The following is a 288,358-nucleotide window of genomic DNA, read 5'->3' on the forward strand; positions in this document are numbered from 1 at the left end:
CAGGATTCTATTAAAAAAGCTCTGCTCTTATGGTTTTAAAGCCAATGTTCTACATTTGATTACATCTTACCTGGTTTAGAGAAAACAAATTGTACATTTAAAAAAAAAATCTGACTTGCTGAGCGTAAAAAGAGTTGTCCCAAGTGATTCCATGTTTGGTCCCTTGCTTTTCATAATTTATATATATATGATGCTGTAAAAGTTCGTACTATAAGTAGACGACACCACCTTTGTTACAGTTGATAGGGCCTTGGTCACAGTCAAGAAGAAAAGCGCAGAACAACTCAGAATATCCAGTGCATGGTTCAGAGCAAAAGGATTACAAATTAACCGTAATATTCTTTTCAGCCTACATAACAATGCAAACTGTAGTGCCTCAGTTAAGCTTCCCAGCATTCATTTTGATCCAAAATTAACTTTGGAAATGCACACCAACACTGTATGCAAGAGGTTGGCCCAAGTAACCTATCCATTAACAAAACGTAGTACAAGTTACTGCTGAGCTCCCATTATGCTTTTGTTCACAGCCACCTCACATATGCAGTACTGTCATGGGTTAATTCCTCTACAGCAAATATAACTTTTATTTGGCAGAAAAAGACCATTAGGTGCATTACTGGAGCAACAAATCAGAATCATGTAGAAAATACTTTAAAGAGCTCAAGATACTGACAGTTGTATCATTGTTTATTCTCAGCTGCTTGGTGCATGTCAAGGAAAACCAAGACACCATATACTGTGGAAGTCTACACATAACCATTACTTGCCTTAAAGGCAGATGATGGACTTTCCAGTTATAAACTTAAAAAGCCACAAATAGTTACACATATATAATGTTCGATTATTTATTTAATTTTTGGAACACAAACTACGACCAGCTTAGAGACAGAAGTGATGACAATTTCTGCAGGACTTGACCATCATTTTGCAGGACAATGCTCAAGCACGTACATTGCAAGCTATTACTGATTTGTTTGATTGATGGGGCTGTTAAGTGCTATACTGCACACCCCCTGAATTAAGCCATCATGAGTTCAACTCGTTTTATAAACTAAAGGAAACACTTCATGGCATTCACTTCAGAACTGCTACAAATTCGTTGGGCAATAGACCGCGCCCTTGAACTGTCAACAAAACTGGCACAATGCTGGTGACTACTCTGAAGGTCAGTAAAACTTTGAAACACTTATCTATTTTATACAAGATGTACCGGTAAATAAATAGTTGCCACTATTAAAGTTACAACCCTCATTATAATATCATAGTGCTGTGCTTTATTTTCATAATGCATTTATACTTAATGATTAATGTGTATCAAGCACATCTCATTTATATTTGTTAAAATGTGCTTCTTAGCATGTGTATCGTGATACACATACTATTTCTTTTTTTGTCAATCTGCATGACGCATTTATAGTTAATGATTATTAAAAGTGTCCAGTGTAAACTGTACATATTCCTTCAACATATTAAAAATGTATGACTTATTATGTAGCTATACAATGTATGTAAAACGAAGGCAGCAATTGTATAGAAAATGCTTAACGATAGATCAATGAATCAAATCAAATAAAATCAGCATTGCCATAATACTGTACTGTGTATCACACCAGTCTGCGAAAATTTGTGTTGTCCTTCTTTGTATACATTTAATATTCCTTGTTGTCCTATTTGGTATGGGTCCCACACATCTCAGCAGTGTAAGAAACGCCACACGAATATTGAATAACCAATCTGCTTTGTAGACAGAGTGCGTTTTTCTCTTGTAATAAACTAAAGGCTTCTGGCTATTTTACTTATAGCTGATCATATGTGTTTATAATCTTCTTAGCCGCACTAATTTTATACCCAAGTACTTTATTCCAATTGTTACTCACTGACATTTTAATTTTAATTATCGTGCGCTGCGCTTTTGTGTTTCGTTAATTGCATAAATGGGCACATCGCTGGTCACACCTTATGTTACTTGTACGTCTGACGATAATTCGGCGTCCAGTAAAGTGCTGTGTCCTCTGTACCAAGAAATGATCAATGTACTCACAAATCACCGATATTATCGTAGTTTCCGTATGAGTTATTGAGTCACACGAATTTGAGAAATCCAGAAACACTTTATACATCTGATTACCTTGATCCATAGCTTTCAATACGAAATGTTAGTTGGATTTCGCATTTTAAAATAGGAAAGTATTTTATCATTAACGCCTTATGATTCTGGTAAAAATTTTATTTTCATTATAACTATTTTTCTTATAAATAAAATTTATTTTCCACATGGGTGCGAGTAATACATTCCGTCCCTCTACAGATCCACTAATGTACCTGTAATGCTTAGTCTGAACCAGTGAGCTGTATTTCGGTCTGATAAAATACTATTTGTTTGGGAAAACTTGAGCATACTGATAGTCGATTTCTGGTCGATACCACCGCAAATTCGTAGAAGCAGTGAGGCAAATACATGCTTTGTTGTAGGTCGAAATTTTTCAGTTGCGGAATGTATTGACGTTTGAGAAGTCCATAAGGAATGTTGTATGAAGAACATCCTAACGCATTTAATAATAAACGCTTTACTATGTATTATCCTTGTAGATTGATGTCTTCCTTTCATGCCTGTGGTTTGAAATTTGAAAACATATAGCTGTGTATATATATGTATCCGGGGAGTAACGCAGAAAATCTTTTCATGTATTGATTTTGTGATAGAGCGAAATGCTCAGGAGCGTCAATACATGCACGCTTACAAGCGTCTTCATATACAAGAAATGCCAATAATAAACGGTTAACGGATTATTATTAGAGATGCTTTCTTGCAAATCGGCGTAGTTGACTAACAAGTTGGAGTGACGAGCTAACCGGACAGCACTTAAAGATTCTTTCCGGCGAAAGTTTCACGTCTGAAACAATGAAATTGTACCTTGTGGTTCCCAGTAGTTTTGTTTTATTTACTCCGTACAGATGCTCGTACTACTTGACAGTCTTGTGTAATATTAAGAATGTAGCAGTTGTAACATCTGGATGAGCAGCCGAAGGCGCAATGTAGGGTGAGTGCCAGGAGATAAAATTTACCAATATGGAATGATTGCTAGGAAAACCAGCTTCTTGCAGCCTGAATTGTAGCACGATATTGTAAGTGTTTATAGTGATATTGGCAAAGTGTGTTTAGAAGTACTGGAATAATATCTCATAAGGAAAACTAATTCCATAAGGATAGTTTAAAGTGAAGTATGTAGCGTTTATCCACCCTTTGCTTTGAAACCTCAGCCCATAACAATACTATCAGCTGAGAATGATACGTTGCAAATTCAGTGTTGCAGTACTCCCTGTATGAAGAATGTTGTATGCTTCTTCTTTGTTACTTAATGTTTTCCCAACACAACAGAGAAAAAAAAAAAACACATAATTCTGCCACTTGTATTGAAAAATTTTAATGTTTCGTACTTTGTTTTTACGTTTTGGAAGCGGTCGGTTAAATTGATGTTGCAGGATGGCAGAAACTATATACATGAAGTATAGCATCAGAAGATATAAGCTTTTGGAATTAACTAATCCAGGCTTTATAGCGATGGAAATGTTTCTTAAATAACTGGCAGATGAGAGTCAGTGTGTGACTACCCTCTGTTGGATATGTAGGGGAATGCATGACACTAGATTTGTGATGATCCCTATGCGTTTTTTTTTTTCGTTTTTGTAGTACAGAAATAACTGCATGCTGATAAATTATGTTTCTAAACTTTGCCCTTTTGCAAGTAGGGCTACTCCAGAATTCTTGGAAAAACTGCTGGGCTATATCTGATGATATTGACAAATGTTGCCACAGAAAGTTTAAAAATCTTATTGTTTTCTAAAGCTATGCTAAGCAACATGTGTTTATAAACTAAGGCAAGTTGTTGAGGCACTGTTTTATAATGTTTGATTATTGTGCCATTACTGTTTGGTTTTTGCTGTAGGCTTGTATTACATGACTGGCTACATTTGAGCGGTGCTTACATATATGAAGTGTTGAGCCATTGAAGTAGACTAGTTTGTCTGCTTGAATTGTACTTAAATGTACAAGTAGATGCCAATTTGGAGTGTTATATCATCATCATCATCAGTGCTTACTATGTCATTTTGTGGTAGAGTTGTATTATGACTGGACTCTGCTTTGCATTCCAACTACACTTCATCTTGAAAATCTTTTACATTGCCATCTTACTGTTTCATCCTTGTCATGACCTTGTCAACACTACACGGAACAGTTGTGGATTAAACTATCACAAGTGATTTACTTACTAATACTTTAAAACTCCATGTCAGTCACAAGCCCAGTCTTCGTATTATGCTTTCTTTGAATTTCGGGTAACTCTCAGAAATATACACTGTGGCAACTCTTCTGTCGTGAAAGTAGTGTTTATGTAGCAAAAAAGAGCAGTGGGAACAATTACAGCCACATTTTGAAGAAATGAAAATACTAACTGCATCTTCCTGCTGTATTAAAACCTGTCTCTTCTCAATAAAAACAGCCAGAGACTTTAACTTTCAGAACAATATAGATTGAGAAAATACTGGAATAAGAAAGTCCCAAAATAATTTTAAACATACTAGCATAAAACAGTATCGTAAATTACCCCTGACAATGAGAGACCTACCATACAATTCCTATGAGAGGTACCTCTAAAAACCTGTTTATTAACAACATGTGGTAGCAATGTAATATTTAATGTAAAATCCAAATGCAAAGTGTAATTTTTAACATAAGATTTAACGTAAAATCTTATTATTGTATACATTTATAGGTGCAATTATCAAAGTCCATATTGTGTAAATGATCAGGGGTTGACGAGTAAATGAAAGTTGACATGAAACTAATTCTTGAAAGTCTGTCTTGGCACATTTTTGCCTCCAAGTCTTAATTGTTAGGATTGTTCGCATATAAATTTTATGATCCAAACGTTTAAAAAAATAAATCTATCTAATTACTCGTGACTGCTACAAGAAATATTTCCCAAAAATTTAATAGTCTGATACACTCACTTAAAAAATTCTGCACATGTGGAAGCAGTTTGTTATAATTTGAAGTTCCAAGGCATCGTATATTTAATGAGTCATATCATGCCATCAGGCTTTGCTATGACACCATTTTTCCAGCCAGTAGTCACCATTCTTCAGATTTGGACATCCCATTCATTTTTCAGTAAACTATTCCAGATAATGTCTTAAACCTGTTGAGCCAACCTGTAGACATGGAAATTTTTTATATTTTTGTCTTATGATTACAGGAGTCTGCTTGAATTAACAGCCCACTCAAAGTAGTTGTGAATGGATGTGCACCCACTGAGTTAAAGCATTTTTGTTCATTGTTCCACCAAATTTCCAGTTTCTAATAGTTTTCTTCACATAGTCTTTAAATATAGCTACATAAAGTTAATGGAAAATGTAGTGCTTCATACATGTTATGAGTAAAATCATTTGCACAGTTGTGTAAGTTTAGATACAATTTTCTGTGATCATTGTACATTATGCGGTACCATCTCTGCTCTTCCGAAGTGAAAAAAATAGCTTGTTCCAAATTCTATAGCTATATTTCAGTTACCATTATTCTAAATGGCCTTTTTTATTATAACCTATAATTTCATAAATTTGAATGACATGAAAACTTGTTTTTGTTTCCTCAGCTTGGCTGAAATGGAAAATTTTCAGTTGCTTTCTTTGCCATACTTTGTGTGGCATGCAGAAGAAGTATTAATGTTTTAGGATTTATTGAAACCTCATTTAAGGTCTTTGTTTGGTTTTATAGATATTATTCCAAACAACAATTTGCTAAATTCCATTTGACTGACTAGATCCCTGATCGGAAGAAAGTTGAGGATCATTTTAACAGTAATTGGGACAGTAATAAGATGTAGTTGAGAATACTCAAATTTTGACTGGAGTGCCTGTAAAGGTACAATGTGAGGACCTCTACTTACAGTTAATGTATCATCAGCAAACAGTGTCAGTTCAGCTTCCTGTTTCAGGTAGGAAGGGAGGTCATTCACATATATCAAGAACAGAAGGGGACCCATGATTGAACCCTGTGGAACACCTAATGTAATTTCACCCCAGTTAGATGAAGTGGCAAACTTATTTAAATCACTTGACCCATATAAGGAAACTTTTTGCTTCCTGTTCTGTAGGTATGACTTAAACCACTCATATGATATTCCATTAATACCATAGAGTTGTAATTTCTGTAACATAATGTCATGGTTCACACAATCAGATGCTTTGGACAAGTCACAGAAATTTCCTATTGCTGACATAAAAGTGAAATTCTATATTGCTGTCTCAGTGGAACAGCATTTTTGAAATCCGAACTGTGATTTACTAAGTATCCCATTACTGTTAGGATGGCTAACCACTCTTGAGTACATTACTTTCTCAAAGATTTTTGAGAATGCTGTAAGCAAGGATACTGGCCAATAATTATTGACATCTGTGGTGTCCCCCCTTTTTATAGAGAGGCCTGACAATGTCATATTTTAACCTGTCTGGGAAAATACCTTGAGTTAGTGATGTATTCCATATGTGACTCAGAACATCAGCAGTAATTGCTCCACATTGTTTTAATCTCTTATTAGAGATGTTATCTACTCCAATAGAATATTTATTTTTCAGAGATTTAATAATTTTACTTATTTCACAAGAGGTTGTTAGGTGAAACTTAATCTAATTTTTTTCAAAACAGACTCTTTCATGTACTGCCTAGCTTTTTCTTTTGAACTGTTCTGACCAATTTTTTCTCCTACACTTAAGAAATGGTTAAATACTTGTGTACTGTTGGTTATGATGGTCTCGTTCTCTTTAACAGTAATACTACCCACCCCAGTGGTTACTTTTCCTGTCTCCCTTCTAACAACATTCCATTTTATTTTATTGCCAGAGTTGTTAATTTCTTCTCTAACATACATATTTCTTGATTTCCTTACAACTTTTCTTAGTATGTTACAATAATTTTTATAGTGTAAAACTACTTCTGGATCTTTACTAGTTCTTGCTGTCTCATACAGTTTTCTTTTTCTTTCTGAAGACACTTTAATACCTGTAGGTTTCTTTGAAAAGTGTTACACTTAGTAATTTTCTTTGGGAAACAATGTTCAAAGGGGGATATAAATTCATCAAGAAATATGTTGCACTTATCTTAGCATTTGGTTCATTATATACATCTCCCCAATTAACATTTCTTAAGCTTTCTGTGAAGTGCTGTATAGATACGGGGTTGAGCGACCTCACACTTTTACTTAATGATTTCTGAACTGTACACACTGTTAGGTTTTGTAAGTTAATCAGTTGTGCATCATGGTCTGACAATCCATTTACCACAGGGAAAGCACGTGTCTGTTTTACATCCTCTTTCTGTACAAATACATTATCTATTTGCGTGCTGCTGTCCTGAGCTATACATTTAGGGAAATTGATCACTGATTCTAAGATGTATGTTGTCAATAATACTTCTAGTTCACTTTTCCTATCAGAATTACTTAGAAAGTTTACATTGAAATCACCACAGATTAATAAATTCTTCTTTTTGTCTGACAGACAGCATAATAGGGAGTCAGACTTCATAAATTTCTGTCAAGTGTAAATGGTGAGTGATAAAAACGTAATGTTGAAGCAACTTGATAAAATTGGGTTGATATATTGCACTGCAAGGGGGGGGGGGGGGGGGGGGAGACACGTTTTGCCCACTTTCCGTGGCTACTGGAGTAAGTCAAAGTAAGGTTTCATGTTTTATTGTTGGTGAATGGAAATAACTTTTTATTATTATTTTGAAAAATCACCCATGTGATTGTGTTTTTGCAATAGTGAACTACTGAGTTTTCAATTCACTGGCAGTATAAACAGGTGTCTATTCACTTCTTTACCAATGTCGTTACTCTATCATCATTAGTCAGTTACTTACACTGTAAATGTTTCATCATTTTTTTCCTGCTCAGATGGTAGATATAGGTGCCAAGTTCAATCTGTAAGAGTGACTGAAAACATTGCTAGGGACATTAGCACAGGAAGTTCTTTATGGCGCAGCCAATGTAGGCTGCACATTATCATATTTAAATAAACCGTGTTATCCACCTCCTTCAGGTACCATAGCATCTGATGCTGGGAGCAGCGCTTACTCTTGCACCACAGACAATAAAATCTGGTCATGCAGAGGTCGCACTACTGCTCTATTTACAAAACATAAGCATGTTTCTGAGTTTCAAACATTTTTCTTCCCACTTTGCATTTTGTTTGCACTTGTTGTTATGCTGCATGACCAGTCTTATGTCATTAATGTAAACTACTTTGAGTTCACTGGATATCTTAAAGTGAAAAAAGGCGAAACACATCTGGGAAAATAAAATACAGTGCAGCAAGAGAAGACATTTTTTACTTACAAAACAAATAGTTCTCTGCTTGCTGCGAAGGATGGCCATGCAAACAAATTCGTTTTACAAACATAAATTTACTTTATTTTGAAACAGACAGTTGTAGTTAATTTGTTCCTTGAAAAATGGAATACATAGGAGAAATGTTGTAGACTGCAGTAATGTTTGAAAGAGAAGATATGGACTTGCTTCAGTAGTCTCCTGAAAATAATTGCAAACGAAATAGAAAAAAATATAACAGTTCCCTGTTTAATATTTCCTTATCCGTTCTTGTACTGACTACATTTATCTATATATTCACACATAGAACAGTTCATTAGTCTTCAGACTTGGTGTCATTTGCAGCAAACTGTTTCTGATGTTTGTTTGCAATGCAAGGAATATTTTTGAAGATATGGTGCTGAATGGGAGGAATGAAAGGCAGCAAATCCAACATATCCTCCTCCTTTGCATCCATAACTGCACGTCACTGCTTCTAGAGACTGTGTTGTTTTGGTAGCTGATGTGCTGGTCCTTCTTTACTTTTGCCAACTTAATTTCATGGAATGAATGTCAGGATCGAGGCTGTTTTTGTATTTTAGTGAATATGCACATCTCTTTTCATACCTCAACCAGCAACTTTGTGACCGTCAACAGTTTTTTTCGAGTTTACAATGGCTGCTTCCAGTTGTTTGTGACTAAACACTCAGTATGCATCATGTCAACTACTTTAAACTTTTTGTTCTGTTTTGTTTTAAATGGTTATCCAGTCACCTGTCAAATAAATATGGGTTTCTTTTCTACCCTTTGCTTCTATTAAGCCAAAGTTGGGATTATTTGGGAGGTACAAATGCCCTAACAAAAGAAATTTGTGGTGTATTATTTCTGTTTCCATACAAGGTTCTTGTAATAGCTTTGTAGAAACTATTAGAAGAACCTTGTATGGAAACAGAAATCATAGACCATAAATTTCTTTCTACAAAGAAAGTGCCATTTTTATGTTCCGATTTTGTCCTGTGTGACTGTCGGAATATAAACTCACATGTATGTAATGTTTTGCATGTTCCTTGAGATGCTTCATTAGGCACATTGAAAGGTCTCGTGTCCCTCTTCCCTCTTCTGTTTCATCCCATATTTACATAAAATCATTCTTTCCATTAAATGAATGTATTCCAAAGTTGTGCACATACAGGTTCATCTTGTAGTATGCTACTGATGTGGACAGTTTTGGAAACAGGAGCGTCTTCTGTAGATCAAAGGTAGATCAAAGGCCAGTACGTACGAGACATGTGAAATATTTCCTACAGCTGATTTCAAATTCTCAATAGACTGAGCAGGTTTTCTTAAGTGCACATCTCTTTAATGCATCACGGACAGCAAAGTAGCTTCATTCTGTTCGACTGACATCTTCATGTTAATTTCATCACAGAAACTGCACTTGTCTTTTGATGGTAGCTTGAAATGGAGATTACATTTTCTTGAAAAGACATGGTAATAGAATTTCCTCTTTACTGGTGTTTTATGTTCTTCTTAATATTTTCGGTCATACATGCTGTACAGTTTGGAAATAGATGAATCTGAATTTAAGTATTTTCTTTCAGGATTTTGTTTTCTATGTAATGACTCTGATAGGGTGGAAATGATTTTATATGTTCCATAACGTTCGTGTCATCAGTTTTATTGCATGGGGTCTTCATGTCATGAGAGTCAACTACAGCACAGCTGTCTGGCTTTGGTATGAAACAGTACAGTCATCCATTGGGTATCTGAAATGTGTCAAGAAAGAATGTTTTACAGACTGTGACACTTTGGTTTTCCACCTGTATGAAATACTTAAATGATGTTGATTTTTAATTTCCAGAACCATTTCACAGCCATCTCCTTTGCACACTGAATGATTGCACTGTTCCCAAAGATAAATATTTTGTTGTGAATAGTCACCTAGGCAAAAATCAAATAGGGGTAATGCAGGAGTAGGTTTAATAATGAATAAAAAACAGGAGTGTGGGTAAGCTACTACAAACAGCATAGTGAATGCATTATTGTGGCCAAGATAGACACGAAGCCCACACCTGCCACAGTAGTACAAGTTTATATGCCAACTAGCTCTGCAGATGACGGTGATTATTAGTCCCTAAAACAAGACGCTTTGTACAGATAAAATAGAAAGCTCCCATATCTCTGTTAAATGCTTCAGCAATATGATATGTACGATAGGCAATAATGTCTCTATCATTAAAAGCCTCAAGTCCTTGAACTTTAGACACTTTGTCTCCTGGGTACCGTACAATTGCTACGGTCACCTATCCATTGCCAGCTCTAGTCCCATCATTATTTTGTAGAGTAAAATTAAACACTCCTCCACAAAAAACAGAAGAGTAAAATTAAACACTCCTCCACAAAAAAACGGAAGGGCCATGCAAAAACACCTGCCCATTAACACTATTAACATTAATATCAATGTTGTCTACAGCTTTATAAACTGTATGGCGTGAGCGCCTCCTCCTCATGTAGTAGCGCGGCATCTCTGTGGCTCCGTGCTGCTGCTCGACAACTGACGCTGTCTTGTGACAAACGTTACTCATGCAGCTGCTGTTATCAAAACCACAACATCCTGCTGTCACACGATATCAGCACATGTTGCTCAACCGGAACTGAATTATAGCACACCGTTGGCCTAGTAAAACTAGGGCCCGCAGCAGCAGTTCTCAGTGGCTAAGTCCTGTTCAAGGTCACACAGAGATGCCTCACACAGAGTACATCCCAGAGTGGCGCTCATGCCACAGAGTTTATAAAGCTGTAGACAACATTGATATTAATGTTAATAGCATTAATGGGCAGGTGTTTTTCCACGGCCCTTCCGTTTTTTGTGGAGGAGTGTTTAATTTTACTCTTCTGTTTTTTGTGGAGTAGTGTTTAATTTTACTCTATAAAATAATGATCAGAGTAGAGCTGGCAATGCATGGGTGACCGTAGCAATTGTACGGTACCCAGGAGACAAAGTGTCTAAAGTTCAACGACTTGAGGCTTTTAATGATAGAGATATTATTGCCTATCGTACATATCATATTGCTGAAGTGCTTAACAGAGATATGGGAGCTTCCTATTTTATCTGTACAATGCCTCTTGTTTTAAGGACTAATAACCACCGTAAAGTAGGTGAATATGAGGATGTTTGTGTCTGGGCTAAAGGTGCGGGCAATTGTAACCGTCTTCATATTGTAGGTGATCTGACTCACTATTATAGAAATTAATAAAGTTCCTTACATGCCAACAAGCTCCACAGATGACGAAGTGATTGATGAAATGTATGGTGAGATAAAAGAAATTATTCAGATAGTGAAGGGAGACAAAAATGTAATAGTCGTGGGTGACTGGAATTCAATGGTAGGAAAAGGAAGAGAAGGAAACGTAGTAGGTGAATATGGAATGGGGTAAGAAATGAAAGAGGAAGCTGCCTGGTAGAATTTTGCACAGGGCGTAACTTAATCATAGCTAACACTTGGTTCAATAATCGTGAAGGAAGGTTGTATACATGGAAGAGGCCTGAGGATACTGGAAGGTTTCAGATACATTATATAATGGTAAGACAGAGATTTAGGAACCAGGTTTTAAATTGTAAGACATTTCCAGGGGCAGATGTGGACTGACCACAATCTATTGGTTATGAACTGTAGATTAAATCTGCAAAAAGGAGGGAATTTAAAGAGATGGGATCTGGATAAACTGACGGAACTGGAGGTTGTGGAGAGCATTAGGGAATGATTACCAAGAATCGGGGAAAGAAATACACTAGATGAAGAGTGGGTAGCTTCGAGAGATGAAATAGTGAAGGCAGCAGAGGATCAAGTAGGTAAAAAGACAGGGGCTACTAGAAATCCTTGGGTAATAGAAGATATATTGAATTTAATTGATGAAAGGAAAAAAAATGCAGTAAATGAAGCAGGCAAAAAGGAATACAAACGTCTCAAAAATGAGGTCAACAGGAAGTGCAAAATGACTAAGCAGGGATATTGCTGGAGGACAATTGTAAGGCTGTAGAGGCATATCTCACTAGGGGTAAGATAGATACTGCCTACAGGGAATTTAAAGAGACCTTTGGATAAAAGAGAACTACTTGGATGAATATCAAGAGCTCAGATGCAAACCCAGTTCTAAGCAAAGAAGGGAAAGCAGAAAGGTGGAAGGAGTAAATAGAGGGTCTATACAGGGGCGATGTACTTGAGGGCAATATTATGGAAATGGAAGAGAATGTAGATGAAGATGAAATGGGAGATACGATACTGTGTGAAGAGTTTGATAGAGCACTGAAAGACCTAAGTTTAAACACGGTCCCAGGAGCAGACAACATTCCATTAGAACTACTGACAGCCTTGGGAGAGCCAGCTCTGACAAAACTCTACCATCTGGTGAGCAAGATGTATGAGACAGGCGAAATACCCTCAGACTTCAACAAGAATATAATAATTCCCATCCCAAGGAAAGCAGGTGTTGACAGGTGTGAAAATTACCAAACTATCAGGTTAATAAGTCCCGGCTGCAAAATACTGACTTGAATTCTTTACAGACGAATGGAAAAACTGGTAGAAGCCGACATCGGGGAAGATCAGTTTGGATTGCATAGAAATGTTGGAACATGTGAAGCAATACTGACCCTATGACTTATCTTAGGAGATAGATTAAGGAAAGGCAAACCTACGTTTCTAGCATTTGAAGACTTAGAGAAAGCTTTTGACAATGTTGAATGAATACTCTCTTTCAAATTCTGAGGGTGGCAGGGGTAAAATACAGGGAGTGAAAAGCTATTTACAATTTTTACAGAAACCAGATGGCAGGTATAAGAGTCGAGGGGCATGAAAGGAAAGCAGTGGTTGGGAAGGGAGTGAGACAGGGTTTTAGCCTATCCCAAATGTTATTCAGTCTGTACATTGAGCAAGAAGTAAAGGAAACAAAAGAAAAATTTGGAGTAGGAATTAAAATCCATGGAGAAGGAATAAAAACTTTGTGGTTCGTCAGTGACATTGTAATTCTGTCAGAGGCAGCAAAGGACCTGGAAGAGCAGTTGAATGGAATGGACAGTGTCTTGAAAGGAGGATATAAGATGAACATAAACAAAAGCAAAACAAGGATAATAGAATGTAGTCGAATTAAGTCAGGTGATGCTGAGGGAATTGTCAATCTTCCAAGTCTCCACATTTCATTTACATTTTCTTCCTTCCTCTCTGTTTTAATGGTGACTGACAATTTTCTATGATTCCCTCTCTCAGCCCTGTAGCAAATAATACAATAAAAACGGCTATTACAAACACCAAAAGTAAAATTTGAGTCAAGTGTATTATATTGCATTAGCATATTCAAAACAGGCTATTTTGTTGTTAAACCATGTATACAAATGGAGCTAGTTGGTTAGGTGAATACAGGGCTATAAATGTGAAATCAAATAGTGGTAGTGCAGGAATAAGTTCAATAATATAAAAAGTGATAAAATGTGACCTATGTTTTGCAGTACATTCCTATTACATTAATTTACCTTATTTTTCTTCTGAATAGTGGTTCATAGTAATGATTATTTGGTATAATGGAACTACAGAACTTTGAAACTCGGCATGCTTTGTAGACTTGCTTCACTTGTAATCTGAAATAATAAACAGCTGTTTCATTTGCTAAGTGCCACCATTTGGCACCACATAGCTCAACTACTTAGGATAATGTTGTTATCAGGAGAGAAAACTGGCATTCCATGGATCGGAGCGTGGAATGTCAGGTCCTTTAATTGAGCAGGTAGGGTAGAAAATTTAAAAAGAGAAATGAATATGTTAAAAGTTAGATGTTGTTGGAATAAGTGAAGTTTGGTGGCAGGAGGAACAGGACTTCTGGTCAGATAAATACAGGGCTATAAATACAAAATCAAATATGGGTAATGCAGGAATTGGTTTAATATTGAGTAAAAAAAATAGGAATGTGGGTAAGCTACTGTTGTTGTTGTTGTTGTGGTCTTCAGTCCTGAGACTGGTTTGATGCAGCTCTCCATGCTACTCTATCCTGTGCAAGCTTTTTCATCTCCCAGTACCTACTGCAACCGACATCCTTCTGAATCTGCTTAGTGTATTCATCTCTTGGTCTCCCTCTACGATTTTTACCCTCCACGCTGCCCTCCAATACTAAATTGGTGATCCCTTGATGCCTCAGAACATGTCCTACCAACCGATCCCTTCTTCTCGTCAAGTTGTGCCACAAACTTCTCTTATCCCCAATCCTATTCAATACTTCCTCATTAGTTATGTGATCTACCCATCTAATCTTCATCATTCTTCTGTAGCACCACATTTCGAAAGCTTCTATTCTCTTCTTGTCCAAACTATTTATCGTCCATGTTTCACTTCCATACATGGCTACACTCCATACGAATACTTTCAGAAATGACTTCCTGACACTTAAATCAATACTGGATGTTAACAAATTTCTCTTCTTCAGAAACGCTTTCCTTGCCATTGCCAGCCTACATTTTATATCCTCTCTACTTCGACCATCATCAGTTATTTTGCTCCCCAAATAGCAAAACTCCTTTACTACTGTAAGTGCCTCATTTCCTAATCTAATTCCCTCAGCATCACCCGACTTAATTAGACTACATTCCATTATCCTTGTTTTGCTTTTGTTGATGTTCATCTTATATCCTCCTTTCAAGACACTGTCCATTCCATTCAACTGCTCTTCCAAGTCCTTTGCTGTCTCTGACAGAATTACAATGTCATCGGCAAACCTCAAAGTTTTTATTTCTTCTCCATGAATTTTAATACCTACTCCGAATTTTTCTTTTGTTTCCTTTACTGCTTGCTCAATATACAGATTGAACAACATCGGGGAGAGGCTACAACCCTGTCTTACTCCCTTCCCAACCACTGCTTCCCTTTCATGTCCCTCGACTCTTACAACTGCCATCTGGTTTCTGTACAAATTGTAAATAGCCTTTCGCTCCCTGTATTTTACCCCTGCCACCTTTAGAATTTGAAAGAGAGTATTCCAGTCAACATTGTCAAAAGCTTTCTCTAAGTCTACAAATGCTAGAAACGTAAGTTTGCCTTTCCTTAATCTTTCTTCTAAGATAAGTCGTAAGGTCAGTACTGCCTCACGTGTTCCAGTGTTTCTACGGAATCCAAACTGATCTTCCCCGAGGTTGGCTTCTACTAGTGTTTCCATTCGTCTGTAAAGAACTCGTGTTAGTATTTTGCAGCTGTGACTTATTAAGCTGATAGTTCGGTAATTTTCACATCTGTCAACACCTGCTTTCTTTGGGATTGGAATTATTATATTCTTCTTGAAGTCTGAGGGTATTTCGCCTGTTTCATACATCTTGCTCACCAGATGGTAGAGTTTTGTCAGGACTGGCTCTCCCACGGCCGTCAGTAGTTCCAATGGAATATTGTCTACTCCGGGGGCCTTGTTTCGACTCAGGTCTTTCAGTGCTCTGTCAAACTCTTCACGCAGTATCATATCTCCCATTTCATCTTCATCTACATCCTCTTCCATTTCCATAATATTGTCCTCAAGTACATCGCCCTTGTATGGACCCTCTATATACTCCTTCCACCTTTCTGCTTTCCCTTCTTTGCTTTGAACTGGGTTTCCATCTGAGCTCTTGATATTCATACAAGTCGTTCTCTTATCTCCAAAGGTCTCTTTAATTTTCCTGTAGGCAGTATCTATCTTACCCCTAGTGAGATAGGCCTCTACATCCTTACATTTGTCCTCTAGCCATCCCTGCTTAGCCATTTTGCACTTCCTGTCGATCTCATTTTTGAGACGTTTGTATTCCTTTTTGCCTGTTTCACTTACTGCATTTTTATATTTTCTCCTTTCATCAATTAAATTCAATATTTCTTCTGTTACCCAAGGATTTCTACTAGCCCTCGTCTTTTTACCTACTTGATCCTCTGCTGCCTTCACTACTTCATCCCTCAAAGCTACCCATTCTTCTTCTACTGTATTTATTTCCTCCATTCCTGTCAATTGCTCCCTTATGCTCTCCCTGAATCTCTGTACAACCTCTGGTTCTTTTAGTTTATCCAGGTCCCATCTCCTTAAATTCCCACCTTTTTGCAGTTTCTTCAGTTTTAATCTACAGGTCATAACCAATAGATTGTGGTCAGAGTCCACATCTGCCCCTGGAAATGTCTTACAATTTAAAACCTGGTTCCTAAATCTCTGTCTTACCATTATATAATCTATCTGATACCTTTTAGTATCTCCAGGGTTCTTCCATGTATACAACCTTCTTTCATGATTCTTAAACCAAGTGTTAGTTATGATTATGTTGTGCTCTGTGCAAAATTCGACCAGGCGGCTTCCTCTTTCATTTCTGTCCCCCAATCCATATTCACCTACTATGTTTCCTTCTCTCCCTTTTCCTACACTCGAATTCCAGTCACCCATGACTATTAAATTTTCGTCTCCCTTCACACTCTGAATAATTTCTTTTATTTCATCATACATTTCTTCAATTTCTTCGTCATCTGCTGAGCTAGTTGGCATATAAACTTGTACTACTGTAGTAGGCGTGGGCTTCGTACCTATCTTGGCCACAATAATGCGTTCACTATGCTGTTTGTAGTAGCTTACCCGCATTCCTATTTTCCTATTCATTATTAAACCTACTCCTGCATTACCCCTATTTGATTTTGTGTTTGTAACCCTGTAGTCACCTGACCAGAAGTCTTTTGCCTCCTGCCACCGAACTTCACTAATTCCCACTATATCTAACTTCAACCTATCCATTTCCCTTTTTAAATTTTCTAACCTACCTGCCCGATTAAGGGATCTGACATTCCACGCTCCGATCCGTAGAACGCCAGTTTTCTTTCTCCTGATAACGACATCCTCTTGAGTAGTCCCCGCCCGGAGATCCGAATGGGGGACTATTTTACCTCCGGAATATTTTACCCAAGAGGACGCCATCATCATTTAATCATACAATAAAGCTGCATGCCCTCGGGAAAAATTACGGCTGTAGTTTCCCCTTGCTTTCAGCCGTTCGCAGTACCAGCACAGCAAGGCCGTTTTGGTTATTGTTACAAGGCCAGATCAGTCAATCATCCAGACTGTTGCCCTTGCAACTACTGAAAAGGCTGCTGCCCCTCTTCAGGAACCACACGTTTGTCTGGCCTCTCAACAGATACCCCTCCGTTGTGGTTGCACCTACGGTACGGCTATCTGTATCGCTGAGGCACGCAAGCCTCCCCACCAACAGCAAGGTCCATGGTTCATGGGGGGAGGGGTAAGCTACTATGTACCCATTATTTTAGCCAAGATAAACATAAGCCCACACCCACCACAGCTGTACAAGTTTATATGCCAACTAGCTCCACAGATGAGGAGAAGATTGAGGAAATGTATGATGAGATAAAAGAAATTATTCAAATAGTTAAGGAGGCCAAAAATTTAATAGTCATGGGGGACTGGAATTTGATAGTAGGAAAAGGAAACAAAGGAATAGTAGTACGTGTATATGGACTGGGGTAAAGGAATGAAAGAGAAGCCACATGATAGAATTTTGCACAGAAAATAATTTAATGCTAACATTTGGTTTAAGAATTAGAGAAGGTTGTATATGTGGAAGAGACCTGGAGACACCGGAAGGTTTCAGATTGATTATGTAATGGTTAGAAAGAGATTTAGGAACCAGATTTTAAACTGTAAGACATTTCCAGTGGCAGACGTGGACTCTGACCACAGTTTATTGGTTATGTATGAACTGCAGATTAAAACTGAAGAAACTGCAAAAAGGCAGAAATTTAAGGAGATGGGACACACACAAACTAAAGAATCAGAAGCTGTAGAGGATTTCAGAGGGAGTGTTAAGGGAATGACTGACAGGAACAGGGGAAAGGAATACAGTAGAAGAAGAATAGGTAGCTTTGAGAGATGAAATTGTGAAGTCAAGCAGGTAAAAATAAGGGGCTAGTAGAAATCCTTGGGTAACACACTAGATATTGAATTTTATCGATGAAAGGAGAAAATATAAAAATGCAATAAATGAAGCAGGTTAAAGGGAATACAAACATCTAAAAAACAAGATCGACAGAAAGTGCAAAATGGCTAAGCACGAATGGCCAGAGGAAAAATGTAAGGATATAGAAGCATATATCACTAGGGGTAAGATAGATACTGTTATACAGGAAAATTAGAGACCTCTGTAGAAAAGAGAACTACCTGTGTGAATATCAAGAGCTCAGATGAAAAACCAGTCCTATTCAAAGAAGGGAAACCAGAAAGGTGGAAGGAGTATATAGAGAGTCTATACAAGGGAGATGTACTTGAGAGCAATATTATGGAAATGGAAGAGGACATACAGGAAGATGAGAAGGGAGATATGATACTGCATGAAGAATTTGACAAAGCACTAAAAGATGTAAGTCAAAACAAGGCCCTGAGAGTAGGCAATATTCTGTTACAGTTACTATTGGCCTTGGGGGAGCCAGCCATGACAAAACTCTTCCATCTGGTGAGCAAGATGTATGACACAAGCGAAATACCCCAGACTTCAAGAAGAATATAATAATCCAAATTTCAAAGAAAGCAGGTGCTAACAGGTGTGAAAATTACCAAACTATTAGTTTAATAAGTCATGGCTGCAAAATACTAACATGAACCATTTACAGAAAAATGGGAAATCTGGTAGAAGCTGACCTGGGAGAAGATCAGTTTGGATTCTGGAGAAATGTAGGAACATGCGAGGCAATACTGACCCTATAACTTCTCATACAAGATAGGTTAAGGAAAGGCAAACCTATGTTTGTAGCATTTGTAGACTTAGAGAAAGCTTTTGACACTGTTGACTGGAATTCTCTCTTTCAAATTCTAAAGGTGGCAGGGGTAAAATACAGGGAGCGTAAGACTATTTACATTTTGTGCAGAAACCAGATGGCAGTTATAAGAGTCGAGGGACACGAAAGGGAAGCAGTGGTTGGGAAGGGAGTGAGACAGGGTTGTAGCCTCTCCCGATGTTATTCAATCTGTATATTGAACAAGCAGTGAAGGAAAAAAAGAAAAATTTGGAGTAGATATTAAAATCCTTGGAGAAGAAATAAAAACTTTGAGGTTCGCCGATGACATTGTAATTCTGTCAGAGACAGCAAAGGACTTGGAAGACCAGTTGAATGGAATGGATAGTGTTTTGAGAGGAGGATATAAGATGAACATCAACAAAAGCAAAACAAGGATAATGGAATGTAGTCTAATTAAGTCGGGTGATGCTGAGGGAATTAGATTAGGAAATGAGACACTTAAAGTAGTAAAGGAGTTTTGCTATTTGGGGAGCAAAATAACTGATGATGGTCGAAGTAGAGAGGATATAAAATGTAGACTGGCAATGGCAAGGAAAATGTTTCTGAAGAAGAGAAATTTGTTAACATCGAGTATAGATTTAAGTGTCAGGAAGTCGTTATTGAAAGTATTTGTATGGAGTGTAGCCACGTATGGAAGTGAAACATAGACGATAAACAGTTTGGACAAGAAGAGAATAGAAGCTTTCGAAATGTGGTGCTACAGAAGAATGCTGAAGATTAGATGGGTAGATCACATAACTGATGAGGAAGTATTGAATAGGTTTGGGGAGAAGAGAAGTTTGTGGCATAACTTGACTAGAAGGAGGGATTGGTTGGTAGGACATGTTCTGAGGCATCAAGGGATCACCAATTTAGTATTGGAGGGCAGTGTGGAGGGTAAAAATCACAGAGGGAGACCAAGAGATGAATACACTAAGCAGATTCAGAAGGATGTAGGTTGCAGTAGGTTCTGGGAGATGAAGAAGCTTGCACAGGATAGAGTAGCATGGAGAGCTGCATCAAACCAGTCTCTGGACTGAAGACCATAACAACAACTACAACAACAGGGGAGGAAGAGTTCTTGTGATTCACAAGCATTCAGTTAAGCACTGTATGGTTAGAGTTGAGGTGGATGGTAACTTTTGTAGACAGCACTCAAGACTTATTACGATATAAAACCAGATAGAAACACATGAACTAAATGTGCGATCATAAAGTTGGAAACAGGTAATTTCATCATAGGCTAAGACAGGCAAGTCATGAAAAGAAACCTATTAGATACCAAGTCCAAGTAAGAGTCCTGGGGAAGGGGGTGTAGGCACAGTCCAAGTAGCAAACCAAACAGTCCAGAATCCCACAGAAATCACTGTAAAACAGCAACATAGGAAAACAGTGAAGTGGCTTAAAACACACAATGGTCAGATCACATGATATGCTACCACATTATTATTCCAGACAGCTCTCAGCATTTCTGCTGAATATTATTCGTTACACAGATCACTGATATGTTTTCCATACTGATGCCCAATGGGATTGCTAAATCCCTCCCTCCTTGAAGCAATCCAAAGGACTGAAAATGTCCTGGCCAATGCACAGGAGAAGTCCTGGTGTGTGATGTAGGTGTGGTACCGTTACCAGCTGGATGATTTCTTCTGCTTTGGGCTTTGCCTTGTAAAGAGAAGTCAGTAGAGATGCTGGCTTATACACTTCCATTGCTGTGAGCTGTGTCTCAGAGTGAGATACTGGAAGGATCTGTTGAGTCATCAAAGGGAGGTTGCTGGTTGTCATTGGGGCTCAGAGGAGACACCAACCATGCTGACACTTGATGGGTTGATGATAGCTCTTGGTGTGTGTCCCAGATGCCACAAACGTAGCTAGTTTCGGTGGCTTTGCAGTTGGTCCCGGGATATTGCAACTGTCACAAACTGGTAACTGATGAACTGTCGTGATCTCCAGATCCACCCAGGTGTGGCCCACACATGCATGCCCACACTGGAGTGCCAACTAGGAGTGATGTGGTGTTGCCGTCCTCTTATTCTGGCTGTAGGAACAGCAGATAAAGAAGTGCTTATAGGGTGACTCATGACGCAGCACTGCCAAATTGTGGCCTTTGATGGATGTTGCCATATAGCTAGGAAAACTGTTTAAAGCTCATTCAGAAATGGTTGTGGCTAAGTATTTGAATATTTGAGTTTTAAAAATACACACAAATTTCTCAGCTTGGCAGTTGTATCCAGGGTGGAACAGGGATGTGGTTAGATGTTTACTGTTGCTGTCACTGCACAAGTGCTTAGTCAACTGCAGTAATTGTGTTCCTTTATCAGTTATAATGGTTTGTAGGTGGAGAAGCTCATCAGTAAAGCTGCAGTGTTGGCTATTGTGATGGTATGCTATAGCTTGACTACATACAGGATAGCAGAGTATTTATTTATTTTGTCCACAGACCTTTTAGTACAATAGTACCAGACATGTCAGAAACATTACAGAAGTAACATATACATATAAAACAATTAAACAAAGTAGGATAGGATAAGGTGAGGATAGGACAGGAAGTCTGCCGTGGCCGAATCAAAGAAACTGTCCCAACATTCATCTTATCAATTTGGAGAAACCATGGAAAACACAAGTCAGGATGACCAGACGGAGAACTAACCCCGGTCCTCCCAAATGCAAATTCAGTACATTAAGGCTTAAGTAGCCACCTCACATAGTACATGATTGGAAGGGAAATCAGAAATATGTCATCTACATTGTGAGCACAACATGCACATAAGTGAACAAGAAATTTTGAAAATAAAAACACTACCGAAAAAGAGAGAACACATGAGCACATTACATAACACTGCTGAAATACTCAACATGCACAATAAGTAAATCACTGATGTAGGTAAACCATGGAACTTTGATATAAAATATCCCCCAGAAAATAAAACCCACAAGCACATTATACAGCGCTGCTGAAAAGTATGATGCATGAACACACAAAAACCTGCTGACACTATATCCATCACAATTGGGATAGATCAGATCCATTTTCAGTGGTGTTGTATTTAACTGCATCTGAAACAGAGGAAACAGAAACTCAACAACCAAAACATTCTTTGCAAAGATAAACACAGCATAGATGGTGCATCAGTTAACAAAATCAATCAAAAGAACTCAACAATAAATGACGGCCTAGTAATCCTGTAAGCCAACATACTTATTTACATTGTAGAAACACTTCTCAACAAAAAATTATTTTAACTCTGATGGAAAAACAGTTTCTATCTGCAACCTCTTTGTGTATGTTTCCAGTGCATCATAAAGAATGGCACCAAAGTGGCTCACATGTTTTTGAGTACATGTTGTCGTAGCTTGTTCTATTTGGAGAGTATTTGCAAGTATTATAATTGTGGTAATTGAAGTTGGCTTCTAGGTCACCAAGTCTAGCTCTTTTCGACAACACACATTTGTATACAGAGTGGTAGAAACAGTTTGGAAAGCATGTAAGGGTGTTGCAGGATAGGTTGTGCTTAGAAATAAATGTAAAGAAAAAAATTTGATACATTGTGCTCTTTCTGAGTTAATTAGCATTGATGTTAGCCAATCACGCTAATGTATGTGCTTATTCAAGTGGCCTGCCAGAGATGATGTCACCAAATGTGTTCATTGTTTAACTGAACATGGGACGATAGTAAGGATCAAGTATGAGCCAAAGGCTGGACAGTCTCATGCACTCCCACCTACACTGTGAGAGCAACTGACACTAATTGTATCTGGCAGTCCACTTGAATCTGTGTGTGCAGTGGTCTAGTTATCTAACTTCAATGCTAATTAACTCAGAAATGGTTCAATGTATTGAATTTTTTTTCTTGACAATTATTTCTCTACACCCTTACAAGCTCTTCATACTGTTTCTGATCACTCTGTATGTACAAGATGGTACAGTAAGCAAACACAGCGTTTTAAAAAGGGACTTGCAGTGAGCCCTAGCCAAGCTACATGACAAGACTGTACCAATATTATGGGCAGAAGTTCCAGTTAGTATGACCAGGAGCAGACCTAGCTGATGTGATGCTTGACAGGGTGTTAATTTCAGTGTGTTTTTGAGTTGCTGCAATACCCATTGAAAAGCCTGGAACAGCACACTTTTTTGCGTTTCTCTGCATAAGAGGTTCAAAAATGAGGGCTTTTGGTTACTTGAGGCAAGAATTGAGTCCAATAACTGTTTTTATTCAGGGAGACTTGCAAATCTTTAAGATTAATCGGAGACATAACTCTGATTGCGTTGAGAGCTTCCTCACTTAGGATGTACCCCTTGTGAAAAGTTGGGCGAAGGTGTTTTGAAAATATTGTAGTTAAGGGAATGTGGTGAAAGTGTCTCGGGCATGAGTTACTTATTACGCAGAAATTCAGTATTTGTTTCACTTATGATAATATTGTCTAGGTAATTTACACATTGTGGAATATCTTCTGCAAGTTGTTTAAAGTATTTTTGGAATATTCCAGAGGCTGTGGTGACCCAGAATGGAATTCTGTTGTATTGGTACAATCCAAAAGGAATGTTGTTGACAAGAATTTGGTCCAGCTTCAACATGACAGAAAGCTTTATACAAAGTTTTTCTCAATTTTCTCAGGTTACTAAATGATATAAGTAGATTATTGAGTGCAAAATACAGACACAGTGTGTGTGTTGAGAGCAAAAATGTTTTTGATTGTAAGATTGGTCATCACAGAGAAGGTGATGGGACAGGTCACTTGATTGTGTCAGCAGTACAGTTAATTGCCCAGCAGCAGTTTCATGCTAGTCATGGTCCAAATGTGGGATTTTTCAGGTTTTAATTGTTGTGTGCTGTAAATTAAGTATGTAGATTGATGTAACAGACACAGATGCCCAGTATCAAAAAGAAAAGTAACTGGCATTCCTCAAGCAGCAGCTGACAGTATTGATTTGTTGGGGAGGGGGGGAGCATTATTGTTGCTCAACAACTGAAAACTATGTATTGGAGCTGTCGTGATGCAGGTCTAGGCAGTGATTCAGCAGGGTTGGCTATGACAAACTTCCGCTGTATGTTCTGCTTTGAATCAAGTTTGGCAGATACCTTCATAATGGCGGCATTCTTTACATGGTTGATTGATAAAACTCTCAGGCAACTTAGCAAATGGTGATAGTTACAGGAAGTGCTGTTTTGAAATACTCTTGGTGAGGCAGATATAGATCTGTGTAGCCATTCTGTTGAGTGCCCTGATGAACAGCAATTTTGAGTCTTGAAAGGTATAAGAGAAATGCTGAGGACCTTACATTTTGTTTCTAAGGCATTCTGTGCCACGTGAGAAGTCTTAAATGCTTTGGTGATTCAGAATATTTGTACTCAAGAGCTCCACCTCCACAGTTGAGTTCTCAGCACATCTGACTGTCATGACAGAGGACCCAGGTTCAGTTGCCCAATTGTTGTTGTTGTGGTCTTCAGTCCTGAGACTGGTTTGATGCAGCTCTTCATGCTACTCTATCCTGTGCAAGCTTTTTCATCTCCCAGTACCTACTGCAACCTACATCCTTCTGAATCTGCTTAGTGTATTCATCTCTTGGTCTCCCTCTACGATTTTTACCCTCCACGCTGCCCTCCAATACTAAATTGGTGATCCCTTGATGCCTCAGAACATGTCCTACCAACCGATCCCTTCTTCTGGTCAAGTTGTGCCACAAACATCTCTTCTCCCCAATCCTATTCAATACTTCCTCATTAGTTATGTGATCTACCCATCTAATCTTCAGCATTCTTCTGTAGCACCACATTTCGAAAGCTTCTATTCTCTTCTTGTCCAAACTATTTATTGTCCATGTTTCACTTCCATACATGGCTACACTCCATACGAATACTTTCAGAAATGACTTCCTGACACTTAAATCTATACTCGATGTTAACAAATTTCTCTTCTTCAGAAACGCTTTCCTTGCCATTGCCAGCCTACATTTTATATCCTCTCTACTTCGACCATCATCAGTTATTTTGCTCCCCAAATAGCAAAACTCCTTTACTACTTTAAGTGCCTCATTTCCTAATCTAATTCCCTCAGCATCACCCGACTTAATTAGACTACATTCCGTTATCCTTGTTTTGCTTTTGTTGATGTTCATCTTATATCCTCCTTTCAAGACACTGTCCATTCCATTCAACTGCTCTTCCAAGTCCTTTGCTGTCTCTGACAGAATTACAATGTCATCGGCGAACCTCAAAGTTTTTATTTCTTCTCCATGAATTTTAATACCTACTCCGAATTTTTCTTTTGTTTCCTTTACTGCTTGGTCAATATACAGATTGAACAACATCGGCAAGAGGCTACAACCCTGTCTTACTCCCTTCCCAACCACTGCTTCCCTTTCATGTCCCTCGACTCTTATAACTGCCATCTGGTTTCTGTACAAATTGTAAATAGCTTTTCGCTCCCTGTATTTTACCCCTGCCACCTTTAGAATTTGAAAGAGAGTATTCCAGTCAAAATTGTCAAAAGCTTTCTCTAAGTCTACAAATGCTAGAAACGTAGGTTTGCCTTTCCTTAATCTTTCTTCTAAGATAAGTCGTAAGGTTAGTATTGCCTCACATGTTCCAGTGTTTCTACGGAATCCAAACTGATCTTCCCTGAGGTTGGCTTCTACTAGTTTTTCCATTCGTCTGTAAAGAATTCGTGTTAGTATTTTGCAGCTGTGACTTATTAAGCTGATAGTTCGGTAATTTTCACATCTGTCAACACCTGCTTTCTTTGGGATTGGAATTATTATATTCTTCTTGAAGTCTGAGGGTATTTCGCCTGTTTCATACATCTTGCTCACCAGATGGTAGAGTTTTGTCAGGACTGGCTCTCCCACGGCCGTCAGTAGTTCCAATGAAATATTGTCTACTCCGGGGGCCTTGTTTCGACTCAGGTCTTTCAGTGCTCTGTCAAACTCTTCACGCAGTATCATATCTCCCATTTCATCTTCATCTACATCCTCTTCCATTTCCATAATATTGTCCTCAAGTACATCGCCCTTGTATAGACCCTCTATATACTCCTTCCACCTTTCTGCTTTCCCTTCTTTGCTTTGAACTGGGTTTCCATCTGAGCTCTTGATATTCATACAAGTCGTTGTCTTATCTCCAAAGGTCTCTTTAATTTTCCTGTAGGCGGTATCTATCTTACCCCTAGTGAGATAGGCCTCTACATCCTTACATTTGTCCTCTAGCCATCCCTGCTTAGCCATTTTGCACTTCCTGTCGATCTCATTTTTGAGACGTTTGTATTCCTTTTTGCCTGTTTCACTTACTGCATTTTTATATTTTCTCCTTTCATCAATTAAATTCAATATTTCTTCTGTTACCCAAGGATTTCTACTAGCCCTCGTCTTTTTACCTACTTGATCCTCTGCTGCCTTCACTACTTCATCCCTCAAAGCTACCCATTCTTCTTCTACTGTATTTATTTCCCCCATTCCTGTCAATTGCTCCCTTATGCTCTCCCTGAATCTCTGTACAACCTCTGGTTCTTTTAGTTTATCCAGGTCCCATCTCCTTAAATTCCCACCTTTTTGCAGTTTCTTCAGTTTTAATCTACAGGTCATAACCAATAGATTGTGGTCAGAGTCCACATCTGCCCCTGGAAATGTCTTACAATTTAAAACCTGGTTCCTAAATCTCTGTCTTACCATTATATAATCTATCTGATACCTTTTAGTATCTCCAGGGTTCTTCCATGTATACAACCTTCTATCATGATTCTTAAACCAAGTGTTAGCTATGATTATGTTGTGCTCTGTGCAAAATTCGTCCAGGCGGCTTCCTCTTTCATTTCTGTCCCCCAATCCATATTCACCTACTATGTTTCCTTCTCTCCCTTTTCCTACACTCGAATTCCAGTCACCCATGACTATTAAATTTTCGTCTCCCTTCACAATCTGAATAATTTCTTTTATTTCATCATACATTTCTTCAATTTCTTCGTCATCTGCAGAGCTAGTTGGCATATAAACTTGTACTACTGTAGTAGGCGTGGGCTTCGTATCTATCTTGGCCACAATAATGCGTTCACTATGCTGTTTGTAGAAGCTTACCCGCATTCCTATTTTCCTATTCATTATTAAACCTACTCCTGCATTACCCCTATTTGATTTTGTGTTTATAACCCTGTAGTCACCTGACCAGAAGTCTTGTTCCTCCTGCCACCGAACTTCACTAATTCCCACTATATCTAACTTCAACCTATCCATTTCCCTTTTTAAATTTTCTAACCTACCTGCCCGATTAAGGGATCTGACATTCCACGCTCCGATCCGTACAACGCCAGTTTTCTTTCTCCTGATAACGACATCCTCTTGAGTAGTCCCCGCCCGGAGATCCGAATGGGGGACTATTTTACCTCCGGAATATTTTACCCAAGAGGACGCCATCATCATGTAATCATACAGTAAAGCTGCATGCCCTCGGGAAAAATTACGGCTGTAGTTTCCCCTTGCTTTCAGCCGTTCGCAGTACCAGCACAGCAAGGCCGTTTTGGTTATTGTTACAAGGCCAGATCAGTCAATCATCCAGACTGTTGCCCTTGCAACTACTGAATAGGCTGCTGCCCCTCTTCAGGAACCACACGTTTGTCTGGCCTCTCAACAGATACCCCTGCGTTGTGGTTGCACCTACGGTACGGCTATCTGTATCGCTGAGGCACGCAAGCCTCCCCACCAACAGCATGCCCAATATTGAATGAGAAATAGTGGCTTCAAGGTCTGGAAAGACAATTTGCCAGGAGAGGGTATGCAGACTCCATACTCCTCCATTCCACAAGCGAATGATGCCATATGGCAGAGGATGTCATGCAGCTAGTTGGTATTAAGTGGTCCTCTGTGCCTGATCAGGGAGTTTTCAGGCCTTGACTTACATAATACCTATGATTGGTGCTAAATGAATCACGTAATCTCTAATTATAGAATCAGTATAGTATTCATCCTGCTCCCATCCCTCCCTCCCCCTACACACACACACACACACACACACACACACACACACACACCATTTCATTTATGACTGAGTCCACATACCACATAGATGTGCAATCCCAGCTGCATAAAACTGGCTTCTGTCTTCCTATACTACAGGACCATGAGTCTAGCACATTGTACGTCCGTTTTTTCGTGTAAAATGATTCAGGTAACAGCACAATGAGAAGGTGGATGCCTCTGCTAATGGCACTTGTTTCCACACTAAATTGTACAAATGCAGATTTATTAACAGCAAAGATGTGCACTATCGTTGTGGGTCAGTAAATTGACCTGCTTAGATATGAAGTTTTAATCTCCTTTGGTAGATGATACATTCCTCCTCAGCTTTGTCAAACAATGGAAGTGACTGGGCTGACAGAGTTGATGCTGCTGATGAACTTACTGTGGTAGGTTTCAGGAAGTGCAGTACTGATGCTTTTTGCTGGTGTTTTTGTCCTAATAATTGATGAATGACTTCCAAGCTTCCAAAATTAAAGCTCACTTGGTGTGATTTCTGAAATATTTTGCATCACTCTCCCATTACAATGTGTATTTGTTATAATAATTGATGAATGACTTTGAAGCTTCCCAAATGAAAGCTCACTTGGTGTGATTTCAGAAATGTCAATGTTCTGTCCCCTAGCTCAAAATACCAGCACAAATGTTTAATTTCCAAAGTGTCTTGCCACTGATTTTGCAACAGCACTGAGTATTTATTTCCACATTAAACATTGTAAAAACACATGAAATAAATGTGACGTAATTAATCTGATAATTGATAAGTTCATTTTAGGCTAAGGCAAACAAGCTCTGAAAGGGAAACCTATCACACGCTGTGTCCAAGAAAGAGTCCAGCAATCGACAAAGTTTAAATGTAAATGAAGATAATACATAAAGTTTTTTATACAGCCTTTCACCTGAGAAAGTCGTCTGCCTCTACATCAAATGCCACTAACTTACTAAATTATTTTTAGTGTTTAGTAGGAGTCAGTGATTTTCTGCATTGTAAAAACTGTGTGGTTTTTCAAATATATTATTATAATCATGGCCTGAGTGTCCTACACAAATCATCTCTTTTGGATGTTTTGAATATTCCTTAAGTTACATTACAATACTGTTGCCAGTTTATGTCAGTTCAGTTAATTTATAATATTAAAAATTTGGTCTACCTTACTAAAAGTTTATTAAATTGTTAAATAGTGGTATCTTTCCTAGTTTTAGATTGTATTTCTCCTTCTTGTTTTGTATGAGATGTGTAAAAAATATATTGACCCAAAATGTTGGTTTGAACATTCCTCACGATGACATACTAAAAAATTTCTTCCAGGACCCGAAGTTTCCTCACAATGGAAAGAATAGAAGATATGTTGTTCTCAGCTATCTCTAAGGGGGATGTGCATAATGTTGGATACCTTCTTTCAAAAGGTATGTGTAAGTAAAGTGAGACATATACTATAGTTTTATCAAGTTGGTTAATTTATCAACACTGAATGTAGGACTGTTTCAGTTTATTTCAGGTTCATCATAACTTTCTATGTACACCACAAACATTTTCTTATTTAAAAACAAAGAGATATGAGAAACAAACTATTCTGCATTTGTTACATAATCCCCTGCTTGAACAGCCCAGACTTAAAACTGTGAATGTAATATTAATATTTAACTCATTTTAGTGTAATTGTTTCTATGTAAAATTTGATTCATAAATTGAAAGATAAGATTTACCGTAATGTAATACCAGTAATTTCATGTAACAAACTGTGTATAGTGAAAGATCATTTAATTTAACTTTCATTTAGAATGCTCTTGGGTTCAATTTAATGTATCTAAATTTCTTTCATGAAGCTCACATTTACCAATTACCAAAAGGAGATAACTTGGATAGAACTGACATCAACATAAAGTTGATAGATATGAGACCATTCAGACTTTTAGAGACCAAAGAATCTTTTTCCAGCAGATGTACCAAGAGGAAAGCATTTTCTTTATCATAGTGACTTGATTTTTCCCTCTTGTGATTTTATTAGAATAAGTTCTTCCTGGAGACAGAGCTACTGAGTACATAGATTACAGTTAAAACAAACACTAGCAAAGCAAAATACTGCAACTTGGACAAATTTGTTGATCTGAAAAAAATACTAATGTATATTTATTCTCCATCTAAACATAAGAAACTTATAAATAAAAATAATAAATAATAATAATAATAATATATGAAAGTGAGAGGGCATGCGTAATTTCAACAGATGAGTTGTTCTTATCTGAACATCAATGAAAAATGGCATATTGAACTGATACATCAAAATAGACAAAAGCTAATATCATATGATTCATTGCTGTCAACAGTTATTTATTTCTGAGTATACATGTTTTTCACCTTTATCTCATTTTGTGTTGTGTGCATGTTTTATGTTGCTACAAAGTCCAGTTTTGGTGTGAAACTTTTAGCACCAGCACCACTGTTGAGGAATTGTAGTAGAGTTCAGTGAAATTTCTGTGTTCATCACTTGTCATCTTAGCATGTGCAATATCTCTCTTTAAAGCTGCAATCCTAAGGACAGTTTGGTGCCAGCACTGAAACTTTTTTGCAGGTTCTCCCCATGTCATCACCTCTGTCAACCATTTGATTGTATTTCTAGATAAAGTCGTCTTTCAGACTTTTCCCTGCATTTTCAGCTATATTCACTTATTTTGTTTGTTCATGTTTCCTAATATCTACCCATTGAGTCTCATACATCTGGGTTGATATCAGTCATCTTCATTATATGTTAAAGTTGGTCCATTAACTTCTCATGGGAGATTGAGCCAGAAAACAGTTTGCTGTAAAGCAGCTGCTTATGAAGCATGGTATCACTCATATGGCAAACACTTGTCAACGATCTCAGCTGATTTCTGACAGTAGTGATTTCACCACTATGCGTCAATGTGCACTCTTTCTGAGTATTTGATATTGATAGTATAGTCTTCCCTTTTGGTTTTCAGAATGGTTATAAGTTTCTGCTTGTGGAAGCATTTAAGCCTTTGTATGTTTCAGCTGTAGGGAGTCCAAGTTTTAAGAGCAGAATAGCACCAGTGAAGTGACAAACACCTCACGCACTATCAGTTTTGTGTCCACAGTGAAGTCTTTCTTGCTGGACCTGAGACCTCAGCTGCACAAATCCTCTACTCCCTGTCTTGTTCACAGGTATCATGCACAGGTAGCATACTACACAGGTACAGGAAAGTATTCCATCAGCTCTTATGCTATATCTGAGACGCATGTGCTACAATCTTAGAGGACGGTCGCTGATGCAGGTTGTGCCACCACCTAAGTTTTACAATTAATAGAGTGTCAAAAATCGGTCATGTGTGTTGTTCTACTGATTTACTTGCTGTTGTAGCTCTTGTGATGTGACAGCAAGTGTTAGTCATGTGTGTATTGTATTTCAGTTATTTTTGTGATTCTGGTTAGTTTTTGTGCAGAAGTCTAGGCAAAGTGAGAAATTCTCTTTCTACATTATTCTTAAACTCAACATGTGAGTTGCCTGTTAGTATTTCAGACAATACGGAAGCTTTAGAAATATTGTGTGAAAAGGGCATGTGCCCAGTCATGCTTAAGTGCAGTTAGATTCATTTCCTCAGGTATATTCACAATAAATGTTATGATGTGGAACATATCAGTTGAACAAAAGATCGTAAGGACATTGTATGTTTGTGTGTGTTGCATAATTGTTATGCCCTCATGAAAATCCTGAGCTACATCATCATCACAACAAAGACATCCAAAGTGTCTCAGTACAGCCCACATAACAGGCCCTAGAAATGAATCAGATGCTTCTCTAACTCTTTGAAGGCTAAGAAGAGAGATTTTGCTGTTCTATACGTTGTTTGTGAAGTTACCGTGCACAGAAAATGATGCGAGTTGTGCTTTTACACAGTCAAAAATCACATTGCATATCAGGAGTCTTTGTAATAACTTGAAAATGATTAAACAAAATTCTAATGAGCATTTTATTAGTAATAGATTGCAGCAATATGTTCCCATAATTATTGCATATGCTGTGATCACAGTTTTTTTAATACAGTAAAAAGACTCCATCCAAACAGGCCTCTGAAAAGCCCAACAGTACCTACCAACTGCCGTGTCATCATCAGCTGATAGGCATCGCTGGATGCAGATCTGGAGGGGCATGTGGTGAGCACACTGCTCTCCCAGCCTTTGTCAGTCTTTATGAGGGGAGCCACTACTACTTGGTAATGTAGCCCCTCAAGTGGCTGTACAAGAGCTGAGTGCACCATGCTTGCCAACAGCACATGACAGACCCAGACTGTCACCCGTCAAGTGCTAGCCAAGAGTGACGGTGCTTAAATTTGGTCATCTGACAGGAACCGATGTTACCACTGCAGCAGTGCCTTTGGCTAATATAACAATAATAGTGATATAATAAAGTTGACTTCGCACTTCCTGTGATGTCCATGATTAAGACACAGTGTCAAGACTGGGCCTGAAGGGTTACTGCATCCTGGAATTACAAGGGGATGTTATCTGACTAGAAGCCTTTTTCAGGATTCAGATAAATGATTTAGACTAGTGGATCTCAAGGCAGTTGATAGCACCTCTCTACAGATTGTGAGAGAAGCCCAATCAGTTGCCACAGTATTTTGGACAGCTGAAGGAAAGGGGGGGGGGGGCAGTTTAACTGTCAGACAAAGACCCACAGAGCAAACCCAGATACCCTCCTTGTTTCAAGTTTTTGCCACTGTTCTTGCACTGACATCTGGCAAGAACTGTCAAACTCGCTTCAGACTGTCATCACTGCAGTGAATGAAATTAAAATTAAATCTCAATCTGTCAATGCCAGACTTTTTCAGATACTCTGTGATGGATACAATGAACATTTTGAATGTCCACTGCTTCTTACAGAAGTTCAATGACTTTCGAAAGGCAGCAGTGTTAGGTTTTATGACCTCTTTGATACTGTTGTGGAGGGTTACAAAAAAGTGAAGAACTGTAGTGCTGCCAATATTTTATGGCACTACTAAGTAAAATAGCAGCACAGCCATAGCTGTTGCAAATAGGCTGCAGACAACAGCAGTTGCACAGTGTGCGAAAACACAGTTGCATCAGATGCAGCAATACCATCAGCTAGTTTCCACATTGCAAGGCAGGTGCCAGCGCTTGCAGTACCAATGACGCAGGAGAACGGCAATGGCAGGCCAGTTGCCGTGCCTTTTGGTGGCCGCCTTGTTTTGGTGCACATGGTTTGAAGCGGTGCCCTCACACAAGTGGGCACTGAACCTGTATAAATACCCATCATTTTAGCCAAAGCCATCACAGTCTGGCAGTACTTATGAGGTGTTGTCTGTATCAGGATATGGGGCAACACAGCTTTGCAGGCTGCCATCATGTGACTTGGACTCCACCACCAACGAGCTTGCTGTGGGTCCTAAGTCCACTACCATGGGCTTGGTGCTATCCAAGATGGTGGTTCATCTTCAGGCTTCGGGCTCACTTAAGCCACAGCTGGAATTCTGCCTTGTAGGGCCATTCATGACTTGGGGCAGTGCAGCTGCCATCTGCCTGTACTGGTGCAGGCAAACTAACACAGCATACCTCCACTCGCAAGGGTGGACAACACTGCTGGGGACTGTCTTCCTCTGCACGGGGAAGACAGAATCATGGTGGGCTCACTAATCTGCACGCATGCCTGCACAGAGCTGTGGATATCACGCATCAGCATTCCAGTCCAACACCACCACTGTAAAGGGCACCCACCCTGCACACCCACATTCTGGTGTTAGATGTAAGATCGACATTGTATGTCATGGCAAGTCAGTGGGTCTTTTGCCAGAGGTGACCGGTATGTATAAATATAGGTGTTAAAATATATCTAAAAACACAGATGATGTGACTTACCGAACGAAAGTGCTGGCAGGATCGACCTGCCAGCACTTTCGTTCGGTAAGTCACATCATCTGTGTTTTTAGATATATTTTTCCCACGTGGAATGTTTCCCTCTATTGTATTAATATAGGTGTTAAGTTTGATTAATTAATATGGGCAGTATGCTGTATCATAAACAAGGCAACAGTTCATTGTCTAGAAATATGTAAGGTGTTAACTATTTTAGTGGTTCAAGAGGTGAGGCAGATTTTTATTAAGAAGTGTTATGATAGTGTTACTCGTAAGTATCCTCGTAATTTGATTTTGTTTTGCTGTTTTCTTGTATTTATTGACCAGTGTTTCCACAACATCTGGGTTTGAGAATTGTAGGGAATATGTGCCATTTGGAATGTGCAATATATCATGTGATGAGCAAAGAATTTGACTCAGTATGTAAATGTGTCAAAATAGTGAGAAGTATTAGATTAGTAGTATGTTTAAGTGTCTTTTTGTTGTTCTGTTTTCTTCATGTTTTTGTATATTTAGTAGAGGATTAATTGTGTCATCTGCAGTACCACAAAGGACTGCCCTGGACGATGCAGTATAGACTGTAGCAGCTGAGATAGCTTGACTGCAAGCAGGCAGTGCATATTTGTTTAAGGAACTAAAGGCTTAGAAACAGTACAGAGCTGTGCACAGTAGAATAGAGAAAAGGAAGAGAGAATCTTACAAGTGAATGGTTGAAAATGATCACAACTCACTGAGGGCAGGGAATGTGAGGGTTTTGGAAGCATTAAGAAAGAGGAAGGGAGCAGAAAGTAAGGAGAAAGAAGTTAGTAGTGTAAGTTTAGTTGATGCATGGAGTAGTGACATTGTAGAAGTTAAGAAGGGTAATACAAAAGATCATGTGAAAAAGTGGGGTCTGAAATAGCTGTAGTACTAGACAAAATATGTGCAGGCTACACTAAAGTAAATGAGTTTCTGGATAGCAACATGTGTGAGCTGTGTGTGGTAGTGACTACCTCATTGAACGATAATAGGTGTTTTTTAGAGGCTGTGGAACCTGGGCCAGATGTACAGGGAAATATATGTGCCTATGATTTTTGTGTCACACTAAGTGGAAATGGAGACAGTAATGTTGTAGTAGATACTGCAGAGGGAGCGTAAGAAGTTATAGATGAGGTCGATTGTATTGAAGATGTTATAAGTAATGAAGTGTCACTTTGATTTGTTGCTACCTGAGGTGGTATCATCTCCACAGAAGCAGAGAGGGGATAGGAAAAAAAGAGGAAACATGATTGTAAGGGAAACATTCTGGCCCCTATGATGGAATTCTTTGAGGACTGTGTGCCCAAGGACTGGAAGGATTGAGTAGTGTGAGCACTAGGTCACAGCCTTGCAGTGTGGTAGATGACACAGGCTGCTGGCACAGATGGTAGGCTGTTTACAACACAGCCGTAGTTTATTGTGCGCAACAGGTATAAAGTAGGTGAAGGATAATGCATGAGTCTGTGGCTAGCCTTTTGGTTGAAGCATTATGTCAAAATTCACCTGTGGCAATGCACAGTGGAACCTGAATTAACATTGTTCCACCTAGGGAAATTGTCACCAATGAAATATTGTCACAAGGTTCGTCTACCTGAAGAGCAAACCAGTTAAACTGTAGACCAAATCACTAAGGCTTAATTCACATGATATAGTGCCGCAAGACACTTCAAAGTTACTTTGGAAGAGCATGGAGACAAGAAAGTTAAGCTTGTGAGAGTAATTCAGTCTGTGATTGACACTATAGTGACAGGAAGTAGGTGAGACTACTTTTTCGTGTGCACTGGGGTTACAGAAGTCATGAGATACCTTCTAATATCGTGTCGGACCTCCTCCTGCTCAGCTTAGTGCAGCAACAATGTGAGATGGACTCAGCAAGTCGTTGGAAGTCCCCTGCAGAAAAAGGATGTTGGTAGATCTCCTAAACTCATATGATCTGATGCAGACTGTGTTTTTTCCAACTAGGGTGCAGGAGGACAGCAGCACAGCCATTAGACAACATTTTTATTTATTCTTCATTACTAGATGGGCATTCTGTTAGTAAAAGGGTTGTGATGTTTGCCTGCTTTATTTCCTCATTGATTGTCCTCGGTGTCAACGTACTGCGTTGCTATACTGAAAAAGGGGGGTGGTAGTTCAACAATGACTACTTTAAATGATGTACCTGACAGGTGCACATTTACTTTTTACAGTTCTTTACTTTCACTGTCCCCCTCCCCCCCCCCCCCCCTCCCAACCCCACCCCCACCCTCCACCGAGCGAGGTGGTGCAGTGATTAGCACACTGGACTCGCATTCGGGAGGACGACGGTTCAATCCCGTCTCCGGCCATCCTGATTTAGGTTTTCCGTGATTTCCCTAAATCGTTTCAGGCGAATGCCGAGATGGTTCCTTTGAAAGGGCACGGCCGATTTCCTTCCCAATCCTTCCCTAACCCGAGCTTGAGCTCCGTCTCTAATGACCTCGTTGTCGACGGGACGTTAAACACTAACCACCACCACCACCACCACCACCACCCCCACCCCCACCCCCACCCTCCCTCCCCAATATATACATTTAATATGGCCAGTTAACTATTGTTTAACTTTCGATAAGCCTCATTAATAGGTTGCAGGCAAATGTCCACATACTGCTACAGTAGTTTACTGTTGAACATCTACAATCAATAAAAACCTAATCACACATTTCACAGTCTTTCAAATAAATTGAATAGACACTGTCATTGCTTTAACAGATGGCCTATCGGTTTAACACTTATTTCACAGTTAAGCTGGTGCAATGTTGTTGTTCTAACCAATATGGGTTCCGTGTCTGAAACTTGGCCGTGGACTGACTGTCGTTGCCAATGTGACTTGTACCTCACTAAAATATTGCTCTTTATGTTAATCTATCATTCCCAGCTGCAGTGTCTTGAACCGCACAATATACACAGTACCCAAGGTTGCCTAGTTCACAAATAGATCCTCAATACAGTTACACCACATTTGTTTGTACTCTGTTATCTTCTTCATTCCTCAATCTTGTCTGTCAGCTCTATTATTTTACTTACCTTTTTACCTTGTTAGTTAGTGGAGTGCATTCTCAAAAAATATCCCCATTGCAAAGACAAGCTTCCTAATCATTAAGACCCTAACATTATTCATTGTTTTATTATTTCATTATTACTTCATTAACTAATAAATAAAGCTCTGCTTATCCAATGCAAAATTGATTCTACTGAAAAACACCCCACAGTAACAGATTCCTATGCTAAGGCAAACTTAACCCTCATTACCAATAAGACAAAATTATCAGTTATAAAAACTATTATTTTACTGCATTCTATCAAATTGCCTGAGATGCTAGTCTGAAGGGCAATACACATACAAATCTTGCTTACTCTTTCCACACACATAACTCCAGGCAACTATGTTTAAAGTTGTAATTCCTTAATGTTAGAAAAGGCTGTTCCATGACACAATTCTATTATACCACAATATCAAGACCTAGTATTTAAGATAGTTTTTACTGCATATTGCCTCTGCTGCTACACCAGTGAGCTGATTACTTCAGATGGTAATGTTTTCAGATAAGCTGCACCATCTCCTCCACATATGCTGACACCTTTTATTTTCTGTATACCTTACCTCTTTGAGAGAAGTTCTTTAACTGTGAACCAATTAACTTTCTTCCACCTTTTATGATTCCATTTCTTATAACTGAGACAACATTACACACACACACACACACACACACACACACACACACACACACACACACACACTGAAGAAAATTTTTCTAAAATATTCCTATACTAAAGTATACTACTGTACAAAATCACTTGAAAGTCAAAGTAGAATGTCTCTGATTCACTTATAAACTACAGATAGAATAGGAGAAGAGTTTGACTGCCTCAGGAAACACGAAAAATGAGTCAGACAGCTGGGGTAAGCATTATCGCCATGTAATGAATTCAACACTGCATATTGAACCTCCTAATTGCTAATTGCACAAGAAATTAGTCACAAATATTACATCAATGCTGAGATTTTGAATTACCAAGAAATTGCACTCCAACAGCTGTCCTGGCAATTCCACAGTCAATAGTACCTCTTGTTTGACACCTTTGATGGCTTACCAATAGCACCAATAATTTTTATTCCAGAAACATGCATCACTGCTATACCCTCTGTGTTCTTAATAGATTCAAAAAATGGCTGTGAAATGCCATTCAAATCACTACCACTGTCAGAATCAGATCCACTTTCACTTTCTCTATTCTTTAGATTTTGTACCTGTTCCACATTTATCTCCATTTCAGTGAATTTTGAATCGACATTTTCATTTTTTTTCTAAATCATTTTTAATCTGATTGATTTGCTTCTCAAATTTAACCCTATTTTCAACACACTGTTTCTCGGAAGCCTCCACCTTCCTACTATTGTCATCACAAAGCTTCTTTCTTCCTTCCACACATTTACTACTCATTAATGTTAATTTCTCATTAGTGTTATCACAATCGTTAACTACCACCTTAAACTTCTTATTTAATTCTGTAAGATTAGAGTTGACTACCTTAATCTCCTTTTTAATTCTTTTCTTCAGTCCACCCTTTAAGTTCACCATGTCAGTTCTAATGATATCAGTTTTCTGTTCCATCCTGCTAATGTCTTCTTTCGTACACATACTACTCAAACTACTCATAATTTGCCTTAACATCACTTCCACTTTTCCATCTGCCATAAACTTTTGCCCTTGCTGATTTTCGCTACTAGATTCCTCCTCCTTATCCTTAATGATCTCATCCATTTCAGTACTGTTTTCGTCCATTTCTCTCACATCACCACACAATGTAGATGATACTTTTATCATTTCATCTACAATAGGACTTTCATCCCCATCATTGAAAGTTACATTCATGTCTGATTTATAACCACTATTGTTTACAGAACCAGTCTCACTTAGGTCTTCCTGTTCATTTAAAAACTTAGCCTCTACAGCTTTGTTCTCAGTCACACCGTCTTGTTCGTTAAGGCCACTCATTATGTATCACTTAATATAAAATGGCTTTTGCAATGAAATTACCTTATTCTTATCCACTCATTTCCTGCTGCGCTGCTGTGGTTGTCATCTCAATTTTTCGTCTGCATGGCTGCTGCAAGTTGTAATTCTCTCAGCTAGACGTCTTGTTTATCCCGGTCAGCTGTGTCTACCTGCATGCTGATTGGCTGCTCCTGTACTCAGTGGCTGCTTCCATAGAACCCGCTCACTGATTTGCTGCTGTCCCACTGTGGCCAGGAAACCCAAGCGCTAATTGGCTGTTGCACTCCCTTTGTTTAAGTCACTGTAAACCGCTTGAATTCACTGTCAAAGTTCGCGAGTCCTAGTTTATTGTGCCCACATAAAATAGACCTCACCCGCAAGGGCACCATTGTTGTAATGCATAAATGGAGCAATTTATCTTACATCCAAAAGGGCATGATCATTGGTTTTCCAGCCAAGCTTGGAAGTATTTCTGAAATGGCTAATGTTGTAAACTGTGTACATGCTGTGGCAGTTAGAGTATACCATGCCTGATAAAATGACACTATCCAAAACTGGCACTGAGGCAGCTGTGGTGCACTACGGGTGATAGAAGACAGGGGTGAGTGACAGCTGTGGAGGTGTGTGCAGGCAAATAGATGTGCAACCAATCACCCAGATGAACTAAGGGTCTAGCAACAATGTCTTCCCAATGACCTTTCAGCAAACGTTGCTGCATACAGCCTCCATAGTAGACTCCTGGTTCGTGAACCCATGCTGATGGCTGTTCAGCAGTGACAAAAGTTCAAATTTGTGTGCCAAAACCACAGTGTGTGACATCCATTGAGTGGCATTAGACGGACTTTCCAGATCAATCTTGTTTTATGCTCCATTGGAAAGATGACCATTGGCATGTACAGCATGAAACATTTGAAAGCAAACAACATGCAACCAGAAGGGATCATTACGGTCAGGGGAATGCTTTTGTGGCATTCCCTGGGTCATCTCATCATTCTGGAATGCATAATGGATCAACCAATTATGCGTCTATCTTTGTGGACCATGTCCACCCCATGTGCAGTTTGTTTTTCTCGACATAATGGCATCTGACAGCAGACCAGTGCAACATTTCACACAGCTCACAGTGTACATGCAAGGTTCGAAGAGCACCAGGTTGAGTTCACCATACTCTCATTGCCACCAAACTCCCCAGATTTAAACCTGATTGAGAATCTGTAGGACCACCTCGATTGGGCTGTTCATGCCATGGATGCTCAAGAAAGAAACCTAGCACAGCTGGCCATGGCAGTGGAGTTGGTTGGTTAGTTGGTTGGTTTATGGGATTAAAGGGGCCAGACTGCTACGGTCATTGGTCCCTTTTTCCAAAACTAAAAAACACAAACACAGAGTAAGAACGAACAATGGAAAGGATGACCGACGACACAGGACAAGAAAGACTTAGACACAGACCAGACAAAAGGAATTAAAATCACACAGAGTGTGACAGTGGTTGGCCGACCATGGAGATAAAAAAGGAAAAGCCAACCACCGAGAAACACACTAACAACTCAGACTAAAATTGTAGGCCAAAGGCCAGAATCAATACAAAAAGGACAAACACTTAGATTAAGTGATAAAAGCCCTCTGCCCGAATAAAACGCAAAACTAAGCCTGCCATCATCAGTTAAAAGGGCAGGGAGTGTATCAGGCACCGCATACATCTGCCTGAGCACAGTTAAAAGTGGACAGGCCAACAAAATGTGGACCACCGTCAAAGCCGACCCGCAGCGACATAGAGACGGGTCTGCATGGTGCAGTAAATGGCTGTGTGTCAAGTGGGTGTGGTCAATGCGGAGCCAAGAAAGGACTACCGAGTCCCTACGAGTGGCTCGCATGGACGACCGCCACACATCCGTCATCCCCTTGATAGGACGGAGTTTGTTTGGTGTGGTCAGGTTGCGCCATTCAGTGTCCCAAAGTTCGAAAATTTTGCAGCATAAAATTGCTCGAAAATTAGTTGCCGGGAGGCCAATGTCCAGAGATGGTTTACTGGTAGCCTCTTTCGCCAGGCAGTCAACATTTTCATTGCTGGGTATCCCAACATGGCCTGGGTCCACACAAAGACCACAGAGCAGCCACAACGGGCAAGAGTATGGAGGGAATCCTGGATAGCTAGCACCAGACAAGAGCGAGGGAAACACTGGTCGATACCTCGTAAAGCGCTCAGGGAGTCGCTAAAGATAATGGGGGACTCACCTGAGCAGGAGCGGATATACTCTAGGGCACGAAAGATGGTGACCAGCTCAGCAGTGAAAACGCTGCAGCCAGCCGGCAATGAATGTTGTTCGTAGTGGTCCCCTAGAGTCAGAGCATAACAGACACGACCAGCAACCATGGAACCGTCAGTGTAAACAACATCAGAGCCCTGATACATGGCAAGAATGGAAAGGAAGCAGTGGCGGAAGGCCTCCGGAGGGACTGAGTCCTTCGGGCCCTGAGCCAATTTGAGCCAAATGCAAGGGCGAGGCACACACCACGGGGGTGTACGCAGAGGGTCCCGGAAAGGAGGAGGAAGAAGGAAAACCCAAAGCCTGGAGAGGACCTCTCTGACGCGGACCGCAATCATACAACCCGACCAGGGCCGACGTTCTGGGAGATGGACGACCGACTGTGGGAACAGAAGACGATAATTAGGATGCCCGGGCAAGCTACAAGCATGCGTAGCATAAGTGGCCAGTAAACGTTGGCGCCGTAACCGCAGTGGAGGGACACCTGCCTCCACAAGTATGCTGTCCACAGGGCTGCTCTGGAAAGCACCAGTGGCAAGTCGGATCCCACTGTGAAGGATTGGGTCCAGCACCCGAAACGCAGATGGGGATGCTGAACCATAAGCCAGGCTCCCATAATCCAGAGGGGGCTGGATTAATGCCTGGTAGAGCTGTAAGAGGGTAGAGCAGTCGGCGACCCAGCTGGTGTGGCTCAAGCAACGCAGAACATTAAGATGCTGCCAACACATCTGTTTAAGCTGCCAAATATGTGGGAGCCAAGTCAACCGGGCATCAAAAACCACACCTAAAAACCGATGTGTCTCCACCACGGCAAGAAGTTCGTCAGCAAGATAAAGCCGCGGCTCAGGGTGGACTGTTCGTCGCCGGCAGAAATGCATATCGCAGGTCTTGGCAGCCGAAAACTGGAAGCCATGCGCTATAGCCCAAGACTGCGCTTTGCAGATAGCGCCCTGCAGCTAACGTTCTGCAGCTGCAATGCCAATGGAGCTGTAGTAGAGGCAGAAGTCGTCAGCATACAAGGAAGCTGAGACAGACGTTCCCACCGCCGCAGCGAGCCTGTTAATTGCAATTAAAAACAGGCAGACACTTAGGACTGATCCCTGTGGTACCCTGTTCTCCTGAACTCGGGAAGAACTATGGGAGGCCGTGACTTGCACGCGGAAGGTACGATGCGACAGAAAATTTCATAGGAAAATCGGCAGTGGACCCCGAAGACCCCAGCCATGAAGCGTAGAGAGGATGTGATGGTGCCATGTCATATCATACGTCTTCCGCATGTCGAAAAAGACAGTGACGAGGTGCTGACAGCAGGCAAAGGCCGTATGGATGGCTGACTCCAGGCTCACCAGATTGTCAGCGGCAGAGCGGCCTTTATGGAACCCACCCTGAGATGGAGCCAGAAGGCCCCGAGACTCGAGTACCCAACTCAACCGCCGGCTCACCATGCGTTCAAGCAACTTTCAAAGAACGTTGGTGAGGCTAATGGGGTGGTAGCTGTCCACCTCCAATGGGTTCTTGATAGGTTTCAAAACGGGGATAACAATGCTTTCCCGCCATTGCGACGGAAACTCACCCTCGACCCAAGCAGCTAGGGCACTGTGAAATTCCCACTCACTGAATGGAACATTGTAGGATTCAAGATGGCGGGTGTGAAATGAAAGGCTCCGACATTCCACCTGTTCTTTAATGGAGCGAAGGCCTGCGGATAATTCACAGAAGTGGAACTGAGAGCAAAATGGTCTGCTAAGCGGTTTGCAATGATGTCGGGGTCAGTACAAACTGTTCCATTCAGTGGCAGCGCAGGGATGCTGGCAGGGGTCCGATAGCCATAGAGGTGTCTAATCTTGGCCCAGACCTGCGATGGAGAGATATGGAGGCCAATGGTGGAGACATACCGTTCCCAGCACTCCTGCTTGTGTTGGCGAATGATGCGGCGGGCCCGTGCACGGAGCCGTTTAAAGGCAATAAGGTTTTTTAAAGATGGGTGCTGCTTGTGACGCTGGAGCGCCCACCTGTGATCTTTAATCACCTCGGCGATCGCAGGCGACCACCAAGGCACAGTCCTCCGCCGAGGGGACCCAGAAGAACAGGGAATGGCAGATTCTGCGGCAGTAACGATGCCAGTGCTGTCCGAGTGAACCACCGCATCAATGGCTTCATTAGAAAGAGGTGTAATAGCGGCCACGGAGGAGAACAAGTCCCAGTCAGGCATATTCATAGCCCATCTGCAAGGGCACCCAGAAGAGTGATGCTGTGCCAGTGACAGAAAGATTGGAAAGTGGTCACTACCACACAGGTCATCATGCACACTCCATTGGACAGATGGTAAGAGGCTAGGGCTGCAGATCAAAAGGTCGATGGCTGAGTATGTGCCATGCGCCACACTGAAATGTGTGGAGGCACCACCATTTAAAATGGAAAGGTCAAGCTGTGTCAATACATGCTCAGTGGTGGCACCTCGACCTGTTACCACTGACCCACCCCACAGAGGGTTATGGGCGTTGACCGAGCGAGGTGGCGCAGTGGTTAGCACACTGGACTCGCATTCGGGAGGACGACGGTTCAATCCCGTCTCCGGCCATCCTGATTTAGGTTTTCCGTGATTTCCCTAAATCGTTTCAGGCAAATGCCGGGATGGTTCCTTTGAAAGGGCACGGCCGATTTCCTTCCCCATCCTTCCCTAACCCAAGCTTGCGCTCCGTCTCTAATGACCTCGTTGTCGACGGGACGTTAAACACCGCTAACCTAACCTAACCTATGGGCGTTGAAGTCGCCCAGTAACAGGAAAGGTGGCAGCAATTGGGCTATCAGCACAGCCAGGACATGCTGTGGGACATCACCATCTGGTGGAAGATAAAGACTGCAGATATTAACAGCCTGTGGCGTCCACACCCGAACAGCGACAGCCTCTAAAGGTGTTTGTAGAGGGACAGACTCTCTGTGAAGGGAGTGAAGGACATAGATGCAGACGCCACCAGATACCCTTTCATAAGCTGCCCGGTTCCTATAATAACCTCGATAGCCACGGAGGGCGGGGGTTCGCATTGCCGGAAACCAAGTTTTTTGAAGAGCAATACAGAGGAAAGGGTGAAGGCTGAGAAGTTGTTGGAGCTCAGCTAGATGGTGGAAGAAACTGCTGCTGTTCCACTGGAGGATGGTATTGTCCATGGCTGAGAAAGGCATGAAGGGACTGGGGAGGCAGATTACGCCACTGGGTCACCTGCTGCCTCCGATTGAGCACCTGTGCAAGTGCCATCCATTGCGTCTGAGGGACCGGCAAGATCGAGGTCCTCAGCGGACGTCAGAATCTTCACCTCGTCCTCAGACGCAGAGCTGGAAGGTTGCGGTGGGGTGGGTGCCACCGCGAGTTCCTTGGGCTTAGAGAGCTCTTCTTGGATTTCTCATGCTGTTCCTTGGGTTTCACTGGCTGGGAGGGCCTCACCGATTCAGTCCTGGGACAGAGGAGGATTGCGAAGCCCTACGACCAGCTGGTTGTGGGCATTTATGCCACTGTCGGGCATCAGCCTTCCTGCTTGTGGAAACCTGGGAAGGGAGGGACCCAAGGGACCCCTTGCGAGTGTGAGAAACCGAAGAAGTTGGATGCTTCTCTGGCTTAGAAGCGGGGACGGAAGTACCCGATGTGTGGGGGGGTGTTGCTCCCAAGGTAGGCGGCGTAGGAGCAACAGGGGGTATAGTGCTCCCTACGGGCAATGGGGCATGTGTTGTATGGTTTAGCGAGCTGACTGAAAGTTGCATAACTGATGGGGCTAACACAGTCGTTGCAGCGGCATAGGAGGAAGTCATTCGCACAGGATGGAGGTGTTCATATTTCCTCTTAGCCTCAGTATAGGTCAGTCGGTCTAGGGTCTTATATTCCATGGTTTTGCGTTCCTTCTGTAAGATCCTGCAGTCTGGCGAGCAAGGTGAATGAGGCGCTCCACAGTTGACACAGATGGGAGGCAGGGCACATGGAGTATCGGGATGTGATGAGCGTCCGCAATCTCAACATGTGAGCCTGGAAGTACAGCGGGAAGACATATGGCCAAACTTCCAGCACTTAAAGCACCGCATCAGGCGAGGGATATAGGGCTTGACGTCACAATGGTAGACCATCACCTTGACCTTCTCCAGTAATGTATCACCCTCGAAGGCCAAGATGAAGGCACCAGTAGCAAGCTAGTTGTCCCTCGGACCCCGATGAACACGCTGGACGAAATGAACACCTTGATGCTCTAAGTTGGCGCACAGCTCGTCATCAGACTGCAAAAGTAGGTCCCTATGGAAAATAATACCCTTGACCATATTTAAACTCTTATGTGGTGTGATGGTAACGTTAACATCCCCCAACTTGTCACAAGCAAGTAACCTGCGTGACTGGGCAGAGGATGCCGTTTATATGAAAACTGACCCAGAGCGCATTTTGGACAAGCCCTCCACCTCCCCAAACTTGTCCTCTAAATGCTCTACAAAGAACTGAGGCTTCATGGATACAAAGAATTCCCCATCAGCTCTGGTACAGCCGAGATACCGGAGTGAATACGTTTCACTGTCATTTATAGCCTTTCGTTCCTCCCATGGTGTGGCCAGGGAGGGGAACAATTTGGGGTCATACACGTTAGCTTTAAAATGAGCCCTCAAACGCTTAGAGACTGCTGGTGGCTTGCCACCAGCAAGAGAGGATGTGCCATGCTTCATTCCGTGTCATCCACCCTGATGCCACCTACTCTGACCAAGGGCCCTCCCCACAGGCGCCACCCAGCCTCAGCAAGGGCCACCTGGCAGGATGGCCATTGCTGGGAGTCCCAATGCCCCAGGAGGATAGGCATCTAATCCTTGGCATAAGTGGGGAGTTAACGGCGCAGGCATCTGTAGAGCGATCCCTGTGTTGTCAGGGGGCTACAACCAACAGGGTACATGGGTGGAATCAGCATGGCTCCACTTTCCTGTAGGTACCCTCCAGAACCTCACTGACACTCTTTCTTTATGTCTCGCATTGCAAAAGGTGGTTATTCAGGCCTCTGTCAGGTGGTCACTTTATAATGTGACTGGACAGTGTAGTTCAATACTATGACACATTTTTTAGAGTTCACTAACAATGTTTCCACTGCAAAGTGGTTCTTAAATTGGGGCACCAGATGTAGCCTAACTGTTTTTACCTACAGAGAAATCCTCATTAGTAGCACCTTCATCGAAACTGAAAAGTGAGTGGTGGGAATAACCTAATGTTTTTGTTCGAACATGAAGTTCAAATACAGTAATAATTTTTGAAGAATTATGCCAGATGGTTTGCCTAAATATTCTATTCTATTTCAGTAACCGTGTTCTGACTACAGATCTTAATTACTTGAAAACTAATTGAGCACAGATGTTGCTAGGCACTGATTGCCTGAATTCTCATCTCAAATCATACAGTTCATGTCAACTCGTGGTCATGAATTTCTCTGGAAAAAATATATATTAGCACTCTACATTATAAGTGTTAAGAAATAAAGTATTTTTGTTTTATCTTCATTTTTTAAAATGATACGGCTCTTTGAAAAATGTGTATTTTGTAAATGACTTGAAACAGTAGAGAAGAAAAATGAAAAACTAACAAACCGAAAGTAATGGAGATCTGGGAGATGTTTCGCATTAAAAATCCCTCTTAGTGTGTTGAAATTTAGTTGACACCTGCACACTTGTGTGCTTTCTTTAACTTACAAATGTAAGACGAAAATATAAAATTTAAGTTAATTTTTCCACTTAAAGTTTTTTTTTCTGGTTTGTAAAGTCACAGAATACTATCTTTTCTGTCATATTACCAACTACTTCTAATGTAATTATAAACGATGACTTCTCTGCTCCAGGTGTCTGTATTATGTAAATATTTATTACTTAAAAATGTAGAAAATGGCATTTTTACAAGTTTTTACAAATTATTTACTCGAAAACCCCATCCAAAATTTTTTTAGACTTGCACAAAATATTGTTTGATTAATGTGTTAGCAGTCTGTGCAAACACAGTGGGCAATATTTTTCTGTGTAAAGCGTTAAAAATTTTTCAACATTCTACATATTTCACATCTAGTGTAAAATACACATATTGACAACACTGTTTCCAGAACTTCACTGTTTATAACATATGAGTAAGAACTTGCACATAAACCATTATGCATCAAGTTGTGTGTTTGGCTTGAACTTTATGTTAGATACAATGTCAGTGAAGAAATACAGTAGTGAAAGAGTGAGGAGTGTGGGCTACGAAAAAAGACACAAGAAGATGGTGTTTAAGAAAAGCGAAAAACAAATTGCAGTTGTTGGAAATCTGTCAGAGGTGTTGCAGTCCTCAAGTAATAGTATTAGCATCACATCCATTTCCTCACATTATTTGATTTCAAAAGCTCATAAAATAAAGAATGGGAAAGGTATTTGGGCATGTGCAGATTCTTAATGTGGGCATCCATTGCAAGATGATACACTTACTGTTGCTCTGGAATATTACCTAAGTGGAACAAAGACTGCAGCAGACAAAGTCCTAACCAGGCTGATGTTATCTCTATTAGTGAAAATTGTGAAAAGCTGAAAGGTAAGAAGATATACGACAAGATAAATAAGAGAAACATAACTCCTAATGAGAAAGGAGAAACCAGTTTTAAAAACTGATATCTCAAGTTCTACTCCTTATGACCAGAATCCTCCCCATGAACCATGAACCTTGCCGTTGGTGGGGAGGCTTGCGTGCCTCAGCGATACAGATAGCTGTACTGTAGGTACAACCACAACGGAGGGGTATCTGTTGAGAGGCCAGACAAACATGTGGTTCCTGAAGAGGGGCAGCAGCCTTTTCAGTAGTTGCAAGGGCAACAGTCTGGATGATTGACTGATCTGGCCTTGTAACAATAACCAAAACGGCCTTGCTGTGCTGGTACTGCGAACGGCTGAAAGCAAGGGGAAACTACGGCCGTAATTTTTCCCGAGGGCATGCAGCTTTTACTGTATGATTAGATGATGATGGCGTCCTCTTGGGTAAAATATTCCAGAGGTAAAATAGTCCCCCATTCGGATCTCCGGGCGGGGACTACTCAAGAGGATGTCGTTATCAGGAGAAAGAAAACTGGCGTTCTACGGATCGGAGCGTGGAATGTCAGATTCCTTAATCGGGCAGGTAGGTTAGAAAATTTAAAAAGGGAAATGGATAGGTTGAAGTTAGATATAGTAGGAATTAGTGAAGTTCGGTGGCAGGAGGAACAAGACTTCTGGTCAGGTGACTACAGGGTTATAAACACGAAGTCAAATAGGGGTAATGCAGGAGTAGGTTTAATAATGAATAGGAAAATAGGAATGCGGGTAAGCTACTGCAAGCAGCATAGTGAACGCATTATTGTGGCCAAGATAGACACGAAGCCCATGCCTACTACAGTAGTACAAGTTTATATGCCAACTAGCTCTGCAGATGACGAAGAAATTGAAGAAATGTATGATGAAATAAAAGAAATTATTCAGATAGTGAAGGGAGACGAAAATTTAATAGTCATGGGTGACTGGAATTCGAGTGTAGGAAAAGGGAGAGAAGGAAACGTAGTAGGTGAATATGGATTGGGGCTAAGAAATGAAAGAGGAAGCCACCTGGTAGAATTTTGCACAGAGCACAACTTAATCATAGCTAACACTTGGTTTAAGAATCATGATAGAAGGTTGTATACATGGAAGAACCCTGGAGATACTAAAAGGTATCAGATAGATTATATAATGGTAAGACAGAGATTTAGGAACCAGGTTTTAAATTGTAAGACATTTCCAGGGGCAGATGTGGACTCTGACCACAATCTATTGGTTATGACCTGTAGATTAAAACTGAAGAAACTGCAAAAAGGTGGGAATTTAAGGAGATGGGACCTGGATAAACTGAAAGAACCAGAGGTTGTACAGAGTTTCGGGGAGAGCATAAGGGAACAATTGACAGGAATGGGGGAAAGAAATACAGTAGAAGAAGAATGGGTAGCTTTGAGGGATGAAGTAGTGAAGGCAGCAGAGGATCAAGTAGGTAAAAAGACGAGGGCTAGTAGAAATCCTTGGGTAACAGAAGAAATATTGAATTTAATTGATGAAAGGAGAAAATATAAAAATGCAGTAAATGAAGCAGGCAAAAAGGAGTACAAACGTCTCAAAAATGAGGTCGACAGGAAGTGCAAAATGGCTAAGCAGCGATGGCTAGAGGACAAATGTAAGGATGTAGAGGCTTATCTCACTAGGGGTAAGACAGATACTGCCTACAGGAAAATTAAAGAGACCTTTGTAGATATGAGAACCACTTGTATGAACATCAAGAGCTCAGATGGAAACCCAGTTCTAAGCAAAGAAGGGAAAGCAGAAAGGTGGAAGGAGTATATAGAGGGTCTATACAAGGGCGATGCACTTGAGGACGATATTATGGAAATGGAAGAGGATGTAGATGAAGATGAAATGGGAGATACGATACTGCGTGAAGAGTTTGACAGAGTACTGAAAGACCTGAGTCGATACAAGGCCCCCGGAGTAGACAACATTCCATTGGAACTACTGACGGCCTTGGGAGAGCCAGTCCTGACAAAACTCTACCATCTGGTGAGCAAGATGTATGAAACAGGCGAAATACCCTCAGACTTCAAGAAGAATATAATAATTCCAATCCCAAAGAAAGCAGGTGTTGACAGATGTGAAAATTACCGAACAATCAGTTTAATAAGCCACAGCTGCAAAATACTAACACGAATTCTTTACAGACGAATGGAAAAACTAGTAGAAGCCGACCTTGGGGAAGATCAGTTTGGATTCCGTAGAAATACTGGAACACGTGAGGCAATACTGACCTTACGACTTATCTTAGAAGAAAGATTAAGGAAAGGCAAACCTACGTTTCTAGCATTTGTAGACTTAGAGAAAGCTTTTGACAATGTTGACTGGAATACTCTCTTTCAAATTCTAAAGGTGGCAGGGGTAAAATACAGGGAGCGAAAGGCTATTTACAATTTGTACAGAAACCAGATGGCAGTTATAAGAGTCGAGGGGCATGAAAGGGAAGCAGTGGTTGGGAAGGGAGTAAGACAGGGTTGTAGCCTCTCCCCAATGTTATTCAATCTGTATATTGAGCAAGCAGTAAAGGAAACAAAAGAAAAATTCGGAATAGGTATTAAAATCCATGGAGAAGAAATAAAAACTTTGAGGTTCGCCGATGACATTGTAATTCTGTCAGAGACAGCAAAGGACTTGGAAGAGCAGTTGAACGGAATGGATGGTGTCTTGAAGGGAGGATATAAGATGAACATCAACAAAAGCAAAACGAGGATAATGGAATGTAGTCGAATTAAGTTGGGTGATGCTGAGGGTATTAGATTAGGAAATGAGACACTTAAAGTAGTAAAGGAGTTTTGCTATTTGGGGAGCAAAATAACTGATGATGGTCGAAGTAGAGAGGATATCAAATGTAGACTGGCAATGGCAAGGAAAGCGTTTCTGAAGAAGAGAAATTTGTTAACATCGAGTATAGATTTAAGTGTCAGGAAGTCATTTCTGAAAGTATTTGTATGGAGTGTAGCCATGTATGGAAGTGAAACATGGACGGTAAATAGTTTGGACAAGAAGAGAATAGAAGCTTTCGAAATGTGGTGCTACAGAAGAATGCTGAAGATTAGATGGGTAGATCACATAACTAATGAGGAAGTATTGAATAGGATTGGGGAGAGGAGAAGTTTGTGGTACAACTTGACCAGAAGAAGGGATCGGTTGGTAGGACATGTTCTGAGGCATCAAGGGATCACCAATTTAGTATTGGAGGGCAGCGTGGAGGGTAAAAATCGTAGGGGGAGACCAAGAGATGAATACACTAAGCAGATTCAGAAGGATGTAGGTTGCAGTAGGTACTGGGAGATGAAGAAGCTTGCACAGGATAGAGTAGCATGGAGAGCTGCATCAAACCAGTCTCAGGAATGAAGACCACAACAACAACAACAACAACAACGTGACCAGAATGGGTAAAATGCCAGCCAGTGAGGAAAGTATGCACATGCATTTACTGCACTAATTTGAAACTTGTTTGTTTCACCATAGACATTGCCACAGGAAAGAACAACACAGAAAGGGACCTAATGATTTCGTGTATATGTCAAGAGCCACAAGATAAATGGTTGCAGGAGTGTGCAATGAGTCCTGGTACTGAAGTGATGACTGTTGAAGCATTACTCCTTCAGGATATGACAGTGATGTAATCTATGCATTGTGAGGTGGAGGATAGTTAGTGAAGAAGACAGTAAAGCTAGAGAAGTTCGTTACACACACTAGGCATTGGGTCTTGAAAACAATAGTTCACCATCATATCCAGAGTTTTCAGAGACTGGCCATAGCAGAAGTAAAATCAGCCACATCCCAGGTTACTGACCCATTAATTCTTTATTTTGACTTTGCTGAGAACTGGTCTGTTGCTTAACTAAATTCAAAGTTATCACTGGCACACATCACCAGTATAAATATTCAGATTTGTTGCTCACTTCCTTGGAACATCATACTGTTTTGCTGTTGCAAGTGATGATGTCGCATGCTATGCTGTCAGCATGGTAATTGATGACATAGCATCTAGAGGCCATGCATTTCCTAAACATGTGTATGTGACTGATGGTGCAGCATGTCATGTTAAAAATTGCTTTCAGCTTCATGAGCTTGATCAGCAGTATAGTACAGGAATTAAGAGAAAAGAAATGAAATTTTCAACAAGAGGTCTTGGAAAAAGTGCATGTGGTGGGATAGGAGGTCTCTGTAAACATCTTGCAACAAGATTTAACCTCCAGCATGAAGGTGTTGATGCTGTAACAGATGCTACTGGATTTGTACACACCATATCAACATTAGTAACAAACATGAAGCTATTAATTCTAAATGAAAGTACAGTAAGGGAATTTCATGTAAGCATGAGAGAAGAGTGGTCTGCTATGAAGCCTGTGGTAGAAATTCATTCAAGTCACCACTGGCTTGCATCTCAGAGTGGCACAGACACTGCAAGAACGGTTCTCCACCAATTGCAGCCTGTTAGTGTGTGTGAAATGCAGAGACCACGGTATACATTAGAAGACTTGGTAGTGAGCCACTTCATTTCTTGAGTATATGACAATCAATGGTAGGTCTGACAGATAACTGTCTCTCATGAGCTGCGAGATATAGCCATCTCCTTTATGAGATCTCATGGTTCTGCTAATGCTTTCAAATGGCCATCATCAAAAGATCAGTGTGCAGTTCCCATCCCCCAAGTACTGCTCTTGTTGGATCATCCGTATCAGTGTGCAGCTAAACAAATTCAATGAGAAGCAGAAAAAAAAGGCAAATGAATTCTTTCCCAACAGTGCAGTGTTGATTGTTACATTGTAGGCAACTTTAATTCATGGAAAGTCATGAAGATGTAAAAACATGATGGAAGACGATAATAATTTGTGAATAATATCTTAAAAAGAAAAATAGGTATAAATATTTGATATCTCATTTTTGTCATAAAATGCTTTCAAACAAAATTATGAATTGTTTTCCCACTCATTTATAATGAAGCAAAGTAATTATTTTGATTCAGAAATACCAATTTTGCATGACATTTGCTTAAAAATCAGTGATCAAATTAAATATGTAAGTGTCCATGATTTTTTGACCATGTGAGTAGAGCTACGTCTACCTAAAAAAATCTCTCACATTTTGTACAGACAAGTATTGCCCACTCTCATTGTTCATTTCGTAAGTACAATGACCAACAAACGTACCATGAAATTTTTAGAACGTTTAGGACGGGGGTTCTGGAGAAAATAATTTCTAAATAATCAAAAAAATTCAGATTCTTTCATCTTTATATACAAATACTTTCACAGTTTAACAATTTCGTGACAGTTAACAGACCTTCCACTTAATCTTTTTTCAAGACAGTTAACATACTATGACTGTTCATATTTTCAAAATATAATTTTGAAATTTGCAAAAAGTTACAGATTTTCATAGTTTATTTTTCAAAAATAAAATAAAAAAGCTCATAAGTACATATGTATTAATCATGTCCCAAAGTATTGGGAACAAAGTATTTGTTGAAAATAAATTCAGATCTGTATCACTTTTGGTTTCTTTATCATAATTTTTCCTCCCCATGAACCATGGACCTTGCCGTTGGTGGGGAAGCTTGTGTGCCTCAGTGATACAGATAGCAGTACCATACGTGCAACCACAAAGGAGGGGTATCTGTTGAGAGGCCAGACAAACGTGTGGTTCCTGAAGAAGGGCAGCAGCCTTTTTCAATAGTTGCAGGGAAAACAGTGTGGATGACTGACGGATCTGGCCTTGTAACACTAACCAAAATGACCTTGCTGTGCTGGTACTGTGAACGGCTGAAAGCAAGGGGAAACTACAGCTGTAATTTTTCCCAAGGGCATGCAGCTTTACTGTATGGTTAAATGATGATGGCGTCTTCTTGGGTAAAATTTTCTGGAGGTAAGATAGTCCCCCATTCAGATCTCTGGGCGGGGACTACTCAGGAGGATGTCATTATCAGAAGAAAGTAAGTTGGCGTTCTACGGATCGGAGTTTGGGATGTCGGACCTCTTAATCGGGCAGGTAGGTTAGAAAATTTACAAAGGGAAATGGATAGGTTAAAGTTAGATATAGTGGGAATTAGTGAAGGTCAGTGGCAGGAGTAACAAGACTTCTGGTCAGGTGACTACAGGGTTATAAATACAAAATCAAACAGGGCTCATGCAGGAGTAGGTTCAATAAAGAATAAAAAGTAGGAGCGCACGTAAGCTACTACAAACATCATAGTGAATGCATTAAGATGGCCAAGGTAGACACGAAGCCCACGCCCACCATAGTAGTACAAGTTTATATGCGAACTAGCTCCACACATGACGAAGAGATTGCTGAAAAATATGATGAGATAAAAGAAATTATTCAGATAGTAAAGAGAGACGAAAATGTAATAGTTGTTGGTGACTGGAATTCAATAGTAGGAAAAGGAAGAGAAGGAAACGTAGTAGGTGAATATGGAATGGGGGTAAGAAATGAAAGAGGAAGCAGCTGCCTGGTAGCATTTTGCACAGAGCATAACTTAATCATAGCTAACACTTGGTTCAAGAATCGTGAAAGAAGGTTGTATACATGGAGGAGGCCTGAGGATACTGGAAGGTTTCAGATAGATATATAATGGTAAGACACAGATTTAGGAACCAGATTTTAAATTGTAAGACACTTCCAGAGGCAGATGTGGACTGTGACCACAATCTATTGGTTATGAACTGTAGATCAAAACTGAAGTAACTGCAAAAAGGTGGGAATTTAAAGATATGGGATCTGGCTAAAGTGATGGAAATGGAGGTTGTAGAGTGTTTCAGGAAGAGCATTAGGGAATGATTAACAAGAATGGGGGAAAGAAATACAGTAGATGAAGAATGGGTAGCTTTGAGAGATGAAATAGTGAAGGCAGCAGAGGATCAAGTAGGTAAAAAGACGGGGGCTAGTAGATATCCTTGGGTAACAGAAGATATATTGAATTTAATTGATGAAAGGAGAAAATACAAAAATGCAGTAAATGAAGCAGGCAAAAAGGAACACAAACGTCTCAAAAATGAGATCAACAGGAAGTGCAAAATGACTAAGAAGGGATGGCTAGAGGACAATTGTAAGGCTGTAGAGGCATATATCACTAGGGGTAAGATAGATACTGCACACAGGAAAATTAAAGAGAGCTTTGGATAAAAGAGAACCACTTGGATGAATATCAAGAGCTCAGATGGAAAACCAGTGCTAAGCAAAGAAGGGAAAGCAGAAAGATGGAAGGAGTATATAGTGTGTCTGTACAAGGGCTATGTGATCAAGGGCAGTATTATAGAAATGGAAGAGGATGTAGGTGAAGATGAAATGGGAGATATGATACTGCGTGAAGTATTTGACAGAGCACTGAAAGACCCAAGTCGAAACAAGGCCCCAGGAGTAGACAACATTCCATTAGAACTACTGATAGCCTTGGGAGAGTCAGCCCTGTAAAAACTCTACCTTCTGGTGAGCAAGATGTATGAGACAGGAAAAACACCCTCAGACTTCAAGAAAAATATAATAATTCCAATCCCAAGGAAAGCAGATGTTGACAGGTGTGAAAATAACCGAACTATCAGTTTAATAAGTCCCAGCTGCAAAATACTGACATGAATTCTATACAGATAAGTGCAAAAACTGATAGAAGCCGACCTTGAAGAATGTCAGTTTGGATTCCGTAGAAATGTTGGAACACGTGAGACAATACTGACCCTATGACTTATCTTAGGAGATAGATTAAGGAAAGGCAAACCTATGTTCCTAGCATTTGTAGACTCAGAGAAAGCATTTTAGAATGTTGACTGGAATACTCTCTTTCAAATTCTGAAGGTGGCAGTGGTAAAATATATGGAGTGAAAGGCTATTTACAATTTGTACGGAAACCAGATGGCAGTTATAAGAGTTGAGGGGCATGAAAGGGAAGCAGTGGTTGTGAAGGAAATGAGACAGGGTTGTAGCCTATCCCCCGATGTTATTCGATCTGTATATTGAGCAAGCAGTGAAGGAAACAAAAGAAAAATTCGGAGTAGGTATTAAAATCCATGGAGAAGAAATAAAAACTTTGAGGTTCGCCGATGACATTGTAATTCTGGCGGAGACAGCAAAGGACTTGGAAGACCAGTTGAACGGAATGGACAGTGTCTTGAAAGGAGGGTATAAGATGAACATCAACAAAAACAAAACGAGGATAGTGGAATGTAGTCAAATTAAGTCGGGTGATGCTGAGGGAATTAGATTAGGAAATGAGACACTTAAAGTAGTAAAGGAGTTTTGCTATTTGGGGAGCAAAATAACTGATGATGGTCGAAGTAGAGAGGATATAAAATGTAGACTGGCAATGGCAAGGAAAGCGTTTCTGAAGAAGAGAAATTTGTTAACATCGAGTATAGATTTAAGTGGCAGGAATTTGTTTGGAGTGTAGCCATGTATGGAAGTGAAACATGGACGATAACTAGTTTGGACAAGAAGAGAATAGAAGCTTTCAAAATGTGGTGCTACAGAAGAATGCTGAAGATTAGATGAGTAGACCACATAACTAATGAGGAGGTATTGAATAGAATTGGGGAGAAGAGGAATTTGTGGCACAACTTGACTAGAAGAAGAGATAGGTTGGTAGGACATGTTATGAGACATCAAGGGATTGGAGGGCAGCATGGAAGGTAAAAATCGTAGAGGGAGACCAAGAGATGAATACAGTAAGCAGATCAGAAGGATGTAGGTTGCAGTAGGTACTGTGAGATGAAGAAGCTAGCACAGGATAGAGTAGCATGGAGAACTGCAGCAAACCAGTTTCTGGACTGAAGACAAAAACAACAACATAATTTTTCAATTTTCCCTTTTGTTATGACATTTTCATGAATACTCTCATTTAGTGGGGATTTCAGCAAATCATCAGAAAATCAGGATATTGTTGTTTTAGAGAGGTATCTTGTGGAACTTCAACTTATATTATTTTCAGCAAACTTTGAAATAGTTCTGTGACATATTCACTCTTGACCTGTACGATCTGAGATGAAATCACTCGGCTTTTTAATCTAATTTATCAGGAAGTCAGTAATTGGGCACATGTTTACATATGACCAATAACAAAATCTTAAATTACTGATATTTTGTATTTACCGCAGTGATCGCAAACAAGTGCTCGGCATATTCTGTAACACGTATTACTGTTGTCCATTCAATGTGTCCAGTGCTTTGTGCAACATGTACCTCATTGAGGGGAGAAAAACATAACAGCTGGGAAGGACCCACCTGCTTTGTTACCTCACACTCACATTGGTTTATATAAATGGATACTGCCAAGTAGCTGGCTATATAATCCATGGTGTAGATAATTAGCTACAAAAAATGTCATAAAAAATGTCACACATGAATAATTATTTTGGTTATCAAAACTGTCCGTAAATCTACAACACAAAGAAATGCAAGCTGTTCAAAATATATTCAAAGACAAAATCATGTGATGAGTACAAGAAAAGAACATGCTTTGTCCTTTTTTTTTCTTTTTCCCCCAAAAATGAGTTATGTATGCCATGAGATGTAGGATTCCATGTTGTTTAATATTTTTAATATGAATAGGCCACAATGTATAACCCATTTTAGATAAAGCATGCAGGGAAAGAATGTGCTAATGTATCTCTTTACAGGGAATAAATATTCTTTGTCCAGTGTTGTGTATTAAGTTTTAGATTTCTTGTGGGTTGGCAAACAATGTTGAAGTAAGAAACAGAGAATTTGTCTGTTGTGCATTGTTGGTACTACCAAGAACCATTGCTTTAGTTTGAGACATTCTTTCTAGTAATGCAGGTGTTGTAAGTGGTTCATTTCAGTTTGAATAGTTAATTAGTTATACTGAATGATGAGTACTTCATCGGAGGATGAAAGACTGTGTCCTTCAGGTTCTCACAGTGTTCGGATGTACGAAGGTGATTAAGTACAGTCATGAAGAAATTAAGGATTCAGTTGCACAAAAAGACTGCAACTATAAGTTGAAAGTGTTTTGTGGTAGTAAATTCTGAAGAAGGATCAAATACTATATGAAAATTTAGTGGTGTGGTAGACTGGAATGAACAATCATTGTATCTGACAGGCTTCATTACAGTACTTCCGCTTCACAGAATGCTATCAAGAAAGAATGAGGATGAGGTACAGCTTTAAGAGCATAATTTCAACTATGGGGAAAGATTGAAAGGTGACAACATTGTACATGAAATTCCTGTGTGCAGAAAAGCCTTCATGGCAGTACATGGAGTAACAAGGCGACGATTAATGACTGTTGGGAAATTTTTGAAGCTGGACAAGTCTGCTCATGCTGGAAGGGGTAAGCATGGAAATAGGCCATAGAAAATTAAGGAAGCACTAGGAATGGCAGTTTATGATCACATTAATTCATTTAAGGTTAGATCAAGTAATGACAAGAATGACAAGACCAAGAGGTTGTATCTCCTAGAGGAACTTTTGATTAAAAAAAATTGCAAGAAATGTTACAGGAAAAATACCCCAATTTTGATGTTTAATATGAAATGCATAGAACAGTATTTAACACCACATTCAATATAGTTTTTGGGTATCCAAGGAATGATGCATGCTTAACGTGCAATAAGTACACTGCTGAGATGAGATGCAATGTTATCTGAGAAATTAAATGGTCACATGAAAAAAAAATAGTTTTGAAAGAAATTAGTAAGATTGCTATTGAACAGAAAGACATAAAGTCAAAGGTGAACTATTTTATTTCAGAAAAGGAAATGGTCCCTTAAGAAGACAAAAGTTTAATGAAACAGAAGCAATCTGCATGAACTACCAAAAAAATGTATGCTTAACAAACATGAGTACTAATGACGTCTATTACACACAGCAATTGTCTGTTTACTCTTTTGTTATTCTCAGCTTTCAAATGCAACTTAAGTGCTCTATACTTACACTGAAGATATTTGAAGAAAAGGGACCAGTGAAACTGTTTTCTATTTATATCGCTTTATGATACAGTTCTTGTACAAGAAAGTCAAACATCTTGAAGTTTTGGTTGGAACAAGAATTACAGTGTATCAAGGTATCTCAATTATCGTGTGAGTGAACTTAAACTTTTGGAGACAATGGAAGTAACTTCCCCTATTGAAAGACACTTTTTTATGGATTGTGATAAGAATATGGTACTGGTTAACATTATAAGCATTAACAGAAGTTCCAATGGATTGGGTGCAGATCATGACTGAAGCTTGATGTAAACCTAAGCCTCATGATGTTGTGGCCATCAGTCGAGATATTGTACAAAATTGGGGGTCATTTCCAAAGAAGAAATATTTGAGGAAATGTCCTTTCCTAACAAAACTCATCAGGGAGTTAGTCATTACAAAAAACATCCCTGCCTGATTGAACATAGAAACTTGTAATGGAGCTTGGATTTTATCGGTGGTGAGAGCTTCACAGCAACTTCAAGAGTAGCAGTTGTAAGAATACCCACCTCCTGCTTACAGAGATAAAATATCAAAATATTACTTTAGATTAATTTTATATAATAATAATAAAATGTCTTTACAGGTCCTCTGACAACACCGAATGAAACATATCAGACCTCCAGGTTTTGAAGGAGTATTGCAGAAAAGAAGCTAGTGTTTTACGCAAACTTCTTACACTAGGTAGAGAAGTGCATGTTGGAACAAAGTTATACTATATTTTACCCTTATTTCCACTTTTTCACAAAGTTAAAATAGCAAAGAGAAAATGCTTACCAAGAAATATCTTTATCTTACAATGAAAATTTCACTCTGCAACAGAGGGTGCACAGGTATGAAACTTCCTGGCAGATTAAAAATATGTGCTGGACTGAGACCTAAACTCGGGACCTTTGCCGTTCGTGGGCAAGTGCTCTACTCAGTTTTAATCAGAGAGGAAGTTTCATTTTTGTATCTTTATTGTTTCAAATGTTGTTTTTCATTGCAAAATAATGTGACACAATGTTTAACAAAAAATATAGCTTTACTTGCATTATATTCTATTCTGCTGTATACAAGTAGCACTTTTTTCCCTTGTAACGCATGATATTAGTTTAAATATTATGCAATAAAACTGCAATTTAAATATTTAAGGGATCAGTTTATATTAAATTTAATGTATATAATATGTCCTTCCAAATGACTTTTGTATTCATTAATTTTGTCCACTAGTATCCATGAAATTCAGTTTCAGACTTTAAAATTGCTTCCCTAAACAAAATACAGCACATTTTTTACTCTTCATGTTATGCAAACACAAAAAGAAGGAATTTCCAATCAGTTTGCTACTTATTGATCACAGCTACACTCTTCACTTTTACGCTTAGCTGCAAATGGATACACATCTTTCGTTAAGTCCATGTGGTTGTCCCCTGTCCTCTAAATTTGCCAGTGTTTCTGGATTGGGCAGCCCTCCGCCATTGTACTTGGTGAGCAAAACAAAACATCCTACTTTAATATATCAATAATAGTCGCAACTGAATATATAAGAAAACGTTTCATTTTTAAATTACATATTCATTACACAACATTATATATACATATATGTATATGAATCACTTTTCCATATTTATATTTTAAAGATTAATGTAGCAATTTAGGGGACCACTGGTTGGGTTAAGTTACCTTCCAGGCTTGTTCTGGTTTTTGCTAGTTTAACTTCTGTCCATAATTCCAAGGATGTGTTCTTTCTACTGCCCCAAGATGCCTTGCCAATTGACAGCATTTTCAGCTGTTTTCAGTGCCCCAGGTGAGCAGTGGCAGTGTGATGGACTAAATGGTACATGCATAGAAGTTCTTTATGCCTCCAGCATCTCAGAGAATCCATAAAGTTCTGTAGCCCTCTACTACCATCATTTGGTTTTTTATTGTTTTCCTTGTTTCTGTTGGGTATATTCATTTGAGTTTCACATAATGTAAAACAGCCATGGGCACATACACAGCTCTCTTATAAGGCAACCTATTTATGGAGCATCTAGAGAAAACCATCCTAGCTGGTCACGATCCCAGTGTCCTTGTCTGATTCAGGTTCATTGAGAACATCTTTTTGTCTAACTCATAACCACTCATTACCAAGATACCATGTTGTAAATTCTTTCACAGCCTCAGCTCTTCCTGTCCTGGTCCTTTTCAGCCCAGCAGAACACTTTCATTGATGTTGACCTCCACCTTTTTGATAGCCTCTTAAAAACATCTATCTGCACCACTCCCACCAATTGACAACAGTACCTTGACTTTTTTGGCTGTCATCCCATAAACACTGAAAAGCCTTTCCACTTGATGTGATCATTCATGGTGGAAGCATCTCCAGTGATGAGCAATTCTTTGTCTAATATGTGATGGTCTTACAAAGGCATTCACAGGCAAATGTTTTCCTCCAAATTTAGTCTGCAAGTAGATTACTGATGCCATACCTACAACTGCCCCCAAATATCTAACCATACCCTAACCAACTGTAGAGCAGCATCAGTGAACACCCCCCCCCCCCAAAAAAAAAAAAAAAATCCCATGCCAGCTCAGAATGGAGAATGGAATAACCCTAATTGTGCCCAGAAAAGACAAAACATCCTTCCCACAATGCTTTGTACCTCTCCCATAGTAGTATTATACAGATCACCTAATCTGTGAAACATCCTGGTTCAGGTTTACGGCTCACCTATTTTGAACCCCTTGCCCAACAGGTCATATCCCTGTGAAGAGTCCAAATGCAAGACCTAGCTTAAGCACCCACCCAACACATCCTATTCCAGTACCGTCACAGACATATCACACCATATCAGAGAGAGAGCCAAATATGACAAGCTTGATATCACATACCAACTTCTGCACAGTCCTTTATGTTTCCATGACCACCAACCAGCAGTCCACACAAGTGAATGGCAACTGGGAAACTGAAAACAGTTATAAAGTTGACAACTCTATGGCAGAATATGCTCCATGTCAGTGGTTGATTCACAGCCCATGCCATCTGAAGCCTTCCTCCTCCCCCCACCCCCTTCAATTACCATCTTCTTTGAATTGCAGACATGGGAATTATCCATACAACACTTGCTTTAAAACTTCCTAGCAGATTAAAACCATTGCCTTTTGTTTTCAAGTGCTCTACTGTCTGAGCTACCCAAGCATGACTCCAAGTGAAGTTGAGAGGATGGGTCATGAATTGTGCTTAGATAGTTCAGTCCATAGAGTACTTGCCCATGAAGTCACCCACTTTGCTGAGATTTTAATCATTTGTTTGTCTGTACATCACATCTGCCGATTTCTGTCTCTTTGTCTCTTTCGGAGACTATCTCCTTGCTCTATGCTGCATTTTTTTTCTTTTTAACTGGATTGTATAAGAATTGTATGGGGCGACTCAGTAGTATGTTTGCTTATGTCTTCTATATTGTTTATTTCAGTTCCTCTAAGCAAAGTCATACATTTCTCCATTATTTCTCAAAAATTCGTATTTATATATCAAAAGCTCTCTTATTTAAACACCTCTTATCCACTTTCTTCATCTTGGGTGGCAGATGAAGTAAAATAAAAAGGTATCCAGTTACAGGTTGTAAATAATAAGAGGAATAAGGCGGGAATGGGAAGGCAGTCCTGCCATACGCTTCCTTTGACATGGTGCCTATTGGCAGTGGAAGTATTGCCCATCCGAAAAATATGGTCTTACTCTTCTTCTTCACGCGATCAGGCCCAGAGGATCGCACGCCACCACAGTTAGAGCTCTCCATCCGTCTCTGTCTTCTGCTATCTGTCTCCAGTTTTCCGTGACTCCCAGCTGCAACAGGTCTTCTCTCACTCCATCGATCCACCTCTTTCTAGGTCTTCCCACTGGTCTGCTGCCTGACGGGATCCAGTCCATTGTGATTTTGGGCCATCTTGTTGCCTCCATTCTAACAACATGTCCAGCCCATTGCAGTCTTTTGCTTCTCATCATTCCCACGATGTTAGGCTCCTTGTACAGCTCTTCTAATTCAGTGTTATGGCGTCTTCTCCATTCTCCAGTAGTCTGATCTCTGACTGGTCCAAATATTTTCCTGAGGACTTTCCTTTCAAATGTTAGCAGTCGCTTAAGGTCTTGTTTTCGAGTGCTCCAGGTTTGAGAACCATAAAGTACTACTGGCATTATTAATGTCTTATACAACCGTAGCTTTAGTTGTTGTGAGACACTTCTACATTTTAGTATAGGGTCTAGAGAGTGATAGTATCTGTTTCCCGCCTGTAGTCGTGCTTTTATCTCTGCTTCAGTTGATGTTACTTCTGTAAAAAAATGATCCAAGGTATTTGAACTCTTTCACATGTTTATACCTGGTGTTGTTCACAATTAAATCTTGAGAGTTCTGGATCTTTCTTCCTATGGTCACATACTCTGTCTTTTCAGAGCTAATTTGTAGACCGATCCTAGCTGCCAATAACTCCAAGGTCTGGATACTTCTCTTCAGATCTTCTTGTGTGCATGCTAATAGTGCAATGTCCTCTGCATAAGCCAGATATGTAATGTGTTCATTACCAGTTTGAATGCCCTTGATGTTTTCTTTGTTGAAATCCCGCATTACCTTCTCAAGTGCCAGGTTGAAGAGGACAGGTGATAGCCCATCTCCTTGGCGTAATCCTGTTACAACTTGGAAGCTTTCTGTCATTTGATTGCCTACCTTAACCTTAAGTTTTGTGTCATTTAGGCATACCTCTACCAGTTTGACCAACTTCTTTGGTATACCAAACTCTGTCATAGTTCTAATCAGGCTAGGTCTATGTATACTGTCGTAAGCCTTCTTGAAGTCTACAAACAGGAGATGTATCTCTCGTCCGTATTCGTACATTTTTTCACAGACCTGTTTTAGGACGAAAATCTGGTCCGTGGTTGATCGCCCTGCCTGGAAACCTCCTTGGTATTCTCCAATTATGTCTGTTGCCATAGGTTTTATTCGTTCTAATAGGCAGTTGGAGAAGATCTTATAACAGGTATTGAGTAGCGCTATGCCCCTGTAGTTGTCACATACGGATTTGTCTTTCTTTTTATATATGGGGCATATCACAGCTACCTTCCATTCCTCTGGTATTTCATGTTTTACCCAAATTTGCTCAATTAGCTTGTGGATTTTGAAACAGAGGATTTCGTCTCCAGCCTTGAGAAGTTCAGCAGGAATACCGTCCTGACCTGGACTTTTACCATTCTTAAGGTTTTTAATCTGGTTCCTTATCTCTTCAATGGTGGGTGGAGGATATTCTGGGTCTACTGTTACTGGTTCATCAAACTCAAGTAGTTCGGTTGGTTCATCAGAGTTTAGTAATTCTCTGAAGTATTCCATCCATCTTCTTCCAATTTTTTGATCTTCTGTTAACATTCTTCCATTGGCATCTTTTATGAATCTGTGTTGATGGTATGTCCCTCCTTTAAAACTTTTCACTTTTCTATAAAGTTCTTTATACCTATTTCCATGAAAGTCTTGTTCAGCTTCCTCCATGATACTTTTAACATATTTTCTCTTTGCTTTTCTCAATGTGGCTTGGGTCTGCCGTCATGTTTCTTCAAACTTCGATTTTTCTTCTTCTTGCATATTGCTTTGTATCCACAGTAGTTTGGCCCGTTGTCTCTCCCTGATAGCTCCCTCACATTCCTCATTGAACTGCACTCTTTTTCCCCTAGTTCGCTTTGGGATTACTTCTTGGGCTGTTTCTTTAATGGTCTCTGCAATCGCCTTCCAGTTCTGATCTACCACAGTATCTTCTTCCTCTTCATTCAAAGCCTCAAAACGGTTTGTTAGTGCTATCTTGAAAGTTCTTCTTATATTATCTTCAGTCAGACTCTCATGGTCATATCGAGTGACTCTTTGCATTCTTTTGTGCTTCCTGGCTCTCCATATTGTCTTGCCGTTCTAACATTTTACTTCTTTATTCTCTTCTCTACAATTAGGTGGTCAATTTGGTTCACTGTTTTCCCATCTGGAGACACCCAGGTTCCTTTATATATTCTCTTCCTGTCGAAATCAGTACTACTTATAAACAAGCCGTTTGCAGTCGCAAAGCTAACCAGCCTAGTGCCGTTATCACTGCTCACATCATGTAAACTGTGCTTTCCGATGGTCCCCATGAAGGCTGCTTCTTTCCCTATTTTCGCATTAAAATCTCCAAGGATAATTTTGTAATGTTCACTTGGTACATTGTCTAAAACCGTTTCTAATTCCTTGTGGAAAATATCTTTTTTGATGTCATCGCTTTCTTCGGTTGGGGCATGACAATTTATATATGTGAGTTTGTGTTTTCCCGTGTCTATGGTTAGGAGTGAGATTCTGGGGTTGATTGATTTAAAATCTATGAGAGTGGTACAGAGTGATTTCTTCACTGCAAAACCAGTTCCTAGTGAGTGGTTTGTTTCTGAGGCTCCATGGAATATGACATAGTTTTCCATTTCTGTAGCTCTGGTTTCTGTCCGCCTTGTTTCTTGCAGGGCCAATAGATCAATTTGATACTTATCTGCCTCCCTTACTACACATTTTGCTGCCCCAGGTTGGTATAGGCTTCTGACATTCTAGGTCCCTAGTTGTATTTCCTTCCGTAGTCCTTGTTCTTGCTTAGGTCGTTTTACAGAGATCAGTCCTATCTGAGGCTCTTCTGTGATGCTAGTACCGGTGATTATTTTTTCCAGGACGGGTTGGTAGCCCGTCGCCAACCCCCAACCTGGAGGACCAGGATTTTTCATTCGGGGTTTTCTCCCATAGAAAGATTGGCTTCTCCACACCTATAGAGGTCTTTCTGCCCTTTTGTACATATACCATGGAATGACAGGAAAAGGAAATGGTGAGGACAGGTTTAGGATAGGAAAGGGGAGCGATAGATCGTTGTGGGACACACTTTGTCTGGCTCCTCCCCTTTGGCCTGTCCGGCATGGGTGACCCTGCTGGTAGCTACGCTACCGCCGGCATAGCCCTCCGGATCCGGAGCACGCAAACCTCCTCGCCCGCACGGACAGTGCTACGTTAAGGCGGTGTCCCCTGAGGAGGATATGGTCTTACAGTATACTGAATTTTATTGTCACTGAGCAGTGGTAAACGGTGAAGCATGCAAGTGCTCCACCTCTTTTCGTTAGTATGTAATAGTTTTCAGTTACATCTATCAGTGTAGTTTTTGTAAGAACAGTGCACAGTTCAATAACTAGTGAGCCTCTTGAGATTATCGCTTCTGCCTCCACAATGTTTTCAGATCGTAAGAAGAGACAGACGATAGATTCATCGTGAGGATAGTGAACAAGGAAGTAATGAATATTATAAATCATATGATCTAGAAGGAAGGCGGGAAAATAAACGAGGTTGCCTACTTGCTGCCTGTTATGATGGCGTATCTCTACGATCTGTTACAAAAAGTCGAAATGGGGTAATTTCTACAGGTACGACCCCTTCGCTCCCCTACCAAACAGCATCCAAGATCTGAAGTACATAAGTTTCATTGTCATTACTTGGATATGGATGTAATAAGAGACATTATACATACATGTGGACATCACATTTCCACTGCAAGTTAGAACAGTTGAGAAGCCCTTACGAATGTCTGAATTGGCTCGTCGTGATGAGAAAAAACATTTCAGCAATTGCATACACACTATCAGCATTAATAAATTAATTATACAACATGCTGCACCAATGAAGACGTGGCCTGTATTATTCCGGAAGTTTCAGTATCCTGAAAGAGTGTGATGATTTTTTTGAAATATATTGCTGACAAAGGCAGATCTACTTTTATGACAATGTTTTTCGAATGATGTAAACTCTTCCTCTCACAAGGCATACCTTGCTAGCTTCCACATTCCTGGCGAGCGCATTATTCTCACCTGCTGACAATATACTGACCATTGTGTTTGCGATGGATCAGTTTTTTAGGTACTTTTCTCAATAACAATGATTATATTCGTGAATCACACATTGTCCGTTTGGCAAGCCGCGAGTGAGTAACCAGCATCTGGCATATGTGTGTCATCCTGTGTGAAGGGAACGCTTGTCATTATTTTAATACTGGTCAAATGAAGAAAAGGAACAAAATAATTTGGTAAGTTTCTATTCCGGTTTTTCAGTGTTAAAAATACGATGGGTTATAGGGATTCGATGAAAATTCCTACAGAATTGCCTATTTATTTCTGTGTGAATTGTTAACATTTTCTCATTCGAAGAAACATCACAATTAATGAGTAATGGCCACATTTCTGTTGTTGACAGGTTCAAATGTACTCATTTTACTAAAACAGAAGTATTAATTTGCAGAAACTCATTTTGCAGCAGCTATTCTGACAGGATTCTGAAACAGAGTATCTCATTAAACCGAGAGAGTTCAATATCTTACGAAAAACCTCATTGTGTCCGTTTGCAGTAACATAAGAAGAAATTTCATGTTTACTTTCATAACAGAAAGCTCCTGATTCACTAGTGTTGATAATTCTTAAAATATTACATTCATTGGAGCGAAAAAAAAAGTAGAAACTATAACTTCTGATATATCATCATAGATAAGAAAGTTCCCTGTGTTTATGATTTGACAAAATACTCTCCTACTTATGTGTTATCGTGTACCAAAATCTCGTTTCGATGGCTCGAGCAGTTTAGGAGATATGAGAAATGTTGTGAATATTTCATTCTCGCGGGCATGAGATCGAGAGTGAACACGCTATATAGGATCCATTTTCTCGAGAATAGAGACAGAGACTGCCTCCCAAGTCTAAAGAAAAATACAGTATGATAGCTAAATTTCAGAAGCAGCGACATATGGTGTAATACACACCAAATGCAAAATCATAGCAACCCGTATTTTTCATTGCAGGAGATGACCCATAGGGAAGGGTATGTTGACAGCAGTGGACAACATGTCAAAAAATGCTACCCCCTTCCCACCACTCGGAAAACGTAATTTCAACACTTCACAGGATTTTATTTCTTTCCCTTTTCTCACAATTCCTTGGAATCAACACTAACAGGCTTGCAGGCTATCTGAAAGACTTGGCTGGTTCAGATGGTGTTATTTGTGTTTTCGGAGTGCCCATTCCTAGGCCAGGAATCGCACTTTGAAGTGTCATTTAATGAATTTTTTAATGCTGATATGCTTTAAATAGATCGATTTTATGTAATGTAGTGTTGAAAATATGGATTTATGCAGTTTCAATCGTAAAATATGGACTAAACTTCGAAATATGGAAAAATATGGAAAATGAAAGTTACATTTTCAGACTCCAAACAACTCCCAACTACCCACTACTATTTCTGAAAGATTGACCCTCAAGCCAAAACTAAACTGCAGATCTCTCAAGCTCAAACTGTACTGGCCATAAGCCCTAAGTTAATTTCATTTGGAACCATTTCCCAATCAAATGAACAACATTCCTCTCAGCCTTTAACAATCAAGTTATTAAGTGCGACCACCTGCTGATGCTGATATTGACATCTGCATGGTTATTTATTCCATGTGGTCTTGTGTTCTGCTTTGCCCCAATCACATTCCCACCAAGACTATATTATAGTGCTTCCACTACTTCAACATATAAAACAAATACATATGAGAATTACACAACATACTCATCTACACTTAACATTCTTATGAGGCTCTAAATCATGTACAATGGACCACCAATGTGGTTGAGTTCGAATGTAAGATTTGTTCTTGAAAATTTTGGACCTTTTTAAAGACTGGAGGAGTAGTGGTGGTGGTGGTGGTGGTGGTGGTGGTGGTGGTCGTAGTAGTAGTAGTAGTAGTAGTATGTGTGTGTGTGTGTGTGTGTGTGTGTGTGTGTGTCACTGTCTTGATATCAGTTCTGAGGAACCACTCAAGAAACTTATAAGAGAGAACTGTTGAATGTTGTGCTTTGGTTTAATATTTAAATGCATAGTAATGAAAAAGATGACTTTTATGGAGATGATTTTGTACAGCTTTATTATCAGGCTCAAAAACCATCTCAGCTATGTGTTTGCATAATTGGAATAACAGTGATAACAGTTATTAGATGTACATTGTTCCCTCATTGACATTAGGTGTATATATACTTTATGTCCAACTGAGGATGGAACAATGTACATACGATAACTGTTATTCAAACTACGCACATGCATTGCTGAGGTGGTGTTTGGACCCAATGGCGGTCTGATCCTACACCAGAATTGATATTTATAGCATAATACAGTTCTTAAAAAAGTTTAGTTATGACTTTAATACTACCTTCCTGGAACAGATCCTTTCCCTGTTAGTATATCATTTGTTGGCATTTGTCCTATGTAAAATTTTGTGTAAGAAATGTAGTAATAAGAAGTCCTTGTCAGAAATGTGTATATAAAGGTAAAATCCTGCTGCTGTGAGCTAATCAGATATTTACTGTTATTGTCTTTATCTTTCTCTAAAAAGCTAATGTGGTTCCAGGTGCAAACATGAATGTAATCTGTGGACAAGGACGTACATCTCTGGGACTGGCTGCAGAGCTCGGTAATACAGCAGTGCTCCAGAAATTACTAGATTTCAGTAATGCACCAGCTATTTACAGCCGAGAGCGTGATAATAGAAAACGTCGTGCAAAGAAGTGGAAACGTGATCCAGAAATGGGTGGGACACCAGTAAATCAGAATCATACAGCTGCTGCACAAACTAGCACCAGTAATCAAGGTTATTTTGTAATGGTTCATGGTGATGATCCATCATCAGCTTCTACTGCCTCATCCTCATCCTCATCTGCATTTCCTTCAGCAGAGGTTCGCACTCCTGAAGGCATGGATGCACTAGAATGGGATCCAGAGATGTCAGCAACTGCTCCAGGGCCTCCTGATAAAGATGAGGAACATTGGAGTAGACTTTACATGTGGTATGCTGGTATACTTGACAGAACTAGCACAATGTATGACATACCACATAGTTGTGATGTAAATCACCAGGATTACTACAGTCGCTGTGCTCTGCATTATGCTGCAGAGCAAGGTCATGAAGATGCTGTTTTACTACTTACTGCTGCTGGTATGAGGTCATTGTAATACTTTGTAATTGATTTATGTTACAGTTTAAATGAATTTATCCATCTAGTTAAACCAAGTAAAAAAAAATTTCAAGGCATGGCGGCACTTCTTTCATTAATTGATACTTGTTATTGTAAAAAAAACTGATAGAATTACATTCAGAAAAAAACACTTTCATCATGTTGTATTACATATAAAAAACTTTCTTTTTATTCTTATTACTCTCTATCTTTGTTTGTCACATCTCATATTTGGAAACTAGAGACTGCTATTCAGTTCTTAATGCTTTTAATGAGCTATGCCTGTTACTTAAATTCCAGAACCAGGGAAATTTTTTGGACTATAGAGTATCTTCTGTTTTACTTTCTTTAGACCAAAACAAGGACAGGGATGTTCTGCCAGCATTGATAAAAGTTATGCATTAAAACTTTCAAATGGAATTAGGGCAACATTTTTTTTCTTTTTTTATTCCAGGCAATCGTAGATACTCTTATCATTTCCATCTATATGTGTGAGAAATCTGTGTCATTTATTTATTTTAATAATGAAAGTATCATTTCCCTGATATCTTAATGCTATATGGAACATTCCAAGTAGTGTACAAAATGATACATTTTCTTAATGAATTTAGGCTGCCAGTTTGCAAGCTTGGTTTTAATTTATATTTGCATTATACTCTGTCTATGATTAAACTGATTTAAGTGAAAAACAATGTAATACATTAATTAGGATAGCTCAGTATTTATCAAATGGAAGAAAAAATCTGAGTACTTGAATCTAGAGACAGGGAGGAGGTATATAGTTAAGAAAATGTTCTATTGAATGAACTATGGTAGAGTAGAAAACCTGTGAGGAGTGAGAGGCTGCTGTCAAGGACAGGGGTGAAATGTGACCCGGAGAGGATAAGAGAGGAAGGGAGTGGCACGAAGAGGACTGGCATGAGTGGATATAGAGCCCGTGAGGCTATGGGTATGAAGGATATGTTGCTGAAAGATTTTCCATCTCCACTGTTCAGGAAAGTAGGAGCTATGGTGGAGATCCCAAATGGCATCAGCCATTGAAGTCAATTACATTATGTTGCACAGCATTCTTTGCAATTGCGTGCTCAAGTTGGCCTTTGACCACAGTTTTGTGCTTGTTTTAATCTAAGTGGATAGTTTATTTGTGCTAATATCCACGTATAATTCTGTAACGGGAATGGAAGAGGAGGTGATATATCATTTTTTGGGACAGGTCTTATGTTGTAACTGCGACCGTTCCTGTCATGGGGTGACCGTGAACAAAAGTGCGGCGGTACCGAATGGGAGCGACCCACGAACCAACAAGAGGGACGAACAGGAATGGATGGACACACACAACAACAGATGACCGAGCAAGACACCAAGAACAGCAACACACAAGAAGCAATGGGGTCACGAGCGAAAACCTCACAAAATCAACAACGTCCACTTGGACACAGAAACAAGCAAAGTAAACACGATGTCTGTAAGCGAGATACTGAGAGACTCACACGAATATCAGACTGCCTCACTGAGTGAGGTGCAGGCACTTAAATACATGATAGGTTACATCGCTATTGGCCGCTGGGACCACGTGCTCCACAGTGGCACCCTCACATTATACTTGGGCCAGGAGTGCACACAGCCATGGCTTACAGTGCGATGGCTGCAGAGATCTCTAGTGGTAATCAAGGTCCATGCCATCTGGCGCAGATTCGAAACCCGCTGCGCTCAGTACCAGATCCCTCCTCCATGAAACTTGTGCGTAGGGGTGGAAATGCCCCGGACTGTGCCGTGGTTGGCAGATGGGAGAAGACCTGGGCTCGTCAACTGCCATTGACAGGGAGGAAGGGACATTTGAGGTGTCCATGATGGCCAACCCAGAGACCAGGGCGGCGTAGGGAGCCACAGATCCACCTGGGGGCTGGGAGGGCCGGTGGCAGGCTCGCAGGGAGGCAGCAACTGGGGCAGTGGCGGCGACTCGAGGACCACGTCTGTACCCGAAGGAGGTAGTGGAGGAGGAGCTGGCAGCGGGAGTCCTTTGGGGTAAGTGGGCGGAGCTGGTTATGATGGCATTTCAACAGCCTTTGTCAATTGTCGTTTAAATGTGCGGACAAGCCTCTCTGCCAGGCCATTGGAGGAAGGGTGGAAAGGCGAGCTACGGTCATGTTTGATACGGTTGGCTTGACAGAAGTCGTGGAAGGAGGATGCCGTAAATTGGGGGCCATTATCGGAGACCAATGTGTGAGGCAGGCCCTCAATGGCGAGAACCTGGTCCAGGGCCATGAGTGTGGCCTCCGTGGTGGTGGACATCGGGGTGGACGTCATATGGGTATTTGGAGTAGGCATCAACGATAAGTAACCACATGGACCCCAAAAACACGCCTGCAAAATTGAGATGGATGCAATCCCAGGTCCTACGAGGCACAGGCCAGGTTACAAATGACTGAGGGGGGCTTGCCTGGTGACGTGCACACACAGTGCACCCGCAGACCAGGCGGTCAATATTGCCATCAATGCCAGGCCAATACACATGCAGGTGAGCCAAAACGTTGATGCAGGACATACCCTAGTGCCCACGGTTTAACAAACTGAGCACTTGATGCCGCAAATCCGGAGGAATGACTGCTCGATGGGCAACCAACTCCGTGGCCAACAGAAGGACATCATTGACCACAGAGAGCCTGTGGGACAGTTGGCGCCAGGGGCTGAAGTCAATCTGCATCCGACAAGTAATATAGGAGGGCCACCCATGGACCACGTAGCGTAGAACCTGCTGCAAGATAGGATCTTGGCATGTAGCCTTGGCAGTGTAAGCAGACATAAGAGGCAGACCATCCAGTGCATCACAGCGGGCGGAATCAGTCTGAAAGTGAGGACCTCCTGTTGGTCATACGCAGGATTGGGACCTGCTGGGAGACATGACAAAGCATCTGTGTTACATGGTGGGCGGTGGGTTATACCGGATGGTGTAAGCGTAATTCCGTAAAAATAATGCCCAGCACTGGAGACGTTGAACCATCCGCTCGGGAAGGTGGGTGTGGGCTCTGAAAGGCGTAACCAAGGGTTTATGGTCTGTCAGGAGGGTGAACTTTACCCCAAAGACATTGGTGTGAAATTCTGGGACGTCAAACACTATCGCCAGGGCCTCCTTTTCAATCTGGGAGTAGTTCTGTTGTGCCTGGGTCAACGTCTTAGATGCATGAACAACGGGCTGTTCTGAGCCATCGGCATTCCGATCCACAAGGATGGTCCCAATGCCGTATGCCAACGCATCAGCCGCCAAACCAAGGGGCGGTCCAGAGGGAAGGGAGTAAGGCAAGGGGCGGACTTCAGTATTGCCTTTAAACAGAGAAAAGCCTTGTCACAGACAGGAGTCCAATTAAAAGGTACCACTTTGCAATGCATGTGATTGAAGGGTTGAGCAATGGAGGCAGCCTGGGGTAAGAACTGTATGTAATAAGTAACCTTGCCCAAAAAACACCTGGAGTTCAGATAAGACCTTGGGATGAGGAAGGGCCTCAAAGGCCATGACATTACGACCCAAAGGGCGAATGTCATCTTTGCTAAGACAGTGGCCTAAGTATTCAACTTCTGATTGAAAAAAGCAGCACTTGTCTAGCCAACAGCGTAAGCCTGCAGATTGCAGAGCATGAAATAAGGTGCTGAGGTTTTGCAAATGTTCCTGGCGGTAATGCCCAGTGACCAAGATGTCATCCACATAATTCACACAGGCGGGGATAGGCTGCATAAGCTGCTCCAGGAACTGCTGGAAAATGGTCAGTGCTGCAGAGACACCAAACGGAAGGTGCTTTTACTTGTATAATCCGAAAGGCGTGTTGATGACCAAGATGTTCTGGGAATTGGTATACAAGGGTGACTGGTGATATGCCTCAGTCAGGTTGATCTTTGAAAAGTACTCTCCCCCAGCAAGCTTGGTGAGAGGGTCTTCCTGTCAGGAATGGGGTAAGTTCTCTACGAGGGACTGAGCATTGACAGTAGCACCGAAGTCCCCAAACAGCTGAAATGCCCCACTGGGTTTCCATATGACCACCAATGGTGTCACCCAGGCACTGTATGTCACAGGCTCCGAACGCCAGCAGCCTGGAGCCGATCAAGTTCCCACTTGACTGCTGGCCGTAAGGCCACGGGAAGGGATCTGGCTCGGAAAAAGCGAGGCTGCATATCCGGCCAAAGTGTGATGTGCGCCTGAAATTGCAAAGCACATCCAAGATCCGTTGCAAACAATGATGCAAAAGCTGAGCACAGATCGTCCAAGTACTGAAAAGAAACAGCCATGGAAACGACCTTAGCTTCATCGGAATTGAAAAGCCAAACAGTTGGAATGCATCCAGGCCAAAAATATTCGAAGCTGATGGGTAGTCGATGACAAATTGTTACGAGAGGTGTTGAGTGATGAAAGGGGCCTTTATTTGTGAATAGTCAGCTGATTTGAAAGGAGTCTTAGGTATTTGTGGGGAGGATGTTGTAACAAGGACACTCATTCTGCTGGTATCAGCTGAAGATGACAGCAAGGCACACTATTGAAATATTGTTTCATCAATGACTGCACACAGATAGGCTACCAAGAATGATACAGACAGTTGATTGACAGGGAAAACTTAAGACCACACATTTCACGTGGATGAAATTAAAAATCTCTCATTGTTTTAGCAAAGCCTGCATTGCTTCGCAATTGATGGGAAGTGAATATTCATCCTAATCTCCTTCTTCTCCCTCTCTCTGTTGCTCTTCTCCTCCACCCTCCTCCCATTATCCATCTTTCCTTGAATTTGCGTGAATTGAAACAAAACAATTGCAGTAAGATCATGAAGTTATTGACATGAGATAAATCGAAATTCATTGTTTTGATGATGATTTCTTGGTGTTCTTAATGCGTTCATTGCAACGCTTGCTGGTGAACAATAGTTTTCATCTTTCTGTCCAGAGAGAAAGTGATTAGTGCTAGTGGTTTAGTGACTCTCGAGCACACTACGTATAACTGCTCATGTGAAAAACACAGCAATTCAAGGTGTATTCCACACATTTTAATGATTGAGCATACAATTTATTAACCATCATTACAAATTCAAGGCAAACATGAAACTGAACAGCTTAAATTGAAGCAGCAAGTCATTTGGAATTAGTGATATTCTTGGAATCAGAATGCCCTCATCTTTGAACTCTGCCAGGATTATTATTTCTTCAGTTATGTTGTTCGTCAGCTTCTTAACAGTGAGTCTTGTTCCATTGCACAGCTTTGGTTGGTTCAGATTGTGTAAAATGATTATCACTGAGCTGACCTTGAGCAGAAAATTGTGCAGTGGCATTCCTTGCAAATTCAATAATTTAGGAATTCAGTTGGATAGTTGATGACTTCATCTGGATCAGTAATGGAATTGATCAAATTAAATGAATATAATTGGCCAGCAATTTGACTTTGAACTTCTATGTTCAAATGGTCTACATCCTTTTTTTCAATGCCAAAATTGCTCGTTCACTCAATCAAACATGGTTTTTCTAATTTGCAGCAATATTCAGGAACAATTTCATGATAAGTTCTTCTTTCAAAGTTGTGAATTGACAAAAAATAGGTGGAAATGAAGTGAGGCCAGTGGAAGCTTCAGCCAGAATTTTCCATTTCCATTGTCTAATAATTGCTGGAAAACACTTCCGTCCATTCATAATTTTGTAACGCAACTCTCATATTCATCATTAACACACAGTCATTGACTTCAAGCAAGTGTTTATTTCAAAGCTGTTGAAATTCAGAAAATTGGTGAAAAATTGCCAGCCAGCAAAATCATTGTACCTCCTGAGAGGTCCAGATTATTTCACAGATCTCACAGTGTTCGATTGAGTGCCCCCAGTGCTCATTTGTGTGTCGTAGTACAGTCACCCCAAATTACTATTTTGCCATTCTGTAGTAATTTTGCCATTGCTGAATTTTTGGCAATGTTGCCTGTTGGTCCATATGTTATTTGCTAATTCAGTGGTAGTTTGAACGCAGAATGAGCTGCTCGTCCACCTCCTAACAATGTGTCATTGATCCCAGATGATGCTACAGCCTGTGGTATTTGACTTTGTGCATGTATCAAAGCTAAAATCAGTGAAATTAGGAACGTTTTATCAGTTCCACCAGGCACATTGAGGAAGAAAATTCCTTTGTATGTGTCATTGACTACTGCATCAGTCTGTCATATGCATTTTTCTGCTGCTGATTCAAAAGTAGGACCTATGTTCGCACTGATTGGCTTAAAGCATCTCAATCATATTTTCATTCTCGTTCAGTTTCTAGATTGAATGCATTTTGCATGGGGCGGTTCGGCACTAGAATTGTTAATTCATGCAGCATCTTGCCAGACAGCATCAGGCACAAATCCTCTATAGAAATCAGCATGTCATTGGAGATCTCTTTGCAGAATTCAAGCTTGGGATTCACTATTCTTGTGTGCACTTGATGCAGAATGTCTTCGGGCATATTGTCTTTGTGCTTATTCCACAAATAGAGTGGATTCGATGGAAAACATGTTGAATTGTTGATGTCAAAAAGTGCTTGAATTTGATGCGCAGCAGACAAAGTAACAGCGTCAGTGAGTATATAATCCCAATGAATGTCGTCCTCGAGCAAATGAAAAAACTGACAGGCTTCCCAGTTACTGTGTGCAACTCACCATTGACAGTTCATAAAAATCCAAATGAAGTTGGTCCACAAAAATTAACCAATGACAAACATGGGTGAAAACATTTGTCGGTACTTGGATGAACTGTGTAAATGCGGGCTGGCCGATGTGGCCGAGTGGTTCTAGGCGCTTCAGTCTTGAACCGCGCGACTGCAACGGTCACAGGTCTGAATTCTGCCTCAGGCGTGGATGTGTGTGATGTCCTTAGGTTAGTTAGGTTTAAGTAGTTCTAAGTTCTAGGGGATAGATGACCTCAGATGTTAAGTCCCATAGTGCTCAGAGCCATTAGAATCATTTTGTGTAAATGCACCCCAGCACATCAGTTGAATATACATTCATGTGTCCAGTAACAAGCTTCCCATGTTTGCATCATTTGAATTTTTTTGGTGTTGCATCCCATGTGAAACATCTTGACATCTCCAAGTAAAACAGTGTTACTGCAAATGGATGCTTGTCAGCATTGTCACTGATCGTCATTCAGGTCTCTGACTGCATGTGCTGCCGTGAAGTAAACTCTTTGTTCCTCCTCCAGATGCACAGTTAAATGGACCACAGTGTGATAATGCCCATGTATGGAGAATGAAAAGATTCTCCAAACTTCCTCATTGCTGCTGACATAAATTTACATTTTCTTATTGCAAAACTTCATCATTGGAATCAGGAGCTGCAATACAAAACCCAGTCACATTGCATCCTTTTGTGACGTACTTGCAAACATATTTGGTGGACTTGACAGAATTTGATTTTCCTTCAAGCACAGTATATGCTCTTTGTCAGTCTCGTGGACTTAGTGATCATGTAGTTGGCCTGTGTTGCCCATATGCCACCCAATATTTCAGTGCCCCAATGGTGCCATTTTTTTCCAAAGAAATCAACACGAACTGAAATCAATTAAATGTTTACAACACACCAATTACCATGAACTGACGTCATTTCAGTCTTTGCTATCAGTGCACCAAAGATATGATCACCAATGATAACACACTGAAATATCACTTTCAGTTGTATTCTTTTTTGCAAAATATCAGCATGTGATGTTGAATTTTTTATGTTATGAAAACGTGTGACAGCAGAACTGTCAGACCGACCATAACATTTCTTTCATTTAGATTTTCAAACAAATATACCATCCAAATTTCTGACTTTTTCAGTGGATTTTCCAAAAATTTTGTTTCATAAAAACTTTGCCTTGAAAATTACGAACTCACCGAAAAGAAGTCAGTCAAGCCATTCACAATTGATTTTTATGTATAGATTGTAATTCTTTTATAAAAGGTTAACTCATTCCATATGTTAGCAACCCTGTTGTTATTGGGAGTCAACTGAACCTCTAATAAAATAAAAATTATAGTGTTGATATTAAGGATCTTACATTCCACGTAGTTTGGTACATGAACATGAGTCAGATTTGTGTTTGTTTTAAATAAATACTTAGTAAATTATGGCAACAATAAAACTTTTGAAAGATAATCGAACATTGCACTACAATTTCTGAACTGTGATTAACCTTGTCACTTAGAAGAAGGTGTAATTAGATGAATGATGAACACTAACTTCACTTAATGAAGGTTTATTCAGCACTTGCACATACAAGAGCGCAGAGCAAACTGCCTCCAGCCAGAACATATACACTATATATACAGTTACAGAACATTCCAGTACATTGATTCTTGACATTTGTGGATACTTCTAGAATGTACTCAAACTGAATACAGAAATTAAAATTTTACAGTTCAGGTGAGTTTTGAACTCGTGGCCCTCCTTGCAACAGACTAGTATCATAACCACTACACCACAGTGACTGTGCTACTCAGCTTCTTCTGTAACATTGCTCCCTCCTTAAGAGATCAGAGTCCAGGAACGAGTCTTCGGTCCTGCATACTCTGACTCTCAATGACTGAAGTTCGCACTGATGGTGATCTTATTAGAACTTCCTTTGCTGCTACGCTCCTCGTCACCTTTCCGTTTGTTGCCTGTCACTGGAGCTTCGAATTTACCCTGGGTTGCAGGATCCTTATAAGGCTTGATTCGAAGGACGTGGACCATATCTCTGATCTTTTGTCGTCTTGTGTCAGGGTCGAAATCTTCAACTTCGTAAGTGACGTCAGACAACTGTCTTACAACCTTATAAGGTCCAAAGTAGCACCTGACCTTCTCAGAGAAAGCAGAACAGAAGTGAAGATCCAGACAACGTCACCAGGCTGGTAGACAACAGGGCGGTGGCTCACGTCATACCTTCGGCGATCATTTTCTTGATCCTGCAGTGTGTGGAGTCGAGGTAACTGCTGAGCTTCCCCAGCTCTGGTTAACACCTGGCCGATGTAGTAGTCGTCCACGTCATCAGGATGTAACAGAAACACAGTGTCCGTTGTCATAGTCGCCTTCCGCCTATGCACCAGAAAAAATGGCGTAAATCATGTGGTGTCTTGTTTGGCGGTGTTGTAGGCAAATGTCATGAAAGGTAGCACCTCATCCCAGTTTCTCTGCTCAACATTGATGAACATTGATAGCATGTCGACCAAGGTCTTATTAAAGCATTCAGTAAGCCCGTTAGTTTGCAGATGGTAGGCAGTCATCATGTAATGAGTGATGTTGCACCGACAGTTTATCTCTGTCACAAGATTCGATTGAAAAACTTTCCCTCGATCCGTAATTAACGACCTTGGGCACCGTGTCTTAAGACAGTGTCTTCTATGATGAATTTGGCTACCTCGAATGCTTCGGCTGTTTCCTCGGCTTTTGTAATGGCATAGCGTGTCAGATAATCAGTGAAAACAATCATCCATCTATTGCCACTAGCATATGTTGGAAATCGTCCAAGGAGGTTAATCCCAACACACTGGAATGGCGTTTCGGATGGTGGAATTGTTATGATTCGGCCAGGTGGTTTCTGAGGAACTGTTTTTCTCCTCTGGCACTCTCGACAGTGCGACACATAGTAATGAAAACTCCTAAATAAACCTGACCAGAAAAATCTCTTGCGGATTCTATTGTATGTCTTAATAAATCCTAAATTTCCGGCCTTAGATGTGTCATGGAATTTCTGGAGAACATCTAAGCTCATGTATTTAGGAATCACTGGTAGCCACCTCTTTCCAAACGGATCAAAGTTTTTCTTGCAAAGTAATCCATTAACTATCTTTAATTGTCCTTTCACATCCTCTGACCAATTTAAGGCAAGCATAATTTGAGATATCTTGGCGGCCTTCTTCTGCTCAGCAGAGAGATCCTGGAGTGCTGCGAGACAGTCACTATCTTCATCAAAGTCTTGATGGACTTGCTCAGGGTTTCTTGAGAGACAGTCGGCATCTTTGTGGTTTCTTCCACTTTTCTACACTATGGTAATGTCATACTGTTGAAGACGTAGTGACCACCTGGGAAGTCATCCTGTTGGATCCTTAAGACCTGTCAGCCAATGAAGTGAATGATGGTTTGTAACAACTGTGTTTGGCCTTCCATAGAGATACTGGCAAAATCTGCACATGGTGCAGATCACAGCAAGACATTCTCTTTCTGTAGTTGAGTAGTTTCTCTCGGCTTTTGTAAGTGTCTTAGAAGCATAGGCTGTAATCTTCTCATATCCATCTGAAATTTGCACCAGAACAGCACCGATCCCATACCCACTGGCATCTGTGTGTAGTTTTGTAGGTGCTTTCTCATCATACAGACCAAGTACAGGGTCAGTCGTCAGAGCTTTTCGCAGCACATCGAAAGAATCTTGTTGAGTACCACCCCAAATAAATTTAGCATTGGCTTTTACAACTCTTGGAGTGGCCTGGCTTTGATACAAAAGTCTTTGATAAAACAATGGCAATAAGAACATAATCTGAGGAAGCTTCTCATATCTCTAATACTTTTAGGAATAGGAAATTCCATTATAGATCTCACCTTTTCTTGGTCTGGCCACACACACCTTCGTTTGACGTAAGGTGTCCAGGTATTTTGATTTCTTTTGCTCCAAAGAGACACTTTCTTGGATTAAGTTTCAGTCCGCCTTGTTGGAGACACTTAAGAATGGCCCTCAGTCATCAAATGTCTTTGAGAACACTATACTGTCATCTAAATAACAAAGATACATCATCCACTTCAGGTATTTTAGAATATTATCCATCATCCGTTCAAAAGTTGTTGGTGCATTACACAAACCAAACGGCATTACCTTAAACTCAAACAGGCCCTCAGGGGTGATGAATACAGTTTTCTCACCATCAGCCTCATCTACTTCGATCTGCCAGTATCCCAAGTACATGTCCATGGTTGAGAAAAACTTAGCCCCCTTCAGACAACCTAGTGTATTGTCAATTCGTGGAAGAGGCTAAACATCCTTTTTAGTTATCTTGTCCTGTAATAAACACAAAAGCGCCAACTGCCATCTTTTGTCCTGATGAGAACCACTGATGACGACCATGGGCTCTGCGAAGGCTGTATGATGTCATTCTTCATCATTTTCTCTACCTTGTCGTGAATTATTCGACATTCTGTTGCTGACACACGATATTCTCTCTAGATTATTAGTTGATGGTCTCCAGTGCTTCACCGTCGATTTGTCTTATTTGGCCTTCACCTGTGGATTGAAGCATTCAGATAATTCTTGAGGAATGGCAAGTAGCTTGTTCTGTTGTTCCTTAGTGAGATCTGGTGATAGTCGAGCTAGAAGATCTTGTCTCATAGTGGTAGTGCTAATTTCACCCACAGACTCGACATGGGAGGTTTCTATGACATTCAGCTGTTCTGCAATTAACAGCTCAGCATTTGCAATGCACATGCATCTTGGAAGGATCTGTGGTTCTCGGCGACAGTTAACTATCCACAATTCACCGATTATGTTCTTAAACGAGACAACAGAGGTTGGGATAACCAAGTTATTCTTCAGTGGTATGCTTCTCTCTTACATTCCTCTACAAGATCCATGGGTTGATGCATGGCATGACACATGACAGTTACCTTTCTTGCGCTGACTTCAGGAATGGTCACTTCATCCAGCACACATAGTCTCCACACACTCGGATGTGCATCTTCCTCTCCACAGTATCTCATCTTGTTTAGCATAATCTTCGAGTGACCACAGTCTATAATTGCCTGAGAAGCTTTCAAAAAGTCCCATCCGAGAATGACGTCATGACTACACTTGTGTAAGATGATGAATTCTAAGGGCTGTGGTTGAGAAAAACTTAGCCCCTTTCAGACAACCTAGTGTATTGTCAATTCGTGGAAGAGGGTAAACGTCCTTTTTAGTTATCTTGTCCTGTAATAAACACAAAAGCGCCAACTGCCATCTTTCGTCCTGATGAGAACCACTGATGACGACCATGGGCTCTGCGAAGGCTGTATGATGTCATTCTTCATCATTTTCTCTCATCATCCACTTCAGGTATTTTAGAATATTATCCATCATCCGTTCAAAAGTTGCTGGTGCATTACACAAACCAAACGATATTACGTTAAACTCATAGAGGCCCTCAGGGGTGATGAATACAGTTTTCTCACCATCAGCCTCATCTACTTTGATCTGCCAGTATCCCAAGTACATGTCCATGGTTGAGAAAAACTTAGCCCCCTTCAGACAACCTAGTACGGCATGGCTGTGTGCTTCGTGCAGCTGCCTCGAGTCAAATGAGCATGCTGCCGCCTGCATAGCAGATGTACGTCAGAGATAAGACTGTGCGCGGCAGGAAGTTGAGCGGACAAAAACAGCAATGGCGGACCGGAAGCTCTTTTTCGTTGCGGATCGCGCTTAGTTAAAACTATAGCGCGATCCTCCCATTGGCCACCTTCAGCAGAGATGTTTTATTGTCGACAAATACGGTTTTGTGCAACTGGTGATGGTACTTCGCCTAAATGACTGAATATGATGCTCCAGAGTCCACAAGAACTTGGGCTGGTCAGCCATCCATGAGGATATCGATGTAGTTTCCTATCATTTTTGTAGTGATCAATGGTGGAGGATGTTTCTCTTCAGCGGCCTCACCTCCAAGGAAGGTCGCACCCTTTATTTTTCCAGGTTGCAGCGGGTAGGTGATCAGCTGGAGCTTCTAAAGGGTGATGGAGACCTTGATCGGCGTGTTGGGGAGTGTCCTCTCCAGCGGCTAGCTTGCGGCAATGGTGACCTACGTCATGCTGCACCCACATCTTCTTGTTCATCTTTGTCGTCCCAGAGTTGGTGTCAGCTAATATCAGTCTGCTGTCTTCCAGCGTGGGTGTCATCAAATATCCACCACCTTATCGACAATAGTGCACCACATGACCCGGTCGTCTGCAGTGGTTATCCTGGGTCCTCCAGACGTCAGTCTTCCTTGATGCCCAAACAGGTTCCACATGTGCATTGTAGTAACATAACTTCACCTGGGTTTCAACTTTTTCACCGTTTTAAAGGGAAGTGAAGGATGAGAGATTGGGTTCAATGTCTGTTCCACTTCCTCCCATATGACCTCTTGAAGCATCTTGCTTTTTTGCTCACCGTGCAATCCAAGTGCCTGAACTTTCTCTCTCACTATCTGATGAAGAACACTTGTGAAATCTGTTGCTTCCTCCATCACAGACATCAATACAATGTTTGGAAGCTGCTCAAACTTCTTGCATGTAATTCTTTTTTGATGCATTGTCTCGATATACTGGCACTATTTTATGAAGTCGTCTGCTGTCGAAACCTCCTTCAGGAGAAGGACTTGATACATGTTCTCAGCAACACCCTTCATGAGATGTGCAACCTTATCTCCCTCCTCCTCTCAAGGGTCCACTATTTTACAGAGCTCCAAGATGTCTTGAATGTAGGATGCTGTAGTTTCTCCTGGATGCTGTGTCCTGCACTTAAATTTATCTTCAGCCTTGCAATTCTGTCATTGTGTATCGCCAAAATACTTGTGCAGTTCTGCCTGGAATACTTCCCAGCTTGTGAACTTCTTGTTGTTCTCATACCATTGCTTGGCAGTGCCCTCCAAGTAGAAAAATACGTTAGCCAAACAGAAGGTGTCATCCCATTTGGCTACACACTCATATACCTTCAGCCACTTGTTCGGATCTTGGCCATCGTCATCAGAGCATCCGTAAGGATGTCTCATGTGGTGGCACACAGTTGCTGTCATCATAATGTCCTCTTCTTCTTCTGTCTCCGATAGATTGCATTCTGTTGAATATGGCTCGAAGGTTTCTCGCCATGTAAATGGCGGCTCTGTCGTGGCCTGATGAGAGCTACTGTGTCGTCTATAATGTGCGCTATCACAAGTTCCAATACCCAGCGTCTCCACCAGAATGTCGTGTAGAAGAAGGTGTAATTAGATGAATGACGAACACTGACTTCACTTAATGAAAGTTTGTTCAGCACTTGCACATGCAAGAGCATGGAGCGAACTGCCTCCTGTCAGAACACATACGGTATATATACAGTTATAGAACATTCTAGTACAGTGATTCTTGACATTTGTGGATACTTCTGGAATGTACTCGAACTGAGTATAGAAATTAAAATTTTACAGTTCAGACGAGTTTTGAACTCACAACACTCCATGCAGCAGTCTAGTATCATAACCACTACACCACGGTGATGGTGCTACTCAGCTTCTTCTGCGACAATTTGATATTAGAATAGCAAAAGGCATACAAAACATTACAGGAATAGTAAGATTCACCACAACCATAAATGAACTGAGAGCAAGAAAGAAAGGTTGATCTGAAACTTAGATGATTCTGTAGAACACATGGAATCAGTATATGGAGGAAGGGAGGGGGGGTCAAGCCATAAACCCAAATCCTTATTTTGAAATTGACCAGCTTTCTAAATTGAAAAGTTCTCCAGTTTAAATACCTTGGATCACATTTCAACAGTAAAAATGTCATAACAATGGATATAAATTAAAGAATAGCCTCAGGGTCAAGATGTCTGTATTCACTAAGCAACCCACACAAAAGTAAAGCTTTGTCAATCACCACAAAGATGAAGATATACAACACTATCGTCTGCCCCATAGTACTGTATCGTTCAGAAAGCTGGATGCTTACAAAGAATGAAAGAGAAAAACTGAATGTTTTTGAAAGAAAAGTAGTGAGAAAAATCTGGGGTCCTGTGTTGGAGAATGGTGTATGGAAAATGCGAAAGCAGCCCACTATTATCCAGAAATTAAAAAGTAGGAGACTGCAATGGGCTGGACATGTGGCTCAAATGGAAAACAACAGAATCACCAAGAAAGCATTTGAAGGAACTCTCCAGACAACAAGACCATTGGGCCGACCCTGTGGAAGGTGGAAAGATGACATAGAGGAGGACATTAGGAATTTCTGCAGGGTGGCGAAAGGTTGTGAGAGATAGAAGGCGGTGGAAGCAGATCAGTGATGCAGCGCGTGGTCAACAGGGCCTGTGACCACTGAGAAGAGAGAGAGGGTGGGGGGTGGGAGAGAGAGAGAGAGAGAGAGAGAGAGAGAGAGAGAGAGAGAGAGAGATGTATGAATTACATTTAAAAAAAACAGGAATAGCATCCATTTGTGATAATTTCATTACTATGACAACATATTTTCAGGATGTCGTGTTGATATTGGAGACAAAGAGAACCGCACTCCTTTACATCTAGCAGCTTCCCGTGGGCACAGTGCTGTAGCAGTCCACCTGCTTGACTCAGGGGCAGAAGTTAATCGCAAAACTAGTGACAGGACATCAGCATTGCACATTGCAGCTTCAAGAGGCTTTACGAACTTTGTACGTGTTTTACTGGAGCATGGAGCAAATGTTGATGCACTTGATGCATCAGATCGCACACCACTGATGTTAGCAGTGTTACGTCGCCGTGATCAAGTTGTGCGTGTCCTAGTTGAACATGGTGCTAAAGTCAACATTGAAGAAATTCATGGTAAGTATGTCATTAAATTTGTATTCTTTTGAAAGAGTGTTAAATCTAGTGGATTGAATTGATATTGTTGGTTATCAGAAAATATTCATAATAATTGATTTCTATTAACTAGCCCACTGATCATGCAGTTTTTCTGGCCATAATTAATTTGCAGTTTTTTCATAATGTCAATCTAGTGAATTATTGAAACTTCCCTGTTATCAAGTGGTGCAGATTTTACTTGTCTGTGTCTGCAAGAGTTCCATTCCTTTCAATATTTTTTAGAGGAAGTGCATAAGATTACTTAACTCTCAAGACATGGTCACAGACTGTTCTAAAATGTAGTTTATATTCATCATTACCAGCAAATTTTTCCTGTTGACAGTGGCTATTCAGTGACTGAAAACTTTACTGTTTCTCGACATTTAAACTAACTTTTGCATTGAATAAGAAGAGTATTTTTGAAACAAATTCTGATAATTAATTTCAGTGTATATTTTGTAAGCAGGTTCAAGTATCCCTACATGTTCTTCTTCTAATGAATGACAGCAGAATGGCCATGGAAAATAGTCATGTAAATGTAACTAATCTTTTCCCCACAGCTTCACCCACATATGTGTTGGGCAGATACATTGCACACACCTCCTCCTCAACCTCTCTGTGTCCACCTCATCCTCCCACCTCTGTCCGTGTGTCTCCTCCTCCCCACTCTATCTCTCTCTTCATGTCCTCCTCCTCCTCCTCCTCCTCTCTCTCTCTCTCTCTCTCTCTCTCTCTCTCTCTCTCTCTCTCTCTCTCTATCTCCTTCTCCTCCACCCCACCATATCATCATTCCCCCTCCCTCTGACCCTATTGTTTTTCCCCTCTCTCTTTTCATCTCTGTCTACCCATCTTCCTTTTCCACCTGTCCACCACTACTTGACATTTTCCACCTGCTTTACCCATCTTCCTTTCCCCGTGTGTCTCTGTCCATTTACTCCTACCCATTGTTCTGTGCATTCCATTTTTAATCCATATCAACCTGTCGCTGGCCATACTCATCAGTGCATGTAGCCAATGCAATACATTTCATTAAAGGAGGTCAATACTATTCCCTCATCATGCCTGTCCTGCAGGGAAGGTACTTTTCCAGGTCAGAAAAACCTTTTCTTGCCCCAGACATCTAGGCTGCCCTGCACAGTGGGTTGATTTGGCAGGCTGATCGTGTTCATACACAACATGCCTTTCGTGAAGGGCAGCCTGTATGCCAGAGCCTGGGAAAAGCATGCTTTCACACATATCTTCACTTGTATTGGAGCTAGGAGGTTATAAACCCCACAGTGCTGATACTCGTACTCTGTGCCAGATTCGGTCCAGGGGTTTGGGAGGAAATTCTGGACACACAAACACACACAACACACACAACACACACACACACACACACACACACACACACACACACACACACACACACTTACTCTGCTTTATATTTGTAACACATTTCTCTCAATAGCGGACAAAGAGAGGGGTGATAAAGATTGTCAAATATGCAAATATGGATTCTTACACTCCAGAGATTCAGGGAGAGCATAAGGGAGCAATTGACAGGAATGGGGGAAATAAATACAGTAGAAGAAGAATGGGTAGCTTTGAGGGATGAAGTAGTGAAGGCAGCAGAGGATCAAGTAGGTAAAAAGACGAGGGCTAGTAGAAATCCTTGGGTAACAGAAGAAATATTGAATTTAATTGATGAAAGGAGAAAATATAAAAATGCAGTAAGTGAAACAGGCAAAAAGGAATACAAACGTCTCAAAAATGAGATCGACAGGAAGTGCAAAATGGCTAAGCAGGGATGGCTAGAGGACAAATGTAAGGATGTAGCGGCCTATCTCACTAGGGGTAAGATAGATACCGCCTACAGGAAAATTAAAGAGACCTTTGGAGATAAGAGAACGACTTTTATGAATATCAAGAGCTCAGATGGAAACCCAGTTCTAAGCAAAGAAGGGAAAGCAGAAAGGTGGAAGGAGTATATAGAGGGTTTATACAAGGGCGATGTACTTGAGGACAATATTATGGAAATGGAAGAGGATGTAGATGAAGATGAAATGGGAGATACGATACTGCGTGAAGAGTTTGACAGAGCACTGAAAGACCTGAGTCGAAACAAGGCCCCCGGAGTAGACAATATTCCATTGGAACTACTGACGGCCTTGGGAGAGCCAGTCCTGACAAAACTCTACCATCTGGTGAGCAAGATGTATGAAACAGGCGAAATACCCTCAGACTTCAAGAAGAATATAATAATTCCAATCCCAAAGAAAGCAGGTGTTGACAGATGTGAAAATTACCGAACTATCAGCTTAATAAGTCACAGCTGCAAAATACTAACACGAATTCTTTACAGACGAATGGAAAAACTAGTAGAAGCCAACCTCAGGGAAGATCAGTTTGGATTCCATAGAAACACTGGAACACGTGAGGCAATACTGACCTTACGACTTATCTTAGAAGAAAGATTAAGGAAAGGCAAACCTACGTTTCTAGCATTTGTAGACTTAGAGAAAGCTTTTGACAATGTTGACTGGAATACTCTCTTTCAAATTCTAAAGGTGGCAGGGGTAAAATACAGGGAGCGAAAGGCTATTTACAATTTGTACAGAAACCAGATGGCAGTTATAAGAGTCGAGGGGCATGAAAGGGAAGCAGTGGTTGGGAAGGGAGTAAGACAGGGTTGTAGCCTCTCCCCAATGTTATTCAATCTGTATATTGAGCAAGCAGTAAAGGAAACAAAAGAAAAATTCGGAGTAGGTATTAAAATTCATGGAGAAGAAATAAAAACTTTGAGGTTCGCTGATGACATTGTAATTCTGTCAGAGACTGCAAAGGACTTGGAAGAGCAGTTGAATGGAATGGACAGTGTCTTGAAAGGAGGATATAAGATGAACATCAACAAAAGCAAAACAAGGATAATGGAATGTAGTCAAATTAAATCGGGTGATGCTGAGGGAATTAGATTAGGAAATGAGGCACTTAAAGTAGTAAAGGAGTTTTGCTATTTAGGGAGCAAAATAACTGATGATGGTCGAAGTAGAGAGGATATAAAATGTAGGCTGGCAATGGCAAGGAAAGCGTTTCTGAAGAAGAGAAATTTGTTAACATCCAGTATTGATTTAAGTGTCAGGAAGTCACTTCTGAAAGTATTCGTATGGAGTGTAGCCATGTATGGAAGTGAAACATGGACGATAAATAGTTTGGACAAGAAGAGAATAGAAGCTTTCGAAATGTGGTGCTACAGAAGAATGCTGAAGATTAGATGGGTAGATCACATAACTAATGAGGAAGTATTGAATAGGATTGGGGAGAAGAGAAGTTTGTGGCACAACTTGACCAGAAGAAGGGATCGGTTGGTAGGACATGTTCTGAGGCATCAAGGGATCACCAATTTAGTCTTGGAGGGCAGCGTGGAGGGTAAAAATCGTAGAGGGAGACCAAGAGATGAATACACTAAGCAGATTCAGAAGGATGTAGGTTGCAGTAGGTACTGGGAGATGAAAAAGCTTGCACAGGATAGAGTAGCATGGAGAGCTGCATCAAACCAGTCTCAGGATTGAAGACCACAACAACAACAACACTCCAGAGAGCAAATATCACTATTATACCAAATTATGAAAATTTCCATAATGGGAGGAGGGGCGGGGGGCAGGGAGACTTTATTTACTATCAGTAAACCACCTATTCTTCAAAGACTCGAACCCCCCATGTATAAAACAGCTTCAAACATCTGATTGCTTCACAAATGTGTTGAAGTATTACGTTTTTGACATTAGGTATGTAAGTGAGGATAAATTCGGGAAAGGTTTGAAATTACACTTAAAAGTTTGTTGGAAGTCACTAAAGTGATCTTATTATGAAACACAGGATAAATAAAGTGTTGGTAATTTGCACACTCTGCATTAAGCAAAAGCTAGTTTTTTATGCATTTCGATGATTATGATGTCATATTTCCAGAACTATGTGTTGTACAACAATGTAATTTTTTAAGTCCATTCAGTGATATTTGTAGATACTGTTTGCGAAATGAGTTGTGAATAGAGTTAGTAGTAAAGAAGTAATAAAAAAAATTTCATGCCAGATTTTGAAGTTTCGCTGCACATTATTTTAAGCTGAAGCTAGTTTTTTATACATCAAAATGTCTGTGACGTCATATTTCCTAACTGTATTGTATAGTGGTATAATTTTGCAGGTATATTCAGTGGTACATGTGGATACTGTCTGCAAAAATGTGTTTCGGATAGAGATGCTAGTAAAGAAGTAATAAACAAAAAAATCGTGTCTGGTGCTAAATTTTTATTGCACAAACAGTAAAAATGTAGTAAGTGATAAACTTTTTTCCTTTCATCATTTTGTGGGAGTGTCAGCAAGGAAAAGTTTCATAAAGGTTTGAAATTATGTTTAAAATTCGTTCGGAGTCGCTAAGTGCTCTCATTCTCAAAAACTGGATGAATAAAAGTCGTGTATTTGTATGCTGTGAGCTATGCTAACTCAAGACACACACAGTTTCTAACTGTAATACTTGTCTTATTGTGTTAAACTTTTAACATATGATTAAGCCTCTTAATCAGCAGATTGTGACAGCATTTTAAATTCTTAAATTTGGCCAATAATCACACAAAATGTTGAAAATCAAATTTTTGTTGCTCCTGTAAGCTGTTAGATAGGAAATCTGCAACTGGTTTGGAGTTCCAAGATAGTCCCTCAGTAAATCATTCTGGTTTCACTCATTTCACTAAACAGTCATATATATATTCATTAATGCTAAATAATATTTTTTTATTTTCTTTAATATTTTCTTTAATTTGATTTTTTTCTTTTGTGAACATGAAATGATATGGCTAGGAATATCATCAAATACAGGATTATTGATGATTTTTTACATGTGCATTAAAAGCTGATATAATCACGATTACATGACAGAAAGCAAATAAGATGGGCTTACATAATAACTTCAGTATGTTAAATACATCAGTGAATTACACAGTGATTGTTTTAAATATGTATACAGAATTAATTACAACTGCTGTCTATTTGTCTACTTGTGAGATCAAATCTATCTTTCACAGTGGCCTGAAAGTTCCTTTATGCTGCTCCACCATTTAGTAAAGTGTTACGGAAATCAGGTAAAAGCATGAAAGGATCCTTCCAACTCAAAAAACATTCCACCATTTTACATACATTACCATTTATTATGTATTTTGTAATGAGTAAGTTCCAGTGTTCATATATGAAGTTTGTACAGGGTGATGATTTTTGTTTGGTTTGAGACAATTTTTTTTAATTATTCAGACTGTGGTGAAGGTTCACTCAGAATGTACACTACTGGCCATTAAAATTGCTACACCAAGAAGAAATGCAGATGATAAACAGGTATTCATTGGACAAATATATTATACTAGAACTGGCATGTGGTTACATTTTCTTGCAATTTGGGTGCATAGATCCTGAGAAATCAGTACCAAGAACAACCACCTCTGGCCGTAATAACGGCCTTGGTATGCCTGGACATTGAGTCAGACAGAGCTTGCAAGGCGTGTACAGGTACAGCTGCCCATTCAGCTTCAACACGATACCACAGTTCATCAAGAGTAGTGACTGGTGTATTGTGATGAGCCAGTTGCTCAGCCACCATTGACCAGACGTTTTCAATTGGTGAGAGATCTGGAGACTGTGCTGGCCAGGGCAGCAGTCGAACATTTTCTGTATCCAGAAAGGCCCGTACAGGACCTGCAACATGCGGTCGTGCATTATCCTGCTGAAATGTAGGGCTTTGCAGGGATCGAATGAAGGGTAGAGCCACGGGTCGCAACACAACTGAAATGTAACATCCACTGTTCAAAGTGCTGTCAATGCGAACAAGAGGTGACCGAGACGTGTAACCAATGGCACCCCATACCATCACGCCGGGTGATACGCCAGTATGGCGATGACGAATACACGCTTCCAATGTGCGTTCACTGCGATGTCGCCAAACACGGATGCGACCATCATGATACTGTAAACAGAACCTGGATTCATCTGAAAAAATGGCGTTTTGCCATTTGTGCACCCAGGTTCGTCATTGAGTACACCATCGCAGGTGCTCCTGTCTGTGATGCAGCGACAAGGGTAACCGCAGCCATGGTCTCCAAGCTGATAGTCCATGCTGCTGCAAACGTCGTCGAGCTGTTCGTTTAGATGGTTGTTGTCTTGCAAACATCCCCATCTGTTGACTCAGGGATCGAGACGTGGCCGCACGATCCGTTACAGCCATGCGGATAAGATGCCGGTCATCTCGACTGCTAGTGATACGAGGCCGTTGGGATCCAGCACGGCGTTCCGTATTACCCTCCTGAACCCACCGATTCAATTTTCTGCTAACAGTCATTGGATCTCGACCAGTGCAAGCAGCAATGTCGCGATACGATAAACTGCAATTGCGATAGGCTACAATCCGATCTTTATCAAAGTTGGAAACGTGGTGGTACGTACGCTTTTCTCCTCTTTACACGAGGCATCACAACAACGTTTCACCAGGCAACACCGGTCAACTGCTGTTTGTGTATGAGAAATTGGTTGGAAACTTTCCTCATGTCAGCACGTTGTAGGTGTCGCCACCGCCGCCAACCTTGTGTGAATGCTCTGGAAAGCTAATCATGTGCATATCACAGCATCTTCTTCCTGTCAGTTACATTTCACATCTGTAGCACGCCATCTTCGTGGTGTAGCAATTTTAATGGCCAGTAGTGTAGTTTATCATTTTGTTTGAGTGTGTTTCATAGTTAATTTCAATTTTTGTTGCTTGGAAAACAAGGAATTATCAAATCAATGGGAGGGTTTCTTTTCATAAAAGTTCTTTTATTCCAAACGTTTTAACATTGGTATAGATTACATAAGTTGTATAAGTTGTTAGTAGAGTGGAGTGATGATGTGTAGTGAGTTGTTTCATCTTGAACCCTCACATTAATAAGAGGTGCAGCTTAAAGAATCGACATCCAGCAACCCAGGTGGCAGGAACGTATGAAACAGTTGTGCAACACATGTAAAAATACATGCAACAGCAATAGTTTTCTGGTGGGAAAACAGGATAACAAACAAAATTAATCTGATAGGAGGCAGAGGTATGCATTTTTGTGAAACATATCCTAGCCTAACATAACTGGAATTGTGTGCTCCACCAACCCAGTCACCTCTCAGAGCTGGAAGACTGCACCTACCCCCTTGATGGTGGGTGGCACTTCCCTCCATGTTGCTCCTGCACCATCTACTTCAGGAGCAACATCCCCCCAACCACCAGGAATGTCTGTCCCCACTTCTAAGCCAGAGAAGTGTACAACTTCTTCAGCTCCTCTTGCTTGGATGGGGTCCCTTGGGTCACTCCCTTCCCAGGTTTCTGCTAGTGGGAAAGATGACACCCGCCAGTGGCTGAAGAGCTCAAAAGCAGCTGGTTGTAGGGCTTCACACTCATCCTCAGTCCTGGAGACTGCATCAGTGAAGTCCTTCCAGCCAGGGAAACCCAAGGAGCAGCAAGAGAAATCCAAAAAGAAGATCCCCAAGACCAAGGGAATTGCAGTGGCACCCACACCACTGGTACCTACAAGCTCTGCCTGCGTCTGCGGGTGGTGTGGAGATTCTGGCATCTGCTGAGGACCTAGATCTCGCCAGACCCTCAGACACAATGGATATAGCCTGCTCAGGTAACAAGTCAGTGGCAGCAGGTGACCATGAGGCGTAACCTGCCTCATTGAATGTTCCATTCCTTCCCAGTCTCATGATGATGTCATCCTCCAGTGGAACTGTGGCAGTTTTTTCCACCGCCTGGCTAAGCTATGGCAGCTGTTAAGCTTTACACTTGCTTTTTGCATTGCCCTCCAGGGAACCTGGTTCCTGACAATGCAGACCCCAGTGCTCCACAACTATAAGGGATATTACACGAACCGTGGCAACTATAATCGAGTGCCAGGTGGAGTTTGCATTTATGTCCTGAACTCAGTCTGTAGTGAAACTGTGCCCCTTCAAACCCCTCTTGAAGCTGTGGCTGTCACAATAAGGACAGTGCAGGAAATAACTGTCTGCAATGTATAGCTTCCTCCAGATGAATGTATTAGCTGCACTAATTGATCTGCTCTCCAAACCGTTCCTACTTGTGGGAGATTTTATCACCCATAACCCCTTGTGGGGTGGCACTGCGCTTACTGGCCAAGGCAGAGATGTCAAAACCTTATTATCTCAGTTCGACCTCTGCCTCTTAAACACTGGGACGTCACACATTTCAGTGTGGCTCATAGTAGTTACTCAGCCATTGATTTATCAATTTGCAGCCCAGGACTTCTCTCATCTATCCACTGGATAGCACATGACGACCTGTGTGGTAGTGACCACTTCCCCATCTTCCTGTCACTGCCCCGGCATCAGGCCCACGGACGCCTGCCCAGATGGGCTTTAAACAAGGTGGACTGGAAATCTTTCACCTGTACTGTCACTGTTGAATCTCCCTCACATGGTAACATCGATGTTATGGTTGAGCAGGTGACTACAACAATTGTTTCTGCGGCAGAAAACACGATACCTCGCCCTATAGGGTGCCCAAAGCGTAAGGCAGTCCCTTGGTGGTCGCCGGAAGTTGCTGAAGCATTCACTACCTTATCAAACGACAGAAGCAGGAGTGTTGGGAGAGATACGTCTCGACCATTGAGTGCTATATGTCACCTTCCCAAGTCTGGGCAAAGATCAAACGTGTTTTCGGGTACCAGACCCCAACAGGTGTTCCCGGTGTTAACATATATGGTGTGTTATCTACTGACACAAATGCGATTGCTGAGCACTATGCTCGAGCCTCTGCATCAGAGAATTACCCCCCCCCCCACCCACCCCTCCCCCCCCCCCCCCCACCACCACCACCACCACCACCACCACCACCACCTTCCCCAGCCTTTCACACTCTCAAGCAGCAGCTGGAAGGGGAAGTCCTTTAATTCACTACACACCTCAGTGAGTCCTATAACGCCCCTTTTACAGAGTGGGAGCTCCTCAGTGCCCTTGCACATTGCCCCAACACAGCTCCTGGGCCCGTTCGGATCCACAGTCAGATGATCAAACATCTCTCATCTGACTACAAGCAACATCTCCTCCTCATCTTCAACCGGATCTGGTGTGATGGTGTCTTTCTATCGCAATAGTGAGAGAGCACCATTATTCCAGTGCTCAAACCCAGTAAAAACCCGCTTGATGTGGATAGCTATCAGCCCATCAGCCTCACCAATATTCTTTGTAAGCTGCTGGAATGTATGGTGCATCAGCAGTTGGGTTGGGTCCTGGAGTCATGTGGCATACTGGCTCCATGTCAGGGCAGCTTCTGCCAGAGTCACTCTACCACTGACAATCTTGTGTCCCTCGAATCTGCCATCTGAACAGCCTTTTCCAGATGCCAACACCTGGTTGCCCTCTTTTTTTGATTTACGAAAAGTGTATGCCATGATCTGGCGCCATCATATCTTTGCCACATTATACGAGTGAGGTCTCCGAGGCCCGCTCCTGTTATTTATCCAAAATTCCTGACGCTTCATACTTTCCGTGTCCAAGTTTGGTGCCTCCCATAGTTCCCCCCATATCCTGGAGAATGGGGTCCCACAGGACTCTGTATTGAGTGCATCTCTATTTTTACTGGCCATTAATGGTCTAGCAGCAGCTGTAGGGCTGTCCGTCTCACCTTCTCTGTATGTAGACGACTTCTGCATTTTGTAGTGCTCCACCAGTACTGGTGTTACTGAGTGGCACCTACAGGGAGCCATCCACAAGTTGCAGTTATGGGCTCTAGCCACGGTTTCCAGTTTTCGGCTGCAAAGTCATGTGTTATGCACTTCTGTCGGCGTTGTACCGGAACCAGAACTTTACCGTAATTATGATCCACTCTCTGTATTGGAGGAATATTGATTCTTAGGACTGGTTTTTGATGCCTGATTAACTTGGCTTCCTCACCTTCGTCATCTTAAGCGGAAGTGCTGGCAGCATCTCAGTGCCCTCCACTGTCAGAGAAACACCAACTGGGGTGCAGATCAGTCTACACTGCTGCAGCTCTACAGAGCCCTTGTTCAATCCCGCATTGACGATGGGAGTCTGGTTTTTGGTTCAGCGGCACCCTCAGCATTGTGTTTACTCGACCCAGTGCACCACTGTGGCATTCGCCTAGCAACAGGAGCTTTTTGGATGAGTCTGGTGACCAGCGTCCTGGTGGAGGCCGGAGTCCCTCCATTGCAGGTAAGGCGTGCACAACTGCTGGCCAGTTACGTTGCTCATGTTTGTAGTTCTCCTATGCATCCAAATTACCGTCTCCTTTTCCCACCCATGGTGGTTCATCTCCCACATCAGCATCCCAGGTCAGGGTTCCAATTGCAGTTCGTGTCTGATCCTTTCTTTCCGAACTGGAGTACTTGCCTTTACCACCTATACTTGAGGTCCATTCACGCACACCTCCATGGTGTACACTTAGGCCATGGTTTGCCTGGATATTTCACTTGGCCTTCAGGACTCAGTTAACCCTGTGGCTCTCCGCTGCCACTTCCTCTCGATTCTTCACATGTACCAAGGCCATGAGGAGGCTTACACCAACAGCTCGTTGGCTGATGGTCACATCGGCTTTGTGTATGTCCATGGAAGACATATTGAACAGCATTCCTTGCCTGATGGCTGCAATGCTTTCACTGACGAGCTGATGGCTATATCCTTTGCTCTTGAGCACATGTGTTCATGCCCTGGGGAGTCGTTTCTTCTGTGTACTGACTTCTTGAGCAGCCTACAAGCTGTCGACCAGTGCTACCCTCATCGTCCTTTGGTAGCAACCATCCAAGAGTCCATTTATGCCCTTGAACGGTCCAGTCATTCAGTGGTGTTTGTCTGGACCCCAGGTCATGTTGGCTTCTCTACAACTGACCTGTGTTCAGTAGTACGCCGCAAGATTTTACGGCTTTGGGAGACAGAATGGCATAATCTCAGTACGCACAACAAGCTGTGTGCCATTAAGGTGACTACAGATGTGTGGGAGACCTCCATGTGGGTCTCTTGCAGGGACTCTGTGGTTCTCTGTCTGCTCCGCATTGGCCGTGCTTGGGTGACACACGGCTACATCCTGCACCATGATGACCCACCTCAGTGTCGGTGCAGTGCCAGGGTGACAGTGGCCCATATCTTGGTGAGCTGTCCTCCTTTGGCTGCCCTGAGAGGAATCTTCAGTTACTGGACTCATTGCTGTTAATTTTAGCTGACAATGCCTCATTGGCTAATTTAATTTTACATTTTATACGTGATGGTGGGTTTTATCATTCTATAAAAGTTTTAGTGCATGTCCTTTGTCCATTTGTGTTTTCCACTCTAATGCTTCTAGGCTGGATGTTTTTAATGTGTAGCAGAGTGGCTGGCTTTTCCTTTTATTCTCGTGGTCAGGCAGCCACGGTCATCTGCTCTCTTGTTTTTATCCCTTGTACCTGTTGCTTGCTTCTCTCTGTGGTTTTCTTTTCCTGTTTTGTCCATAGTGGTGTTGGTTATCCTTCTGTCGTTCTTCTGGTTCTTCCTTTCTTCTGTTATTGTGCTGTATGTCTCCTTTCTTTTCTTCTTTACCTTGTGTACTTATTTTACTGGGAACAAGGGACCAATGACCTCGCAGTTTGCCCCCCCCCCCCCCCCTTTTTTTTAAACCAACCAACCACTGCATTTGGGAGAAGCAGTCTGCAGCTTATTGTATTTAATAATTGGAAGCAAATAGTCTGCTGGCTATATCAGTTCACTGTTCATTATCACATGACTCATAAAACAATTTACAATTTATATTAGTCCAATATTGTCCATAACATCTATAAATACACTGACATAGCATCTTTGGAGTTAGTTAATCACAGTATTGACAAGATCTATTGTATATATGAAGGTGCTTAATGCACACAGTTCTCTGGCAAGTTTAGTTGTTGCCTCAATAGCAGTTGCCCAGTAGAAGTTCTAGTGTTCATGTGTGTAATGCTGAAGTGTATTGTTCACAACACATAGGGATTTGTGTCCACAAATGATTCTGCTTTCATCACACATGGCAGTATTTCCCATTCCCAGTATCGAGGTTGCTGCTTGAAGGTAGTATTGTTCACAGTTTTTTTCATGCATAGCTGCAGTTCCCCACCTGCTGCTCACACTCTAATTTTCAGTCTGCCCACAAGTGACTCATTCTACTAAATATTTTCTGTTTGTATGGTCAAGCTGCAGATACAAATTGAACAGACTTACATTGCCTCCTCAAACTATAACATTTAAGACTGCCATCCCAAATCACAAGTGACTTCAGACTACACATTGTGATTAAACATACTAACTTTAATACATTGTGGGCGTATAAATGCAGATGAGCAAAGTCACACCTCTGCTTCTCGACTGCCTTATGTACACTCTTGTCTCGAATATTATGCACAGGTTATTGTGTACTGAGCATTGACAGCATATAATGCAGTATATCTTACTACTCATTTCACTCCATATAATGCTTACTTGTATCAACTCTCAGTAAGCACTCAGGTGTAGGGAGACAGTGAAGTCTTATATATCAGACTAACCTGGAATGAAAACGTGTACGTAATGTATGTTAACCTGTTCAACTTAGAACTGTTAAAAATCCAGCAAAACTTAAACCATATCTTCAGTTCATCAGTTGGTGAACAATATCTGTTACAGGACATTCGTGTTCAATTACTTTATCAGTAAAGAGTCATAATAATAGCTTCATTCTCTACTCAGTTAAGTAACAAATAATTAATATGCTAACTGCACAAAAAACTGCTTTGTCATTTATAGTGCTTAAAATTCTACACCATATCAAATACAAAGTTAATTCTCTAGTTGCAGGAACATACTGAAATTTTTTCTTTAGTCATAGCTGAAATTATTATTCTACTTATTGACATACAACTATGTTCCGACTTCAGGCTGTCCTCCAGGATGAAAAATGTTCAGTACTTACTATAATTCATCAATATATACAGAAAACAATTCACTAAATGACTAAAAAGCATAACAAACTTTTGCAGTTACAAATAATTATTAATCATCTTGATTTCTTCTACTGTGGAAAAAGTAATAATTAACACATAGGCAGATATGCTTCTTCTACCACACACATTTTGGAGAGTGAACACATGTTAGTGTAAGTGAATTCAGTTGTAAGGCCCACACACCTATTTTCTCACACTGTATGTAAAATGTTCAGCCATACAGATTCAGTCTGCAGCAAACACTATCTACACTTACACACACAGCTACAGAACAATACTGGAAGGATCATTTCAGATCCTGCTGATTGTACAATTTTGAATGAACCTTTATATAACAGTTGCCATTTCTTATTTGAGAGTGAGGACTTAGGATGGTTGCTGATTAGTATCTCTCTCCCAAGTTACATTTCTTTACTTTTAATAATTTGTTGTTGTAATGTTACTTTCTTTGAATAGCTTTATCTGTTAGCATTATCATCACTTGCCTTACTTTTCCATACCAAGAAATGTAACTTCAAGGGAGTTTTGAAAGTAAATTCAACCACTCATTCTTTTCTAGTTTGTAGACCAGTAATTCATTTGGTATGCAATTGGTTGAAGTATGCTATAGGGTTGTTAACTATTTCTTCTAATGATGTAAGGTAATTTATACATTAGTCTGTTAGAACATTATGTTCTGATAAATCTGTTAAATTCTATTAGTGCACTTATTTTATTATTTTCTGTAAGTATTCCATAGAGCATAGCCAAATTTTCGAAGAATTTGATCTTCTTATGCCTGAATTTTGATTTGTATAAGTTGGCAGTTATGCCAGCCTCCAGAAATCTGTGTAATAGTCTCTCTGTAAGATCAGTATGATCTTGTCATGTTTTTGTCACTATTAATAAGTTGTCTACAAACAGGGTTATCCTGTCAAGAAACTCTGACCCCAATGTGGAGTTTAGTGCTGCAATAAATATACCTGTCCAAGATTTAAGCTGAAGGGCAACACTTTAAACTGATAGCTTTTACCTGCATAGATAAAAGCAATATATTTTCATGATTTCTCAGAGAGAGGAATTTGCTGGTAGGGGTAATGGAGATCCATAGTATAGTCATGTTGACATAAGAAGATCCCTGACAGTTGCATGGGTTAGGTGTGGGAGCATTGTGCACCTACCTCAACCAATCATGTAAAGTGATTTTGTAAACATCTCTGTGGCAGTGCCCTATGCTAAAACCTCAGTATTGTTGCAGCGACGGAAATTATTGTTCTTGCCTGGAGCTACATAGCTGTAAACTGGAAACAGTGCTGCTAACTGTCAGCGGTCTTCTTACATTGCCTCAGCTGTATTCAGAAATTTAAAGCCATTGAATCTTTGAATTCATACTCTGATGTTTTCTTGTCAGGTCCACAAGTGAATGAGAACTGGCCAGCGTTGACGATTTTGAAAAAAATCACTCGCCATTTTCATCTCCCAATTCGTGAGTTCTTGCATGTTTCTTCCAACTTCACTCACATTCACCATGACATGGTGGGACCACATCCTCCATCGGGCAGCCAACATTATATATTCACAATAATCGATAGATATATACAATGGCATGAGACAGTACGTACAGACAGCATCTCCACAGAAACACTAGCCGCCAGTTTCACATCGACCTTGCTGGTGAGGTGCTGCTGCCTGCTCCCTGTCTCTACTAACAGAGGCTGACAGGTCGAGTCAGGCTTGTTTCCACAGCTGGCACAATTCTGTGGCTTCATTCATCACAGGACGACCAGTTAACATACGGCCAGCAATGGCATGATGAAACGTTGCCTTTGGATGCTGAAGGCTGCACTACTGTGCTTGTGACATCTTGGACATTTGCACTGCCAATAGTCCTACTGGACCTATAAGCCACAACAAACCAGATAAGAGTCCTTGGCAAAGGATTTGGTTTGTGGCGAGACTTTGCACCTGCCAGGGCAGTTAGTTGATACCAGCCTACTGTCAGAAATGGACGACCACCACCTAGAATTCCTTTGCAGGTTACGGGAACATGTGATCTACATCAAACCTACAGAGGCGTCCAGGCATGGTTGTCCAACAACTTTTGTGTGCAACAATCTCGACAACTGTTTGTGTGCCATGTTATGTACTGACTGCGTCAAGCCACCACTGCAGCCACCCTCTATTGGACACCAATGTGTCCTGTATGCGTGCGTGTGCATGTGCGCGCACACACATGCACACACACACGCACACACACACAAAAACAAACACACACACACACACACACACACACACACACACACACACACACACACAAACAATGGTCATCATAGTGAATGGAAAACAGGCCACCATGTCTCTGAGCAGAGTGAAGCCCACTTACATTTTAAAGGAGGCACCATCCACCTTGTGCTCAAGAGATACATGTCAGGCAGATGGAACGCCCTGGCTTCCAACCTCACTGCCACAACAAGTTGATGCAGAACCTGCACGCACTCTGGGCTACATGTTCTGGCCTATTCCAAGGAAGATATTCCATGTTTCGCTTTTACCATGGGGGCTCCTGTAGCAACCACTACACACATCGGCTGCTGTGATTGCATGCATTACCTCCGTTCCCACCATCCAGAGATGCAGTTCTGGTGTGAATTCGAGTGAATGTGCAGTAACAACATTTCCACCAAGTAGCAGACTGCCATATGAGCTGCCAGATCATTCTGCTACATCCCATTCAAGCATTTTTCATATTTATTTGTTTATGGCAGTTCTTTTCAACCATGGAATGAAGTAGCAGAATATTTTTATGTGGGACAACATATATATCTGAAAAATTACGTAAAATTTTTAACAGTTCAGGGCGTTGGCTTTCCGTTGAAGAACTTGGCTCTGTAAGTTCAAATACTATGTGCTTCCTTGTGTAGTGAACGACCATAATTTTATATCACTGTCTATTTATTCTGTGGGTCTCACTTTAATCCATTGTACACTAATGACCTGGAAATAATTACATGGACATCATCAGTTTTCCATAAATTCACGGAAATGTGAATGCCGTCAACCACAAAATAGCATTTTCCAGAAGAAAAGTCAGTCTTTACGTCTTTTTCTCTAAGGAATTCTCTAAGAAATTCTATGCCTAAAACATAGTCCACCACAAAATAATTTATAACTAGTAATGTGCATCCTATCACTACATTATCTGGTGTAATATCAATGCAGATCTGTACTTCCACACAATTTTATATTCTAACAGCTCCCAGAATCCTATGGTTGCTGAACAGTAAAATTGGTACTCACACTCGTTCACAAATACATTTATATAAATCCGTGGACACCACATCCACATTTACAGCAGCGCCTTTGTATAATATTATTGTAACTGGCATGTTTGCTACTCACATATTGATTGAAGTTTGCGAAACATTAGTATGATCGGTACTGCAATTGTTGGTATTGGAGCATAATTCCGGCATAATACCCATACTGTTCTTGTAACACAGAAGGTTTACTTTGTGTTACAGCCTCTGCTCCATTCCACAACTGTCATTTCAGTGCTAGATTATTATTGCCAACTTGACTTATTACTGGTGGCTGATCCCTGGAACCTTGATATTTTGTCTCATGGTGACTGTTTTGCCAGTATGTTATATACCGTATTTACTCGAATCTAAGACGCACTCGAATCTAAGCCGCACGTGAAAAATGAGACTCGAAATCAAGGAAAAAAATTTTTCCGAATCTAAGCCGCACCTGAAGTTTGAGACTCGAAGCAGAGAGAAAGTTTTAGGTCACACCTCCAACTCGAAACAAAGTTGGTCAATTGTAATATGAGACACAATTTAGGTCGAATAAATGACGATACAGCTACAGTAGTTTGGTTTGAGTCGTAAGCTTAGCAGTTAAGCTTTACCAGGTAGGCATTGCTATGCGTCAGGCGCTCCGTCCGTGTTTATACGGGTACCCTTCCTTTTTCACGTGCTTCGTCTGGTTTGAATTGATTGCTTATTTTTCTTTGATCTGATAAGTGCCATTCTCTTTGTTATAGGTGTTTACGTCACTCTAAGCTGAAAATGCATTACTGTACTGTGTCACGCATTGTTCGTCGCGTTCTGATAATGAGTGTTTACGGCCTGTCGCCGCTCGCGGCATGGGTTGCTTTTGTGCGCGCTACCGCCGCTTACGATTTTAAAAAAAAGAAGAGAGAGGAATCGTCTCATCAGCGAAACAATGGCAAGAGACTGCTATTTGTTGTTACTTACACTGCTGCTTTCTTTGATAATGATCAACAAGAACCAAATAATAGGCTGCGTATGATGCAAGATGTTCTGAACGAGAGTTTAGCGAAAACTTTTCTCCGTTTGAAAATCTTTGCAGACGCCTCTTTAGTAATTATATTCTGCACAGAAATTAGAGTCATCTTAGATTTAAAAATCTAGTCAGTTCCCGTGCTTCAATTCTGACTGTATCACTATTAGGCATAAGAATAATACGAATATAAACATGACATGATATGTATATTCTTCCGCGTTTGCTGTTGTCGCACTCTAGTTTCGTAGTTTATTGGGCAGAAAGGATTTAAATGACATAGCAGCAAACACGAAAGAATACATGGCAAAATGTTTATATTCGTATTATTCTTATGGTGAAGAGAATACAGCGTGTGATTCACAATTCATAAAAGTTCCTATTAGCAACCATCCCTTCTCACAGGTAGGAAAAAATTCAGAACGTAGAGTTGGCCATGTTGACAAATATCCCAAACGGTCTTGCCAGTCGGATTTTCGTAGTACATTGAAATGCTGCTACATTCGAAGATGAACAATACGGAATTTGTATTTACTTCGTTGGATAATGTATGAAAATGAAGTGGTCGAAACTCGGGGCGGAGAAATAGCTCGTCTTCCACCTTTTTTTTTTAATTTTTTTTTACTGACTCAGAGGTTTTGCCGCCAGTATTTATCTGCTTGCCTGTGTAGAGCTACATATATTCGATGGCAGAAGTTAGTTGTGGCAGCACCTACCAACATTTTTCAGAACTTCCGCTTACTTTGCACTCGATTCTAAGCCGCAGGCGGTTTTTTTGGTTACAAAAACCGGAAAAAAGGTGCGGCTTAGATTCGAGTAAATACGGTAACCATGGTTATGCCTATGTTCCAGGCACCTTTGTTTGTTGAGATTAATGTTATGGTGCTTGTTGTTGTTGCTGTTTTCATTGTTTTATTGAATTTATTGAACTTTAACTAACGCCATACAGCCAGTTCATGCTTACATAAAACATATGGATATTGACAGAAAATGTGTGTTAAAGTACTTATTTTGTATGAATGTGCACATGTTCTAGACAGAAAATACAAGGTTACAGATAGACCTATTCCGTATAATCATTGTAAAATCAAATCTCATAAAACAATTTTATGCGATCCATTGTCAGTGATATGCCGATCTTAGATGTGGATACCTTCAGTAAAACTGAATCTGTACATTGCCTGATCTCGTGTTGCCAACAAACTTCTCATGCAGATTAGCAATGGATGACCAAGTTTCACAAGTTCTTGTGAAAGGACTGTAGTCAGGGGCACCAAGAGAAGAGGTGATCTACATCCTCTTCTTCTTCAAAAGACTAGAAGAATGTCTCTACGATGTTGAGCCTGTGAAGATGTCTGCAGAAACACCCGTGGTTAAATTTGAGTGTGGCTATTAGGGAGGCAGAGTGCCTAGGGATTGAATTTGTTTGATATTTTGTGGAATAGGGGACAAGCAGGTGAATTGTTGCGTACTTCTAGCCTTTGTCTTGGTCCTCCCATTTCCATTCCCAGTCTTCTACTATGTGTCTGTGTATGACATATCGGTAACCCATTATTGAGATGGCAGTCCAGGTGCTGTGTCCTGCCACAGCAAATTTTTTGGCCAAGTCTCCAGCTCATGGACTAGTGGTTAGCATTGCTACCTCTGGATCACGGGGTCCCCAGTTCGATTCCTGGCTGGGTTGGGGATTTTCTCTGCCTGGGGACTGGGTGTTTATGTTGTCCTCATTATTTCATCATCATCATCATCCTCATCATTTGTGACAATGGTTAGATTGGACTGTGAAAACAATTGGACCATGAAAAAATTGAGACTTTGTCCGGGCGCTGATGGCTGTGCAATTAAGCTTCCCACAAACCAATCATCACATCATTATCATCATCATAATCTTTTTGACTAAGTGGTTGACAGCTCCATTGCTAGTAATACCACAGAGGGATTTCACCTAAGCAAAATAACAGAATGGCTCTCTTGCTGCATTGGTTCCAATACTTCAGTAATCCTGTATACAATTGGTTTGTCAGTCAAACAGATACTATAATTTATAAGTACTGTTAGAGCAGGTAAAGAGTAAGCAAGCAGGAAATAAAGAGATACTGTCATCTGCGAACAGAAACGAAGTGCTTCGAACATCACAACAATCTCAGTAGTCACGATAAGTAGCTTTGCTGGTAATTTGAATAGGTCAGACTTGGGTAAACACAGTATGTAGTATGTGTTCCAAACAGCCACTGGTTTTGAAACTGTCAGTGTACGTAAATATTATCTCTTGATACTTTCTTAAAAACTGTATCAAAGTTTTATTGTTGGAGCCCCATGGTCAGAGGTAGTGCTGGTTATTATATTCGCCTTGGAAAATTTTAATAGGAATGGGATGCTGAAACTACTTAGTGTACATGCTCTAATTATCTTCCTTCAAATCTCCTGAGTATGCATGGACTATGGGAGGAAGAGTTCTAGTGATATAGAAGCCTACAGTTAAGCACTGTGTGGTGGGGTTTGAGGTGATTGATTTTCGGTTGTGGTATTCGTATTTATTCATTTTAAGAATAAATTTGGTACAGAGATACCACCAGCATAGATGGTGGTTCATGTCCTTCAACCAATAGTGCATTGGTAGGGGTGCAGAAAGTTGCTCCCAAGCAAGCTCTCAGCACTTTATATTGGCAGTTATTTATTCTGTCGAGGTACAGTCAGTTGCTGATCCATAACAACCATTCTCCCATAATCAATAATTGCATGATCCAGTGTACAGTTAAGTTAGTGCTGTGTTGTTGTTCAAGCCCAACACAAGTCCTGTCATAGTTCTGATTACCATACATCCATCTTTTTATGGACACTGGGCAGTAACACCATTTGCTGTATGTGTTAGCTTTATTTAATTGAAACTGGTTTCCATGATACAATCCACCATCATAAGGCCCTCCTACAACATAGGGTGATCAGCTCAACTGACCATGATGTGCTTCAATCAGACATACCGTAAGTGATAATGCATTGGTGCTGGTGTGTTTTTTGACTTGACTTAGCCTTTGTGTCCCTTTGTATTAAGGCAGCTGTGTCAAGGACCACCACAAATTCCATTGCTAGTACCAGCAACAGTTGGCTGATTTGTTGTTTGACTTGTCCTAGCGCTTTGTATTGAGGCAACTGTGTCAAGGACCACCACAAATTCCTCTAGGTTTGACTGTGGTATGAGTATTAATTTCTCCTGTATGTCAATGGGCAGTTTTGCCTTCAGTGTTCAGAAAATGTCACAGTGTGACACGGGCTCTCCCAGTACCACATCTTTTTGATGTTCTTTTCAAAATGTCGTCTGGAGTTTCCTTGGCAGAAGTTGAAGGGCTCAGGATTAAAACCTTTGTTCCAGCGTTGTTCTTCTATTCTGTTCAACCAATACTTCACCTAAAATGATTCATCGTGCATATGCCAGTACTCTGCTGCATCTATGGTCCAGACTGCAGTCTTTACTTGTATGTGTCCTCTTATGAATTCAGTTTTTTAAATATTGTACCACGAAACACAGCTTGAAATGAATGAATAAACATAACCAGATGAATACTTTATTTACCTGTCATAAACATCAAGAATTGCTGGTGCCTAATCAAATTTTCTTCCATGTGAGCAAATGTATTCATCAGTGCTGCAGCAGCACCCGCCACCCCCCCTCCACCCCCCCCCCCACCCCACCCCAACCCACCCCACCCTCCACCACCACTGTGTACTGTGTATTGCATTTCTTGCAGCAAATGAGGCCCCAGCTCACATCATTCTCATTGCATCCAATTTAACAGTGGTTCAGAATTTTGAACCCTTTCAGATTCATGTGCCACTTTGTCATGCACAACTTTTTTTCAGCCAATTCCCTGTTTACTAAATTGATGTGCCCACTATCAGTATCATGTCATCACAAAAAATATTGTCTTACCTATTACTTTATCTCATTCAACTCACCTGTTACTGCATTTTCCTTACTTCTGCATTCTTGAAAGTTACGGTCAGTAACGGCTGAACTTTACTATTTCTTTCACAATCTGTTCATCCTTTATGGAAGCCTAATTTGCAAATTCAGCAGTAAATTGCTTGCTTCCCAACTTGTATTTTTTGTTGGTGTTCAGTAGATGTGTTACTAACATGTTCTGCCAACTGTGAAATGGTTTCTGATAATGTTGCCTGAGCCTGCTTAATTTCTGCTACCTCATTAGTAAGCTTATTGACTATTTTGAGTTGTCCACCTGGGCTAGTTTTAATCCTGCTATTTTCTTTGATATTTGTCTTATTTCTCAGAAATTTCCTTCGGCGTTGCAGCTTGCATGTCAGAAATTTACTTGACCTTATTTGTTTGGGTATCAGAAATATTTGCGGCAGTGTCTGATTTGATTGTGGAAAATCTCAGTATAGCAAGTTGCTCGAGACAGCTACTGAGCTATCTAAAACAATTATATCAAAGAAGTCTCAACTACATTACTGGAGTAATTATACTTTCTTTTTACAGATCAGTTATTCATTAAAAAAAGCCATGAAAAGGTGAGATGGGTAGCATTTAAAATTGTGCACAATTAGCGACTTTGAAAAAATGCATCTGCTGAAGAAATACTCAGTCACAAATCTGTGATCTAATTTACGAGATATTACATTGAGTTTGTTGTCTGTGGAAGGGAAACAGACTTCAGGCCTGTGATTACTGCAACTTTTGCACTGGATGTGTTATCCTGTTGCAACAGCTATTCAAATTTCTGATTTTACTGTAGGCCATAAGCGAAAATTAAGTGGTATTTTGTATCATGTTGTGCTCCAGTTGATACCTTTTTCTTCCCAAAGGGTTATCTGAAAACTCTTCTCCACTGGTGGGTGAGTTTGAAGTTTATTACTTATGATGACATTCTCTGCTGACCTGTGGTTAGTAACTGTGGGTCCAATTTTTATCCCTTGTGACAGTTCTTATCTTGAAGGCTTTGCCTTGTATGTCATGTTGTTGCCAAAGTTCTTCACAAGCATCAGCATGGAAGGGTGGTGGGATGATTGTCTCAATGCTTGTGATGGTTTTGCCTGATTGGCATACTACTGGATCTGTGCTGTACGGACTTCAGACAGGAACTTTTGGATTACCCCATATATTATTATTCAAATTTGACTAATTCAGGACCACATGAAACAGCGGAGTCCCCCTCCTCTAATACTTCTTCATTCTTGCTCTCAATTGTTCTGTCTTCTATCCATGTCCCTCCACTCTTGTTTTGCTTTTTTCTTTTACAAACACTTGACTTTTTGTACCTTTTCCCTGAATTAATGTCTGTTTTCTATGTCGTCATTATTCCCAATTCCTGTAGATCTTCCCTAACTTCTATAGATCTTCCGTAATTTCTATAAAACATGAAATTTAGATTTTTGCCAAACAAGTTGAATATTTTTTGTCAGTCTCTTGTATCCATTATTTTTGAGTGCCCATAAAACGTAATCCTCCACTTTCTCATCATATCTATTATATTCTCATTTTTTTCATACTGCTTCTTGTTGCTCCTCAATTTCCAAATCCCATTTTCATACTTTGGATGCAAAATCATTTGAATTCTTCTTCTTTCTTTCTTCTCCAAATTGTTTAATTGTTTGGCTGTGTTTATGTCAAGGCATTCTGAAGTTAAAGACATATGGTTTTATTCACAACATTTTAATGCCTCACTTTTATATTAATATATAACGATTTTTATTGTGCTCCAGATGTAGTCGGCCATGCTTTGCTGTGGCTTAAAAAGAAAGGAAAAAAATACATTTCTTATATGTGTGGGAATTGGATACACATCCTGATCTCCTTCTCACCCCAGTCTCTGTCTATCTTCCCCTTTGTTTTTCTTTATCCATCATCTCCTCCATGAAATATTAAAATGTATATCACCTAGATCTGTGTCTACATTTATTACAGTAATGTGTAAAAATTTTAAGTAAATTGGAAAGTTATTTTTTGAAATTTTTGGTAAAAATGTCCCTTTATATATAATATATATATTAGGTGTATTAAATCTACACATATTAAAGAATTAGGAATCTAAAAACATGCCCGTATTAGAATTCAATGTTGTGTCAAAGCCTCAAAGCAATCCGTCAAGAACTTTCAGAGATTTGGGATTTTGAAGAAATGAAAATTTACAAGTTTACTTATATATAGGGCTTCTTCATCAAGTGGAATGCCAGTTCCATATTTCTGCCCCTATTTATGTTAGCTCCTGTGTCCAGAACATTTGGCTGGAATATTTCTCCTAAGTATTTATATTCAGAAACTTTATTTGTCCATATTTTGATTCCATAAATTTTTGCGCATTAGTCATATATCAGCTTTGTCCAACAAAATTTGTAATCCACTTTTTTTCTGCTACCTCTTGAAGAATATTATTCTCTTTCCTTGCAATATGTAGGTTCTCTGCTAAGATTGCTAAATCATTAGCAAAAGCTGACTAGTCAGCTTCAAGCTTCTCTTTCTTTCTTCTGAGATTCAGTTTATTTATTCCCTATTCATCTCTTCAATTTCTCTATTCTCATACTACTTTCTCCAAAATGCAGTTGAAAAATAATGGAGACAGTCGATCCTCCTGCCTCACTCTGTTTTAATTTTAAAAGTTTGTGACATTTCACCCAAAATCTTAGCTTTGTAAATTATGTCAGTTGTAGTTTGCTTAATGACTGCCACTGTGTCATTGTCAATTCCAAATTCTTCTAGTGCACTGAACAGTGTACCTCTATTAATGGAACCAGAGGCTAAAAAAAATCAGCGAAGAGTACGTAAATATTTTGAGCTTAAAGTTTCTTACACCTGATTAAGAGCTTTAGGTTTAATACCTGTTCGTAACAACATCTTTATCTCCTAAAACTTTCATGGAGTTCTCCTAATTGTTTCTCCATTTGATATTGTAATCTACTTCGCAAAGCTTGTTATGGAATTTTATTTGTCAGTGGGAAGAGAGATATCCCGCAGTAATTATTTGTTCCCCCTTTTTCGTAATGATGAATGAGCATTATTTTCCAAAATTCTGTTATTTGTTCATTCTGTCAGATGTTTTCGATTTCTTTTTGTAGTTGCCTGACAGTTTCTAGTGTCTGCATTTTTTCATATTTCTGCTATGGTGTTGTCCTCCCCCATAGGTTTGTTGGGATTAGTTCCTCAATAATTTTTTGAATTTGTTGAAAATTTGGCAGTTGCTATCTTTCAGGTTTATACTGTGGAATTGGCTTTGGGAATTTCTCTTTGCTTCTCCACAGTTTGGAAGTATCTGAAAGTATCTTGCCAGTATTCTACAATTTCCATGGTTATTTAGGGCCAACTTTTCTTTTCCATCTTACAAAAGCAGATTTGATGGTATTAAACTGCAAAAGTTGGTCTTTCTGTTTAACTAATCCTATAATTTTAGCTGTCAATCATCTTTCTCTTTAAAATGCAACATAATATTCAGTTTTTTTTTTTTTTTTTTTTTTTTTTTTTTGAAGAGTTCAATTTCAGCCAAGTTCATCTTCTTAGCTCTGTTGCTTCCTCACATTGTAAATTTCATCACCTACATTTCTTTGTTCTCTTTACTGTGGCCACTTAATAAGCTGGCTTGACCAGTTTAGATTCAGTTTCATACAAATCTTCTGACAGTATATGAAGGTTTTTCTGAAAACTGTTTTTTTTTTTTCATTCAGGGTTTCTGTAGCTATTCTTAAGCTTTTATGCTTTGGTACTCTATTCGTGTTCTGTGGCATAAATTTCACTTTTTATGGTGATAAGATAGTGAGCTGTTCCTGTATTCGTTCCTTTTTTAACTTCTACATTCATCACTGGCGGGAGGAACAGGATTTCTGATCAGGTGAATACAGGTTTATAAACATAAAGTCAAATAGCGGTAATGCCGGGGTAGGTTTAAAAATGAATAAGAAAATAGAAATACGGTTACCGTATTTACTCGAATTTAAGCCGCACTCGAATCTAAGCCGCACCTGAAAAATGAGACTCGAAATCGAGGAAAAAAAATTTTCCTGAATCTAAGCCGCACCTGAAATCTGAGACTCGAAATTCAATGGGAAAGAAAAGTTGTAGGCCGCACTACCAAATCGAAACAAAGTTGGTCCATTGTAGTTTGGTTTGAGTCGTAAGCTTAGCAGTTAAACTTTACCAGGTAGCCGTTGTTAAGCGTCAGGCGCTCAGTCCGTATTTATACAGGTGCCCTTCCTTTTTCACATGCTTTGTCGGGTTTGAATTGATTGCTTATTTTTCTTTGATCTGACAAGTGCAGTTCTCTTTGTTATAGGTGTTTCCGCCACTCAAAGCTGAAAATGCATTACTGTACTGTGTCATGCATTGTTTGTCGCATTCTGAAAATGAGGGTTTACGGCCTGTCGCCGCTTGCGGCATGGCTTGCTTTTGTGCACGCTACCGCCGCTTACAATTAAAAAAAAAACAGAGAGAGAAATCGTCTCATTAGCGAAACAATGGCAAGAGACTGCTATTCGTTGCTACTTACACTGCTGCTTTCTTTGATAATGATCAACAAGAACCAAATAATAGACTGCGTATGATAGAAGATGTTCTTGATGAGAATTTAGCGAAATTTTTTTCCGTTTGAAAATCTTTGCAGACGCCTCTTTAGTACATTACATTATGCACAGAAATCAGAGTCATCTTAGATTTAAAAATCTAGTCAATTGCCATGCTTCATTTCTGACTGTATCACTATTAGGCATAAGAATAATACGAATATAAACATGACATGGTATGTATATTCTTCCGCGTCTGCTGTTGTCTCACTCTAGTTTCGTAGTTTATTAGGCGGGCAGGATTTAAATGAGATAGCAGCAAACACGAAAGAATACATGGCAAAATGTTTATATTCGTATTATTCTTATGGTGAAGAGAATACTGCATGTGATTCACAATTCATAAAAGTTCCTATTAGCAACCATTTCTTCTCACAGTTACGAAAAAATTCAGAAAGCAGAGTTGGCCATATTGACAAATATCCCAAACAGTCTTGCCAGTCGGATTTTCGTAGTACATTGAAATGCTGCTACGTTCGAAGAGGAACAATACGGAATTTGTATTTACTTCGTCGGATAATGTATGAAAATGCAGTGGTCGAAACTCGGGGCGGAGAAAAAACAGCTCGTCTTCCACCTTTTTTTTTATTTATTTACTGACGCAGAGGTTTTGGTGCCAGTATTTGTCTTTGTGCCTGTAAAGCATGCCTGCGTAGCGCTACGTATATTCGACGACAGAAGTTAGTTGTGGCGGCACCTACCAACATTTTTCAGAACTTCCGCTTACTTTGCACTAGGCCGCAGGCGGTTTTTTGGATTACAAAAACCAGAAAAAAAAGTGCGGCTTAGATTCGAGTAAATACGGTAGGCTACCGAACAACGTAGTGGATGCATTATTGTATCCAAACAGACAAGCAGCACACACACACCACAGTAGTACAAGTTTATATGCTGACCAACTCCGTAGATAATGAAGAGATTGAAGAAATGTATGACAAGATAAAAGAAATTTTATTGATCGGCGACTCCATAGTGTCCGAAAATCGATTTTGCGATAATAAACAAAAATATACGACCAATGCTGTCTCTCTTTCCAAGTATAAAAGAAATTATTCAGGTAGTTGGGGAGATGAAAATTTAATCATAATGAGGGGCTCTTCATTTGATAATAGGGAAAAGAAGAGAAGGAAAAATTGTATGTGAATATGGATGAGGGAGAACGAATGAAAGAGGAAGCCACCTGGTAGAATTTTGCACAGAACATCATTTAATCTTGGCTAACACTTGGTTTAAGAACCATCAAAGAAAGTTGTACACATACAAGAGATCTGGAGACACCAAAGAGATTGATTATATAGTGGTAAGACAGCATTTCATAACCAGTTTTTAAATTGTAAGACATTTCCAGGGGCAGATGTAAACTCTAACCACAATTAATTGGTTATAATCTGTAGAATAAAACTGGAGTAATTGCAAAAAGGTAAGAAATGAACTTCTTGAGAGTTTCAGAGGGTGCATTAGGCATCAATTGACAAGAACAGGGGAAAGTATTACAGTAGGAGACAAGGGTAGCTTTGAGAGATGAAATGATGAAGGCAGCAGCGGATAAAATAGGAAAAAACACAACATGTAATAGAATTCCTTGAACAGTGTGAGATATTGAATTTAATTGATGAAAAAGAAAATATAAAAATCAGGCAAAAGGGAATACAAATGTCAGAAAAAAAAATGAGATTGACAGAAGTGCAATATGGCTAAACAGGAATGACCAGAGGACAAATACAAGATTGAGAAGCATATTTCACTAGGGGAAAGATATATACAGCCTACTGGAAAATTAAAGAGGCCTTTGGAGAAAAGAGAAGTAGCTGTATGAATATTAAGAGCTCGGATGGGAAACCAGTCCCAAGCAAAGAAGGGAAAGCTGAAGGGTTTCGTAGTAGGTCTATACAAGGGAGATGCACTTCCGGGCAATATTGTAGAAATGGAAGAGGACATAGATAACGTGAGATGGGAGATATGATGTTGTGAGAAGATAAGGTGAGATGGGAGATATGATGTTGCAAGAAGAATTTGACAGAGCACTGAAAGACCTAAATGAAAACAAGGTCCTGGGAATAGATGACATTCTGTCAGAGCTACTGATAGCCATGGGAGAGTCAGCCATGACATCTCTCTTCCATCTGGTGTGTAAGATGTATGAGACAGGCAAAATACCCTCGGACTTCAAGAAGAATATAATAATTCTAATTCGAAAGAAAGCAGGTACTGACAAGTATAATATTACTGAACTATCAGTTTCATAAGTCTTAGTTGCAAAATACTAACACCATTTCTTTACAGATGAACGGAAAAACTGCTAGAAACTGACCGTAGGGCAGATCAGTTTGGATTCCAGAGAAATGCAGGAACATGTGAGGTGATACTGACCCTATGACTACCCTTAGACTACCTTATGACTGCCCTTAGAAGGCAGGCTAAGAAAAGGCAAACTTATGTATGTAGCATTTGTAGACTTAGAGAAAGCTTTTGACAATGTTGACTGGAATACTCTCTCTCAAATTCTAAAGGTGGCAGGGGTAAATTACAGGGAGCAAAAGGATATTTACAATTTGTACAGAAACTGAATGGCAGTTATAGGAGTCGAGGGGCACGAAAGGGAAGCAGTGGCTGAGAAAGGAATGAGACAGGGTTGTAGCCAATCTTGATGTTACTCAATCTGTACATTGAGCAGCAAGCAATAAAGGAAACCAAAGAAAAATTTGGAGTATGAATTAAATCCAGGGGGGCAAAAAATAAAAACGGTGAGATTTGCAGATGACATTGTAACTCTGTCAGAGATAGCAGAGGACTTGGAAGACCAGTTGCATGGAATGGAGAGGGTCTTGAAAGGAGGATGTAAGATGAACTTCAACAAAAACAAAACAAGGATAATGGAATGTAGTGAATTAAATCAGCTGATACTGAGGGAATTAGATTGGGAAATAAGACACTTAAAGTAGTAGATAAGTTTTTACTGTTTGGGCAGAAAAATAACCTATGATAGACGAAATAGAGAAGATATAAAATGTGGACTCACAATGGCAATAAAAGTGTTTCTGAAGAAGAGAAATTTGTTAACATCAGGTATAGATTTAAGTACAAGGAAGTCTCTTGCAAAAGTAATCGTACAGAGTGTAGCCATGTATGAAAGTGAAACATAGACAATAAACAGTTTAGACAAGACGAGAATAGGAGCTTTTGAAATTTGGTGCTACAGAAGAATCTCAAACATTAGATGGGTATTTCACGTAAATAATGAGGAGGTACCAAGTAGAATGGGAGAAAAGAAATTTGTGATACAACTTGAATAGAAGAAGGGTATATTAACACGATTCATGTTGTCCGTTAAGCTTCACATAGTGTAGACCGGGAACTGTCTGCTAGGCATGCCTGATGTCAAACTGACTGGGCACGGCCCGTGCTGCTTGAGTTGTTGTTCCGCCGGCAGAGGGCGCGGCCGAATTCTCGCGTGCCCTCTGGTGGACGGGACTTTACTTGCGGCAACTACTGTCCGTGATGCGCCGTGCCGATGTGCGCCTCCCTTGATCTTTCTGGTGGCTACTGCACTCCTCCTCCTTCAGGGATGAAGCCACTGTGATCCACTGCGTCGGAAGGTGGAGCGTCATGCAGTAGCGACGACCTCCATGTCCATTGGAATGCTGGAGTTGGGAGGATCTGCCAGCCCTCGAGCCGGAACCTTCGAATACGGTGGGAAGTGACCCACACGAAGAGGCCCCTGTTGTCCCACCACTGGAGCCCGGGACAGAACAGGCGACAAGCTGTCAAACTCCAGATCCCGTTCCACTGTGGGAGGGGCAAGACCCAGTGGCGGGGACGATGGGGAAGGCACAACCACAGGTGGACCAGCCTCCAAAGAAACCGGGCCTGCAAGGGGGGCCGGCTCTCGCCGGGGCATCTCTAACGATGGTAATGCCGGTGCTGGAGCTACTGGAGGCTGCCAAGGCTGAGAACCATCGCAGTGTGGCGGAGTCACAGGGGGGGAGGGGCGGTAGCGTCCCCTGATGAAACAACATGGGTGCCGGCAATGGTGAAACCGGCACTTGAGGGGTTGGAGGGTGGGTGCCCAAATGTGGACGTAGCTGATTTTGGTGACGACGCACCTCCCGGTCCCCCACCTGCTAGGTATAGAGCCGGCAGCCATTGTGGCACAGGACCACCGCCGGTATCCAATGTGGATTGTGACCAAACCCACGTGCCCAGACCTACATACGAGGTGGAAAGCCGGGTACCCTGTTTTGCGAAGACAGGTGAGGACTAGGCCGGAGGAGGTGCAGCAGAGTCCTAGGTTGGCACCCATGGAGGAGCTGTGCGGGGCTGCGTTCTCCCATCGGTGTGGTCCAGTGTGCCGTCAGGAAAAATGTCAACGTTCGTGCACATACTTTTTCATCTGCATCTTAAATGTGCACACCATGCGCTCGGCTTCCCCATTCAATTGTGGATGGAAGGGGGGGAGAGCAAATGTGCCAAATACCGAACCGCCTACAAAAATCCTGGAAGGTCTGCGAAATAAATTGAGGTCCAATGTCTGATACCAGGGTGACTGGCAGACCTTCCACAGAAAAGATTTTTGCGAGTGTCTGGATTGCAACTTCTGAAGTGGTTGAGGAGCAGCGAACCACATAAGCATCAATGACAATGAGCCAAAAGCCATTGAGAAACGGGCCCGCAAAATCTATGTGAACACGTTCCCATGCCTGGGTTGCAGGCTGCCATGAAGAGAACGCTGACGTGGGAGACGCTTGTTGGCTCGCACACTGGGAACATGCGGCCACCAAGTGCTCAATTTCTCTGTCAATACCGGGCCAATACACATGTCTGTGAGCCAAGGTTTCAGTACGGGAAACACCCCAGTGCCCCTTCATGTAATCACGTGAGGACCTCCCTTCGCAAACTTGCTGGAACAACCACGGGAGGAGCTGTATCATCGGTAGCCAGAAGGAGAACTCCTTCCTTGACTGAGAGGCAGTCTCATAGAACAAAATAATTATAAAGAGGGTCCGAGGCTTGGCCTGGAGGTCGGGACAACCACCCCTGCTGAACAACGGGAACTACTTGCCGGAGAACCGGGTCAGCTGCCATTTCCCTGGCAACTGTAGAACTAGTGATCGGGAAGCCATCAACCGCTTGGTGGGACACCACATCCAAATCAAAACGCATAATCTCCTCCCGATTGAACTTAGGATCCAGGCCCACGGGAAGACGGGAAAGAGCGTCGGCATTGACATGCTGTCCGGTAGGGCAAAAATGAATGTCATAATGGTACTTAGAGAGGAACAAGGTCCAGTGCTGCAGTCTGTGGGCCGCCCTATCCAGAATCTGAGAGGCAGGGCCAAGTAACGATATTAATGGCTTATGGTCAGTGATTAACTGAAACTTCATGCCATACAAGAAAGGGTGAAACTTGGTAACAGCATAGACAATACAGCATAGACAATGGCCAAAGCCTCTTTTTCCACCTGGGAGTAATGGGCCTGCGTGGGACTAAGAGTTCTAGATGCAAACACCAATGGCTGCTCGTAGCCATCCGCATTTTGATGGGCCAGGACCGCCCTCACCCAATACTGCGAAGCATCTGTAGCCAGGACCAACGGCTTATTGAGGTCAAAAGTAGCCAAACAAGGTGCTGACATTAGGAGGCCCTTCAACGAGGTGAATGCTCGCTCACATGCAGGCAACCATTCAAAAGGAACACCCTTGCGCAGAAGGCAGTGTAGCGGGCGGGCTATGGTGGAAGCCCTGGGAATGAACCAGATGTAAAAGGCAATCTTGCCTAAGAAAGCTTGTAACTCCTTCAATGAAGCGGGCCGTGGAAGGTCGATGATACCTTGGACCAAACTTCCTAGCGGCTGGACGCCTGCCAAAAGATGGTGTAGCCCACATACTCAATGGACGGTTGGAAGAAGTTCGACTTACGCAGGTTACAATGCAGGCCCAGGGACCTGAATTTGAGAAAGAGGGTTCGAATGTTGTGCAAGTGTTCCTGTGAAAATTATGTCGTCCAGGTAATTAATACAATGAGGGATTGTTGACGTGATGTGCTCAAGATAACGCTGTAATATCGCCAGGGCACTGAATATTCCGAAGTCCAACCGCTGGTATTGGTAAAGGCCAAACGGGGTGTTGACAACCGCCAGCCGTTTGGAGTCCTCATCAAGTGGTACCTGATGATAAGCCTCCGAAAGATCGATTTTTGAATAATATTGGCCTCCCGCCACGTCGGAGAACAATTCGTCAGAACAAGGCAAGGGATAGGTGTCCACCACCAATTGGGAATTAATGGTGGCCTTGAAATCGCCACAAAGACGTAATTTTCCTGAGGGTTTCCTGACAATAACGAGGGGCGAAGCCCTTTCACTAGAAGAAGGGGGAAGAACGACCCCGAGGGCTGTCAGCCGGTCTAGCTCTACTTTTACCTGAGGGCGGAGAGCCAAGGGGATCTGCCTCGCGCATAGAAAACACAGGCGAGCCGATGCCTTCAACGTTAAGTGAGCTTCAAAGTCTGAAACACTCCCCAGGCCCTCCTCAAAGATATCCTTAAAGTCAGATGTCAAAGATTCCAATGATTGATAGGGAACGTCTTTGGAGACCATCTGTATGGTGTCTGCGATAGAAAAAACGAAAGCTTGAAAGGCATCCAATCCAAAAAGATTTGCGGAGCTCGCATCACTGACAACAATAAAACAGTGACTGATTTGTAAGTAATGTTGGTAGTGAATTGACCCAGTAGGGGAATGAACTGTTTACCATAACCGTGGAGACGCCGGTAAACTGGCGCCAACGGGGGCGACCCAAGGTCAGAGTTAGTTTGTGCATTCAACAAGGAAACTGCCGCACCCGTATCTACTTGCAGTTGTAGTCGGCGCGACCAAACTGACACCTCGATAAAGAGTTTGTGTGCCGATGCGTCAGGAGCCTGGCCCGATGAAACTTCCTGAATGTCAACGTCCATGTCCTCTGTACCTGCTTCCTTCGATTCTTTTGAGGCTGAGCGGCAAACTTTAGCAATGTGTCCTTTTTTATTACGTTTGCGACAAACGGCCCAACACTGGGGACACACTGACCGATCATGATGTATATAGCACGACGCACAGGACAGTAACAGGGGCCGGCAGCCGGAACTCTGTTTACATGCCAAGTGGGAGTGGCCGTAACGGCCGGATTGTAACGCTCACATGTCGTCCACCCCAGACGCAGTGGACGCGGCCGCGCCGCCCTGAACCACTGCGATGTTGCACCACACTTCCAGCTGTTGACCTGCGGCGTGAGAGACTTCATAAGATTGAGCAATGGACAGGACTTCCTCAAGGGAAGGGTCTTCCAACTGCAGGGCCCGTTGCCGGACCTCCCTATGAGGGGCCGAACGAACAATGACGTCTCGCACCATAACGTGGGCATATGACTCTCGCGACTGCTCCGTGACAAAATGACACTTGCGACTAAGACCGTGCAGGGTAGCAGCCCACGCCCTGTAAGACTGATGGGGCTGTTTCTTGCATTGATAGAACTGGACCCTAGCTGCCACAACATGCGTGCGGCGGCGATAATATGAAGACAACAATGAACACAATGTGTCAAAAGACAAGGACGAGAGTTCCTGCAACGGCACTAGCTGCCGCAAAAATTGATACAGCGTGGGAGATATCCAAGACAAGAAAAGAAAAGAGCACGACACACCTCCACATCAGCAACATGAAATGCCTGGAAATGCTGCGGAAGGCGATGTTCATATGCATCCCAATCCTCCGCCGTCTTGTCATACGGGGGAAAGGGAGGAGGGAACAGCGCTAAAATAGACTGTGTGGAGAGCAATGCCGGAAGCGCTTGTGTCATGGTTGCCATGAGCTCCTTCTGCTGTTCGACCAAAACCCGCACTAAATCCTCCATGCCGTGGAGAAGCTGCGAAACCGGAACGACGATGCAACACACGAAAGAATGACCCTACTCATCGCCAGTTGTGTATTAACACGATTCACGTTGTCTGTCGCACTTCACATAGTGTAGACCAGGAACTGTCTGCTAGGCATGCCCGATGTCAAACTGACTGGGCATGGCCTGTGCTGCCTGAGTTGTTGTTCTGTTGGCAGAGGGCGCGGCCGAATTCTCGCGTGCCCTCTGGTGAACGGGACTTTACTTGCGGCAACTACTGTCCATGACGTACCATGCCGATGTGCGCCTCCCGCGATCTTTCTGGTGGCTACTGCAAAGGGATTGTTTGGTAGGACATATTCTGAAGCACCAAGGGATCACCATTTTAGTCCTGGACGGAAGTTTGTGAGATAAAAGTCAACAACAGTTTCCATGTTTTCTGTTTTCTTGGGAGTTTTTAAAAAGTTGTGGACATTCACTTGAGATTAAATTCTATAATCCTTTCTCCATCCTTACTCATTATTTTCTGAGCTGGATATTCTCTAGCCTTTTTCTGATATTATTTCTTTCTCACTATAAGTGCATTCAGGTCAAGTTTTTGTGGACATATTTGAATGGTAAGTTATCTTCAGGACAGTGTGTGCAATATACTGGTGGGTGGTAAGTTATTAAAGTAATTTATGTGTTACAGTGTACTCATGGAATGTGTATCTGAAATATATGTTTTCATTTTTCCAGTGTGTAATGTCATATGCTATTATTTTATGGGGGGGGGCGGGGGGGGGGGGGGGGGGGGGGGAAAGATCTTCTTGTGTACCTGACATCTTAATACTGCAGAAGAAAGCTATTATGGTAACTACTGGTTCTTTGTGTAAGGTACACTGTAAACCTTTGTTTTGTGAGCAAAAAATCTGGACAGTAATAAATGTATATGTTTTAATTTATAAAAGAAGTACTTACTGAAAACAACATGCAAAGAAAATATAAATTGTTAAAACACAAGAAGCAATACATGCATTTGTACTGCATACCACAGACTGCCAAAATTACTTTACAGCTAGGGACTCATGGGCACAAATTGCGTAACAAGCTTCCACAAACTGTACAATATTTATCAGAACAAGTGTTCAAACAAACATTGAATGACTAGTTGCCTGCCCACCCATTCTATGATATAAAGGAATTTACCAACTGTAACATAAAATTTCAATGTTAATAGCTAACCTGTTGTTTCTTGTAAATTATCAACTGTATTATCTCATGCATGTGATGTAGTCTATTGCTGTAATGGCCTAATGACAATTAAATAATAATTATTATCATCATCATCATCATCATCAAGTTGCACAATAATATTTTGATACTGTTCCCAGTAATTTTAGACATTTCATGCTCTAGACCTCCGCAGAAGCACTCCACTTTTTCGTGATTTCTTTTATAATGGCCATTAATTGGGGAGTGGCAATTTATTAAAAGTATATATTTTGTTTACACACAAAAGAGTTAAAACTGAAAAGTGGTCACCTGGTGAATAAAAGAACTGCTAGTCACTATTTGGCTGTGAACAATGATTCCCCCCCCCCCCCCCCCCCCCCCCCCCGCTAGATGCGGGATCCCTTTCCTCATTGGATTCAACCTATTTTCACCCTTAAAAACTGTATCCCCTTCAGTTTCCGCAGTGGTCTTGTCTATAAATCCAGTTTCATGCAAAGCTGAGAGTTTGAATTGGTATTCATCCGGAGCTTTAAGAATTGTTTTAATTTTCCTGGTTTTAAAAGTGTGATGATTCTTGACATTTCAGAAAAACCCTTCCTTTATGCTTTTAACTTGTTATTAGGGTCAGGATCTCCAGTAACTCTGAGTTGCATATTGGTTTTGGGTCTTCAAAATCAGTTGACCCAATTGCATCACATTTTATGATGGAGGATTTGCTTTGCAGGCTACTCCCTGGAGTATTCTATTTAGAGAAGTTTCCATCATGTATCAGCTATTTGAAAGTATATTGGGTGAATTGTTATAAAACAGTTCCAAACTTAAAATTGTGATTTCGAGCTACAAAGTGCTAATTTTATCCCACTATGGATATTTCATTTCCACAGTACCACCAATATCTGGGAAGTGTTCCCCTATCCACCACCTTGGGAGATGCCCGATGGAGGATCTATTGTGATGTTGTTGTTGTCGTTATCATAGTCACTTAAAAAGATTTAATGAATATTTTGCCATTATTGTCTGTGATGGAGAAAGAACATACCAAGAAACTGAACAAGGTGGCTTCTTGATTTGTTTCTTCTCTATCATAAACAATCGTGCTGAAAGATTCATTAAATCATTTTAAATGACTGACAACTACTGGTTATGTTGCCCTCAGTAGGAAGAGCTAGTTTTGTTGCTCTGTATATTTAATGTTGAGGTAATAATAATAATAAAGTGTATCAATTTGAAATAAAATATGCAACACACTTATTATCTACAACCTATGTTTGTTCATATTGTTAAACTAAAATAGTTTTTCTATTTTTGTTCTCACAAGAAGTCTCCTATTTTGTGGAACCAATTTAACAAAAATGTAGTGCTGCATTGTGAACACCGAACTGAGTGTCCATTGAGACTTTGTTTGTAAAGAGAAATTCTTATTTCACTGTCCATTTGCTCCAGTGTCTCTCTTCAAGATTATGCCTTTCTGCAGATAGCGAAATTTTAAATTATTTTTGCAACTTTTCTAGTACACTGATGCTTAAAGGATATAGCATTATTTATTGATAGTTTACACTACCTAAGTAAGGCTGAATCTGCCTTTTCTAGTCTCTAGCTTATGTTATGTTCCAATAACGTTATTGCCTTTGGCACAAAGTGGTGTGTGTAAATCCACCAGCAAGCACTGTAGAAAATTATATATTCCACAGCCAGGAAGAGCTGTAGCGAAATGTAATTTAGTTTCCTGTTATTTTATTGCTCCTTTTTTCCGCACAGATTGGTGTGTATAAATCCATCAGCAATAACTGTGGAAAATTGTATGTTCCACAGTCAGGAAGAGCTGAAGCAATTTGTAATTTAGTTTCCAGATATTTTATTTTTTCCCCTTCTTTCTATTTACACAGATTTCACAGTGATTTGCTAACAAATGAAAATTAGTTATAATACTATTTGTGTGATTCAGAGATGAAAAATACAATAAAAGAATTTCACTGTGTCCGCAAAGAGATTTTATATGTAGAACAGTGATCTCTTAAATTGTGGTCTAAAGTTTCCAGTCAGTTCTTGAAGACAAACATATAACACTGTTAATAATGACCCATTTAGTTTGATCATGAGAATTATTGTTTATGAATTTGTAAATTCAGATATGGATTGCTCATTTACCTCCGACCATTTTTCCTCTATGAATCAGTGTTCTGTTACAAAATTTGGCTGATCTACATTGTACATACAAGTTTTATTAGGATTACTGAGCTTACTCTGTGAATTTGTAACAAAAGCTTTTGTCACTTCAATTGCAATCATTTCTTTTTATGGCAGATTTCACTTATATTTCTAGATGTATGTTTATTAAATTTCCTGAAGCCTTTAATCTAACTTTGGATTCTTTTGCACCTGCATCCTCATCAATATCTAAAATCCAGCCATGAGAGACAGTGTCACAACCACTAACAACTTTTGTTTGATTTCAGAAAAAAGCTCAAAATATCCACATTTAATGTCACCATTACTTCCAGTAAACTCTCGTGTCATTTGTGTATTTTTCTATGTGTACAGTTTGTTTTCAGAATAAACAAAGCCAAATTTGTTTTAAACAGTACTGACACTCAGGCTTTATGTACCACCTTCATTCATCCAATTTACCACAGTTTTTCTTTGTCTGCCAAGGCCTTACCCTAGTGCTAACAAGAGTTCCCATTGGATCACCGTAGTTAAGTGCTATTGGTTTTGGCTAGCACTTGAATGGATGACTGTCCAGGCCTGCCAATTGCTGTTGGCAAGCAGTGTGCACTCAGTCTGTGTGAGGCGTATTGAGAAGCAACTTGATTGAGAAGTAGTGGCTCTAGTCACGAAAACTGACAATGGTAGGAGAGTGGTGTGGGCTGACCACATGCCCCTCCATATCCACATCCACTAACACCTAACGGCTGAAGGTGACACAGTGGTCGGTCAGTACCATTGAGCCTTTCAGATTCCATTCAGATAGTATTCCTTGTGTGACAAACAACATGCATGTGAAATCCACATCTCTCTGTTCATCCACAAGAATAAGACAACACCAGATACCAGCACTCAGGTTGATGCCATGTTCCTTTGATGCAGGTCTGTGCTGGCTGCTAATGAATGAAAGGCAAGTGAGCAGAATGTCAGGTAAGCTGTATAGCTAGATTGAAGAGAGCCTAGTAAACAGAAGACGGCATTTCATTTTTAAAGGAGAGAAATCTTCAGTTGAAAAGGCATCAACCTTAGCAGTGGTATTTATTATTGCCTTATTCTTGTGGTTGAACAGAGTGGTCTGGACTTCACATGATCATTGTTTGTGGAATCTACATTGATTCCTGTGGAGAAGATTTTTGATCTCCAGAAATGTCATAATAAAAAAGCTTAAAACATGTTGCAAAATTCTACAACATACTGATGTGAACAATGTAGCTGTATAGTTTTGTGCATATTTTTGATGACATATTTCATGCTTAGAAAACAATCAATGAATGTGACCTTTGTGGGGAAAAGTGTAGTTGATCATAATGGAAACTCCCACTATGTCATTGATCTCGTGGGGAAAAAAGATTTTGAAAGAAGTTGGTATTCAGCTGGAAATAAACTGTATGTTTTTCCTGTTCTTAGAAACACCTTTCTTCTCCAGTGCCACTCTGTTTCTACTGTGACATACAGTACACTGCTTCTAGAAGAGGTGTGAGTTCTTTCACAAGCTCTGTGTGGAATTGTTGAATGATTTCAGTTGTCATTTTGATGTTTGTATGGCAATTTAAAGGAGGAACTGCAGTACCATCTTCGTCTATGAAACATTTTAGGAAAAAAAAGGAGTTCAATAACTCGGACTTCTCTGTCATCCACTGTTTTGATGCTATTGTTATCACAGTGCAGCTGGATACTTGGCTGTGATCCATTTACTGATTTAACAAAAGACCAAAACTTTTTAGGATTTTGTATCAGATCAGTGAATAGAATTTAAGTTTTGAACTCATTGAACACTTCATGCATGGTTCTTCGTGCATTAATTTTTGTTTCATTCAGTTTTTGTCTGTCCATAAGGTTTTGGCTATGTTATAATCTGCAGTGAAACACTCTTTACTTTCAGAGCATCTTTTTAACATTCTTGTCAAATCACAGTGGATCTCTCCCATCCCTCACAATTTGTCTTGGCATATAGTTGCCCAAGATGTGTTGTACAGTACTCTTGACATTTTTCCATTTCATCTCAATATTTTCAGTCCAGGAGATGATTGTTTGATCCCAGTGTGTGTCATAGTTACTGCCAATGACATATTTCATGCTTAGAAAACACAGTCAATGAATGTGACCTTTGTTGCTTATTTGTTGATTGTAATGGATGGGGCTCCCACTATGTCATTACTTTTGTGGGGAAATAAATTTTTGAAAGACGTTTGTATTCAGCTGGAAATAACAGTAATACATTGCATTCTACATCTCATCAATCTGCTTCAAAATGTGCCAACACAAATGGTGTCATTGACATTTTGGGGCATCAGCAGTTCACATCTCTCCTGGGTGAACTTGCCTATGAAAATGGCAACGTGCCTTATTTTTGCGAAGTACACTGGTTGGGTAGAGATGTTTTCAGACATTTTTTTCAACTACTGCTATATGTGAATGTGAAAGGAAAGACAGTGAAAGAGCTTGATGATATCAAAATACTTTCCACTGTTTTGCTTTCTGAGCAAAAGAGCAACTTTGAGACAGTTCGTGCAAGCGCTTTTTAAAACTTAAGCTAAACTCTGGAAGAGGTGACACTAAACTAATATGTCAATGAATTTGTTACTGTGCTACAGGCTCTGGGAGAAAATTCAACAATAGATTTAATGACTAAAATCAGTTCAAATCTGACTGTAATATTTTTCCGCCTGCTTTTGAAGTGTACAGTGTAAATGTGCATCCTGAAATTCAGTTGGAGCTCATTGTTTTCGTGTGTAATCATTTATGTAATCGTATAGTGAGGGAGACATTTAGCATTGTAGAGAAGTTTGAAATCTGCAAGAATTTTTCTTGTGAACAGTTCCCATTGTTGTTTAAAATAGCTGCTCAAGTTGTAGTATTTTGGAACCACGGGTATGTTTGAAAGTGTTATTTCAATAATGAAATCAAAGCTAAGAGTAGTCTGATCAATGTTCATTTGACTGGAGCTATCTTTTTGATAACCAGTAGTTTCACCCCAAAGTTATTGACTTAAGAGACATTTAAAAATATGTTGATTGATGTAAAAATTTTTTCTTTCTTTTTTGCACTTACTGGATGTACTTCGCACTTCTTTGCAAGTTTAAATGAAAATTTTTAATAGATATTTGATAAATAATATATGGTCTTTGCTTACTACCTGTATCATGTGTGTATTTTCTATTTGTGGCCATGCAATTAAAAAATATATTTTATTTCGAAAAGTGATTGAACTGAAAGTATGGGCAAAAATAAATATGTGTTTTCAAACCATGACAAGCAGGACAGCTGCTTTCACTGTGGAACATAACAAGTTGCACATGCATCGCTCTCCTGGTGACATCCCTGCCTGTGAGCCACTAGGCAGGCTGTTCTCATGCTAGGGATGGGGAAAACCAGTCGGTTAAAACTGATACTGATACTTTAGTTCTGAATAACTGGTATTTATTGGATTTGTTTGATCTTGGCTATAACAGGTGTTTTTTATTTTTTGCTAATAACTGAGTAAAAACAATTGAAGTATCAATTAGCCATAGCCATAGTGATTAATTTATTTGTTTTTAAATAAACCATTTTTAAAAAAGAAGTGATTTTTATTAGTAAAATTTGCATTGGTTTCAAACAATGCAATTTTTAGTGAAAATGGAAGAAGTGATGAATGCTATTTTAATAACAATGCCAACAAAAAATAGCATCAAACACGTGGAACAGGAATTGATACATCATTGCAGAGGCAATAATGTCTCTGTTGCTGTGTATCGTGGCTTAAGGTACATGTGTATGTGCCATGTACAAGCCTTTCCCCCCACCTGGTGTATACCATAGTCTCTCGCAAGACTTGCCCCCAACTGGTGTGTACGATAGTTTCACTCTGGACATCCATTGTATTGCAGAATGGCCTGAACCCTAGCGTGGAAATATTTTTACAAAGATGCTGGAGTTGGCAGCCATGTACGTGTGTGCATGTGTCTGTGTCCATGTCCTTGTCTATGTGTCCCGTGTGTATCAGTGTGTCCCTGTGTGTCCGTGTCTTACTCTTTTATGGACAAAAGCTGTGGCTGAAAGTTTTATGTGAGTTTCTTTTAATTGTGTGTGTCTGCAGCCTGATGCATCTCCTTAACGATAAGTAGTAAACTATCTTTTCCACATTGTTGATATCCCTATCTGGAGTTTCCATTGCTTGATTTCTACAAAGTGATGTAGCAATGAATTACAGTGACTCACAATTTTTAAAAGATTAAAGATTTGTCTACCATTTTGATGAAATAATTAAAAGGAAAGGAACTTATGGTAACAGTAGTAAATTAAAAACTTCACAATTCATTGGTAGTATACAGTAAGAATGGGAAGTAGTTGATCTGCTGCCCGTTTATACATAATATGCTTTTATCTGCTTGTAAACCTCGAAAACAGACAGATTAACATAAAACACAGAGTTCTTCAACCTCAGTTTTCACCCTTTAGCACTGACTATTGGTAATGCCAAAATAGTGGCATGACCCCGATTACATTATTTTTGAGCAGAGTTTTGAAAAATCAGGATTAGAAGGAGAACACTTGCGATTTTTTTGTAGTGTTCAATCAGTTATCATTTTTTGAGAAAAGCAGCAAATGGCGGACAGACTAAGTTTTCTTTTATTTGCATATTTAATTTAATATTTCATTTGATCTATCTTGAAACTGAAAGAGTCAAAAGTTTTCTCTCTTTGTTCAATTACTACATTTATTACACAAAATGATAGGAGTAAAAAAGTTCATTATGAAGCAGTAATGTCATAATGGAAGAAGTGAATTTATAAAAGGTATTAACCATAAAGTAACTTCAAAATTTCTTGGGGAAGGATTAATTCTGTAGACATTATTAATATATAAACTGTCTAACATGATGCTGCGATGGCTCAGTCCGAAATGTAGCATTCCAGCAGCAAAGTAAGAAAAACCATTACACCCCACAGCAGTAATTCATGTCAGTCTCTGTTGCACACATAGATGCCACATATTAGATGACACAGTGGCAGTTATAAACATCTCAGTTATCACTGTGCATTTTTTTACTGCACCACTGTGTGAAATATTTTATTTAAGGGTTGTCTTTAAAATCAGAACTCTGTGACATATTTATATGAGATAACATTAAATTACGAGTCCCTTCTTCTATTACTTAGTTCTGAATGTCTTCATTCTGGGTGCTTGCTATGACTAATATGAATTTAATCTGCATTACATGTTTCACACATTGTCTTTTGTGGGAGTTTTATATTCTACAATTCAGAATTTTTAATCACTTCAGTATGTATACTGATTATAATACTAGTAACACATAGATTGGTGCAGTTCTGAAGGTATTGGACTTAAGGTTTTTGAGCAGTAGAGTTCAGATACTTGTTGAATCATCCAGATGTAGGTTTCTATAGTTTCCTTAAACCAGTATTAGTGAACAATGAGAAAGTTTTTTAAGTAGAGCCTGTATTCTGTTGATAATGGCCTCTACATAAATAGAATGTTAAATCCTAATTTTCCTTCCTTTGTAGTGTAACTTCATTCTTTATTAGCCATTTCTTTCACAGTAGTAATTTCCATTGTAAATTTGTACTGTATTTCCTTAATTCATAAATGCACAAATGAACACACTCCCTACACGAGACAGTGTCAAACAAGACATCTGACTTGCAAGCTGTTTAACTGTTGTGAATTCCAAGTTCTTGGATGAAGCTGTGAACCACGCAAGAAGATGAATAATTGATACTGCTTGTAAGTTAGTTGTCTGATACGCTTTGAAACTTGCTTTTGTGTTAATGTCATAGTTAATTAATTCCCACATACTAGTAGCATCTGTTGCCATGGTATTACTATAGGGTTTTGTTATCCCCCCCGAGGGGGCTCACCACTCTTTTGGTGAGTTCGTGCTTGGCTACCACAGGGCCCCAGCCTTCGCAGCATCTTTTCCATTCCATGCTATATGTCTATCCTCTTGCTATTCTTTTTCCCCTTCCTTGGCAACATGTCTGGGATATTTTTGGGAATGTGTTCTGGCCTTTCAGTAGCCTTACATCAGAACAGTCCCCTCACTATTTTTTCATTCCTTTTTTGTTTATTTATTCCCTTCTCCTATCCTTCCTCTGCTTTGGCATTTGAGGTTCCTCTTTTTCTTCTTCTTCCTCCCTGCGCACTCCTGAAGGTCCACCCACGCATAACAGGTGACTGGGTAAAGCATAATTCCCAGCCCCAGGTTGACAGGTAGGGTTTGCATGTACGCCATGGTACAGGCCAGGCCCAGGAAGGCGTGGCTGGCTGAGCTGTTACCTTTCCAGGAGTTCGAGATTTGTGACCTGAGGTGTGAATAATCACCAAAGGTGGCTGAGCCACACTCTTGAGGAAGGGAGGGGGGAGGGCAGTTGGAAGGAGCGCGCCGTCAGAGACGCTGGCAATCACAGGGGATTTTCTTGCAATGAGCCAAACATCTTCTTCTTGGTCTACATCTTCGAAACATAAACGCAATGAGACTAATGATTCAAAGACCTTCCCAGCTGCACCTCAGTTCCTCATGGTTGTGCGTACTGAAGACAGTCAGTCCTTTTCTATGGTTAGTCCAGTTATTATTCAGAAAGGTATTGATGCAGTTGCTGGCCCTATGAAATCCTGCTCTCATTTATGCAGAGGCACCTTGCTTTTGGAGACTACTTGTGATTTTTCAGGTATGACAACTGCTTGCAGCTTCGCTCCTCCACAGCTATCCTGTATGTGTCGAGGCCCATATTCGTCACATGGTGTTATTTACACTAAGCTGCTTGATGGTCTGACCGAGGCAGAAATACAAATTTAACTCCCTGATCTCAGTGTCATTGCACTCCATCCAATGATGAAAAAGGTAGAAGCATCTAGATTCCCATGTGCATCTGAGTTCCAACATGCACTGTTTTTCTGATAGAGTAGTGCTTCCATCAAAGTTCAAGGCAGGCTATGAAGTTATTACAGTCTGACCATACAATCCAAACCCTATGTACTGCTACCAGTGTCATTGTTTTGACCCCACTTGAATGTCCTGTCAACATACAGCCAAATGTGTAACCTGTGGTAGGGACACTCATGAGGGCGATTGTCCTCCTCCTTCTTCCCACTGTATCAATTGCAATGGCGACCATGCAGCCTTCTCTCAAAACTGCCCCATTTATCATGATGACTGGGTCATCCAGGAGATGCAGATGAAGGAAAAGGTGCCCGACTGTAGCTCACAAGTTGTTGGCTAGTCAGAAACCCTGCCTTTTACCGTCCAGCACTTACAGTATCTTCTTGTTACATTTCCCTCCCTGAAGGACATGGCCACGCAGACATGTGACCTCAAATTCAGCTCTGCAGTTATAAAATTGCCCAGTGTCACTGAAACATCCTCACCTCCTTCTCCTCCAACTGTGTGACAAACCACAAAGTTTTTGCCTCACATTGCCTCACATGCCGAAATCATGTGCTACACAACAAGGTGGCCAGACAGGATGGGAGGAACACTCCCGTGAAGACTTTTTACATTGCTCCAGCCAACAAATATCTGAATCATCATTTGCCAACCGCAAAGGCTCTAAGAAATCAAAGAATTTCGTCAACTCAGAGATCCTCTCAACATTGTCACCAGATGATGCCCTTACCTGGCAGACTTCCATACCACTGGTGCACACCGCCAACTATTTTTCTGCCATGGACTCCACAGACTGACTGAGGGAGAATGGTGATATGTAGATCTCATGAAGCAGGATCCTCCAGCCTTTGTGCCCTGTAGCAGAAAGTTGTTGAAGACTGGCCACTTGGCAGACTCTGAGATGAGAACCCCTCATTTTTACCCTCTACCCCTTTCCTCCTCATGACTCCTCCAATGGAACATTCGTTCGCCTTAGATCCAAGAAGGAGGAATTACATCTTCTCTTGGAATCACAGCGTCCACTTGTTCTCTGCCTCTAGGAAACCAAATTGCATTCTCGCAACCACTTTGACATTCCACATTTCATTCAGATCTGCTTTGATCTAACCCCATGAGGATGACATTCCATCTCATTGGGCAGGGGCAGTCATGCTGCTTGTCCGGGATGATGATCATAGTCAGACCATCTCCCTGAACATACAGCTGCAAGTGGTTGCAGTCTGCATTTTCCATCCTTGCTTCATGTTTACCCATTGTATCATTTGCATCCCACCATCATTCAGTGTCACTAGGGCAGACTTTCTCCAGCTTATTGGGCAACTCCCTGACCCCTTTTTGCTGCTCAGTGACACTGTTGCGCACCATCCCCTTTGAGGCTCTCCCAGAACCTGTCAGAGAGGTGCCCTCTTGGTTGTCCTTCTCAATCAACTCAATTCATCTACCTTAACACTGGAGCACCCATGTTCCTTTCAGTCTTCACACGCCTGTTCCCATTTGGATCTCTCATTCTGCACTGCCCAGTTTGCCTGTTGTCTCGAGTGGACTGTTCTCTCTGACATGTACTTGAGCAAACATTTCCTGTGTGCTATCCGTTTGCTGACTCCTACCCCACCTATGTGGAAATCCAACCAAATGGCAGCTTTCTAAGGCTGACTGGAGGCTTTATTCCTCCCTGGCAACCTTAGGTGAACAACGTTTCCCCTGTTCTGATGACCAGGTAGGATACCTTACCAATGTTATCCTTACCGCTGCAGAATGTTCCATTCCTCGCATTTTGTCTTTACTGCACCATGTCCCAGTCCCTTGGTGGACTGAGGTGTGCCATGACACAATTCATGTGTGGAGACGTGCTCTCTGCATTTTAAGCATAATTCTACAATGGCGAACTGTATTCATTATAAAAAGTTGCATGTGGTGTTTCATTGTATTCTTCAGGGTAGTAGAAGTGCTAGCAGGATTTCATTTATTAGTTCTTTCAACAGTTCCACTTTCTCTTCCATCATATAGGCCAATCTCCGCTGGCTCTCTGGGACCAAGGTCCATTTCCCAATTTCTGGCCTGACTGTAGCAGATGATATCATAGTGGATCCTTTTGCTATCTCCAACACCTTAGGCTCAGACAAAACCATCCTCTTCTCAGAATCGTGAGTGCTACAATGCCGCTTTTACTATGAGAGAGCTAGACCATGCTCTCACTTCACCCGATCCTCCACCCAGGGTCGGATGATGTTCTCATTCAGATGTTGCAGCACCTTTCTCTTGCGGGGAAGTACTTTCTCCTTCATAAGTACAATCGCATCTGGACAGAGAGCATGTTTCCCAATGCTGGCATGAAGCCCTTGTCCTACCCATACTTAAACCTGGTAAGGACAAACATCTTCCTTCTAGCTACCGTCCCATTTCTCTCCAATTTTGTTTGCAAGGTGATGGAACATATGCTCTGTGTCCAGCTGGTATTATGGCTCGAGTCTCGCAATTTACTTACCACTACACAATATTAATTTTGAGTCCACCGTTCTGCAGTTGACCATCTCGTCACTTTGTCAATTCTTGTTGTGAATGGTTTTTTAGTGGAAATACCAGATTGTGGCCATGTTTTTTTTTCAATTTGGAGAAGGCCTACGACACCTGCCAGAGGACTGGTATCCTCCATACTCTATACGCATGGGGCTTCCAAGGCCCCTTGCCCCATTTCCTTCAGGAATTTTTAAAAGACCAAGTTTTCAAGGTTCGAGTGGGTTATGCCTCGCCAGACATCTTTATCCAGGAAAACGATGTGCCTCAGGTTTCTGTTCTGAGCATCGTCCTCTGTGCTGTCGCCATTAACCCTAATGTGGCCTGTCTCCTGCCGGGCATCGTCGACAATTTTGCCGTCTATTGCAGTTCTTCGTGGACTTGTCTTCTTGGGCAGCATCTTCAGCATTGTCTTGAATCGTCTTTCCTCATGGAATGTTGACTATGGCTTCTGGTTTTCCACTGACAAAACCATTTGTATGAATTTCTGGTGGTGCAATTGTTTCTTCAGCCATAATTACATCTTGGGCCTGCTGATCTTCTGTTTGTAGAAACTGCAAAATTCCTGTGACTCATGCTCGACAGGAAACTTGCTTGCTACTCTCACATGTCTTGCATGGTCGCCTGCTGTATACTGTCCATCAACATCCTACAAGTCCTCAGCAGTACTTCCTGAGGAGTGGATTGGACCAGCCTCCTCTGTTTGCACTTATCCTTTGTCCGTTTGAAATTAGACTATGGGTGTTTCATTTATGCATCTGCCTATCCGTCCATCTTATGCTGTCTCAGTGCAATCCACAACAGTGGCATCTGTTTGGCCACTGGCGGCGCCTTTTACATTAGCCTGGTTGAGAATCTGTATGCAGAAGCTGATGAACTCCTGCTGTCTTACCAACGTGATGTTCTCCTCAACAGATATGCATGCCGTTTGTTTGCCATGCCTGGCCAACCATCTTATGCCTCCTTCTCCAATGACTTCCTGGACCACCAGTATGGGGCATTTTCCTCTTCTCTGTTGCCTCCTGGAGTTCGCTTTCAGCTATTGTTTCAGCAGCTTAACTTCATGCTACCTGCCACTTTCCTAGTGGGTGTGAACCTTTCATCGCCTTGGCTTTGTGTGTCAGCCCATGTTCATCATGGACTTCATTCGGTTCCTAAGGACACTACTCCAGACTCACTCTATTGATATAAATTTCTTGACCTTCACATGGAACTTCACGAAAGTACCTTTGTGTACACTGATGGCTCTTGGACTGGTCATGGTGTCAAGTGTGCCTTTGTCATTGGCACTGACAATTTTCGGTATTGGGTTCCAGAAAACTGCTCAATATTTACAGTGGAGCTCTTCGCCCTGTATCAGGCCCCACAGTACACCTGGCAACACAGGCTTTTCAATTGCGTCAGTGCCCTTTAGAGCCTCTGAGTGCTGTACACTATCCATCCTGTACTGCAACGGTCCATGATAGCTATTAGTTGCTCACTCTTGATGGAGCTACAGTGATGTTTATGTGGGTCCCTGGTCACGTTGGTCTGACATCAGACTGCTAGTTCTTCCTCCCCCCCCCCCCCCCCCCAACGATCTCTAAGTTGCCGTCTGTCAGCAGGTGGTGTCACTTTGGCATCACCACTGTTCTTCCCTTCAGAGGAACAAGCTCCGGGGAATTAAACCTCTCCCAGTGGCTTGACCAGCCTCCTCTTGGCCCTCTTGCCCTGAGGAGATCATTGTAGCTAAGTTGTGTATTGCCCACTGTTGCTTTAGCCATCATCATTTGTTAGGTGGTGATCCTCTGCCACTCTGTGTTCATTGTTGCCAACCTTTGATAGTTCACCATTTGCTGACAGAATTCCCTTTTTTTAACCACCTACATTATAATTTATGTTTGCTGTCTGAGTTTTCGGCCATTTTAGTGAGCAACGCGCAGGCTGTCGACCGCATTTTACTTTTTATTTGTCGTAACAATATGTCAAAGGTCATTTAATCTTTAGTTCAGGACCTTCATTGTCTCTATGGGGTATTTTCTGGTCCTTTCTCCAAGAGAGAGTCCCTGTGTTTAGCTGTCTTTCCTTCTGTCGATTGGGCTTAGCGTGTAGTCACTTTTAACCCCTTTTCTGTCTTCATGTTCGACAGTTCTGACATGGGCATGTATGACCTTAGTTATTTTTGCACCCTGAAACAAAACAATGTTTTGTTATCTGTGTTAGTGAGCTGCTTATTTGTTATTCATTTAGAAAAGTCTCTACAGAGCTGACCATGCAGTTGTGTAAGTTTACATTCTGTTGTGATCTGATCCATTTTACTGAGGTGTGAACTAAATGCTTATACACTTTGTGGTTTAAACTAAGATTTCACTTTTGTCTGCAGTGGAGAACTAAGTTTAAAATTCCAAATGCATGAAATATTTCACTTCTGAAACAACGCTTATTAAGAAAGACTGTCATGAATGTGACCAACAATAATTGAGGCAATCAGCTAGTCTACCATTAAAACTTACACCAGATTTTAACAGAGTTCCTGCCAGGCAGGTATCTGGCAAGACAAACAGATGTAATTTTTTGTGGTACATAGGAAAAGGAGGTGCACCAGTGTACCTCATTGGAGACAGCACTTTGAGTCAATCTCTGGTGTTTTTCTCACATAACTGTTTCGTGGATTGTTTGCAACTTTGTACAGTTCTCTCTTGGTTTTCTGAGAAAAGAAATCACGTAAATGATTTATTGATATGGAGTGATGAAAGGAACTTAGTCACATAGCTCTTCACATCCCAGATATGTTTAGTGGCAGTAGACGAGCACAATATAGTAACGAATCACTGGTTTCTAATGCTCTGTGTCTGTATTTTGTGTTACTATTATAGACTTTCTATCCCATTTTATTCATTCTCAATGACAGCTTCATGGTATTGTGGTGACCAAAGAACGTGGTACATGACACTGTTAATCTCTGAGGTGGCTCTTATCCTTTAATAAAGAATGTTTTACATGTGTGTAAACTAGAGGAGGAAGTGGGAGGAATGTGCATAGGAAGTGTTGCAGAGGGAACTCTCACTGCAATAGATATTGTGTTACTATTATAGACTTTCTATCCCATTTTATTCATTCTCAATGACAGCTTCATGGTATTGTGGTGACCAAAGAACGTGGTACATGACACTGTTAATCTCTGAGGTGGCTCTTATCCTTTAATAAAGAATGTTTTACATGTGTGTAAACTAGAGGAGGAAGTGGGAGGAATGTGCATAGGAAGTGTTGCAGAGGGAACTCTCACTGCAATAGAAATTGTACACCAAGGAAATGAGCAGACTTAATTTTATACCTTTTGGCTTCTCTTGTACCTTTTTTCTTTTGTCGTGGATACTTCTTTTACCTTATGTGCTCCTTCTCATATATTCTTTCTTATTTTGTATTCATTCTTATTTATTTAGTGAAAAGGTGTAGGTGGAATATATGTATTATGGGAAGAGTAAAGGCAACTAAATAGCATGTATTTTGTACTTTATCCATCCTCAGTAACTGTGGTTGTATATAATGAAATAATCAGTAGCCAGCTGCATAAAAGAAATTTAATTCCTTAACTGGTTTTGTGCACTTAGTACCCTTCTTCAGAAGGTTACACTTAAGTGCCCAAAACCTTTTAAAAAATTAAATTTCTTTTATGCTACTGATTGCTGACTGTTTTGGTATATAGAACTTACCATATAATTAAGATATTAAATAGTCAATAGCTGCTTATGTAGCTATTGATTACTTAGCAAGACTTTAACATTTTTAAGCTTCTTGGTGATGTTCTCATTCAGACATAAGTAGTACAAAATATGCACTCATGCGCGTGCCCCCTCTCCTCCCCCCCCCCCCCTCCACACACACACACACACACACACACACACACACACACACACACACACACAGTGCTACATGCCAACAACTATGTAGCACCATCACTGCAGATTGACTGTAGTGGTAGGCTATATTATGTGAAGTGGATGAGGGGACAAGCTGCGTGAGGTCTCTCTTATTTCCAACACCATTTTTTTGCTATTCTTGACATTTTATTTGATTGCTGCAGTTAAGATGAATAATTCGCTATCTTGAGCAGTGATGTAGATCACTAGAGGGATGAGTAAGAAGGCATTTCTCTTGCTTGAAAAACAGGCAGCGAAGCTGGAGTTTGATAGTGCAGTGAGATATCAAATGAGAGGTGAGATTCTATTTAACTTAGCAATCCCAAATGCTGGGGACCTCTCAACATTCAGGGATGAAACTATGACTTTTTATGTACCAAATATTAATTATTAGAATCACTTTTGTCATAATAAATGTCAGGGGCTGTCTAAAAGTCATAAAATGTTTACTCTTAGTATGCTATGCAATGAACTAATTGTAAAAAGAATCATTAGTGTCACCATATCCAGTTTTGGTGTAGGCATCCTTGCCTCTTCCAGTTTGAAGTAGACAGCAGTTGATCTTTCCATCTCTTCTTAAGATGCCCAACATGTCTTTTTCCTTGAGGTATATCTGACATCCTTTGAATGTGTTCATGCCATTTCTTTCTGTACTCCTCCATTTTCTGAAGTATGCTTCTGATACCCAGTTCATTTCTTATTTCACTATTCTTTATCTGATTAATGAGTTTGAAATGAGCTATTGGTTTTATGAGTCTCATTTCTACTGTTTCAGTCCTCCTCCATTGACTGGCAGTTAAGAGTCCAACTCTCTGACACATATATGAGAACTGGTTCTGGTACTTTATAAAAATTTAGTACTGCCCCTTTCCTCAGATTTTTGTAGAGAGTGTAACTGATAGTACCTACTAGCTGTTGAAATGTTTGTAGAGTGTGTTCTTGATCATTTGCTGTAATGTAAGATCTCTCATTTCAGGTACTTAAAAGCATGTATTTGTTCTAGCGGTTTACCATCATTTATCATATTTGCTCTTAAATGCTCCTTACCATGGTATGACATTATTTTCATTTTAGCTTCAGCTATTGTGATACTATAATCATTTTCTACTTGGTGCATGGACCAAATGATGGTTAAATATGCTACTGACAATGTACAGATCCTTCTGATGTCATACAGTTTTTGGTAGTGATTTCTATAACACACCAAGCAAGTTAGCCAGCATTAGGAAGTACTCCAGGCCTGATCTTTGTAAACCATGCTCTCAATTTTCCATAGTCGTTGAAATGTATTGTAACTGACTGAGTAATTGTGACTATTTTACAGTCTTTGTCAATAAATGCACATTAATGGCATACCAGAATATTGTTAAAGTAGATTAGATTACCCTCACATCCAATCATAGCCACAAAGTTAGAATTTTTGCAGCTCCGGATGTTTCCAATACACTACGGTATTGGCCACGAGGGACTACATCAGCAAGGTCACAGCACAGAACAGGTAGGAAGAAGTTCTATGCTGTGACTCACAAAGGTGATACAATGAAGGTTTTATCTTTAATTTTACAGTCTCAGGTGAACAGTATAATGCTGGAGCCTCCCCCAAGATTATTATGAACTGTCTGATACCACCATTTTTTTTAAAAATATGCAACCATGTATTTATTGTACGATTCAGTGCTACCTAGAGCCTTTTACATGTATTTTTGTAGATATCGTTCAGTTCTGTTTGCCAAAAACCTATTATTCCTTGTAAACACATATAGAATATTCTGAAATGATGTACATTCTCGTAATTGTTAATAGAGTGTTGTCATTAACAAAATTATATACATTTGACATTTTAAAAATCAGATTGTGAAATTGAAGCAATAAATGTTTATCAACAAATATTAAGAGTCTGTGGAAATGTTGGCATAAATAACTAATGCCTCTAATTACCATAATTGCAGTTGGCACATTAGTTAACACAAAAAATGTCATTTCAATTCTAATGAAAATAACAATTGTTATACAGTGATGCAAATTCATTTGTTATTCATTTTTACGTAATTCATTGCAATTAATGGTGCTTCTCAATTATGCAGATAATTACCTATTGTTAGTTACACTACCCAAATTTACAAAACTCCAGCATATAAGACAACAAGTGTGTATTTGATTTATATAATCTGATGAAGCACAATGTGTATACCTTGAACTAATGTTAGCAACAAAATTCGTGCAATCAATAATTATGAAATTAAAGTAAAATCAAAATAATTGTTGAAATCAGATTGTAAATTAATTTTCACACAAAAGACCAAAGATGATAATAAAAAATAATATGTTGTTCTACATTATATGTTATAATATGAACAAATGTAACAGCAGTTAGTTTAGATGAAATTGTTTTTAATTGTAAGTTACATTTTGCAATAAATTAACTACATTTGGCAATAAATTAACAATGTAGCAATTGTTAAAAATTGTATTTATAGCGATGCAGCGAGGCTGCATGGAGGTCAGTCAGTGAAGACAGTCAGTCAGTGTTTCCGTTTACCTCAGGAGTCTGTGCAGTTCAGTTGTCAACTAATGTCAATAAATAATTTTGTGAAGCTCGAAACTTTCATGAAGTTCTCATCAATCATCTATGAACATCAGGCCAAGTTAAGTTAAATAAAGTTAAGTAACGTTCAAAAATATAAGATCGTTACAACAGGATAGAACCAGTTTTAGTGTATGTCACCTACGAGATGTGTGAGAAAAGTAATGTGACTCAGTTTTTATCTACCAAAGTTTTTATTGTCCCTTTCAAAGAAATTCTCTTCAGCAGCTGTACACCAGTGGAGTCATTGTTCCCAGTCTCGGTAGCAGTTCTGTAAGGCTTCAGCTGGTAGGCACTTCAACATGTCGGTCACATTCTTTTGAATGTTCTCCAGAGTCTGAAAATGGTGCCTTTTAAGACACTTTTTTTTTTAATTTCAGGAAAAGAAAAAAGTCACAAGGACTTGGATCAGGTGAATAGGAAGGCTGTGGAACAACAAAAGTGCCTCTGGTGGTCAAAAATGCATGGTGAAAGTGGTTGTGTGATGTGGGGCATTGTCATGATGCTACATCCACTTCTCTGCAGTGTCTGGTCTCATTCGATTCACCCTTTCCCTGAGCCTTGTGAAGACATATTTGTAAAACAGTCGGTTGACAGTTTCTCCTGGAGGAACAAATTCTTTATCCATGATACCCCTAGTGTCAAAAAAGCAAATCAGACTTATTGTTATCCTTGATTTGCTCATTTGACCTTTTTTTTTGGTTGAGGAGATGTCTCAATGAGCCACTCATTTCTTTGCTGCTTTCTGAGGATCATACTAAAAAAAATCCAGGATTCATCATCTGTGATCATATGACTGAACCATTTGTGGTCATTGGCAATCCTCGCAAGAAGATCAATGCCCACATTTCTTCAATTGCACTTCTGCTCAGTTATGAGGTTTTTTTTCCACCAACCTTTCACATGTGCAAAACTTTAGTAAAAATGTCATTCATGATGAAAGTGTCTATGTTTAACAGGCCACCCATCGTCCTTATTGTTAAATGTTGGTCTGATATTACAAGACTATGCACACCTTTGACATTTTTGTCAGATTTTAAAGTTGAAGGTCTCTCTGAGCAGGGTTCGTCTCCACTGTGTCCTTGGCCTTCCAAAAACAATTTCTGCTAGAGTAAAGCTTGTGCTCTTGATAGGCCTGTTTCAACTTTTTGAAGGTCACACTCATGGGTTCCTCAAGTTGATGGCATAATTTTACTCTAAATTCCACTGTTCCATTTTTGTAGCTCACAACAAAAACCCAACTCCACTGATGGTGCTCTGAAAAATCACATACTGTCTGTATGGAGCTGAGACTTCGACTGATCTTTTGGAAGGTATGAACAGACCATTCTGCACAAGTAGAACAAAACGCCATTACTAGATTGCTCACAGTGTTGTCAGTCCCATTACTTTTCTCACACCCTTCGCATGTCAACCTCTACAGGCTCATGGCTAGACTGAGGAAGGTTTATGGAGGTTTAGTTCATGAGGGGTCTCTGGCAGTTGGTAAGAGGGAGGAAGGGTTGGAAGAAAGAGAAACTGATCCCTGGGAGGGAGAGGCAACATGTGGAAGGGATAGGAATGTTGCATCATTGAGCTTGCCTTGGTGCAGGTGGGCATAGTTGCATTTGTTGCTGACTGGTAGGTTGACGATAATAGAGTTCTTTGATTTAACAAAAGCATTTGGTTGTGTGGATCAGGTTATACTTTTGCATCTGTTAGAACATTACAAGATTTGGAAAAAAAGCTTGACAGTAGTCCACTTCATATCTGGAAAGCAGGAAGCAGAAGATTGTCAGAGAAGAGGTTAGAAAGTCCATTGCTTTTCTTGGTATATTTCAGTGACCTGCCTAAACATGACAGATGACACAAAAATTGTTCTCTTTGCAGCAGACACATGTGTTATTGTGAAAGCTGGGGAACATAGTATGAATGATGTAGTCAGTAACATCAGCAAGTGTCTTTCACAGACCAAATTGATACTTAAATGTGACAAAATGCAGTGCACACAATAGCTGACATAGAGCACTTGTAAAAACTAAATTTTTTTCTTCTACAGGTTGTCCAACAGTTAAAGAAGTTGAAACCATTTTTAATTCTTAGGATTGTGAGTAGATAGAAGGCTTTCTTGGAAGTATCATATTGAAGATCTTGTGCAGAAACTGAATGATGCTACCTTCACCATAAGAATGATCTCCACTGTCTTGAACACTTTGCATACTTTCACTCTATTGCCTCATATTTGTTATATTTTGGACGAACACTGTGCACTCACCAAGAATATTCTTAGCCCAGAAAATGACAGACAGAAGAAACAGCAACATTCATTCAGTGCATAGTAGATGGAAAAATGATATGCACTTGGATAACACTTCATTAACACAGTACAGCAGTGTTTGTACTGTTCAGCAGGTTTCATTTTTAATAGACTTCCAGAAAAACTAAAAAAAATGAATGATAAACTCCAAGTATTCAAAATCAAGTTTAAAGGTTTTCTTGTGGCACCCTCCTTTTATTCTTTTCTCTGTAATGCATTATTTATTTATTCATTCACTCTCCTTGTTTCATGTTTTATTAATTCTTTCTTACTTGTTTATAAGTCTTCTAGCCAGCAGTCTATAAACTATGAACTGTTATTCCATGACTAGATAGTTTTAACTGGCACCATTACACGGAACCTGATAAATAAATAAAAAATAAATACAATGAAATGGAGAAATCAGTTGGAAGAGGGAGATAGAACTGAAGAAGAGAGGGGCTGTAGAGAGAAAGGTGAGAGTGTAGAATGAAGGAAGGCTGGACAGGGGTAGAAGTGGGTGTGGGATTGGAACTAGCAGAAACTGAAACTGGTAGTATTGCATGATAGAGGTATATGTTGTAAGGACGATTGCCATCTATGTAATTTATGGAAGCTTGTATTGGGGGAAAGATCCAGATGGTACATCATTTGTGAAGCAGCCATTGGCGTCAAGTGTGTTGTGCTCAGCAAAACATTCCTAATGTCATGTTTAATGTCTGGTGGGAACATGTTTAAGACCTTTGTACCAGAATACAGAATCTGAATCTAAATAGTAGTCAAAGTCTTACTGAAAGTTGTTTTTGCATCTTGTTGTGTGCTTGTGTGAATCACATTTCATGTGAAACTGATTGATCTGCAACAAATGCCATTAAGAAGCCAACATGCTTAGAAGTGAGATAATTCCAAGATCTTTGAAGAGTGACCTGCAAGAAATGTGATTATCTACTTTAATCACTGTTCTCACTCCTTACTGTTGCTTAATCTTGGCTCAGGAGTTAAATAAATTGATTGTCAATTCCTAAAAACTACATTTGTAGCCGAGTTCCAGTGACATTTATTTAGTACAGTAAAGTACAAAAAGTCATAAATTTTACCACATTGAAATGTTCTTCCCCAATAAACTGTTTCTCTTTTTCTCCCTCTCTGTCTCAGAAAAGGGAAGAGGGGCAATAGAAAGGAGGAATGAAAATTGGAAATGACAGTTACAGGATGGGTGTTACAGCAGTATTCCGGATTGCAATGAGATTTGCCCTCTCTTGACCCTACCCCTTTCACACTCTTCGCGCCAAATGAGAGTCTGACCCCCTCTCTCATATGCGCGCGCACACACACACACACACACACACACACACACACACACACACACAGAGTGTATATAATGATGTAACATTTTAGCATTGCTTCGTAACATTTTAACATTGCTTCTCCGTTTTATTTCAGGTTATACTCCTCTTTGTGAAGCAGTTTGGCAAAAGAGTGTACCTATGGTGAAAATTCTTCTGGATGCTGGTGCAAAAGTGACACAGTCTCACTACCTATTGCATTACGCCATAATGCATCGCCAGGTAGACATGGCACGTCTGTTGTTACAAGCTGGATGTATTGTCAATTTGCGTGATGACAATGGTGACACACCACTCATTGCTGCTGCTCGTACTGGAAATTGTGAAATTACAGAGTTGCTTTTAAAAAATGGTAAGTCATCTTTTGTATCAAAGGAAAATTCTATCTAGGAAACTAATAAATGTGATATAGAATTGTTGGCTATTACTTACCTTCAAGAGGCAAGATGCTTAGTACTACTGAAAGACATAGAGGTAGAGCAATGACATTGTACTAGCTTTTAGAAATGTTAGTTCTTTCCACGGGGACTAAAGAGGTGTAGAATGAGGAAAGTTAAAAAGAAAAGACAGGTGACTCAGACACCAGGATCGCGTTTTTACATTATTGAAGTTCTACATCTACATCTACATCCATACTCTGCAAGCCACCTGACGGTGTGTGGCGGAGGGTACCTTGAGTACCTCTATCAGTTCTCCCTTCTATTCCAGTCTCGTATTGTTCATGGAAAGAAAGATTGTCGGTATGCCTCTGTGTGGGCTCAAATCTCTCTGATTTTATCCTCATGGTCTCTTCGCGAGATATACGTAGGAAGGCACAATGTACTACTTGACTCCTCAGTGAAGGTATGTTCTTGAAACTTCAACAAAAGCCCGTACCGAGCTACTGAGTATCTCTCCTGCAGAGTCTTCCACTGGAGTTTATCTGTCATCTCCGTAACACTTTCGCGATTACTAAATGATCCTGTAACGAAGCGCGCTGCTCTCCGTTGGATCTTCTCTATCTCTTCTATCAATCCTATCTGGCACGGATCCCACACTAGTGGGCAATATTCAAGCAGTGGGTGAACAAGTGTACTGTAACCTACTTCCTTTGTTTTCAAATTGCATGTCTTTTTCTTCCAATGAATCTCAGTCTGGCATCTGCGTTACTGATGATCAACTTTATATGATCATTCCATTTTAAATCACTCCTAATGCCTACTCCCAGATAATTTATGGAATTAACTGCTTCCAGTTGTTGACCTGCTATATTGTAGCTAAATGATAAAGGATCTCTCTTTCTATGTATTTGCAGCACATTACACTTGTCTACATTGAGATTCAACTGCCATTCCCTGCACCATGCGTCAATTCGTTGCAGATCCTCCTACATTTCAGTACAATTTTCCATTGTTACTACCTCTTGATATACTACAGCATCATCCGCAAAAAGCCTCAGTGAACTTCCAGTGCTATCCACAAGGTCATTTATGTATATTGTGAATAGCAACGGTCCTACGACACTCCCCTGCAGCACACCCAAAATCACTCTTACTTCGGAAGACTTCTCTCCATTAAGAATGACATGCTGCATTCTGTTATCAAGGAACTCGACAATCCCATCACACAGTCGGTCTGATAGTCCATATGCTCTTACTTTGTTCATTAAACGACTGTGTGGCACTGTATCAAACACCTTGCAGAAGTCACAAAACATGGCATCTACCTGGGAACCTGTGTCTATGGCCCTCAGAGTCTCATGGATGAATAGCGTGAGCTGGGTTTCACATGATCGTCTTTTTCGAAACCCATGCTGATTCCTACAGAGTAGATTTCTAGTCTCCAGAAAAGTCATTATACTTGAACACAATACATGCTCCAAAATTCTACAACTGACCGACGTTAGAGATACAGGTCTAGAGTTCTGCACATCTGTTCGACATCCCTTCTTGGAAACGGGGATGACCTGTGCCCTTTTCCAATCCTTTGGAACGCTACGCTCTTCTAGAGACCTACGGTACACCGCTGCAAGAAGGGGGCCAAGTTCCTTTGTGTACTCTGTGTAAAATCAATCTGGTATCCCATCAGGTCCAGTGGCCTTTCCTCTTTTGAGTGATTTTAATTGTTTTTTTATCCCTCTGTCATCTGTTTCAATATCTACCATTTTGTCATCTGTGCGATAATCTAGAGAAGGAACTACAGTGCAGTCTTCCTCTGTGACACAGCTTTGGAAAAAGACATTTAATGTTTCGACCTTTAGTCTGTCATCCTTTGTTTCAGTACCATTTTGGTCCCAGAGTGCCTGGACATCTTGTTTTGATCCACCTACCACTTTGACATAAGACCAAAATTTCTTAGGATTTTCTACCAAGTCAGTACACAGAACTTTACTTTCAAGTTCATTGAACGCCTCTCGCATAGCCCTCCTCACACTACCTTTTGCTTCGCGTAATTTTTGTTTGTCTGCAAGGCTTTGCTATGTTTATGTTTGCTGTGAAGTTCCCATTGCTTCCGCAGCGGTTTTCTAACTCAGTTGTTGTACCAAGGTGGCTCTTTTCCATCTCTTACGATCTTGCTTGGCACATACTCATCTAATGCATATTGTACGATGGTTTTGAACTTTGTCCATGATCCTCAACACTATCTGTACTTGAGACAAAACTCTTGTGTTGAGCCGTCAAGTACTCTGAAATCTGTTTTTTGTCACTTTTGATAAACAGAATAATCTTCCTACCTTTTTTAATATTTCTATTTACGGCTGAAATCCCTGATGCTGTAACTGCTTTATGATCGCTAATTCCCTGTTCTCCATTAACTGTTTCAAATAGTTCGGGTCTGTTTGTCACCAGAAGGTCTAATATGTTATCGCCATGAGTCGGTTCTCTGTTTAACTGCTCAGGGTAGTTTCCAGATAAAGCACTTTAAAAAATTTCACTGGATTCTTTGTCCCTGCCACCCATTATGAACGTTTGAGTCTCCCAGTCTATATCTGATAAATTAAAATCTCCACCCAAAAGTATAACATGGTCGGGAGATCTACTTGAAATATTTTTCAAATTTTCCTTCAGGTGTTCTGCCACAACAGCTGATGAACCAGGGGGCCTATAGAGACATCCAATTGCTGAGTTTAGAATTTCATTACTGTTTACATCTGGTTTCAGCCAACTTTCCATCACTAGTACTATGTGGGCATTGTGACCATTTATTAATGAGAGCAGTTCTGGGACCTTTCTATAGACACTCCTGCAGTTTACTATTACCACATTAACATTGTTATTCCCTGTTGCGTTTTGCCTACTACTACCTTGTCGCGCCTCAGGAGGCATCTTGTCGGGCCTAAGGAGGGAAATCTGTAACCTAATAAACCCACATGCACACTCTAAGTGTAGTCCTGAACAGTGCAATAGAGTGGACACTTACTGGTTTGGCTATATAGAGTGGGATGCCATACCTTGTTTGTATTGTAGACTGTAAATATACTGAGCAAAATTTTGTTGTTGATTAAATTGTGCTTACATTGAGTTAGATTACATGATGTGTATAACACAGAACCCACATTTCACTCTGGGATGTGGAAAGAAGTCAGATAAGTGAATTCCACTTCTAATTTAATAGTTTTAAAAATTCTTGTGAGGATTGTCTTTAAGGTAGTGGAAGGAAATGATAAACAGAAAATTCCTTAATTCACTCCCAATCTCCAGTATATTAAATGCAAGACATTAAATATGCTCTGACAGGTTGTTCACACATATTTACGTGTGTATCTGACTCTGCTCTCTATTGGTGTGTACTGCAAAATAGCTGTCAAGATAACAAGGGTTTTTTTTTAAAAAAAAAAGAGCTCTCTGAAGATTCTTCTAAGACCAATGCCAGATGCAAATCTTATAACATTGCTTAAAAAAAAAAAAAAAAAAAAAAAAAAAAAAAAAAAAAAAAAAAAACCCAGTTTTACAGACCTCAAACTGAATTCCATTGCTGCCTCTAAATGCATGTTGTTGTTGCAACCATGCAGTGCATTTTCCTGTAACAAGGCTTAATACATGTCTGCATGAACATCCTTGTCCAAGAAGAAAAAGAAAATACTGAGAGGCAAGGACATACTTGTATATTATCACAGTAGACTTAAACAGGTTTACAAAATGTCCAGCCTTCACGTTTTTTGGCATTAAATTGCAAGAAAAGAACAGTTGTCATGTAACAATCAAAAGATTGAACCTTGCAGGAACATTTCTAGGAAGATATACATTAGATAAGATTCTAATATTGTTTTTCATTATCTTTCCTTCTTAGCCATGGATTCCAAATCGATTGCCTCCACATTTCCTTCTGCATGTGTACAAGTAATTTTATTCATTTTAATTTCTGTGTTCATATTCTTAAGATTCAAATCTGGAAGAGATGATCCCTAAAATTTATTTCAGGATGCTAAAGTGATGTCTGCAAATCGAGCAGTGCTATCAGTTCTCTTACTGTTGTACACAGTATTTGGATTAATAATGATGCAAAAAATTTTAACTGTGCGTAAGAACTGGGTCCACAATGGTTTTGGAGTTTGTCACTCCTGCTATGCAATTCAGAATCATCATATGATATTCTCAGACTAATGTTGTTCAGTTCCACTTATTATTTGTGGGTTTTGATTTCACTCGTCCCTCTGCTCTCCCATCACATAGCCTTCCCCCTCTTCACCTTTTCTAATTTTGATTCTTAACCATCTTTAAACTCACTCATCATGCTGTTTTTAGTTTTCCTTTCTACTCCAAACATTTATGTCAGTACTGTACATTCAGTACAGACAAATCCAATTTCCTTCCACAATCCCAACTTGTTCCCTTCCTTTAAATAACCTTGTTGTCAGCAAGATGTTAAACAGTAATCTTCATTCCGTGTATACATTCTCCTCCCTTTTCGTTGATCACAGTGTCATCATTATCTCTTGCCTGTCTGTAGTCTTTGTATTTTTACAGATTTTTTATTTTAGAATTGTCAGGAACATTCATTATTGGAAGACATGTCATGTTGACAAAGAAAAAGTTTTTGTTCACTCATGGTATGTGTTGTTGATAACACAGCTAAATATCCTCTTTGCTGCATTTCATTTGCATACTGCTCTTCCCTATATTGGATTTTGTTTCTTGCAACATTAGTTGTACTTAAGAAATGTTGTAGCATGGATAGGTTTACATAGGCAGAGTAGTGTGATATACAGATAGTGTATGGCAATTGATGTGAGAACAACAATGCTGAGAAGAGCTGTTTGTGCAGTGACAGCTCGCTCTTTGCAGTAAATTTACTTTCTTACATGACCATCTAAGAGAAACTGGATGCTTCTCTGTTAGGATTGAGGGCACAGGCCATGTGAGGTATGTTATAGACCCAATCCTGAAGAAGATGTGGGGGAAGTAGCACTCACTACATCTGTTTTATTTTCAGTAATGTGCCCTTTGGGGAATTTCAGCTGATGGTCATTCAAGAGAGACCAACCAGTCTGGCTGGGTTCATATTTTGCACACCTGGGGTCGAAACTTGCAGACAAATTAAAATAGTATATCGGATCAGAACTCGAACTGGGGGCCTTTGCCTTTTGTGGGCAAGTGTTCTGCCAACTGAGCTACCCAAACATGACTCACAACCCATCTCACAGCTTTAGTTCCACCAGTACCTCATCCTCTACCATCCAAAGGAGATGAGGTACTTTGGGAGGAGGGTCATGAGTTGTGCTCAGATATCTCAGTTAGTAGAGCACTTGCCCACAAAAGCCAAAGACCCCAGGTTTGAGTCCTGATCCAGCAGACAGTTTTAATCTGTCAGAAAGTTTCATATCAGTGCACACTCCGCTGCAGAGTGAAAATTTCATGTGGGATACTTGGGGTTCTTGAGCTGGGGGCAATTCACTGCTGCTATCCTCGATCACTAGCATCATAACCGCTGGGCATGCATCAATGACCACACTGTTGGGCTTAACAATTGAACATTGTATGTCTTAAAGAGAGGGAATATTGACTTCATCGCTTGGGTCACAAGGTTGATACAAACTTCTATTTAAAGAGGAAAAAAAAGTAATTAATGGGTAACATGTGCAGCATCTTCCACACCCCAGTTATTTAAGGGTTGTCCAGATATGCGGAGCTCTGTATGAGTTAACATTTATTTCTGTAGGATCTCATGGAATCAAAACGGAAGAAACATGTGCACATATGTGGGGAACATCAACAAAAATTCCTTTTATGTACAGAAAACAAGTGAACAAATTTGTGGATCACTGAAGGATGCAAAATATCTACTTAATGAGATTATCGTGCTGGAAACACTTCATCTCACAAGGTATCAATTCTTCTAATGTTAATAGGCTTGAGGAATATCCAATGGTTATCGGACTACCCAGCACCTAAAGTTCTAGTAAAGGTGTGGTTTCATATAAACTGTTGCTCCATGTGTCGTCCTTCATAACCATGACTAGCTACATAATATATATAAGTAAACAAAGTGGTGGTTTTCTACGTATTGCTGTAGGCTCCTGTTTAAAGACTTCACTTGGTGTGGGAAGCTCCCTGAATGAATGTCTGCCCCTTCTATTGATGACAGAGGTGCAGTTATTGTTAAAAGATTTTCAAAACAAATGCTTAGTACATGTTCTGTCTTCCTGCAATGCAACTGTCACAGTTGTGCAACAGTTTTACATAACACATTATATTCAATTTTTAATTGTTTTTATTTAGGAGTGGTTACATGACAGTATTGTCATTAGAACCCAAACATAAATAAACATGAACTCATGTAAATGACATTATGTAGAAAAATATATTAATTAGAAAGAAAAATCTTTATCAAATAAAAAATGATTGTAATAGATTTATATTTAAGAAAGTAAGCAAAATATGTGTAAAAGTAAGACACATACCAGTTTTAAGCGTATTACTGGTAGTCTTAGCTTATGGGAAAGGAGTTTCTTATTTCTTCCTCACACTTAGGCTAGGATGTTTATTGTTCTGAAAAAAAGGGTGCACTTTCCAAACTGTGGTGTACCAGTGTTTTTATTCCACAGATACCCTGCTCTGGCAGTTTATGAATCTAGAAAAGGAAGCCATGCATTGGAGGGCAGTGCCTGATGGGAGGTTGTCAGTAATACTTTGTTCTGCTTCAGTGGCTGGAAGGAACTATGCCACAGCCAGATTGTAGTCTGTTAGTAACCAGAACGTTTTTTACTTGTCTTACATCCACTCCTCCTCCAAATGATGCACAATCCTGTGCCTCGGCAGTGAGATCACTGCATGGATGGGACCTCTGCATTGTGCTGTAGTGGGTATTGTACAAGCCTCCTTTACTAATGCATCTGCCATAATATTGCTCCAAAAGCCCACATGTGTTATTAGCTGTCAGAATATCAGTGCCTTCACTAGATGTTGGTGAAGAGGGGTTTCCTGGAATACTGAACAGGTTTGTCTGCTGGGTACAAGCACAGGATGGCTTCCAGGGTGCTCAGGGCATTGTACCAGAAGGGAGATTGTGAAGCTCAAATATGTCTCATCTGTTTCAGTGGCTTCGAGAACACACAAATCTCTGCATTATGAACTGTGAATTTCCTCTGATACTGAAACAGTGTAATAATGATATGGCAGGAAGATCTTTCATGCCTCCAAGTGGTATTGCAGGCTTTCGCAAGGTTGAAAAATCTGCTTGTCGTCCATTTCCAGCAAGGTCACATTAATATTGATCAAGTGATGCCTCATGACCCCTTGCTGGAATTGACTGAAGTGTATTAGGAGTGTGTCCTTCCTCAAGTTGATACAGTCCTGTATATCAGACTGTAATAAACAGGAAACAGAAAAAAGATGATTTTCCTAGCCTTTGAGGGTTTACAAAATGCCACAATGGATTTTGTTGTGACCAGGTTTGTTTTACTAGCTACAGAGAAAGCTGAATCCCATTCTCAGATGCAAAAATGGCAGTTGTAAAGATCCTCAATGTTGGAAACAAATTCTCAGCTGTCTTTCTCATTTATAGCTTTGTGTTGGCTGAAAGCTGAATCCTAACAGGTGGAGAGAGTGACTTGCAGACTTCTGTTTATCATGATGTCAGTAACAGGACACCTCACATTTTGTCGTGAAATCCTCCAGATGGCATCTGATACGACTGCAGTAATCCACTCAGTGAAGGAAAAAGTCACAAAGTTTTGTACAGCAGGAGGAGGTAGCACAATAACCTGTACAAAAAATCCGGACTGGTGAGGAATGAGTAAGGCATTGTTGGGGAGGGGAGGGGGGTGGTGGAGAGTGTTTGAAGGTTACTTATAATGTCCATTTTTCCCCCCTCTTAAATAACTAGAAAACTGTGGCAACAAGCAAAAATATGTCTTATTACAAAATTAAACTGCATTAAATTCCATACAGTAATGTCCCTTTAATTTTTCTCAATGAGTAATAGTTTGGACAATGTAGGGAGTGCAAAATCACATGTTATAAAAAACAGTGTTTTAATGGTATAAAATTAATGTTTATTGTTATAAGACATGGGTTAATACCGTATATTAAATTGTGTACCACATCTATGTGCAGTAAAGCTGTAGGGGATGTATTGTGTTCTGAGGGTGTGACAGGATGGAGGTGGGAATGGAAATTTGAGTGGATGTAGGCTATCGGAATGTGCTCAAGCACTTCTCTCCTCTGCATGTTTTCAAACTGAAGAGCGAGCAGGCAAGTCCCCCTGCCCTCTGCATCACTATGTCACAAGGAGCAACTGCACAAGATTTCAAACTTATATCAACCCTTCAATAGCATACCTTATGAATCAGTGGCAACCCAGTGTGCAGACAGAACTGCGGTGTTTTATTTTCCACAAAATGTTTGAACACTACATGGTACATAGATATTAGTTAGTAATAATACTAACACTAGAAACACATACAGGCAGAATTAGGTAAAACTTTGCTCAATGCTCTGCATTGTTAAACAGAAATTTATTCTTTGTCATCCTGCACAGCAGTTTGAAGCATTCTTCTGAGAAAGGCTACTTCCTCAAGCATTGCTTATTCTTTGGTTTACAACAGAGTATTACCTCTACAGTTTTTCCTGTCCAGGTATGTTATGTGAATAGACAAAAAACTTCACTGTGCTCACATTTATATGGTGGGGTTACTTCAGTTTAGAAAGTGAGTACTTATTTGCAGTTATTGAGTGAGTTTTTACGTAAAATATCTTCCTACAGATAACCCGCCAGGATAGCCAAGAGCGCTAACGCGCTGCTTCCTGGACTTGGGTAGGCGCGCCGGCCTCAGATCGAATCCGCTTGGTGGATTAACGATGATGGCCGGTGTGCCGGCCAGCCTGGCTGTGGTTTTTAGGCGGTTTTCCACATCCTACTAGGTGAATACTGGGCTGGTCCCCACGTCCCACCTCAGTTACACGACTCGCAGACATTTGAAATACATTCACACTATTTCACGATTCTCACTAGACGCAGACAGCTGGGGTACACTAATTCCGTCCCAGGGGAGTATGGGGTAGTGACAGGAAGGGAATCCGGTCACCCTTTAAAATTAACCATGCCAACTCTGTACTTAACCCTGCCGACCCTGCGCCCAATGCGGGATACAGGCTGTAGCAAAGAAAAAGAAAAAGATCTTCCTATGGCTGAGACGTATTTAATTTGCAAATGTTTTAATGTCAGTGATATAATGTTGGTGGGAAAGGGATTGGTTTGGTAAATGTGGCACCTTGCTCCTAGATATCATTGATGGTGTACTGTAAAGCCACATACACAGTGTTATAGTCACTTGGTGGTGAATTAATTGGAAATTTGGAAATTTGTGGTAAGTTCCTATGGGACCAAACTGCTGAAGTCATCAGTCCCTAGGCTTACACACTATTTAATCTAACTTACACTAAGGACAACACACACACACACACACACACACGAGGGAGGACTCGAACCTCCGACAGTGGGAGCCGCGCGAACTGTGGCAAGGCACCTCAGACCGTGCAGCTACCCTGCATGGTGGTGAATTAATGAATAGCTAGAGAGGTACTATATTTCTTCTATCATAAATTTTGTTCGTGGTAGATTGCACAAATTTCTTCCATTCATGAATTACTGGCATTTGTAGAATGAGCTGCACTTACCACTCATTCATAGTATATTTTGCAAGCTGGTTGTCAATATTTTGGATGAAATGGGACTGATCATGTTTGGGTCTAGAGCAGTAATCTGATGTAGTCCTTGCTTTTCTGGTACTTAAATATCTGAAGTTCTTTAACACCTAGGTGGCCTACTTCTGTGGCAGAGGTAGCCGATTTAAGCCTCGGACCTCTTCAGATGGTGGTACAGCTGAGCAGCTGGTGCTGATTAGAGAATTTTCACTAATTGATCGAATCACTGCCTTCATGTTTTCCTCAAAAGTGCACCCCATCTGCTCTGCCTTGTCATTTGATTAAGGATGAAAAGAAGCAGCAGGGAGGTGCTACATGCCATTGTTAAGTGCAAAGCTCCATAAAAGAGTTAGATGTGACCTGGGGGCCATTAACACTCACCATGGCTTGGGGGAGCTTTACTTCATAAACTCATATGTTGGCTTTAATTGCCACCTTGTCACTGTGGAATACAGCCTGGTGACTTATGGAAAATCTGAGAAAGGGCCTATGGTGATCAGAAATGTTGATATGAGGAAAGGACCCTTACAGTGCACATGAACTCAGTCCCATGGAGCTGCAGGCCACAGCTAGGATGAAGAAATTTAAGTTGGTGCCTGAAGCTTGATGACAGGCCAAGGTCTTCATCCATGTGATGTCCCAATGACCTGCATGAAGCAGGGAGAGGCCCTGTGCAGAGTCAGGATGGGATCTCCATCGGAAGCTACTCATTCTCTGTAACAACTAGGAGGAACTTATCCTGAACCCACTTAAAAATGTGGTGCATCATGGTGTCCTGCCACAGTTGTGTTGCAGTGGAAATGCTATAATTGGAGAACCATTTAATTGAAAAGTACCTCTGAGTCAGTGTGAACCTCATATTGGTCAAATTCTGCTTTGAACCCGCCAGTAAAGATTGTCTGCACTCTTGTGCTGGCCTTTTGGCTTGTATATGATGGAATACTGATATGCATATAAAAAGTGGACTCATTGTTGTAAGTATTGTGTTGTTTTGTTGGACAACAATGAGCAAGGGCCAAATGAAGTGGGCAAAGGCTTGTCATTGTGGAATTTCCCACCATAGAGGTACGTGTGAAATTTGCCTACTGCATAGATGATTGTGAGGGCCTCTTTATCAATCTGGCCGTGTTTCTGTTGGAGCTTTTTTAACATTTTGGAAATAAAAGCTATTGGCTGTTTTGGCCTCTCTGCTTCCCCGTGTGAAAAAGGACAACACTAATACCATGCTGGGTAGCATCTATGGCAAGAATAATCGGTTCCCAAGGGAAGGAGGGCACATTTAAGAGTGCTTAACACATTGTCACACCTGAATTATCAAAAGAACTTGTCCCACTTCTTTCCAGGGACATTGAGGGGATATGCAGTCTGCACTGCATATGCTATAAATTTTCCATAGTTGTCCCTGAAAGACTGTAGCTTTTTTAAAAAAATTCCAGTATAGGGGCATTTTGTGAATGGCCTGTATATGATTATTGGTCATAACTATCCCATTTTTGTTTTTAATGAAATGCAGGTACTCAAATGAATGTTAAAAAAAAGAGACAGTTCTTGAGACTGTACTTTAAACTGGTTTCTGTGAGGTAGCAAAAAGTGAATACAATTACTCGGGATTTTTGCAGGTGTTAGAGAATAGGTACAACATGACAGAATCTCTCAAATCAGTTATTCCAAATATATTTGGAAAATGGCTGGTGTGCTAGAAGCACCAAAAGGCAACCACTGGTATTGATAGAGGCAGAATGGGCTGTTTAAAACGAGCACTTGTTGTGAATTCTGGATGCAAGGTGGTTACACGTACGCCTCCCACTTATTAATTTCCAGGGCCCCATGCACAATGCAATAATGCTGCAATTGGTTGCTCGCTTCAACCCTGCTTCATATAAGCAATTTGTCAAGTAGTGTCGAGCAATGTAACAAACACCACTGTATCAAAGTTCTCTTATGAAGACTGACCAGCTAGTGCTGTCTTTACAAGCAGTGCCAGTTGATCTCCTTATCTTCACAGATGTTTGCAAAAAGAAATAAATAGAAATTGAAATTTATTAAACTTGTGTTGAAACACTTTTCTTGTGAACTGTGCGTTGCTTTACAGAATACACTTTTTAATGATGCCAAGTGGCATGTGTACATCTCTCCACTGTGGTAATACAATTTGTTTTTTCATCTATTAGCTCTCAATTCCTCATTCATTTGTTAGTCTTATAGTTCAACTGCAAGTATTTATACAATGATTTTGCAGCCTCAGTGGGTCTTTGGAAATGTCAATAGCAGTGCTGCTGATTTTCATAACTCTTGTTGTAAATTGCATGAAGGAAAATTAGATGATGTAAAGTGACAGGGTACTTGAATATAACTGTAGAATAGGTTTTCCCTAAACATTTAAATTAAAATATGTGATTCATAATATTGCATGGGAATTTTCAGCAATTGATCACTGTGATCTGTGATTTTTACCACACAAATGTGATCTGTGAACGGATTGCATGTCCTGCTGATTGATTGCTGCGATCCATCAATCATGTGAGGTGCCCCTGAGCAACATTCACGACCTTTAATTTTGAGAAAAGATACTCAGAATGTGTGATAATATAGGTGTTCACCACCAGCTTCAAATCTCAACATAATCGAGGGAAACATCCAGTTTGCATATCGTACTAAACGGGACACCCACGAACTAGACAATATAGGCATATCACTTGCTGCCGAGGCACTTGAGCTGTTTTTTAGTAACCTCAGACAGAATGTGGGGTAAAGGACATGCCGATGCAAAATAAGCAACTGCGTGGGGTTCAAGGTGTATCTTGGCCTGTATGTCAGTAGCACAGCCTAGCCCTGGAGTAAAAAACAACTCTGAAAAACAGATGCAAAGGTGTTCAACAGTCTGGAAGGGAACTGCATTGGAAACAAGCTGTGCTGTCTTATCAATGGAAAATCTAAACTGATTAAATGCATTGAAACTGAAAATATTATCCATTGTAAGAAAATTAATAACAATAAAAGTGATGTCTCATGGCACAAATTTGTATGTCACCTCTGTATGAAAAACTCCTCGGCTCTGAAATTGGTGTCCACTATAGGACATAACCTTTCTTGAACAAGTGTGCAATGCCAGTGAACCCAACTTGATGTATGTGTTCCAATTTATACATGCATCTGAAGCCCTTGTATCAGCTTGAAACATTATCTGTTTGTCAGAAATTTCCAATTCAATTAGCTGAATTTTATTTCCAATGAGCTACCACTAACATGCACAAATATACAACTGTGGCATGTTGGAGGCCACCTACAGCTAGACTGAGGGGCATAGTGCCCGAACAAGGAGGAGCAGAAAGGCATATCTGGTTGGGTCGAAAGCTGGCTACCGAGAGAGCCTCTCGGTAATACCAGTGCACCCTCACTAGTCCGCGCAGTGTCCCTCATGTGACCAGTCACAGCCTTCTAATTGGGTGCTAAATGGTACTTCGCAAGTGTGCTTTAGTCAGGAATGCCTTAGTAATGCATTCTTTCATCAGCAGTAATCACTTCGAGAACACTATTAACGTGGATTGAGCATCAGTAGGTAGCAATATCCAGTGATATCTGGTGTCACATTAGCTCAGGCCCAGCCACAACTTAACACTGAGACACAGTTTCAGTGTATCAGAAATGAAAGAATAAATTTTGTAACTTTCAATAAAACTTTTCCCATCAGTCTGGCAGTTTTCCATGCTTATTCCCTCCCCCTTCTGTAGCAGCAGGTTATTACTCTAAATATGACTTGATGTCATTACATTGGTTAAGAATGTTGAATTAAGCAAATGCTCCCTTGGGCAGGTTGCACCGACATTTAAAAGGGATTATAATCTAATGGAGTGTGATTTCAAAATAGAAAAATCTTCAAAGTTACTACAAATGGGCAAAGGGTACAGAGTTTTGATCTTGTTCCTCTTACAATACAAAAATAGTTTTAATTAGGATGGCCACTTTTAGTTAATAATAAAATAGAGAAATGTGGTGCACTGATGCGGTTATGTAGTGGCAGGGGTAAACAACCGGTGCAGTCACAATGTTTTGAGGGCAGGTGCAGCGTGAGGGCTCCCAGGGTGTGTAGCCGGGTAGGGCTAGTCTGGTGTGTGGGTGATGCTTGAATGCAGTGATGGAGTACTACAGTCAGAATCGTCAGCAATGGTGCTGCTGAGGGTGATTGGTGGTGCAGTGGTCTGGTCTCATAGGTTATGGGAGACTAATACTCCATCAAGGGGGCACATCAGCAGATGCTCACGGGGAAGTTTTGGTACAAAATGGGGAGAATATCCCTACAGCTGGTACAATTTATTACATTTCCTGTACCCTACAGTTTGTCGTACGAAATTATAATGTGAAATATGTTGACAAATATATTGTAAACAGTGTAGTCACCCATAATAAACGAATGAAACTAAGGTAATATTGAACATATTGTTTACATTTTTCCTTTTTTGTAATGGTACTACTATTGTACCCAAGTGGATAACAAAGTTAAAATGACAATTACATTAACCCTCTGTTACAAGCTTGATCGTTTTACCTCCAATGCATGCTTACGGACTGAGTCCATGATCCATTTTGTGCCAGTTTTATGAGGAATTTTAAAACTATGGTTAGGAAATATATTCGAACCTGAATAATATAGATAAGGCACTGAATTCATAAATATAATGACTTTTAACAACAATAATAATGGCTTTTAGCAACAATAGTGTAAATAAATAGTGTTAAGTCATAATTTACCCTCAGACTTATAAGAACTGAACCTAACATTCACTCAATTCTCTTCACTGTTTTATGAATGAATATTAACCAACAGTTATTTTCAGAAAAGTCATACAGAAAAATGTTTCTTTGTAGTCTCTCTCTCAATTTCAGGCAAATATTTTCACTGCACTCACTGCACAGATATGCTGCAACATGTTGCAGGCACACATTGCAACAAAATTTGTTTGTCTGTTTACTTCTTATCACAGAAGTTGCATCTTCCTCAGTTAGTTGATCGTGGTTCTCTAGGAGGAAATTCAACTTTTGGTAATGCCAAAATTTCAGTGATACAGCTCTTGATGTTTGCTGGCATATTTAGCTGACTGGCCTTCATAGCTTGTACTTCTCCAGACCACTGTCAATGCCATCATCATCATGTAAAAAGTCAGTGCCAGAAAAACTTTGTTTTTCTTAGGTGTTTATGAAACAAGTCTTGTGTTCTTCCTAAATGTAAAAATTCTGGATTCCAGAGGGTGAATTTTTGCTACCAACATAAATGTAGGAATTTAAAATTTATTTTTACAAAATTTTCCAACCATTGTCAGCCTATAGGAAAAATAATTATCGAAATCTGAACTGTGAAACCACCCAAAATTCTAGTTGGAAAACCAAACTATTTGCTATACTTCTCAATTGGTCACAGTCCCACTTTATTTATGAAGTGAAAAAACAGGTGTTTACGAGAAACTGCTCTGAAAATATTTTTAACTGGAAAATTTGAGAAAAATCCAGGAATATTTTTTTTTTTTTTTTTTCCATGTCTGCGTATAACCCCGAGGGGGGGGGGGGGGGGGGGGAAGAAAGAAAATTATGGCAAGAAGTTCTATACGCATAATTATCAATGCCTTCAGAACCTCTTCCCACAGTTCTGGGATAGTGTCAAAATTATACCACTTGAATATTGACCCTCTATAACACAAGTAACTACTGCCAGATCTTGTGGGAACAACTCGCCTTAATCACTCTTTTGTGTTTGAATGGTGATAACATGGTACAAGTGTAAACATAATTAAGTAAATTGTACAATGTGACTCTGCCTGAGTAAGCGCAGTCTAGTTCATGGTAGCAAAACTCCATGGAAAGATAACATTTGCCACTATAGAGCACAAAGTATATAGTTTTCCCATGGGGTATTAAATCACAACCACTTGCCTGTACACAATGGAAAGAAATAAAATCCTGTTATAAGAAACATTAACTTTTTAAAATGCTTTAAGTGTAAATTCCTCAACATTTAAAATAACATATAAGAAATGGTGCACACTATCTAATTTTATCAAGTATGTTATATACCCCATACTAAAATCATAATCTTCCTCTCAAACCATTTAAGAACTTCATTGCTGTCAATTCTCCCAATTTAAGTGGGAGACTCCCAATTTTCCACTTTTTCTCCCACCTCCTAATTATCCAATTATGTCTCCTGATTTTAGATAATTATCGTCAAACCTAATACATTTGGTTTGAAAGCCTGCCATTTCAGTTTTTTGGCTAGTGGTTAGAAGTCCTTCACTCATTAGTTGTTTTTGATCAATATATGAACTGAAGGTTATTATAATCAGGAAGTTGCATGCAACCTTTATATAGATTGTAATTTTTCATCATTCTTGCACATTTTGTAGAAGGTATACTCATATTTCTGTGTACTGTGCCCTATTTGGACTTGTGTTTGTGTGTTGTCATTGTACGTAAGAGAAGTCACATATTATTCACGTTTTTATAATCAGTATAAATCTTTAGTGTGACTGATGATAACTTGCACAAGCGTATAATGTGGCTGCAAGTAAACACGAATGATCACCTAACAGTGAAGTTGGGCAGCAGGAGTCGGCAGTGGAGAAAATGTAAAAATTACTGAACTTAAATGTTTGAAACAGGGTACCTGCCCGACAATAGTGAGTTTTAATACAGCACTTATTAGTGTGGTGGGTCATCACAAGAAGTTAAAACTGGAAATAAGATGATGAAAACTTATGATTGAAGTGTTATAATAGAAATAAATAGTAAGTTAGCCATTTTCTATTATGTGTTTCTGTGCACCATGTACCCATCTCATCTGCATATCCACTGCCTTTTCCCCCTTGTGACGAAGTGGCTGAAGGCTGGGAAGCTTATGAGAAGTGGCTTCAGCAACACTTCCTTGCTTTTGGTGTCACTGATGCAAATATATGTGAGGCTTTGTATCTTTCTTGGATTTCTCCTTGGAACTACCAGTTGTTGTGCCAGTTAGCTCCGTTCCAGGAACAGCTTTGCTTTCATTCAGTGAAATGTGTAGTTTGGTGTCAAATTATCACTGTAAATCCACGCATGTCATTGCAGTGCTTGTAGAGTTCCACTGTTGTCGTAAACAGCCCCATCAGTCCTACTGGGCTTGGGCAGCTGAACTCCACAGCTTCAGTCACAAATGTCAGTTTGATACCGATGCTCATCATTATTCCTACACTGATTGTATGGTCCGTGGTGCCATAATTCAGTTGGCTCCTGACAAGGAGTTGCATCAATGGGCACTACAGAGCAAGAATCCATCTTTGTCTAATGTTTTGAATATTGCTCAATCTTTCAAGGTTTTGCGTGCTTCTACTGATCAGGTTGAGGCCTGGTGTGACATCGCTGTGCTGGCTCCCATTCCCAGTCGTCAGGCATCTGGTAGGTCTAGGGCAGGACAAAGTGGCAACCATACAAATGCAGCCTCCGCACTGCACTGGACAGCAGTGTGCCAAATGACAACAATGACAATAACAACAACAACAACCACTACTACTACTACTACTACTACTACTACAGGAGTAGCATTCATCACTCCCATCTTGCTCATACTGTTTTTTGCAACATGACAGTGCCATGTACCATAAACACTGGGTGACTTTCAATAACTGTAGAAGAAAATGACATATAGCGTCTGTGTGTCATACCCAGCCCTCTCCTGCAGATGTGGACATGTATGTTAAGTGTTTGTCTCCAGTGCTTCCGAATAATGGCCAATTGTTTATTGAAGTGCTCAGATTACAAGTGGCCATGGGTGCAACTGTGATACTGCTGAACTCACAAACTTATATGGCCTTGGGATCTCCAGCATTACCTCTGGTTACTCGACATTTGGTGAGTTACAAGAAGTAGGTATCCCAATTTTGGAGTAATTTACAGCTCCCACTGCGTATAAATATGTGGTTCATTCATTGACTTTTCTAGTAGTGGATGAAGCTATTGCTTTACCAATCATTGACACCTATCCTTTGCTCTGTCAGGGTGAGTTATTGGCCAAACTCACCAGAGCCCAATTTTCTCTAAAATTGATTTATCTGAAGCTTATTTATAGGTTATGTTGGACGAGGATTTGAAAAGGCTCCTTTGGGCTGTATCAATATCAGCACCTCCCGGATGAAATAGTTGATGTCCATTCTTGCATGCAACAATTATCTTGGTGATGTCATGAGGCATCCATGGACTAGCATTTACGCAACATACACCCATTGTTTGTGGTCTTACATACTGCAGGGTTGATGTGCAATTTGACCATGTCCCACTCTTTTCAGCTGTCCATTGTGTGTTTGAGATTTCTTTGGATGGTGTAAAGCCTTTGTCACATGTTGCTGCTGTCACAGCTCTGCCTATCCCTTCGAATGACAAAGAACTACAATCATTTTTAGGGATGATAGCCTACTATCACAAATTCGTTCTGGACGCAGCCGTGTTGGCCCATCCTCTCCACAAATTGCTTCACAAGGATATTCCTTTTCAGTGGGCAGAGACCTATGAGCACCCATTCACACTTTTGAAACCTAACTTACATTCTGCTCCTTATTCAACTACTTTATATACTGACCACCACTTGGTTTTGGCTGTGGGCACCTCCTAGTATGGCCTCAGGGCTGTTCTCACACGTCCAGAACACTCAACTCTGCTTAACAGCACTACTCCCAAGTTGAAAGGGTAGCACTTGCCTCTCAAAAAGTTTCATGTATTCTTGTATGGGTCTAACTTCCACCTCGTTACAGACAACAAGCCCTTGGTTTCATTGTTTAATCCTCCTGCTTCATTGAACAACAAAGCAACACTTCATCTCCAGCATTGGGCCTCAGTTCTGTCTCGCTACAGCTATGAAATTCATTTTTGGCCTACCGTGCAGCATGCTAATGCCAATGTGCTGTCCCAGTTTCCAATGAGACTGGGTCGTGCTTTTGATCAGGATGAACTCTGCGTTCCCTTGGATGTTGGCACACAGTTTGCAGTGGGAGGGTTTCCTGTTACTAGCTCCCAGATCGCATCCACTGTTGCTGCTGATCCTGTTTTGGGCCATGTTGTTCACCTCGTTCAGTATGGTTGGCCCAACAGGCATTTGGGCAGAGCTTTTGATCCTTTACGTAACTATTTTGTCCTCCATCATAGCCTTTCAGTGTTTGATGGTGGTGTTCTCTTTGCTCCAAGTCATTGGCCCTTCAACACATATTTTGGTTGGTGTCAATAGTGACATTGTGCATCTTATCAGGGCCTGCTCTCAGTGTGGCTCACAACAGGTGGCACCACAAGTGATATTCTCTCCATGCATCTGTGGGAATGCGTCCATGTTGATTTCACAGGACGCTCCCTAAATAATTACTGGTTGTTAGTTGTTGATGGTTTCCATATGTTATTCAGTGTCCTTCCACATCTGCTGCATCTGTTTTTTTTTTTTTTTTTTTCTGTAGAAGAATTGCCTTATACACTTCAGACAAATAAAGGTCTACAGTTTGTGTCTCAGATGTTCCAAGATTTATGATACCACCAAGGCATCCACCACGTGACTGCTGCTCCTTTCCACCCCCAATCTAATGGCAAGGTGGAATGGCTCATCTGCACATTCAAGTTTCAAATGAAGAAGTATATTGCAAACTCTTCCATGGATGATCCTTGACACACTTAAGAGTTCATACGAGTTCACATCTGTGAGGAATAGGAGTTCGGCCGAGGTGCTCCAAGTTTGCCAGCCCTCTACCCTCATGCATGTGCTCATGCCACTTCATCAACGTGGCCATCATCATGGTTCGCTCCTGGCTCTGCAGTCTGGCTTTGGGGTTTGGCCACTGACTGAAGTGGATTCCGGACACAGTCCATAGTCCACAGTTGCTGCAGTTGCCACCACTGTATGGTGCACACCAGTGAGGGGCTAGTGGCTCGCCACTATGATTAGCTGCATCATCACACCATGCCGAGAGCCAAGGATTCATCACCATCAGCTTCACCTCCTTTCTCGCCACCTGTCCTGGCCTTGTTTTGTTGAACCTACCCTCCTGATGGATGTCGCCAAGACCTGCCTGTGCTCCAGCATCTGGCCTCATGAGACATGCTGCCAGCATTTTGTGTGATACTTAGCTGCCACCTACACTTACACCATCACCTGGGTGCCCCCAGAGGGCTCAACGGTCTTTGGCGGATTCTTGTTTGGCTGCCACGGGCCCCCAGCCTTTGCAGCACCTTTTCCCTTCTGTGCTGCCTGTCTATTCTCTTGCTATTCTTTTTCACCTCCATTGGGGAACGTGTTTGGGATATTGTTGGAAATGTGTTCTGCATATTCAGTTGCCAATATCAGAATGCTCTCTCCACTGTCTTTTGTTCCTTCTTTCTTTTTTTCCTTCCCCTTTTCCTATCCCTCCTCCACTTCAGCATTTGAGGTTTATCTTTCTCTTCTTCCTCCCTGTGTGTTCCAGAAGGCCAGCCCATGCCTCTGATGTGTAACTGGTGACTGGGTAATGCGTAATTTCCAGCCCTGGGTTGACAGGAAGGATTCGCACATACCCCCTGATAAAGGCAAGGCCCAGGGAGAGGTGATTGCCTGAGCTGCTACCTTCCTAAACTGCTGATTGCTCCTGCATCAGGTGTTCATGTGGTGTGACTGGGGGTGTGAACAGGTGGGGAGGAGGGAGGGGGGATGTGACCCCTTCTGAGGGGGCCCACAGTTGGAAGGAGTGCGTCATCGGAGACACTGGCAATTATGGGGGATTTTCTCGCAATGAGCCATTTATCTTTTTCACTGTCATCGTCTACCAAATGTAAATGGAATGAGGCTAACAATTCAAAAATCCTCCTAGCTGCATCACAGTTCATGTACTGAACAAAATCAGTCCTTCGCTACAGTAAATCTGTTTATTATTCAGAAAGGTGTTGATGCAATTGCTGGCCCTGCGAAATCCTGCTCTCGTTTATGAAATGGCACTTTGCTTTTGGAGACCACTGATTCTGAAGCACAACAATTGCTTCCAGCTTCTCTCCTCCATGGCTATCCTGTTTGTGTCGAGGCCCATCGAACGCTGAACTCTTCTCATGATGTTATTTACACTAGGCTGCTCAATGGTGTGACTGAGGCAGAAATCCAAACGTACCTCTCTGATCAGGGTGTCATTGCAGTTGGGTGATGAACGGAGTACATGCATCCTTAGTGCCCATACACACTCTTTTTCTCACATTTGATAGAGTGGTGTTTCCATGAAAGATCAAAGCAGGCTGTGAAGTTATCACAGTATGACCCTATATTCCGAACCTGATGTGCTGCTACCAGTGTCATCATTACAACCACACTCGAGAGTCCTGTCGACACCCGTCCAAATGTGTAACCTGTGATAGGTATGTTCATGAAGGTGACTGTCTGCCTCATTCTCAACTGCAATGACAACCATGCTGCCTCCTCCTGAGATTTTTCCACTTATCTCAATGAGCGGGGCATCCAACAGATCTGGGTGAAGAAAAATGTGCCTTACCTGGTTGCTCGTAAGTTGTTGGCCAGTCTGAAACCCTGTGTTCTATCATCTGGCACCTACAGTTATGTTCTTGATACATCTTGCTCTGTGAAGGACATGTCCATGCAGACATGGAACCTCAAATTTAGCATCATGCTTGTGAAAATGCCCAGTGTCATGGTAGCATCCCAGTCACCTCCTCTAGCTGTGCAACAAGCCACCAAACTTCCGCCTCACAGGCCAAGTCACCTGCTACACAACCAGCTGGCTGGAAAGGATGCAAGGAATACTCTGTGAAGACTTCTGCATCCCTCCAGCCAGCCAACATCTGAGTCTTCGTCTGCCAACCGGAAAGGCTCCAGTCTCGGAGATCCTCTTCAACAGTGTCGCCATGTGATACTCTTGGCCGGCCGGCCTCCGTGTTGTTGGTGTGCACCACATACCATTTTCCTGCCCTGGACTCTGCAGACCGACATAAGGAGAACATGGACACCTCTGTAGACCACATAGAGCAGGATGCTCCAACCTTTGTGCCCTGTAGCAGGGAGTCTTCGAAGGCTGGCATGGGGCAGCTGCCGAGGTGACACCCTTTCCATTTTTTTCTTCATCATTACTCTCCTCCAATGGAATGTTCATGGCTTACGATCCAACAAAGACGACTTACGGCTGCTCTTAAAATCACAGCACATCTTGTACTCTGCCTTCAGGAAACAAAATTGCATTCTCACAACCACTTTGAGCCCTCGCATTTATTCCCAGTCTGCTTTGCCCCCCAAGGACCGCATTCCATGTCATGGGGAAGTCATGCTGCTCGTCCAGGATGATGTTCATAGTCAACCCATCTCCCTGTCTATCTGACTCCAAGCAGTCCACTTTTTCCTTCCTCACTTGACCTTTTCCCTTTGTACTGTTTACATCCCTCCGTCATTCAATGTCACCAGTGCAGACTTCCTTTAGCTTATTGAGCAGCTACCCCATCCCTTTGTGCTGCTCAGTGGCTTTAATGTGCATCATCCCCTTTGGTGTCTTCCAGAATCTGTCCGAGAGGTACCCCCTTGCTGACCTTCACAATCAACTTAACCATATCTGCCTTAACATGGGAGCACCCACGTTCCTGTCAAACTCCTCGCGCACCTATTCCCATTTGGACCTATCCTTCTGCAGTGCCCAGCTTGCCCGTCATCTCAAATGGTCCATTCTCTCTGACATATATTCGAGCAACCATTTCCCATGTGCTAATTCCTACCCCACCTTTGTGCACACCAAAATGGCAGCTTTCTAAGGCCGAGAGGAGGCTTTACTTCTTCCTGGCAGCCTGACAGAAGCAGACGATATCATAGTGGACCCTATTGCCATCTCCAACTCCTTGGGCAGCCATTTTGCAGAGATTTCGAGCTGCTCCCACTATACCCTGCCTTCCTCCATCAGAAACAAGTGGAGGAGGCTCGGTTGACACCCTTCTTTTCTGAGAATCGTGAGTGTTACAATGCTGCTTTTACTATGAGGGACCTAGATCATGCTCTCACTTCATCCTGATCCTCTGCCCCATGGCCAGATGAGGTTCATGTTGCAGCACATTTCTCTTGTGGGCAAGCACTTTCTCCTTCACACGTGCAACTGCATCTGGGCAGAGGGCACGTTTCCCAGATGCTGGCATGAAGCCACTGTCATACCCATACCTAAGCCTGGTAAGGACAAACACCTTCCTTGTAGCAACCACCTTATTTCTCTCACAAGCTGTGTTTGCAAGGCAATGGAACGTATGATTCATGCCCAGCTGGCATGGTGTCTCAAGTCTCACAATTTACTAACCACTGCACACTGTGGATTTCAAGCGTGCCATTCTGCAGTTTATCATCTCGTCGCTGTCCACCCATATCATGAACGGTTTTATGCAGAAATCCCGGATTGTGGCTATGTGTTTTTCAATTTGGAGAAAGCCTATGACACCTGCTTGAGGGACTATTATCCTCCATACTTTCAACACATGGGGCTTCAATGGCTGCATGCACAGTTTCCTTCAGAAATTTTTAAAAGATTGAGTTTTTAAGGTATGTGTGGATTCTACCTTGTTGGACACCTTTATCCAGGAAAATGGCATGCCTCAGGGTTCTGTCCTGAATGTCACCATATTTGCTGTCGCCATTAATACCTATAACAGCATCTTTGGCTTCCTTTTCATTGACAATTCTGCTATCTATTCCAGTTCTCCATGGAGTTGTCTCATTGAGCGGCATCTTCAACGATGTCTCGATCATTTTTAAGCTTGGAGCATTGACAATGGCTTTCGTTTTTCCACTGGCAACCATTTGTATGAATTTCTGGTGGCTCAATTGGTTTCTTCCACTGTCTTTACATTTTGGGCCTGGTGCTCTTCCATTTGTTCAAACTACGAAATTCCTGGGTCTCATGCTCGATAGGAAACTTTCTTGGTCCTCCCATGTGTCTTACCTGGCAGCGCGCTGTATGCGGTCCCTCAATGTCCTATGTTTCCTCAGTGCTTCTTTCTGTGGAGCAGATCGAAGCACTCTCCTCTGTTTGTATCTGTCCCTTGTCCATCAGAAACTAGACTATGGGTGTTTCGTTTATGCATCTGCATGTTCATCTCTCTTACGCCATCTCAATACTATCAACCATCCTGGCATCTGTTTAGTCAGTGGCACCTTTTACATTAGCCCAATTCAGAGTCTGTATGCAGAAGCTACCAAACTACCGCCGTGAGTTTCTCCTCAGCAGATATTCATGCCATTTGTCTGCCATGCATGCCCACTCTTCCTATCCCTCCTCCTCTGATGACTCCTTTGACAGTCAGTATGGGACACATCCCTCTTCTCTTTTACCTCCAGGAGGTCACTATCAGCTATTGCTTCAGCAGCTTAACTTCATGCTACCTATCACTTTCCTGAAGGGTGTGAACCCTTCGCTGCCTTGACTTCGTGTGACAGCCCGTGTTCACCTTGGACTTCAGTCCTTTACAAGGAAACTACACCTGCCTTGCTCTATCGCCTTCAGTTTCATGACCTTTGCATGGGATATAGCGATAGTACCTTTGTGCACACGATAGTTTTCAGACTGACCATGGTGTCATGTGTGCCTTTGTCATTGGCACCAACATTTTTCAGTATCAGCTTCCAGAACACTGACCAGTATTTACAGCAGAGCTCTCGCCCTGTATCAGGCCACACAGTACATCCAGCAACACAGGCTTTTCAATTGTGTCATGTGCTCCGACACTGTCAGTGCCGTTCAATAAAAGCCTCTGTGTGCTGTACACTGTCCATCCCTTAGTACAACAGGTCCAGGAAAGCTGTAACTTGGTCACTCTTGATGGAGCCACTGTGACGTTTATGTGGGTTCCTGGTCAAGTCAGTCTGACTGGAAATGAGGTTGCTGACATTGCCGCCAAGGCTGCAGTTCTCGTACCTCAGCCCGCTAGTTGTTACATTCCCTCCAATGATCTCTGTGTTGCCGTCTATCAGCAGGTGGTGTCACTCTGACATCGCCAGTGGTCCTTCCTCCGTGGGTACAAGTTCCAGTTTATTAAGCCTTTCCCAGAGGCTTGGACAAACTCCTATTGGCTCTCTCACTGTGAGGAGATCATTTTAGCTAGGTTGCTTATCAAGCACTGTCTTTTTAGCCGTCACCATTTGTTAAGTGGTGCTCCCCCACCATTTTGTGCATATTGCCCTCAGCCTTTGATGGTCTGCCATTTCCTCACAGAATGCCCTTTCTTTTAACTGCTTACGTTCTCATTTGTGTTTTCCATCAGAGTTATCGATGCATGGGCTGTTGACCACGTTTTACTTTTTATCTATTGTAGCAATATGGCAAAGGACATTTAGTCTTTAGTTCAGGACCTACGTTTCGCTATGGCAAATTTTAAAGTCCTTTTGCTGCATCTGTGTTTTTAGCAGTCTTCTCTTCCATTGATTGGGATTAAGGTGTAGTCATTTTTAACTCCTCTCTTTATCTTCATTTTCTACAGTTCTGACATGAGTGTGTATGACCCTAGTTGTTTTTGCATCCTAAACCAAAACAACCAGTCACCTAGGTCAGCACCATCAGGTCCTTGATCACCAGCTTCCTCAGCATCACTGGGGACCGAACCACACTATAACCTTGGGTTCGGTGTGGGGCAGCGGTGGGGTGTGTCCTGTTGTGGGGTTGTGAACCACTGATGGCTACAGTGGGAGACAAAGCCTCTCCATTGTTTCTAGGTCCCCGATTTAATACACAACACATGTAAACCCCAATAACTGGTACAATGGGATGTACCATTTGCCATGCACTTCACATGCATGTGCAGATTAGAGTTGTAGATGTTGATGTAGAAAGGAAGTCATTCACCATTTTTTTATTCACAATAATTTGGACACATGTACAAACAGAGTGGACATAAAATTAGTCCCTTGATTGGTCAGAATAACATTGGGACTTCCATACAGCAAACTAGATGGTTGACAAAGGCACATGCAACTGTTTCTACAGTTATGTCTGCAAGAGGTGCTAGAATAAGGTATCTAGAAAATTGATCAATATGTATGTATCATTTTCTGCACTCTGTAGGAATAGCACAACAACATCTAAGGTAGCGTTTGGAAATAATCTTGTAGCTTATGGGAGTATTTGGAAAGGAATTTTAGTTCTTGGAGGGGGCTTCCTCTGGGCACAAGGCAAGCAGTTTTGTAAGTACTTCTGAATATCAGTCTGTCTGCTCATCCACCAAAACTTGGAGGCTATTCTGGCATTTATGGCTCTTCATCCACTATGGCATATCTGCAAACTTCCATGCCACTGAGCTATTATATGTTGTTGCAGTCTTTTAAGAATTACTAATCTGTTACCCAAGGGGGCTTTGTGATATAGAATACTATCCTCTGTTATAAAATCTGAAAAGCAAGTGTACTGGAAACATTCTGAATCTCTCTCCTGGGCTTATTTTAATTCTTTTATTAAAGTGTCATCTGTCTGAACCACGCTGACTTTGTGGCTCAACACGTCAGCATTTTGAAAGTAAACAGGCTAGTTTATAGTGTACTTCATGATCATATTCTGATAATTTTAATACCCAATGAGATAAACAGCTACTGGGGGCTGTAAAATGATCATCTCCAAAAGAGCAGTGTGGTCAGTGACCACAGTGAATTTTCTTCCATAAAAATAACATTTGAGTATATCACTCCAAATACAAGAGCTAGCAGTTCTTTTTCAGTGATACTGTAATTGGTTTCTGCTTGATTTAACTGCCTGGAAGCATAATCTACAGGCCTCACCATTATGTTCCTGAGTAAGGACAGACTGATGGCATAATCTGAGGCATCAGTAGAAAGAATAAAAGACGCTTCAAAATCTAGATATATTAGCAAAGGTGAACCAGTCAAAACATCTGTGAATTTTCTCATGACTAACTCAGACTCGTGTGTCCAATCAAATACTGTGCCTTTCTTTAACAGCTTTGTTAATGGTTTAGCCACCATGGCATAAACCTACACAACAATAAAAGTTGTCAAAGCCAAGAAAAGATTGCTACTCTTTAAAATTAGTGGGCACTGGAAAACTCTCTACGGCTTCAGTTAACTGTGGATCTGGCTCAACCCCATCAGAACTTGTAATGTCACAGGTACTGGACCTGTGGAATTGCAAAAGAACATTCTCTATCTTTAAACTTAAATGTACACTCCGCAACTTTGATTATATATTTCTCAATCTCTCCACATGTTCCTCAGTAGTCTTTGAAAATATTATATCTTCCAAGTAGATAAGACACAAAGAAGGTTTCAAACCCCTTAACAACAGCTTGGAGGATCTTTGAAAACTGGCATGCACATTTCTCTTAGACCAAAAGGCATACATAGAAACTCATACAATCCAGAGGGTGGGAACCACAAATGAGGTTCTTGGTCGCTCTTGTGGTGCAATGGAGCAATCGTAGTTTGGTGATACCACAATACATATCAAGGATATCCTAATCAGTCCAGAGTTTCATCAATACGGGGTAGAGGGTAAGTATCAGATGTGGTTACTTAGTTTCCCACGTGCATAGCAACCCACGGACAATAGGTTTTTCCCCCACTGATTGATTTTCTTGGGTATGATGATGATTGATGGGTTTGTAGAGGGTTGGATTATCTCCACAGCCAGCTGCTGTTGTATAATATATTCAACAAAAGATTGTAGGTAGAATGGGAGCCTGTATGGTGCCTGAGCAGTTGGCCTAGCACCTCCATTTGGAATCTCATGCTGTACAAGGTCAGTTGCTGGCAAATATTGCCGTTCCTTAAACAATCAAGCATATTCCTCTAATACTGCATACAAAAGATTTTGCTCTGCAGACAACTGTGCTAATCTCTTATACAATTGGTTTATTAGTAAGGCTGCAATTGTGCAAACTTTCCTTACTGGCAGCTGCCTCTTTTTCTGACCCTTTAACCTGTTTTCACACTGCAAATCTTCCTCTGTAACCTCCTGCCCACTAACAAGTATTGCTCTCTGTGGAATCCCAATATATTTTTTTTATTTTCACAAGTCCGTCTTGATCACATAGATTTCTTACACTTTATTACCAGTTTTGGCATACTGCCGCCATCCTCGGATCTGTTACAAAGATAAATATTGTGTAAGTGACAGGTTCAATAAGTTAATGCTAAATCTAACAAGTCTTAGTGATACATAAAATATAAAATTGTAAAATGTTTATAGCCACATATAGCAGAACCATGGACCTTGCCGTTGTGGGGAGGTTTGCGTACCTCAGCGATACAGATAGCCGTACCGTAGGTGCAACCACAACGGAGGGGTATCTGTTGAGAGGCCAGACAAACGTGTGGTTCCTGAAGAGGGGCAGCAGCCTTTTCAGTAGTTGCAGGGGCAACAGTCTGGATGATTGACTGATCTGGCCTTGTAACACTAACCAAAACAGCCTTGCTGTGCTGGTACTGCGAACGGCTGAAAGCAAGGGGAAACTATGGCCGTAAATTTTCCCGAGGGCATGCAGCTTTACTGTATGATTAAATGATGATGGCGTCCTCTTGGGTAAAATATTCTGGAGGTAAAATAGTCCCCCATTCGGATCTCGGGGCGGGGACTACTCAAGAGGACGTCGTTATCAGGAGAAAGAAAACTGGCGTTCTACGGAATGTCAGATCCCTTAAACGGGCAGGTAGGTTAGAAAATTTAAAAAGGGAAATTGATAGGTTAAAGTTAGATATAGTGGGAATTAGTGAAGTTTGGTGGCAGCAGGAACAAGACTTCTGGTCAGGTGAATACAGGGTTATAAATACAAAATCAAATAGGGGTAATGCAGGAGTAGGTTTAATAATGAATAAAAAAATAGGAGTGCGGGTAAGCTACTACAAACAGCATAGTGAACGCATTATTGTGGCCAAGATAGACACGAAGCCCACGCCTACTACGGTAGTACAAGTTTATATGCCAACTAGCTCTGCAGATGACGAAGAAATTGAAGAAACGTATGATGAAATAAAAGAAATTATTCAGAAAGTGAAGGGAGATGAAAATTTAATAGTCTTGGGTGACTGGAATTCGGTAGTAGGAAAAGGGAGAGAAGGAAACGTAGTAGGTGAATATGGATTGAGGCTAATAAATGAAAGAGGAAGCCGCCTGATAGAATTTTGCACAGAGCACAACTTAATCATAGCTAACACTTGGTTCAAGAATCATAAAAGAAGGTTGTATACATGGAAGAAGCCTGGAGATACTGACAGGTTTCAGATAGATTACATAATGGTAAGACAGAGATTTAGGAACCAGGTTTTAAATTGTAAGACATTTCCAGGGGAAGATGTGGACTCTGATCACAATCTATTGGTTATGAACTGTAGATTAAAACTGAAGAAACTGCAAAAAGGTGGGAATTTAAGGAGATGGGACCTGGATAAACTGAAAGAACCAGAGGTTGTACAGAGTCTCAGGGAGAGCATAATGGCCGGCCAGAGTGGCCGTGCGGTTCTGGGCGCTACAGTCTGGAGCCGAGCGACCGCTACGGTCGCAGGTTCGAATCCTGCCTCGGGCATGGATGTGTGTGATGTCCTTAGGTTTAAGTAGTTCTAAGTCTAGGTGACTGATGACTTCAGAAATTAAGTCGCATAGTGCTCAGAGCCATTTTGGAGAGCATAAGGGGACAATTGACAGGAATGTGGGAAAGAAATACAGCAGAAGAAGAATGGGTAGCTTTGAGAGATGAAGTAGTGAAGGCAGCAGAGGACCTAGTAGGTAGAAATCCTTGGGTAACAGAAGAAATATTGAATTTAATTGATGAAAGGAGAAAATATAAAAATGCAGTAAATGAAGCAGGCAAAAAGGAATACAAACGTCTCAAAAACGAGATCGACAGGAAGTGCAAAATGGCTAAGCAGGGATGGCTAGAGGACAAATGTAAGGATGTAGAGGGTTATCTCACTAGGGGTAAGATAGATACTGCCTACAGGAATTTTAAAGAGAACTTTGGAGAAAAGAGAACTGCTTGTATGAATATCAAGAGCTCAGATGGAAACCCAGTTCTAAGCAAAGAAGGGAAAGCAGAAAGGTAGAGGGAGTATATAGAGGGCCTATACAAGGGCAATGTACTTGAGGACAATATTATGGAAATGGAGGAGGATGTAGATGAAGATGAAATGGGAGATATGATACTGCGTGAAGAGTTTCATAGCGCACTGAAAGACCTGAGTCGAAACAAGGCCCCGAGAGTAGACAACATTCCATTAGAACTACTGACGGCCTTTGGAGGGCCAGTCCTGACAAAACTCTACCATCTGGTTAGCAAGATGTATGAGACAGGCGAAATACCCTCAGACTTCAAGAAGAATATAATAATTCCGATCCCAAAGAAAGCAGGTGCTGACGGATGTGAAAATTACCGAACAATCAGTTTAATAAGTCACGGATGCAAAATACTAACGCGTATTCTCTACAGACGAATGGAAAAACTGGTAGAAGCTGACCTTGGGGAAGATCAGTTTGGATTCCATAGAAATATTGGAAGACGTGAAGCAATACTGACCCTACGACTTATCTTAGAAGCTAGATTAAGGAAAGCCAAACCTACGTTTCTAGCATTTGTAGACTCAGAGAAAGCCTTTGACAATGTTGACTGGAATACTCTCTTTCAAATTCTAAAGGTGGCAGGGGTAAAATACAGGGAGCAAAAGGCTATTTACAATTTGTACAGAAACCAGATGGCAGTTATAAGAGTCGAGGGGCATGAAAGGGAAGCAGTGGTTGGGAAGGGAGTGAGACAGGGTTGTAGCCTATCCCCGATGTTATTCAATCTGTATATTGAGCAAGCAGTGAAGGAAACAAAAGAAAAATTTGGAGTAGGTATTAAAATCCATGGAGAAGAAATAAAAACTTTGAGGTTCGCCAGTGACATTGTAATTCTGGTGGGGACAGCAAAGGACTTGGAAGATCAGTTGAACGGAATGGACAGTGTCATGAAAGGAAGGTATAAGATGAACATCAACAAAAGCAAAACGAGGATAATGGAATGTAGTCGAATTAAGTCGGGTGATGCTGAGGGAATTAGATTAGGAAATGAGACACTTAAAGTAGTAAAGGAGTTTTGCTATTTGGGGAGCAAAATAACTGATGATGATCGAAGTAGAGAGGATCTAAAATGTAGACTGGCAATGGCAAGGAAAGCATTTCTGAATAAGAGAAATTTGTTAACATCGAGTATTGATTTAAGTGTCAGGAAGTCGTTTCTGAAGGTATTTGTTTGGAGCGTAGCCATGTATGGAAGTGAAACATGGATGATAACTAGTTTGGACAAGAAGAGAATAGAAGCTTTCGAAATGTGGTGCTACAGAAGAATGCTGAAGATTAGATTGGTAGATCACATAACTAATGAGGAGGTATTGAATAGGATTGGGGAGAAGAGAAGTTTGTGGCACAACTTGACTAGAAGAAGGGATCGGTTGATAGGGCATATTCTGAGGCATCAAGGGATCACCAATTTAGTATTGGAGGGAAGTGTAGAGGGTAAAAATCGTAGAGGGAGACCAAGAGATGAATACACTAAACAGATTCAGAAGGATATAGGTTGCAGTAGGTACTGGGAGATGAAGCAGCTTGCACAGGATAGAATAGCATGGAGATCTGCATCAAACCAGTCTCAGGACTGAAGACCACAACAACAACAACAACAACAACATAGCAGCCATAAATACGATTAAAATATTCTGATGTAAATCATCGTCAAGTTAAACATGTGAGTACATGGTATGTGCTGGTAATAGTCAGATTGCATCTGGTATTTATACAAGAGGCTAATGCCAGCAGAGGGCACTTCAGCTGGAGTGCATATTAAACCATTGTTGCCAATGTGATGATTAAATTGCGGCATGCACAGCCATTAGTTAAATTTTTTTTAAAAAAAATTACTTCCCATAGCAAAACAAGCATGTGACAATAAAATGTAACTGATGTGAAATTGGATTCATACTTAAAATGCCATAAAAAGTACAATTACTAATATAATACAGCCTTTAGCCTGACTAGGTAAAACATAACTTGTATAAGCTAGTATAAAAAGTGTAACAATAAAATGAAATATCTAAAAAGTCTTCCAGCCTGAAAGATCAGTTACCATAAACGTAATTGTAGTACAATTAATAAAATAGTAACTATACATTAGAAATGAAAAAATCGATAGTCGATATTATAATCAGTGTGTGGTCTCATTAGCGACATGTCGTAGTATCCTTGTTTTCCTGTGGTGGAGCTTACGGATGAAGGCCCAGTCTCCTCGACGGTGGTGGCTGGCGCACGTCTATCTGCTGGGGTACTCTATGCTACTCAAACTAGTAGGTCTCTGAATATATCAAAATAAGCATTTATATCTAAAAAGAAAGATGATGAAACTTACCAAACAAAAGCGCTGGCGGGTCGATAGACACACAAACAAACACAAACATACACACAAAATTCTAGCTTTCGCAACCAATGGTTGCCTCGTCAGGAAAGAGGGAAGGAGAAGGAAAGACAAAAGGATATGGGTTTTAAGGGAGAGGGTAAGGAGTCATTCCAATCCCGGGAGCGGAAAGACTTACCTTAGGGGGAAAAAAGGACAGGTATACACTCGCACACACACACATATCCATCCACACATACACAGACACAAGCAGACATTTGTAAAGGCAAAGAGTTTGGGCAGAGATTTAGATTGAACTCATTCTGTTCATTCAGCAGTAATTCCGGTTGTCATTTTCTGTGCACATAAATCTCCATTTCTTCGAGTAGGTTCAGTAACCGCCCCTTTGGCGCCCTATGCAACACTTTCATATTATTGTCTATGCTTCCTACTAAATGTCTTTCTCTGTCTAAATGTGTACCGAAAGCACTCTTATTTTGATTATATGTATGATCTCTAAAACGGGACTGGAAATTCCTTCCTGTCTGACTGATATAAAAACTGTCACAGTCTTGGCAGCTGATCTTATAAACACCATACCCCATATATTTATTGCTGTCATTGTCAACTTTGTGCCATAGCTTACAACCAATTGTACCTTTTGTTTGAAACCCAATTTTCATTTTGGTTTTTCTGAAGTTCTGCGTAAATTCTGTCGGAAAATGCAACATAGTATGTCATAGCAACAAACTTCTTGCCCTCTGGTTCTATTGCCTCCATTCTGTCACATATTTTTTATTTTAGTTTGTAATAAAGTTTCATTGCATCACAATCTTTGTATCCATTTGCCTTAGCTACTTGTCTAATCACGCTTAATTTTTCCACCTCGCCATTAGGGGCAAGTGGTAATTTTAGCATCCTGTTGATCATAACTCTGAAGTATGCCCATTTATGCTTCCTTTAGCATATTTAGAAAGGCAATGACCACGGACACTATTATTAATATGAAATCCTGTCACCAAAGGAAGCCTATACAAGTTGTATGTTTTACCTAGTCAGGCTAGTGGCTGTATTATATTAGTATTTGTACTTTTTATGGTATTTTAAGTATGAATCCAATTTCACATCAGTTACATTTTATTAAGAGGTGTTAATTTTGCTATGGGAAGTAATTTTTTTTTTTTTAATTTTAACGAATGACTGTGCATGCTGCAATTTAATCATCACATTGGCAACACTGGTATAATATGCACTCTAGCTAAAGTGCCCTCTGCTGGCATTAGTCTCGTGTATAAATACCAGTTGCAATTTGAATATTACCAGCACGTACCATGTACGCACATGTTTAACTTGATGGTGATTTACATCAGAATATTTTAATTGTATGTATGGCCGCTATATGTGGCTATAAACATTTTATAATTTTATATTTTATGTATCACTAAGACTTGTTAGATTTAGCATTAACTTATTGAACCTGTCGCTTACTCAGTATTTATCTTTGTATCAGATCTAAGGTTGGCAGTATGCAGAAACTGGTAATAAAGTGTAAGAAATCTGTGTGATCAAGACAGACTTGTGAAAATAAAGTGCCAAATATGATTGCGGACTCATTTACAGACTTTATGTCTTCAATTAATATGAATCTCAATATCCCATTGCTAAAGTTATTAATACACACTGGAACATGAAACTTCTTTCCCACTACCTCTGTTTTGCTGATATGTCTTTTAACCCGTCAAATGTTATTCTGATCGAGCAGATCAGCCAGAAAGTTGATCTTGGCAGTAATTGGGTTTTGACATCTATCCAGAGAACTTTTCCTGTGCCACTGCAGATGGTAATGGGAGTGGTGGTTTTTAATCCCCTCATTTACAGTGCTGTCAGCACTTGAGGAAGAGGCCTTATTCCATAAGTTCCTCATGTCTGAGGGGTGCAGGTCTCACCGAATTGAGAAACATGCATGCTATAACCTATCACCACTTGGTACAATGGGGGAAATAATTTCCTAGAATGATACTGAAATTCCTTATGTGTCTTCTATTACTTCCATGCCAGAGATATGGTGGTTTTTTTTTATTATTATTATTTTTTTTTTAAATAAAAATCTTCTATCTGCAAACTTACAAAATATATTATTGCGGGTACTATTATTTACCTCTTCTCGTAATCCACTAATGTTATGACATGAGAGCTTCAGCACACTCTTATCACTATGAGAAACAAGTAATACACAACCTGATCCCCTCTATCAACTAATATTTTGACTTTCCTTTCCCTGATCTTGCCTTCTAAAATAACATTAATCACCTCATTCATGTTTCCATATTAAACAGGATTCATTACTGATATTGGTGGTGACGGTGGGTGTCAGGATCGATCCCGGACCATTTCCCCACTGTTGTCTCATATTTCATCCATTATTACATGGAGAATACCACTGTTTAGGATTCTGCCTCTGATTCTGTGGGTAACCATTACTTGCGTTTCCTACCACTTGGTATTTGACACAATACAGTGCATGACAGCACTCAGCAGTGCAGTTTGGCTTCCTACAATGCATGCAATTTGTGTCATTTACAAAAAACATGGTGTTGCTCACTACTTTGTGATGGAATTGAAATGAATCATCCAGTCTCCTCTAGCAAAAATGCTAATCTGACTGCCTAGTGTAGTGAAGTAGGGGATGCCACCTTGACCTCATTACCTATATTCGGATTTGTTCCATATACGAACACATCAATAACTCGGGCTTCAGCCTTTTCAGTCAGTACTTCATTACGGATATTATCTTGTCCAAGCACATATGTGTGACATGATGTAGCTTGTATTTGATCAGAGAAAGTTCAAACTCTCGTTCGACTTTTGCTGTAGGATGGATAAACAGTCTCTGTAATAGCTAACTCGTCTTTTGTGGGAATAATGCTCTGCTAACCTGTACTCCTGGGTTTCAGATGTTGGCATTTTGTAACACATTGACAGATTCTACATTTGTGCCTGTGTCATCTGACTGCTTTAATTTTGCCACATTCAGCAGGAAGTCATCCAGCCAAGAAAAATTTCGTCCTCTATCTCAGACATTTTGTAGGAAGGTGGTAACATTCTCACTTGGCTTACTCGAAAAAGTAGGAATGGAAGACACTGCACAGAAAGTGCTGGCAATGTTTGGCATGTAAGTCACGGAATTAACTGCAGAGGCTCCAGAGATGCTTGAAGTGCTTGACTCACCGTCCGCTTAGTTCCACATCTGGAGCAGGGTCTTTGTCTGCTTTAATGTTGTCAGCATTTATGTCATTCTTGCAGCTGATTTGTTCCAGAGCACATATCAACAGGCATGACTACAAAAATATTGGATAAATGTTTTCTTAAGGACCACAAAAAGTTTGACAAAAGAAAAAGGGGTCCATGTACCAAAATGAAAACTAAAACCTCTCCAGAATGGAGTTCAACAGCAGCAGCTTGCAGACAAACAGTAAAAGAGGCGGGTAAGCATGCATGGCAGCGAGACTGACTTTAATTTTTCCAGCATCAAGTGGAGCAGCACAAAGACAGCGGCATTGGCTGGCACCACAGCACAAAGTGTCAACATTGGCAATCGTGCTGTCAGTAGTGCATCCACAGCAAGAGAGGTGCCCTGGACCCTCAAAGAGAGGCTGGAAAACAGCAATCAGCATCGGGGTGGCATGGCGGTGGCTCCAACCCCAGTCATTCTCGATACAGCAGGGACAGCAGGCACTCGAGCATTACTGATGACTGCAGCAATGTGGTAGCAGTGCAGCCTGAAGAATGTGCTTGCGTGGCAAGGGCCCCCTCTGTGGCCGAAAACATTGGTGTACCCCACAGGTGTTTCCATGTTATATGGCAGATGTGGGCGCAACTAGACACCAAGAATGGCTAGGACAAAAACCTTACAGTTTATTCCAGCCCAGTGTAGTCAGATTGTGGGCTAACAATGTGCAGCCAGCTCTCTTCCATAAAATGTTGTGTACACACTCCACGGCTGACAACGGTGTACAGGATTTGCCAAGGGCATGCTTACAAGGTGGAATGTGAGTGGAAGGAAATTGGTAAATTAGAACAAGAAGTGTTTGAACAAATTAGCTGGATTTTATTTTCAGTAAACTACCACTAAGGAGGTACAGGTGTATGATGGCAATGCTGGAAGGCCACTGACAACCAGACTGAGGAGTGTAGTGCCTAACAAGGAAGATCAGGAAGGCATGTATGGTTGGGTCAAGAGCTGGCTACCGAGACAGCGTCTGAGCGATGCATGTGTGCCCTCATTAGTATGTCCTGCATGATCATTCAGAGCCTTTTCCTGAATGGTACCTCGCAAGCATGCCTCAGTCAGCAATGCTTTGGTAAGGTGTTACCTCGTCAGCAGTACTCACTATTAGAGCACTATTCGTGTGGACTGAGCACTGGTAGGTGGCAATATCTAGCAACATATGGTGTCACACCAGTCCAAGCTCAGCCACAACCTTGCTGTAAGGCACAGTTCGTTTACATCAGAAATGAGAAAATTTTTAAAAATTAATTTTTTCCCACCGGTCTACCTTTCCTCCATGCACAATAACTCCCATGGTGTGTTTCAATTTTATTTACTAAATCCAGCTCCAGATAACTTTCAGTCATTGTACAGGCAGAGAAATTGTAGACACTACCTATCAGGTCATATTTGCGACACTGGAAACACTGTTCATTATGCCTGAGAGCATCGGTGATGAGCTTGGTGTCAAAAACATTCCAGGCAGGACATCAACTGCTGTTCATGGTAGGTTGACATAGAAAGAGAGCTAGAATCGTTTGTTGTTGTTGTGGTCTTCAGTCCTGAGACTGGTTTGATGCAGCTCTCCATGCTAGAATTGTATGACTCTGATTTTACTCCACATTGCCTGGAGGGCATTTGTATTTGCTGCTGTGAGTCTTGCCAGTGCCAGGATTACTTACTTGTAACAATACGTGGTCTTGGGTGCACTCTCACAGAGTGAGCTATTTCCTTGTATATCACTGCCAAAGCTACGCCCCCAAGGGGCTCAAGGCTCTATTGTGAGTTCATGATTGATGCACACCAGGCCCAGAGCTGTTGAGGCCTTTTCTTCCTTCCAGGGCTGCATTCCCCTTCCATGCTTCTCCCTCCATGCCTTTACTCCTTCCTCTCTGCCCTCTTCTTCCTATTTCTCTGTGTCCTTGCTTGAGCTGATACCTCCCTGTGTATACCTAGGAGTGGTTCCTTGTCATCTGGGAGCACAGAACTCCTGGCAGTGGCTGTTGGGAGCACAGAACTCCCAGCAATGGTGCTGAGCCATACAGCCTGTGCTGTGGCTAGTTGACACTCACAAGGAGAGCCCATAATCGGAGTGAGTGGTGTCAGGGTGGACACTTTGCATATGAAACACATGACACTTCAAGCTGGCCTTTACTCTGTGGCTGTCTCTTTAGTTGGCAATGGACCATTTAATGCTGCTTCTTACAACCCTGTGGCCTTTCCTTCCCTGTTTACACCCTGGGAGGAGGGCCTGGCTCGCTGGCTTGGGGTGAAATGCTTTCCCTGCTACCTGATCTGCACCAGGACTGATGGGGGCACTTGCACTCCCACCAAGCCATTATTTTTCATGGGAACTATTGAGGACAAGTCTGGCAAAGTGGACTTACTGAATAAGATGCAATCTTGTTCCCTGCTGATGAAAACTTGTTCTGTTGCCTAGTCTGCAATCCTTTGTGTGCATGACCATCTTGGCAATATCCCAGTTTCCATTACTCCTCACCAGTCTTTGAATATTGTTCAGAGAGCCATTTCTCATACATACTAATGAGGCACTCCAGGCCAGACTGGAACATTGGGGCATTCATTTCGTGTGTTGCGAATGGCCATAAGGACAATCCCATTTGTACCAGCACCTTTATCCTGGCACTTGAGAGGGGTACTCTCCCAGAGAAGGGAAATGTTATATGTTACTAGTGTGATATGTAGCTGTAAGTTCCGCCACTCATGAGGTGTTTTCAGTGTTTGCATTTTGAGCACATCTCCCCACGGTACAGCGAACCCTCCATGCAGTGAATTTGGACACCCATTTCATGAGGGAAATCCCAATGTTCCACTACCCATGTGTATTAATTGTCTTGACCATTTCCCCACACTTGTCAGATTGCCCAGTTTATAAGAATGAAATGGAAATCCTGGAATAAAAGTCCCTTTGTTGTTTATCCTACATTGAGACTCATCACAAATATGACTGCCGTCATCCTGTGTCTGTGAAATCTAACTTTGCCTCTTTTATGTCCTTTCCCCCTCATCCTTACCCCAGTTCTGCTACCATCTCCTCTCCCACTCCCCTGTGGCTCCCACACTCTCTCCTCCAGGTGCCTCTCCCTTTACCTGATTATAGAAGTGTCCCCCCTTCTTGGGTGTCTGCCAATGATGGGCCCCCGTGCCAGGTCCCGTTTCCCTGCCGTTTTCCAGACCAGAGGTCTGCTACGACAAGCTGCCCTTGGCACCCACAGTCTGTGTGCCCCAAAGTTGCCTGCTCTCTCTCAGTTCCAGGTCTCACTGAAGCCTCCTGTCTCTCTGGATTTTGCCCTCTTCGACCTGCAAAAGAGAAGAAGGAAAACATAATTCTCAGGACAAGACCCTCTGGTGCCGCAGAAGGTGCCAACCCCCTTCATATCCTGAGTCAGACATCTTGTTCACGGACGTCACACTGTCCTGGTTGACAAGTGGTGATTCGGCAGCATGACCGGTTTTGGTTTGTTTGCTCCCCATTGGATCCCTGTTCCATACTTATCCAATGGGATTGTAATGGGTACTACTGTCACCTTCTGTAGTTGCAGTCAGTTAGTATTTTACTCCACAGCTTGTGTCATTATTCAGTAATCTCATTTTACTGATACTCACTCACCAAACCTTCATGGGTTCCATGCATTCTATCAAGACCGGGTCAACCATTTGAGAGCTTCCAGTGGTGTCTGCACGTTGATCTGCATGGACATTGTTAGTACACGGCCCCTTTGTATCGAACTGGAGGCAGTCACCATCTGGGTCCACTTGGACTCCATGGTCATGGTTTACAGCCTGTATCTCACTCCTGGCAAGCCACCTATGCCCACTGCCCTAACTTCCCTCCTTTAGCAGCTACACCCTCCCTTCTTCCTCCTTCAAACCGCTTGTGGGCAGCATTTCTTCATCTAATCAGGGTCTTCTCACAGGCCAGCTTTTTGCGGACCACAACATGTGCCTTCTGAATGATAGTTCCTCTAGCTATTTCAGTGCCACTTATGGCACATTCTCTGCAGTAGATCTGTCACTCACTTTCCCTCATCTTCTCCCTTCTTTACACTGGTTGCTGTTTGATGACCTCTGTGACTGCGACCACTTGCCATTGATTCTCTCATTCCCTTCCCACCTCCCGATAGCCATGTTACCTTTTTGGGATTTACATTGCGCTAACTGGCTTCTATATATCTCCCGGAACGTGTTTACCAACTCTTTGTCAGATTGGATAAATGAAGTCATCCATGACATGTCCAATACTATTATTTGCCCTGCCTGTGTTGGCATCACCACTCAGCAAGCCCCTTTCGCCACCAGCTGGTCCCATGGTGGAGCATGACCATTGCCATTGCCATTGCCATTGCCATCACCATCCTGGGCCTTGCTCTTCTGGTGGCCCTTTTACAGATCCATTGGTTCTCGTGGAAATGTTCTTAATGCCTTTTTAAGAGACAGTCTTCACTCCTTCCAATCTGATCATGTAAATGTAGAAAAGTTGTGGACTGTCTCCAAAGAGATAGTATCGACAGCAATTGAAAGATAAATACCACATAAATTAATAAGTGATGGTACTGATCCCCCATGCTACACAAAATGGGTCAGATCACTGTTGCAGAAGCAATGAATAAAGCATGCCAAATTTAAAAGAACGCAAAAGCCCCAAGATTGGCAAAGTTTTACAGAAGTTTGAATTATGGCGTGTACTTCAATGCAATATGCTTTTAATAATTTCCACAACAAAATTCTGTCTTGAAATCAGGCAGAAAACCCAAAGAGATGCTGGTCATACATAAAGCAACCAGTGGCAAGACGCAATCAATAACTTCACTGCGTGATGACAACGTTGAAGTCACTGATGACAATGCCACTAAAGCAGAGTTATTAAACACGGTTTTCTGAAACTCCTTCACCAAATAAGACGAAGTAAACATTCCTGAATTCCAATTAAGAACAGCTGCCAAGATTAGAAACACAGAAGTAGATATCCTCGGTGTAACGAAGCAGCTTAAATCACTTAATAAAGGCAAGGCCTCCAGTCCAGATTGTATACCAGTCAGGTTCCTCTCAGAGTATGCTGATAAAATAGCTCCATATTTAGCCATTATATAGAACTGCTCGCTCACAGAAAGATCTGTACCTAAAGACTGGAAAATTGCTCAAGTCACACCAATACCCAAAAAGGGAAGTAGGAGTAATCCGCTGAATTACAGGCCTATATCACTAACGTCGCTTTGCAGTAGGGTTTTGGAACATATAATGTGTTCGAACATTATGAAGTACCTCAAAGAAAACGATTTATTGACATAGCCACCACGGTTTCAGAAAATATCATTCTTGTAAAACATAACTAGCCCTTTATACTCATGAAGTAATAAGTGCTATCAACAGGGGATGTCAAATTGATTCCATATTTCTAGATTTCCAGAAGGTTTTTGACACCGTTCCTCACAAGCGTCTTCTAACCAAACTGCGTGCCTACGGAGTATTGCCTCAGTTGTACGACTGGATTCGGGATTTCCTACCAGAAAGGTCACAGTTCATAGTAACAGATGGAAAGTCATAGAGTAAAACAGAAGTAATATCCGGCGTTCCCCAAGGAAGTATTATAGGCCCCCTATTGTTCCTGATCTATATTAACGACATAGGAGACAATCTGAGGAGCCGTCTTAGATTGTTTGCAGATGATGCTGTCATTTACTGTCTTGTAAAGTCATCAGATGATCAAAACGACTTGTAAAATGACTTAGATAAGATATCTGTATGGTGCAAAAAGTGGCAGTTGACCCTGAATAAGGAAAAGTGTGAAGCCGGTAAGTCATACAAATCTGAAGGCTGTAAATTCAACTAAATACTTAGGGATTACAGTTACAAATAACCTAAATTGGAACAATCAAATAGATAATATTGTGGGTAGAGCAAACCAAAGACTGCGATTCATTGGCAGAACACTTAGAAGGTGCAACAGGTCTACTAAAGAGACTGCTTACACCATGCTCCTCCGCCCTGTTCTGGAATACTGCTGAGCAGTGCGGGATCTGCAAGTGGGACTGACGGGTGACATCGAAAAAAAGTACGAAGGATGGCAGCTCATTTTGTATTATCGTGAAATAGGGGAGATAGTGTCACAGACATGATACGTGTATTGGAGTGGCAATCATTAAAACAAAGGCGTTTTTCGTTGTGACGGGATCTTCTCATGAAATTTCAATCACCAACATTCTGTTGGCACCCACCTATATAGGGAGAAATGATCATCACAATAAAATAAGAGAAATCAGGGCTCGCATAGAAAAATGTAAGTGCTCGTTTTTCTCGCATGCCGTTCGAGAGTGGAACGGTAGAGAGACAGCTTGAAGGTGGTTCATTGAACCCTCTGCCAGGCACTTTATTGTGAATAGCAGAGTAATCACGTAGATGTAGAGGAGAACATCTTGTGTTGTCATCAGCATCAGCCTCCTATCCAGCCGCCTTCCCTCTCTGGATGAAGCTGCCCACTTATGTTTTACTTCTTGTCAGACACAGTTGTAATATTAACTGTTCACTGAATGGGAACGTCTTTTTGTCCTCTTCTTCTCCCACAATTCAGCCACTGTCCCAGATTCCATCCATAATCAGTGGCTTCAACACCTCAGTCCTCCCCATTGACAGTATCTCTGCAGCATATTTCATCTTATTTGGATGCAAGGCATTTTACCCTCTGAATAGATGGCAGCAATGAGATTCCTGTCCTTGAGGCCAGTAAGGATCCATTGTTCCCAATAGTAAACCAGCAAATCAGTCTCATCAACATTCTCTGTAAGTTATTTGGACAGATGATGGATCATTGGTTCAGTTGGGTCCTCAGATCTCAGGCCCTCTTATCTTCTTGCCAGTGTGGCTTTCAAATAGTTTGGTCTCTGATTGATCATCTGCTTTGATTGGAAACTAATGTTCGGCAGGCCTTTTCTCAGCACCACCATCCAGTCACAGTTACCTTCAATCTTCGCAAGGCCTACAACACAGCTTGGCACCATCACGTTTTACTTACACTTCATGAACCGGGTCTTCGAGGCCCTCTCCCAAGTTTTATTCACCAATGTCTGTCCCACTGGTTGTTTCAAGTTTGGGTTGGCAATGTTCTCAGCTCTCCACAGACCCAGGAGAATAGCATTCCATAGTGCTCCATATAGTGTGTCCCTCTTTTTCTCATTGCTGTTAATGAACTTTTGGCCTCCGTTATACTGCTGGTCACACCTGTACGTGGGTGATTCCTGTATCTGGGCTAGTTCCCACTCTATGACCTGTGCAGAGCAACAGCTCCAGGATGCCATCCAGCACACTTCCTCATGGACATTCTCACACCGTTTTCAGTTCTCCCCTCTTAAATCACAGGTGGTGCATCTCTGTCACCATACTAAGATCCATCCTGATCTGGAACTCTATCACGATGCCCAGTGCCTGAATGTGGTCCCCCAGTTCCATTTCTTGGTTCTTCTTTTTGACAACAGGCTTACTTGGTTGCCCCATATCCACCTCCTGAAGATTGGCTGTTTCCATGAACTATCCTTCGCTTCCTTGCCCACAACTCTTGCTGTGTGTATCATTTGACTCTTCTCCGCCTTTATCAGGCCAGTTCTATCCCGTGTGGGCTATTAGTTGTCAGCTTTATGGCTCAGCTGTCCCTTCCACACTGCTCCTTTTGGACTTTGTTCACCAATGTGGTGTCTGTTTGATCACCAGTGCCTTTCTCACTAGCCCTGTCAATAGTCTTCTTGTTGACTCTGGGTCCCTCCCCCCTTCCCCATCCCCATTTCTATTCACCAGTCTCGTCTCCTGGTTCTGTACGCCATTGCTATCCTCTCTTTTCCTACTCCTCCATCCTATTCCATTCTCTCCTCAGCTCTAGAACATCACCTATCCACTGTGTGCTCTTGGGTGGGTTTACCAGTTGGGCTCCGTCTCACTTCTCTGCATCACAATTTCCATCTTCGCTCTTTGTCCTGTTCCCCATGTTCTCTCCATTAATTCCATGACCCTGGGCAGGGATGATCTCTTCCAGAGCCCAAAAGCCTCCATTGCTCCTGTGGTGTTTCATCGTTTGATCCTCTTGCTCTAATGGGAGTTTAGGGATGCTATTGTTTTTAACACTGGTGGCTCTAAATCTGCCAGTTGTGTGGGATATGCCTTCACATCTTCTGTTGGCATGCAACACCATCTCTTGCCTACTCTTTTTGGGCTGTGTACGACAGAACAGTTGGCCGTCTATTGGGATCTCTGCTTTATTAAATGGCCCTCCCTCACCCAAGTTCCATAATGTACAGACTCAATGATTGGCCTTCACCCTATTGCCCAGTGTTTTTCCCGCCACCTGTTGGTCTGCCAACCATGGCCTTCCAACCGATGTTGACTGTGCTGTGTGTTTTGTTGATTTTGTTTGCGTTCCTGGCCATATGGTTATCCAGGGGTAATGAACTTGCTGATCACCAGGCTGGGAGGTGAGGTGGGGCAGCAGACAGCCACATACCCCCATTCCCCTATTTCCCATTCTCTGGGGGCGGATTTGCGGCTTCACGTCAAACTCCTGTTTGTTCAGTTTTGGGCTTACTATTGAAGAACCACCCCCCCTGTCTAATAAACTTCATGCGATCGAGGGCACTCCCATCATGTGGTGTTCTTCCCTGTGCCTCCCCCAGTGGGAATCTGCCATCCTCTGCTATCTTTCTATTGGACATACCCGGTTGACCCATGGTTTTTTACTCCATCATGAGCCGCCCCCTTTATAGTTGCAGGGCCCCTCTCATGGTGATCCATATTTTTCTGGAGTGCCTTAGCCAATTGGCCCTTCACACTGAAATGCCCTCCCACCTCTCTTGTCCTGGGTGTTAGCAGATGTCTCTCACATGGTTATGTCTGCCCTCAGTTTTCTTCGTGAAAATGGTTTATCCTTCCAGATTTAAATACTGACTTTCTTTCTAGAATTGGAGTCCCTTGGTAAGCATTGGCATTGTGTTGGGAGGCCATCATTCTTGTCTTTACGTTGGCCAAGTTTCCCCTCCCTCTTTTTTCCCTACATTTTATCTGGTCTTTTGTGCCATTTTAGTTCCCCTTTTCTTGTTTCTTTTTCCCCTGATGTTGCCCTTCTTGTGTCATGATCATAGTATGATGTGGGGATCGGAATGGGTCAGTGACAGTACTGGCACCCCATCATGTGTAATGCCTTTGGTGTGTGCCCTGCCCTCCTGTTCTTCACTCTTTCTGCCACCCCGACATTCCTTTTACTTCTTCGTTTGCCCATTATCTTTTCTGATTGACTGGGCTGTGCTGTCTATGTTGTCCCTCCCTTAGTTTTTGTCACCTTAGATCATGGGACCAATGAAATCGCTGTTTGGGCCCTGGCCCCTTCCCCCCCCCCCCCCCACCCCCACCCCCACCCCCACCCCCTCCAACCAACTGACCAACCAACCATCACTGCTGAAATTAACATAGAAAATGCAGTATGGTTTTGTAGTGTCATCCAGTTTTATGTTCAGATTCAGAACTGCGGTATCACATATTGATACCACCACATGGGCATCATTACATTGATAACAGAATTCCAAGTTTCCGTTCCATGTCGATAGCGGTTGTACAGGATCGGGCAGACTCAGTGGTGCGTGTCCACAAAGCGACTTCTCCAGTGGCTCCGTAACATGAGCAGCCTCTGCCACTGCAATATAAGACGGACAGTGGCTACTGCTCAGGCCACTTGCACTTGGAGCCTCTTCGTTACAACACCATAGTTCATGCTTTTGTTCAGAGAATCTGATCCTAGTTAACATTGTGGTAGCTCTACTTCTTGCTGTATTCTTTGTTTTGAGTCATTGTATGTTTGGAGAAATACAAGTTAAGTGAATTTCTGTTTATTGTGTTAACTTGTTCGCTAATCATTTCTGCTCCTATACAGCTTTCCTACAATTACAGTGGCCACCCCATTCCATAGCCCACCTCTCCTTATTGTTGTGTATGAAGTTGTACACAGCAAGAACTTTGTGCAATATTGAAGATTATTTCTAAACAAGGTTCTGAGCTTTTTAAAGCCTACACATGAACCTTTGTATCTGAGGCATACTGAATGACACGGCCTTGAATGAGAGAGCCTGTGTAGGATCCTTTACATGTCGCATTTATACTTATGAAGTTACAAGACTGTCTTAAACCATACAGTTCCACAATCCTTACCTTGTAAAATTTAGTAGCCAATATGTGACACTGAAAAAACTGAGGCCTATGGACCTTGAGACTACAGTAATCTGACAACAATTCACACATTCTGGAAAATGGATGAAGCTTATGAAGCAAACAGAAAACATCTTGAGAGGTTCAGGACAAAAATAGTGACTTTTGAATTTCTTGTTCCCTAATGATCATTTTGTGAAGTGAAGGCATAGTTGTCAGGTCATCCTTGCCATTTTGTAAATATGGGAATGAAGCCACAGCATCACTGCAGAGGCCAATGCTGGACATGCAATTAATTATTGCTGTATCACAGAGATTATTGTCTTGATGGTGTCATTTTTCCTGCCACTTCAGCTGTTGTTGGTGTCATTCCTCGTGAGATTTGAGTAATTCCAGGAACACATGATTCATTGGATAATAATGATAATAATAATGTCATGTGGCTAGGCCCTCCCGTCGGGTAGACCTGTTGCCTGGTGCAAGTCTTTTTTTTTAGGTGACGCCACTTCGGTGACTTGTGTGTCAGTAGGGAGGATATGATGATGAAGACAACACAACACCCAGTCCCTGAGCAGAGAAAATCTCCAAACGAGTCAGGAATCGAATCCGGGCCCCTTTGCATGGCATCCTGCAGTGCTGACCACTCAACTATCAAGGCAGACTGTCAGACAATGACATGAATACACACAATGTCATTGCCACTGTCAGAACAAAGCCTCCATTCAAGTTCTTTGAACAAAACGTTAGTTACAGGTTTAGTTCAAGTTGAGAGATGGTGCACAATATGAACTTCTGGTTGGCTGAGGTTGTGCAAAAAGTGAACACTGTGAGTTGGACAGTAAGTCAATGTACGCATTCACAAGAGAGGAGCAACTCTTAGAACATTAATCTATACACTGCATTGGCAATAAACTATCACTGTACAGTACAGCTTAATCTTATTTGTATTTATGCCTCTCTAAGTGTAACCCAATAAATAAGAAAGAAAGCTGCTACTCTGGGAAAAGGTGCTGCTTCCTCATTTATATTAATTTGATGCTGTTTAATTTTATTCATCTTTACATTACTAAGTATAGTTAGGATACTAACCAAAGAAAATGCTTATCGGGAAAGTCTTCCATGACAAAAAGGATAAACATAATTCAAATGAAAGGAATAACTCCAAGATAGTTACTTTTCCATATTATGGTAAAATACCAAAAAAAGTAGCAAATATTTTCAAACTGTAAAATGTTAAACTGAGAACTTACTGAAACAATAATTACTTTCATCTTGTGGTTAAAGCACATTTTTTGTCTGTGTTTGCTTCCAAATGTATAACTATGGAAATACTGTTCCGTCTTGAGAAAACATACATTCTTCTTATTTAACAGGAAAACATGTTTCAGTGAAGTTTCATGATTGTCACTGGGTTCATTTATTTTCTGTCAGAGAAACTGTGAATAAATTTTAAATGATAATTTACACAGTTGTGAGAGAATGGTATTTACAGCCATAACATTATTAACAAAATATATATTCCTTCGACCCCCGTCCCTCTCTTTCAATCCCTCTTTCCATTCCTCTCCCCTCACTGTCTCTACCATACCGTCTTCCCCCTTCCTCACCCTCCCTCCCCCCTTTGCTCTCTCTCTCTACAGTGGAAACACTTTTTCGCTACCAACCCTACCAACCAGACTCAACCAAAGACCAATGTTGAACCCTGTGTGACTCAGTTCACTCCTCCATCCAACTGAGATCCACCCCACCCCCCTCTCCCCACCCACAAATCATCCCCTGTTGACTTTCCAGAATTTTTTAACCTCAAACCTTGCCTCACTATCATTCCCCAAATCCCTCAAAATGCAAACTAGCCTTACATCCTCAGAAAGATTCGCAATCCACCACCTAAAAAATGATCCTGACCGTATAATCCTACCCACTGACAAAGACTCCACCACTGTTTTGAACCACAAGAAGTACTTGGCAGAAGGACTCCACCAGCTGTCAGATTCATCTACCTGCAAATCCTGCTACAGTGACCCCATTCCAAAAATCCAGCAGGATCTCCAATCTCTCCTCAAATCCTCAGGTGCATCCCAGAACCTCTCCCTGGAGTCCATCACTCTCCTCACCCCTACCACTCCCTGCACTTCTACCTTCTACATGCTTCCTGAAGTCCATAAACCCCACCACTCAGGACACCCAGTTGGGGCTCATTACTTTGCCCCCACTGAGAGAAACTCTGCTTTTGTAGATTAACACCTTCAGCCTATCACCTCCAACCTATATTCCTTTATAAAAGATACCATTTCCTCCAATGACTGTCCACATTTGCTGTTCCTTTACCACACATTGCTCTTCTCGAGACTATTGATGCCACCTCCCTTTATACTAACATCCCTAATGTCCATGGCCTTACCGCTATTGAACACTATCTTTCCCAACATCTGTCATATTCCAAACCAATCACCTCCTTCCCAGTTGCCATGACCAACTACATCCTCAACTACAATTACTTCTCCTTTGATGACATTACCTACAAACAAATCTCGGTATGGCTATGAGAACCCGCATGGCACCATCCTATGCCAACTTATTTGTGGGCCATCTAGAGGAATCCTTCCTAAACTTTCAGAATCCCAAACCTCTCACCTGGTTCAGATTCATTGATGACATCTTTGTGATCTGGATCAAGGGTGAGGGCACCATATCCACATTTCTCCAGAATCCCAACTACTTCTCCCTCATTCCCTTCACCTGGTCCTACTCAGCCCATCTAGCCACCTTCCTCAATGTTGACCTCCACCTCAAAGATGTCTATATCAGTCTCTCTGTCCATATCAAACCTACTAACCACCATCAGTACCTCCACTTTGATAGCTGCCACCCATTCCATATCAAGAAGTCCCTTCCATACAGCCTAGCCTCCCATGGCCATCTCATCTATAGTGACGAGTTGTCCGGTTCTCAGTGAGGCCTTTACAGACTGTAATTCTCCCATCGTTGTACAGTAACAGATATCACATGCCTTATCTTTTCAGTCACCCAACATCTCCCCATGTCCCACCGTCTGGCCACAGAGTAGCATTCCCCATGTGACCCAATACCACCCAGGACTGGAGCAACTTAATTACATTGTCTGCCACGATTTTGACTACCTCTTGTTGTGCTCTGAAATGAGAAATGTCCTACCCACTATCCTTCCTGCCCCATCCACAGAGTATTCCACCGCCTACCGAACCTATACAATATATTCGTCCATCTCTACGCATCCCCTGCTCCCAACCCCTTGCCTTATGGCTCATACTGTGTATAGACCTGGATGCAAGACCTGTCCTATACATCCTCCCACCACCACCTACTCCAGTCCCATCACAAACATCACCTATCCCATCAAAAGTAGGGCTACCTGTGAAACCAGTCATGTGATCTGCAAGTTAAGCTGCAACCACCGACAAACTGTGGCCAAGAAACAATTGGACCACCCTGTTGACGAGGACGCTGCTGGGACTGATGACCTCAGATGTTAAGTCCCATAGTGCTTAGAGCCATTTGAACCATTTAAGCACGCTGCCCAACACTTTGTCCCTCATTTCAATGACTGCTTCACAGCTTGTGCTATCTGAGTCCTTCCCAGCAACACCACGGTTTCTGAACTGCACAGTTGGGAAATCTCCCTGCAGTATATACTATGTTCCTGTAACCCTCCTGGCCTCAACATTCATTGTCATTGTCCTCAACCATCCAGCCCCTTCCCTGTTCCCATTCCAGCACTACGAAGCCCTCATTCCACCAATGCATCCAGTTTTTTTACTTGTCTCTTTTTCCACTACCTCACCCCCCCACCCCCCCACCCCCTCCCTTCGTCTAACTTCCTGACTGCACCTAGCTGCCCTACTCTCCAACTTGTCCCTACAAGCTCCCAGCAGCACTTTACCACCCCCCACCCATACCCTGGTATCCATCCCCCTCCCTGCCCCAGCCTCCTTCTTAGTCCCACTTGCTTGTGACTCAGCATCTCCGCTATACGGTGAGTAGTAACTATCCTTTTCATTATATTGTTAAGTGCACTTAATGCAATAGAGGTGGGAGGGGGACAGCAAAAAATGAACAAGTCAGAAAATGAAAGATGAGGAAAACTAAAATGGAGACGAAAGCAGTAGTTACCATGAAGAAATGCTGAGACAGAAGAAATCAATGTAAATTAAGGCCAGGTTGGCTCGCATACTGGAGAATGACAGTTCAAACGTGCATCCGGCCGTCCTGATTTATGTTTTCCATGATTTCCCTAAATCACTGTAGGCAAATGTCCTGTTGGTTCCTTTCGATCTTGTGCTCTGTCTCTAATGACCTTGTTGTCGACAGGACGTTAAACACTAATTTCATCCTCCACGAAACTGATAACTTAGTGGTAGACATGGTGATGGAAAAGGCTGAACAATGTTTCAATAACAGCTGGTATATGACAGGTTGTTTCCCAGGTGGCTCTCCTTTTGATAGTATATGTTTTGCCAGTTACAGGACTGGTACAGGTGGTGGTAGGAGAGTGCATAGGGCAAGTCTTGTAGCAGCCATAGTCACAGGGGGATAGGAGCCATAGAGTAGGGAGATGGGTGCAGAAGGAGCGTAGGGTCTGACAAGGATATTTTGGAGATTGGGAGGGCGATGAAAAGCTATTCTAGGTGTGGTGTGCAAAATCTTAGATAGAATGCACCTCATTTCAGGACATGGTTTTAGGAAGAAGACAAATGGTGGAGGTGCATGGTTTGGGTAGGGTAAGAAGTTCTATGGATTGAAGTGTTAGTGCTTGTGAGAGTCCTGAGGTTTTAAGGTGAGACTGCAGGTTGTTTGAATCACAAGGATGGGATCTTGATGTCAGATGCAGCATGTAGAGGTGTCAGACAGGTAGCGTAGCTCTTCTCTAACATACTTCTGTCAGTGAAGTACCACAGTGGTAGATCCTTTGTCTATTGGGTAGATAATGATGGAGTCACAGTGTTAAGGGAATGCAGAGCCTGGAGTTCTGCAGAGGACTGGTTAGGATCATGTTGTAGCGACCTGAGGGAAGGTTGTGAATCATTGCTGGATGTGAGGAATTCTTGGAAGGATGATTTTGATGTCAGGGTTCACTGACAGGTTTGCTATTGGAAATGTTTTGAGATTGGTTTGCAAAGTGTCATTTCCAGTTAACATTATGTGTGAAGGAAAGTAGGTCCTTCAACAAAGCAGCATGGTTAAATGTAGGTTTAGGACTGAAAGTGAGACCCTTGGATAACACAGATAATTCAGCAGGGGGGAGTGCTTTAGACGAGAGATTGAGAACACTGTACTCTTGTGACTGGTTATTGTGATTATCATTTGTTATTGGTCTGGGAGGCAGTGGTCAAGGCTGGGGGGATGTTAACAGAGGTTGGCCAAGCTCGGTTTATGGGAGAGGAGTGGTGGTTGATGGTGTGACTGTTTAAGGAGCTGCAGAGGGACAGGAAGGGAAACACTACTGGTGTAGTTTAGGAGAAGGTGGGATATCTTCTTGAGGTGAATCCCGGCATGTTGTTGCAGTTTTAAGTTAGCTTGGTGGCTAATACCATAAAAGGAAACATGAGGTGCAGATAACTGCAGGATTTTGTTGGAGGAGAGAAGTCTGGTGAAGTGGAAATCAACAGGTGAAGTATATATATCACAGATTAGATGGGTAAGTGCAAGAGATTTCTATATTTGAAACTGTAAAATAGCCTGCTTCAGAGTAGGGTTACATCCAGAAACAGGGACTTTCAATGTTAGGCCTTTGGGAGTAACCATCCCACAGGCTCCAAAAGCTTGCATATGTATAACTTTACATGTATTCTCCTTCTGCCTCTTGGTGAGTAGATTTTTTATCTATCCAGTTACATTATATCATCAAAAATTGTTTATTTTCATTGTTATGTATATCAATATCTGTGTGACTGTTGGACACTTGCAGTACAGCTGATATTTTGCTCCAGTTTGTCATCTGCAATTAATCAGAATTCCTTAACATTATGTTGCATATATGGTATTTATTGAAATGTTAGGCCAAGAATGAAACTATTTCTCCAGTTTACTAATTTCACATCATGGCATAAAAAATAAAATTTGCGTTTGAGAAATCCAGTGTGTACAAAATCAGTGTGCTATGTAAATAGCACAAACGGGAAGAGCCTCTACAACTGGATATAATGAGCATAAAAATGCTTTCAGTCTTAAGAAATCAAATGTAATGGCGACTTACTCAGAGATATCAAAGACGACCATCAAGTGCTGAATCTGCTAGAAGAGTTTGAAATTACAACCCACAACAAAAAGTACATTAATGTTCTGAATTAACAAGCTGCTAGTGATGTAAGTGTATTATTCAGCAGGTCTAGAACTTTATTTTAACTCTGATAACTTGATATTCAAATAAACTCAGTGTAGCTCAAATCTTCATCCCCTTACACAAGAAAGGCTCTATCCGGAACTGCTCCAACTACTGAACTATTGCCCTCATATCTCATGTAAGTAAAATTTTGCTCTACATCATGAACCAACGTTTGAAGCCGTACATTCAGCTTCACTTATCCACACAACAAGCCGATTTTGTTGAAGGGAAAGGAACTTGTGAACAGATCCTCAACATAAAACAAATAATAGAAAAATCGAGAGAGTTCTTTGTTCCTGTTTTCATCTGCTTCTTTGAGTGTAGGAAAGCCTTTGACTGTGTTGTCTGGGAAAAGTTGTGGCAGGTGCTTGCAGAATTTGGTGTCCCACCCCACTTGATAGCATTGATCAAAAGTCTGTACAGTATCACTTCGCATCTGTAAAGAAGTGCTCAAACGTCTGATTCCTTCAGAGTATCAAAAGGTGCAAGACAGGGTTGTGTCCTATCCCCAAAACTGTACAACATCTATGTAGTAGTAAGTAAAGCTCTTTATGGTTGGACCAAAGGCATCTCAATTGGTGGGAGAACTATCAACAGCCTTTGTTTTGCTGATGACCCTGTGCTTTTAGCCAACAGTGAAGATGAACTTGCTGAGCTACTAACAAGAATAAAGGACATTAGTCTAGCATATAGATTAGACATCAATGTCAGCAAGTCCAAACTCATTATAATTGATCTAGAAGAACAGCTCCAGCTCACAGGTCAATTAAAGGAACTGGAAGTCGTGCATTCCTTCATCTATCTTGGGTCAACCATGTGCAGCATGGGAAGTTGTCAAGATGAGATAAGAAGAGAGATCATGCTAGGGCGAGAGGCTATGAAGAAGCTCACCAAGATCTGGCAGAGCAGAGCAATAACAAAGAGCACAAAGATCCTGCTAGTTGAAACACTTGTGTTTTCTGTCTTCTTTTATGGTTGCAATACATGGACACTCAAGGCCAGAGACAAATAGTGCATTGATGTGTTTGAGCTTTGGTGCTGGCATAGGATGCTGTGCATAAAACAGACCAAAAGAAGAACAAATGTGTCCATTATTGAACAACTTGATATCTCCAGACACCTCTGTTTTCGAGTTACCAAAAAAATTCTCCTGTTCTTTGGCCATACTGTGAGAAGAGATGGAGAAAATCTATAGAAAATAATCTTGCAAGGAAAGATCGAGGGCATTGAGACCAAGAGAAAGATCAGTGGGGAGATGGATGTATCAAATCAAGAAGAGCTCCGGTCTACCTCTTCAGCAGGCACTAAGAGAAGCTGGCAACAGTCCGGGATGGAGACGCTTGGTTCATGGAATCATGATGCTCAGCAATGAAAGACTTATAATGATGATGATGATGATGATGATGATGAGCTCAAATCTTGTAGCACAGGCCAAGATGATAAAAGCTGATACAGTGGGATTTGTGCTAAAGGCAGTGGTCTGTTGAAACCAAATCAGATGAAGCCAATTCATCTGATATTTTGTGATGTGATTGGATTGATTTTATTCATTTTGTGTAAGTTGTCGGTGGTTTCCCCTGTTTGTGCCTGAGGATGAGAGCAAAATCACTCAAAATGTGGCATGTGTATCATAAAGTGATCGACATTATTGAATATTGTGGCGGAAGCTGACAACAGAAAACTGTTTACATTGCATTGCTACTTGCCTTGTAGCTACCAGTCTTTGATGTCATAAGGTTTATGTGAGCATCATAAGTACTGTCATTAGTGTTCACATACAGGAAATATATGATCACCTTATCGTGCACATACAGAAACTTCCTGTAAGATTAGTACTTAGAGGAAGAGAAGATGATTGTTAATTTCAGTTGAGGAGTAGGGCCATAGTATCTTTGTCCCTTTTTGCACTGCATTTTTTTTGTGGAGGCCATAGGTCCTAGGTACAGTACCTTCGCAATGTGTGGATACAAAGTGGTGATACAAAAACAAAGATTTCACCTCTCTAAAAGTCTCAGCTCTGCCAGATGTGGCCAAAACCTATTCAGATTTCATTGGAATGGGGGAGCCATTTTAAATGTTTAAATGTGAGGCTTCTCTTACTTACCTCCCCCCCCCCCTTTTCCCCCCTTTCTTTTACCATTATGTTTCAATGGGTGGGATTTTTCTTGGAGGTTGTATGGTTCCCTCATGCACTTTTTGAATTCCAAATGCTGTGAAATTACTACATACCTCAAAGATATAAGATGTACATAACCTTGTGTCTTATTTATCATTTATATTGATTTTAGTTTCCTTCCACATTTTGGCCTCTTGGGGATGGCTTTCATAGTTTCTTCTGTAAGATTGACTGTTGGTGTTCCTACTTTTAACTTGTTAATTGCTGTTAAGTGGTCTTGAGTTAAGATCAGGTGCCATTTTGTAACTACACATGTAAATGTAATTGGTACAGAAAGGCAGCTTTCTGTCATCAAATGTTTCAATATATTATGAGCAAATCACAGTGTAGATCATGATTTTTAATTGTAATTACCAGTTCTAGCCAAATTAAGCAATCTTAAAAACCAAACTCCAAAAGAAGATTGTAGATACCACCAGATCACCTGGTGTATGACATTACAACAATAGCATGTCGTTATAAAGAATGTAAAGACATCCATGACCTAATGTTTGTGATAGCTACCACACTTTCCTATTTCAGATCTGATGATAGCCTAATTTGGTAAAAATATAATTGCAATAAAGGAATGTGATCTAGACTGTGCTGTGTTCATGAAATACCACTGCTTGTACTGTTCATTTGACTGACTCTTATACATACCATTTCCTTTGGGAGCCTACATCTTTAGGGCATATGTAAATGTTATGGAAAGTACACAAGGGTGTAGGGTTTTATACACTTATCTTCCACCACTATGTGAAAAGTGTTTTGTAATGTATAGGTCTTCCACTTTCTTTTCCTCCACAAACATTGAGCATCATTGTTCATATTTCATTGACAGACACTTGCCACAAGTTGCTTACTCTTTGCTACTCATTGTGGTATGGCCACACTTCTGACACCTGAAGTAACACATGGAATTGAGGATAAATTGTTTTACCCCAAGGTATAAAAAGCTATCCATAATATAGTCAGGCTGAATGAGTGAGTTGAACATAATGATAATTGCCAGTGTTTCCTGCAATTCACAAACAGATCTGTTTATAATGTTTTTAACTTCAAAGTGCAGTAGAAATAGCCACATACGGAATGATGAAAACTTGCATATACTGTTAGTGTGTGGAGCCTGTCAATAAAAATTCATTGGATATACAAGGAACTACACAATTTCCTTTCAAGTCCTTCCAGAATGGCTAGAAAATGTGCCACTGAGTAATCACCAGCTTATGTGGTTCCCAAATGATGAGACACCGGTACACTTTGCACTAAATACTAAGAACCACCTTCGTTATTTGGCCAACAGTGGATTAATGTTGGTCATCGTACCCCATGAGCAATACCTGGCTTGATAGCAATGGATTTCAGTTTGAGAGTCACATGAAGAGTCTAGTTTTTGAGGTTCTCATTGTTTCTTTCATGGAGACTCTGTTGCTGTGGTTGTCATAATCACTGAAGATGTACCCCAGTATCGTGGAGTTTTTGAGTGAATAAGGTACTACTGTACAATTTGTCATGATCATGATGTCCATCATTTTAGAAACAGGTGCTATGCTGTATGGTGACAGAGTTATCACCTTATGCTTTGTTTTGTAAGTTTTTGTTATGTGCTACTCTACATGTGATAACACCCTACCATTCTTTTAGTTAAACTGTGATGGTGGAAAGGCAAGGCATATTTTACTTATAAAGGTGTGCAGGTATTTTCAGTGCTTTATAGTCACAAAGGAATTGAGGAAACAAACTGAACAAGCTACTGTGGAACAAGCCACTTGAGATGAAAGGTTCCATACATCAAAATACTCGGCAAAAAATAAATGACCCTTCTTTGAAAGTTTGTAGGCAACATTCAGATTCCTCTTGTCATATCACATATTCAGACTGAAGTTTAGTTATTTTATTTATAATACTATATTAATTTTATCCATCGTATTTGCATTACAAACATTTGTCATGTATTTGTCTTTAAGTGATAACAGATTGCCTTATTCCAATATCCTCTCTCCAATGTTATTTGTTAGAAGTGTAGCAACTTTTAGCCATGAGAAATCTATGTTCCTAGACATTTTTTAATTTAAATGTATTAATAACACTAGTCAAATTCTCTATTTGCAGGCGCCATAATTATGTCTCATGATCTATTTGCAGCAGTAAATAAATAAACCTACACATCTATTTGTGTAGTGCAAAAAATACTATATATTATTTTATCATTACTTTCTTTTTCTTTCCTTAGGTGCAAATGTCAACTATTCAAATGGTCTAACAGGGAGCGGACCACTACATGAATCAGTTGAATATACTCGTGACTCTGATTTTCAGACATTTGTTGAAATGGTCAAAGTCCTCCGATCACATGGTGCTATTTTAAATGCACACTCTTTAACTGGTGGTGACACTCCTCTTTTTAGAGCCATTCTTTTGCAAAAATATAAAGCTGCTGCTCTCCTGATAAGACTTGGGTCTGATGTCAACATGTGTGATGTTAATATATGTGGTGTAGATCTTGTTACTTTAGCTAGAAAAAGAAATCACTTTGGGCTAATTCGTATGTTGATTTATGCGGGTTTTAATCTGCATCAGAATTTTCCTGAAATTGAACCTCCAAATAACCCTGATGCATTGGACCTAGATTCTATTGATGGTTGGATGAAATACATGAAATATAATCCAATGCGTCTCACAGATCTCTGCAGAATAGTTTTAAGGAAACAAATGGGAGAGAGAGTTTCTGAGGTTGTGTCAAAGTCATTTTTGCCGCAAATATTGAAGAGTTACATGATGTTAGAAGATGTATTGACATAGCTGTTGTTAAATGAGTGATCTGTTATTGGTCTATGTACCTGGAGTATAATAAAATCACCATTAACTTTAATAAAAATATTTAATTTTGACTGAGTTTTTGAGTGCACGTTAGCATTAAGTGTATCATATATGACATCAGTATTTTGTATCTATAAATGTTCACATTTAGTAAAAAAATTGTTGAGCTCTTTCGGGGAAGAAAAGATGATAGATGTTCGTGTGTTTTTGTATATACCAATTGTACTTTATTTCTGTCACTGGAACTAGTCATCTCAGTTTCCTTGAAAAACCTCTGTGCATAGCATAATGCAATAATTTTAATTTGTGCCATATCATTTTAGGTCCTTTAATGGTCACAATTACATGTTATCAGTTTAGTTTTGCTTGAGAAGAATCACATCCTGCCTCTTTTCTATCGGAGTATTAAAGGGTCGAAACTGGTGAATGTTCACAAAGTGTTCTGCACAGTGTTAATTCCTAAGAAAGGTTTTATTTTCAAACTATTGCAACATTTTGAAAATTCACTGCCATAAATACTAAAATAACGTTTGCAGTTGCTGGTGTGAGTTACAAAACTTGTTCACCTTAGAGCTGCACCATGATGTATATTGTTAGAAATATGAAATAGTTCCTGAACATAACACAAGTATTATGGATGAGATGCTATTTTTGTCATGTTAGCGGTGTTCCTCTATTGCTTACACCATTATTTAATATTCCATATATCCTTTTTCTTGCTTTACAGTCACATATTTGTCTTGTAATTTATAAAGGAAATTCATGGAGAATAATTGCGCACTTGTTTACCTCGTTTGCACACAGCACAATTAAAATAACTTTGCTATAAAGAATAAATTATCATCATTTGGTTCCCAGCCCAGTGCAAGCCTTTCCAGTTTCAGTTTGGATGTCAATTCATTTAATCATCTTCTGCAGTGCTTGTTATTTGTCAACATACAAACAACATAAAAAGCATTCATCCATTCTGCTTCATCGTGCCTTTTCATTTTGCTTACAGTTTAGTATCTGCATCAGCTTGAATAAAAAATCTTGTCTTCTCCCAAACATCATGTTCAATATTAACAATAAATCTGTCTTAAAAAGTTGGCATGTGTCTTGATCTTGATTGTTGTCTTTTGTAATTTTATCCCTCCCAGTTCACTTTGAATGTGATGTGGGAGTGGATCCAGCATAATGACTGCTTAAGTGTTATCTTTAACGGTACACTTCAGCCTCTGATTACCCAGTTGGATTTCTTTTGTACCTCCAACTGTGTGTGATTATGTTAAATTTGATTGCTGACAGTAAATTGTTCATTGTGTGTGAATTAATGTCCATATCAAAACTTGTGTATTCTATCGAAGAAAAAGTCATGGCTGATGTTTTTGAAGAGTTTGTTCAAGGCTATCAGTACAGTGTCTACCAGAGTTGTGTTAACTATAAAGAAAGCAGTGATGTCCCTCTTAGTGGAGAGATGGCTTTGAAAATGTTTTACCAAGTGCACACAGGTCTTTATATGTTCAGGATGACAGCTTTCATCTCATCGGCAATGCATCTGGCTGCTACTTCATAATCCACATTGATCAATGCAATGGGGTGACATTGATCTATTATGCAAATAGAATCTTTGTCCAGGATTAATATTACTGTATCACATCCCAAGAATAGGACTGAATCTCAATTGATACCCTGTCTGTCCCTGGCAATTTTGTAGTTGCATTGGCTTTTGTGATAATTGTTATGAACAAACATTCATATTTGGCTGATGTCCAGTTGTAACAAAAGATGTAATTTCCATATTGTAGGTACTATTTATTACCTTTTTCATAGTTAGTTATTGCCACCAAATATTTTGGACATGCATTTAAACATTTTTATATACTTGAAAAATGTTCACTTGTTGTTGTTGTGGTCTTCAGTCCTGAGACTGGTTTGACGCAGCTCTCCATGCTACCCTATCCTGTGCAAGCTTCTTCATCTTCCAGTACTTACTGCAACCTACATCCTTCTGAATCTGCTTAGTGTATTCATCTCTTGGTCTCCCTCTATGATTTTTAACCTCCACACTGCCCTCCAATGCTAAATTTGTGATCCCTTGATGCCTCAAAACATGTCCTACTAATCGGTCCCTTCTTTTTGTCAAGTTGTGCCACAAACTCCTCTTCTCCCCAATTCTATTCAATACTTCATCATTAGTTATGTGATCTACCCATCTAATTTTCAGCATTCTTCTGTAGCACCACATTTCAAAAGCTTCTATTCTCTTCTTGTCCAAACTATTTATCGTCCATGTTTCACTTCCATATATGGCTACACTCCATACAAATACTTTCAGAAACGACTTCCTGACACTTAAATCAATACTCGATGTTAACAAATTTCTCTTATTCAGAAACGCTTTCCTTGCCATTGCCAGTCTACATTTTATATCTTCTCTACTTCGAGCATCATCAGTTATTTTGCTCCCCAAATAGCAAAACTCCTTTACTACTTTAAGTGTCTCATTTCCTAATCTAATTCCCTCAGCATCACCCGACTTAATTCGACTACATTCCATTATCCTCATTTTGCTTTTGTTGATGTTCATTTTATATCCTCCTTTCAAGACACAGTCCATTCCATTCAACTGCTCTTCCAAGTCCTTTGCTGACTGATAGAATTACAATGTCATCGGCAAACCTCAAAGTTTTTATTTCTTCTCCATGGATTTTAATACCTACCCCAGATTTTTCTTTTGTTTCCTTTACTGCTTGCTCAATATACAGATTGAATAACATTGGGGAGAGGCAACAACCCTGTCTCACTCCCTTCCCAACCACTGCTTCCCTTTCATGTCCCCTCGACTCTTATAACTGCCATCTGGTTTCTGTACAAATTGAAAATAGCCTTTTTCTCCCTGTATTTTACCCCCGCCACCTTTAGAATTTGAAAGAGAGTATTCCAGTCAACATTGTCAAAAGCTTTCTCTAAGTCTACAAATGCTAGAAACGTAGGTTTGTCTTTCCTTAATCTTTCTTCTATAGAAAGATAAAAATAAAAGGGGAAGACAAAATTGTGCTGTCACATCTCTCCATTGAAGGTATGAAATGGAACATTCTTTTATACTTATTTTTACCCAACAAAGTTTTCAGGAAATTTTCTGGCGAATATCTTTCCCTGTGTCTTGGGAAAAGTTCACACACACACACACACACACACACACACACACACACACACACACACACACACACACAGAGAGAGAGAGAGAGAGAGAGAGAGAGAGAGAGAGAGAGAGATTCCTGCTTCGCATTTTCTTAATTTTCTCTTCTCATGTTTTGGCACAAATATTCATATTCCTTAAAGATTTCTATCTTGAAAGTATTTCAAGTGCTCAGTGTGCTCTCTCATCATAAAATAAATGACAAAAGTGTGACTGTGAAGAACTATTTCTATTTCTGACTTAATCATTTGTGGTACTAAATGTCTTTATTTAATGGTACAATACCTTATATTATTGTTTCAGACTTTCATTATGAAGTTTATGATTCGTGGTCAGTTCATGTAAGTTGTTTACCGGAATTTGCATACTGCAGTACTAGTATTTCACTATTTTACATTAAATGTAATACTAATCACTACATTAATAATTGCATCACTTCTTGATCCATAATAATCTTATTTTTTATTTTATTATTTGTTAAATTGTTTGGTAATATAGTTTAATAATGACTGCATAGGAGATACAATATTTTCACTTAAGCTTGTTCTGTGACTCAGTATTCTGTGGCTTCCAGTAATTTTTAAGATAAGGCATTATTGTACCACTGCTAACAATGTCTGAAGTACTGTGATTAACAGGGTCCACCTTTTAGCAAAACTCACTTATATATTTGTGTTTGTATAAACATGTTTTACTGTTGTTATGACATCTGTGGTGGGTAATTACTTATTTCTTTTTTATATTACATTTCGTTTTTCTGTCTACCCATTTTGGCAAGAGATTCATAATTTTTGCACTGTGCCATTGTTGTTGTAGTTGACTTGCTCTTAGCCATGTGAGGTGAGTTTGTTATACTTCCTGATCTGTCTTATTGCACTGTTTTATCTTTACAGTGTTTTTACTTGTGCTAATTCAGTTTTCTACTGTTATTTTTTTTAGCAACACAATTTCCATGCCACTCCTCTGCCCTGTGTGTTATTACTGGTTTAGTAAAATCAATCAAGAAGCCTAAAATACCCCTCTCACGAGGTTCGCCACAACAACAACAACAACATGCTGCAGCAATTATAGATTTGTGGCTGGAATTGGTAGGCACTGAAATGTAAATGTAATCTAATGAGGAAATGTGGAAGTCTCCATTGAGGATGTAAACTGTGGTGAAACATATTTGACTAGACACAAATATATAGCTCTGTTGAGAATAATTTATGCAGGCACAGAGCTTTAAAAAATCCAAGACTAATGTATCTGAATTTCTGCCAGGACACAGTCAATATCTGGGAAGGCTCTGTGGCATTTAACAGTTACTTGCCTGCCATAAAAAAAGCGTACATCATATTAGGGATACTAATGCCAAAGTTGTGTGTCATATTGTAATAAAATCACTATTTCCTTGAGAATTATTGGAAATATGCTACCACCTAAAGTATAATAACAAAACTATTTAATGTGCAAGCGTTGCTCATGTGACTGAAGTAGAGAGGGAACGTGCTATTACTGAGACTGACAAGGAACTGCAGCCTTTTATTGCCAGAATATGCGAAGAAAATTTTGTTTTGTGGTCTTGATTGCAAATGTGGTGTATTCTAGTGATTTTTTATTGGATTTTTTAATTATGTTTCCTACTGTTAGAAGTATTTTTGTGTGCCATCATATTATCAAGTCTGATTACAAACTCAATTTTCATATGTGCTGCCCACAGAGGCATCCATTTCTGTTGCAATATTATCAGAACTTTTTGTTTCTACCCTACCACAAACATTCTCAAAGAAACTCTTAATTTGATAAAAGAACTCTTAAGGATAAATGCTTTTTGTTGTCCACAAAAGATGAGCATGTGACTATTTTACCCTACGCCACTAAAAATAAGTGTGCATTACTTTGTTTTACGCAGTGTTATAAATAAATTGTTGTAAGCTCACAAAGCTAACTGGTGTTTTTGTGTGCCTTCTCTAGTCATAGTGTACACATTATCCCATCAAAGAAGTGCACTTTTAGTCACACAGTAGGACTTTATGGAGAATTGGGCAACTAATTTTCTTGTTACTTCTCAATTATGATGAGTATAATCTTGCTGCATTTTACACAAGCCTCTAATCTGATATGCAATCTTTTTCTCCAAATGTCTGGAGAACAATATGATGCTCACATGCTTTGTGGCATAGTTGAATGATTGCCTTTGCTACGGTCGAATTGAAGATTGGTTTTGTACGTGTCTGCACCCTCTGCATTGTATATGTCATATTAGGACATTATATATTATGCTATGTGACCAAGATGCTACTGTGTTCGGTTATATTTTTTTATTACAATAGGACTATTTCAGTGGGATTGCGATCTTCAGGTTATCTGTGGAATATTTCAGATTTTGAAGAGATAATTTAATGCATTATAGAATTACGCTTTGCTACGTGTATCAGGTGGTCTGGAGATCCATAGGATATCGCTGTCCTAGTTGCTGTCACTACATTATACGTTTGCTCCTTTGAAGTTCCTGAAACTATAGGAAGTGTTAAACTGTAGCTGGAGCAGTTATTTCTGTTTTTCAATTATGAAAGTCTATTTCATAATAACGTTACTTGACAGCTATACTGACAGTTGAGTCAGCAGTGTTATATGTTTACAGGCTGTTTGTTTCTATGATATTCTGTGGGTCATATCTTTGTTCTTACCAACTATATTATATTGCTTATATGATTGGTGTTTCTGTGGTTCTGTGCTCGTATAAAATTTAAATCTACTGCTTTTTGGAATTGGTTATGCCAGATAATGTTGTAGTGCTTGAGGTTTGACAATTTCTTGATGTTGTTTTATTCTCAAATGTATGCTTTCCAGTGGTTATTTTTAATTTCACGGTAACACTATCTCTGATATTTTGTTTTAGATTTTGTTTTCCTACTCATCTCATCTTTGAGAGGATAGTTTCAGTAAAATTTTCTGAGTAATGTTTGTGTTTCAAATTGATCTGTTCATTTAGAATTTCTTAAGGATGATTTTATGAATGAGAATATATTTCAGTCTCTTCAATAATATTCATTAGTGGTTCTTTCTGGGCAATGTGTGAAACCATAACAGCATATTCTGTATTGTACGCTTTGTGTCTTTCTGTCTTTAAGTGGTGGAAGAAAGTTGATAGGTTAGTGTCACTCTCTCCCATGCGTTCTCAGTATCAGACCCTGAAATTCTGTCCAGTTTGACCTATATAAAATTCATCACATACTTTACATTGAATTATATAAAAACAAAGATGATGTGACTTACCAAATGAAAGTGCTGGCAGGTCGACAGACACACAAACAAACACAAACATACACACAAAATTCAAGCTTTAGCAACAAACTGTTGCCTCATCAGGAAAGAGGGAAGGAGAGGGAAAGACGAAAGGATGTGGGTTTTAAGGGAGAGGGTAAGGAGTCATTCCAATCCTGGGAGCGGAAAGACTTACCTTAGGGGGAAAAAAGGACGGGTATACACTCGCACACACACACACACACACACACACACACACACACACACACACACACACACACACACACACACCTATATCCATCCACACATATACAGACACAAGCAGACATATTTAAAGACCATATATATATAATGCCTGGATTCAAATATAAGGTTGGTTTTGTTTGTCCAGAGTGTAGTAGTGTTTGAATGTTGTGCTGTGCCTGGTATATAAATTTTATTTTGGTGTAGTGCTTTAATTGTGTGAGAGATCACTTCTAAATATGTAGTGGATATATACACTGATCAGCCAGAACCTTCGGCATGAATAACACCAGCGATGTGTTGTGACATGGAAGCAATGAGGTTTTGTAAGGTCACTGGAGAGTTGGCATCATGTCTGCACACACACACACACACACACACACACACACACACACACACACACAGTGGAGTATCTTGTTGAAAAATGCCACTGCCATTGTGAAACATGATTATCGTGAAAGGGTGTACATGGTCTTCAACCAGTGTACAATCCTCCTTGGCCATCATGTTACCTTGCATGAGCTCCAATGGACCCCAGAGCATAATAGAGCTGCTGCCAGCTTGTCTCTGTCCCACAATACAGGTATCAAGGACCTGCTATCTTGGAAGATGAAGGATTTGCACTCTCCCATCAGCATAGTGAAGAAGGTGTTGGGATTCATCAGACCAGCAACACTCTACCACTTCGCCAGTGTCCAGTACCAATGGTCACTTCTCCATTTCAGTTGTAGTTGCCGGTGTCGCAGTGCTAACTTTGGCAGATGCATGGATCTATTCCAAAAAAACAGTTGGATTAAATTACGTATGAGCATAGAACTACATGAATACAAACCATACAAGCAATATGATGTAGGTGGTAAGAACAAAGATATGACACACATAATACCATAGAAACAAACAACCTTTAACCACATAGCATCACTAACTCAACTGTCAGTACAGCTGTCAAGTAATGTCATTAGGCAATAAACTTTCATAAGTGGAAAGCTCCTGAAATAACTGCTCCAGCTACAGTTTGACACTTCCTACAGCTCCACAAACATCAAAGAAGCAAACATATATAGTAGTGATAGCAACTAAGACAACGACATCATATGTATACCAAAACCACCTGATGTACAAAGCAAAGCATAATTCTACAATACGTTAAATTATCTCTTCAAAATCTGAAATATTCCACAGGTAACCTGAAGGTGGCAGTCATGCCAAGATAGGTCTGTTTTAATAAAATATTATTAAACATAGCAGTGTCTTGGTCTCATAGCACACTGTATAATGAAGATTAGTTGCTGTCCCAGATCCTCTTAAGAGTACTGAAGATGAATGAGATGTCTTTGCATACAGCATGTGGCAGTGCTTCATTCCACTAGAAGTATGATTCTTCAACAGCAGCATTATGAACACATTTTCCATGATGCACATTTGATGTGGGGGCTACTTTATGCCCACAGTATATTAAAGAGACACAATGTGTAATTAGGGTCCAGAATCTGAAAATATTTTTTAACACACACTTGCCAATATCAACTCACTTTCAGTTACATGAGCTACTGATGGTGTGAGGAAGGAGGGGGTTACTTATGCCCACCATAAAAAATTAAAAAATGCAGAATTTGTTAATTATTGTTGAGTTTCACTCACAAATAATGTTTAAAGAGAGATTTTTATGTAAGTAATATCCTGGATCTGAAAATATTGAATTGGGAGAAGTGACATCTACTACAAAGACTTCAATTTATCAATTAAGTTTGATGAAAAACTGTAAAACATTTATTGAATCTGGTAAAAAATTGGTTAAAAAGGACAAATATTTTTTCAAAATTTTATAGCTTAAAGTAAATGACTGGATAACAATATTATCAAATGGTGAGCATAAAGTATACCTTGGTATTGCAAGAGTTAATAACCACAGTGGATATATAAACCCCACCGCTATACCTCTAAAAAATAGCAGGTATAATGTGTGTATTGTTAGCTCTCTGCCCATGTGTAGCATAGCCAGGTGAGACTGTCCTACTTGTTCTTGTACCACTCCTGGTTCTAATATTGTATTCTCCCTTTTTCAGATTTCTTTTTGTTAGTAGTACATATATATAACATGCATTGCAAAATTTTGTACTGCTACGAAGTGTTTATTTCATACTGATGTCGGTCATTCAAAAGCCCTTATTCTGTACTTTGGAACAAATATTTTATTTTTTCCAAAAACCTAAATTTCCATGTTGCAGAATGTTCCAGTCTTGAGACTTAAGGGGGAACGACGGTGATAGACGAAAATATTGCTCAAATCCAGGATTTTTCCTCCGTACTGGAATGTAGTAGACAGATGGGGTTTGCTGCCATGAATAAATCACACATTGAAGTTTTTATGATATTTTTATTGAAAAATGTTAATATCCTCGCTGTGTGATTGGGATTTTCCCGAGGCAGCTCTGAAAGGTGGTAGATCACTGTTGTCACTGTAACTCCGGTTGTGGTTATCTGAAACATGAAATTAACACATCACCATGATCCTTACAGATGTAATTTTGGTTCATAGTAGGGAATTGCCAAAAAAGAAACAAGTTTTTGGTGAAATTATGAATGAAACTGAGATACTGGCAGAAGTAAAGCTGTGAGCACTGGGCGTGAGTCCTCCTTCGGTACCTCAGATGGTAGAGCACTTGCCCGCGAAAGGCAAAGGTCGTGAGTTCGTGTCTCGGTCAGGCACACAGTTTTAAACTGCTAGGAAGTTTCATATCAGCACACACTCTGCTGCAGAGTGAAAATCTCATTCTGGAAATTATAAATATTTGAAAAAAAGACATATCAACATAAAAGAAATCAGCTACGGTGAACTCCAGAGAATTCAGTGTGCTTCAAGGGAGACCAAAAATCATTAAAGTAGGATGAAAATTGTAGCGTGAGCGACAACAAGCATGCCACAAAGCATGGTTTGTTTTGAGAAAAATGCATTTAAAGTTTGACAACTATTTATCAACTAAAAAAAGGGACAAAGCTTGAAACTTAGGGATATCATAGATGCCTGGTCCATAATAACTATCACTCCAGCTAGTGGATGACTGCTTTCTGCTACTGTGACCTCATAAGCCCTCATTATCATCCTCAAAGCCTTTTTGTCACTGAGCCCTTCGCCACTGGCATCTCGATATTCACAGAACCAGTGCATTTCGTCCCCAGTTTTAATTTGAAGGCCATCTCCTACGTGAATTAATGCAGTATGGCCTACATTGAATAGACATACAGCCAAATTTGAAACAATGTTGACTGTTTCACTTTGGCTGGATTTTATTTTTGGGGTGTATCTCCCAATGAGAGTATTGAAACTTTCGTTCACATTTTGAGTACAACCCCCCAAACAGTGTTCCAGCAAATCAGGTTTACTCAGATCACAATAAATAGGGGTGATGGCATTGATAACAAATTGTGGCTCGCAGTTCTCTAATGCCAAGGCGTGCCATGCACGCTCGGGTACAAACGCTCAGAGAATCATTACTTTTTGGAGTTCAAGCATTTATCAGGAATAATTCTTCAGTGTATATATATTCAAATTCTGTAATTTAAAAAAAAAAATGAATTTTTTCAGCCGTTGTTGTGTCGTTCCCCCTGAATTATTTTCAAAATTCTGTGGTATGGCCTCATAGTTCTGAAAATGTATACTTCCATTTAAGTAACCTGTCAGTTCATTAATTTTTCAAATTAGAATTTTTTTTACTTTCTAAAATTTTTTTGACCAACTTAGGATACTATGTGCTTTCCCATAAAATAGTTCTGATAACTGCCCAATTTTCTAATTATACAGGTATTAGTTAAACAAACTTTTGTCACTACCTTTTGTATCTTTGTCCATCGTAATTTTCTTGTCTTTACGTTAATATCTAAACTGGAACAGTTTAATATTTTACCAATTTGTACTTTTCTCTAATACGAGAATCTATAAGTAGGCATCATGCACAAAGCTTCAGAAGTCAATTGCTAGTAGCTGCAAAGTGCACAATCTATGTTTTCATCATGTAGTTTGCGGCCATTATTCAAACAGTACGACCACTATGTTATTAGTCATTCAGCACCAAGCAATTAAAATGTGAATTTTCTATGTCAGTTCATGCCCAGTAATTGAAATGCTAATCTCCATGTCAGTCTGTCAGTGTTTGGTAGTTATAGTGGAGAGCAACAGTATGAGTTACCTGCGTAGCCATTTGAAAATCTCTGTTAAACCACTCTTAAAACATGTAAACTGCTGAACTGTGATATATTAACTGTTAAAATTACTAAATACAAGCTGATCATCATCAGTCTGAAGCAATAAATGCAATGAACAAAACAGGTGAACTTGATTGTGTTGTGAAATTGACCCTTAACTACTCTAGTGAAATACTCATACACTAATACTCTTGTGGGGGTCTTGGAGTACCCCAGTAAGTTAAATGAAACTGTAATTTAAAGAAATTTTATTTGAATTGCACTTTTATCACTTAATATTATAAACATTTTTATGCATTTGAGATATGATTACAAACAATTTTGGCACACTGAAAATCTGTGATCAGGACAAACATGTTTTGAGCATTTTTCACACACTATTTTGGTTTTCTTGTCCGCATTTCTTGCACGTAAGTAGCATCTTGCTTTCCTTATGGGTTCGGGCTCTGAAGATGTTGAGGCAAGAGGAATACTGCCAAGTTTAATTACAACATCTCTCAGTTCACAAAAAAGGGGTAGGACATCTCGATGTTGTATATGGGGTTTTACTAAATCCATTCTAAGCCTCTGTAGCAATTCTCTTCTTTTTAAATCATCAGTTTGATCAAGTTGTTTGGGGCACTGAAGTAAAACAGCAGCAGTGACTCCTACTATGTTTAAAATGGCATAAAATACAGACACTGGCCCTCTGCATGTTCGCTGTGATACCGAATAGTTGATGCACATTCGGTCCAGTGTGTTCACTCCTCCATTTGTGGCATTGTAATCAATGATCATTTCAGGTTTTCTCTTTTGAGTACTAATTTTTTTTTTTATCGTCATGCATAGATGAAAGTAACACAACAGCTTGACCTTTCTGAGGAACATAAGAATAAATTGTCTGTCATTCGTCATGCCCAAATAATGCAGATTGTACTGGGCACTTTCTGTTTGGTTTGAATTCTTCTGGGATCTGCAGTTTATTTAGCTTTAGATCACAGAGTTCAAATGACTTGAACCAGTTGTCTACTGTCACATTTCTATTACTTCCCTCAGTTGGTGTTATTAATTTCAAAACATCCTGTGTTGGAATTGGTAATATACTTTTATTTGTCCCTTTGCCTGTGTAGACAAACGCATTGCATATACAGAATGTTCGTGAGTTTGTGAATCACAAAGGTTCATAACTTTGAGGCCGTATTTGGCTGGCTTCTTAGGCATATACTTGTGAAATTTGCTCCTATCACGAAAGGGTACTAACATTTCATCGATTGTCATGTTCGCTCATTAAGTATAATCCTTTTGAAATTTGTCTATAAAGAATTTGCAGACATCTCTAATAGCTGCAAGTCTGTCATCAGCCTTCCTAGCATCTCTTGTAGTAGCACAATTCAAATGCAAACAAGACCAAATGAATAAAAATTTACAAATGCTCATAGTGGCTCGAAACACATCACGACCAGTTCCATCATTAGCAAAAACTCCATCAACATTTTCGTGACTAGATTTCATTACTCCAGATAAATAAAGCATACCTAGAAATGCTCTCAGTTCTATTATATCTAGAGGGTTTTATGAATGCTGGCTTTGGAGCTCTGTATTTGTTTGACATGTCATGTATTTTGATGTTTGTATTGGTGAGTATTAGTTGTAATGAATCTTCAGTGATGAACATTTCCCAGGCAGATAATATGTCAGTTGAATCAAGTGTTTTTGCTTCATATCTAGTGCCTGGAAGGTGACTGACTATGTTGTCAGCAGGGTATGAGTTGTAGGAGGAGCCTCTTTTGACCATTTGTAGCACAGCTTTTTTCAAAAAAAATATTTGTCAACAGAAGGCCTAATACACACCTGTTCATCTGATTCTTTGCAACTACTTTCTGGTGTAACTTCAGAGGTGGAATCATGATCACTTAGTATAAATTCTCCTCATCAGATTGCAAAAATGCAGGATCATTCACTATTATTTCCAAGTCATCATCTGTTAAATGACTTCGATGATGCCATTCTGAAAAATAATGCATACATACTCACATACTGGTAACCCTAAAAATTGATGTTATCATTGAAATTTTGCTCTTTTTGAAGTACTCTAAAACTTCAGTCACATAAAACACTAATTGAGATAGTGAAAAACAACTTATGTTAATTCTCTGGTGGGGTATTCTGAGACCTCTTTCTCTTTATCTCACAAAATATTACCGGAAACACCGCATCCAGCACTCCGTGTTAAATGGCATCACTTTGCTGAGGACTACCAAGAACACAGGCACCATCTGTTGTTCTGTTCACATACTATGTATTCTCACAAAATATTACCGGAAACACCGCATCCAGCACTCCGTGTTAAATGGCATCACTTTGCTGAGGACTACCAAGAACAGGGGCACCATCTGTTGTTCTGTTCACGTACTATGTATTGTATTCATATCACCTGGGGTTCTCCAGGACCCCACTAGAGTAGTTAAGGGTTAAATCGTTATTTACTCTAAAGAAACTGTTCATTGGCTAAAGAAGATTCTGAGGTGAACTTCCACGAGACTTATGAGGCAATGTAACAGCTCAGTAACTTTATTCAAGGTAATGAAAATTGAGACTGCTGGAGGAAATCTTGGATGTGTAAGGATAAACCTAGAGAAATGTGGAAAAACGTATTGTGTTCAATAGTCAACCATCTTTGTGAATGAAGATAAAGGAACAGCTACTGCCAAATACTACCATCTAATGAATAAAATGCCACAAGTTATGAGTTAAGCCACTCAATTTTGTGAACACAAATGAGATTTCAGGATTTCATAACATGAAATGTCATTTGACTACAACGGTAGTACAAAAACATATACTTCGCACACTGGAGCTTTTACATATCCATCATACTTTTCAGACCTCTCACTGACCTTTAAAAGTATCTTTAGCAGTTTTTAGTTCTGTTAGGATAAGACACACCAATGAAATGTTTATCAAAATCACATCTGAAAAATATCTTCAGTTCAGACTGTTGAATTTCTGTTATTATAAAAGAATGGATAATTCAGGATGGAATATAACAATAATATGAAAAGGATAGGTGCTACTCACCGTATAGCAGAGATACTGAGTTGTAGGTAGGCACAACAAAAATAGACAACACACAAACACAAACACACACGTGGAAACACAATTCACAGGCTCAGAAGCGAGAGACTGTGTTCATGCATGTGCGAGTTGCATTTACGGATACACGGGCGCGCTCGCTTGCATGCGTGTGTGTGTTTCTCTATTTCCGATGAAGATCTCGTTGGCCAAAAGCTCACTTTCTGACAGTCTTTTTGTTGTTTCTATCTGTGGCTCAGCATCTCTGCTATATGGTGAGTAGCAATTATCCTTTTCATAATATTATTATTATAAAAGGATCCTTACATAAATACCTTCTTGTAACCAAGTCAAATTTCACTTATGAGACATGTACACACTAAGACCAAGTCCATGTGAGGTTACGTTAATGTGATCACAATACTACTGGCCAAAATAAAGTCATTAAAGTCCAAGCAAGAAGCCAATAGCTGAGTTAATAGAATAATCTGGTGTACATATTGTATCATTCTCTCACAGTAGTAGCAGACTGAAAATTTCAGGGCTGGGCTGCTTTTTAAGCCTAACCAGTGGCTTGATGTGGCATTTGCCCGGGAGATGTGTTGCTCAGTTGTGGTGCTATGCAGGTAGAATAGACTGATGGAGACACCATCGTTGGTGTATTATTCCATTGATGGTCAGTGTATACAGAGAACTGTTAAAAATTTTTGGAGTTGGTGAGTGAGATGGTTACAGCATCCTCCCCTCCAAGATAGTATGTAGGTATGGAACTGACCTGATTTTGTGTCACCCCTGCCTGAGAGGCTGGGAATCCACTGCTGACTGTCTCCATGTCGATCTTGCCATAATCTGGTTGTAGTGTTGGACCTTCAGGAGCTAGTGGGCACAGATAGTGTAGGACATATGTCCATTTTGGTAGGCTGATGCTCTATTGTGGACTGTGTAACAGGTAAATGGACTGGTGCATGGGATCGTTCCATGTCTTATGGTTAGCGGGAGATCCTCCATCGCTGGGGGGACACTGGATTTTGGTGTATTGGGCTGCAGCTTTTGCAGAAGAGGCTGTATTTCGTATGCCACTGTGAGGCCTGATAGGTGTGACCTCCAGTGAAGTTGATTTTGGAACTGACTCCTTTGTTTCTCCTCAGCACTGACCACATATAGGTGGCAGCCTTGGGTGCTGCATATAGTTGCTGGTATGCAGATCAGATATCTTTTATTGATTGCACCCAAACTTGAGCACCTGCCTGATACACATGGTAAACTGGAGGTCTGAAGTAATATTGTCCTTGTGGATATAACATTGTTAGGAGAATCCTAGATTGGCCCCCTTTGTGATAGCTGTGCTTTTCCCTGCTGTAGGCAGTGGCCTATAAATGCTAAGAAAGATTTTATGAGCATCACCCTTTATCATTGTTTTTGTTTACTCTTGTGTTCACACCATATGTTCCACTTCCCCATCAGACTGTGGATGGAATCATGCTGTGAGAAGATCCTGTACTCCATTACAATCTCTGAACTTAGTGTATTGTACCAAAGAAAACTGTTGTAACCTTCATGTCAGGCCACAGTGTTTATTGAACATAAATAACTTCTGTAACAACAACATTAATAGTTGATAGTCCATGAACTAAGAAGAAAGAAGTACTTATCTGAGCCACAATAGAACATATTCTGTAATCAGAGATCCATACAGGCAACAGGTGATGGAAAAAAAGTTAGTCATATCTCATGCTAAACACAAAGTAAACAGTCCACACTGCAGAGTCCACTTGTAGAGGTGAGTCAGATAGCACCTGATGGAGGCACTGTATCCAGCAGTATTATATTTGCCTGCTATGGTAGCTCATGTTACAACCATGCAATAGTGGCTATGTTCCCACTGAAGATCCCTTGCCAGAGGCAAACAATGTTGCATTTATCACTATATTTGTGTCATCAGATTGCACTTCTGGTGGGGTTTTCTAAATCTTTTCCCCTGCCTAGCAAATGTGGGGAAGGAAGCAGCTGAGTGACGTCGTGACAGAAGACACCTGGGGCTGCTGGTGACACTCGTGATGGATCTGGAGCTCGTTGCATAGTCCCAGAGACTTCTCTGAGCAACACCATTACAGCTGGTCCAGTGATTCAACCATTGGTGAAGCCAGATCAGCAAGCAATGGCATGTCCTTCAATTTATGGGATGGAAAGGACAGACCAGGTGGCTATGCTCTGAGACCTGTGAATTAAGAAAGTTAAAATGTGGCTGCTACATTGGTCACAGTGCTCTCCCTAGCGAAACAGGCTGCTGACCAACGTACCACAAGTGAAGTTGGTAGAACACTGGTGCAGCATCCTACATGGTGTAGCCACCTCCACCAACAGGTGCCCATGTTGATGTGCAATGGATCTCCAGAACCACCCTGCACTTCACCAATAGATGTATGCCCACATCAGGGCACCCACATGGTATTGTGTGGCTGCACCTGCTTCATGTTCTGGGATTAGCCACAAGAGACTCAAAAGCTTCTTATAAGGGTGTCCTTCATGGAGCTCTGCCGGGCAACAACTATTGACAGGTGCGGGCCTTTAAGAAGCTAGGAAGGAGTTAAGTGTTGAAGCCAATTTAGCAGATCCTAAGGCTTTCAGAATTGCACCTCAAATGTATGAACAACGTGATCTGCCAATTCATTTGAGGCTGGATGAAAATAGGATTTGGTAAGATGTTTGATACCATTATAGGTGCAAAACGTTTGAAGTTCGCAACTGTTGAATTGAAAACAATTGTTGGTCACCAAATGTATGGGGTGCATCTTCTGTTGTGAAGATCCACTCCAAGGCTCTCAACATGGCCACTGTTGTCATCAGGAAACATATGACTTACAGGAATTGGGACAAGGATTCCATGATGATTAATCACATGGGTACCAGAAAGGGCCAATGAAGTTAATGTGAATTTGAGTCTGTGGCTGTGTCAGAGCTTTCTATGGCTACAACTGCAGTGAGGCCAATTGGTGTGCCTGGCAAGCACCCATTGTTGCACCACTCATGCAATATCATCATCCATACATGGCCAGCAGACATAGTTGTGCCCCAGTTGCTTCATCCTACAAATCCCCCAGTAGGACTGGTGCATGAACTGCAGCACACAACGCTGCAGTGAGGACAGCTCCACTATCCTGTTACTGTTCGTCATCTTCTACAAGAAGGCGCACAGGCCAAATGGATCTGCACCAGAGAACTTCGGATGCAAAGCCATCTGAACACATTGCAGGACCCCTTGAAGAAGTGGACTTCACTGAAATGCTATGACAACATCCCAGGAATTTATAGGAACTCATCCAGTGATTGCTCCAGTAAGGTGTGTAACTGAAAACATACTGTATACTGGTGGGCAAATTCAGGACTTGAATCTGCCAGAAGGCGACATGGCACATCTACCTCAGAAGGTTGAGTGGAAGTTCAGTCATAAATGGAGTATTGGGAATTCACAAAATGGAGCTCATCGATGAAGATGATGCACTGTAAACTCTGGTAATTTAATGTTGGGTCCAAAAAGAGACACAAGCTGTTGATGATGATAGGATGAGATCTGTGACTACACAAAAAATACCAGCCAGTGGTTGCTTTTTGATCTGTGAGTAATTTTCTTGGGCAAGAGTGTGTGTCTTTGACATAAATACAATCGGGCTAACTTATGAGAGAAAACTACTCCATGCTGTGTGGGGATGCATCTGTGACCAATGCCAATGGCAAGTGCGGCTGGTATAAAGTGTCGGTAAACTCAAGGGCGAGTGAGTGAGTCCCGACTCTGCCTACCCAACTACGTCATAAGGTGCATCTACATGCTGTTTCACAATGTAGAACCAGCCCTGCCAGGGCGCATGCTTTAAATCTGTGGAGGACGACATATACAGATACGTCCCGGCAGAATTCATTTTTAGATAAATGCACTAAGAGCATAAAGAATTCAAAAGATGAAAGCTTCTTTCGAAACACAACATTATAGAGTAAATAATATTAACATATTAACGGAAGTCAAGATTCTTCTACAAACATAGTGTCCCAGAAAAAGCTGAGGAGCACAGTCACTGTGATGTAGTGATTGTGACACTAGACTGTAGGATGGAGGGTTGTGAGTTCAATACTCACCTCAACTGTAAAATTTTAATTTCTATATTCGGTTCGAGAACATTCTAGAAGTATCCACAAATGTCAAGAATCATTGTACTGTAATGTTCTGTACCTGTATATATACCGTATCTGTTCTGGCCAGAGGCAGTTTGCTCCGCACTCTTGTATGTGCAAGTGCTTAATAAACCTTCATTAAGTGAAGTCAGTGTTCATAATTCATCTAATTACACCTTCTTCTACATGACATTATTCTGGTGGAGACGCTGGGTATGCCGGCCGGTGTGGCCGAGTGATTCTAGGTGCTACAGTCTGGAACCGCACGACCGCTACAGTCGCAGGTTCGAATCCTGCCTCGGGCATGGATGTGTGTGATGTTCTTAGGTTAGTTAGGTTTAAGTAGTTCTAAGTTCTAGGGGACTGATGACCTGAGCAGTTAAGTCCCATAGTCCTCAGAGCCAACGCTGGGTATTGGAACTTGTGATAGCGCACATTATCGACGACACAGTGGCTCCCATCAGGTCACGACAGAGCCGCCGTTTACGTGGCAAGAAACCCAAGTTTGAGCAATATTCAACAGAACGCAGTCTATTGGAGACAGAAGAAGAAGAGGACTTTACGATGACAGCAACTGTGTGCCACCACATGAGACATCCTTCTGGGTTCTCTGGTAACGATGGCCAAGATCCAAACAAGTGGCTGAAGGTATATGAGCGTGTAGCCATATTTAACAAATGGGATGACACCTTGTGTTTGGCTAACGTATTTTTCTACTTGGAGGACACTGCCAAGCAATGGTATGAGAACAACGAGGAGAAGTTCACAAGCTGGGAAGTATTCTAGGTGGAACTGCGCAAGCATTTCGGCGACACACAATGACAGAAGTGCAAGGCAGAAGGTAAGTGCAGGGCACAGCGTCTAGGAAAAACTACAGCAGCCTACATTCAAGATGTCTTGGAGCTGTGTAAAACAGTGGATCCTAGAATGAAGGAGGAAGATAAGGTTGTACATCTCATTAAGGGTGTTGCTGAGGACGTGCAGGTTTCGACAGCAGACGACTTCATTGAATGGTGCCAGTATATCGAGACAATGCATCAAAAAAGCATTACACGCAAGAAGTTTGAGCGGCTTCCAAACGTCATATCGATGTCTGTGATTGAGGAAGGAACAGATTTCACAAGTTTTCTTCGTGAGATAGTGAGAGAGGAAGTTTAGAAGGCACTTGGATTGCACGGCGAGCAAAAAAACCGAGATGCTTCAAGAGGTCATAATGGAGGAAGTCGAACAGACATTTAACCCAATCTCTCGTCCTTCATTTCCCTTTAAAACGGTGAAAAAGTCTAGATCCAGGATAAGTTACGTTCCTACAATGCTGCATGAGGAACCTGTTTGGGCACCAAGGAAGACTTGACGTCTGGAGGACCCAGGATAACCAACCAGTATGTTCCCACAGCGGACGACCGGGACATGTGGTGCGTTATTGTCGAGAAAGGCGGTGGATATTTGATGACGCCTGCGCCAGAAGACAGCAGACCGACCTTAGCTGACACCAACTCCGGGACAACGAAGATGAACAAGAAGATGTGGGTGTAGGACGACGTAGGTCATCATCGCCGCAAGCTAGCTGCTGGAGAGGAAGCTCTCCAACACGCCAATAAAGATCTCCATCGCCGTTTAGAAGCTCCAGCCAATCATCTAGCCGCCACAACCTGGAAAACTAAAGGGTGCGACTTTCCTTGGAGGTGTGGCCGCTGAAGAGAAAAATCCTCCACTGTCGATCACTACAAAAATGATAGGAAACTACGTCAATATCCTCATGGATGGCTGACCAGCCCAAGCTCTTGTGGTCTCTGGAGCATTGTATTCAGCCATTTCGGAGAAGTACTGTCGCCAGTTGCAAAAAACCATATTCGTCGACAGCAAAATATCTCTGCAAAAGGTGGCTAATGAGAAATATCTAAAACCTACAGGAAGATGTGTCATTCGTGTGGGTATAAGTGGCCATACACAACCCTTAGAATTCATCATCTTACACAAGTGTAGTCATGACATCATTCTCAGATGGGACTTTTTGAAAGCTACACGGGCAATTATAGATTGTGGTTGCTCGAAGATTGTGCTAGACAGAATGAGATACTGTGGACAGGAAGATATGCACCCGAGTGTGTGGAGACTATGTGTGCTGGATGTCATCATTCCTGCAGTCAGCGCAAGAAAGGTAACTGTCATGTGTCATGCCATGCATCAACCCATGGATCTTGTCGTGGGATGTAAGAGAAGCGTAACTTCGTCATCCCAGCCTCTGTCGTCTCGTTTAAGAACAGATTCGGTGAATTGTGGATACTTAACTGTCACTGAGAATAGCAGATCCTTCCAGTACGCATGTGCATAACAAACACTGAGCTAATTGCCGGAGCTGAGCGTAATAGAAATCTCCCATGCCGAGTCTGTGTGCGAAATTGGCGCTACCTCTACGAGACATGATCTTCTAGCTCGACTATCACCAGATCTCACTAAGGAAGAACGGAAGAAGCTACTTTCCATTCTTGAAGAGTTCTCTGAATGCTTTAATTCACAGGTGAAGAGCAAATTAGACAAATCGACGGTGAAGCACTGGATTAGCAGAGAGTATACTGTTTGTCAGCAACGGAACGTCAAATAATATGCGACGAGGTAGAGAAAATGATGAAGAACGATATCATTCAGCCTTCGCAGCGCCCATGGTCGTCACCAGTGGTTCTCGTCAGGAAGAAGAATGGCAGTTGGCACTTTTGTGTTGTTTATAGGAAGCTTAACAAGATAACTAAAAAGGACGTTTACCTTCTTCCACGAATTGACAATACACTAGATTTTCTGAAGGGAGCTAAGTTTTTCTCAACCATGGACATATACTCGGGATACTGGCAGATCGAAGTAGATGAGGCTGATGGTGAGAAAACTGCATTGATCAACCCTGGTGGCCTCTATGAGTTTAAGGTAATGCCGTTTGGTCACCTGAAGTGGACGAAGTGTCTTTGTTATTTAGATGACATTGTAGTGTTCTCAGGTACATTTGATGAACACAAGACTGAGGGCGGACTGAAACTAAATCCAAGAAAGTGTCTCTTTGGAGCAAAAGAAATCAAGATACTTGGACACTTTGTGTCAAATGAAGGTGTGCGGCCAGACCCAGAAAAGGAGAGATCTATAACAGAATTTCCTATTCGTAAAAGTATTACAGATGTGAGAAGCCTCCTCGGATTATGTTCTTATTATTACTGTCGTTTTATCAAAGACTTTTGTATCAAAGCCAGGCCACTCTAACAGTTGTTAAAAGCCAATGCTAAATTTATCTAGGGTGGTGCTCAACAAGATTCTTTCGATGTGCTGCGAAAAGCTCTGACGACTGACCCCGTACTTGGTCTGTATGATGAGAGGGCACCTACAGAACTACACACAGATGCCAGTGGGTATGGAATCGGTGCTGTTCTGGTGCAAATTTCGGATGGAAAAGAGAAGATTTTAGCCTATGCTTCTAGGACACTTACAAAATCCGAGAGAAACTACTCAACTACAGAAAGAGAATGTCTTGCTATGATCTGCGTCATGTGCACATTTCGACGGTATCTCTGCAGAAGGCCAATCACAATTGATACAGACCATCATTCACTTTGTTGGCTGACAGGTCTTAAGTGGTCACTATGTCTTCAACAGTATGACATTACCATAGTGTACAAAAGCAGAAGAAACCACCAAGATGCAGACTGTCTCTCAAGAAACCCTGTGCAAGACCTTCAAGACTTAGATGAAGATAGTGACTGTCTCGCTGCATTCCAGGATCTCTCTCCTGGGCAGAAGAAGGACGCCAAGATATCTCAAATTATGCTTGCCTTAAATCGGTCAGAGGATGTGAAAGGACAATTTAAGGTAGTTAATGGATTACTTTGCAAGAAAAACTTTGATCCGTTTGGAAAGAAGTGGCTACCAGTGATTCCTAAACACATGCGCTTAGATGTTCTACAGAAATTCCATGACACACCTGAGGCCAGATATTTAGGATTTATTAAGACATTTGATAGGATCCACAAGAGATTTTTCTGGTCAGGTTTATTTAGGAGTATTCGTCACTATGTGTCGCACTATCGAGAGTGCCGTTCCTCAAAAACGACCTGGCCGACTCAAACTAATTCCACCAGCCGAAACACCTTTCCAGTATGTTGGGATTGACCTCCTCGGACGATTTACAACGTCTGCTAGTAGCAATAGAAGATTGCTTGCACTGATTATCTGACATGCTATTCCATTACAAATGCTGTGAAAACAGCCGAAGCATTCGAGATAACCAAATTCATCATGGAAGACATTGTATTAAAACACGGTGCCCCAAGGTCGTTAGTTACAGATCGAGGGAAAGTTTTCTAATCGAATCTTGTGACAGAGATAAACCGTCAGTGCAACATTACTCATCACATGACGACTGCCTACCATCCGCAAACTAACAGACTTACTGAATGCCTTAATAAGACCTTGGCCGACATGCTATCAATGTTTGTCAATGTTAAGCAGAGCAACTGGGATGAGGTGCTACCTTTCATGACATTTGCTACAACACCGCCAAACAAGTCGCCACATGATTTACGCCATTTTTCTGGTGCATAGGCGGAAGGCGACTATGACAACGGACACTGTGTTTCTGTTACATCCTGATGACGTGGATGATGACTACATCGGCCAGGTGTTAACCAGAGCTGAGGAAGCTCAGCAATTACCTCAACTCCACATGCTGCAGGCTCAATAGAACGATCGTCGAAGGTATGATGCGAGCCACCGCCCTGTTGTCTACCAGCCTGGTGATTGTCTACCAGCCTGGTGACCTCATCTGAATCTTCACTCCTGTTTAGAAGGTTGGTCTCTCTGAGAAGCTCCTCAGGCTCTACTTTGGACCTTATAAGGTTGTAAAACAGTTGTCTGATGTTACTTATGACGTTGAAGATTTCGACCCCGACACTAGATGACGAAAGATCAGAGATATGGTCCACGTCCTTCGAATGAAGCCCTATAAGGATCCTGCAACCCACAGTAAATTCGAAACTGCAGCGACAGGAGACAAGCGGAAAGGTGATGAAGAGCGTAGCGCCAAAGGAAGTTCTAAGAAGGTCACAACCAGGGCGAACATCAGTCATCAGGAGTCAGAGTATGCAGTACCGATGACTCATTCCCGGACTAGGAGGACGTAACACCGAGACTCTGTTCTCTTAAGGAAGGAGCAATGTCAGAAGAAGCTGAGTAGCACAGTTACTATGTTGTAGTGGTTATGATACTAGACCCTTGCATGGAGGGTTGTGGGTTCAAAATTCATCTCAACTGTTAAATTTTAATTTCTATATTCGGTTCGAGTACATTCTAGAAGTATCCACAAAAGTCAAGAATCATTGTACTGGTATGTTCTGTAACAGTATATATATTCTGTGTGTTCTGGCCGGAGGTAGTTTGCTCCACACTCTTGTATGTGCAAGTGCTGAATAAACCTTCGTTAAGTGAAGATAGTGTTCGTCATTCATCTAATTACACCTTCTTCTACGTGACTCATCTACAGCTATTTGTAAAACGAGCTCCATATAGTTCAATCAGTCTGTAGAATTTAAGGCTTGTTCGTCTACTGAAAGGTAGAAGTTTTCTGTGAACGGCTGCTTTGAAATGTAATTAATCTTGCAATGCGAAGAGTGTTATAAGTGCATAGTATGTAATGGGGAATATTTTGAAGAGGATAACATTGCTGTAGATTAACAAATAAAGTTCTTGCAAAAAAGAAAAAAAAATTAATATGTGAACGCATCTTATATGTCAAGCTTACATAGAAGTCCAGAATCGGTGTACATGTTTCGAAGGAAATTCCAGCAGCATTTAGGATTGCTATTGCTTAAATGTTTTGAACATTATGTCTTAGAATCAGGTGAATAGTAACCGAGATAGAGATTTAGTGACAGAATACATTCAAATACTGCTGTTCCATAAGTATCACAGATTTTACTTGATTAAATCACATTTTATGAGTGAAAAATTAACTAATATTACCACGAAGTTCTCAAATTATTGCTGATTTTGTACAACTAGTGATGGAGGTATTTAGGACCACATTTGACTGTATTTATCTTGGAAAACTGTTTAATACTTCTACTACCATGTAGTACGTTTCTACCAAAGAAACTTTATAGTGTATGAACATTGTAAGGTTTGAAAGCATACACAAGGTATTTTTAAAAATTATTTATGCCTATTTACATACATCATAAAAGAGATCATCAGCAGCGGTGTCACTGTCATTATCGACGTCGTCATTGTCACATTCTAAATTAATAACTATGACATCTAGTATCTCTTCAATCATCCCATCCTCAACCCAGTACTCTCTTTCAAGATTGTCTACATGGAGGCAGTAAACACTCCAGTCATCCTGAGTTATAGTTTCACAACCTGTAACAACTTAGACAAGTGTTTGTAAATGCTTTTTTCGATTACTGCAAAATTTAGTTTGGAATAAAAAACGGAAACTCAGATAATTGCTACATAGCGTCTTTCACCAACTGCAGAAACGTCATTATGCAAATGTTTTCAAGAATATTTCTTGCTCTGGCGATATTTTTGAGTTTGACTCACGGCAGTTCAATTAGATTTAAGTCACAGTTATATAGTGGAAGTCGCAGCTCAGTGTCTCCATGAGCTTAAAGTACATTATTAATTTCAAATACTTTGTCTCCCATCGTATGTTGTTTAATTAAATCGAGGACCTGGTTGGAGCTTTGTTATGCTCGTTGTTGTGATATGAAGCATGTCCATAACAATAACACTGTTAGGTGAAAGATTCGGAATTACCTTAGTCGTCATCCAATTTGAAAAAATTTCGTAGTTCTTTTGCTCGTGGTAGTCCGCTGTTGCACATTAAATTAACTGTGCGTTGGGTCAAACAAAACCCATTTATTGATGCAATATTGACCACAATAATCCTACTACTTCCACTACAATTTTCCATAATACTATCAATGCCGGGATCCTGCCAGTGTTTTCTTTAAGTAATGTTGTTGTCCACCCAAGTTTCATCAGTATAAAAGAAGTTTCTGTCTCGCTCTCTTAATTTCCTCACTTGGACCAGGTACTAACAGTGCAAGTCAATTACATCCGTTCTTTCCATCAGAATCTTTCGTTTATTTTGATCTTTCCCAGGTACATTCCATTTCACGGAATGTTTTGTGTAAAACACCTTTCTGCCAAGGAAAATGTATTTTTTGTTTTTTTGTTTTATGGCAGTAAATAATTTCCGTAATCTCGGCACTATTTTTTGATTTATGTAGAAGTACTCCATCGTTTGCGAATGACCGATTTTGTGAAACTGTTTATAACGGTGGCTTTCCTTCCAAAGTTATTAGTTTTCCATCGTGGCGATTCCGGTAAACCACGTGGTTTATTTTTGCGTTCCTTTCTTGTGCGTTCTATTGTGGCGTGGCTGACGTTTGCATAAGTTGCAGCCGTTTGATTGGGACTAGTAATATTAGCCAACAGTTATTTTTGTGTCGCCTCTTTAACACACGCTGTCATAACATTAAAGACGATCGAACGCTCGTTATTCCACAAATACCTCCCCTTCTTGTTCTGCACATTTTCTTGCAATGCAGGGCGATTATCCGTCACATCCGGATACAGAAGTATACCAGTGAATATACAAAGTTAACTGACTGACGCTGGCACAACTAAGTTCCTGCGAACAGAATCGACTAGTAATGCCCCACATTTTTTTCTCCTTACATGTTTATTGTTAAGAGTCACAATTTAGTGACAATATACATCAACAAGTCTTGTCCATGTCCTATTTTTCTATGTAGTCTCCGTCACGTTCTATGGTCGTATGCCAGCATTGTGGAATAACATGTATTCCCTGCTGGTAAAAGCTTTGTCCTGTAGGCATAGCCATGTTTTCACTGCATGACAGACACTCTTGTCATCTTCAAAGTGTGTTCCCCCTAGGGAATTGTCGAGTTGTGATGCACCGGTAGGCACGAATAATGCCATCCGCACGATTCAACAGTCTGGAGCAGTGGCTGTGACAGGGTGTCCAAAGTGAGGTTCTTCATGGAGCTCTGTTTCTGCATTTCCTCAGGCTCTAACTTTCCATATCCATTGCCCAACTGTACTCCTATTGACTGCAGCATCGCCATACACTGCACACAAACGATTATGGGTGTTCACCACAGTTTCTTTTTCTGCCCACAAAAATGCAATAACAGCGCACTGCTTGTGATGTGAGTCTATGTAGACGCCATTTTGACACTGTACTACAGCTCTGCCATCTGCCAGAACAGGTCGAAACTTCACCAGCGCACAGAAGAAACATCAAATGTGAAGCACCAACAAGGACGTTTGTCAATGCATATTAATGTCTTTTTTAAAAAAATGTTGGCCGTTGCTTATTGAACGACCCTCATATATTACTGCAAGCTGATCTACACTGCTAGACAGGTAATCGACTTTGGGTGCCCCTGTAGGCCAGTGGCAGAGTTCTTCCGGGAAAGGCCACTCCCCCCCCCCCCCACCCCCCCCACCACCAAAAGCGCTGCTACTCTTAAGTTTACAGACAGACTATAAATCACAAGGTGGAATGCTGGGTGGAAGGCCGATTTTAACTTCAGACCATTGGAAAGATACTAAGATACTCCCTTGTTATTGAGATGGTTTAGCAGTAGCCTATGGAAGCTGCCTGGAACAAATTGCGCATAGTAATTCACTTTTCTGAGAAATATCTTAAGGCCCTTAATGCCTTTAGGAATTGACATATTCTGCATAGCCTCTACATATCCTGTGATGGCTGAAGAACCTCTTCACTGAGGATATAACCTAAATATGTGCCCAGTAGCAGAGAGAAGGCACAGTTGGAAAAGTTCCTTTTAAGTCTTTTCTATGCAAGGGCTACAAAAAGAGGCGAGAGACGGCACAAAAATTCATTGGTGTATGATCAGAGACCCGAGTATCATCAAAGTAACGCGAAGTTCAGTAATGGCCTGTTCAAGAATCGTTAGGGATGTGGTGGAGGTTCTAACCATGCCAAAAAGCAACCTGTTAGGTTGGTAGTCTGAACAGCGCGTTGAAGACTGAGATCTTTCGTGAGTCTTCGTCAAAAGACAACTGAAAATATACCTCTGTGAGATCAATTTTGTAAAAAAGTTTAGAAAAAAAATTCATCTGAATGGTTCAAGGCATAATAATCGTTTTCTATCTGAGTAGTACTCATCTGCTTTAAACCACACAATCAAAGAGCACCCCCCCTCCCTTCATCCATGTTTTCTGAGCACCATTAAGAGCGAAGACATCTGACAGTAAGAAATTGAAGGCAAAATTTGTTCTGGTCTATCCAGTTATACCTTACTTCCCAATGGAATTCGCTGAGCTTTGGAAAATTTTGGACTTGGTGTCAGCTTTAAGACAATTGAGTTTAAATTCAACTGTTTCCCCCAAACCAAGTTAAAACAATGGTGCAAAAACGCATAATAGGACAAGCCAGTAGTATTATTGTATTATTCACTGGAAGCAGTTGTAAACTGAAGATTCTAGGACTTAGTTGTTCCATTTAAGCCCAAATGGTGACAATCAGTTAATTCCACATGATGAGACATCTGTTCACAGGGTTGGTTACTCAGTTGTAGTCTCACTTGTTTTGAGAACAAGTTACTGGAATTTCTATCAGTTGTTTATGGTTCAGCTGATTGCCTGTATCTTCAGAGGAATGTAAAAAAATATTCCCTCAAAGATTTAAAAAAAAATTCTTCCTTGTCACTAATGGAGGATCTGACAGTGACAGCAATTATGGTGGTACTAATACAGTAGTACAGTGGAACCTTGCGTAGTGAGCATAATTCGTTCCAGAATCTTACTCGTAGTGCAAATCACTCATTGGGCAAAAGAATTAATCCTATATAAATTAATGTAAAATACAGTAATGTGTTCCATGCAGAAAAAGGACTAAACGTTTATCTTATTCATGCCATTTATTTAAGGAAAATTATACGTACAGTATTATGTAATTTATTATTCACGACACATAACCAACTCTTTTTTAATAAGAAGCTATTCTATGGTCATTTGTTTTTGCCGACACTTCAACACTTGGCGAAAATGCGGCACAGCATCATCGTCAAATAAATTTTTAGTGCACGTAGCCACTACTTTATTGGTGTGATGATTTTCAGTGTACGATGCAACCAATTCCCATGCTTTCAGCATTTCTCTTATTGTGGCAGATTGCTTCTTGGCTGCTACCGCCTCTGCCTCCGCCTCTGAAGGACTTCTCTCCACAACTTTGTGCTGTGAAACACACTGCAACTCCATAAGCTCTTTGGTGGCCATTTCTTGTTTGTGATTTTCCACAAGCTCAACGATATTATTATTATCCTTTTCTAGTCCCATGATCTTGGCCAAAGACACAATCTAGTTGACTACAGGCTCCACAGGTACTGACTCAAATGCCTCGGAGTCACATTCAACAATACACTTCGGCCAAAGCTTCTCCCAAGTGTTGTTTACCCACGCGTTTTCGATCATCTTGACGCAAGTAACGATGCTGAAGCGATATTTCCAAAATTCTCTGAAAGTCACATTTGTAGCTTCAGTCAATTCAAAGCAATGCTCGAAGAGTGCTTTAGTGTAGAGCTTTTTGAAATTAGAAATAATCTGCTGGTCCATAAGCTGGTAATGGAGTAGTGTTGGGAGGCAGAAATTGGATATTGATGAATTTAAATTCTTAAAGGAGGTAAGGAGGTGGTCTTGTAGGCCTGGAGATTGGACAGGAGCGTTGTCCATAATAAGCAAGACATGGAGTGGCAGGTTCATCTCAAGCAAATGTTTTTGTCACTGAAGAACCAAAACCTATCACTCAAGCCCCATTGTTGGACTTCTACATCACGTTTAACATGCTCTTCTGAACTTTACACTTCTGGTGGTGTTTCTGTATGGTAGTCGAGCAGCAGTTAATTTTCAAATTGCCACTTGCATTGGCACAGAATAGCAGTGTGAGATGCTCTTTCATTCGCTTGTGACTGGACAATGCATTCTCCTCTGCTGTTATAAATATACGCTTCAGCATCTTTTTCAGGAATAGACCTGTCTCGTCACAATAAAAAACCTGTTGTGGCAGATAACAGTCCGAATCTACGAGCATGTTGAAGTTGCTGATGAAGTTCTCTGCTGCCTTTGTGTCGGAAATGGCTGCTTCACCACGCCTCACAACTTTGTGAATGCCGGTTCTCCTCTTAAACTTCTCAAACCATTCATGGCTTCTCTTAAACACTTATTCGGCCGCTGATGATCCTAGCGTCTTCTTAACGAGTCAGCGAAAATCATTCTAACCTTCTCATAAATGATGTTCTCGGTAACAGTGTCGCCTCGCAATGGCTTTTCATTTATACATATAAGGAACTGCCTTTCAACATCATCCAGAATACGAAATCGTCGTTTAGATACTCATGTTACACCCTTTGAATCATCTATCTCCTAATCTTGTCCTTGTTCTTCAGGATAGCGCAAATCGTTGGCATAGACCGGATGTATGTGCATACTAAATAAGATATGCTCACACCACGTTCACGTTTTTCGATGATTTTACAATTCTTTTCCAAGATTATTTTCTTTCTCTTATGGTTGTCTTCTTGCAGCGTTATCTTCGGGAACATGTCTACGAACGTTATTGAAATTAGTATACGAAGAAACATTCTGTGAACACAAGTCTAGAAAAAAGTGTGATCACAAGCTGCGTTAAGATGGTAGCAGAAATAGCACTAAACCCAGTACATACTAAAGGCATTGTTCATATGCCACTGTTGGCAGTGAAAAATGTTCATATTGTTGGACGTTTCTCCACTGTGCAGGAAAGGCTGGTGACATCACACTAAATCTAACTCACTTTAAGTCTACCACCTGCTTTACCCATGACTGAACCTATGCTACCATTCCATTTGATATCCTTACAAAGTGCTACATCCAGGTATTTGTATGAGTTGGCCAATCCCAACAGTGACTCACTGATATTATATTCATAGAATACTAAATTTGTTCATTTTGTGAAGTGCACAATTTTCATTGTTGAACATTTAAAGCAAGTTGTCAATTTCCTCAACTCGCTGAAATCTTATTTTGATTTATTTGATTTATTGATCCATTTTCATCTACAGCTGCACAATGTACAAGAGATATTTGGATTTTTATGTTAATATTAACAGTTTTACGTATAATATACCTTTGTACATAACAACACATATTAATATAGCAATTAATGATGAATACTTAAATTAATGTTGTTACATTATATACAGAGAGATAAAATATAAATGTTCTTCTGAATGAGACTACATTGGGTTAACACAGAAAAATTTAGTTTTGTAGGCATTCATTTACTGTGTAAAAGCAGTGATCAACCAAGTATGACTTCAGTTTAGATTTGAAGTGGCCAATGTTTTGTATGTGTTTAATGGTATCTGGTAAGGCATTGTATAGTTTGATACTAGGATGGATAAGGCCGTTTTGAAATAACTTTGTGTTGGCGCTTTGAACATGTACATCCAATTTTTGTCTTGTATCATAGCTGTGTATTGTGTGATTTTGAGTGATGAGAGGTCTTTTTGTATGTAAGTTTTGCTGCAAATACATTATATTTTCAAGTATATATATATGCAAGGAAGTGGCAGGATCATCCTTTTTTGAAACAGTGGTCTACATGATTTGCGATTATCTACCCCTTCCATTATTCTTACAATTTTTTTTTTAATTATGAATGTTTTGATGGCATCTCCAAAATTTCCTATACCGGAGGTGAGAGTGTACAACTGCATAATATACACACTGAAGGGAGTTGTAGCTAGTACAAATTTTTAATGTATGTAACACAAAACAAGAAGTACTTAATTTTTTTCATTTGCTCAAAATGTGCTTTCCATTTCAAGTTGTCTTGTAGATGAAGTCCAAGAAATTTGGTACAGGCTGTTTTGGCAATTGTCTGTCCATATAGCTCTGGATTGGGTGATTTCAGATTTTTTTTTTTGTGCTGTGTGTATATCCATAGCTACAGTTCTTTCAGTGTTTATTATTAAGTCATTGTCATCAAAGTAACATTTTAGCCTGTCAGTGGCTTCTTTTATGTCTGAGTTTCCTGGAATTAGAACACTCGTATCATCAGCAAATTGAAATATTTTACTGCTGTCATTGCTTATGTTTAGGTCATTTACATAGAGTAAGAACAGAACAGGACCCATTACTGATCCTTGTGGCACTCCATATTTAACAGTCAGTAGTTTGGAATTATATTTCCTAATGACATTGACCCTTTCTTGATCTATTTCCACATATTGTTCCCTGTTCTTAACATAAGAGCTGAGCCAGCTGTTAGCTGTTCCCCTAATGCCAAGATTTTCTAGCTTATGTAGCAATTTGTCATGATTTATGGTGTCAAATATGCCCATGGTAGGTTTTTTGTTGCCTAATGCTATCAGTGCCTCTAATAGAAAGGAGTGAACTGCTGATTAGGTAGAGCGGTTTGCTCTAAATCCATATTGAAATTCTGACAGAATGTCATTATCCTCTAAGGAGTGTGTTAGCCTCTTATTGAGAAGCCTTTCTAATATTTTTGAGAAAACAGACAGGAGTGCCAGTGGTCTGTAGCTGGAAATATCATCTTTGTTTCCTTTCTTGTATAATGGCTTTACTTTTGCTATTTTCAAACATGAAGGAAAAGTTCCTGTAGCAAAAGGTAGGTTACATAAGTGGGTTAAGGGCTTAGTAATCAAGTCCCCACACTTCTTTATAATGAAATCAGGTATATCCAGTGATCTCTATACTAGTACGGAGATCACTGGGTATATCATCTACACCTGCAGAGTGTTTCATTTTGAGACTTTTTATTGTAACCTGTACTTCTTCTACATTTGCTGGGTACAGAAACATTGATCTGCTTGAGACTTTTTTCCCTATTTCTGTATGCCATTTTCTATTAGAGATCTTTTGTAGTAGTTTCTATGTTACATTTATAAAATAATTATTAAACATATTACCTACTTCCTGTGGGTTATTAATGTTTTCCAAGCCAGCCTTTAATACTATATTATTAACACTATTTTGTAAGATTTGGTTTATTTCTTTACAACTTGCCAGATTGCTTTGGTTCTGTTTGAAGCATCTTCTATGTATTTATCATTGTCTCATTTCTTTGCCTCCTTTATTATTTTATTTAAGATAGATTTATAGTTTTTAAAGTAACTATCAAACTCTTGAGTTGTGTTGTAGCGTCTTGCAATATTGTGAAGATACCGTTTTCTAGCACAAGATTTCCTTCTACCACTGGTAATCCACTTGCTGCTTTTAGTGGTTTGTGTTGTTCTGGCTTTCAATGGAAAAACAAGATCAAAATAATATTTAAAAATATTCATGAATGTCTGAAACTTGTCAGAAATATTTTCTATACTAAACACTATCTCCCATGATTCTTGCTGGAGATAATTCTGGAATGCTTGTACTGCAGTATTACTGAAAGTTCTGCCCATGTGTGTAGTCTTCCTCATATAACTATAGGATGGATTATTGTTTACACAAAAGCTTATAGCCTGTGCATGATGGTCTGCCAGTCCAGCTTTAATTACAACTGATTTATATTTTTTTTGGAGCTAATTATTATTTGGTCTATGGTAGTACTAGAATGATTCGTTTAACGTGTAGGGGAGTGGATTGTAATCTCCAAATTATTGCCTGTTAATATGTTCATCAGCTCAGATTTTGAATTGCTTCGCTTATTAAAGTCTACATTTAGGTCTCCACATATAAGAACTGTTTTTCGATTTGTTATTACTTTATTTAGTAAAGCATCAAGCCGACTGTTGAATTTTTTTAGGTGGGTATCTGGAGATCTATATAAACATGTTACAATTAACTTGAATGCTGGAATTTCTATGCCTGATATTTCAAACTCTTTCTCCTTGTTTAAGGATTCAACATTGTCTAAGTTATTAAATTCGATATCTCTCTTTATGTATATGCAGTTCCCTCCACGTGTAAACTGATTTCTACAAGTTCATGCTGCTAACATATAATCCGTTATTTTCACTGTCTTTAACTGATTTTCTTTCAGCCAGTGTTCAGTTAAGCACAGTATATTAATATATCTGAGTTCACTTGGTAGCAAGATTTCAAGCTCTCTTACTTTATTCCTAAGTGACTGTATATTCTGATGAATATACACTATATCTCACAGAGAAATGTATATACAGTTTCACTGAATACTAAGATTGTGTTTAAATATGTTATATCATTACTGAAATGTACTTTTAAAAATTATCATTTCTGTATGTTGTTTGGATTTGTGTGTATATATAATGTGAAACATGTAATACCTTTGTATGCTTATAGACTATTTCTGTTTAAATATTTGTTTCATTTATGTATAATGACATCAAGTTTGATGTTAATAGCCTATTGTATGACACACCCAATACTCTCAGCTGGTTTTTCAGCTGGAGTCAGTGGGCAAAGAATAAATAAATAAATAAATGAAGAAGAGTGACCTGGTGAGATTTTAGGTTTGTTCTGATTGTACTTGGTTGACCACTTATCTTTATTCCAGAATTTAAATTCTCATCTAGAAGCGTGAGTTGGTTTTTTCCATTGGTTATAAGAAAATGTCCTGATGGTGAAAAGGGGCAGTTCTCCATCTCCCTGGTCATTTTACTTGTGTGGTCGATGTTGAGGTGGTTTCTGTTTTTGCTGCTAGGACTGCTACTGGAGGTGGTGTTGACAGGTGCACTAGTTATCCTAATTTGGTCTTGAGGCTTTTTGGGAATAAAAAATCTTGTAGGTGACATGGTCACTTTACATTTCTTCTCACCGGAATTGCTGAACTTCCTCCTGTTGCTGGGGTGGTAGTAGTTGATTGTTGGTGTTCACTGGTACACGTAAAATTAGATGTCCTTGGTAATACTTTTGAGACTAGATCTGCTGATGTCCTTAGTGGGTCTCCTGTAGGTACTGCTTCTGGTTTCCAGTACCCAGTTCTTCTTGTTGTATCTTGAATATCTTCGAGTGTGGAACTTGGTTCTGCTGCTTTTTTGGGGTTAGATGCTTTTGCTGGTATCACAGCCTGGTTTAGTCGATGGTAGTTTTATTTCACTGTGTCTTCTTTGAGTGATGAAGGTGTAGTACAGTTCTTTTTTGCCCCTCCTCGTGTACCTTTCATAAATATAAGTCTGTTTCTGCTGCTGATTTTTCTTGTGTTTTCGCTGTCATATTTGCTGAAAGGTCTTCACATTGTATGTATGTTAGAGCCAGTATTTGCAGATTGGCTCCTACTGCTAGTTGTAAATGTCTACATAATTTCTCTTTGCCTTCCATTAGCAAGTGAAGTCCATGCTTTGTATAATCGCTTCTACTGAGGAATGTATCTGTACGATTGTGCACAAGATAACTTTTGTGTGGATTTTCTTACGAAAAGAATCTCTTAAAGCACATTTGAAATCCTGAAATTTCTTTAGGATGTCGTTTGTCCCACCTAGAATGATGACACTATCATTTTTCGTATATTCTTTCGTCTTCCTGTCTATGTTACAAACCAAGTCCTTTAATTGTGTGTTAGGTTTTATTACAGAGGAGATGTAGTGTTTTTGAGAACTGATCATAATTTTTGCACAGTGACGACCATGGCTGTCAGAAAGAATTAATACGTTCTGTCACTTGTTATCACTGTGTATCATTTTTTGTGGCACTGGTCGACCGCTTTTTTTCAGTTTTCTTTTGTATTAACGCTGTTGGTTTTGTCAAGGCACCTCATAACACAAGCACTTGAGTCCTTCTATGTAGTATTTTTGCTTCTGATCCATTCATGCTAATTTTTTTTCTCCTTTTTTGATTGGTGCATTCGATTTCAGATAACCTAACAGTTCGGTATTTTCATTTCGAAGTTTCGTTAAATCATTCTTTAAAGTGTTAAGCGCTGCTTGCATACTGATGATACACTCTTTTAAATGTTCAATATCTGTTACACATTTTTTACGTGGTATATTTTCACTTTCAATGGCTAAATTTCCGTGTGGTAGAACATTGTGCACATCACACTCGTGAGCCATTTCATTTGACTTCATATACATACCAGTAGTTTACTATTTCTAGACCGAATTTCCGGATACTTGAGCTATAATATCACACACAATGCATTTACGATTGCAGTATTCACTGATTTTTACGTATGTCGTACATTTTTCGTACAATTTACGTTTATATATGTAGAGCTAACACACTCGCAGTTTACACTTTCCGCCATTCTTTTCAAAAGAAAAATCAGATCTGACTGAATATTTATGCAGCTTCTTTTAGACAGTACTTCATTATAGTTAAGTGCATACCTGATAAAAGTCTGATTTTACTATTAATATTGTCTGTAAGGTCCTTTATATTTACAATATGAACAGCAACCCCCCCCCCCATGAACCATGGACCTTGCCGTTGGTGGGGAGGCTTGCGTGCCTCAGCGATACAGATAGCCGTACCGTAGGTGCAACCACAACGGAGGGGTATCTGTTGAGAGGCCAGACAAATGTGTGGTTCCTGAAGAGGGGCAGCAGCCTTTTCAGTAGTTGCAAGGGCAACAGTCTGGATGATTGACTGATCTGGCCTTATAACAATAACCAAAACGGCCTTGCTGTGCTGGTACTGCGAACGGCTGAAAGCAAGGGGAAACTACAGCCGTAATTTTTCCCGAGGGCATGCAGCTTTACTGTATGATTACATGATGATGGCGTCCTCTTGGGTAAAATATTCCGGAGGTAAAATAGTCCCCCATTCGGATCTCCGGGTGGGGACTACTCAAGAGGATGACGTTATCAGGAGAAAGAAAACTGGCGCTTTACGGATCGGAGCGTGGAATGTCAGATCCCTTAATCAGGCAGGTGGGTTAGAAAATTCAATAAGGGAAATGGATAGGTTAAAGTTAGATATAGTGGGAATTAGTGAAGTTCGGTGGCAGGAGGAACAAGACTTCTGGTCAGGTGACTACAGGGTTATAAACACAAAATCAAATAGGGGTAATGCAGGAGTAGGTTTAATAATGAATAAGAAAATAGGAATGCGGGTAAGCTACTACAAACAGCATAGTGAACGCATTATTGCGGCCAAGATACATACGAAGCCCACGCCTACTACAGTAGTACAAGTTTATATGCCAACTAGCTCTGCAGATGACGAAGAAATTGAAGAAATGTATGATGAAATAAAAGAAATTATTCAGATTGTGAAGGGAGACGAAAATTTAATAGTCATGGGTGACTGGAATTCGAGTGTAGGAAAAGGGAGAGAAGGAAACATAGTAGGTGAATATGGATTGGGGGACAGAAATGAAAGAGGAAGCCGCCTGGTCGAATTTTGCACAGAGCACAACATAATCATAACTAACACTTGGTTTAAGAATCATGAAAGAAGGTTGTATACATGGAAGAACCCTGGAGATACTAAAAGGTTTCAGATAGATTATATAATGGTAAGACAGAGATTTAGGAACCAGGTTTTAAATTGTAAGACATTTCCAGGGGCAGATGTGGACTCTGACCACAATCTATTGGTTATGACCTGTAGATTAAAACTGAAGAAACTGTAAAAAGGTGGGAATTTACGGAGATGGGACCTGGATAAACTAAAAGAACCAGAGGTTGTACAGAGATTCAGGGAGAGCATAAGGGAGCAATTGACAGGAATGGGGGAAATAAATACAGTAGAAGAAGAATGGATAGCTTTGAGGGATGAAGTAGTGAAGGCAGCAGAGGATCAAGTTGGTAAAAAGACGAGGGCTAGTAGAAATGCTTGGGTAACAGAAGAAATATTGAATTTAATTGATGAAAGGAGAAAATATAAAAATGCAGTAAGTGAAACAGGCAAAAAGGAATACAAACGTCTCAAAAATGAGATCGACAGGAAGTGCAAAATGGCTAAGCAGGGATGGCTAGAGGACAAATGTAAGGATGTAGAGGCCTATCTCACTAGGGGTAAGATAGATACCGCCTACAGGAAAATTAAAGAGACCTTTGAAGATAAGAGAACGACTTGTATGAATACCAAAAGCTCAGATGGAAACCCAGTTCTAAGCAAAGAAGGGAAAGCAGAAAGGTGGAAGGAGTATATAGAGGGTCTATACAAGGGCGATGTACTTGAGGACAATATTATGGAAATGGAAGAGAATGTAGATGAAGATGAAATGGGAGATACGATACTGCGTGAAGAGTTCGACAGAGCACTGAAAGACCTGAGTCGAAACAAGGCCCCCGGAGTAGACAATATTCCATTGGAACTACTGACGGCCTTGGGAGACCCAGTCCTGACAAAACTCTACCATCTGGTGAGCAAGATGTATGAAACAGGCGAAATACCCTCAGACTTCAAGAAGAATATAATAATTCCAATCCCAAAGAAAGCAGGTGTTGACAGATGTGAAAATTACCGAACTATCAGCTTAGTAAGTCACAGCTGCAAAATACTAACACGAATTCTTTACAGACGAATGGAAAAACTAGTAGAAGCCAACCTCGGGGAAGATCAGTTTGGATTCCGTAGAAACACTGGAACACGTGAGGCAATACTGACCTTACGACTTATCTTAGAAGAAAGATTAAGGAAAGGCAAACCTACGTTTCTAGCATTTGTAGACTTAGAGAAAGCTTTTGACAATGTTGACTGGAATACTCTCTTTCAAATTCTAAAGGTGGCAGGGGTAAAATACAGGGAGCGAAAGGCTATTTACAATTTGTACAGAAACCAGATGGCAGTTATAAGAGTCGAGGTACATGAAAGGGAAGCAGTGGTTGGGAAGGGAGTAAGACAGGGTTGTAGCCTCTCCCCGATGTTGTTCAATCTGTATATTGAGCAAGCAGTAAAGGAAACAAAAGAAAAATTCGGAGTAGGTATTAAAATTCATGGAGAAGAAATAAAAACTTTGAGGTTCGCTGATGACATTGTAATTCTGTCAGAGACAGCAAAGGACTTGCAAGAGCAGTTGAACGGAATGGACAGTGTCTTGAAAGGAGGATATAAGGTGAACATCAACAAAAGCAAAACAAGGATAATGGAATGTAGTCTAATTAAGTCGGGTGATGCTGAGGGAGTTAGATTAGGAAATGAGACACTTAAAGTAGTAAAGGAGTTTTGCTATTTGGGGAGCAAAATAACTGATGATGGTCGAAGTAGAGAGGATATAAAATGTAGGCTGGCAATGGCAAGGAAAGCGTTTCTGAAGAAGAGAAATTTGTTAACATCCAGTAGTGATTTAAGTGTCAGGAAGTCATTTCTGAAAGTATTCGTATGGAGTGTAGCCATGTATGGAAGTGAAACATGGACGATAAATAGTTTGGACAAGAAGAGAATAGAAGCTTTCGAAATGTGGTGCTACAGAAGAATGCTGAAGATTAGATGGGTAGATCACATAACTAATGAAGAAGTATTGAATAGGATTGGGGAGAAGAGAAGTTTGTGGCACAACTTGACCAGAAGAAGGGATCGGTTGGTAGGACATGTTCTGAGGCATCAAGGGATCACCAATTTAGTATTGGAGGGCAGCGTGGAGGGTAAAAATCGTAGAGGGAGACCAAGAGATGAATACACTAAGCAGATTCAGAAGGATGTAGGTTGCAGTAGGTACTGGGAGATGAAAAAGCTTGCACAGGATAGAGTAGCATGGAGAGCTGCATCAAACCAGTCTCAGGACTGAAGACCACAACAAACAACAACATGAACAGTAAGGGTCCCAACACACTTCCCTGGGGCACACCAGAAGTTACTTCGCATCTGATGATGAATATCCAGCCAAGATAACATGCTGCGTCCTCCCTATCAAACAGTCCTAAATACAGTCACAAATTTCACTTGATACTTAATATAATCATACTTTTGACAGTAAGCGTTGGTGTGGTACTGACTCAGTTTTGGAAATCAAGAAATACTGCATCTACCTGCTTGCCTCGATCCGTATCCTTCAGTATGTCATGTGAGAACAGTTAAGTTGGATTTCACATGATCGATGTTTGTGAGACTCATGCTGGTTAGCTTTGAGGTCATTCTGTTCAAAATAACTCACTATGTTTGAGTTCAGAATATGTTCTAAGATTCTACAACAAATCGATGCCAAGAACATTGGACGGTAGTTTTGTGGATCACTTTCACTACCCTTAATGTAGACGGGTGTGACCTGTACCTTTTTCCAAGAATTGGGCAAGGTTTTTGTTTCAGGGGTCTACAGTAGATTATAGTTAGAAGAGGGACTAACTAAGCCGCAAATTCAGTACAGAATCTCACAGGAATTCCATCAGGGCCTGGAGCTGTGTTCAGTTTTAACTATTTCACCTGTTTGTCAACACCACTGACACAAATACTTATTTTATTCATCTTTTCAGAGGTACAAGCGTTAAACTGGGGCTATTCTCATGGCTTGTCCTTTGTAAAACAACATTTGAAAACAGAGTTAAGCATTTCAGCTTTTGCTTCATTGCCCTCAATTTCACTTCCTGTCTCATTCGCTAGCGACTGGTCACTAAATTTGCGTTTTGTGAAACATCATTTGACAATATTCTGCTGCGTTAGTCATTGAAGGCCTCACACATTGCTGTCTTGCCACCCAAACACACTTCATTCAGCAACTCTCTGTTTACAGCTGTACCCTCTGTTTTGCACCTACCATGGAGTAATCTTTGTTTCTTTAGAAGTTTCTTTTAAGTGACTGTATACCATTGTGGTTCTCTCCCATTACGAACTGTTCTACTGCGTACATACCTATCTAGTGCATGGTCAACTGTTATTTTGAACTTGAGCCACAGTTCATATACATGCTCCTGCCCTGTGCTGAAATTTTCAAGTTCCTGATTGAGATGTAACACTACTGATTTTTTATTTAGTTTACTGAATGTATATATCTTTCTGCTTGTTTTAGTTGTCCTTTGTACTTTGGTAATCATTGTTGCTACAACAACATCATGATTACCAATACCACTTTCGATGTAGACATCCTCAAAGAGGTTAGGTCTATTTGTTGTCATTAAATCAAATATATTTCCATCATGAGTGCGGTTTCTAAGTATCTGTTGTAGGTAGTTTTCAGAAAAGACATTTAGTAAAGTTTCACAGGATGTCTTATCAAGCTCACCAATAACAAAATGGTTCAAATGGCTCTGAGCACTATGCGACTTAACTTCTGAGGTCATCAGTCGCCTAGAACTTAGAACTCATTAAACCTAACTAACCTAAGGACATCACACACATCCATGCCCGAGGCAGGATTCGAACCTGCGACCGTAGCGGTCGCTCGGTTCTAGACTGTAGCGCCTAGAACCGCACGACCACTCCGGCCGGCAAATAACAAAACTATAATTTTCCCAGTTAATTGTTAGGTGATTTAAATCCCCACCAATTATTACAGTATGATTGGAAAACTTGCGTACAACTGATCTGAGGTTTTCTCTAAAGTTTTCAGTTACGTAATAGATGAATCTTGTGGGCGATAAAACGATCCAGTTATCATTTTTATGACCACCCCCGATACCGAGTATTTCCCAGACAAACTCACATGCAGCTTCAATTTCTACTTGGTGGATTTGATTTCTTACCTGTTCTGACAAATACACCACCTCTATTTCCCATTTGCCTATACTTTCTATGTATACTAAAATTTCCCCCAAACATCTCACTGCTATCAATTTCGGATTCCAACTGGCATTTTGTATCTAATATTATGTGAGCTGCACTGCTTTTCATGAGCACTTCAAACTTTGTTGCAAATGCTTTGGCAGCTTACCATTAGTATTTTAGTACTCTCAGCGTGAGAGGCATTTCTTTCGATCTTACACTGATACTACTGAGTTTACTACACCTGTTGTTATCTGGATTGGATGGAGAGTCAGCTAATCTAAAAAACCTTCCTGTGCACTCCACACACAGTCAGCTACCTGAGTCACAGCCTCTGATGTGTAGTACACATCTGACCTGTTTATTTAGGGGGCCCTTCAGTTCTCAACCCAATGGTGCAAGTCCAGGAAGTCGCAGGCTAGCTTTTCACAGAACCTTCAAAGTATCTGGTTCAGTCCTTCCACTCAACTCAGAACCAAAGGGCCACAATAAATTCTGGGGACAGTGCTGCAAATTGTGAGCTGAGCTGAAACTGCACATGCAATGCTGGCCCTCTTGATCTTCTCTGCCAATCACTGGAATGATCCAAGATGGTTGAGGCCAGGATAATTATTGGAGCGGGGAATGTGTTGTAAGGATAGTTCCCATCTGTACAGTTCAGAAAAGCTGGTGGTGGAGGGGTGGATCCAGATGGCTCCGGTAGCGTAGCAGTCATCGAAATCAAGGTATTTTGTTCAGCTGCATTTTGTGCCACAAGATGGTCTACTTTAGTCTTGGGCACAACTTGGCTACCCGGGGATGGTGTATCTACAGTGACAAAAGCTCCATTGCCTAGTGTGCTGAGGATCTCACCATGGCCTTCAGAGACAGGCACTATCCTACACACCTACTCCGGAAATAGGTCTCCCATGCCGTTTCCTCTCACACCCCAATCTTCTCATCACCCCCAAGAACCAGCCACAAAGGAGTGCCCCCTTCATCACCCAATACCACCCTCAACTGGAACATCTCATCCGCATCTTTCACCAGGGTTTCGATTATGTATCTTTATATCCTGAAATGAGGGACACTCTACCCGAAATCATTACCCCTCCTCCTAAAGTAGTGTTATGTCATCCAACTAACCTACGCAACGTCCAAGTCTATTCGTATGCCACTCCCAATCCCAACCCTTTGCCACAAAGATTGTATCCCAGTGGAAAACCCAGGTGCAAAATCTGCCCAATCCACCTGCCCAGCACTTCCTATTCCAGTCCTGTCATGGGTTTACCACATCAACTACATCTACACAATTACTCTGCTATTCACAATAAAGTGCCTGGCAGAGCGTTCAATGAACCACCTTCTAGCTGTCTGTGTACCACTCCACTCTCTAACGGCCCGCGGGAAAAATGAGCATTTAAATTTTTCTGTGCAGGTACTGATTTCTCTTATTTTATCGTGATGATCATTTCTCCCTATGTAGGTGGGTGCCAACAGAATGTTTTCGCAATTGGAGGAGAAAACTGGTGTTTGAAATTTCATGAGAAGATCCTGTCGCAAAGAAAAATGCCTTTGTTTTAATGATTGCCACTCCGAACTCACACATCATGTCTGTGGCACTATCTCCCCTATTTCGTGACAGTACAAAATGAGCTGCCCTTCTTTGAACTTCTTCGATGTCATCCATCAGTCCCATCTGATGCAGATCCCACACTACATCTACATTTATACTTCGCAAGCCACCCAACGGTGTGTGGCGGAGGGCACTTTACGTGCCACTGTCATTACCTCCCTTTCCTGTTCCAGTCGTGTATGGTTCGCGGGAAGAACGACTGCCGGAAAGCCTCCATGCACGCTCGAATCTCTCTAATTTTAAATTCGTGATCTCCTCGGGAGGTATAAGTAGGGGGAAGCAATATATTCGATAACTCATCCAGAAACGCACCCTCTCGAAACCTGGACAGCAGGCTACACCACGATGCAGAGTGCCTTTCTTGCAGAGTCTGCCACTTGAGTTTGCTAAACATCTCCATAACGCTATCACGCTTACCAAATAACCCTGTGACGAAACGCGTCGCTCTTCTTTGGATCTTCTCTATCTCCTCTGTCAACCCGACCTGGTACGGATCCAACACTGATGAGCAATACTCAAGTATAGGTCAATGAGTGTTTTGTAAGCCACCTCCTTTGTTGATGGACTACATTTTCTAAGGATTCTCCCAATGAATCTCAACCTGGTACCTGCCTTACCAACAATTAATTTTATATGATCATTCCACTTCAAATCGTTCCGCACGCATACTCCCAGATATTTTACAGAAGTAACTGCTACCAGTGTTTTTTCCGCTATCATATAATCATACAATAAAGGATCCTTCTTTCTATGTATTCGCAATACATTACATTTGTCTATGTTAAGGGTCAGTTGCCACTCCCTGCACCAAGTGCCTATCCGCTGCAGATCTTCCTTCATTTCGCTACAATTTTCTAATGCTGCAACTTCTCTGTATACTACAGCATCATCCGCGAAAAGCCGCATGGAACTTCCGACACTACTAGGTCATGTATATATATTGTGAAAAGCAATGGTCCCATAACAGTCCCCTGTGGCAAGCCAGAGGTTACTTTAACGTCTGTAGACGTCTCTCCGTTGAGAACAATATGTTGTGTTCTGTTTGCTAAAAAATTTCAATCCAGCCGCACAGCTGGTCTGATATTCCGTAGGCTCTTACTTTTTACTGCACAGTAATACTCGAAAATAGGGCGGACAAGCGTGGTGTAAGCAGTATGTAGACCTGTTGCAGCTTCTGAGTCTTCTGCCAATGAACTGCAGTCTTTGGTTTGCTCCACCCACAACATTATAGATGTGATCGTTCCAATTTAGGTTATTTGTAGTTGTGATCTCTAAGTATTTAGCTGAATTTACAGCCTTCAGATTTGTGTGACTTATCGTGTAATTGAAATTTAGTGGATTTCTTTTAGTATTCACGTGAATAACTTCACACTTTTCGTTATTCAGGGTCAATTGCCATGATGTGCACCATACAGATATCTAAATCATTTTGCAATTTGTTTTCATCAACAGATGACTTTACAAGACAGTAAATAACAGTATCATCTGAAAACAATCTAAGATAGCTACTCAGATTACCTCCTATGTCGTTAATATAGATCAGGAACAATAGAGGGCCTGTAACACTTCCTTGGAGAATGCCGGATATTACTTCTGATTTACTCGATGACTTTCCATCTATTACTACGAACTGTGACCTTTCTGACAGGAAATCACGAATCTAGTCGCACAACTGAGGCAATATTCCATAGGCATGCAGTTTGGTTAGAAGACACTTGTGAGGAACAGTGTCCAAAGCCTTCCGGAAATCTGAAAATATGGAATGAATTTGACGACCTCTGTCGATAGCACTCATTACTTCATGAGTGTAAAGAGCTAGTTGTGTTTCATAAGAACGATGTTTTCTAAATCCGTGCTATGTGTCAGTAAATCGTTTTCTTCCAGGTAATTCATAATGTTCGAACACAGTGTATGTTCCAAAACCCTACTGCAAATCGATGTTAGTGATATGGGCCTGTAATACAGCGGATTACCCCTGTTTCCCTTTTTGGGTATTGGTGTGACTTCAGCACTTTTCCAATCCTTAGGTACATAACTTTCTGTGAGCGAGCGATTGTATAGAATTGCTAAATATGGAGCTGATACAAATCAGCATACTCTGAATGGAACCTGACTGGTGTACAATCTGGATGGAAGGCCTTGCCTTTATTAATGATATAGGCTGCTTTGGTACATCAATGATATCTACTTCTATGTTTCTCATCTCGGCAATTGTTCTTGATTGGAATTCAGGAATGTTTACTTTGTCTTCTCTGGTGAACGAGTTTCGGAAAACCGTGTTTGATAACTCTGCTTTAGTGGCACTGTCAACAGTGACTTCACCATTGTTATCGCGCAGTGAAGGTATTGATTGCGTCTCTCCACTGGTGTGCTTCATGTATGGCCAGAATCTTTTTGGGTTTTCTGCCACATTCTGAGACAGAGTTTCGTTGTGGAAATTATTAAAAGCATCTCTCACTGAACTTGTGCAAAACTTTTCCAATCTTGGGGATTTTGCGTTCTCTTAAATGTGGCATGCCTTTTTTCGTTGTTTCTGCAAACAGTGATCTGACCCATTTTATGTACAGTGGCAGATCAGTACCGGTAATTATTAATTTATGTGGTATATATCTCTAAGTGCCATCGATGCTATCTCTTTGAAATCGTTCCACATCTTTTCTACCCTTACGTGATCAGATCGGTAGGAATGGAGACTGTCTCTTAAAAAGGCGTTAAGAGCATTTTTATCAGCTTTTTTAAATAGGGTTTTTAAAATTATTCTTTATTATTTTGGAATGGCGGCCATATTTGTTCCAGGCCGCATGCGTTTCTTTCGTATATACAGTAGCGGACTGCCTTTCAGATAAAATGCATTTGGTTCAACACACTCTGAGCTACAAATTAACATCATTATCACTTAGGTGAATGTATTCTTTAATATATTTTTAGTAGTTCAAAGTTATCAGCCACTAATTAAAAAAACTCTTTCTATGAACAGTAGTTTGCCAATGAAAGATTAATTTCTCAGCTTTAATATTTTTCTGCTATTACACTGAATAGTATAGTTACTTTTATAGATATTGTGCTTTGTGATATGAGGATACACTTCACTGAGCACATACAGAAATGTATCAATGATGAGCAGCTTAGGCCGATATTACACTATCAAATCTCTTTGTCAAAGATTTCATCAAAGATGTGATCAAATATTCCATCAAATATATTTGACAAAGATCTTTGACATAGTGCTAGAAGGGGTATTACACTGTCATCAAATTTTTTTGTCAAAGTTCAAGATGGCTGACAACAATTTGTTATTAACTGCAGCAGTTGCATGTACGGCAATTGCATTGTGTGCACATGGGGAAAAGAAGTGGGGGGAAAAAAGGAATCATACATATGAGATTGACAGTCTTAAAAGTCATGGGATTACAACTTGATAATAAATTCAGTTGGGAGGAGCACATCACAGAAATGCAGAAACGCCTTAACAAATATGTATTTGCAATTATAGTGTTAGCTGACATAGACATCATAAAAATAAAAAAAGCTTGCATATTTTGCCTACTTTCATTCCATAATGTCATATGGTATAATATTTTGTAGTAAATCTTGAAGTCAAACAAAAGTTCTCAGAGTCCAAAAGCGTGTAATACGTATTATTTGTGGAGTAAATACACGGACGTCCTGCAGAAACCTCTTCAAAGAACTGGGTATACTAACTACTGCCTCCTTAATGAAATTTGTCCTAAATAATATATCTCTTTTTCCAACAAACAACTCAGTTCATACATACAATACCAGGACCAAAAATGCTCTGCACAAGGACTTAAAAGCACTTACTTCAGTTCAAAAAGGGGTCCACTACTCAGGAACACTCATCTTCAATAGTTTGCCAGCAAACATAAAAAATTTAGTTACAAATACAGATCAGTTTAAAAGGAGCCTGAAAGACTAATTAGTGGCCAACTCCTACTCCATTGACGAAATTTTTAATAGAAACAAATGATGTATTGTATTTATTCATACTATAAGTATTGTTATTTCAGCTTTAAAAAATTTGACATGTTCCACATACATGAGGATCTCCTTAGCACGGATCTATGGAACGAAAAACTAATCTAATCTGGGTGAAGCCATGGGTTTTACGACGACACGATAAAAGCATTCAACAAAACTTGATACAGTGGAAGACGTCAAGTAGTACATCAATTACTTAAGAATGGATGAGCATACATTTCTGTATGTGCTCAGTGAAGTGTATCCTCATATCACAAAGCACAATATCACTTAAGAACTGCTACATCTTCAGAAGACAGGCTCACTGTAACATTCCGATTCCTTGCTACAGGAGAGTGTTATGTTATGTTAGGTTAGGTTAGGTCAGATCAGGTCAGGTCTCCAATCTTTTTAAGGGGATACGGAATCACCTATCCCCGCAATGTTAATATATGCCCACTATAGGGAACATTTTCTCACAAACTACTGGAGACAGAGAGGTAAAAATTTTACTGTATGTGCATTCATATGTTACAACAATACTGAAACAACAGTTTATTGTCAAAGTATTTTCTTACAGAGATATTGTACATTTATTTTTAAGTAAATTTTTTCCATCGCTTTTTACTAGACTATCACCCCTAAGTCTTTTGTAAATCAAGTAATTAAAAAATCGTTGTTTCAGTATGTAATAGGGACCTATGTCACTACGTCATAAAAATTTCAGACTTCTAGGTTGAGCAGTACCTGAGATAATGTTCCTAGATGAAGTAAAAAGTAAACTTACGGGAAACGGAGAAAGAAGAATAAAACATTCCTGATCCGTAGCTAATACCCCCTTCACAGTCTTCATAATCATCTTCAAGTCTTCTTTTGGCACCCCTCTGCACCTGTCTTGCTTTTTTCACTAATGTCTTGATTATATTATCAGCATGCCTTAGTCTGTGCTGATCTAAAAAGAACATAGCACGTACCGTACGGGAACCAACACACATACCCAACTTTTGAAGGACCTGGCATTTAGTTATATTTCCAAGATTGAAGGTTGCCACAGCATCATACACACCAAAATGTAGTGTATTAATTCCGACAAACACTGTTTTTGGGAGACGATGCCATATCACACTATTCAAGCACTCGTTGGGGTTCTGCGTTTTTCCGTGAAGACATTTCATCAGAAGACTTCTGTCAGCCAGATCTCTGAAAATGGGCTTTATTTCTGCCATGATGGCTGATGGTAGACTGTGGTGGTGAATGTATTTCTCTCCTGTTGTTAGTCCCCTATTGTATTTACACCAGCTGTTTTCACCTTTGGGGCACAAACCATGTTGTGGATGCTCATCCGTGGATGCGGTGTGGAAATATAAAGCCCATATAGCTCTCCTCATTTCTTCAAGATTGCCTGTATTTTGCCTGATTGCAAGGCCATAGCAGTTCTGAATGTGGTCTATTATGGAATCAGTCAATCTTCCTCTGCCATCCAAGGTTTTCCCATCATCTAGTTTTTTCCCTTTCATAACTGATTTTAACCTTCTCAGCCTGGCACCCATTCTCTTCTGCACATGTCCTATACATTCAAGTTTGCTTATATTTACACTGTTCCCATATGGTTTGCTTTCCAAAACTTCTTTGAATGCTTTAGAGTCACCATCTCCCAGATATTTGACATAGCGAACATTATACCACTGTGAAGAGCGATGAAAAATTTTCTTCACCCCAGCAACCTCCATGCCACCACTACTACCATAATAATTAGCAATACAGTCATCACTGTGTTCATTTTTCAGCCTGCCTGTGCACCTACAGTATTTAGACATTATTGCAACATCAATAACCTTGCCAGTATCAACACTAGTTGCTGTTACAACACCATTGTTGGAGGTGTGGCCCCTTTTCTGCCACGTGCCATCAAACGCCACTGTGAGGTCACGACTGCCGTCATTTTCTTCCACTGCTTCTTCCACAGCAACCTGCATTGACTTCTGTGCTACATCTTCAACTGCAGATCCTAGTACATAATTGTAAGCTTCAAACTTTGAAGGTGCACTTGGAAGATTTAGAACACCACATAGCATATCACCAGCTGCTTTGCCCTTACCAATTGCTCGCAATCCATAAACTAACCTAATATTTACACTATAAAGTTCAGTTTTCTTGTATCCATTATTTACAGTTACTGAAACCGAACTTGGAAACTTACAGCTGTATTTACAAACACTGCATATTAAATTAAACTGGGCAGCCAGGCCAACATGGGATTCTACTTTCAGAGAAACGTTTCCATGACATTTTTTGCAGCACAAACTGTTTTCAAGAGCTTCACACAATATATTCGTATCAATGAGTTCAAAAACTTCATTCCCTCTATCAAGTAAATTATATTTCTCTTCCAAATCTCTTAGTTTTTTATGAGAAGCACTGTTTTCATTTGGTGTAAGTTCGTTCGGCAAATCAGTAATAAGTGGATTCACATTTTCCAACAGTGATGATGATGAACTGCTTTGCTTTGCTAATGAATCATTATTTCTTTTCTTTTGCCAGTTCACACGCTTTTTAAATACTTTTGCTTTAGCTCTAGGCATTTTCACTGCGAAAAATGAAGCACTAAATACGAAATAACTCAACAACAACTACTTTCTTATATCACACTGTTTACAAAACAGTCCCGCCACAAAGTCAAAGAGTAACTTGAGGAAACCAGAGAGAAACATTTTCGGGCAACTAGTGTATAAATAGTCGCTGGAAACCGGGATATTTGAATTCATGTCACTTTAAAGGTACTGCCAAAAAGTTCATGGTCAGCCACGAGAGACGTGTATAACTAAAGCGCAATACCCGATCTCACAAATATATAAAAATAAAATAGTTATAATTGTAGTAGAGCTATGTATGATACGTCATTTTAAAGAGGAAACATGGCAGAATATAATACGCCAATAAAAAAAAATTCGATTTTTTAACCCAAAATCCGATTCCGTATCCCCTTAATTTATTTTTGTATTCAGGGTGCCTAACTTTGTAAAGCGCCTCATCAGCTTCATACATCTCTATTAATTTTGTAGTTGACGGCACACACCAATTGTATTTACCGGCAATGTTTATAAAAACACTACATATGACAGAACGCTCCAGCGATGCTAGCACTCCATGTGGTAACATGTCACCTTGCAGTGAACAGAAGACAAGCAATTTCTTTGATCAAATCTACAGCGAGGCCCTAGATTTGATCAAATATTGGACGACATTTGACAAAGTTCCTATTACACCATCAAATATCTTTGACAAAGATTTTTGACAAAGATATTTGACAAAGAAATTTGATAGTGTAATAATGGCTTTACACTTAAAAAAAGTACAGTACTTCCAAAAATTGATTTTTAATATTTTTTGTGGCCTGCAATAGCTTTGTTGGGGGACCAGAGAAAAATCTGAAAATTTCAGTTGGAAGTTATGGACAAAAAATTAGAAACACAAGTCAAAAATACGTTTTTTAACGCTGTGATATCCAGGCTTATGGAATGAAATATATCCGTTACAGTATTTAATTTAATCATGTGTATGATAACTTACTTTTTTTTATTGAAAATACACCTACTAATTACATTATGTTATTCTCTTGTTATGTGTTTCTAGTACATCACTCATTGAACATTTGAGAAATTTGTTCACTCAGTTTGGGTGTTAGATTATAAGTTCGCCCAGTCACAATTGTAAATTCCATGGGAGACAGCTTCCTTAGTACATTTTGAAGTGGCATCCAAACTATATCCTTCTCAATTTTTCAAAAGTTGTCCTTGGTCCTGGAGGGTGATAAAAAACAACATGTACATCTTGGTTTTGACAGTCAGTATTATCAACTTCGACAATCCACCACTGCTCACTGTAAACATAAGCCACTATGTCTTTATTTTGAAGATCCAGTTGTACAAGCTTTCCACACTAATGAAGTGCACTATCAGGCGAAGTTGATGTGACCTTACACTTCAGTAAGTTGTGCGAATGGGGTTCAAAACAATGAAAAGGTCGAATGCCTTTAATCTTCTGACAACTGTTGTACCTTTCCTTCAAGACACTGTCACAGAATTCTTGTATTTCCTCACATTGTACAAAAACATAGGTAATTCCTTTGATATGTATTTTACAGAGTTCAAACATTTCTTGAGGTGTTATAATATGATTGCCATCAGTCCACTGCAGACTTGCTTTCATGACAGCTGACACCATCACAAGCATTCTTCACATGGCATGAAGCGAAAAAGTGCCATTCTACATTAAACCCAAAATCTTTTTCATGAAGGGAGATGTTAATATTTTTTTGTTTTGTTTTATATTGGCCTGCTGCCCCACCCGAAAAGAAAATCAGTTTTTTTATTGAAGGGTGCTGCTGTTTAATGTAGTTCGTTAATTTTAGTTGAAAATGTGCACTGCTGTAGTTTGTGTTTAAGGTAGTCTCTTATGACACGAAAGCTGTGGCACACTAGTTTATATTCATCTTTATAACAGAATACAAATGGATGAACTGTGGCCTGTTTGTTTACGCAGTGGTGCCCTTATACTTCAGGTTGAACAACAAAGGAATAATTTTCCGAAAAGTCAGCAAGAACCAAGCATTCATCAGTTACCATGATTTGCTTTTTGTCTTTCAAAAATTTTCTTTGAGCATTTGCAATAAAATGACGCATTTTCAGATTTTCAAGGTTAGCCACCAACACTTCAAAAAAAAAACTCATCTCATGAATTTATGACTGCCACCATTTCGGTTCTGTCTTGTGTCACCCATTCTTTGTATTTTATACTGTCAGGCATCAAATCGTCTTCCTCGAATTCTTCAAACATGTCAAGTAAGGTTTATTTGCCTGGACAATCTTCACATTTTTCCTTGATCATATAATTGTAACTGTCAATATTGCATACCATAACTTCAAAAAGGTCTTTATAGTCAACTCTAAGATTGGCCCCATCTGTCATCAACTTTACATTCTGATGATACAAACAAACACAAACATTATGGGTGCCAGATGCCCCTGAACAATACACCATCTTGGTCCCAACTTGCAAAACTTCGATCTTCCAATTTTAATGTCAGGATTTTCTTTTTTAAATTCAGTGAATAGTTCATTTAAATTACACAATATTAACCTTTTTTGTCTTTGAATTGTAGAACCATTTTCTTTCACAGAAATACAGTCTTTTTTGCCAGGCATCAAATAGCTGTTATTGTCATCATCATAATACTTAATAACTTCATTTATTGTGTTTTCATCTACCAAATTAGATGCACTTTTCTTCTGTAATGCTGGTAAAATTCCGTGTTCTTTTACTAATTGCCTTATTAAGTTAACAAGACGTTCTGACACATTAAATTCATCACTAACTTTTGCTCGACTCCAGGGATTCAGCAGTAAACTGACAATCTTAATTCTATCCTTTTTATTTGAAGTACTGCATTTAGTTTTTCTATAAAATCATCATATTTGGTTGATGAAATTTTAGAACTTCCATCTGTTTTAGTACAAATTGTATTTTGAAATGAAACTTCCAAATTCTTTTTGACTGTAGCTGCCACTTACTCAATTTTTTTATTCAAGGCACTTGGTCTTTTATCTTGACTTAGTTTTCTAATTTTACTAGCAGGCGATATACCCAGGATTTCAAAAACTGTATCTACTTTTTTAATGGTCGCTGATAAGCCACAAAATTCTGTATCTGAGGTTTCACTATCATTTCTCTTGCGAATTACAAATGTCTTAGAATAACATGTTGGATACAACGATTTTCCTGGTATGAGATTGACAAAAGGGCTTTCATTTTTAGAATAATGATTACATGTTATTTCTTGCAGACCTTTAGTTGTAGGTTTCTTATGTTTCTCAATAGGATCCATGCAAGGCTGACCAAAAAGGTGATGAAATTTTTTAAAGTGTTTCATTTCATGGTACTTGCATTTTGATTTGACCTCTGGGTCGTCTCATAAGTAAAACAACACTTTTTCTTCTTCACTGAAATCTTCGATTAAAGTAATGTCTTTAGAACACACTCCGTATACACTTTTATGACACGTTAATAATAACACCAACAGAACATTGAGACACCATTTTTCTACTGCACACTTCAAGAACTTGTAGCTAAATAAGTGTGAGTAGACAATTATTGGTGTAAGGGGGAAGACAACAATCAGACTTGTATAGGCTTGCAGATGCAATTGTTAGCCTGTTGAAACAATTACCACAGCATTGTTTTGCCAAATAATAATTAGCTACTGTAATGGTGTGTGTTACATATGCAGTTGGTACACTTTATTTGATTAGCCTACCAGATATCGTATGTGTTAAAAAACATATTTTTGATTCGTGCTTGTAATCTTTTTTCCATAACTTTCAATTGAATCTCAAAGTTGAAATTTACACTTAAGTTTAATTCATAAAGGTTTATTAACTGTGAAATTTTCTGATTTTTACCTGGTCCCTCAACAAAGATATTGCAGGCCACAAAATGGAAAAATTAAAAAAACCCACTTTTTAAAATAGAGTATTTTTTTAAGTGTAAGCTGCTCACCATTGATTCTCTATCAAAAGTAACTATACTATACAGTGTAATAGCAGAAAAGTATTCAAGCTGAGAAATTAATCTTTCTTTGGAAAACAACTGTTCAAAAAATGAGTTTTTTTTAATTTTTGGCTGGTAACTTTGAACTATTAAAAATATATTAAAGAATACATTCACCTAATTGATAATGATGTTTATTTGTAGACCAGAGTGTGTTGAACTAAATGCATTTTATCTGAAAGTCTTAGGACAATCCACTACTGAATAATTGTAAAAAATGTAGATGCTTGCAAATAGGGAAAAAACGCATGTGGCCTGGAACAAATACGGCTGCCATTTCAAAATAATAAACAATTGATTTTTTAAAAATATTTTTGTGACTACTAAACATCGGGAAATTCACCCAGCAAATAAAATTTTTTATGAGATGGACCACTTTGTATGGATTGACCCTAACAGGTCAAGTATGGTTTCGCAAATTTTTCCGACCCCCCACAGTGATGCCCCTTGGCAGCAGCCTCAAGCAGTGTGACAGAAGCCCCCTGTCTCCTACACTCTTTGTCTGCTACCCTCTGCTAATGCACCTGTCTGTCTTTCCCAACTCCTCTCTTTTGCTCTATCCCCCACCCCCTCCCTGCCCCACAGCCTCCTGACACTGTGCGTGTTGGCATTCCTAATCCATGCACACTCCACCAGACAGCACTGCTCTCTTCCCTCAGCCATGTACTGCTATCCCTTTCCCTTCCCCGCCCCCTGCAGATTGCTGCTACCATCCCATGTGATAGCTGGATTCTGGCCTGAGTTACCAGAGATAGCAATTATGTGTGCATGAGGTGTGCTTGCTTGTGTGAATGAATGGCGTGTGTTTTGCTTTTTCTGGTGAAGGCTGTGACCGAAATTGCATGTGTAAGTGTCTTAATTATGCGCGCCTGCAACTTATCATGTTATCTTTATGGTATCAATGTATCTTTAACTACATAGCTGATATTCCTACCTGGAGTTTCCATTGGTTCATTTGAAGCTGATCCTCCATTTTTCTTTTTTTATAAATCTACACAAACTATGAACTAATTGTGAGGGATCCTGTAGTTGTTGTGGTCTTCAGTCCTGAGACTGGTTTGATGCAGCTCTCCATTCTACTCTATCCTGTGCAAGCTTCTTCATCTCCCAGTACCTACTGCAACCTACATCCTTCTGAATCTGCTTATTCATATCTTGATTTCCCTCTACGATTTTTGCCCTCCACGCTGCCCTCCAATACTAAATTGGTGATCCCTTGATGCCTCAGAAGATGTCCTGCCAACCGATCCCTTCTTCTAGTCAAGTTGTGCCACAAACTTTTCTTCTCCCAAATCCTATTCAATACCTCTTCATTAGTTATGTGATCTACCCATCTAATCTTCAGCATTCTTCTGTAGCAGCACATTTTGAAAGCTTCTATTCTCTACTTGTCCAAACTAATTATCCATACATGGCTATACTCCATACAAATACTTTCAGAAACGATTTCCTGACACTTAAATCTATACTCGGTGTTAACAAATTTCTCTTCTTCAGAAACGCTTTCCTTGCCATTGCCAGTCTACATTTTACATCCTCTCTACTTCGACCATCATCAGTTATTTTGCTCCCCAAATAGCAAAACTCCTTTACTACTTTAAGTGTCTCATTTCCTAATCTAATTCCCTCAGCATCACCCGACTTAATTCGACTACATTCCATTATCCTCGTTTTGCTTTTGTTGATGTTCATCTTATATCCTCCTTTCAAGACACTATCCATTACGCTCAACTGCTCTTCCCGGCCCTTTGGTGTCTCTGACAGAATTACAATGTCATCGGCAAACCTCAAAGTTTTTATTTCTTTTCCATGGATTTTAATACCTACTCCGAATTTTTCTTTTGTTTCCTTCGCTACTTGCTCAATATACAGACTGAATAACATTCGGGAAAGGCTACAACCCTGTCTCACTCCCTTCCCAACCACTACTACCCTTTCATGTCCCTCGACTCTTATAACTGCCATCTGGTTTCTGTACAAATTGGACATCGCCTTTTGCTCCTTGTATTTTACCCCTGCCACCCTCAGAATTTGAAAGAGAGTATTCCAGTCAACATTGTCAAAGGCTTTCTCTAAGTCTACAAGTGCTAGAAACGTAGGTTTGGCTTTCCTTAATCTAGCTTCTAAGATAAGTCGTAGGGTCAGTATTGCCTCACGTGTCCCAATATTTCTATGGAATCCAAACTCCCTGAGGTCGGCTTCTACTAGTTTTTCCATTCGCCTGTAAAGAATTCGCATTAGTATATTGCAGCTGTGACTTATTAAACTGTAATTTTCACATCTGTCAACACCTGCTTTCTTTGGGATTGGAATTATTAGATTCTTCTTGAAGTCTGAGGGTACTTCACCTGTCTCATACATCTTCCTCACCAGATGGTAGAGTTTTGTCAGTAGTTCTAATGGAATGTTGTCTCCTCCTGGGGCCTTGTTTCGACTCAGGTCTTTCAGTGCTCTGTCAAACTCTCCACGCAGTATCATAGCTTTCATTTCATCTTCATCTACATCCTCTTCCATTTCCATAATATTGTCCTCAAGTACATCGCCCTTGTATAGACCCTCTATATACTCCTTCCACCTTTCTGCTTTCACGTCTTTGCTTAGAACTGGGTTCCCATCTGAGCTCTTGATATTCATACAAGTGGTTCTCTTTTCTCCAAAGGTCTCTTTAATTGTCCTGTGGGCAGTATCTATCTTACCCCTAGTAAGATAAGCCTCTACATCCTTACATTTGTCCTCTAGCCATCCGTGCTTAGCCATTTTGCACTTCCTGTCGATCTCATTTTTGAGATGTTTGTATTCCTTTTTGCCTGTTGCATTTGCTGCATTTTTATTTTTTCTCCTTTCATCAATTAAATTCAATATTTCTTCTGTTACCCAAGGATTTCTACTAGCCCTCGTCTTTTTACCTACTTGATCCTCTGCTGCCTTCACTACTTCATCCTTCAAAGCTACCCATTCTTCTTCTACTGTATTTCTTACCCCATTCCTGTCAATTGTTCCCTTATGCTCTCCCTGAAACTCTGTACAGCCTCTGGTTTAGTCAGTTTATCCAGGTCCCATCTCCTTAAATTCCCACCTTTTTGTAGTTTCTTCAGTTTTAATCTACAGTTCCTAACCAATAGATTGTGGTCAGAGTCTACATCTGCCCCTGGAAATGTCTTACAATTTAAAACCTTTCCTAAATCTCTGTCTTACCATTATATAATCTATCTGATACCTTCTAGTATCTCTAGGATTCTTCCATGTATATAACCTTCTTTTATGATTCTTGAACCAAGTGTTAGCTATGATTAAGTTGTGCTCTGTGCAAAATTCTACCAGGCGGCTTCCTCTTTCATATCTTACCCCAAATCCAAATTCACCTACTACGTTTCCTTCTCTCCCTTTTCCTACTACCGAATTCCAGTCACCCATGACTATTAAATTTTCGTCTCCCTTCATTATCTGAATGATAACCCAATGTGTAACTGTGAAACTGATGAACAAACATTACAACATCTAGTGTAAGATTGCCCACTGCGAAGATTCTGTGGTGACTGGAGAGACATCGTGGAGGCCAGCCCTGCTACCATTAAATGGCTGTCACATTTGGACATAACTGTCTGACGAATGGTAGCTGTGGTTATATTTCAACTTTGCTCAGATTTAATAATGACTAGTGTTTGTTCTGTTTATATTATTATGTATGCGTGTATATGTATATTTGTATTTATATGTTATGTTATGTAAATTTATGATGTCAATACCGCAATTGCACTGGTGAAGCCATACAATAAATAAATAATAAATTTGACTAATTTCTTTTATTTCATCATACATTTCTTCAGCTAGTTGGCATATAAACTTGTACTACTGTTGTAGGTGTGGGCTTTGTGTCTATCTTGGCCACAATAATGCGTTCACTATGCTGTTTGTAGTAGCTTACCTGCACTCCTATTTTTTTATTCATTATTAAACCTACTCCTGCATTATCCCTATTTGATCTTGTATTTATAACCCTGTATTTGCCTGACCAAAAGTCTTGTTCCTCCTGTCACCGAACTTCACTAATTCCCACTATATCTAACTATAACCTATCCATTTCCCTTTTTAAATTTTCTAACCTACCTGCCTGATTAAGGGATCTGACATTCCACACTCTGATCTGCAGAACGCCAGTTTTCTTTCTCTCGATAACAACATCCTGTTGAGTAGTCCCCTCCTGGAGATCTGAATGGGGGACTATTTTACCTCCGGAATATTTTACCCAAGAGGACACCATCATCATTTAACCATACAGTGAAGCTGCATGCCCCCTGGAAAAATTATTGCTGTAGTTTCCTCTTGCTTTAAGCCGTTTGCAGTACCAGCACAGCAAGGCCATTTTGGTTAGTGTTAGAAGGACAGATCAGTCAATCATCCAGACTGTTGCTCCTGCAACTACTGAAAAGGCTGCTGCTCCTCTTCAGGAACCACACGTTTGTCTGGCCTCTCAACAGATACCCCTCCATTGTGGTTGCACCTACAGTACAGCTATCTGTATCGCTGAGGCACACAAGCCTCCCCACCAATGGCAAGGTCCATGGTCCATGAGGGGGATAAGGGGTCCTATGATACAGAAAATCTAGAGGTCGGAGTGAAATGCACAAACACTTTTTTAATACGTAAATCTTTAAATGGAGATTTACAATATTGTAGCAATTGTTTCTGTACAAAGCTGACTCTAAGAAAGAGTAGATTCAAAAACTCTAGCAGGTAATGCAAAAAAGTTAAAAAAGCACATAAACAACAGGGACAGAATCATTTTCCTTATGTGTCTGTCCACGGTCAACAAAAACTGATGAAAGAAGACAGGATCACACTGAGGACCATATTTTACTTGTACTACTAAATGCCAATTTCCGCCTAACATTCATTTTAAATTGTACCTGTAAATATTAATCATAAGTGTGGTAGTAGTAGATTGTATATGAAGTCAAAAATCAATTTATAGCACATTATACAACAAAATATCGGGCAATTATGCCCACACCTGTTGTCAAATGAACTATAAAACAGCACAAACAAATTACCTTGTTCACATGAGAGTCTAAGTTAACTGTGGCAAGACATTACAATGATTGGTGCAATGATATTTGGACATGATATATCCATTACACTGTGCAGACCCAGCACCTGTCCTGTTTTCAGGTCTTTCACTGACAATGCTTTTGAATATTTTTCCTCTGTAATCACAATAGATCCATCATACAAAATATAAAAATTATTTTTAAATGTTTGTGGACTTCGTTACATTTCTTACGGTTTTTGACAAACACATATTCACCTGTTTGCAAACGGTTGTTGTGGCTTTATAATTGTATATTTCCTGATACTGTCCAACCCTCCTTTTGAGGTTACTTACAACTCCAGTTATCTCTCCATCTCTTTGTTCTGTCTTGGACCAAATGACGAACACCACAAGAAACTCAGCCAATCTTGGCTTAGAACTGATTTGGCAACTCTGGGCTTCTTGAAGTGGGTTCCAGTCAGCAGTCCTCCCTTACAGAAAACTTGGTACCAGCAACCAACATTCAATATGATGTTGGAACATTGTACATGACTGGAAATGGACGTCTTGGCTTAATCTCTGAATCATGAAGCATGTACTAACCTGTATAGACAGAACATCAACCTCAAGACGTGCCCTCAAGATGTGCTATGAATCAGAGTTTTTTGGTGGCTATTGAGGCAAAACAATCACTAGCAGGCAATTTCAGGAGCACAAGCCACATGCTAGTTGTATTAAACTTGCTCAGATACAGAAGTCTTTGCCTGATTCCCGAGCTATTGTGGGATGTCTGTGTACTGTACAGTATCAACTAGAAACACCACAAGCAATGGTGTGATCTACTTGGCAGCATTCACATCCAAACAACCAAGAGACTGTGTGGGTAGTCAGTGCAATGGTCTTTCAACACTTCAGAAGCTGATATCAGTATCAGACCATTTCATTTGGTAAATCTGTGTGATTCAACTGGTAGAGTGACTTGTAGGATCACTAAAACTAATCAAGAGGCCGTGCATTTGTACAGTCCTGTTAGACACAATGAGAGCAGCCCAAGTAAGTAAGGTATTAAATGCCAGAAAACTTGAAAGGTAAGTCATAACTACAGTCCTTTATGTTTGTTTGCTATTTGAGAGCTGTTGAGATTGGCTGTTCCCACCAGCATAATTTAGTGGAACCTTGGCATTGTTGACTTCCACTGTGGAAGAAAACAGTGTCAGCAAATGGGCTGGTCTGATCCCACCAGTAATAAACCGATGAGAGTCTGGCATTACCAGTTTTCACGGTGTTGCCAATAGGCCTGCCACATCTCAGGCAAGAAACTTTACCAGATGTGAAAATTTCACTCATTTTAAGATTAACTGTAACTCCAATGCTTATTTTAAATCTAGAACCAGACTCATGGCTCTTTACCAAATTTGTGTGTGGACACACTTGGCCATGTGATATTCTGGCCCTCCCTTCTACAACATGCCCTGGGGTACAAATGGTGGGGGTACCGTTAACTGGTTGTTGCTTCGCATTTCTTGACCGTGCACCCTGTTCACAGCACATACCTGATAATCTCGCAGTGGTCGTACTGTTCTGCTCCACACTGCTGCTGGCTTACCTGAAATTATGTATCTAAATATGCAACCGGATTTAGGGGAGCCACTCAACAATAAACACAACACTGTCCTATGTCTGGTATGAACAACTATATTCTGAAACGATAAGAAAGTCGTAGGTTGCTCTGTTTACATTCCAAGTCATAAGTGTTTATTCCAATTAGCATTCTTGATGATTATCTGTCCACAAAATCACTTGGACGAGCGTATGTGTAACCGATACAACGTAGGTGATTGTTGAAGATGCGGAGGCCGAATGATCGAACGAAAGTTCTTACGCTTGTGACGCATACACGCATAATTAGTACCAATCCTCCTTGACAATAGTAATGATTTATCACTGTTCATAGAGTTAATTTTTCAGTTTTCAGTTCTCACTTGTACGAGTGTGCGCGTAACCATTACAACGCGGCTGATCGTTGATGATGTGGAACGCGATGACCGAACGCACGTTCTCACGCTTACTACAGGACACTGGCACTTGAATGCTCTCTTTCATGCTAAACTATATTGCTGGTCGACATTAGCTCATTCTGAGGGGCCGAACACGGCGCGGATGATTGATGTACGGTGCGACACACAACGAGAGGATACACAAATACGTTATCGGCGGCACTACTTACTTTTAATTACATCATTACGCACTTTCCTCTGAATCACTTCCATATTCATCACTTTACTGTAATAGCACTTGTAGCATCACTCGAACTTCCATAATAACAATGCCTCTCACATGCAGAGCTACCCACAACAAAACATAACAGTTCCGTGTCCCGTGCTCGACTCTGCAAACGCGCTGCCCACAAAGATAATCCGCAACTAAGCCAGCGACATGTCAGTACGCTTACATTCCCGCACGAAAAACTTTTCAAATTGTTGAAGAGAATATCGAAATCTAGATAATTCCCTCCTGCATGGCGTTAAAGTGATGGTGTGGGGGAGGGGGTGGGGGGGGTGGCATACTGCCCCATCCCATGGGTATAGAACCATTGCCACATTGTGGAACAGACACGAGGTACTTACAATCGTGGAAACATAAGGAATAGTTGTCAAATACGCAAAATTTTACGTGAAAAAGAATCTTGTCTACAGTGCAACCTGTATAGCAAAACACAGTTACAATAGAGTGGATAAACAAAGAGCTAAATACAATAAGACACAAAAATATTAAGTCCCCTAAATATAAAAGTTTACAAATACAAAAGGTTAGATAAGATAGGTCCCTAAAAGAAATAAATAAAAGGAAATAGTAGAAAAACACAAGCGTTCACTGCTACTCTTGGAAGACAATATCACTGGTGACACTATTAGGCATAAACTAGAGAATCTCCATCAGCACCAGGCCGTCAAAAATCCGGAAAAAAAATTATTTCACTACTCACATAACTGCGTCACAAGGAAGCGTTCTTTGCTTTGAAAGGGGTGGGGAGTGACTGTAGCGTCGATGCTGCGCCGACCGACAAATGTGCAGTATAGTCGTCAGCTCGCCACTCTCGCCTCTTGGTAATCCGCCCAATGGCGTATATGACGCTCTCAATCAGGGGCGCCTCCTGTATAGGTTTCCAGGTTTGCGCTACCCCCAAGGAATAATTTTGTTCCACTGTGTTTGCCTTCTGAGCGTTCTATACTAATGGACAAGTAGCGCACCATTTATCTCTTTTAAAATGCCCGGGTTCCAAACGCCGAACGCAGCGGAGTTGGACGGAATGTACCGACGGCGACAGCGGGTTGCACTGTAGCTACAAACGCGGACTTGGGTGTCTCAGAGGGGTTGAGGGGTGCAGGGGCAACGCTTGGCATCACTGTACTCGTATGCGGGCCTTGTGTGTATAAACACCTCACCCGGGCCACCCTGCCAGCCGCAGGAAGAGGGCCCGAACTCTTCCGAAGGGGAACGGAACTTTCGGATCTTCGAACAAAGCAGGATTCTCGCGCCACCTTACCAGTTCAGGTGTAGCTGAGACCGAACTATTTCCTGTGCGTTGTGTTAGTTATTTTAGCGTGTGCTACATTGAATTTTGAGGCTCAAGTGACAAGTGAATACGTGAAATAATGAATCAGGTAATATCATTGCTCTCTGAACCCTTCAGTTCACGGAAGTTTGAAGAAAAATTAGAAATCAAGAGGCTAGGTAGGCCAACACCTGCTCTAACAATTTCGCAGACCATTAAAACAAAAAGTCGTCAATTTAATAGGAAATTTAACTCTGTATTGTAGAACAAGCATGAATGGCTGTGTGGTTGTGGCATGAAAAATGTCTTATTTTATTTTCCTTGTTTATTATTTGGAGTAGATCTTTCATAGTCTAAACACGGATTCTGTGACATTCAACACCTCCACGACAAAGTTAGAAAACAAGAAACTTTCTTCAGTCCATGTAAATAACGTTTTGAATATATCAAGTCTAGGCAATGTAAATATAGCGACCCAATTAGACAGTGAGTACAGAAGGTCCGTGGTATTACACAACCAAAAAGTTACCGATGATTGGTACATATTTAATCTAATTATTAACTGTATTCGTTTCTGTGGTGCGCTGGATCTTGCCCTTAGGGGACATGATGAGACTGAATCATACTTCGGTCCTGGTGTTTTCCGTTCCTTTATTAATTTTAGTGTAGAATTAGACTCAGTATTAAAATCACATTTAGAGACAGCTGCAATTATCAAAGAAACCTCAAAAATCATCCAGAATTAACTCCTCCAGTGCATGCTTCAAGTCTGCCAAGAGGAAATTAGAAAGGAAATTAAGGGTGTTGAGTTGAAAGATTTTGGGATTTCACAGCACCAGAAAAGCTGGCAACGTCCATCATCGAACAGATAAATAATCATTTGCGGATTTGTCCACATAAGCTAATAGCGCAAACATATGATGGTGCAGCAGTCATGAGTGGTTCGTCACGTGGGGCGCAGGCTCTTGTTACGGAAAAGTTTCCCAACGCTTCACACATTCATTGCTCTGCCCACCAGTTGAATCTCATTATGCTTAAAGCTGCTTCCATTAATAAAAATGTGCGAATATTCTTCACTAAACTTCAGGGACTTTGCAGCTTCTTTTCAGCATCTCAAAGAACAGCAGTTCTCGACGAAGTAGTACGAAAACGACTACCACGTTCAGCGCCTACTCGGAATTTTCAGCCAAGGAGTGTCAATACCGTTTTCGAATATAGAGAAGATATTATCATGTGCATGAATAATATTAGCCAGGGGGAAAAACTGTGTAATGAGAACACGACCTTGCAACCCTGTGGCTTAGTAACGATGGAAAGTTCATTTTTTGGCTTTCATTTTTTCATAAAATCATGATCCATGTGGCTATTTTGTATAACCAGTTACAAAAAAGGTATATGAAGCAAACTTACGCACACAATTAGCTGACGCTTTTGAGCGTGAAATTGCGAACAGTAGGGATGGAGTGAGTGAAAATTCAACAGTTTTACACGAGTACCATAAAAGAGAGAGAACTGAAGATGGCGCAGCGATGTATAATCTACTGTGGGAGGCAAAAGAAGTATGTGATGTAAGTTACGAGGCAAAAGGAAGATACAGGTTCACTGGACACCTAGTTGCAGCCTCTCTCTTTCTACCAGAGAAATTCGCTACTTACTCGTCCAGTTCCAGAAACTTATTTCAGAGCTGCTATTGAATGCTACTCTTTTTTGGAAGCAAAGAAACTTCGAACAGAGCTCTCTGCTATTTATGGAAGAGAGGAGTTCAAAAGCATGTGTGGAGCTTTGAGCTTTCTGCATTACATGACAGACAATAATCTTTGTGATGCACTGAGCAAATCTGTGAAGCTCCTGAAAGCGACAATTCCAATTCCAATGACCACATCAGAAGCAGAACGTTGTGTTTCTTCACGGAAACGCATCAAAACCTTCTTGTGGAATACTATGGACCAAGAAAGACTATCAGCACTAGCGATGCTCTCTACTGAACGAGACCTCGTTTTAGGAATTGTAGACTTCAATCAAAGAGTGATTGAAAGATTAGCAGATATGAAGGAAAGAAGAATAGAGTTCCTGTACAAGTGATCACCACCACATCCAAAGTCAGAGATACAATCGAACGGCGTTAACATCAGTCCTGCCGAAAAAGTTTAGTAAGGCATGCCTACCACTTTTTGAGTACATAGAGCTGCAGTTGATTTTAATTCCTTTCATTCCGTGTACACCTTTTGGTTTTATTATGAGTAGATGCAGGAGTGACACGGGCGAGCGGTCTGTTTATATCAGGCATTACAGAAACATTGAGTAGTATACTGATTTTCTCTCTTTTGTTGAAGTTTTCCTTTGTGAGTAAAGTGCACCACCATGTTCTTTGGTCACGAGCCGGCCCTGCTCTCAGTGTTGTCCTAGCAATGCCTATTCAACTTACTCTTAGTCTGTTACTACTGCAATATACATTACAATGTTCTGTATGACATAATAAAACACATAGGCTAATAACAAAGAATATATAGATATCCTCTAAGTTATATTCTGTTACTAAGTGAATAATACAAGAATAATAACAATCATTAAGCAGGCACAGTAAGAAATTTTTAAATGAAAACTCTTTTGGTTAGCACAACCTATGGACACTAGTAATCACTCAAACCATATCACTGTATGGGAAAGAGGAAACTTAATACATATATTCTGCATTGAACTGATAGAAAGTAAAAAAAAACTCCATATGGCAGTATCGCATCCTAGTTAAATCTCACTCGATTAGAGTGTCGTCATAAAACCTCATAATAATCAGAAATGGATGTTTGTACTTAAGGACAACAGCAGCTGAAATATATACAGATTCAGACACGTCACAAGCTATCAGTCAATCATTAATCTTGATCACTATAGTATAGTTTAATGTTTTCCACATAGTGTTTGCCCTTGTGGCATGAGGTATGCTGCTGATTACACCCTCAAAATAGGTTATATACTCTTTCCACTTGCTATGTTTCCAGTTTCGCACCTGGTCATCCGATGCATCATGCCTTGAGTTCTAATATCCATAGCCGCCACGGTTGCCTCTGTGACCATCATGCCACGGTAACCATCGTTATGTCTCCTGTCATTATCATTATTCCAATGTCGTCCACCATGTCTATTGTTATGGTTTGAATGGTTATTTGTGTTGGGTTCGTTGTTCCCTGATACTCTTCTATCATCTCCTCCTCCTCCTGTTCCTCTTGATTCATACATGCCTAATCGTGCTAAGGCCGACTTTATTGCCTCTTTGCCATCTCTAGGGATTGATAGCAACTTATCCTGAACTCCAGTTTGTTGTTTACTTATGATCAGGGACACTATTGCTTCTGTCGTCATTGGTTCACCTAAATCCAAGTTCCTCTCATAATAATCTTGATCTTGAAAAATTTTCTTTACATTCTGGTCACACCCTCTCTCAAACCTTCTACCTTGGTATAGACTGTTACATAGTTCATTTTGCTTCCGTCGCGACCAGTAGTGTTGCAAAAACTCCTTTTCAAATTCAGCAACGGTTGACCTATTCTCATGCCCCAGGTACCAGCTTCACCTTCCAATCTTGCTGCAACGAAGTGTACCTTTCTCTGCTCGTCCCATAATTCAGATAACACGCCCTTAAATCGATCTAGGAAATCTCTGGGATGCCATCTTCCGTTTCGAGCCTAGTTCTTAAAACTCCCTATGCCAAGGAAGACCTCATCATTTTGCACACCAATTAAGCTATCTCCGGCAATCTGGCAATCCGGTAATAGCGATTTACTTCGCTCTTCACCTGCTGACCGACCTGTTCCTTAGTCTTGCCTACCTCACTGTACACATTCGCTACTCGCCGTACGTATGCATCCTGGTTTAGCGCAACAGCTGATATCCTATTTTTACAGTGTTTCACTTCCTCATCCAGTTGCTCGAAATGCTCGTCGTAAACCTCAACCCTTTTACTAAGTTCTTCCTTCACTTCTTTGACATCTGACTCTACCTTTTCAAAACGTTTAGCATTGCCTGCAATGTTCTCCTCAAACCGTACGATAAGTTCATCTATCCTCTGATGACTTGACTCAACCAGTTTCCTTAGAGCCTCATGAGTCTCGTCGATCTTTTTACTGAGTCATTCGTTTATCTGCTCTACCGACCGCTTAATATCTTCCCTCTGATGCATAATATCTTCCTCTAATTGTTTGTTATCTTACAATAATAATTTCTGGTTGTCTACTGATCGCCTAATATCTTCCTTTAATTGTTTGTTATCTTGCAATAATAATTTCTGGTTGTCTTGCAATAAGGTTTTGAGTACGGTATGTCAACGATGGACAGGTCAGACCTAAGTTTACAGTCATTTCGGTTGGGCGTCTCCATTATTGGTGACGACACTGCATTTGGACTTCCCATCTGTGTTGATAAACTACAGTCCCCAATACCAGAAACCTTCGACATTTCACTACTACTTGCTTCTGTTTTCGTCTCCACCCGATTACATTCACCTAAAGAGTCTGCTTTCACCTCCCTGTCTAGTGCAGTTGCACCAACCTCATTATTTGCCATATTGAACCACAGATAAGTCACCAAAGCAAGAAATAAACAAATCACAATAACACACGCAGCACAGGATGGGTGGCAATAACCACAACCAAACTACAACGTCATATGTATTCAACGCTGTAATTCGTGCTGAGAAACACACATAACATACAAGATCAGATAAAAGAAAAAAAAGAATGCAATATAAGCTAACGTAAATATAGTTTACAGTTGTATTAACTGTTGTTAAAATTTTAGACCACTAAGTAAGCAGGGTCTGGCAGTGATATTTACTTTACTGTATGAAAGGCAAAGTAAGTAATTTCTCTCAATTTGTGAAACAAAAGTATTTCAACTGTTCTTGTTTGTAATTACGTAATTATAGAATGCAATCTGCGCTACCAGTTAATTACTCTCGTTGCTTCACTTGCGTGAGGTAACGTTGTGATGCGCGACTTACTTTGCGTTGTATTCTGGCCCCGTAGTCGCAGCTGTTCTGTAGCGCCGACTCAGTTGACGCCGTCCGACTGTCAGCATGCATCCACTCTGCAAAGCGTGGTAGTATTAATTTTGCAGCGTTGCTCCTAGGCGCCGCTCACGTTGTATAAGATGATGGCTGCCAAAAAGTTTTCACTTTTGCCTGTAGCTGAAACTAACGTCGTCTACCGTAATGGCTGTCAAATAAATGCTCACTTTCGCACACAGGTGCCACTAGCGTCGTCAAAAGCGCACCACCATGGAGTATGTTTACTTTGTAGCACTAGTTCTTCGCACTGTCACGGATCATACGAGTATATACACTGTTTCACCAGTTCTTTGATGTACACATCCCACACCTCGCGTGACATCACACAACAATCCAAATTAACAGTCACCGTTTATACAGAAATAGTTCACTCTCCAAATTAATTATACAGCACTTCTTATCCGAAAATTTCAAGTCCTGAATACACGTCGCCAAGTTATACGCCAGGGGGTACAAATGGCGGGCATACCTTTAACTGGTTCTCGCTTCGCGTTTCTTGACCGCGCGCCCAGTCCACACCACGTACCTAATAATCTCGCAGTGGTCGTACTGTTCTGCTCCACACTGCTGCTGGCTTGCCTGAAATTATGCATCTAATTATGCAACCGGATTTAGGGCAGCCACTCACCGTTAAACACAATACCGCCCTACGTCTGGTATGAACAACTATATTCTGAGACGATAAGAAAGTCGTAGGTTGCACTGTTTACATTCTAAGTCATAAGTGTTTATCCCAATTAGCATTCTCCACAAAATCACTTGGACGAGCGTACGCGTAACCGACATGACGCGGGTGATTGTTGAAGATGCGGAGGCCAAATGATCGAATGAAAGTTCTTATGCTTGTCACGTATACACAGATATTTAGTACCAGTCCTTCTTGACAATAGTAATGATATATCACTGTTCACAGAGTTAATTTTTCAGTTCTCAGTTCTCACTTGTACGAGCGTGCGCGTAACCGTCGCAGCGCGGCTGATTGTTGATGATACGGAACGCGATGACCGAACGCACGTTCTCACGCTTACTACAAGACACTGGCACTTGAATGCTCTCTATCGTGGTAAACTATATTGCTGATCGACATTAGTTCATTCTGAGAGGTCGAACACGGCGCGGATGATTAATGTATGGTGCGACTCACTACGAGAGAATACACCAATACATTACCGGCGGCACTGCTTTCTCTTAATTACACCATTACGCACTTTCCTCTGAATCACTTCCATATTTCATCACTTTACTGTAATAGCACTTGTAGCAACACTCGAACTTCTATAATAACAACGCCTCTCATATGCAGAGCTACCCACAACACAACAAACAGTTCCGAGTCCCATGCTCGACTCTCCAAACGCGCTGCCCGCAAAGATACTCCGCAACTAAGCCAGCAATATGACAGTACACCTACACTTCTTCCCCTGGCTGCCTTCCCTTGCTTGTACCTTTTCCTTTCCTGGATATTCCGTGGAAGGAGTCCTGACTCGCCAACTTTGGGTGAAAACATTTCCACACTACCTGGTCTGCACCAGGATTCACAAGGACACTTTTACCACTACCAAGGCATTATTTTTCATGGAAGCTATCGAAGACAAGTTTGGCGAGGTAGACTCTTGGAGTAAGATGCGGTCGAGTTTGCTGTTGATCAAAACTTGTTCTGCCTCCAAACCTGCTGCCCTCCATGCCTGTGACCATCTTGGCGACATCCTAGTGTCCATTACTCCTCACCAGTCATTGTATTCTATGCGCAAACAATGTTGAGACTCAATGCCGTGGCTGATGGGAGCTTCTGCAAAGGCATTTCCCATTTACAGCCGCTCCCATCAGCCAACACGCCAAGTGTCACCTTTGTTTGCTCATTTAATATATTGTTCAGGCAGTCATTTTTCATACAAACTGATGAGGAACTCCAGGCCAATTTGGAACAGCGGAGCATTTCATTTGGTGTGGCGTGTTCAGAAAGGCTGTACAGTCAATCACATTTATATCAACGCCTCTATTCTGGCATTTGAGGGGTCTAACCTTCTAGAGAAGGTCACGACCATCACTCTCCATGTTTGTCAGATTGCTCAGTTTATAAGAAGGAAAGGAATATACAGAAGTATAAGTCCCGCCACTTTTATCTTACACTGAGGCTTTTCAAAAATATGACAGTCTTTACCCTGTGTCTATGATATCTTACTGTGTGTCTGTCACGTACTTTCTCCATCCCCCCTCAACTTCATCACAGTCCTGACCCCTCTACTCCCATCTGCCCCTGCAGTTCCCACGACCTTCCCTCAGGGCTCTCCTCCTACCCTGCTGTAGAATTGTCCCCCTCCTTCGTTGTCTGGCAGTGATGACGACACATCCCAGGACCCTTCCCTCCTGCATTTCCCATACCGGCATCTTGCTGCCACAGTTGGCTGTGGAACCCACAGTCGGTGTTGCTCAAGGTCGCCAACTCTCTCAGATCAAGATCTCTCTCTCTCTCTCTCTCTTCCTCTCTCTCTGTGGGTGCCCTGCCCTCCTTGATCTATTAAAGAGAAGAAACATAAGTGCCAGGAAAGGTGCCGACGCCCTACACAAGATGAGACTGACCTCTTGTTTATTGATGTCCCCCATCCAGGAGACAGATGGTGACCTGGTGGCATGACCATCTTCAGTCAATTTGCCTCCAATTTGGATTCCCATCCTGTGCTTATTCAATGAAATTGTAACAGATACTATCGTCACCTTCAGGAGTTGCAATGCCATATTTTCTTTTACTCCACAGGTTGTGTTGTTCTTCATGAATCTCATTTTACTAATGCTCACTCACCAACCTTTTGTGTGTTCCATACTTTGTCAGAACCAGGTTAGCCCTGTGAGGTCTTCAGAGGGCATTTGCACGTTGGTCCAAATGGATATTGTTCAAGGGCGTACCCAGGATCTGAACTAGGGTAGGGGGGGGGGGGGGCAGGTCACACTAGTCTCAGGAAAGAAGGACTCGAGACAACATACAGCACTTCTTATTAAATAAAACAGTAAACACTGCTTTTAATAAACATTTTAAGTACAAGAACGCACTTGTACAATCCGAGAAAACATGCAGCATTTCTTATTAAATATAAACTACTGAAAAACTGCGAATACCTTCCAAGGGGGGGGGGGGGCGCAGTTGCCCCTCGCTGGGTACGTCCATGATGTTGTTTGTACATAGACCCCTTCATTCCACACTGGAAGCGGTTGCCTTCTGAGTCCACTTGCACTGTGCAATCACCATTTGCAATCTTTATCCCCTGCCATACAGGTGACTTATGGTTCAAATGGCTCTGAGCACTATGGGGCTTAACATCTGAGGTCATCAGTCCCCTAGAACTTAGGACTACTTAAACCTAACTAACCTAGGGATATCACACACATCCATGCCTGAGGCAGGATTCGAACCTGCAACCGTAGCAGTCGTGCAGTTCCTGACTGAAGCGCCTAGAACCGCTCACCCACAACAGCCAGCAGGCTCTAACAACCCTACCACAACAAAGGTAAAAAATTATGATTATGGTGTTGCTCACGCTGCTAAATACTGCATTATCAGACAACAACAAAGTTATATTATGTGGCAGGTGTCATTAGAGCACAGTTAATAAAGTCATTTCATGAAATAATGGATAAACTACGCACTCATCTTTATGTGTTTTCCACGCTGGTCTCGTTGTGAAATCATGGCTCAATCGTCGAAAATCTAGGTGGTGATGATTCCAAGCTCGGATGCAAAGAGTCCTAGGTCTTATTCTGCGATATTCAAAAGTTTTATAGATGTGTTTCACAAACATTTCTTGAAGATTAAACCTTTGAAAGTTAGCATAATGATGATATAAAAAAGTAATCAGCACTCAGAATTTAAGTTACACTTCTTTTTTATTACTTTTGTTGCAATATCACGTAACTCACAAAACATCACTTCACAATACAAAACATACTGGAAAAACATTTCCTCACTGTTAAAGTTCACATTTTATAAGCTGGCTACAATATGCGTCTTTTCAACATGACGTCCAAGACTTGACTCTTTAAAGGTCCGACTCTCTAGCAATCGCTTACGCGCCCAAAAATCAGAGTTACAAGTACGACAAAGATCATAGTGACAAAAGAAAGAATACACGTAAGAATAATATCCTTGCAACATAAAAATATCGATGTATCAAAGTATCTCTACATTAATGAAATCAAATCTGAATGTTGTCTCAGAAATACGTTAACTACTTTACGGAAACACATTAGAATATTGCTGATATCGAGAGGTTGAGTTGAGGTGCGGTAATGGTTACGTAATTCAAGTACCATTTCAAGGCGACTTATGCCTGGTGCCATAACTGCCCCCCTCCAGCAACTCCTCCCTCCCTTTCTTGTCGTTGGTGGTGTTAAATGCCCATTAGCCTTTGTGGGGCACTGCCTTTTTATCTAGTCGTGGTCTCCACGTAGACCAGTTTCTGCCGACCATGACATTTGCCTTCTTAATGATGGTTCCCTTAGCCATTATAGTGCCGTTTATGGCACTTTCTCTGCCATAGTTCTTTCACTTACTTCACCCCTTCTCCCTTCATTACACTGGTCGGCACATCATGACCTCTATGATAGTGTCTTCCTGCCGTTGACTCTCTCGTTCTCTTCCCGAGTCTCGATGGCCTGCTTAATCCAGTGGGCTTTCCATCCGACTGATTGGCCTCTGTATACCTCTCAGATCGTGATTACCCTGTATTTGTCTGGTTCTATTGATGAAGTCGTCTCTGATGTGTCTGATACAATTAGGCCTATTCACACTGCCAGCACTACCATCCCCCACTTGATGGGCTCCTTTCACCGCCAACTGGTCCCATGGTGGAACACAGCCATTGTCACTGCCCTTGCAGTTGCCATCCTTGATCACCATCGAGCCTTGCAATGACTTAAGCAGCACCCATCCCCCACTGATTTTATTATCTTTAAACACCTTCATACCAAAAGCTGTTACTTAATCAGACAGAACAAGCAGGTGTGTTGGGAATGATTTGTTCCCTCCCTAGGTTTTTCTCTTCCTTTGTCATGGGTGCAGGTTTCACTCTACACCCTGCAACATTGCCAACAACTGTCTTCTGTCCCAGGCCTTGTCTTCCCGAGTGACCATTGTACGGATACATTGGCTCTTGTAGAACACCTTGCACCCTTGTGATGGCATCTGTGTCAGTCACCTATCCAGCCACCTTCCTCCTCTGGAAATAGCAGGCTGAATCTTCTCACTTATGTTTTACCGCTTATAAGATGGGATCCAACAATGAATCTTTTACAGAATGGGAACTACTTCTGGTCCTCTCTTCACCCCATGATTCAGCCCCTGAGCCTAATTATCAATTGTGTCACACCTCAGTCCTCAACAGTGACAGCATCTCTTCTGGATATTTAACTGTATTTGGATCCAAGGTGCTTTTCCCTCGCAGTGGAGAATCATTATTGTGGTTCCTGTCTTTAAGCCAAGTTAGGATCTGTCGTCCCTCAATAGTTACTGGCTGATCAGTCTGCCCAGGGTGCCCTGCAAGTTATTTGAATAAGTGGTGGCTCATCGGCTCTGTTGGGTCCTAGAATCTTGGGACCTTCATCTCCCTACCAGTGCAGCCTTTTGGAGGGGTAGTCTCCAGTCAGTCATCTGCTTCAGTTCGAAACTGCAGTTCAGCAGACCTTTCCTCACAAGGGAACCTCTCCATCGCACCCCCCTCAGATTTAGTTATAAGTTGGCACAGTGGATAGGCCTTGAAAAACTGAACACAGATCAATGGAGAAACCAGGAAGAAGTTGTGTGTAACTATGAAAAAAATAAGAAAAATTTACCAACTGAGTAGTCCACGCGCAACATAGGCAACATCAGGGAGAGTGTAGGTGTAGGAGCATAGTGGTCCCGTGGATAGCGTGAGCAACTGCAGAGTGTGAGGGCCTTGGTTCAAGTCTTCCCTCGAGAGAAAAATTTAGTTTCTTTATTTTCGCAAAGTTATGATCTGTCCGTTCGTTCATTGACGTCTCTGTTCACTGTAATAAGCTTAGTGTCTGTGTTTTGCGACCGCACCGCAAAACCGTGCGATTAGTAGACGAAAGGACGTGCCTCTCCAATGGGAACCGAAAACATTTGATCGCAAAGTCATAGGTCAACCGATTCCTCCACAGGAAAACACGTCTGATATATTCTATACGACACTGGTGACGGCATGTGCGTCACATGACAGGAATATGTTGTCGATCCACCTAACTTGTACACTTGGCGAATGGGTAAAAAGATTCTTCTACCTTGCCCGATTTAGGTTTTCTTGTGGATGTGATAATCACTCCCAAAAAAGTGATGAAAACATAAGTGTTTGTCACATAAACAGCAACAAATGTATGCAACAGTTTCACAGTCGCACAGTTTTCCCTGTGCTCTGTCAAAACTTTTTTTTGTTTCGATGTTTGTTTAGGTGTAGCATCCCCATACTACGCCGCAGTTACCTCGCATCGGATGGACGGACGGACAGATAATAATTGTCTGAAAATAAAAAATTAAACTTTTCACTCGAGTAAAAACTTGAACCAAGGATCTCTCGTTCCACAGCCACTTACGCTATCCACGGGACCACGGCACTCCTGAGCTCACACTCTCCTTGATATTGCCTATCTTGTGCATGGACTACTCAGTTTGTATATTTTGCTCATTTTTTTCATAGTTCCACACAACTTCTTCCTGTTTTCTCGATTGATCTGTGTTCAGTTTTTCAAGGCCTATCCACTGTGCCAACTTATAACTAAATCTGAGGGGGGTGCGATGGGGAGGTTCCCTTGTCAGTGCCACCATCCTGTGGTAGTTTTCCACAATCTTAGTAAGGCATAAGACATGGCTTGGAGCCACTCCATCAGTGGTGTCTGCAGGGCTCCCTCCTGACTTTTGTTCTCCAATTTCTGTCCCACTGACTATTTGGTGTTCAGGTTGGGAACATTCTCAACTCTCCGTGGATCCAGGAGAATGGCCTTTCATAGGGTCCCTTAGTTAAGTGTCCTCCTTTTCCTTTTCGCTATTAATGGACTCTTGACCTCTGTTGCGCCATTGGTCACCCTGCTCTGTATGTGGATGATATCGGTATCTGGGCTAGTTCCCACTTAGTGATTTCTGCAGAGTGTCATCAGGCACACTGTCCCGTGGACTCTCTCATATGGTTTTCAATTCTCACCCCTTAAACTGTGGGTGGTGCATTTCTGTTGTTGTACCACAGTCCAACCTGATCTGGAGCTGTGCCTCAAGCCCAACAGCAGTTCCATTTGTTGGGTCTTCTTCTTGATATCACACTTATTTGATTGCCCCATATCAGCCTTCTGAAGACTGTTTCTCTAAATTCCATGTCCTTTGCTTCTTTGCCCACATCTCAGGGTGCAGACTGTTGGCTCTTCTCCAACTTTAACGGGCCTTAGTTCTGTCTCATCTTGGCATGGTTGTCAAGTTTATGGCTCAGTTGCCCATATCACACTGCTCCTTGTGGACCCAGTCCACCATCATGGTAGCTGTTTGACCACTGGTGCCTTTTGCATTAGCCCTGTCAACAGTCTTCGGGCTGATGCTGGGATCCCCATCTTCCCCCCCACCCTCTTTTGGTTCAGCAGTCCCAGTTCCTCATTTCCTATCCCATCACTATATGTTCTTTCCCTGCTCACCCATCCTATTCTATTCTTTTCACAGCTTTGGGGTGAGTTTACCACTTAGTCTCTGCCTTGATTCTCTCCACTGTGATTTCCATCTTCTCCATATGTCCAGCTCCCCACGTTCTCTTTCAAACACCCCTCCTGGGCTTCGGATTTTGATAGCTCTCTTCAGGGTCTGAAAGCCTCCTTTGCACGACGGTGTTCCACTGTCTGTGGTGCCCAATTTTACAGGAGTTTTGGGATCTACAGTTTTTTACACCAATGACTCTAAATCCATCAATCACATGGGACATGCCTTCATGTCTTCTATTGGCACAGAACACCATCTCCTTCCTGCATTTGGGAGGTGTTTACCATGACACTGATCTCTATTTCTCTATTTACTAGGCCCTCTGCCAGGCTGCAGTAGCCAACCGAGACAGACGCAGCAACAGGCAAGTAACCGCTTTTGTGTCATTTACGAGTTCTTAACCAGGAGCGAATTTTATTATAACATCTGTGTTCTTTAATAGTTTAATTTCTTGAGTTTCTGCGTGAAAATTTAATATCTAATAGCCACAGTTCTCGTTTTCGTTTGCGTCAGAAAGTAAACCGATTTTGTGACATATTAAAAGTTCCTAATCAGGGGCAAATTATTTAGTGCTTCGGTAGTTAGGTTTTTGAATATCTGTGTATTACTAGACACAGTTCGTGCGTTTTCGTCAGGGTCTACAGTAGATTTGCGCAGCACGTGCCGATAGACCGTTTATATGAATAGTTTGGTTTTCCACGGTCTTTAGTATAGACAGGGACTGCGATTGTTGTGTGTGGATGCAAGATGAGTTGCTGACACTTCGCTCTCACCTTCAGTCTGTGATGGCTTTGGTTACACAGTTGGAGGCTGCAGTGGATGGGCGCCACTGTTGTGGGCCGAACATGGGGATCAAACGGACGTCCAGCACGTCAGAGTCCTCCGATCGGTCCTCACCGGTGGCAACCCAGTTACTGCTCGCACTGAAGCTGACCCCTCACCTATGGTCGAGTGGGAGGTCGCCCAGAGGCGAAGCAGGCGGCGAAAGACTTTCCAGGTGGCCACACGTAAGGCCTCCCCAGTTTGTCTGACAAGCAAGTTCCAGGTGCTGTCTGTGGCTGACACTGTCACTGAGCCAGATGCTATCGCCTGTCCTGTTTCAGAGGAAACCACTCAGCCTGCAAGATCTGGGCAATTGCAGAGGGTGGGATTATTGTTAGTTGGGAGATCCAACGTTAGGGGCGTTATGGGTCCCCTTAGGGACTTGACTGACAAGGAGGGTAAAAAAACCAATGTACCCTCTGTGTGCATACCGGATGGAGTCATTCCAGATGTGGAAAGGGTCCTCCCGGATGCCATGAAGAGCACAGGGTGCAGCCAACTGCAAGTGGTTGCTCACGTCGATAAAAATTACGTATGTCACTTTGGATAAGAAGAGATTCTCTCTGGTTTCGAGCAGCTAACAGAAGGGATAAAGGTGGCCAATCTTGCTTGCAAGATGAAAGCAGAGCATACTGTTTCCAGCATAGTCGACTGGACCGATCGCGGACCTCTGGTACAGAGCTGAGTGGAGGGTCTGAATGAGAGCCTCAGATGGTTCTGCGACTGTGTAGGCTGCCGATTCCTCGACTTGCGCCAAAGGGTGGTTGGGTTTCAGGTTCCACTGAATAGGTCAGGTGTCCACTATACGCAGGAGGTGGCTACATGGGTAGCAGGGGCTGTTTGGTGTGGACTGGGTGGTTTTATAGGTTAGAGGGTCTCGGGAAAACACAAGAAGGGCTTCAGTCACAAAGAGTGCAGGCTGAATACAGGAAGGACGTAAATACTGGGGCTAGGCCAGTACCAACCCAAAGTACCGTTATCCAAGATGGCGGCGATGACGTCAACCAAGATGGCGGGCATAACTTCATCCAAGATGGCGGATTTTGGCGGGAAGTTTGAATTTTGGCGGGAAAGTGCCTCGCCCACTCCCCCAAAAAAATGGCGGGAAGTTCAAATTCCAACATGATACTGCGTCACATCCAGGAAAATGGCGGGAAAAAAGGACTTCTCTTTATTATTTAACCAATTTCAAGCATGTGTGTTCGCCACTGGGTCTGGTCTCCAACTGACTCAGTACATATCATCGCCTCCAGCGGGTGCTCTCCTGACGTCAGATCATGACACAAGTACCGTTATTCAAGATGGCTGCACCCAATGTATCCACCACGAGCTCCGGAGCTCAAGTGGTTTAGTTCATATCGTCAACACCAGAGGACGCCACCATGACACCGCTTGATGACGCAAGATCATCTGCTCTCTCTCATGCGTGCACTTTATAGCCGGACATGCACCACGCCACCAGTCTGCGGGCATCCGATCGGTTACATCACAGACCCTCAGCTGCCACCACCATACACGCGGAGGACATAGTCTTCTGTAAATATGCTAACTAAAGTAACACCCACATCGCACATCTAACCTATCAATTACCTAAGTACTTAATTCCATTTCAGTTTTAATCGTATTCAATAATTCAATTTATTTGAGCAATATTTACTGATCAAATGATAATTTCCACATTTTTCCACAATCAGCGCGGTTTTCATTCATGACCTAGCACCCCAAGCCCCCCCCCCCCCCCTGTCCCCTAGAATGCTGCACTCCTATTAGTCACGTGATCCGACTTCATATAGATAGGAAAAGGTGTTCACTATACTGTCAACTACTTTTCAAGGTCCAGACCGCCACATCTTCCTAGGAACCGGCGCCGAGTTTGAATTCTGGCAGTAAAGAAAGGTCACTTGCGCTTTCTCTACCAACCTAAGAAAATTGTGTGAAAGAAAGGACACTTGCCCTAACTTCAGCCACCCGACCGCCACTTCCTCCTAGGAACCAGCGCGTAGTTTGAATTCTGCCAGTAAAGAAAGCTCACTTGCGTTTTCGCCACCAACGTACGAAAATTGCTGCAACTGAAGCTCACCACCACCACTAACCTAAGTCGCCAGACCGCCACCTCTTCCTAGGGGCGGATGTTAAAAGCACTCACCCCCCACTAGGCAGATGGAGAGAGGAAGGAGTGTGCTTTATTCATTTGGGAGAGATTTATTTACGGATGGTGTATATCCATCACAGAACACATGCTCTGACATGCCCCACAGCGAACAGACCTGAAAAATACTCCTACATAACTCATGTATGAGGCTCTAGATACACTCTTGCTAATAGTAAACCGTCAAAAATAACACATTGCACAACCTGCAGACATGAGAACCACTCATAAATAATGCAATACATTTACGTCCAGATAGCCAAACAACTCGTAAATTCTCAAACTAATAATCCATATAAATGACTCTGCTTGCTAATTGTCAACTGTCGATATAAATCACCAGCTTTTATTTAAACAATTAGAGGCAGCACCACCACCAAGTGTATTGCCACTGAGTCCATAGCCCAACTGACTTAGTCCACATCGATGCCGCAAGAGGACGGTGTAGTGACGTCAGGTGATGACGCAAGTACCGTAATCTAAGATGGCGCCACCTAGTGGGTTCACCATAAGCTCCAGACCCGAACTGGCTTAGTACGTTTCATCGCCATCAGAGGACGCCACCGTGACACCAGCTTATGGCGCAAGTACAGTTATCTATGATAGGGCAAAACGTGTGTTCTCCACGAGGTCTAGTACTCAGTACCACCAAAAGAGGAAGCTCTTGCCCCTTTTGTGATGTAAACCAAGATGGTGAGGGAAACGACTCAACCTGCTCTGGGCCGCTGAGGAGAGTAAGGATGGAGTCCACTCTATTTATTTTCAAACAACTTATTTAACCATAGAGTATATCTATCACACTGATACAAAAGATCCACCCTGATGTACCTGGGGCCATGTTGCACAGCCCACAGACATGCAACCATAATTTCAATACTCAATAGCTCCTAAATAATTCTTCACACTGATGTGTAGACACGCTCAGTATTCGTAAACTGTCCAAATAGCGCATAGCACAGACTACAGGGCAGCTCGCAAAATAACGCAACAGACGTGTGCAAGCACCCTCCACCACACCATGTCTCCTGCGAAGTCACACGCCCCTCAGCTGTCAAACAGCGCACACGTCTCTGCTCGGCTTCTGCAAACATGAGGTGGCGACAGCCGCATTCATACTTCACCCCCGTGAAATTCCTATCCAAATACGTGTTCACCTGTACACCTACGATGACGCGAGTGAAGCTGGTCCGCGCGCGCCACAACTCTGGCGGAGTGGGACGCCCGCAGCTCGGGTCCCGCAGCTCCGTCACGGTCCCTGAGCCGGCGTCGTCGAACACCGGTGAAAGTTGTATTCCAAGCAGCAGCGCTCACGCCAGTCCCATATACCAGGCATCTCCAGGTGCCGCTTGTCTCTGCCATTGAAGGTATAATAGCGCAAGCGTGTTGACACATACACACACCTTTAACCATGCTTAACTACCCAGCATAGCTCTCGCCTCGCCGCAAAACCTCTCCGTGACGACTCGCCATCTAAAGCGTTCTCAACGCTATTCTTACGTCACATGGCACTGTAAAAAAATAACGCCCAAGTCAACCTCTCGGAAATTGTATAATGTCCCAGAAATAGTTAACGCTCGCTTTCTAGGTGTCTCAGGTTGTGTGCACGGAAATTCTTCCCATAATAGAACCTGTTTACGAAAATAACATCGAATCCACTCTTCTCAACTTTCCTAACGCGGTACCCTTCCAGCTCTCAATATACGCAAACGTTCCCTCCTGTATAACACCACAATCAGTCGAGCATTCGGATTCCCTCATATCGAATTTACCCACCGGATTAGTGATGCAGCTGGTATTGAAGCACGATCCACTTTTTCTTTCCGAGGCTTTCTGTGCTTATTTTGCGTTATTGACTGATATGGCTTGTTTGAGTTGGGGAAAAAGTTTTCACCACAACACCCGCGAATTGAGGCAGCTGCAGCTCGGGTCCCGAGCCAGCGTCGTCGAACACCTGTGAAAGTTGCATACCTCTATACAGTCACCGTTATACTGTCATAGCATTCCAAAGCGCGTTCACGCCAGTAGCATATTCGAGGCATCTCCAGGTGCCACTTGTCTTTAGCATTGGAGGCAGAATAGCACAGAGCGTGTTGACATATGCGTTCAAACGCACGTAACCGCTCCCACTTGTCTGACTCGTCGCCATCTAAAATATTCTCAGTGTTATTCTTACGTCACATGGCTTTGTGAAAAAAAATATCACCCAAGTCCAGCTCTCCGTAATTTTATAGTGCCCCAGAAATAGTTAACGATAGACTGTAAATTATTTCTCCACAAATACCAAACAGCGTGCTGTAAACCATTGACTAACTAGAAACAAATAAAGTAAACTTATATTTGCACTCTCGAATACCGAAGTCAGTGATGTAAGAGATTCCAGATGATCAATATTGCTTACAAACCAACTATGGTCTGTCCCACGTCTATAGAACAGGCAAACGTGTGTCCAACACACCACAATCGACATTCCCTCTACTAAATAAAGGCATCAAATGTACAGAAGCAGTCGAACAAACAATTAGATGGGAGGGAATAACGCTCCACCGCAAATGCGCCGTCTTCTCAAAGTTACACCTGATCACGGAAGCCACCCAGCACATACTAAGTATTAGTTCGCTATTCAGTCGTCTAGAAAGTGGTAAAGTTAACTATGATACATTCCTACACCCCAACACGCCTCTAGAGGCATTTGGAAGACAGTTACCATTAACGTGGAAACGCGAATGAATACCACCACAGACTTTGCACACACGAACAAATTCTAGAAAACCCCTCACATATATCTCCTATCATTATACTTACAGTTAAATCTTACGATCGCGGTCTCAACTGAACGGTATGCAGCAATGAGCGAAGTATTGGAAATACATTTCGTTGAACGCTGTGGCTCTGGAAATACCTGTACCTTCCTTATCACCAGACATACTCTTCCCTTCGCTATCACAGTACTCCAAGTCAAATCCATACCATCCCTACAACAGCACATAGACATTTCCTTTACACAAACAGCTATACTTTATAAACCTGATGCTCAAATGCGAACATATCACACACCGAGCACTAAGTATAATATTACCCCCTCAATAACTGGAAGCATACGACATCAAATAATACTGACCGAAAATCAACGATCAGAGTGCATGTCTCTTACGTTCTTCCTGCGAGTCATACCACTGAGTCACAGACGTAGTCGAGCACATGTTAAAGAAAAAATCCTGATCCCAACAACTACTGCATTTTACTCTCACAAGCGCACATGGTTCTACAGGTGCACCCAAGTACCCATGTTAAAACCTATAACGACTTTACGAATCGAGGTACGACATCAGCAAAGGCGCTGCACTCCTGGACTGTGTGGCTGATCCCGGCGGAGGTTTGAGTCCTCCCTCGGGCATGGGTGTGTGTGTTTGTGCTTAGGATAATTTAGCTTAAGTAGTGTGTAAGCTTAGGGACTGATGATCTTAGCAGTTAAGTCCCATAAGATTTCACACACATTTGAACATTTTACGACATTACCTCTGAATGAGGTGGTGTTTTCCAGACAAATACGATGATGATTGTAGAAATGTGTGTATTAAGAGCCAACGATGCAACCTCGCGATAAACTCAATGAACTTTGCAAGTCATTCAGATAAGGAACGTCGTATGCAAACGCTATTTGCGACTCCATCACACCGCACACAACTGCGTAATTCATTAGTTTTTGCATTGCATTCTGCCTCGAGACCATATCAGACGTTTCGTAATATATCTGCTGAGTTATAGGCGATGACAGACAGTAGTAGTAGATGATGCGCTAATTGAGGTCTTAAGAAGAAAAATATACACTATCGTCTCAGATCTCTAGCCTTACTCTATATATTAGACATTACATCCATTCAAACACATACTTGCATAGGCTCCTTTTAATCACGCCCTACACATACCCCAGTCGCACCCATTTCTACGGCTTTCCACAAGTGCTAGTTCCAATTGAAGTTGGAGAAACACATATCCAGCACATTCTGCAACCCTTGTAGAAACAGATTGAGCTGCGTTACTGCAACAGCACCGTGTTTTGAGCATTTGGTGCAAATGCGCGCAATGTGGTTCATACCCAAACTAGATAGAAGTCCCACAGATCCCCAGAATGCTATCTTCGTTATTCTATACCCACCCCAACATAGAAAAATTACGAACTATAAAAGCTCATCTTATTTACAAGTCACCTAGGCGTCGATGCAGTCGCAATGACATATAGCTACGGTGGGCCTTCAGAGTGAAGAAAGACATTTCACAATACTTCCCCAGAACAGCGTAGCGTGCAGCAACCCCAGAATTCCTAGCGGTTCACCAAGTCCGACACATCAAACCACAGCTGCCTATGTGGAGACGATCATATTAAATATACAGACACCACACAGGCCACTTTAAACTTTCATCACCTATGTTGTTGTTGTTGTCTTCAGTCCTGAAACTGGTTTGATGCAGCTCTCCATGCTACTCTATCCTGCGCAAGCTTTTTCATCTCCCAGTACCTACTGCAACCTACATCCTTCTGAATCTGCTTAGTGTATTCATCTCTTGGTCTCCCTCTACGATTTTTACCCTCCACGCTGCCCTCCAATACTAAATTGGTGATCCCTTGATGCCTCAGAACATGTCCTACCAACCGATCCCTTCTTCTGGTCAAGTTGTGCCACAAACTTCTCTCCTCCCCAATCCTATTCAATACCTCCTCATTAGTTATGTGATCTACCCATCTAATCTTCAGCATTCTTCTGTAGCACCACATTTTGAAAGCTTCTATTCTCTTCTTGTCCAAACTATTTATCGTCCATGTTTCACTTCCATACATGGCTACACTCCATACGAATACTTTCAGAAATGACTTCCTGACACTTAAATCAATACTGGATGTTAACAAATTTCTCTTCTTCAGAAACGCTTTCCTTGCCATTGCCAGCCTACATTTTATATCCTCTCTACTTCGACCATCATCAGTTATTTTGCTCCCCAAATAGCAAAACTCCTTTACTACTTTAAGTGCCTCATTTCCTAATCTAATTCCCTCAGCATCACCCGACTTAATTCGACTACATTCCATTATCCTTGTTTTGCTTTTGTTGATGTTCATCTTATATCCTTCTTTCAAGACACTGTCCATTCCATTCAACTGCTCTTCCAAGTCCTTTGCTGTCTCTGACAGAATTACAATGTCATCGGCGAACCTCAAAGTTTTTATTTCTTCTCCATGAATTTTAATACCTACCCCGAATTTTTCTTTTGTTTCCTTTACTGCTTGCTCAATATACAGATTGAACAACATCGGGGAGATGCTACAACCCTGTCTTACTCCCTTCCCAACCACTGCTTCCCTTTCATGTACCTCGACTCTTATAACTGCCATCTGGTTTCTGTACAAATTGTAAATAGCCTTTCGCTCCCTGTATTTTACCCCTGCCACCTTTAGAATTTGAAAGAGAGTATTCCAGTCAACATTGTCAAAAGCTTTCTCTAAGTCTACAAATGCTAGAAACGTAGGTTTGCCTTTCCTTAATCTTTCTTCTAAGATAAGTCGTAAGGTCAGTATTGCCTCACGTGTTCCAGTGTTTCTACGGAATCCAAACTGATCTTCCCCGAGGTTGGCTTCTACTAGTTTTTCCATTCGTCTGTAAATAATTCGTGTTAGTATTTTGCAGCTGTGACTTATTAAGCTGATAGTTCGGTAATTTTCACATCTGTCAACACCTGCTTTCTTTGGGATTGGAATTATTATATTCTTCTTGAAGTCTGAGGGTATTTCGCCTGTTTCATACATCTTGCTCACCAGATGGTAGAGTTTTGTCAGGACTGGCTCTCCCACGGCCGTCAGTAGTTCCAATGGAATATTGTCTACTCCGGGGGCCTTGTTTCGACTCAGGTCTTTCAGTGCTCTGTCAAACTCTTCACGCAGTATCGTATCTCCCATTTCATCTTCATCTACATTCTCTTCCATTTCCATAATATTGTCCTCAAGTACATCGCCCTTGTATAGACCCTCTATATACTCCTTCCACCTTTCTGCTTTCCCTTCTTTGCTTAGAACTGGGTTTCCATCTGAGCTCTTGATATTCATACAAGTCGTTCTCTTATCTCCAAAGGTCTCTTTAATTTTCCTGTAGGCGGTATCTATCTTACCCCTAGTGAGATAGGCCTCTACATCCTTACATTTGTCCTCTAGCCATCCCTGCTTAGCCATTTTGCACTTCCTGTCGATCTCATTTTTGAGACGTTTGTATTCCTTTTTGCCTGTTTCACTTACTGCATTTTTATATTTTCTCCTTTCATCAATTAAATTCAATATTTCTTCTGTTACCCAAGCATTTCTACTAGCCCTCGTCTTTTTACCTACTTGATCCTCTGCTGCCTTCACTACTTCATCCCTCAAAGCTACCCATTCTTCTTCTACTGTATTTATTTCCCCCATTCCTGTCAATTGCTCCCTTATGCTCTCCCTGAATCTCTGTACAACTTCTGGTTCTTTTAGTTTATCCAGGTCCCATCTCCATAAATTCCCACCTTTTTGCAGTTTCTTCAGTTTTAATCTACAGGTCATAACCAATAGATTGTGGTCAGAGTCCACATCTGCCCCTGGAAACGTCTTACAATTTAAAACCTGGTTCCTAAATCTCTGTCTTACCATTATATAATCTATCTGATACCTTTTAGTATCTCCAGGGTTCTTCCATGTATACAACCTTCTTTCATGATTCTTAAACCAAGTGTTAGTTATGATTATGTTGTGCTCTGTGCAAAATTCTACCAGGCGGCTTCCTCTTTCATTTCTGTCCCCCAATCCATATTCACCTACTATGTTTCCTTCTCTCCCTTTTCCTACACTCGAATTCCAGTCACCCATGACTATTAAATTTTCGTCTCCCTTCACAATCTGAATAATTTCTTTTATTTCATCATACATTTCTTCAATTTCTTCGTCATCTGCAGAGCTAGTTGGCATATAAACTTGTACTACTGTAGTAGGTGTGGGCTTCGTGTCTATCTTGGCCACAATAATGCGTTCACTATGCTGTTTGTAGTAGCTTACCCGCATTCCTATTTTCCTATTCATTATTAAACCTACTCCTGCATTACCCCTATTTGATTTTGTGTTTATAACCCTGTAGTCACCTGACCAGAAGTCTTGTTCCTCCTGCCACCGAACTTCACTAATTCCCACTATATCTAACTTCAACCTATCCATTTCCCTTTTTAAATTTTCTAACCTACCTGCCTGATTAAGGGATCTGACATTCCACGCTCCGATCCGTAGAACGCCAGTTTTCTTTCTCCTGATAACGACATCCTCTTGAGTAGTCCCCGCCCGGAGATCCGAATGGGGGACTATTTTACCTCCGGAATATTTTACCCAAGAGGACGCCATCATCATGTAATCATACAGTAAAGCTGCATGCCCTCGGGAAAAATTACGGCTGTAGTTTCCCCTTGCTTTCAGCCGTTCGCAGTACCAGCACAGCAAGGCCGTTTTGGTTATTGTTACAAGGCCAGATCAGTCAATCATCCAGACTGTTGCCCTTGCAACTACTGAAAAGGCTGCTGCCCCTCTTCAGGAACCACACGTTTGTCTGGCCTCTCAACAGATACCCCTCCGTTGTGGTTGCACCTACGGTACGGCTACCTGTATCGCTGAGGCACGCAAGCCTCCCCACCAACGGCAAGGTCCATGGTTCATGGGGGGGTCATCACCTATACTCTAAGCGAATTACAGTATGAGATGGTCCCTCTGCTCCTGTTCCAAACACTGTTTTCTAACACGCTTTTGTACATTGCCAAACATTTCGTTTTCTGCCACGATTTCGAGGTCTGCGTCATATTCTAAACTGACATTAAGCCGCTCTGATCCATGACCTCTCATAGAAAACTAGACATCATGTGATGTAAATCATATTCTTATGGCGGATAGCATAACACTGAATAATTTTTAAATATAACACACTTACAACATAAGGAAACTAGAAGAGTATGACCTCGTTGTGGAGAGTTTCCAAACTACCGCCTGAAAGTGATTCATGACCTCTAATTTAAATTCATATGTCACCGTGACAGAATAGATGGTGGCTCGGCCAGCACCGGCCAATGATGTGACAGCATGTTTCCCCAATTTCAGTATTATAACTAAATCATGCCCCTCTACACAGTGCAAGCATCATTGCGAACATTGATAGATGACTGAGCACTAGGTCCATTAACTCTTAATTCTCGAACACATAAATGATAGAAGTATAGGAGACAGCACTCTACATATTTCTATCACCTCGAGTATAGTGTTTAATTTATGATCTATCTCTCAGCGTATGGGAGTCACAGAGCATTCTCCCCAGTCATTGACCAACCCACCCTGCAGCACCGTTAGAGAATTAATCTCCACGCGAACAGAAGAAGAGCGCTCCACTCCACGTCTCGTGAATGAATATAGCTTTCCAAGTCCCAACCCATCCAAGTGAACGAGATTTCTCTAGATGTGACCATGTCGAGCAGCTTAGCACTCCTTATCGATGTATGGTAACAGATTTCAAAGTGCCGTAATGTAATAGCAGACAGTTAAGAAGAACAAGAAAAGGCTTATTTTTATACGAGATGGAGTTCGAGATGAATTGAGTTGGACACATTTTTACCTAAATGATCGAAGCTATCAACTCTAAACTATTGTTCTAGAGTCGCGGATCTTTACCTGGAAAGTATTGGTAAGATAGAGAACGTAAACACACACACTCCTAAGACCACAGCGTTCTGCACTTAAAAAACGGGCTATAATGTTAGGTCGAATACCTTTCTGGCCTATCAGACATACATCCTTCTTCACAGTTTCTCTACGCTGAACTATCTTATCGAATGGTAAAACATTTGCTTTGCATGATACGAGCACACATAGCTTTGCGGAGACGTATAGTGTCCACTGTTCACATCCCATCACAGTTCAGAAATTATACCATGCCTGCATAACGCCTACATAAAATGATAGTTGGTCGGGGGGGTACATCCTACTAGGAAACAGATAAACACATAACAACAGCGCCCGTCATGTGAAAATTACATGTCATTCCGTCACTAACTCTGTAAACAGCGCATTAGTCGGGCAAATGTGTACACAGGGATTGCAGCGCATCACAAGCTCTTACCACTAAGGTAGTTATGACCATGAAGTCTCGATTTTACACCCAAGATGCGACAGGGGCGATCACATAAATCAAAGCTCCTTTAGAGGAGTCTGTCAAGTTTCTTCACACATGAGATGGAAGTCCTCTAATGACCGACATGTTTACCTTTAACGATCGCAAGTAGACAGTGCTTGAAAACGCATACTGAACATGTAGCTGTGTACAAGTAGAACGCAGGCTATGTCACGTGACTGATGCATCCAGAATCACTGGTACCTCAATAAACATACGGTATAATGCAACCTCAATGGGAACAAATTGACTGCCTTTCTTATTCCCTTCGTTTCAATGTCCACGTTTTCTGGTATTTCTCCTGTTGCAGCATACTTGGTCCCATTTACAAATTGCTCTGCGCAAACCAGAAGATAGCAAAGTAGTTCCTAAATTTCACTGCATTAGACTCTAGATTCGGTCAATATATACCTATTCCCTCGTCACTTTTGCAGTTGTATCGACTTGAGATCAGATCTATAAATGCGTTCATGACACAACATCTCGTTCTGTGTTCTAAAATTGATTGTAAATGTAGCACAGCTGCCACCACCTAGCCCCAACGCATTGATCGGGACGTGTAATATAGTACTGCACTCGACTGTATCCAGGCACCTCCACATTCGGAAATCATTTGCTCTGCTTTCTATATGTCTGTGTATATGCATGCCTCGTGGACGGTTCCCAGGACGCGAATTGAATATTGAAACTGTAAACTGAATTGTTGCATATGATTAAAACTGAAATGGAATTAAGTACTTAGGTAATTGATAGGTTAGATGCACAATGTGGGTGCTACTTTAATTAGCATATTTACAGCAGACTATGTCCGGCACGTGTATGGAGCTGGCAGCCGAGGGGGTGTGACGTAAGCTGTTGGACGCCTGCGGGCCAGTGGCGCGGCGTATGTCCGGTTATAAAGCGTGTGCATGAGAGAGAGCAGGAGATCTTGCGTCATCACGCAACGTCACAGTGGCGTCCTGTGCTGTTGATGATATGAACTAGACCACTTGAGCTCTGGAGCTTGTGGTGGATACATCGGATACAGCCATCTTGAATAATGGTACTTGCGTCATGATCTGACGTCAGGAGAGCGCCTGCTGGTAGCGACGATAGGTACTAAGTCAGTTGGAGTCCAGACCCAGTGGCGAACACACATGCTTGAAATTGGTTAAATAATAAAGAGAAGTCCTTTTTTCCCGCCATTTTCCTAGGTGTGATGCATTATCATGTTGGATTTTGAACTTCCCACCTCTTTTCTGGGGAAAGGGGGGCGAGGCACTTTCCCGCCAAAATTCAAACTTCCCACCATAATCCGCCATCTTGAATGAAGACATAGCCGCCATCTTGGTTGACGTCATCGCGGCCATCTTGGATAACGGTACTTTGGGTTGGTACTGGCCTAGCCCCAATACTAACGTAGATACAGGAACCATTGGTACAACAGTTGTAAGCTGTCATAGCTGTGTTGGGAAAGTAATAGAGCTCCAAGCTCTAATAGAAAGCACTGATGCTCAAATCGTTATAGGCACTGAAAGCTGGCTAAAGCCAGATATAAGCTCAGCCGAAATTTTTGCGAAGAACCTAACGGTGTTCCAAAAAATAAGCTAAACACGGTTCGTGGTGGCGTGTTTGTTGCTGTCAGAAGTAGTTTAACTTGTCGCGAAATAGAAGTAGATACTTCCTGTGAGATTGTATGGACAGAGGTCATTGTTGGCAACCGGAATAAAATAGTAATTGGATGCTTTTACCGACCTCCCAGTTCAGATGATACAGTTGCTGAGAGGTTCAAAGAAAACTTGAATTTGGTTTCAAACACATACCTAACTCATACGATAATAGTTGGTGGTGACTTAATTTACCCTCGATACGTTGACGAAAATAGATGTTTCATTCCAGAGGTACACATAAAATATCATCCGAAATTGTGCAAAACGTATTCTCTGAAAATTATTTCGAACAGTTAGTTCATGAGCCCACGTGAATAGTAAACGGTTGTGAAAACGCACTTGACCTCTTAGCAACAAATAATCCGGAGGTAATAACGATAATCAAAACGGATACAAGGATTAGTGAACACAGGGTTGTCGTAGCGAGATTGAATAATTTAATCCCCAAATCCTCGAAAAATAAGCGAAAAATATACCTATTCACAAAAATAGATAAAAATTCACTTGACGCCTTCCTGAGAGACAATCTCCACTCATTCCAAATTAACAATAAAAGTGTAGACCAGATGTGGCTTAATTCAAAGAAATAATATCGGCAGCAATTGAGAGATTTATACCAAATAAATTAACAAACGACGGAGCTGATCCTCCTTGGTACATATCCTGAATTCGAATCGAGAACAGCTGCCACCATGAGTAACGTAGAAGTAAATATCCTCGGAGTAGTGAAGTAACTTAAATCACTAAATAATAGCAAGTCTTCTGGTCCAGACTGTATACCACTTAGGTTCTTTCGGAGTATGCTGATGCGTTAGCCCCATACTTAACAATCATATACAATCGTTCGCTCGACGAAAGATCCGTACCCAAAGACTGGAAAGTTGCACAGGTCACACCAATATTCAAGAAAGGTAGTAGGAGT

General features: G+C 40.8%; 1 protein-coding gene across 8 annotated transcripts; it reads left to right on the forward strand.

The window, feature by feature from the left end:
- The first annotated feature begins 2,455 nt into the window (after positions 1-2,455).
- LOC124776204 (ankyrin-1-like) lies at positions 2,456-204,888 on the forward strand. 8 transcript variants are annotated; one of them, XM_047251042.1, is made up of 7 exons: positions 2,475-3,041; positions 29,506-29,603; positions 69,313-69,552; positions 69,634-69,897; positions 85,089-85,415; positions 142,171-142,425; positions 198,765-199,423. In XM_047251042.1, exons 1-7 carry the CDS (start codon positions 3,016-3,018, stop codon positions 199,331-199,333), a joined length of 1,779 nt encoding a protein of 592 aa, XP_047106998.1. In that variant the 5' UTR covers positions 2,475-3,015; the 3' UTR covers positions 199,334-199,423. The 8 variants fall into 8 exon arrangements, with proteins under 8 accessions (XP_047106997.1, XP_047106998.1, XP_047107000.1 ...); XM_047251044.1 differs by having other exon boundaries at positions 69,313-69,543; XM_047251043.1 differs by having other exon boundaries at positions 69,637-69,897; positions 198,765-199,422.
- The last annotated feature ends 83,470 nt before the right edge of the window (positions 204,889-288,358 follow it).

This window comes from Schistocerca piceifrons, chromosome 2, assembly GCF_021461385.2.
Source record: "Schistocerca piceifrons isolate TAMUIC-IGC-003096 chromosome 2, iqSchPice1.1, whole genome shotgun sequence".
NCBI lineage: Eukaryota > Metazoa > Arthropoda > Insecta > Orthoptera > Acrididae > Schistocerca > Schistocerca piceifrons.

Coding starts and splice junctions, on each gene's coding strand:
- LOC124776204 (XM_047251038.1), top strand. CDS start 3,016: ATGAGCAGCCGAAGGCGCAATGTAGG. Junction 29,604..69,312: donor TGGATACCTTCTTTCAAAAG/GTATGTGTAAGT, acceptor ATGTGGTTCCAG/GTGCAAACATGAATGTAATC. Junction 142,426..198,764: donor AGAGTTGCTTTTAAAAAATG/GTAAGTCATCTT, acceptor TTCTTTCCTTAG/GTGCAAATGTCAACTATTCA.